Genomic DNA, 211,537 nt, shown 5'->3' with positions numbered 1-211,537 from the left:
TGTATATGTGTGCATCTAGTTACATAGATCTACTACACAGTGCACTGTTGTCCCCTCCTAGATGCTGCCACTTGAACTTCACCTAGTTAACCCATAAGAGAAAGCTTTGCTCCTTCGTCGTTGATCTCAAACTGTCTGAGTAGCAGATGTAGAAAAAGTATGAATGAAAGTGTGTACAAGTTTTGTGTGTGGCCCTATTGGCGAGAGGGTCACAGCTGCTCATTCATCCCAAGCGCTGCAGTTGTAACGTTTTTTTTTTTCTTTTTTTTTTTTTTTTTAAACGTTTGATAAGTAAAAGCGAGTTTAGATTACAGAGGAAATGAGTAATGTGTTTCAGTCAGTAACATGGGGTTAGTTGAAGAGGGGAGAAGGGGGTTACAGCAAGCAGCACCACACAAAGAATGCTGATGCAGGAAAAATATAGAATTGAGGCACAAAATTGATGCTCTGTGACTAAAATATCTCCAAATTCTAAAAAATATTATATTATTTTCTGTAATTATTCCATTGTGAATGCACTGGTGTTGAAATAGTGCATGTCTGAAGTTAAAATTTAAGCTACGGAGAACTCTCGCTCCATTCACGTCATTCACCACGAAGTAAACGGACGAAACGCATTCCCGTAACTTTCATAAATAAAACTTCTAAACATCTTTTCTCATTTTTACTTATTAGTAGAAACTGACTTCCCTGTGTTTAGAAATATATTAACTTCTTGTAATTTTAATTAAAAAACAAAATGTCTTGAGGTTACTCATAAATATGTTGCTTCATTTTTTTTTTTTTTACTTTTCATAAATAACATCCAGATACTGACTTTTTTCCTCTGCTTTCTATGAAATAATAACCCATGTTAGCAAAATAGATTTGAGAAACTGTAATATGTTTTTTTATTCATTTTAAGTTACTTTCTATAAATGTATGTGGAAGAACTCAAATATAGTCTACGTTGAAAAAAAGCTGTTGCAAATTCTGTCCAAAAAACAAACAAACTTAAAGCTCACTTGCAAAACTGACTAAGAGATAAGGAGTGCATTAAGGTTTTTTTGTTCCTTTTTTTTGTTGTTTTTTTTCGTTTACATTCAAATGCATTGCTTGCTCAATGTGTGATTTAGACAGGTTGGTACAACTGTTTAAGTGCATCCATTGAAAATAAGGATTTCCTATCACTCCTTAAAAGGGATTCTACATAAATGCATAAAGACCTTTTTATATCAAGAGAAGAAAAACATCAACAGTTTCTACCATTACTATAATAGTAAGCTTAATACAATATTGTAAATAATACTAACAAGAACTTAATGAATCAAATCTCACGGGAGTCGCCCCCACCCCTCTGTACCTCCGCTTGGCTAAAATGTCTTTCATACTGGGTGAGCTGGACAAATGAAACTTACACTTTAGCATAATCTTAAGAATCATAATTAAACTATGTATCACTTAGTTAAACTACACGGTAAATATACGACTTTAAACCAATGCTCACTTTAAGGTCTTAAAGCTTTTTATACACTCCAGGTATCAGGCTGATGAATCCTTTATCTTAACTTTTCCTTTCTGATAAATCTTACCTATTGTACTATATTTTTACTAGCATGCAGTTAAACTTTAGGATACGGCGAATGGCTCTCTGAACTAACGCGTAATCCCGTACGCTGTGAATTTCTGCTGGTTTGTCAGTGTCCGCACGATTCTTTCCATCTACTTGAATTTTCTTTTTTACCTTTTTGTCACAAGATTGGCAAAGTTTTGTTTAGTTTTTTTCAGAAAGATTAAGAAAATCCCTGAACTGGGTTTTTTTTTCCTCTTCCCAACAACCAAACTCATAGAAAAACTACACAAAAGACTGAGGAAGTGCCAGGATGTGCTTTAAGCTGCTCTCTTTGGGGAGAAGTAAGTCTCTTAGTGGTGTCTCTGTAGTATTAATCCAACGACACTGAAACACGATATGCCTTCGTTTTCACCGATATCGATTAATTGGGCTTTTGGGTAAACTAACTAGAGATTATTCTTCATTTAGTAAACTCTTATTCTAAAATAAGTTAAATGATAAGTTAGCTCTCCTTGTATTTTTGTTCTTTGGCTATGTCTGACCCTCTTTTTTTTTTTTTTTTTCCTTTCAAAAATAATGCAAATGAAAAGCGGGCGGTGCAAAACAAACAGAGCCAGAACTTATTACAATGTAAACAAAAGTCATCTCAGGATATGCTGTGAGTTCTACGCCTGCCCCGTATAGACTTTAAAAAAGAGCATCAAGTGTAAAAAATCTAAACGTGTAGACAGCGTGTCCCGTCTCACTGCCGTTTGTTCATTCGCTCTGTTTGCGACCAAAGCCCTCACACACGAGCCTGTCCCAAGTTCAGCCAGCAGCTGCTGCTCTTTCACTAACAGGTCAGACCTCGTGCTGTTCGTGCTCCGGACGCTTTTGTCATTTTTACACACAGTGAGATTTCCTCCACGTTGCAGAATCTACAGTTTTCAGTGCTTCTGAGGATTGATTGATTATCCAAATAACAAATGACCCTGATGATGAACACAACAAGAGCAATTACTTATTCCGAAGCTGTCACCAATTCATCACGCCTGTGTTTCTACACTGACATTAATCTATAAGGAGATTGAAGCAAATATAAGACAGAATATACTGTTATTATCCTAATTTTATTTTATTTTATTTAAAGAACTGAGCCGGCTCCTCTTGTTTATTGTCCCAGTATAGTCCTATTATTGCTTTTCGTCCTAATATACATACAGATTTCTTTCTTCATTAGGGGTTAGCTTAATACACATACTATTCATTTGAGTTTTTATTGGAGATTGGATTTATACATCAGCGACTTCATAATAACGTAGTGTCTGGTTAACTTTTCATCTATATATTTGGATGAAATACTAAGTTTAAATAATATTCTTACACGTATGTATGGATCTATCTAATATACTATTATAGTAAATGGGATGATGGGACGCATATATAAAAGATTTACTCTCCCTAAACTCAAACGTTTTGAATTCCTTACGCTAAAACATCGACACTTTGTAAAAAATAATCCAAAGCTCACTCGAAGCAGGCTTTTGTCTGGATGTTTGTAACTGATACACATACTGTATTTACATAGATGCTCAGAGCGCCTTCCCATTTAAAAGTACTCATTAAGTTGTACAGCGTCTAAACTGGGAGAATCTCCAATAAGCCCTCTCTTCATTAAACCAGTGCAAAACTCGAAACAAAAGTCAACAGCATTGACTGAATGGATGAGAGGTCTCCCAAATTGCCACTAAGTACTACTGTAGTATTAAGAATAACAAGAACCACCATAACACAATGAACAAAAATGATAGGGAATCCTTATGTGCATGTCTTTCAGATTCTATGAAATATATTTCACCATCAGCGGTCGGTTTGGTATTAATCAGATGCGTGTGTTTTGTAATAAGGTGCTTTACTCTGTATTTGATGTAATGTGTTTAAAAAGCCTAATTTCCTGAATCCCTTTAATCCCCCACCCAAGCAGTTTGATTCACATTCTTATTTTTTTCTCCAAAAATAAGTACTTTAAAGGTTGTTTTAGGGAGTAGCAGTAGTATCAAATGTAGGGGTGTAACAATTCTCCAAAATCACGGTTCGGTTCGAGGGCAGATGCCAAAAAACGGGGGGAGGGGGATGGGTTTTTTTCTTTTTGCTAGAGACCATTGGATCACAAAAAACGAAACTAGGCGTTATCAGCTCCACGTGGGCATCACAGTATGGGAAGATGGAGCTGCGACGCCATACTCGTTTGTATCGCACTCTCAGAATTATTACACCCCTAATCAAAGGCCAAAGTTGCTACCTTGTACGCCAAAGTAATGGCAATATTTCATAAAAAATATTAAGGCAGAAAATAAAACATTTTTAAAAAACAGAATACGAAGTTCAAAGAACAGTGTCATACTGCTTTGAATGTGACGTTGAAAGCTTAGGCCAAACCACTGTGCAACTTGTCCATCCATAAAATCCTAACTATTCTTTGTTCCTACATCTGACAGATTTCAGGGTTTCCCCCGAGTACAGTGCTTTCCCTGCAGTCCACACCTCATGCGAGTGGTCTGCCTTGTGTGTTGTTCTTTGTTTGTTTTTAAAGGAAAGGCCTTCTGTGGCCTGAAGACACAATTTGATATTTTTAATCGGGTTTTTCTTTTTATTTGAGACGGAAGCCGAGTTTTAATTGTTCTCCGGTGCGATCTGAGAGAGGCCTGCTGAATCACCGTCGTCACCACGCATGGCGCACATGTGACAACAGCTCGCTGAAAGAGTCGAACGATCAATAAAACAGCACGATCTGCAGGGTCTCGTGTTTTTTGGAGCCTACTTCTCTCCTTCTCCAACCAAAATGAAACCCCTCCACCCCCATCATTCAACAGCTTTAATCCCTACCCCCCATCCGCTCTCCTCTAGCCCTCCGAAATCCCCAGGCTGGGGCTAAGGCAGACGCAGAGGGTGTGTAATTTGATTCAGCATGAGTGCTAGTTAAATGGGGCGTTTCCTCTGCTTTTCTGTCAATTACAATTGTCTGATTTCATTCTGGAAGCTTAACACAAGTGAGGGGGGGAGGGGGGCTGAAATCTCGGTGTCCATAGTGAAGGGGCAGTTGCAGGATGTCCCATACAGTAGCGAGCTGACATGGGGAGGGAGCCCAGAGGTAAAGGGGGCGGGGGAGCTTTGTGGAAATTTCGATTTGGACTGGTGCCGTCACACAAACAGGACCCCATCCAAAATTCAGGGAGCTGCAGCTGGATAATGAAGGCAAGGGTGGGGGGTAAAATCTGTGTTTTGCAGGTGAACATTTTCAAATTGTGTCACATCAACAGTAAAAACGTGTTACTGTCGTGTCTCCCGATAACTGTAGATTTTTTTTTATTTCTCTCCTTAGCCTCCCCTTATTTCACAGGCGCTGCCAGATTCAGCATTCAAATTTTGTGTGTGTGTGTTTTGGGACAAAAGAGTCCCCCCTTTTCCTCACTGGGGATGGCTCGGAGCAGCAGAAACGGAGAGGAAAAGGGGGGCGGAATGGGCAAGGGGGAGTGGAAGACGGGGGGCCCTCTTCACCCAGCTGCACGCGGACCGTCCAGCCCCCTCTGTGCTGGCTAACATCGGGGTGGGGTGGTAAGGGGCTTGCCGCGGGACCCTGCCACACGGTCCGCACCTGGACCAGCCCATTTGCCTAATTATGAATGAGTGGATCCAGGCCGTGTCCGAGCTTTCTGCAGCCCACGCTGTTACCGGGCCCAGACAATACACCTCGCTCAGAGAGACGCCTTCGAAAGCAAGCGATCGAACTGTAAGAAGGGGGAGACATGAAAGCCACTCCCAAAGAAAAGGGAGAAAGAAAAGGGGGCTAGGCGAGGCCTCGAACTCGGGGTCACAGCCACAGTGTGTCATGAAACACCTGCTCCTGTACAGCTTTGCTAATTACAGGGGAGACAGCAGGCCCCTCAGAGCTCGCACATAATGCTGTTAGCGGAGGGCACGAAGAGTGGGGATTACTGACTCGGGACTCTGTATTTTACAGTGTCAACTATTTTAATGTGCTGCTGATTAAGGGAACACTTTTACAATTTTTACTCGGCTTCTGTCCACATGCTAATTCTCTTCCTTATTTACAGTGAAACGCTCGTTGACTGGAGCTCGTGTTTTGTCCTACATTGTTCGGCCAAATGACCACCACAAAACAAAGCGCGGTTAAGGTGGCTTTGAGACAAGTCCATCGGGGAGACGGATATCGAGAAGCAGCCAACTGGATGAATTCCAAGGCTTTCCGCCTCACAAATTAAATCAGTGCTTTAAGCCAACCAAGGAACCACATGCTTTTCAAGTGCCACGAGGAGCAAGCATTACTGAATCTTTTCAACAAACTGCAGTGGCCAAAGTTTAATCAATGGCTACTGGAAAGAGACTTTTACTGATACTTTGTACAGCCTTCATCCATCTCTGTGATTAATGACGCCGATAAAATTCCACCAATTAGTATAAATAAATCATGTAACGAGCTATCCCTTTTTTTTAGGATTATCTGGTTTCTAAGACTCTAAAATAAAAGTCTGGTTCTAGTCAAAAGAAACAAAAAGCAATCTATTCACATTTTCATTTTTGCCAAAATATTTTGGACCAATTATATCAAATCACAATCACAGTTCGAGGCTGAATTCACCTTCACATCTGCTCCAGAAATTTCAAGGTATGATTGACAATCCTATTTTAGACCAAGATGATTGTAAGGTGCAATGAGAAATCTTTTTTTTTTTTCCTTCTAATAACAACAGTGAGTTTCTGGGTTAGTCGGGTGCAGACTGGGTACCTCAACAATCATCTTCCTCCTTCAATATAAACCCACTTCACGGTAAAATAAAAAATTTGAATAATAAAATGTTCACATTACTGTCTACCTCTGCCTTCACTGTGATTCATGAATGAAAAACAGCAGCAGTCAAAAAACTGAAAATGCAAGGTACTATACTTCTCTTATAAACAAAACTTTTATAAAATATATATGCATATATATATATAAAAGAAAAACTTAAAAATATTTCTTATACTTTTTAGTAAAGCAAGCAGTGCCTTCTAAAATATCTGCTTGATTGTTTTTAAATTTTCTGAAAAACCAAAATGTGTATTATAATAATAATCATAATAACAGTAAATAATTATTGAACAAACACTGACAAAACTAATGATAAAAACTGACATGGTTCCTTAAGAGAATATCCGGATGGCCTGTGTGACCTGGGTGTGGCACACTGGGCACTCCGGGTGGTTGAGCTCACAGATTCGGATGGCACACTCCATGCAGAAGAGGTTGTGGCCACAGGGCACCAAGGCAGCCGTCACTTTGCTCTCAAAGCAGGTCATGCAGTCCCGCACAGTGGCCGGCGGCGAGTCCGGCACTGGCAGACGGCCTGGAAAGCCTTCGCCGGCTGAGGTGGGCTCGCTGTGGGCGCGGCGGGCCTGGGCGTGAGGTGAGCCGGATATGGGCACAATGCTGGTGACTGAAGAGTTGTTGGTGGTTCCGCCTCCACAGGACTCGGGTAAGCCAGGGGAGAGTCTGGTTAGGGGCAGCGGGAGGCCTCCGAAGCTTTTGGAGCGCTGCTGGGCGTAGAAGGCCACCTGTTTGGGGTAGTCGGGGTCACCCCAGCTCTGGGTACCGTCAGATCCAAAATAAGAGCAGGGCTTCTCTCCAGAGCTGGAGAAGTTGCCTTTGTTGTAGATCCCCCCTCCCTCGCTACCTCCTCCCCCTCCTCCAACCATGGCATCTGAGAAGTTTTGGCGGTAGCTGCTGGTGAGTGGCTTGCGCTGGCCCCCCTGCAGCCCCCACACCTGCTGTAGCCGGCTCTCCAGACCACCGCTGCTGCCCGCCGGGCTGCTCCCACCATTCGGGCCCAGACAGTCATTCTCGTTGTTGTGGTCGTGCAGGCCTCCCGTTCGAAAGGCGATATGTGCTTCGATCTCCTCGCGGGCCCGCTCAGCGTTACTCGGGGAGCCTGTGATCTCAAAGACCGGGTCGCGGTCTCGACTCGGAGTGACAATGTAAGTGCAGGTCTGCTGCTGGATGCGTTTTATGGTGGAGCCTTTAGGCCCCACCACCAGCCCGACAACACGGTATGGCACTCTCACCTGAATGGTGGTCTGACCTGGCAAAGGTGTGGGCGGGGAGCCGCTAAAAGACACTCCCAGCTTGTTGCGGGACGCCCGTAGCATGGAGAAGTGCTCTGCAGCAGAGATGATTTCACGACGGGCCAGAGCAACGTCCTCCTTGCGGCCAGTGATTAAGAACACAGGTTCCTCTCCTCTGACGGGGGTTTTGATGTAGGTGTTGGTCTTGGCCCGCAAGGCTTTGATCTTGCAACCTGCAGAGACACCAACATACATTTTAAAATGAGTAAAGACACGCCGGCTCAATTCGGGGACACAAATCAAGTTAAAAGGGTTACAACCAGGAACACACTTGATCAGCCTGAGCTGAAAGAAATGCTCGTCTCTGCTATGTCCAGTGAAAATTCTGATGTTTGAGCTGCTTATGACCACTTTAACCTAATGTCTTGGAGGCCAAAGCAAAAGCTGAGTAATTACCAGGATTTATGAGAGTTCAAGGGTGTAATCATTAGTGTCTTTATTGAGAGGGCCATTTTATTTGCACTACAACAAAACTTACTAAGACGCATGGTGCAGGCACCGGCCAGCGTGGACACGGCTGTGGCAGATGCCATGTGTTTTCACTGTACTGGTGAGCAATTACTTTCTGACCTCTCCTTGAACTTGTTTCCAGACAATACAGACAACCCACATATGCTTCATTTTTGGGCCACTTATTGCTCTGCATTGGTCCTGTTTCTGATCAGCGTGGAATAGTTTACTCTGTTAAATGCTTTTAAGGCAGACTCTTAATGTGAAAGAGTGCAGGTTAATGTCATTTCAGGACGAATCACCTGACAATGTAATGGGACAGAGGAGGATACAGGCATATAATAAATCAGTAATTATTTAGGAGGATTGCCAGGAACACCTGAGGTCAAGAAGACAATGGTAAGAGAAGACACAGCAGTTCTGTTTGGATTACACCTCATTAACCTCACACAGGTTTGTATTCAAACTCTGCCAGCTTCCTCATTAAGATTTCTTCCTTTATTGACACATTAAATGTGCTTTCCTTGTGTCACTGTGGCTCTCTGGACAACATCATATTTAAAAAAGAAAAAACGCCCTGATCTCACTGTAACAGAGTCCAGGTGCTTCAGAGCTCGCAGCGTGTCATAACCAGCTGAATAGCACAGCAGCAGGTATCAAAAGGTTTAAAGACACCTGAAGGTGAAGCAGAGTATCTCCCTAATGCTACTACACTGACCCACTTTGTTCAGGGGCACTGGCTTCCCAGGAACCGCTGGTACACGCAGAAGGGTGGTGATAACATTCCTCATGCCCCAAATTTGAACATGCACTCTGCGGTCATTGCCCGACGTTGGCCTAACAGACCTGCTCCTGGCACGAAAGGCTCAAAGAACAATTCTTTCTCTCAAACTAGATTTTAAATTTTAATTAGCTGAAATTGATGTCTCGATGAAAGAAACGTATGTAAACAAAGAAGGCAAAAGCCAATTAATCACACCCAGAAATTAAGGTCGCTGTGAAGAAACGTAATTTTCAGCTGCATTAGCAGTGAAGTGTGATTCAAAACAAAGCCACCCGTGATCTGACGAGCTCCAGCGTAAGGTGGAGAATCAATGCCTGCGCCTCTGACAGGAGAAAACAATCATACCCACCCCTTTCTCTAAGACAGGATGCTTCGTTTGCCAGATTCACCAGACGGGCTCTGAGCGGAAGGGGGTGTGTATGTAGTGCCAGCTAACGAAGGGCCCAGATCAAAAGCAGCTCATCTCAAATTCCCCCCACCCCAAATCAGCACTTCTTCCTGGTCTAGGCTAAAGGGCCCTCTTGCTGCACTTGTGCACACTGGATCCACCCTCTGTCTGTCTTCGGTTAGCCCATTAAAATTCAAAACTTACACTTCAGGGTAAAGAATGGGAGCCGACATGGGAGATGTGGGGGGGCTCAGCAGCACACACTAAAGCCACGTTACTACAGCAGCGAAGCAAGAAAGGGGAGTGTCAGTGAAAGGAGCTATCACAACTCCTGTTTGTTTTTGTTGGCAGATAAATCGGGATTTGCTGATGGGACCTCACCCACCCTGCAGTCATTGTGCTCCTCTCTCCATCCAACCCCCTGATTTCTCCCCTATCCTGACAGACAACCATGTGGCATTGAGAGTGTGCAGTGAAGTGGGGCTCATGAGGAGTCCCTTGTGTTGAGCTCCAAGGCGTGACTCCCATTCAGCTTTCAGACGCCGTACCCCCACCCCCCCACTCCTTGTTTCTCCCTGCCCCTCTCACCCATGGGTTCATCACAGCAGTTACCAATGAGTGCTCCATATGAACACCAGGGTCCCTCCTTTTTTTCCTTTGTTTTTTAAACTTAAGTTCAGGCTTGTTTGCAACTACACAATGAAAAAAGCATGTATGCAACCAAACAACCGCACAACTGCAAATAACCACAAACAATATCAATATTCTGCTTTCCCCCCCTCCAAAAAACAAAGAAGGATTCCCACCTTTGGGTGCAACTTCTCGCTGAGTCACCCCTTTAAGACGATCCCGTGTGCCAAGCAGCAACACTGTGTTAATGCGCCCCTCCCCTCATCCCCCGACTCACACCTTTGTTTGACAGCTGCTGTCATTCAACTTCAGCTCTTTGTTCAAGAAAAAACCTCCAACTGTAAGAAAAAAAACCTGCAACGTGTCTGGAATTGAACTTTCCAACTCCCTCATCTGAGGAAAAAGAAAACCCAAAAAACAAAAACGGTGACCACGCTTCGCTCTATTGTCCAATTGTGTCACTGGGGCAGTGCGCAACATAAACAACGAGCAGAATAAATTTAGAAAGAAAGAGGGGGGAAAACATCCACTCGATTTTTGAGGCCAGATGTGTAATTTCGCTGATTTTCCTGGCCATCGGCTCGCGCCGAGAGACATTCTTGTGTACACCAGGCGCACGTTGCCTTTTTGAACAGTCTGGCGCGTCTCAGACGACAAAGGAAGCAAGTGCTCTCCCTGCTCCAGTGTGTGTCTGTGCGCTGACATTGATGGCGTGGATGTAGAATAATTCGCCCGGGAGGGAACGGGTCTCTCTCCTGCTCTCTCCCTCTCGTGCAAATTTAGTCCAGAAAAACGAGGCTAAAGCTGCGAAACGCCTCGTTTCCGACTCTAATCATGAGTGCACGAGAACTTGTAACAATATAAGCAGGAAAAGTGGGAGGCTGGCTGATGTCTCGGGGGAGTAGGGAAAAAACACACACACACACGCACACACACACACACACACACACACAGACACACCACTCCCTTTTCTTTGTCAAATAACACCAGGTAACAGTTGGAGAACAAACAACAAAGCACACGGGGACGCACGGCGGGGCGCATGCACTGCTGTCTGATAAAAGCTCAAGTTTGGAGGGAAAATGACCCGCGAGCCAGCGGTTTACCTTGTCTCCCCACTATCTCGGCCACATGTTCAGAGCTGGGCACTGGGACGCATTCTGTTATGTTGCAGCCTCGTCCTTTCGTCTCACTTGAGGAGCTCTCGTACAGGGCGCACAACTTGCTCTTGCCTTGCAGAATCGCCGTGTCCCCGCCGCCGACGCTGTTCGTGTGGTTGTGGTGGTTGTTGTTATTGTTGCTCCGGTCCTGTACTCCTGTTGTTGGGGCTCCGCCGCCGTCCTCGCCTTCCCCGAGCCCCAGCAGAGACAGCTGGCCCAGCGCGACCCTGAGGGCACGGGAGTCGTCTTCCTCCTCGTCGGGCGGCACAAGGAGACCCTCGCTTCCGAAGCCGGAGCCGGCCAGATCCCTGCCGTAGCCCCCATTTTTCTCCATGATCCCTGCTAGAACCAGCAGGCTAGGCATGGCTAACAAAAGAGTGTGTGAGACAAAGACAGGGGAAAGAGACTGGAGAAACAGCACCCGTGCCGCCTCCTCCTCGCCCCCTCCTCCTCTCGATTCCCCCCTTTGCGCTAGCCCCTCCCATAGACCGGCCCCCTCTCTCTCTATCCGCCAGACTCTCGGTACAGTAGTCTCTCTCCGAGCTCCGGACAAACGGGACACAAGGCCGTCTGCACACAGATGGGGCTGGGCGATGCTTTGCTCCACCCAGTCTGGTTTACACAGCTTCCCCTCCTCGCCGAGACAAAACGAGCCGCCCTCCCGTTGTACCATTCAGTCTCAGGTTCACGAACATGTGGCAGCTCGCGTTCCACGCAGAAAGCAGAAAGAAAGAGACTCGGCTCCTCATTGCCTCACAACCCCGCACTGCAATCACATGAGCGGAAAGGTACGGCTCCGGAGCCGCAGTGTAGCCCGAGAGCCGCATTTTTGTTTGGCCACTTATGTAAGGACGGGCAGCCGGGATGTAAACAGTTGCGTATTAAAAGGTGCGGGCACAGTGCGCACATGGCGCTCAACGGATGATGTCAACTTTATGATGAGGAGGTTTTAGAAAAAAGCGGCGGCATCTGAGATGAATTTAAGGAGTTGGTGGCATTTTTCTTTTCTTTTTGGGGGGGAGGGGGTCCGCCCACCTCGGTGTAGCCGTGCTTTGCGGCAGGTCACCGCGCTGTTGTCTCCGGCGCCGTTGCGCATGAGGATGTTATGTAGGCTATATAGGAGGCGTGGGGGGGGGGCGTCTGTTGGGGGGTGAGGAGAGGGAGTTGTCAGACAGGCGTTGCAGACCCTATGCAGTGGGGGGAACATGAGAACAGCATTTCCCCTTGTGTTGTTTTTAAAGCACGGAGCCGCCGCGAACAAAGAACCGCGCCGACTCCCCAAGATGTCCTCGACTGAAGCCACGCCGACGGCTCGCTTGTAGCTCGGCGCAGCACAAAGATCCCAACTGCAGCGATAGGAAATCAAATCATTATCCTGAAACTGAAATCACAGCCCACGTGATCGGTTTCCTCCCTCCTTTGTGAAGGTTTCATGTTTCACTCAAGGTTCAGCAAAGTACCTGCAACTTCAGTTAATTCGATTGAGGCTGAAAGCAGATTTTTTTTTTTACAGATATCCACAGTAAACAAGCCAATGAGATGAGTGGGAACCCGTTTAGATTTATAATTATTTTATTGCAAAGTTCTACGTTGCTGTTTAAGTTGTGTCAGTTGTTGGTGTCTGAATCGCGGTACAGTGCTGAGCAGCAACTGATGTCCATGTTTTCAGCTTCCTCAGAGTGTCAGTCTAACTCAGGCTGTCCTTACCATCTGTGCATATATGGGCTGTACAGTGAGGATGTGTTGCGTAAGGCTACCTGAATGACAAAGCGAACTATGGGGATGTTTGCTCTTCTGCTTTATTTCCACTCCACAATAATTTATTTGTAATTCAGATCTTTGGCCTGTGGGTTCATGGCAAGTTCAGGTTCAGCACTTGAAAATACAAGAAACAGCTGATGGGTAAAATTCCAGTGAAGTCTGTTGATGTGTCTAATAGTTTTCCCACTGTGGAGATTATTCTGCATTTAACCCCAACCATTAATGTACTGTTTTCTTATTCTCCATCGTTCATGGTGTTTTCCCAGACTGCAACTGGGCTGCAGCTGTAATGAAATAAACAGTCTTAAGTGACAGGCTGAGCATGGCATGTGACTCTTCAGCATGAATATTTTTGCATCTCTAGTGAGAATGCCTTCTGCCTTTTAATAACACGTAGAACAGAGCAATAATATAATCACAAATATCCAAACAACAGGTCTGAGAATAGAAACAATATCGGTGTCGTGATAAGACTCTGTCACACTGATACGGCAGGTGTATTTACATGTGTAATCATAGTCTAGACGCGCTCTCTGGGTGCCAATCAGGAAGGGGTTTGTTCCCTAAGGACGTGTTGCAGATGAGAACTCACAGGACAACTCCTGGTATGAGGCCAGGATTAAAACATCCCCCACTCCAGCCAACGACGTGGTTAGAGAAAAGGGGAAAAAACAACAAAAAAACAGCACCAGCAGGAGGAGGAGAGCATGATGGCGTGATCTATGAAGGACCACAGTGTAGGCCCAGGGGGTCTGCTCCCAATCCCCACCCTTTGGAGAACGCTGAGGATTGGGTGAGAACGAGGCTGTGATGGAGAAAAGCACCCACACGAGGACCAGCCTTTCAATGAGCGTCCAGGAGGTCGTCTGGCTCCATTAAAAGGGGTCTGCTGGGAGTCCAGAGCCCCAATCAATAAAAAGCATGGATCTGGGATAGTGTTTCCCCCCCCCCAACATCCACACACCCATCTCTGCCTGAATGTGTGAGTCTGGGTGTTGCCCACTGGTGATGCTGTTGTATCACATAATCTTTATGACCCTAAACGAAATCTTCTCTGGCTCTGAATGGACCGCAGCAGGTCGAGATTTCATTCACATCTTTCAGCTGTAGGCTACAATTGTCATTTGTCCTTTTGTGCTTGCGTGTGTGTGTGTGCATTTGCTACAGGATACTTGTGAAACCCAGAGTGCTGAGGTCATGTTACTTGCACATAAAAAACTCAATGATTTTGACCATCTGTTCGTCACAGTAGTGCTGTTTCTCCTTTTTCCTTTTTTCCTCCCTGTGCTTAATGAAAGGCTGACTGGCATGTTTGGGGAGATGCTGTGGTTTTGTGTGCTGCACACCCATCTCTTTGTCCAAGAGCTCATGCAAATATTGCTTTCACCTATGGACAGTATCTGTCTCTCTCGGAGGACGAGCTTAAAAGGCTGTAAAGACATGTCCGAGAATCCCTAAAGGACATCCCTTTGACTTTCACGGCCAGATGTCCTTTTCAAGACTTTTCTGGTGCCCCGCTGTCACTTGAATGAGGCTTCTGCGAGCACAAAGGGACATGTTGGCTAAGCACCACGTGCTGATGCCACAGTGAACGGGCACTCTGGGATGATGTAAGACCTCATGCAAATGATACCACATCTTGTGTTCATAAGCCAACGAGAGCCCTGAAGACGATCAGCTGAATAAATAACATGCTAAATGTAGAGGCTACTCTTCCCTGCTTTATTCTTTTTTTGTAAGTTTTCTTTACGCGTCTGCTAATTTGTGTGTTTTTTTTGAGAGCAGGCAATGCTGCAGCAGGTCTGTACGTGTAGCATTGAAATACTGGTGAATACTTTGAAGATAATTACTGTAAAATTCCCTTATAGAGAAATAGTTTAAAACCTTTCAAAATTGACTAAACCGATTTACAGAGGCGACAGCTGCGACCTCAGAAATATCTGCGTTACTGCTGCAACACCACTTTGTACCAAAAGATGGCGCAGTGAGTCAGTTTAGACTTTTTTTTTAAACACAAACAGTCATAAAGAGCACATTATTTTTTTAACACCTGGGAAAAGAAAAAGCATGTTGATGAAATTGGGGCAGCTCAAAGGAAACGTCAACAATTAAACAGCAGCACGCAGACAGACTTCTGAAGGCACCTGCTACTAACACGCTGCCACCTGGTGGTGAGAAATAGAACATTTTGTAGAGGGTAACTACAAAAAGTAGCTTTGTGTTCATAAATATTGGTTTATTTAGTTTCTTTAATTTATTTAGAATAAAATAATATTATGACCCTCCCACTTAAAAAATGAGTCTGTGATGCATCTTTGGACGTTTGTGGTAATTTAGCTGTAAAATTGTGTGGTTGCTGCTCAGGACTTGAACTTGAAATCACTCTCATTTAAATTGGATCAAGTTAAAATGGAAGTTTTTATTTGTTCTTTTGTGCTACTTTTTATTTTTTGCAGTGCTCTGGGATTTATTCAGTGAGCAGTGTGACACACAAGTAGCCAACAAAATTATTATTGATTCATATGTCAGTTATTTTTATTACCAGTTAATCATTTAGCCTTCCACAGCTTCACTAAAAGTGTTTGTTTTGTCCAACAAATTGTCCAGAACCCAACGAGTGTTTCAGCCTTCCCGTGTACACAGCAGACTTTATTTCTATCTGCAATCACAAAAGTGCAAATCAATCACAAAAGTATTGTACAGTCATCTCACCTGCTGTGAAAAGCTTACATGCATAATGAAGCTGTTGACCGGCACACACATACACACCTCTGTCAACGAACACACTGGGGATGCTGTGATTGGGAGAGCTGGTGTCAGCTGGGAATATGAGTCAGGTTAGTATGACTTCATTTCTTTTTACGGGTATTAGGTCATCTCTCTGCCTCACTTTCCCCTATTTCCACCCCCTTCCCTCTTGCCTCTCCCCTCCCCCCGTCTGTGTGTCTAATCATATTGATGCTGTACAGCTAGTGACACGCCTAGTGATGAGTAAGGCTCACCTCACCGCTCGCTTCCCGTATGGCAGTGATCTCACAGAGCGCTTTGAACTCAGGAGCCCTGCTTGGCCTTCTTGTGATTCTTGGCATTAATGTCTCATTTTATTGAATGTATTGCAGACAGCTGGGTGATTTGGATATTGCTTTTACTGTTCACAATGAAAGATTGTACTTTTTAATCTGCAGAAGGGCAGAGTCACAAACTGGGTCAAATTTCATTAAAAATGATGATGGCTTGATACAAATAAAATGTCTCACGTCGGATGGCTCTCAAGTTGAAGCTTGAATGCACTTTAACATTTATTCAAGGGTAAAATGAAAAGTCTATGAATTGTAAAGGGATCTATTATGCATTTCCTTATTTTCTGTCGCATAGATACTGATATAAGGAGGATGCTCATATTCAGTTTTATTTATATAACACCAAATTATGACAATGGTTGCCTTCATATTGCAAGGTATGTAAGCCATGTTTCATATCTACAGTAATAGATATGAAGAATAGTTAAATGTGAGGATAAATCATCCCTGTGAGCCCAAAGCTCAGACTGCTCTACACACTCACTTTCAGATATTTTCTCCATTCTTTCATTTCAGGTCTCAGAGAGTGAATACCCCCGTCAGGCAGGTAGCTCAGGCGGTGAGCACAGAAGCCCAAATCACCTGATGTTTGCTTTATTTTTTTGAGAGTGGCAGCCAATCAGAAGAAAATGAGCTTAGAGGAAGCATGAAGGAAGCTGCAACACAGGATGAGACGAGTGACTGCATGAGTGGCACAGTACAAGAAAATAAAGGATCATACAAAGTAACTCACTGGCTTCCATCTTCTTAACTGCTGGTTTTTCTTACGGATCTTTGATAGTTAACAGAGGTGATCAAGCCTTTGTCATTAATCAAAGAAAAACTTGAACTTGAACAGAAGACATTTATGGATGTTTGATATGTGGCAGTTTTTTTTATGATCTCCTGTTGAGCAGTTTTTTAATGATCTTATTTTGGACGTATTTAATTATGGAGCAGTCTGATTATGGTGTGGTTAACGCTGTCATCTCGTCTGTCCCCGTGTGAACCTCCCGGTTGGGTGGGGCCTTTCTGTGTACAGTTTGCATGTCCGCCTTGTTGCTGCAGGAGTTTCCTTCCTCAGTCCAAAGACGTGCTTTGCAGGTTTGCTGATGAGTCTAACGTGGACGCGCAGGTGTGTGTTTTGTCTGCGATGGACTGATGACCTGCCCAGGATGCACCCCACCTTTTGCCCCCCCCCACCTGAATTCTTGTTAATCTTATTAATAAAAGTGTCGTAACTCTTCCATTTAATACTTCCATTTAACCTAACAAGTACTTTTAAACTGGAAATTGTTGAATATTTTATTAATAAAAATGATTTTCAGTGCTTTCTGGATTCAACTATATTATTTATAAATAATTTATTTGAATTAATATAACTAATATGCCACCCATAAGGTACAGCATTAAGACCAGAGGAGTCTACATCACAGTGTCACGATGCGTTCGAGTGACCCAGAGTCCTATTCCATCATTTATGAACGTTACAGATGTAAACAAACCATTTACAGCTCAGTAACATAGGTCATGTAAAATTCATGCTCAGCCATTACATAATGATAAGCAAACCCACCAAGAGCTCTGTAGAATATCTTTCGGCAGTACACTCGAGTTGTTTTTAATTTGTGTTTTTTTGTTTGTATTTAGAACAAGTTTGGGATCGCAGGGAATTAAACTGACTGCAACATTCAACTGGGCCATCTGTACAGCTTGATGATGGCAGTCGTGCTGCTATAGTTGCCTTGAGGAAGGCTTGTATGATGCTCCCTGGATGCCACTTTAATTAAATTATCAATTCATGGAAAGCCCGGCACAGGTCAGTGTATCAATCACTAGCAAAGTGGGGTCCATGGAGCTGGGGGGTCCCTGAGGGCTCTCCGGGGGTCCCAAGTGAAATGAAAACCACAGTTATTTAATTCATTAAAAGTGTATTGCTAACCGCTGTAGTAACAGGTGTATGAAGTGTGATGTGAAGTAATTTTACCTGAGCATCAGCTTCAGTCCAAAACAAGCTTCAGTGGGATCCTGTGTGGAAAAAGAATCGGGGCCATTTCAAGTTTTGAAAAAAAAAAGAGATTTTGAGGTATTAAAGATTTGTTTTGCCATCTAATATTTTACTTTAAACTTACAGCAACGTAATCTTGGCTTTTTGGGTCTAAACAGGCCTAATATGATGCCTGACAGTAAAAATGTGAACGACACAAAAAAGTAACATGTTCAGATACACAGCAGCAAAGTGATTACTTTAAAGTGTACGTTTATTTGAAAACCACTGGGTTAACTTGTTTTTTCACTGGCACTCCAACCATCTGGCCTCTTGCAGTAAATTGAGTTTACATCACTCTCATATCACAGCATAACTACAGTACAAGCACTTTCTATTTTGCTTGTGTCACTGTTGGAGATGAATTCAGAAATTAAGGCAGCACTTAAACACAAACATAAAGCACAACATCCTGTAGACTCTCATTAATCTTTAAAACCTGAACTCAGTGGTGCTATCATCAGCTGTTCAGCAGGAGGAGAAGAAAAAAGCCATCCGTGCTCTGGGAGCGATGTTTGCATGGGCTATTCCAGGAACAAGAAACGTGACTCGAGTAAAAGTCATGTCCTCATTTAAATACTAGCATACACATCATTTCAAAATGTACTTAAAGTACTTAAAATAAAACCATGTATATCACTTTGTTGTTGCAGCTTGACTGTTTTAATCACATACAACGCTCGGTAGCTTTGTCTACAATAACCCAGCATCATGTATTAGCAGAATCATAGTTTAAAATCATTAAAATACATGGCAGGGAGTACACAGTGCAAGGAATTCATCCAAAATATATTGGATTAGAGGAGGATAGCAGCATAATATACAGAAACAGAGTAGCCATGCTCTCAGCACTACTCTGCTCTAGTTACCTTAGTGGGGGGCACCATGAGGGGGCTGTGCCACCCCTCATGCCGGCCCTCTGGACACACCCCTGTTCCGTACCCCTAGTATTAGTCACCCCATACACACATTTGGTTTATATTCTCCAAACATTCCTTGCTCAACTGAAGCCCTCACCAGCTAAAAATACTGTCACTACCGAAGCGTTAATCATGGTCGCCAGGTGGCGCCTGCAGGCTGCATTGTAATTAGCGGAGATTGGCAGCCTAATCAAGTGTGTGGATCTGCAGGTGGCTGCTGGCCCGGGTCGACTCGACTCGACTCGGAGCTCCGCGGCTCTCCGATTTGTTCAAAGGAAACGCGTCCCAGCGGATGATATCGCGATTAACTGGGACTGGCGACATTTGGAAAGGTCACCCGTGAGCGCAGAGACAGGAGACGCGTTTTAAAGCGCTGCAGAAGAAAAGGCAGAAGAAGACGAAGGTAGGACGGAGAGCTGAATGTGTTTCAGCTGGAAGATGAAATGCATTTATTCTGCTTCTTATAGTTTCTAACAGGGAGCAGGCAGAGAGTTCAATCAGTGCATGAACTCCGTGACCCATGCTGACAGTTTCCATTCAGTGTGTCAGCCAGTGGATGGCGTCGATGTGCTGTGCTTGTGAATGACTTCAGTGGAAGGCTGTGGGGTTCTATTTATGTCATTGTACTAAGTGGTAGTAGGGGGCGCCAGAGAGGCACAGAGTGAGAGCGTCCTCATAACTCGTGACGAAAGCATGCATGTACACCGAGTGAGCGCTTTGTTAGAAACCACATTAGAATCAGCCAATCACGCGGCAGCAGAGCGGTGCGCGACACCCGCTTCGCCCAATGATGACATCATACTCCAGAAAATAGGAATAAATGTGAGGTTTGTGTCAGCTGTCCTGGTTTGAGTTTTCCTGAACCTGTTGATCACCCGGGACTTCCGGAAAATCTGCACTCATACTGATGCTCAGAAAACAGAAGCCACACAGGTTTACCGGTAACCGAAGTCAATATCGATTGTTCAGTTTTGTTATTTGTTTCTCGACGTGAACCGGGGAAATCCCAAAGAAATCCACGCTGTGAAATCAGTCAGAATCAGAATACTTTATTAATCACGGTGTGTGGGTGAGGTGGAGGGATAAATGAAAATATCAATATGATGTAAAATATGAAGCTAGAAAAATGTAAGCAACATATATGAAAATACGTTTAAAAAGGGCCACATTCAAGGTACAGTAAGTTAAAATAAATACTCCAAAGTTTAATGATACTACAGACAATAAACACAAGATATGGCGAGTCTAAACAGTCCCGATGTCATAGTGGGTAGTTGTAACGTTTGATGGCTCCTGGCAGGAATGAGTTCCTGTGCCATTCTCTGCATCAGGATGAACACAGAGTACTTGTAAGCCTCCGGTGTCTGCACATGGAAACGGTGCCAATAGAGCTGTAATTCTCTTAATGTCCACAAACAGCTGAAGACTGTTCTGGTTGTACTATGTATTACAGTTACCCACCACAGCCCCGTGCTCCTTGCTTCTGATACGTAACACTGCTGCAGAGTTCAGGAGACTGCTGAAGATGTAGCTGAAGTCTGCAATGTAGAGGCTGAAGAGGAAGGGGGGGATGAAGACCTCAGTCAACTCCAACTCAGGGTCGGCAGGTGAACTGGTCCAGGATGAGGCTCTGCAGGGTCTTCATGATGTGTGATATTGTGTTTGGGCCGATTCCTGATTTTTAAAAAGACGGCTTGTCAGAGACAAATATCAACTCTATTTTAGAAGCAGCTCATTGCACAGTCTGTTTGGAGAGAGTTTAATCCAGGACATTTTGTTACAGCTATAATTTACAGATTTTTCCTGAATGACTCACACAGGCAGTCGCAAAGAGGCTATTTTGAAAAGCAGACAGCTAAAAAGATATATTGTGTTTGTGAGAGCGAGTGTGTGTGCGCGGACTTGTTTTTGTGGCTGTGCAGCACAGGGAGTGTGTTGCAGCTTTCTTGAGAATCATTCCTCCGTGAAATTAAATAGAAACTTGTTCAGTCATCTTTGTGAGAGCCAGTTTAAGTCTTAGACCGTGAGAGAGATTACATATTGTAAAACTGACAACTTTTTGTCCAGCTCTCGTTTTTCCACATCCATTCAAACACCTGTTTGAGGCTTAACGCTTCATTTTAGGGTTATATTTGAGGTTGGGATAAGCGTTTGGAAGCTAAATGAGATGGTGAAACCTTGAGTCGAGAGGCAGTCCAACAAGCCCGGCTGTATTTTAAACGAGTCCTTCTTTCTACACAGAGTGGAGCAGGCTGGACTCATTGTAGGAGAAACACTGGTAACAGAGAACAAATTCAGGATAAAATGCTGAAAACACTGTTGTGGAAACACTTCTGTGCACATTTCATGATGAATATACAGAGCGACAAGAAGGCAGTGTATATTGAAAACAGCTCTTTCATTTGTCTGACTGAATTTGAATCTGTTTTCAGTGAACATACAGATGCTTTTTCTGCTGCATCATGAACGTGCACTTTTTTCATTGAAACCATGTTACAATGGGATCTTTCGTGGCAGGAGGATGGAGGGGATCATGGCCCTCGTAGTTTACTGTACATGCAGGCATGTGATTATTTAAGTACGTCTGATTACGTTTACATCAGCTTAACTAAAAGAACGATTTATGTGTTCTACGTTGTTAAAAGTGTAGAACATAAAATTAATGAAATGATGGTACATCTGTACTGTAAGAACAGTGAAGTATGGGACTAATTCTGCTGGTAACAGGAGACACTGTTGTAAAGCTGTTGGTGGAAACACATGTGACTCCATAGCAAGATTTTCTGTTGTTGTTGTTCCCACGGTGACAGAAATGTCCATTGTAGACATCAGGTTGTTAAGTCTGCAGTAGTTGAGGATTATTCAGCCTCCAAGCGACTTGTGTGTCATCTGCAGTTTCCCCGGTGGAGTTTTACTTCCTCATGTTGCTGATTGAAATAATGAGTCAAGCTTTTGATCTTCCTGGTGGTTTCTATCTGTTTAGAATACTCCCTCATCAGAGATGGCGCATCGTGTTTCCCGTCTCGGCAATATTTTTTTCACATCTCCAGCACACTGTGAAAAATCACGAGGCGAATTTACATAAGACTGAAGGCTTTCAGATAATTTGCACGCTAAGCAAAACAGAGGCTCATAAAGAAACAACTGTTTGACATGACGCTGATGTTGCACTGTAGTTGTAAACAAAATGTCAAACTAACGTTCAGCTTTGCCTTAAAAGATTTGAAAAAATGAATTTAGATAAATATTATTCTATTTCCAGGCTCGTCTACGCTGGATAGAAACATTAGGCACCAGTCTTCTGTTAATGATTCAGGCAAAAATAGGAAGATGAACAATGATCTCTTAAGCAGCAGAGATGACGTCAGACTGTATGTAAAAGATGGACACGATGATGTGACATGCTGGTCCTTAAAGCACTGAGTGAGAATTTGTCTTCGTTTTCTTTTTAATGTGTCCAAATGTGGTTTGACCACATTTAAAAACAAATGTAGCGTCATCAGCCGAGTCAGCAAGCTCAGTTACTGAGGTGCATCCTAGACTGTGTGGGTGCGTATAGTTGCCAATTAGCCTTAACGGGCTAATAAATGCTAGAATTTTACAAGCACAGGTGCTTTGTACAATTTTCAAGTATTTCAATCAAAATGCTGTAAAATGTAGCAAACATGTCCCTGAAAATGCAAACTTTCAGCTTCAAAATGATGTAACCAGGTTATGAAAATGAAGCGTACAGTCAAGGATATTTTCTGGGTGAGGGATTTTTGGCTAAAAAAACAAACAATATAAAATATGTGTGGTTATTTTTCATTATCTTAAACGTGCACAATCCAAGACGTGCTCCACAGGTAGTGCGATTAAAAAAACCCCAGGAAGCATTAGTGTGTACTGCTGTGCATGTTTTATGCGTTCCTCAGTTGGAGGAACAGGAATGAAAATGATCTAGTAGCTTTCCTTTCGTTCCCATGCCAGATTTTCTCTGGTTCAAATTCTTCTTCATTGCTGCTCTTTTCTCCTAGCAGAGCAGTAAGTCAGTAGCTCAGGATGGGGAAATATAATGTCAGGATTGCACAATGGGACGGCATGCCTTGTGGGTTTCTTTCTGTCTTTGTGTGTGCGCCTGCATGGAATGCGGTGAGGGTAGAAAAGGAGAGCGCGAGTGAGTAAAGTCTGGGGGGGAAAGCTGACTGATAACATATTGTTCTGTACTTGTTTTGGCTGCTGAGTTGCATCCCGGTCTGTCATGCTAGCTCTTGTTTTTGGACTTGATGAATGCATCTGGGAATCAAACTGTGCACCAGTCAGCGGCTGAGGGGATGAAGGCTTAAATGCTTTGGGTGTGCTTTACTGGGTGTAAACATGATGGTTTGTCCAAACCACATTTATAAAAGAATAGTGTCATCTGTTTGTATTACATAGACTGTATATGTAAGATGGAGGCACTTAATTACTGTGACATAACTGAAATAGATAAAAAGCTAAAATTACCAGAGATGGGGCTCAGACTTCAGGGTGGTCTGTGAGTACAATTAACTGCTAAGTGAGTCATGTATTTTTTTTCTTCATACATTAAAAATTCTCCTAAATGTCCTGACACCACATTTACTTAAGAAATTAACTCATAGCCCCATAAATAAGATATTTAACAATGTCCGCTGTACCATTAATGAGTTTTGAGGCTTGTTCACACACACACGGGGTTAAATCTGATCCAGTGCTGGTACCTGCACATGTGCAAAGGAGCACATTACAGTTATTTTTGACTTGCTCATAGACGCTGAAAAGAAGTTGATGAAATTGCTACATGTGAACTTTCACTTAGAAAACATTAGGTTTGTTTTCAAGTATTAACAAGCTGAGAATTTTGTAAGATTTTGAAATTGTAAGTGCTTATCAGTCACCCATCTCCAGATTTGTTCTGGTATGGTGAAAAGAAATTCCAGTTAGGACCTTTTTCTGCTTCGGGGTGCTTTGCTGTCATCATGTTTCCATGTGATGGCATTTTAAATGAGAAATGCTATTATTGTTTGTGCCCTTGAGAAAAGAGTCTTACTGAAAAGCTATCTGGGCTGCCAACCATGCATTCCTATCTTTGTGTGACTTCCATGGAAACATGAGAGCTGAAAAACTTGAAATGTGGACATGATGATGATGATGATGAAGAGAAAGAGAAAGAAAAAGGGTTAAAGGAAAGAAGGGCTAAAAATGTGAGCTGTTTGTAGCAGGGACGTGTGACTCAGACTCTGACGGCTGCTTTCCACTGGAAGGCCGCGCTGTAGCCGGGATACTCCCTTAGCTACTGGACCTGCCCCATGCCCAAAAACAGAGGTGCTGTCTTGCCCCCGTCTAACCACATGCGCATACACAGACGCACACATGAATGGACAAACGTTTATTTCCATGGTGAGAAGATGTGTGCACCCACAGAGACACACAGAAAATATCAGAGCTTGATTGGACCTGTGGTACCATTAACTCCACCCCGCCGAAACAAATATAAGTCCAGATGAGCTCCGGATTGAGTGTCAGACTTTTAGCTTGTCAAGATGCCTTTTGGGAATTATTCTCTTATCATCTGGGGTTATAATATGAGAATTCCCTGGACGTTTTCCTCCTTTAATCCTTTGGATAACCTTGCTGAAAGGCTATTTTTCTGCCATGGGTAAAACGAGAACTGTGGACAAAGGTGATGAATCATATGCATGTACTCTGGATTAGTTTCATTGCCTGTGTTTATGGTGCGTTACAAGGGCTCAAGGTCACCTCTGCGTCGTTCTGCAGCAGGATTTCTTGATGGAACTGGAATTCTTCATTCATGTCTTTGGCCTTTCAGCTTGAAAGAATGTGTTCTTCAAATCAGCAGGGAGGAGCAGGGTGTAATCCGCACATTCACACACTTTCACCCACCTGGGAGCTGCTCGGTATCATCAGTGTCGCAGCGTTTTATTGACAGACCACTTGCACCAACTGCTGAGGTCAGTGTGTCTGCGAGGGCTCAGTGTGAGGGGAAAAGAGAAAGGAAAAGATAGGGCCAGTGCAGAGCGAGATAAAGCTCAGCAGCTGCTTTCTGCATGCACACACACACAGTCTGTCCTAGCCTGACTCCTCCTTGCTACCCCACCCTCTTCTCTCTTGTGCTCCCGCCCCGTCTCCCTCTTCAGCGGTAGGTACATGTGCAGTGAGCTTCGGCTACGAAAGCAGTCCAGGGCACGAGCCAAAGGAGCACACACCCACCAGCAGACAGCATTCTTCAACAGATCTGGGACTGCGATCATCTGAGGCACTGAAACCAGCAGATAAACTTCCAGAAAGATCCTGTGCTCGCACTTTTACACCCTTCAGCAGGCTGCAGTCAAAAGGCTCTCACACAGCTAAGGTAAGCTTCAGAGAGTTTCCTCATGTTTGTCTCCTGTGAGGCTTTTTCTTTATGTCTCACTGACACTGCTGCTGTCTGTGCTTCTAGTATACTTGTCATTTTGAGCTGGTTAAACTCGTTCAGTCAGCTGAAAGCTGCTTTCATTTTCCTTTTCTGAGGCATAACTTTGTCAAAGTTGTAGCTCGTTTCAGTGGCTGAAGAGCTGAACATCAGACAGCACCTGTTAATGCTCAGGAGCTGCTTTTGGAAGCTGAAATGATGCTTCATTTATTCAAAGTCAGTCCAGAGAGAGTACTCGTAAGTGTGTGCTCCTGTGGGCGTGTGCATGCATCCCACCCACGTGCATGTTCTCGCGTGCACTTTTGGTAATGAGCGAGAGGGGATGGATGGAAGAGTTTGGTGTGTCCACCCACTCCAATCTGGAGAGCCCATTCCCGCCATTTGGTGGGACAGGCTTGTTAGGCTGTGAGTGGAGCAACTGCTGACAAGTAGAGTAGTTTTCAGTCTCACCTGTTTGGCCACAGTTACTGATAACAGTGCTGATAAGTCTCGTTGAGAAGTTTCGTCAAAGCCTCATAATTTGATTTGTAGAGCTTCTCCCTTTGCGTGTTTCGTTTGTAAAATTCTCTTATATATGTATGTATTTATTTGTGTGTGGGTGTGGCTTGCTTCCATGCATTTTTATTTTAATTCATTTTGTATACTTTTCCAGTGAACTGTAAGCTCTGAAGCTTTTAAGGTTTCGATGTAACACTCCTCATATTAGGATGGATACTTGTCCATATCAGGGCATCCTGCAGCAATCGTTTAGATTATGAGTCAACACTTTGGAATTATATTGAGCGCTGTTGCTAGTGGCTGTGGGCAAAATGATCACCACTGAACATTCTGATCTCTAAACAAATAAAAGCATTTTTTACCAGAGTCTCTGTGGATGGCAGAGCAGCATGGTAATGCCTTGTTTTAGTGTCCCTGGTTACAACTGCATATTTTCACTGTAATTATGAGAGTGTTTACAGCCTTGCAAAAGGTATGTGGGTTGGTCTTTGTGGGAAATGTGTTGAGCAAGCTGCGTAAAGTGGTTTAACAGCACCTACAGCAGTTTAATGTAGCTGAAGCAGAGCGGACGGTGAGGTTATCACAGTGGGTTAGTTTGTTTTGGAAATATCGACATGAATGTAAAAGGGAGCAGGAAACAAGTGAAAAGGTAGCTGTGATAAGTTCAGCATTATCTTTTTTAGCATATGCTTCCCAAAAAAATCAAAACGAGTTAATAAAACAAATCTGTGAGCAGACGGAGGACTGGAGGCGGACAGATAAGAATCACTGTGGTGCAAGACTGGAGCCTTTCTTCGCTTTCACCTCAGTTAAAGTTTAACTTGTGATTCAGCCATTAAATCAGTGCAGTGTGTTTCTGTGGAAGGCAACCTTGATACTCTTCTCATTAAGTCTTCCTCCTCTCCCACAGCCAGTGACTCACCCCATCTGCGTCTCTTGCTGAGCCATTATTACCATGGAAACCCCGAGCCAAAAACGCACCAGCCGCAGCGCCGTTTCTCCGGCCCGCATCACCAGGCTGCAGGAGAAGGAGGAGCTGTCCAACCTCAACGACCGGCTGGCCGTGTACATCGACAAGGTGCGCTCCTTGGAGTCGGAGAACGCCGGGCTGCGGTTGCGCATCAGCGAGTCTGAGTCCTCGGTCACCCGTGATCTGTCGGGCATCAAGACGGCCTATGAGACGGAGCTGGCGGATGCCCGCAAGACTCTCGACCAGGTGGCCAAGGAGCGAGCACGCCTGCAGCTGGAGCTCAGCAAGATCAAGGAGGAGCACAAAGAGCTCAAAGCCAGGTAAGAAGAGCAAATGGGCGTGGACTTTCTTCCTAATAGCCAGGAGGGGGCGACTGCCCTGGTTTCAAGAATTGGTCCAGTTGTATAGAAGTCTATGAGAACATGCCCTCACTTTTTTCCCTGTTGTTTATGTTCCCAGTCGCTGATTTTAAGTCCTATTTGATACAGCATCACGCTTGTTGTGGGAATAAATGCCTACTTTGTTACTAACATCTGAGCATGCAGAGTCCTTGTTAGTCAGATCCAAGAAGGACCAAAAATAAATGCTAAAATGCAACCTTCAAAACAAATGTTCAAAAACCAGCTGGTCGGGATAGCTACACCCATTTATCAGACAGTTGCTATTGTACTGACATCACATTGTGGATGTAAACTACACTGTAACTGATTTCATGTGTAAATAAGTTAACATATCAGAAGCACACACTGATGATTTTGTGCATGTGTCATTTCTCTTCAGAGGACAGATGAAAACAAACACTGATGCAGTTTTGCTTCAGAGTCAGGGGAACCACTGGGAATGATCCATAAATCTTTCAAGCAGCAGCACACTGATGATGTAACGTTTATCTGCCGTTGTGTGGGATCTGTGTGGGGGAATTCCCTGACTTTCTGCCAAGTGATTCCACAGTAACTTTGATATGTTCTCGTATTCCTCCTGCTGCATAAGAATGATGCTTTTCAGATTATAGGTCAGCAATTTTTACTTTGTGGCGCTGTAAAAAACGATGAATCAGATTGTTATATGGGGACGCGTTAAGGATTCCCTGGCGTTGTTACTGCTGAGCGTCAGCCAGCGCAGGTTTGTCTTCTTTTAAAATATGTCTTCAAACCCTGTCGGTGTGTCTCGTAGCAGCTGGTTAAACTACAGTGAATGTGATGTGAACGTGTGGATGCAGCTGCTGTGATTTTACCTTTTGTGCTGCAATACTTTGAATTCACACCCTGTGTTGCATGAACAGCTGAGGAGGTGCAACACCCTGTCGTCTGTGGAATGCGGTGTGAGATGTGCAGCCAGATCCAACATCAGGGTTGTAAATGTCATTCCTGAGTTTGTCAGTTTTCAGGTGCAGTCATGTCACTTCAGTCCCCGTTGAAGGAAAGGACACACCTCCAGGCAAACAGGCTGAACACAGCCTGCTCTGCTGAGCTGGAATCACTGTCCCCGTGACAGAATGTCGACTCACAGCTTTACACACGGCGAGATTACTTTGCACAGGTGCATAAAGACTTTAGAGTTTTGGCATTTGTGAATTGAGTTCGTACTGAAGCATGAAATTGAATGAAAATGCAGTCTAATTTTACTGTTTTTGTTTTGTTTTGTTAAATTCTGTTGCGTGGTGGAAGTGAAGAACACGCATGTCTGTCATTCATCCTTTATTTGAAACTTTCAAAGCACAGGAGGAATGGTGGACAATGAACCAAACCACTGTGAGGCACATGAGAGGGAGTCATTATTTCAAAACTTACACAACTCTGTACTAAAATGAAGAGTTTTCTGTACATATTGGTATATTATTTAGCATTGTGTCATATTTACAATGATGCATTGAGCAAACGGTATCCATGGCTGCTTGTTCCCAGATACTAATCAAGCTAGGCTACAGCATTCGTCACTACATCTAAATGAGGTTAGGAAGCGGAATGGAAACGGTTCCATTACAGTAGGTGGTTGACGCTGCATTCATTATTTGAAAACAACATTTAGAGGAAACCCTGTGTGTAGCTTGGCATGCAGGCTGGTGTTATTGGAGGAGTGTTGGAGCCGAGGCCACATTATCAAGCAGCTCTAACAGCTTCAGCTAGCTGAGGAGCTATTAGGATTGTGAGCAGATTTTTCCCCCTGTAAGTCGCCCGAGTCCACAAAATTTCCGACTCGGTGCCTTACTGAATGTCTGCGCGTCTTCAGATGTTGGGGGAGTCTGTCGGCAGATCAGACTCGGCCAGCAGTGCTGCCCAGGAATGTGTTGGCAGCAAAGTTCATGTTAGAGAAAGAGAAAATGCAAAATACCGACTCGCTGCACTCTAATTCTTTACAGTCAGCACTTTGTTTCCTGATTGTTCCTCAAACCAAAATCATTTTTTCAGGAATAAAATAGGTGTGTGTGTGTGTGTGTGTGTGTGTGTGTGTGTGTGTGTGTGTGTGTGTGTGTGTGTGTGTGTGTGTGTGTGTGTGTGTGTGTGTGTGTGAGTCCACAAATTTAATGACTCTTTGATCTGATTAGTTGCTAATTGCTTCCTTTTCAAAGACTTGACGTTTTATTGCATCTGAACCAGAGATGTAATCAGATTACTTTTTCAAGTAACGAGTAAAGTAAGGGATTACTATTGGGAAAAAAAAAAAGGTAATTGGATTACTGTTACTTTCCTGTAAGCACGCTGCGTTACTGTGTTACTAAAGCCGTGGGTTTTGTTTGTTTTTTTTTGCGAGAGTGTCTCATGACAGTGACGTAAGCGAGTGCGACGTTCGTGGCAACAGCTGTGTGCAGATCAACAATGGATCATATATCGAGTGCGGGAGAGTGTATGAGCGTGCAACGTTTAAAGCGTGGAAGTACTGACCTTACTTTGAGTTTGAGTCCATAAAAAGTGACAAAAACATTAGCGTCAAAAGTAACTAATTACTTTTGAAAATAAGTAATCAGAAAAGTAACGGGATTGCTTTTTCAGGGAAGTAATTAGTTACTGATTACTTTTTCCAAGTAACTTGACCAACACTGATCTGAACTATGAAACAGTGTGACTGTGGGTGTGGCCTGAGCTGCCGGCTCACTGCAAAGAGAAACAAGAACAAGGCTGAAAGTTTCCTCCACACCATGCGTGACTGGTGTCCTTGAGTCTAGTAGAATATCTACATCAATGATTTTCTGATGTGTGTCTCCCTTTTTTCCCTTATTTTTATTTGATGTATGTTTGTAGAAATATGTCTACAAATGCAAGTTTTTCTGAATCCAGTTCCATATAAACTCCCAAAGTTTGGGAGCACATCAGGTCTCGGCTGGGTCCTGTTGAAACGTTTCACACAAGTCCCTTCTTAAGTTTTTAAAAAATCCTGCTAAAAGGAAAAATAAGCACACAAATCAATCGGCTAACCTCCACAGCAGCGGTAATATAAGATCCATAACTCTGCGAGAAATGCGTCTTTAGTGTGGCTTACCTTTCTTTGAGTGGTCCTAAGCTCATCAGCTTAATACATATTGCATTCAGCAGTCTTTGCCTTATCACGGTGCTTCTTGCCTGCAGGAGCAACCACGGCTCCCACAGCAGTTTTACTTTCCTAAGGAGGCAGATTCTTTTGATGCATGTGTGCTGGAGTCACTCAGTCCGGCTTGAGCTGCCTTTATCTGCTAGACTTTAAGTGGCGTGTTTGCTGTTTGGTTTCCATGGTGCTGTGGGAGCCTTGGCTCGGCTGTGTGACGGGGTTGTGACTCAGAGCCTTTTTTCAAGGCCTCTGGAATGGGCTGAGTGGACTCTCTGTGACGGGAAGTCGGCTTTATTAATACACACCGACGGGCTGCTGTGACGCTGCTGGGCTGAGCGTCAGGCGGCGACAGCAGCAGCAGAACGAACATGCGGCTGTTAAGTCTCACAATGTGTTGACTTTTCGCTGGTGTCCTTGCTTGTTGCTGCCAAACATGACACAGCAACAGGTGGAGCCTTCAGTGCAGTTCGGCTGACAGGACACGCCTGTTCAGCCCAAAGGCAGACACACACACGCCTTTGTATGCAGAACAACCGCAGGGGACACATGCTTTCATCCCCTGAAGCGAAGCAACAAGGGGTCAGAACGACAACCTCTCTCATATATAATTTAAAATTGTGGTGAAAAGCAGGTGTGAGGGAAATTTTAACACAGGTCTAAACTTAAAGCCTGGAGCCACTTGAAATGGCTCAGGTTTGAAAACCAGGCAAAGCTACACTAAAGAGGAGACACGTTACTGTCAAGGTCTTTTTCATTGAATACTTGGAGCACTGCGCCTGCGTTGTCTCACGTAGAGTCTAAAGTCTAGCTGTTTGTATGAGGGTGTTATTGCAGGGTCATTTTTAATCCTTAACCAGGCTGATAAAGGAATTATTGGTCATCATATTACGTTTTATTTTAGCTTTGTGCTGCTATGCAAACTACACTAATCTAAGCATTTATATAATAAGCTCTTTATTTATAGACGACCTCTCAAAATCCACAGTACAAAGTGTTTCACTGGGGCAACAAAATACAGTCATCGACCCTGAGGTTAGATATCTACGATTATCCCCTTGAACTTCGATTATCCATTAAAAGATTGCTTCAGAATGCCATTCAAGTGGAAACTGACAAGACAAACACTGGAATTGTGTTTTAACACTGAACAGCAGAAGGCTCTGAGTTAAGTTGAAGCGTCAGGTCTTTGGTCTGCTGCAGGAAAACACAAAGAGGGAATTTTGTACTGTGGATTTAAACTTAAGTGAATGAAACCTCATATAAAGCTCATATTTACTAATGATTACTCACCACAATACGAAGGCTCTTCTCCTGTATTGCTGTAAGAGCAGGAGAAGTTATTACAGCCAACAAAACCGTTTTTCAGTGTTTATATGGAAACAACTTTAAATACTGTCAACTGTAATGATGTAAGGTTTATATTCACCCATCGGCCACGACACTAAAGAAACACCACCTAATATTGTCCCAACATAATAGCATTAACACAGGATCTCTGGGCATGTCCTTTGGTTTTAGTGTGGAGTGAAATGGAAATGAAAAGTAAATCCAAGTGTGGAGGAAAGAAATTAAACTAGAAAAAATAATAAATAAATGCACTGACTCTGCATGCACAGGCTTGAGTGTTGTGATTGTAGCTGTAGCATTATGCCAGCATAACCAGCAGCCATTTTTAACAGACGTTTTAAAACACTCAACTTTGAGCTGCTCAGACACCAGTGCAGCATTTGAAAGTAAATAGCTAAGTCCTTTTTCAGGATCAGACACAAAGCAGGGATTTTCCATGGAGGAGTTTGCCCCACCTGTCTGAACGATGTGCGTGAAGGTGTGGCAGACACTGAAGCGCTCAGACTTCTTTTTTTCTTCTGCAGTCTGTTGAAACGGTACAAAAATCAATTAAATATACTGTAGCAGACGTGGCTGAGCACGTCTAGGAGCAGCTGCAGACTGAAAGGCAGTACAATACAAAGATGCAGCAGATGCACTAACACTGCATTCATGGACTGATGTGCAATGTTGAGCGCAACTATGACAGAACGGCTATCAGACTGCACTGCAGGAAATGCACTTATCACATCACACATCCCATTTCCTCAACTGTGAATACTTTCTTTTACAATTTGCCTACTGTATTATGAACTATGACTTGCGCATGTTTCAGACATTTGTTATGTTTATGGTCAGTTTTAGGCGTTTGTTTATTTTCTGATAAACTAAATTTCCTTGTTACGCTTCATTTAGATTCAAAGCTGTATTTACTGCAGTCCGGCGCTGTTGTTTCCCCCTGTGCAACATGTCACATAGCTGCACAGTACATGCCAGCACCCTGAGCAACAACAGTGTGATAAACAGAAGCTTTTCAATATCTGACCAAACTCTCTCCTGTGAGGAGAAAACGAGAAGTGAAAGGGGGAGCCCGCTCAAGTATCGGACGTCATAGGAAGCCGTCTAATATTAGTCACAGCTTGAGTTCGCGTGAGTAAAGTTTCTATATTTATCTCGGGGTAAATTCTAAACCTGTCGCTAAGGTAACGTGTTATACATCTGCTCTATTAATGGGTGATGATGTGTAACAGGAGGATCCATTCAAGCTGCTCCTGTCAGCTTTGTTGAGATAAAATGTTTGCTGGAAAAGTTCCTTCCTAAAATGGAAAAGAGCATCTGTTCCAGATCATTCAGCCTTTCAGGGCCTTTAATTTCTTTAGCTGTCTGCTTGAAACACCATCATTAAACTATTGGTTTGCTGAATGAGCAGGAGCCTGTCAGGAGGCTCGTGCGGTGGAAGATGTATTTTTTTATTTGATTCTAAGAATTAAATGTGGAGAATAAGTTTTATTTTGATTTTATAGTCAAACCTAATAAAAAAAAATCATCATTAAATCATATTTTTCATTAACAAGTAGAGAATGAAGCCAGTCGGTGATGTGTTGAACACAGCAGTTTTCCTTTCTCAACATTTTTGACTTTATTCTCAAAATAAAAATTAAGAAAAATGACAAATCCTTTCAAAAATACAGAAAGTTCTTTTATTTCTTTCATCTTTACTATATTTTCTTTATTATCGTTACTTTAAATGATTTAAATATTAAAAATGTGGATGTTGCGGCTGATTTTTCTCTATATATATTTTCTCAATGTTCCTTGCAATCTCTAAAATGTTCAGCTAAGAAAAATGTTTGAAAGGTTTGAAAATGCGCAGTGTAATATAAAAAACCCCAAAACAAAAACCATCAAATGCTTTAAACATTTCTGTTTGCAGTAATTTAAAACTGGGCTTTTACCAAAAGACAAAGGATAAAATTGAAAATTATAATAAGACCCAAAATTCCCCTCCCAACCTCTTAAAGACTGATTATGGAGACTAGTTAATAATGAATGCCATTAATGTGCTGTTATTAGGTTAGAGCAGGATTATTTTATTTTTTAAAAGGGTTTGATGCTCATGTCACTATTTAAATTTCGGGAAAAACCCATTTTGGAGTTCTCGAATGTGTCTGGACACAAAGAGAGAAGCACGAGGTCTGACCTCTTCATTCATAATTGAGTGCATCACCATTACACCATCGCAGCTGCCATTACAAACCATCTCCATCATGAGCTTCAGTAATCACTGCATCAGTGGACCTTTTGTTACAGCAGACATTTTAACTCGTCATATAAAAGAATATAAATGCATTTAATTCTCAAATCCATCTCTCCAGAAACCTTTTTTTCAAAAAAAATACGAAAGGTTTTCCGCTGTATTAAGGCCAGAAGCGGGCAGCGGACCACCATCCAGCACCCGCAGCAGATTTCACTGCTCGACATCTTTTCTCATGTCGTTTGATCACATCCTCCTCTGTTCTTCTGGCTGCCTCGAGGGGGAAGCCCTGCGTTCCCTCGTGATGATCTCAGCTTGTATTACGTGACAGCGGACAATCGTCTGTCACACTGAGTCATGCCGGGCAGATAAGAGCTCGGAGAGCAGTCCAGGATTTTGGGTGTCTTCCAGCAGGGATGTAAATTGGATCATGCAGCTCTTTGTGTCGCTGTGTCACAGCTCTGAAGACGCCCCAAAAATGCCCGAGAGTCATAACTCATTTATACCTGAGCTGTCCTAAAGAGACGTAGTCGTTGAGGGGCATTTCCATTTAAGCTGACTTCAAACAGCAGGAGTAGCTTTTGATTCATTTTACTTGCTTTAGATTAAGAGATTTGTGTTTTATTTTTTAGTTTGATTAATCAAGAATACTTTAAACTATGGTTAATCCTGTGTGTTTGACTTGCTTTTTATATTTAGCTGTAAACATTTAAAGTCTATATTCAGCTCTGTCATATTTACACACTCAGGGAAAAGTTCCACATAAAAAGCAGGAGAAACGTCAGCTCTGCCAATAATTTACACTTTCCCTTATTGATTAATCTAAAGTGTTTTTTTTTTTTTTTTTTTTTCTCATAAATTGGAAAAAGAAAACTTGGGATCCTTTGTGTTTCTGTCATGTTGACTGTTACACTGGTGTATAGACATGCTGACCAAAGTGTCAAATAATGAGCTCAGTGTATGTGTGAGTAACGCTGAGCCAGAAATAATCGAAACACTCCGTTTCAGCAGAGATGGGATATCTCTGATGTGGTCATATTAGACACAGAGCACATTAGCTTCACTCTTACGTTTCAGATCTTGTATTTGTGAGGGGCAGCCAATCAGATGAAGGTTGGTATAAAGGAAGCATGCCCTTAAAAGGGGAAGAGAGCTAAAACGGCTTGGCTCAGGACCTGCACCAAGTATAATGATAAACACGATTAGTTTGAACTGTGAATGATGCAAAGCAGAAGAGTGAAAACACGTCGCTGGAAATGAGCATAATAAGTCACCTTTAGAGGCTTAAAGAGCCCCGAGTAGAGTTTGTAGGTGTGGTTGTTTACAGCCACACTTCCTGTTTTGCTTTTTTTGACTCAGTCTGATTTGGTTGAGGCACTAAAAACTGAATGGTTTCTTTGCGGAAAGATCTTGGTTTGGTTTCAAATACGGCCTGTTACAACATTACCCTTTTGTTCTGCATTTAAACGTGATGCTGACGAGTATTTATGAGCATCCCAGTACTGCCAAGTCTAGTGTGTTGTGGGCTGAAGTGAAGGGACAGCTACGCAGTGCCAGCGACTTTGACAAAACCATATTTTATGCTTTAGCAGTGAAATCATTAGTCTCCCAAATCCCTGATATGAAGCTTCATAACTTTTCATTTGAGAAGTAGGAAAATCCCATAAATGTGTAATCGCATAGATCAGAAAAGTGACAAACTTCTTGAAAATTTGCATTTTTTCTGATGCAGATATTCTGCAGATGAAGCTTGTGAGTGCTGGTGGTGTTTTGTTCTCTCGGGCCCTCGCAGAATACTTTGTGATGGAAAACAGATGCAGTAGGCCTGTAAATGTGCTGAACGGCGCTCTACACAGCTCTCTGCTGGCTTTATTGGTGTGCGAGTAATGAGAGACTCGGCCTTGGACTTCAGTGGACCAGAACTTGGTACCAAACTGAGATTTTGGCAGGCTGTCGTACTCTGTGTGTTTTAGTGATGTTTATAGAATGAAAGTTTCCACAGAGCCTGCAGAGGCAGCCAAACCCTCGATGAGTCACTCGCACATGGACAGGCTAAATCGCTTTAAGATGGTGGGACACCAAAGAGTCTCTCGCTCTCTCTCTGTGTCTTTGTGTCTCTAGCTCGCTTTCTCTCTCTGCCCAAAGACTTTCCCGTTGGGACGTAGACTGAGTGGCCGCTCTTCATCCTGCACCGTTCCATTCCCACCTGGTTACTTATGTAACAATGCTTCAGTTTCCAGACCTGTAAAATCTCATTTTCTCTGACATAAATTGGAGCAGTTGTGCTGTATAATCTAAGCAGGGCACTGAGTTTGTGAGGGATCTCGTTCAACTATCAGGCTCATATGTTCTGCATTAACTGCTGCGTTTGTTTATTAGGACTCAGGACTGACTGGAAGCCAAGCTTTGCCATCTTGATTTTGTTTATCTTAGCTTGCAGTGCTCTTATTGTTCAAGAAGCTGACCAGTTTCATTTAAAAGTATCATTAATTGTGTTCCGTATGTGTGAACTGCTTTTGCATTGTTGCGTGTGACAGAAGTGGCCGTTAAATTTTTTTTTTTACAAACACGATTCTGGCAAACTGGGAAATAGTTTGCATGTTTTGGTTTGTGTTTTGTAACTTGTGGCACATGGGTGTGGCTTGCTAGCATCAGAGTTTACACAATCACTGGAAGCAGAGTTGTTTTTTACAGCTCACCTGGCACTACTTGAGTCTTCCTGAAGCAAACCCGCCTTTTCTTCCTTTTCTGTCACTTTGATCTGTTGCACACTCACAGCGAGCGCTCCTGTGTTTCCTGTCCGACGGTGCCAGCCTCTTACTGTTTTGCGTGAGAGCACCCAGTCGCTAGACTCGTCCCACAACCTCAACTTGGTTTTACTCCAAGAATAAATTCTTTCTTTTTTTACCCGCTTAAACGCTAGCACAAGCTACAGAACCCTGACTCATTAAGTCCACATGGGTTTTATTTAGCTCAAAGCTAACGATAGCTGTTTCTGGCGTTTTCGTTGTAAGTCAGTGCAGCTGGAGAAGCAACTAGAAACAGCCTGCTGTTACAACTTGATGCCTATATGAGGCTGAGACTTTTTTCTTTTTACTTAAAATGGGACTCAGCCGGATGATAACTGTCGCACAGTTCGGGCTGGATGCAATAAAGTGTTTGATCGACTTGTTGCAAGAAGTCTTGTGAAGCAGCAGGATAGTCTTGTTTAGTCAAAGCACTTTAACCTGTTGTCAGAATGCCTGCAAGCTAATGAAGGAGGACTGCTGTGATTTTATTAATTTTTTTTTACTTGGAATTCACACGTCTAACAGGTCTGATTAACAGGAAGCGCTGAATAGTAAAGAACATGAACGCTTCTTCGTAATCTTATCTTAAGATCTATTTAGCTTTTTGTTTAATGATGGCTGCAAAAACCCCTGAAAGCAAGGGGCAGAAGAGGCAGTCGTGTACCAGCGTTGCTCTTTATCGTGTGAGATGTTCTGATTCAACACCAGTGAAGAGTTAGCGTAAAAGCTGACACAAAGAGCAGCGACCAGCATCTGACTCACCCACTGATGAGTCATGTACTAATCGTGCAAAGGGGAACAAGAGGCGTTTCATGTGCTCTTTGGTGTCTGCGGTCTCACACACAGACTTTCTAACAGGCTCTGTCGACGGGCGGGACTCCGCTCTCTTTCTTCATTTGTTGACTGATGGTGTGTTTGAGCTTTAGCGAATGCAAATTTCTGCAGGCACGAATCAGACAAAGCGAGTGCGTGGAACTCATTTCCACGTGCAAATTTTGCTTTGGTGACAGCTCAAACAAAACCGAGTTTGATACGAGAGAACGTCTCTTGGCTCTCTGAAGCCGATTAGCCATGGTCACCATTTGCTTTGCTGTGAAAAAGCAAACACTAAAAGCTCTGTTTCCATCTGCCACATGTGGATGCGAACGGGTGGTCTCTGGCAAAGGCCGCATTGTTGACGGTTTCTGCTGATTTATCCCACACGCGCACACACACAATCCCTGTCATTGTGTTCTTCATCCCAGAAGAGACACAGGAAACAGTCAAGTACCAGCCTGTTTCACTGAAAAATGCAGCAATAGAAAGTTTCACAAAATGCTGCAGAGCTGACTCGAACCATCAGGCTGAAGGCTGCAGAGTTTTTCTTTGTTGTTTCACAGGCCACACTCGAGGTTCTCTTCAACAACCGTCGTATCTGATATCATCTCAGAGCCTGCAGGGAAACTCTTCTGCTATACGTGTGAACGTGTCAGAACACCGTCTGGTTCCTCACACACGCCAAACCTGTTCAAAGTTGCATTTACATGTCCACAATTAGTGCGTGTTTTAAAAGCGTATAATAAATCAGGCCTCCAGTCCTAACTTTTTACATTGGTTGCACTGGTGCATTTTTCATTTAGGTGTAGCACCACATAGTTTTAGTGCCACAGAGTGGCAGATGAGTGGCAGTAAATGATAGGTGCTGTGTTCGCATTGTTGCCATTTTTACCATATCTGATGTTATGTGATTGTGGTTCAGCTCATTGTGGTTACCTCAGCAGTTCATGTCATGTCTGGGCTGGGCATTTCAGGGACGTGCGTAACGGCCACCACAGCATTTCTGCTGATCTGTAGTTCATTTAAATGAGCAAAATATTTAAGGTTTTGATTTATTTTAAGGATGAGTACAGGATGCGGTTTCACACACACTGCTTCACATCCAGGACGGCCGCCATCATGACAGTCAGTGAGAGACGTAAGGCAGAAGAATGAAATTGTTTATGGGTTGATGGATTATTTGTAATTATAGATTCCAGCTTCTTAAATGTGTGGATTTACTGTAATTACCGTTTCTACACTTTAAGTTATTGTGCACAAGACTAGAAATGAAAACAACTCTTTGATGTCTGCTAAAGGCAGAAATCGGGCTTTATTTCGATTTTTACCTGCGTGTTGTTTTGTGCTGGATAACCGAGAAACTGTTTCCTCAGTGATGCGGGAAACTTCAAATGATTTGACTTTGGCCGGGATTCAGCTGGTTGTTGTGATGAGTAAGTCGCCTTTGGAGAATAATTTATGCAGTTAAATTTTGTTTGAACAAAACAATTTATTTATTTTTATTTGTTGCTATTTTAACATTTGACTTCTGAAAGTAAGTCATAACCAAAAGCACATTTGGATACAGGCGCTATAATAAAAAGCGTTTTTATTTTAAAGGCCATTAGCAGAGGATCATGCTGTACTCTGGCATGTTTTCCTGGTGCCTCATTATTCACCAACCTTCCTCTTAGTCACCTTTTCCCCACAGTGCTCTCCACATAAAGTGGCTTTGTGAATTGCTAAACTAAACGTGGTGAAGCTGGAAAAAGGAAACACTGGGCTATAAAAGGAAAAGGGAACATTTTAGATGGCCTATAGGGAATGTGGAAGATCCCCCTCCTCCTGCCCCCCAATTTCTCCTCTGTGTTTGAGCAGTGAGTCATCAGGAAACCCCACCCACACAGACCGTAGCAAGCTTTGCAGAAGGGGGTGTGTCTGTGTTTATATAGCAGCATACCATATAGTTCGGTGGACACTTGCATAAGTTGGCGGTTTAAACAGGGAAAACCTCAGTGGGTTTCCTCCTGCAGCCTCTGATGTGCACGTGTGCAAAGCGCTGAAGCCCCTACTCCTGCAGGGGAGCTGCTCCTGTAAACACTGCAGTCGTAGTGAGCAGCTCCCAGCTGTCGGTGTGTGCACGCTGCTGTCTAAAGCCTCTGCAGCTACTTTTACATAGAAGCAATATGTTGTCCAGGTTTCCTGCGAGGAATTTGGAGGGCTTGTGGATATTTTTTTTCTTCAGCACAAATGACAGAAAAATAACATTAAAAAATCTTGTTTTTAGAGTTTAGTAACCATTTGATTTTGTGTCATTAATTTAAACATGAACACACACAGAGTGTGCTACCAGCAGATGAAAGCCAGACTTTCTGGAAACGGATGTTATGGATTTTTTTTTGTTTTGTTAAATTTTTCCAATACTACAGAAACCACAAATTCAGAACTGTCAGTATGGATGGATGAAAGGGTTGCATGAGGAGGCCCCCAACCTTTTTAATCTGATTGTGCGCAGCCAGGAAAATGATCCAGGCTGCCAGATCACTGCAAAGAAGGAAAAACAAAGGCGGCTCAGTTCATGGAGAGATTAGACAATGACGTTGTACAGTCTCAAATATTTTGTCTCTTAAAACAGCACATTCTGCACACATGGGTAACTTGCATTAGCTTTTATTTACTACACACTACAAACTGTAAATAAAAGATAGAATAAAAAGTGTTAGCTTTGTTACCTGGTGCTCACCCACCAACTGCCGAAGGAGCCAAATTAAAAGCCAAAAAGTTGTTTTAGCAGCGCTTTAAAGGACATCAGAAGTACAAGTGCGACTTGAAGCCTAGCAGACAGCTAACTCTCACAACCATAATAATGCCTGACTAACCCCAGCTGGGTTATAATTTGTTAATTTAAAAAAAAATTAAAAAATCTCCAGAGCAGCCTCAAGTGGCTGTTGGAGGTACTGCAGGTTCTGCTTTGGCTTTAGTTTCTGGTCCCTGAGCTTTCTGCCTTCTTTTAGTAATTGCAAGCGACACACAGAAACACTGCTTGTGCTGTATCTTGCGCACTGCGCCACAAAAACCAAATTCTTTCCATACTTAAATGTGTTTCTTCTATAAAATGTCTAAATTTAAGTTCCAGATTTATAGGCCTCGTAAAGGTCTTTGCATAGCCTCTTTTCTGGCTCTGGTCACAGTCATTTTTCCTTCATAGCTTGTAGGAATAGAAGGTTAGACTTTCCTTCGGGGCTGCACGCAACAAAGCACCACACTCAAAGTCCTGAGGTGTGTTGAAAATCTGCACAGAAAACTCTACACCTTTTTATTCCACTGCGTCCACAGCGTGCTGGAAATGTGCACGCTAGCAGGCCTGACGACAAGGCCTTGGTTGCCATGGCAACGGCATAGCAAAACAGGGGAGGAGGGAGAGACACGGCGGGCTTTTTTCTCTCTTTCACTCCGTGAGGCGGAGTTCGTTTCTTGTTACTGGGGTGGACAAAGATAGCTGTGAGTCATCCTCGAGGCTCGGAGCGGAGCCAACACATTCCTCCTCCTCCTTCTCCTCCTCAGATTTCTTGTCTCCATTATTCCCCCTCTTTCTCTTTTTCTTGTTGTCTCAGTCTTTTTTTTGTATTTCCATTTCACACCACCATCTCCTACTCTCCCCCATCTCACACCAACTCCACTGAAAAGCTCCCATTTTGTCTCTGTGCCTCAGCATGTGCCAGTTTTAAATCATGTGTAATGAAATTCCTCCAAAGAGCTGAAACGTAAACAATACCATTTTTTTTTTTTTTTTTTTTTACGATTTTATGTTTTTCCCTTCTTCTTTAGGCTGTAGGTATTAATGTGTGGAATAAAATAAAAAGAAGTGTTTTACTGTCTAGAGACAAGAAGAAAGCTTGACAAAATTCAGTTTTTGATCTAATTGTTTTTTCTCTGCAGAATATAAAACTTTTAATTTTAATCGAATCTGCATTTGTTTGCTCAGCTGTTAGATCAGTACCACCTTGCTTATTCCCCTGCTGATGATGTTGTAAATATTAATTATAAGTTTCTTAAAAATAACTGCTGAGTTTCTCCACATGTGTCCTGAGAACAATTTGAGTCTTCAGAGATTGAATATTTATGTGTTTGCTGTCTAATTTATATATGAACCTGTAATTCTGAGCAAACGGCTGCATGAAGAGCACACACGACAGATCGCACATGAACGTGGAGGGACTGGCATGCACATTTCACATTAGCACACACTGAGGTCGTATATACAGACGTTGGGTCCACAGATGCATGTACTCTGTCATGTTTGCAATTTTTGCATTGCAGAAGACTTAAACTCCACAAAGCCACACAGATGAGGTTTTCCAATGCTGTTCCATCCTCCACAGGCACCGCTGGCTGTTTTAGCAGACATCCAGCAACAGCATCCTGGAGAGGTCCCAGTCAGAGAAGCGCATCATTGAGATGCGTTTTGTAATGCAGTAATCTTCTGATTCCAGTTTGTGATTTTGATTTTGTGATTACATCAGGGGGAAAAATAGCTTTTGCAATATTTTCGTTTTTTTTTGTGTGTCAGAACTTCTCAGTTTAAAAAATTGCTTATAGTCAAGGTGCCAATCTTACCTCCCAGGAGCAAAGTTATTGGAGTGTATTTAATTTGCAATTTTTATTTTCACTTCAGTTTCTTTTTACTTAATTTCCCAGATGGGTTTTCTCATTTTAGTTCAGTTTTTACCATTAAAAATGTTTTTAGTTGTACTTTTCATTCATGTCAGTGGAAATTTTGGCATTTTTAAAAATTCTACATAGAATTGTTTTCATTTTTCTGCAGATGCAAAATGTAAAAAGTTCAGAATTGATGTTATAATGCACTCAAATCAGTATTTATAAGCAGGGATGAATCCATGAGAACCTGCTTATACAGGTCGCTTTGAAAAATTTAGCAAAACTAACAAAGACTAAAACTAAAGAAATTTCCTTTTGTAGTTCATAAAATCATTCTTATTAAAATCATCATTATTTAATGTAATTTATTTATTTATATATTTCTTTGTTTCACTTAACTTCATCTAATTGTAATACGTAGATTAGAGTTTGACTATAATAACTGTAGTCGGGATGAGTCAGTCGTGCCATTTAATCCTGCGTCCTAATGTTCCTGACTTATAGTAAAATAATTACTTAGTTCCTTTTTCTTTTGTAGTTCATATAATAGGAAGTGAAGTTAGAGTGCAAACGGCTCAAACGTTCTTTACCTCACATGCGTGCCTTTTTTGCCTATTTAAAGCTGAAATTGTGCTCGAAGTTTTTACGTTCAGAGAAATGTGAGTAAATTAGTAGTAGTTGCAGTTTTGCAGACAAATGTGCACCTTTGCACCTCCCTGTTCAAAGCCACTGACAATACTCATTTAATAAAACCGTTATTGAATGCGATCCTATTGTGAGTTTTTGGTTTAGTCCCTCAAAGCGTTGCACAGTACAGAAGCTGCTATAAAGTAATTAAATAAGTGGGTTTTCCCAAGCCATTAGGGATTCTCGTGAGTGTCTGTATGTTTTTTCACTCCACCACTTTGCTTCACACTGAAGTATCTCAGCAGCAATCGGATTACTGTGAAATTTCTGTACAGAAATGCTTCAGAGTGCTACCAGCAGAAATTTTCATTCAGCCTGTGAAGGGTATCTTTCGATTATCTAGAAGATGGGATTAAATTCATTCTGCCACATCTAGCCTGCAGACTTTGATCTCCAGCCTGTATATAAAAGATGGCGACACGGTGAAATCAGCCATTGGTCACGTTTTGAAAGCTTAGGTTGAGCACCTTGGCTGGATGTGACTGAAAGTCAAAGGACACTGCACTCACATGTAGTCAGCTTATCAGAGACAAAATAGGGCCATCGTTAAATCAATAACAATCAAACAAGACTTAACTGTGATCAAGAACATACATTTGAACTGTTTTGATTAGAAACAATCCTTTTGGCCTGGTTTGAGTGTATATGCCTCCATCCATACAGTATGAGGAGTCTCTAAACGAATTAAGGACACCTAATGAGGGTGGTAATAATAAAAACATCAATACCACCACATGTGTGTCCGTGTTGGTGCTGGTCTCCCTTTTTATAGGAAGGTCCTGAGAGGTTAAGCCACGGACCCGTACGTTACATGATGGATGGAGCGTGCTCGTGACCTCCTGAGTTTTCCCCTCCTGCTGTGCCCTATTTAGTGTCTGCTTGAAGGAATGTGAATGTCAGGAATTTGAGCTGTTTGCAAGAAAGAACCTTTCTTTGGAAGGAGAGATGGACGTAGTCAAACTGTACAAAGTTTAAAAATGCTTTCTTTTTCTGTAACGTCTGTTTTCTCCTTTTAATCAAACATTTTATTTGAATGCGTTTTATAAATATACCGAGCCATTATTGTCTTTGTTGACTCATATCAACATTTAAATGCCATTTACAGATATCAGGGACCTGGGATCTGTTATGTCAAATTATTTTTGTTTTTATTATTTGTTCACATTAAGGAAGAAGTTTTTGATTTTGAGGATCTCAAAAACAAACTGGAAAAAAAATCATCATTGTTTTTTTTTTTGTGTTTTTTTTAAACATCAGCATGGATGCTGTCAGCACTGACCTGCTTTTGTGTCTACGAGGGATTAAAACCAGAACAAAACAAGAGCACTACTTTCAGTAGACTTGTGACAACTTGGCTGCACAGGGTGACCCAACATCTTAACAATCACCCCAGTTCATATATAATCTAGTTATAGTATAAAGTCACAATATCAAACACCCGGCCTGCAAGTCTTTTAGCTCTAAGCTTTTCTTATTCTTTTATGTGCGAGGAGAATACAAACTGCAAAGCAGCATGTTGATACAGTAGAGGCACATCCATCCATTAATTCACTGCTGAAGCTGATCCACTGGGCCCATTAGCCTTAATGAATGTCACAGCAGACACACACACACACACACACACACACACACACACACACACACACACACACACACACACACGTCTGCTGCAGAGTCACACTGTTAAAACAGTCTGTTGGAGAAAATATTAACATCCAGACAAAGAGCTGCATACTTTCTGGTAATGTTTATCTCCAGCTGTAAACAAATGAGTTTATAAGTGAAATGAAAAACACACCTCTCATTGTCTCCTTCTCTCATTACAGCCATGTTTGGGTTATTTTTCTTTCTTTTATAGACGTGCACTGGGTATGTTAATGAGCATTGCGGTGAATTTAAAATATCCCACAATAACATAAAGCAGCGACTTTAGTAAATAAGTTTCCAGAAACGTATATGAGCCTCGAGGAGCATGGCACCTCCTCATGTTGTTAAGCTATATTATTGTTATTACAGTCACAACAGTATAAGCCATTAAGACATTTTATAGCAGTTGTCACGTCTCTTTTTACACGAGTTACTAATCTGTCCAGTGGGAGAAGCTCGGAGCTCTGTGATGACTGACATGTCAGAATGAGGCAATAACTTTGTTGGTCCAACAACTGTTGTAGGTGTTAATAGTGCATTTTGTGCTGCACTACACCTGAGCCATGAAGTCATTCTTTGACAAGTCAAATATGACAAATAGTTGCGACACATAAGCAGGAACCGATATCGTTCTTCCTTCCTACTCTGGTGCAGTCATATCACACAGAGGTTGATTCAAAGAAAGGCAGAAAGGCAAGCTGCCCATGAGCAAGGCTTTTAACTCCAGCAAGTATTTGTGATGTTTATAGAAAGCGATGTGTGGTCTGAACATCAGGCACTTCAGTTCAATAATATCTTTATTAATATTAAAAACAAAACAAAAAAACCAACAGATCTGAAAACAGTGAAAAATCTTCTTTGATTCCTCAGCTGTTCATAAAGAATGAAATGCTGTGTTCATGAGCAACAATAAAAAAATGTTGTGCTGCAGAATTTTGATGATTATTTTTTTCCCAGAGTGTTATTTAAAGAGCACGTGTGAATCAGTCTCTGCTTTCTTCCCTGAGCTGCGTATGTCTGTGTTTGTGAGCAGGCCGAGCCAGGACGCTGATTTGATTTGGGCCCATCAGAAACTGGGCGGCCCTCCTCCTCCTCCTCCTCCTCCTCCTGCTTCTTTTTTTCCCTTTTTAAAATTTTTTTTTATAAATCTTAACATAATCAGTCTTGTAGGCTCTTTTTTTCTTTTTTTCCTAAATCCGCTTCGGTTTTCCGCTTTCTGCCTGTGATGCATGTTTTTTCGGTTGGCCTGCTGTTTGTTTTGGCTCTTTTTTTCAGGAAAACAAAGTTTCGCTTTCATCCTCTTAAAAAGAAGGCCTGGGTTTTATTGAAAGCAGTAACGGATATTGATTGCTGTGTCATAAATGCATTTTTGCTTTGGAGTTTATATCCGTCAGTTCACTCTGCTGTGGGGTATCTGTGTGTCTTTTTGCCTGCTTCTCCATACACTGGCTTTCCTAACAGCCTGCAGTCCATGACTAGAGGACTCTGAGGTCTGTGTGAGCAGCCTGGAAGCCTTCTCCTGCAGCAGATGGTCATTATTAGTGACAATGAAGCCTGGCCCACAGGGCCAAATAGAATAATAGGGAGCCCATTTCCTCCTCAGTCGTGCATGAGCCTCTGTCCAACCCGTCCCCTGTCTTCACGTTGTGCTGGAAATATATAGTTTTTCCACAGGCAGTTCCAAGGTTTCTTTTACTTTTTCCCCTCACACAGTTCTCTGAACAAACACGAGTTCTCTAAAAACGCCACAGGTTGTCTCAGAGAGAAGTTCATGTGTAGTTTGGGAGTCCAATAACGGCACAGCGTGTCATCCACAGCTTCTCTCACTGCCGTGTACTTTGGTGCTATTTATCGCTCGGCACAGATAAAGAACAGATTCTCCTTTTATAACTTATAAGCTAACAGGAAATCTATACTGCAAGTTACCAAATACATTAACTGATGGACTGATGGAGGGTAATAAACCAGTCGACAGCTAAATAAATACATAGAGAAATAAATGGCCTAATAAAAAAATATGTTGGATTTAATGTTATGCCTGTGACCTTCTGTTACATGGAAGGATTTGTGGTGAGGACCTTCTTTCACCTTCTCCACTGAAATACAGACAATAGCCTAAGTGGAAGTTTATTTATAGAAAGCATTTATATTTGTTCTCTTATTTATTTCTCCTCTTTTTCTTGGGTCACCTACAAAAACTGTTCCATGGATGGCAAGGCAGCTTTGTTTTATATAGCACCTCTAACACAGCTGCACCTTTTTAAAATGATTTAGATTATAAGAGGCTGTAGACCTAATGTGAGTGTTTAGATGAGAGGATGGAGAGCTAACTTGTGTTTATTTCTGCAACATGAGAATCTGTGGGGATCGACTCACTTTCAGGACCAGCCTCAAGTGGTGGTTAGCAGAACTGCAGTTTTTGGCATTTTTGATTAGCTTCTTTTCTCAGTACTGGATGCGGCCACTTGTAGTGCTTCAATAAGGCTGATAAAATGCTTGTCTGTGGGGAATAAAATTACATTTATCAGCAGGGATATGATGAGCACAGTTAGAATACATAACAACGACACATAAAGTACCAAAAAAATCTATAAATGACATCCTGTCATCCTTATCGTCACAGGAACACCAAGAAGGAGTCTGACCTGGAGGCAGCTCTGGTCAGGTTGAGGGACTTAGAAGCTCTGCTCAACTCCAAAGATGCTGCCCTCAGCACTGCCTTGGGGGAGAAGCGAACCCTGGAGGCAGAGGTGAAGGACCTCAAGGCCCAGCTGGCGAAGGTAAAAGACATTTTTATCCAAACTTAAGTCTTACATGGTTAACGTGGGCAGGACGAGTACATTTCATTTTATGGAGTCTGAATTGTTGGTTATTTACTGCTCAGTTTTTTTTTCTTCTTTTACTCTGTTGCTTTAGCATCAAAGTAAAAGAAGTTCCCTCTACATTAATGAAAGACAGTGAAAGCCTCGTGGTCCTGTGGTTTAGCGTACCTCTCAGAAGTGGTTTATTCGTGGTCTCAAATGGGGAAAATCCCACAAACACCATTGTGCGTTCTGTCCCGCCCCCTTGAGCTGCGATTTGATAGGCAAAGAAGTAGACTGCGGTTTGAAGCTTAGCCTGAAATTTGCAAATGGAAGAGAGATGTCCGTGCAGGCTGCTTGGATATTTACTGCTCATTTTGCACCGATAAAGCAGGAGTCGCTCTTTAATATCTGCAGACCTGCACGGATTGTTTAAAGCTATTTATCAGCTGAACAGCAGTCAGAGGAGTGCAGAGCCTCTTTGGCTGTCTGTGTGGTGCTGATCTCAAAGCAGAAATACCCCAGTGGAGTTGGTAATTTTATGTAAACCCTCCAGCAGCTGATTATGAATGAGGATGTGGAGGCGAGACAGACAAAATTGCATCTTTTGCTATTTGTTTTATCAATGAACGTTACTCCTGAGGTTGTGGCCTTGCTCCACCTACTGGCCAAATCAAGGAACTAAAGGTTTTTCTTTAAGAGAGGCTCACAGATTAAGCAGCACAGATTGGACCTTGTTCTGTATTAGATCTCTTTTTGTGTGCTTACATGCTTCGTCTAAAAATCATTTCTCTCATCTCGTTTCTCTCTTCGTGTGTCCTTTCCAGTTGGAAGTAAACTTGGCTGATGCCAAGAGGCAGCTGCAGGATGAGATGCTGAGGAGAGTGGACGCCGAGAACCGCCTGCAGACCCTGAAGGAGGAGCTGGAGTTCCAGAAGAACATCTACAACGAGGTTCCCGCTCTTCACCTTAGCACTTCTATTTTTACAGAGCTGTCTCAGTAATCTGTCCTACTTTTCATCGTTTCCACAGGATATTGATTTGCTTCCAACCACCTACTTGTTGTTTTTGCATGTTTCCCTTCAGATCTGTCTCAGAGCTGTTTCTTCTCCTTCTAGTAATGCAGAACAGATAGAAGTCTGCACAGAAAGAGCAGATATAATGATGCCATAATAGAGCTGAAATGTTCATTTCCCAAAGTTGGCAATTTTGTGCTTTTTCCAAATGAGGAATATCTTGGAGATTTGTTTTCTGTTGGCCCTCTGAACAAAGAATTCGTGCACAGCAACCAATTAATTAATACAATTACATTAATTGACAAGGACAGTTTTTTTGTTTTTTTACAGTTGGTGGTAGTATTATTGTTTATGGTGCATGGACCAAACATCAGTGCGGATCAGTCTTTTTCGAGCATCATTCATACAAGTCGCGTGACAAAATCAAACAAGGATGGGAACTGCCACTCTGAGTTTACATGTGTTTGTATCTTACACTGTCTGCAGGAGCTGCGTGACTCCAAGCGTCGCTTTGAGACCCGCATGGTGGAGATTGACAGCGGGCGGCAGCAGGAGTTCGACTGCAAGCTCGCCGAGGCTCTGATTGACCTTAGAGGCCAGCACGAGGAGCAGGTCCGCCTCTACAAGGAGGAAATCGAGAAGACCTACAACTCCAAGGTAACTTGCTCTCTGCCTGGGAAAACGGTTCTGTCACCACCTAGAGTCAAAGTATGACATCATTTTCACTTCATATAATTCAAAGAATTCATTTGTCACCATCTTAGCATACAAAATGCTTCATTTTTGTGTACAAGTATATTCATTAAAAGCGAAGCCGAAATGAAACATTTTTTTTTTTATCTGGCCTGTAAGGCTTTCCGTCTGTGTTGTCATGGTCCAACCTGTTTTTTTTGTTTTGTTTTTGTTTGTTTTTTTACCCACCAATCGCATCACTGTGGAGAAGGAAGGGTATATCTACCTGTGATGAGATGCTCATGCTTGTAACATTATGACAGGATGTAAACATTTATGGCCAAACTGTACAATTTCTTTCTTTTCACACTAAAAGAAATGACACATCGTGGCCTGTACACGGGCAGAGGTGGAGTATCCTCATGCTGATCAGCAACTAAATAAAACATCTGAGAAATGTGTCGGAGACGTTTGCAACACATTGTAGGATTTTAGATCTCTTTGGTTTTGTTAGCTATGAAACAGATCATGTTTGTTTCTTACAAAATGGTAGAAGAAGATTTTGCTGATTCTGTGAACGAAGATAAAAACAGGACATTACATTCAAACCTGTATGAACTTTGACATCCAAGAACAAAACAGTAAGATGCTTAGGGCTAAAAAAAATTAAAGTTAAATTTATTTAATGGATATATATATATATATTGTACTTTTCTGTTATTAGTGATATTGAAAAAAATCACATTTTAATCATTTTAATGTTCCAATTTTCAACATAATTTGCAACTTTAAGCTTTACCTTTACAAATTTCTGTAACACACACACACACACACACACACTGAGATAACTGAGGGCTCTGCAGTCGCAGAAATTGATCTTAACAGTAAGTTGAAAGAAAACCTGTTTGTAGAAAACACCTGTTGATATGAAAATAACATCCATGTGGTCAGTAACAGTTACTTTAGTGCAACACTATGAGGGAAAAAATCCCCTTTGAATTCCAGGTGTGACACGAGGTAGGAGTGTTTTTTTCAGATGCTCAGTTTGCTTCCTGCACAGATCAGGCGGCTCTGCTGGCGAGCTTTTAACTGTCGATGTTGGTAGATAGAAGGAAAGAGACACATTTTTTTTGGTTGTTACATTATTGTGGGGTGTGTGTCGTATTTATTATACTTCATTCTTTTTACCTTTTCAGCCCCACGAGTTGAGTGTTACTCAGATTCATTAGATGGAAAGGTCAACATTGTAACAGCTGATATTTCCAAAACTGAGCAACTCGTACAAAAAGAACCCAGATGGATTTAAAGCACTACAGACCAAAGGGTGAACTGTCCTGTTACTGTGACCGTGGTTATGGCGGGCCTTGTGGTTTAGTTTCTTTTATAAGTAATGCTCCTTCATCCCATTACTTTGAAATAACTTTATTTGGGTTTGTTCATTCGAGCTTTATTAAGAAGGTCAGACTGAAGCAGTGTAGTTTTTCTGCTGTAGTTGAGCCCTGCTGGGAGCTGACTGCCTCTTCTCTCTGCCCGACAGTTGGAAAATGCCCGTCATTCAGCTGACAGGAACAGCAGCTTGGTGGGAGCTGCCCACGAAGAGCTGCAGCAGACCCGGATCCGAATGGAGAGCCTGTCAGGCCAGCTCAGCCAGCTGCAGAAACAGGTACTTCCACTCGCAGCGTGTCAGTGGATTGTTAACCATCAGGTGGATTTCTCGGATCCAAGACAAAGCAGTGGTGAAAATGTAACTGGGCGTCCTTTGTGCGTCTTCTCTCTGAATCAGCTGTCGGCAAGCGAGGCCAAGACGCGGGAGCTTGAGGAGGCTCTGACACGCGAGCGCGACCTGATGAGGCGACGGCTGGAGGACAAAGATCGGGATATCACTGAGATCCGAGCCCGGATGCAGCAGCAGCTGGATGAGTACCAGGAGCTGCTGGACGTCAAACTGGCCCTGGACATGGAGATCCATGCTTACAGGAAGCTGCTGGAGGGAGAGGAGGAGAGGTGAGGTTGTTTGTAAAACAGCTCTACAACCATGTAGATGCCCACAAGGCCAGAAGTTGTTATGGGAAAAGAGGGAGCACTAACAAGTCAGTGAAAAATTGGTTTGTGGGGATAACGAGTGAAAACTGAACCCAGCGCTCCATAACCTCGGCGAGGACTTCTGTGCTCCAAGCAGTGTAATAAATAACCAATTAGAGTCACTGCCATGCTGCAGGTGGACACCTGTGGACCAGTCTTGGGTTCATTTTGTTTTTGGTGCTTTTGCTTTGGGGCTGTTTGTCTTTCTTTTTTCCTTTTTCTCTTTTTTAGCGTAACGAGGGTGTAAATAGAGTCCTTCTAACTTTGAGGAAAGTACTCTTTCTATTTTAAAACCCTGCCCTTAAACACCTCGTCAGAGCCATAAAAAATGGTTTCACCACGCACCGCAGCATTTGGTCGAGCTGAAATGCCAACAGCGAGCCTTACTTCATCATCCAGCGGGACTGTTGGCTGATTGTGCGGAGGAAACAAATATCACAAGGACTCATGCAAGTAGAATATTATTATAAATATGAAGTGTGTTTATCAGTGCATTCAGTACGGGCGTTGTGAGGTGCATCGTGACGTGATATATAAAGTAAACAAAAACCAAGAAAAATGCCAAATTGACTTTAATTAACTACCAACAACAGCTGAGTTTCAGGGACACATAGGAATCCGAGTACTTATCCACACCCACAGAGGGAGGGTCGTGGGGTACACCTTGGACAGGTTGCCACTCGTATCACAGGGCACACTTGGCAACAGTGGGAAGGGGAAAAAAAGCTTCCTTTCAAAGGGAAGAAAGCTCCAGCAGAAACAGGCTCAGGGAGGGCGGCCATCTGTTTGGGATAAGAAGAAAACACAAGCGGAAAAAGGGACAAAGAGACGACAGACAGGACAAAACATAACTAAGGTAAAGAGAAAGTTAATGGCGTGCAGCCAGCAACGCCGGTGAAACGTGACTGACCGAAGTATATTTACAGTCACAAATATCTGCATGAGAGCTCAATTTGTTTCGTTCAGTTTATATATTGTTCATTTTCTTATTTGACTCGGATTTTTCATGAAAGTTTTTCATGAGTTTGAAGAGCATAACTCAGATATTCTTCAAATGTGATTTGGGCCTGTTTTTTTTTTCTAATGACAAATCAAAATTAATGTGGCTTTTATGTCGCTGTAGGTAACCTACTGCTATCCAGCCAATACAGCTCATCGGCTCCTCCTCATGAAGGGCTGACCTGAATGTCTTGACATGCGTCTCTTGTGGAGAGCTGCTAACAGACAGAGTTTAGAGCCGCATTTCATCCTGGAATAAATCTGTTTCATTGCAGCCGTTTGTATCACATGTGAAGAGCTTGCACCAGAAACAAAGTTTTTCTAAATATGAAATAAAAAAACAAAACCTATTAATAACGTGTAGAAAATCTGTATTATTTCTGATGGCCAGCAGGGGGCAGCATGTGTGATTATGAAAACAAGGCAAACTGTATAGAGGTTTTTGAGAAAATGACCCTGCTGCTCACTTTATCCGTGACCTCAGGAAACAGTTTTCTGATAATTTCATGGTGTTGGGCACAAGTTTTATTTCTTATAGTATACAACATATAAAGTAAAAAGGACGATATGGGACCATATGAGTTCAGGGTGTTGTTGGCATTGGTACCACAGTCTGTTAATATCATAAAAAAACAAACGGAGAACAAGGTGCAGAATCAGTGAGAGATATAATTATATGGCGATTATGACACGAGGCTGTTGACTGTCTTTAACCTGATGAGGTTTGATGGAGTACCCGAGCAGTAAGGATGTAATCCTGGCACTTAACCAGCAGGTGCATTTGCACACTCACTCACCTCGTATGTATCCTCTCCCACCATCTTTCCCCAGGCTGCGTCTGTCACCCAGTCCTCCACCCACAAAAGTCACGGTGTCGCGGACCTCTGGCTCAGGCCACTCTCAGACCACCCGGGTGCACCACTCCTCCTCTGCCGCCGCTGCCTCCAGCAGCCGCAACTCCTCTGGGATGAGCGTCTCAAAGAAGCGCCGCCTCAACGACAATGACAGCGAGACCTCCAGCGTGACAGGAAACACTGTGACCAAGACTCGCATCAGTCAGCAAGCCTCGGCCAGTGGACGCATCACGGTGGACGAGGTTGATATGGAGGGAAGATACATCCGTCTCAGCAACAAGGCTGATGAGGTAGCTGAGATTGTGCATTACTATACAAGCACACCGAAATGGGTGGCGAACTCCAGGCCTCGAGGGCCGGTGTCCTGCAGGTTTTAGATCTCGCCCTGGGTCAACACACCTGAATCAAATGATTAGTGTTGGATCACGGACACATCTAAAACCTGCAGGACGCCGACCCTCGAGGCCTGGAGTTCCTCACCTCTGCTATAAAAAATATTTCCAGTGTCTTTAGGTGAATTATTTGTGACTCTGCCTAATCATCATTCTCCAACTTTCTCTTATGCAGGACCAATCACTGGGCAATTGGCAAGTGAAGAGACAGGTTGGGAATTCAACCCCAATCATCTACAAGTTTCCCCACAAGTTCACTCTGAAGGCCGGCGGGACTGTGACTGTACGTTACACCAAGCCTTCTTCCTTTCTTTGCCTCTTTTTAGAGACTCTGTGAATATGTTTGGACACTAATGATGCTGCGATGCTTCGAAGGTGCCATTTTTGTTTTAGTCATGTTGTGATGAATTACTTCTCACCTTTCCTGCCAGTGGCTCAAAATGTTGTAAATGAAAGATGGGAAACACTGAATGTCAACACAAGAATTTCTGTTTAATGCTTCACAAACATTTTAGCAGTTTAGAGAGACCAGTTGTGTATAAATGAAGTAAAAACAAAGTGATATAAGGACAAACTGGTGCATGCATGAAAAAAGCTCAATATGAGATTAAATACGTGTTAAGCTGGAAATCGTCGAAAGCTTCTCTGGCGGAGTTGAAGAATAAGAATATGGAGCTGAAAACGAGCAGAATGGGTGACACACGTGGAATCCATCATGGTTACAAACAGCCAGCAGTCGTTGTTGCAAACACAATCGATAAAAGCCCCAAAACAGTAAAGTTGTATTTCAGTTTTCAACGAGTGTAAATGTATCAAAGGAAAATCAAGACAAGTAGAAATTTGACTGAGATGATCACCTCAAAAAGCACAAAATAGCTGGCAGATATTCCTTTTGCTTCCTTTTTCAGTCCTTCACTGGTTCAGTGCAGTTTACAAATTCTCTGATGTTTGACTTTTACAGGTCTGGGCTGCATCTGGTGGTGGAACCCACAACCCACCCACTGACCTGGTGTGGAAGAGCCAGAGCTCTTGGGGTACTGGCGACCTGCTGCAGACCTCCCTCATCAGTGCTAATGGAGAGGTCCGACTTCACTCACTTTGTATTGTAAAGTTTTCTTCTTCTTTTTAACTGCAGTGTCTGACTTGAGTTTATTTGATTTGCCATCAGGAAATGGCCATGAGGAAAGTGACCCGTACCCTGTTCCGTGACGATGATGAAGATGATGACATGGTAAATTCCTCCTGTGTTACTCTGTTCAGCATGTTACTCAAAGCTGCCACGCCTTTAACCCCACCTTCTTTTATTCTGTATTAATTTTAAAAATGATGTAATAAACAATACCGAGATCATAAAATAAGACTCAAAACAATCCGACTTCCTGTTGCGACCAGAGGAGGCGCCCCCTGCTGACCGGATGCAGGTTTAAGGCTTAAGCTTCACTTTTCAGACCTGAACACTCTGCCCATCTTTTATATACAGTCTATAGTAACCTGACCACTAAGCAGTTAAGCAGCAGTTGAGTAACTGATGTGTGCCGCCCTCTGCAGGGAGCTCACAGCACAAGCGGCGCAGACAACGAGTACAACCTGCGCAGCCGCAAGGTGATGTGCGACTCCTGCGGGCAGCCGAAGGAGCGCGCCGGTGGTTGCAGCAGTCTAGCTGAAGGCCTCCCAGGACATTCCTACTTCATGGGCACCAATGAGCCCAGACAGGTACTCCACAGTCAAAACATCCCTGCAGCAATTATACAGCATCATTAATAACTGTGTTTTAGGATCAAAGCGTATAATATTTGGTTCTATTAGTGATTAAAATTGTTGGCGGCGACTACGCACAGAAAACGGACAACATGTGTGGGTTTTTTTGCTTATTCATCTATAAATTTAGAGTTTCCTGTTGCACAATAATGCCCAGATGTTCCACATGTTTTGGAGTTCTGTACTGTAAGATGTTTAAGCATCTGAAACAGACTTTTGGCGTGTGGCATCTGCAGTTAATTTAATTACTAATCAACAAAATTGGAGTTTAAATGGGATCCAAGATTGCAAATACTCCCTCTCTCTATTTCCCAAGAACTGTTTTATGATACAAAGTGCAGTTTAGAGTCGCAGAAAATTTTTGGTTTGCGCTGCATTTTGACAGATTCCCAAACATCAAACATGAGCAAAAAAAAAATGTTACTTTTCACTTTGCAGACTGGGAATTATTATTAGATGCAAAAACATAAATGATGATCACAGAAACAGCAAACACTGAGGTGATGAGAAACAACAGGATGTGTGTGGATTTGCTCATGATGGTGCTCAGAGCAGCAGAATCCTAGATGCAGGTAGGAGGTGGTGGTGGTGGAGCAGAGTAAGCTTATGGAGACTTTGAACATGCATCAATCTGTATCAATCTCTCTGTTACTCTAGACCAGGGGTGGGCAACTCCAGGCCTCGAGGGCCGGTGTCCTGCAGGTTTTAGATGTCCTTGATCCAACACAGCTGATTTAAAGGCTAAATGACCTCCTCAACATGTCTTATAGTTCTCCAGAGGCCTGATAATGAACTAATCATTTGATTCAGGTGTGCTGACCCAGGGTGAGATCTAAAACCTGCAGGACACCGGCCCTCGAGGCCTGGAAATGCCCACCCATGCTGAATGATGAACACAAGTCCTCCACCACTTCAGGGCTGAACAAACGGCTTCTTTCATTTCACTTTTAACGGTTGTTTCCCCCAATTTACCAAAAGCTTCAGAAGATAATGTAGCAAGAGGCGAAACCGAAATCGGATTTAAACTGAGACATGTGGCTTTTAAAAAAGGACATTTCTAAAGTTCAGCTGCACAATTTCAGTGCAGAAACACGGCGCTCGTTTTCCCCACAGCTCCCATTTTAACGCCTCGTAAAGACTCACTATCAATAAAAAGTCACCTTTTATTAATCTGTATTCTAAGCATCAGGACCGCAAATGAAGCATTTGGTGTCGAATTACACAAATAGTTGTTTTTGTTAAACAAAAATCAAATATTCCTGTCGTCTCCTCCTCAGGGCCGCATGAAGCCGGAGAACTGCTCCATCATGTAAAAACCAGACAGCACCTCACCTGAACCCAGCACCTCCTGCAGCCCACAGGGGAGAATCATTTTTCTACCGTCGGGATGTTTGTCTTTATTTTTTTATACGATTGTGTCTTATTTTGTATTCAGATTATTCTGCGGGTTAGATTTGCTTTGAGGTTTTGGCAGAGGGCGTAGGATTTTCACATATAGCTTTCAAGTTTGTATATTCAGCTTATTTTACTGCATGTTTGCTGTTTGCTGTTTGCTCGTGCTGTTCTCCGCTCTGCTTGCACACGCACACACACACACACAGCTCCAGTGACCAGGGCTTGTGCTTCGATCCGAGACGGGGTTTCACATTTAATGGCCAGGCTGTCAACACTCAACACGCACAGCTAGTGGACCCTATCAGGAAAACAGCCGTACAGGCGAGAGGAGGATGGCTCCTCTGGACTTTGTTAATCATGTTTGTTTCCCATCAAACAGATCAATTCTTTGTTTAAAGCCAATGTTTACAACTAAAACATTTTTTGGAGCAGTGTTGTGCTATATTCATGGATAAAATATTGTAGGAAAAGTCTCCAGAGAAAGCCAAAGCGATGTAAGCTCAGGGTTTTTTGTTTGTTTTTTTCACCTTAGCCTTAAACAAACGGGGTGATGATATGTTTTCTATGTGATGCTGTCGGGCAGCTGTGGTGCACACAGAGAAAATGAGTACTTGAGATGAATATATGTACACGGCTCGCTCCCCAACGAATGTATTCATTATGTTTTTGGAATGTTTAAAGAAAGAAGGGAATTATTGGGTAATGTGTCTGGTTAAGTGCTTCTTGGCTTTGAGTGCGTTTAATCATGATGGGAGAGGTTTATTTTGTACCTGGGGGAATGTCAGCAGAAGGTACTGTTTTTTGATAGATTGGGTGCCATATATAGAGAGTATATATTAATAGGCTCTGTTTCTATTTGCAGTAGATTTTGGACATGACTGTTTAACCGATTAGAAATACAGATGTGCCTTCAGAGGCAACATCTGCAGTTTTTGTTTTTCCCGCTCACATGCTTCATATGGGAGTCTTGTGACCGTCAGCTGTCCTCCGATCCGTGTTGCTCCTAAAAGCTGGTCATAAGGGCTTTGAATTTTCTTTCTTTCCTCTAAGCTTTACCGACTTTGCAAATCCCTTGATCTGATTTTGGGACCTCTGTCAGATTGAGGGGTTTGTGTGACTTTGTAGCTTTGGCTTCATGCACTGCTTTTTGCCAGTTATGCACAGCAGGTAGATTTGTAGTCTAGTCTGGCAGCTTAACTCATTTATACTCCAGTGGAAAGCATATCAAAGCATTTGTGGAAGATACTTGATAGCTGTCGTGGTATTGTTTTTGTGTGGGTTTTTTCTTTTTATACTTAAAAAAAAAAAAAAAAAAAAAGAGGCAATTTCTGCAAAGTTTAATTTTTTAAATTTTTCGGCCACAAAAGGACAGTTCACCCCTAAAATGAAACTTGTGTCCTCTGCCCTTTAATGCTGTCTTGGTGTTTCCAGGGTTGGAGACGGCTGCAGAGATGTCCGCCTTCTCGTTAATATAATGCAACTCATGTTGTGGTGCTCAGAGTACTGGAAAATGCATTTGAACAAACCAGAAATCATGACCTTGGTACTCAAAAAAAATCTACAGACCTTTTATGAACAGTTTCTTGTAGGAACGACTTTCTTTCTAACTTCATCCACCAACCGAAAGTAGCGTGCAGCTAGCTGACATGAGCTGCTCGTCAGTGGAAGATGCAGCGTTTATCCAGCAGAGTGAGGAAAGCATCAGATGTAGTGTCGTACAAAGAAAGAACTTCCTGTATCAAACTGCTCAGTAGTATGACCCGGTCATGATTTTTGGAAACATTGATGCTGAATTTTCAAATGTTTTTTGGCACTTTTAATTTCAACATATTGAAGAGAAGTCTGATATCTCTTCAAAACTGGGCTAGATGCACAGAAAAGCTACAGGCAGGAGAAAAACAAATATGTAAACCTAACTATGGTTTGAATTGTGCTTTTTAGGTAGTTTGATGCTCAGCGTGTCTCATGAAGTCACTGACAATCAGAGAAATGACGTCTACAGTATAAATGTGTATTAACAGAAATCTTGTAGTTGTCAAATGTCTATATGTAAAGTGATGAGAAATGATAACTGTAGTTGTGCAGTATATTCACAACATAATGCTTCAGATCAGGTCATCGAAACGTCAGGGGTGTAATTAAGAACCAGAGTAACAAGGACTCGCTACAACCACAGATGCACAAACACACTGTGAGGTCTTTGTAAACTCCGGCCCTCCTCGAGTCTTGGTGGAGATCTCATGAATCCTTTGAAGGGCTTGAGATTTAAAGATATCACCCAAAGCCATTAATGTTAAAGGTTCTTGAAATGAGATTTGTGTGAGATCATGAAATCATTAAAGCCACACTTTGATGCAATTTATTTTCTAAAGCGATGCTGAGTAAAAAGTATTTTTTCCAATGAGTGACGGTTGTGATTATTTCCTTGTTATTGAAAAAGGTCGAGTCCATGAAAAGTGCAGAGAGTTTTTATTTACATCATACAAACACATGTTCCCAGGATTACATTCAAAAATAAATGACTGCACAATATTGTAGCACTAAAAGCACGACGTACATTCTGTTTGGCTTCTGTTAACAACTTGACAGGAAAATGAACTTCACAGGTCAATATTTTTACATTAATACACCAATTTCAGTATTTCTGAACCACAACACAATCGGGACTACAGTCTGCTCCCCAGACACACACACACAGTTCAATAATCGCCACTAATTTTAGCCAATCACATTACATTTCCACTCTCATCATTAAAAATGTCAATGATTTTTTTATCGGGACTAACTTGACAAAAAGTAGTTCCACTGAAACCTATTGGTGGTGAGGTCAGGGTGAAGGGAGACGTCTTAAGACTGGGTGTGAGCTGTTGCATATTTGGACAAATACTCTGTAAACCTTTAACTGCAGCAGAGGAGGCCGCGTGACGCTGAATCTCTGAACACCGCTTTGTACCCAAAGTCTCCACAGTTTTGTCCAGCGATGGAGACAATAGAGCTCAGGCCTTCTGTCTGGCCCACACTCTTCAGTAATCCAGCCTTCCCAATGTTTAATGCTTTGTCCTTAAAATTTGGGATTCACTTCAAAGGCAGCTGTCAAGTCATCAATCACTATGCACAATCCACTCATAGTAGGGTAACGTCCATAACCTAAATATGACTGTAAAATCTATAGACGATGAGCTCTGGTACCCAGCATGTTGAGGTTTCCATTTCTAGTCCTCTTGAAGTTGTATTGACCAATCATGTTTGAGCAAGCTGTGCTTCAATTACAATAAACAGTCAACGAACTAATTCCCCAAAATGCAGCCTCATAAATCTGTCAGCCAGCAACACATTTAGTTTTTTTATTATCTTTGTCTTTGCATGTGTAAAAAATGAGCAGCAGAAGACCTGGCCTGAGTATCTGGTGGCTATCCTTCAAAAGGCGATCCATTCAGAGAGATTGCATTATGGGTAACACAGGCACCAGGTCTAAAAAAACAAACCGAAACATAATAAAATCTTTGTGTTTTGGGTGAAATGGCCCTTTAATTGTGACAAAAAGAGGCACTGCACTGATGGCTTTATCATAATATCTGTGCCCAAACTCACACTGACCATTTAACATCTATTAATATATACACAAGAAGTTCATAAGGTGTCCTATGAGACCCATAACAGCATCTTTATTTGAACAGAAGAGCTGCGCTTCAACAATACTCAGAGGCTGACAATATATTCATTTCTGTATTTACACAGTTTTCTTCAGACAGCAGCAATAAGCCACATTTCTTTAAAGAAACACACTTCAGTCCTTAAATGGCATTTATTTTTTGAAAAAACACAACATGAACTTTTGTAAAATGCTGCTCACTTTGGCTTCCAGGTGTTAAAAAAGAAAAATCTGTGGTATTTTTTCTGTTTATAAAATTTGGTTTGTCATAAGACGTCTTTTTTCTCAGCTGAAGCTGCCTTTTTAAAAAAAAAAAAAAAATTTTGAAAATGTAACGCACTGAAATTCAACTCGAAATAAAAACCCTGAAAAGCGAGACGAAGGAAAAATCGAGCTCTGATAAAAGAGGCCCGTTAAAAATGCATCAGCAGCACGCAAAGGGTGTGGAAAACAAATATTTCAGCATGTTTACAAGAGTTCAAACACACAAACATTCCCAAGTCGCTGCTTTTAGCCATCAAATCCTCTGGTGGGTTTTGCCCTCGGGAGTTAAAAGCAGCTGAAGCCCCGCGGGCGTCACCACACAGCCTGCTGGCTCCTCAGTCTGGATGACAGGTCTGTGACGGAGACGCCAGTACCGCTCTGCGCACACAAGGGGGCGGTGTTTAGTTGAAAGCAAAGCATCCACTGTAAACAAAGGTTCGTCTGGCAGGACAGACTCCTCGCCCCTGCTGTGTTGGTGGTCTGCAGCTCTGATTTTCAGAGATAAAATTAGCCGTTTCTTCATCAACCCCGGAGCGAGCAGAAGGGAACAATTTGCTCTGCTGCTCTGACGCTGTCACTGAGGGCTTCTCCTGGGGGAGGGGCAGGGCGAGGGGGGGCGGCGCACCGGTGGCAGGTCGTAGTGTCCCGGGATGTGGCTGTTCACCGGCAGGTCGTAGTGGCTCTGTGGGTCCTCATGAGGAGCGTGGCCGTGGGAGCTCTGACACTCTGAGGGGGAAAAGAACTCGCTGTGAGGACCAAACAGGCTGCCATTCTTTGTTTTAGTGCTGGAAAATATGCTGACTCTATTTTTTTAAATAAAAACCCATCTGTGCATTCAGTCCTGCTGCTTTGGACTTGACTGGATGAGTTGGTTTGGCGTTACAGTCTGAGCTTACTCTGTGCTCAGTGTTTAATTCAACTTGTTGAACTCGGTCCTAAATAAAGCTTTTTAAAAGCCCACACACTCCAGGGTGGAAAAGCGTGCATTCACCCTCTGTTTAAATTTAAATAACATCATCTATAAATCGTTTAATAACAGTCTAGCTCTCAGATGTGGGCACCCTGAACGAGGATATTAGCAAATAAACTAAAAACATCAGTAACAAACAGCAGTGTCGCATAATCACGTCGATGTCATGCCATGAAGTGGAAACACCTCCCTGTCTTTACTCTTTACTGTTCCTTTTATGTTTATAAACCCTTTATTACATGAAGTGTGTATTTTCTCTAAATGACTCATTTTCTTAGTCATTGTGTTCTGGATCCATGCCAGAGTATTTAAAGACATTAAAGGTAATTTCGTTTATTATGACATGCGTACTTATTGTAGAATATACTGCAGAAAAAGTTGCTGCTCAGAATCCATCTCATCTACAATCGTTTGTATTTAGCTGCAAAATGTGCTGACGCAAAAAGTTTTTCCAAGCTTAATTTTCAACATCAATTTTAGTTAAATTAGGCTAGACTGGATTTGTTTGCACTTTGCTTTTCTTCATTTCAAAAGTCTTGTCTGGATGTCAGATCTTAAAAACCAGCTACAAATGTTGCAGTCATACAGAGAAGAGAATCAGTGATTTAAACAACAGAGCGGCCACAAAGCTGGCTCTGTCATTACAACCACAGTCTTCTGTTTCAGGTAGAGTGAATGCAAATTGCAGTGATTTGTCTAAGAAAAAAAGACTGGACTCAATCCAATATGTGGATGAATTTAAGGATTTGATCCCGCAGACCTACACTTCGTTCCTCTGACTGCATATTGATGCATTACTAGTGTCCACAATACAATAAAAGCTAGGAAGAAAATCCTTCGGCTTCCTGTTTTTCCCTCTCCTCTCCTCTCCCCTGCCCTTCCTCTTCCTTTAGTCTTTTATTTGTGGCAAACAGATGTTGATTCATTGGTCCATGACCTGAGGAAGTCTGGCCTGCCCAGCTGTCTAACAGGCCACAGACCTGTTTTAAGGTTTGACTGATAAGGACCTTAAAAGAGTTGCTATTTTTTGTTTTTTCTCCCAAAGCGGGTGGATCCATGGTGCCGTGGGTAGCACTGTAGCCTAATAAACTCAAGTTAATCCAAAGAATTATGTAAAATCAACTACAATATTGGGCCACACCTCTTAATCTTTGAATTCAGGTGTTTTTGTCCTGTTGCCGCGCTTGTATAAAATCATGTAGTCAAAAGAACGGATTGTTCTACTGATAAAAATTCATAACATTAAGGAGTGGGATCAGCAAGTGCTAACGCTCTGCAGGGTTCCACGTCTCCTCTGGCAGTAACATCAGCACAAAGACTGTACCAGGAGCTGCACGGCACAGGTTTCAGCTGCTGTAGGTGTAATGTGGTCCAGTATTTTTGTCCCTATAGTGTAAATCGCAGTTAGTTCCCACCTTACGATTACTTTACAATTCCTAATTTTAAAAACTCATAGTTCTTATTAAAATTAGCGTTAGAGTAGCTGGATCCAAATAGACTGGTTCATTCAAAAACACAGACAGACCCACTGATGTTTGTATGATGGAAATATTGGACGTTTAACAATAACAATAACTAAGAAGGTTGTGGTGAAGTGTAAAACACTCCTCGGACTTGCTTGAGGTCAGAAGTGTTGCTTACCTCTGCGTAAGGTGGCCGTGTGGAACGGCGGCGGGGGCGTAATCTCGGTGTACGCGCGCTCCCTGGGCACGGCCGACTTCATCTCCATGTAGCTGCTCTCCGGGGGGCAGAAGGGCAGGGGCAGCCCGGGCAGGTCTTTGATGGTGGCGTACGGATTCTCGCTGTTCAGAGAGCTGCTGCTCACGGCTGCCGAATCCTTCAGCTCTGCAGGAAACAAATATTGAGAGATTAACTGCATATGAAGTCCATGCAGAGCGAGAATGGAGCATGATTGAGAGTTAAAGCCTAAGCCTACTAGATGAAGCATTCACTCCATGAAAAGTGAGATTTTCATCAGTATGCAGCTCTGTAAATTGCTGTACAGCTGCAAGTTAATGACTGTTGACGTAAATTTGTAGGCAGCACAAAGGACTTCCAGTAACTGTCGAGTACTGACATGGAAATTGAAATTTCTAGCAGTTTTACAAGCCTGAGAATTCCTCTGGGCTCAGGAGACAAATCATGACAGTAGAGGACGACGACAGCTTCTGAAGTTTCAGCTTTCTTTATAAAGTGCTGATGATCTTTTACAGCAATAAGGAATCAGCTTTAGTTTAATTGTACGCTGATGAAATTGTAGGCTTAACAGATCTGCCTAAAGTAAGTGAGCCTGTTGAGACGAAATGTGTTTTTTTCCATGAGCAATATTCAATAATGATATTTAAATAATCCAAAAAGCAGCTTCAGACTTCTTTGTCTCTTTATGGAACGATGCCGTGTTAGCAACAAACAAGATGAGAAAAAATGTTCCCCAGTGACAGCAGAGGTGCAGCATTTAAAGAGCCGCAAACACAGAGACACTGAAAAAAGACCAATTACAACAGAAATGTTTCCAGGGGACAATAAAAAAATGGATGTAAGCTTACGGTTTGTCTGATGGTTTCTTTGTTTTATCACTCGCTTCATGAGTCACTGAATTTTGCAACAAGCACGTCTCAGCCGTCTGCTGCGTCTGTGTTTTCAGACCAGTCAAAATGTTTTCTCAGTCTGCTTAAATGTGTTTGCGCTACGAGGAGCTCTCAGGACCACTACACACAGCCCACGGCCGAGCATGTTATGAGCTTACTGTCTTTGTTTAACATGCATTTTAACATTTGCTAAATGGGACTAAACAAACAGTCCAGCTGAGGATGATGGGAATGTCATCAGTAAACAAGCAAGCCAAACTTTATTTGTACAGCACACTTGATTCGACGTGGCATTCAAGGTCAAGTGTGAGCTGAGGTGAGTAAAAAAAACAAAACAACCTACAGATAATGTAAAATGAATGAGATTCAAATAATTTAATAAATGCAAAGAAAATAAACAACGAAGAAGATAAAATCTGACTGAGTGTGCAAATCATGACAGAAGGCTTGATCTTTTGTGTGGCCTGGGTCCAATTCCACCCAGACTATCAGAAAATAATAGAAACTAATAAATAAAAAAATATAAATATAAAAATAACATTTAAGCAATAGAAGTGATAAAACATGGAAACAGGAATAAGATCAAATAAAAATTAAAACAACAATATGCAAGTAAAAATGTGGAAAACAAACATTCAACATGTCACAAGCACTAGAAAAAAAATGTGATCACATGGCGGCGAGAGATCGAACGCTACATTTTTCCACAAGTACATAGAGTTCCCCCAGAGGGGGCCTTTGAAACCAATTTACATGGACATCTAATTCACTCAAAGCTTGCTGTTAAAAAATTACACGGGTGTTAGAAGAAAAGTCCCCACAGTTAAAGCCTCTGTGGACCATGAATGTCTGTGTAAAATTCATGAAAAGCCATCTGATGGATAAAGGTGTGACGGTGGAGAACACTGTCATCCATAGACTGTCTAAATAAAGCATACTTTGTAAGCATACTTTGGACAGCTTTTCCACAGCTAACCTCAGACTTCAGCAGTAAGTAAGAAAAGAGAGAAAATGAGGTGATAAACTACCTTTGTTGTAATATTTTCCGAGGCTGGCGCTGTAGCTGTAGCTCCGATCGATGCCAAAAGCTCCTGTTAACAATAAAAGACAAATCAGACGTCTTCATTTTGCTTTATAGCGAGCTAATCAAAAGCAGATAAACTGCTGTGGAAACCTGTAAAAATCAATCCCAGGTGAGTGATAGGTGCTGGCAATGCAACTCTCACCTTTTACGAAGTCCTTATTATTTTTATAGTCTCATATCGAGTGTGCCCCGCTGACTAGGAAATGTGATGGTCGATAAACTTTGCTCGAGATTATAAGCAGGAACTACTTAAGCTTCTTTCTGGCCTGAGGCTCTCAGCCATTACCTGTTTAAGCAGCTATGCTGGCGCAGTTACTGAAAAGAGCCTAAGAAATATTTGAAATCTAAACTTTTGCACTCCACTCCAAGCTTCACGCACAACTCTGATCAAGACCCTAAAAAAGGGTTAAATTTGACTGAGACACTTTGATCCCTGACAGTTCAGCTTACTGAGGTTATTCTCCATTATCAGCTATGTTTTAACTCTTTCATTACCAATGAGGAACTACAGCAGATGTGTTTGGATCAAAAATAGATAGGGACTTATTCTTCTCATTTATATTCCAATTTTTCATTTTCAGATACCAATAAAATACTTTTCACTGTTCAAACAATAATTTCCAGGTCTGTCAACAAACTGTTTTAGCTCCTATCGCTTTAAAGGCCTCCCCTCCCTAAAAACCCCACTGTCTTCTGATTGGCTGCCCCTCCTCTCTCCTGCAACCAGAACCCTGGTGCCTGTAAGCCAGGCTTCTCTACTCATGTGCCTTTGGTGTCCCTGAGATGACTGTGTAAAAAGACCACACTGAGCTGATGTTAGCTCAGCACAAAATTACAAGAAAATGTCAGACTTTAAAAAAGCTTTTGGCTCGCAGGGATTATTTTACATTTACCTCATAATTTAAAACTTTGATCATGATTGTAATCATCTAACATCAGGACATGAGAGAAAATGAGAAAAGCATGACATAGCACCCCCCCCTTCATATATAAGGGTGGACAGCAAAACTGTGCAGCAAGCCCACTAGAGGCTTGCTGCACAGTTTAAAAAGGTTTAACTCTGTGGACATGGCCATCAGAGGAACAGCAGTTCTTTGCTTTCTCACTTTGCCAGAGGTCACCACTTAGTCATAATAATATAATATTAAACTTTAAATATCATCAGAAGTCTGCACAAATCCTTCTAAGAAAGGACACGTATGAGATCTTTGCACTTCAGCTTCATACTTGCTCTTCAGTGAAAATAAAGACGTTTGGTTGATCCCACATGAACTCTGATTAATGTTGCACAAGACGTTTTCTTTCCACCTGTTATGACCGTAATTAAAGAATGCATTTAACTTAAGTGACATAACTGTTTAATTATTGACTACAATTTGATCACTCTGTTATATTACTATGAGACAGGCAAAGATAATGTGATGACAGTAATGTCTTATTTTGTAACATCCCCCCCCCACAGACACACACACCCCTCACCGCCAGCCAGCAGTTGCAGATTTTGCTGATTACTTTAATGCCGCTGTGGTCAGAAGGTCAGGAAACCAGGTTCTTGCTTTTATAAGCTTGTAAATGTTAATGTGCTCATTTTATTCTAGTCTACAGCTGCAGGTGTGCCCTCTAAATGATCCTTATGTGAATCACGCAGTGGAGAGTCACCTAGACGGACCTGAGTCTTTGCGAGGCTCGTGGTGTTTCCAGTCTGCAGGCAGAGTGGCATTGGTCTCGACTCCAAACAGACCTCGTCTCTCCCTCTCTGCGTTCTTCACACTGCAGAACAGCTGGTTGTTGGTGTTCTGTAAGGCAGGAAAAATGATAAACCGTCGCAAATGTACAAAAGCCAAATGAAGCGCTGAGGACCAATGACCTACTGCGTCTACACGTTTTGGTATCATATGATTTCACAACCCCCTGAATACATAGCCAGCTGTTGCTGACTGTCCAAATGACATATTCCTCCCATTGCTGCCCTTCAGTTGCAATGAGGCATGAAGCTTTCTCCTTAGATATCAGAGATGACATTCACCTTGATGGTGCGGTCGTGGTTGTTGGGGAGGTGTGGCAGCGGAGGCCTGTTCTGGCTCAGTGTGTGGTAGCTGGGGTTGGAGTAGTAATGGTGGTAACTGTGAGGAACATCTGCAGGACGAAAACAAACACATGGCATCACGTCTGCTGCTATTAAATTACCTCAAGGTCAATAAAATGCATTCCACAATCACACAGAGTGAGATAGACATGAAACCGCACTGTGCATACAAACGACATCAACATCACAGTTCTCCAAAAATACTCAATATCCAGCGTAGATCGCTGACCGGCTGAATCTTCTTCTGCAAAGGCATGTTAGCAGTCAGCAGTGACAGCAGTCACAAATATAAATATTTACAGGGATTCAATAAGAATCCTCAACAACACCACAAAATCTGCCACAGTCCCACTTGTTGCAACATTTAATTTATCCCTTATGTATAAGATGACTTCAATTACTGCAGTTAATAAATGGCTGACACTGAGCATGATATCTATCTAGTTTACTGCACCAGTTTGTAAAACAATCAAATACGTTTGGCTGAATTAAATGGAAGTTTGAAACATATCTGACCATGCCTTCTTCTTCCAATTCTAACATACTATATGAAAAATTTGTTCAGTGATTTATTTTCATAATAAACCTTATTCAGGTGGCCTTCAAGTCCACTTAAATCACATTCGGTCATCAACTGTTGTACCAAAAGAAAACATATTTTTTTAAAAAATATAGTTATGTTGATTTCTGACATCCTGCTTTATATTTTTAAGGCTTAAAAAGTGTTTTAGTGTCAGTTTAAACCTCCAGCAGGGAAGTCAAAAAGTGAAAATCAGCCGTCACATCAACACATTAATCAAAGAGTCAAATTTATATCCACAAACACAAATTTTCCTTTTTTTTGGCTGCAATGATGATTCTCCCATCTACTAATTTATGTCTATGTACACAAAATATATAATATTTTCCAAAAGAGTGAAAAATCCACACGTTTGAGGGTGGAGTGATTGGCAGTGATGTGACCTATGTTGGTGGAAACCACTAGAACCATAGTGCTGGTCCCTCACGAGAGAACAAAAACTACTGTTCGATTTTGCACAGGGTAAGATTTAGAAAAAGACCCTGGTTTTGGTTCAAATACAATGACTTGATTTTATTTTAAAGGCGGTTTGTTGCGTGCCGGGGTGACGTGTTCCAGCTGGACAGGATCAACAACATACGTGCTGCAGACACAAAACATTCTTCTCATTGAAACACGTTAGCTTTACTGCAAAAAAAAAAAAAAGTTACTCGTCTCCAAGAACATGAACAAATACATTACTTCTCCTGTTTTGCCACAAAGTGCATAAAGTGTGTTATTAGCCGTGCTGGAAAAAGAAGAGCAAACGTATGAAAGTAAAGATGAAAGCAGTTTCTAAGGTGACTGGATTTTCAGGTGCAGCTGCCTGTGCACGCTCCAGCATGACAGTAAAATACTGGGTGATTGTTCCCACTGAACATGTCAGATTGTCATTATCCAGCGATGTTCTCGTACCCCCCGTCTGCACTTACCAAACCTTACTGGAAACTGCATGGTGCTACACACTACCACATTGTAGGTTTAAGTTCAGTGCTAAATTATTGTTGCTGTAATTCAACCTCATATCCACAGGAGATGAATCCTGTGTTGAGATTCTGATGTTTCAAACTCTGAACAGTCTGACTGGATGTGTCAGATTTTACTTTGAATCTGTGTCCGTTTTATGTTACGCATGCAGCGCTCAGTGGGATGAGCCATTCTCTGCATGAGCAGACAGAAGCATCTTCAGACTGTACCTGGAACGGCATATTCAGAGTTGACGGTGCGGCTGGTGGAGAAGGAGACAGTCGGGGTGTTGTTCTGCTTTTCCTTCTGCCTGCGGCGGTAGAGCAGCAGCAGAGCCAGCAGCAGGACCACCAGAATGACAAGCACAACGATGCCGGCGATGGCCCCCCACGACTCCCTCTCTCCAGGATTAAGACGACTCATGACGCTCCCCGTCTGCTGAAAGGAGTCTGACAAGCAGAGGGTGGAAGGAGAGCTCAAGTACAACAACCAGAGCAGCTTTCATGATTAATTCATTATTATTATGAACACATTACAGGTTACATGTTCAATTCGGTTTTATTCATATAGCACCAAATCACAACAACAGCCGCCTCAAGGAGCTTTATATTGTAAGGTACTGTAAATGTCAGTGTTATAACTCCCAAACTTCTGCTAACATGAGGTCCGTACCTTGCTTGCAGTCGTCGCCTCTGTTTTCACACACACAGTCTCCAGTAAATCTGTCACAGAGGAGGTTGGCTGGACAGGAACAGGTCTGAGCACAGAGCTGGCCGAAACGTCCCGGATCACACGCTGGAAAACAAAGTACATTTCTCTGACTTATTTCCCCTTCAGCAGCATCTGTATGAGATATCTGTTGACGTTTTACAGGACTCACTTGATTGCTCCTATTATTCTGTTAGGCCTCATCTCAGCGAATCTGAGTCACTGAGCTGGTCCTGTGTTTGTGCTGCTTTTTAATGCAAATATCTGTTTTGTTTCAGTTGTTCTGGTGAAAATTCTAGTATTTTGTTAGTCGAGCACTAATTAGCAGGTGTTTGTTTCTCTGTGATGCATCTGGACAGTTTATGATTGCTGCTTGCTGACTAAGCTAACTGGCAACAGCTGGTAGTTTAAATATGGTCACTTCCAGCTCTAAAGCAAAGCAAGATGCTCAGATCAACGCCTCACATTGGCTGCTTCCAATGATTAGAGTGGGTCTATGGATAAAAGCAAGGCCCTGGCTGCTGGGAAGTTAAAATAGTGATTATTAATCAACAGATTACCACTTCAAGTTCTAACCCTGTAGATACTCTAAACAAATCAAAAGCACCGTACTGTCCACGCTCTCATCTCTGCATGAAATCCTGTGGCACTCACGTTTGGAGCAGTCGATAGCGGTCCAGCCTGGTAAACATTCACAGTGACCGTTCCGGTGGTTGCACGTGGAGTTGTTGGCACAGGGAAGACACACTTCAGAGCACTGTTTTCCAAAGTAGCCAGCTGGACAAACTGTAACCACAGAAAAGAACCTGCTAAATGTCCTGCACTCACTTGTAAATGAAAGATCAGCGGCTTTTTGTGATGACTGCTGATTAGTGAGAAAGCCCACCTTGGTCACAGTTTGGCCCAGTGTATCCAGGTAGACAGTCACACTCTCCTTTCACATGATGGCAGCGGTATGATTGGCCGCAGGACTGACACGTCATACTGCACTGGTCACCGTACGTACCCGTTCTGCATTCTGAGGGAAACAGTAGGGCTGATATTAGACAATGCATACAGCGAGCGAGTCTTTAAGTCGTTTTTTATTAACTCATCAGATACAACGCTCACTGTTTTGGCAGGTGACTCCCCAGTAGCCTGGGCGGCACACACACGCTCCAGTTTCCCTCAAACACGTGTCGCTGTTTGGACAATGCTTGAAGCAGGTCTGGTTACAGTGGCGCCCCCACAGGCCCTCTGAACACGGCTCACTGCAGCGGGGACCTAAAGGAAATGAAGCAGTGAGCACATAAACGAAGCAGGAAATTACAACTTTTATTGACTCTAATCACATCATTTAGTTTAATAAAGGACCTACAGTTTTACATCTGCTAAAGCAAAGAGCAGAATGCCTTTCACTATCCCAAGTGTAAATCAGTTACTGATCTAAATACATAAAAACATGGTTATAACTGTATAATAAAAATGTAGTTGAAATGATAAGCAGGAACAGAGAGAAATGGGAACATGAGGGGTTTTAGTGGTTAGCAGTTTCAGAAATGTTGCTGTTGAGCAGCCAACTCTGAAATATTTGGTAATTTAGTGTTCTCACCAAAAAGATTTTTCAAAACTGTAACTAACACGTTTTCCCCGAAACACAAAGAGCCTGTTTTATTTGCATGGATGGGAGGTGCAAAACCAGAAAAAAGTGCTTTTCATACTGGGCCAGTCTAGCAGCCTTTACGAGGCTGCACTGGGGTATGGACGTAAGAGTGAAACACTAACATCAGCATGTCAATGTTCACCTTCACTAGCACGAAACACACACGTGTTAGGTTAACAGAGTCCTCTCTAAACCCCCAAAATATTAGTCTCATCGAGTCAACAGAAGAATTGTTGGAGGTCAATAAGAGTGCAATATGTATGACTTTAACCCTGTGAGGTCATAAACATAAGCCAGATCATATCTCTTAGACAGAGCAAAAAAATGACTTTCTTGGAACAAATGTAAAAAATATTTCATGCATGTTAGAAGGTTTAGTTTTTGTCCCATATTTGTTAAAACACAGGAGAAAAATGTATTCACAAATGAAACGCTCTGTTTTCAAAGGCTTACAGTTTAGACCTCACAGGTCGAGTCAGGTGGTGTCGCGACAATCAGAAAAATGAATTTCAGATTGAGAAAACTTCATCTGGACAGCTGAGTAAGGCAACAAATGTTTAAGATCACCGCCTTCCCTTTTTAAATGGTCATATATGAAAAAGAAGGAGGAAGGAATTGGTGTTTAGTAATTCAGTTCAATTCGGCTTTATTTATACAGCACCAAATCACAACAACAGTCACCTCAAGGTGCTTTACATTGTAATGTAGACCCTACAATACAGTGAAAACCCAACAATCGTATGACCCCCTATGAGCAGCACTTTGGCGACAGTGGGAAGGAAAAACTCCCTTTTAACAGGAAGAAACCTCCAACAGAACCAGGCTCAGGGAGGGGCGGGGCCATCTGCTGCGACCGGTTGGGGTGAGAGAAGGAAGACAGGATAAGAGAGACAGAGATTAGTAACTGATAGTAAGAAACTTGATTAATTGTACAAATCTGATTGGCTCTGACACTGCTTACATTTACAACTAGACTTTCTTTAAGTCACACAACAATGAGAATAAAGGAGAGCAAGGATGGTTTAAAACCTGTGGCTCACAGTTTATCAGACCAGACTCATCTGTGACACCAAAGCCAAGCTGGCAGCGATACATCAGCAGGACGTCATCACTTACCAGACCAGCCTGGCAGACAGTGGCACTCCCCAGTGGTAGCTTGGCAGCCGTCGGCATGAACACAATCACACCTCTTCAGGCAGCCAGGCCCAAACGTGCCCATCTGCACAATGAACAAGTGCCAACGGGCAAAGAACTGTCAGGGGAATCTCCTCCACATTTGGCCAGCCCAGTCAGAGTGAGACAAAATACTACACTGGCAATGTGATGTTGTGTAGACAGCCTGGTGGGCTGGCATCGCAAAGACAAGAGGGGTACTTTTCCAATATGCAGATTGAAGCATACAGAGGGCGAGGTAAGGGATTCAAAGCTGGACACTTCTACGGGCTGCTTAATCAGAAAACAGACAACCCGTAGAATTATCAGCCGTATGATTTGAGTGTCAGTCTTATCAAAGACGCCATTCGTCTCATCAGTGTGACATGGACTAAACACAGACCAGACTTTTCTTATCTTGGAGAGCATTTATGTTACACAGTGACAAAGTGACATCTGTGACAAAGTGACAACCACTGCTTTTATTTTGTTTATATTTTATATGCATTCAGTGTGTTATTGCACACTTATTAATTAAGATCTCCATTTACCTTTATCTGCTGATTTGTTGTGACAGGTTATTTTTATTAAATACACAATAACAATATATGTTATATATTTGTTTACATTCCAGTTTCCCCATCGAGCTGAGTCATAAAAGCATTATTGCTGTTACTCTGTGCACTTGTGTGCAGGTATGGTGTCTGACAACATCCGTATTCAAGGTTCAAGGCTGTTTTATTGTCGCCCTACAGAGAAAACTGTCTGAGACTAAAGACACTGCTGTATAGGACAGACGTGTCACAAAAACAGCGCTCCCTGTTGTCTTGTAAAAGGATGAATCTATTTAATACCTGGTTTTCCAACATCTTTTACAACTTCAAGGGTAAATATTATATATAACTCCTGCCAGTATCTCCAGATACTCACCGGGCACGGTTGGTCACAGCGCGCCCCCTGCCAGCCAGCCGTGCAGGTGCAGGATCCATCTGCAGGGTTGCATTTTGCTCCGTTGGCACAGTGACACGTGGCATTGCATCCTGGACCCCAGGTTCCTTCGGAGCAGGGGATGGAGCAGTCCGGACCTCGCCAGCCTGCAGACCCACAATCAACTGTAAGTCTTTGTTTTCCTTTTGGCCAGTTTTCCTTCATGATTGTTTTTCTTTACTCATCACCTTCTTTGCAGAAACAAGTTCCATCAATCGGTGAGCAGTCCACATAGTTTTTACAGGAGCACTCCAGGGAGCAGTTCTTGCCATAGGTGCCACTTTTACAGGGATTTTCACAGTGAAGCCCCTGCAGTAACCCCCAAAGTTTGGTTTACATGAAGACACAACAGGTATAGAAAGTGAGTCATGAGTCGTTAATCTACTCTACCACTGACCGTGAAGCCCGGGGCGCAATGGCATCGTCCTGTGGCCCCATCACACACCCCTCCATTCACACAAAGACACGGCTCCAGGCAGCCATGACCATAGAAACCATGAGCGCAGGTCTCATTGCAGTATAGTCCCGCCCAGCCCGGTTGGCATGTGCACTCTCCTTTCATTGGATGGCAGCTGGAGAGTGTAAGCAGACATAAATATGAATGGAGCAGTGAGAAACAGAGGACCTAATGCCAAAGAAAACCCACAGTCAGCGCCTGTCTACATGTACTTCAGTACTTGTCTTCATACTGCAGAGGGGCATGAAACCACTTTAAAGAAATTATATTTGATGCTGCCATTTTTCTGAGCTGGAGAATAATCTCATTGGTTGACTTTATGGTTGATGGAGCCACTGCAGCATAAGATGTTAATCAGGCTCCGTGATGCCCACAAAGGCCTGAGAAATGAAAACATCTGTGGCTGTGTGGTCTGCTTAAAGCAGCTCTTTAATTACATTTTGTGCTGCAACATTATGATACGATATGATAACATTTAACCTATACTTGGGAATTTCCAGGTAAACCTAACTGGATGAAGATCCTGGAATAGACAAGATTATTATAGGAGATCTCATTTGGTCTCATTTGGGAAGGATCCCTCAGAAGGACTTGGAAAACATGGCTTTCTGGCTTAATATAAGCACTGATGGATGGATGGTTGGATAATATAAATAACATGCCATCAGCCTCAGTTAAAATGGTGCAATACTATGCAGATAAAGTAAATAACACATATTTATGAACCAGTTATTATAATATTATTGTTCAGGATCTTTTTGAGAAATATCTGAGAGTGTTGTGAACACGAACTATATAATTAATAAAACTGTGTGTCCTGTAAAACCTACAACATTATTAAAAGAAGAAGAAAAAAACCACCCTTTGGTTAAACAGCGCAACATAAAGTGTAGAACAAGGGTAGCGTCAAATATGTGAATTCAAATTACAAGAATGTTTTTTTAATTTTTCACTTCACACTGCATGCATCACTATTCAAAGCAGTAAATGAAGCTTTTGCCAGACTCATGTAAGAGCTGCTCTTACCTGAGTGTGTGTTTGTCCTGACAGAGACACGTGCGCTCACAGTGCATGCCATATATGCCGTCTGGGCACATCCTGTCCCTGCAGTGCGGACCACTGAAGCCCGGCTCGCACAGACAGGCTCCATCGATGTTGTAGCAGCGCGCACCGTTAGCACAGTCGCACACGCCTTTACAGTCCTGTCCGTAACTACCTGCAGCACACTCCTCCTTACACCTTAATGCAGGAAAACACACAGACAGAAAAAAGCTGGGGCAATGGGATAAAATATACAAATGTGTGTTTGAGCACAGTATGCACAAACCAAATCTAAACGTTCTGCATTCCTGTGCCTCTGCTGTTTGGTTTTGCCTGAATTTTGGAGAAAAACATGCTTAAATTACTCCTGTTCACTTACAAGAAATCATAACCAGGCTGCCTTTTAATTTGAAGACAAAAAAAATGGATGACAGTGTCAAAACAATTTAAAATGCTTTCTCCAGTCAAAGGTTTCAATTGTAATGTCGAGAAGACAACTTTTCTCTGTCGGTGACTAATCCAAACATTAGACGTGGCACCGGTAAGCATACTGGAGAGGCACCTGCACAGGAAAAGCAAGAAAAGGCGGAAACAACCACATGCTGTCCAAAGATCCACTTTCACTTGCTTACCTGTGACCAGTGAAACCTTTAGCACACTGACACTGTCCAGTTTCAGCGTCACATTTTCCGTTGTTGTGGCAAACACACTCCTCAGTACAGTTTGGCCCAAACCTTCCTTCTGGACATCGCTCGGTACAGACTGGACCCTGAACAGCAGAATGGAAAAATCATTAAGCACACAGAAAAACAAAAAAGACAAATGGATATAGATGCGTTATTGCAAAAATATGAACTAAAATGCCATCGGCTTCTGCACTCACTGAGAAAATAATGAGCTGTCAGATGGGCTCGCAATCAGAACAACATGTGCAAGTCATGCAAGTGCATCCTTTCAAAATGTCAGTGTTACAAAAAAGTGACTGTTTTTCCAGAATTCGAAGCCAGCTGGAACATGAAACACGAGCTAATTTAAAACCTGGCAACCTGCATGAGTAACAGAAAAGTGTGAGCTAAAAGCCTCAAAATATACCGTCCATCCAGGTGGGCAAGCGCAGATCCCTTTGCCTTTACAGATGCCACCATTCTGGCACGGGCATCGCGCCTGGCATTTCCTCCTACACGAGGTCTCACAGCTGGGGGGAGAAAAAAGATGGCTTAATGTCTCCTGACTGCAATTAACTGCTTTTAGCGACAAAAGACTGCATTTGTGTTGGTACATTACTCAGAAACCTGCAGTACTCATTTTCAGCTCCATTAAAAAAAAATTGTAGAGCGGTGTTGAATATTACGCAGTTCAAAATAAACCTTATCAATCTTTAAACTTTCCAGGGTGGACTTGCAGACTCCATGAATGTGGAAGAACTGAGATGAAAAAGGCAGCTAGTTTATTCATCCTTTTGAAAACTGATTGATGCTCAATAAAGAAGAAACATATATTTCACAAGCTATAGGACCTTCTGCCGTCTGGCAAATTTCACCGGAAATGGGTTAAAGGGCGTCTTTCACTTGGACTTATGGTTCCAGCTTTTTTTTTTCTTTAATCTTGGCGAATATTTTTTTCTTTTCTTTAAGTTTCTTTTCAACTTAAAGAAAAGAAACACTTTGCAGGCATGTTCTTTATATTGTGGTTTTGTCAGCTGCACATCCATGATTTAAATCTCCCGTTTCTCTGCATCCCAAAGATGCTCTATTAGACTCAGATCTTGGGATCATTTAAACGTTGTTATGCTAAATAAAAGCTGCTCAGTATAACCTGAGCTTTGTTACATGGTGCATTATCCTGCCGGAAGCAGTCGTCAAAAGAAGGTTGCACTGTGCTCATAAATACTTGATGTTTACTTGATGCTAAGGGCCTCAAAGTGCGTCAAGAAAAATATCCAACACATCATTACAAAATCAACAACAAGCTGAAGCTTTGATCCAAAGCAAGATGGATCCATGCTTTCATGTTGTTTACACCAAACTGTGACCCTGCCATCCAAATGTCACAACAGAAACAGAGACTAATTAGATCAGGTAATATTTCCCAAACTGTTGTCATCTGATTTTGTTGGGTCAGTTTCCTGTTTTTAGCTGACAGGAGCGGCATCCAGTGTGGTCTTCTGCTGCTGTAGCCCATGTGTGTTGTGCATTGTGAAATGTTGGTCTGCGTACTTTTGTTGTAACAAGTTGTGAAAATACAGAAAAACATAATAGATCAACTTCTGGACTCAATTTTAGAATTTTTCCTGCAGTTTTTATGTCTAAAAGTAGCTGAATATGTAAAAAGAATCAAGATGATCCATCAATTCCTCTTCCGGTAATGCGGAATGTGTCTTTAACCAATCACATTAGAGATTACAACCATCGCAAGGATATTACATTTTCTAAAACGGATGATATGAAAACGCTACAAATGCACACAATTATTGACCCAGATTTATCCCCTAATCTCTGTTGCCAAGCCGCCTTTTTTATTTAGCTCAAAGTGGAGTGTTGTGCTTTCACATTGGCAGAATGAGAGTTTCCACTAATGTGTAGTGGGGAAATGTTTTTACTGCTTACTCATCCTCAGGGGCATCTAAAAAACAGGGCGTAACAGATGACTCATGGAGTACAGAGTAGACCATCGGGGTCTCTTTTCAATCTTCGAATTAACTCACGGAAACAAATAAAAAGATGGATCAGCAAAGAGGAAGATGAGGGTCTAACATACCTCTGGAGAACATTCGGGTAATTAAGTAGGGTCTAATCAAGTGCTGTAATAAATGTCTCCCAAAAGAAATAACTAACAAAGTACAATATTCTAAAAATGGCTCCTAATGAAAAGGAAAATACACTGTTAACTTTTAGCAAGAGCGACTCGCAGAAGGCTGCTAAAATATCCGAACTGTTAGATGGATTGCAATCTAATTTTATACAGGCACTCATGGCTTCCCAATCCTAAATTCATCCCACCGCACCTCCATAATAAACGGGACCCAAAAAATCTGCTGCCAACGTCTCACAGAGGTCCAGGCCCCGAGGGGTCGGAGCTATTTTGGTGTGCATCTCTTCAGCATTTCTAATTAGTGTGTCAGGCATCATTCTGATTTGATTAACTTCTTGGTTACCGCTAACACAACTGCTAACAAGGTATCAATCTTCAAGCTGTATATTTTCTTGCATCCGATAACCTAAATATAGTCCCACAAATGTCTAGTGTGATCTTACTTTTGCTCACCAGACGCTTTCAGCACATTAGGATGAATATCTGCTTCGACTCTTAGGATTAATCAAGAATCTGACCATATTTCTCCATCAGAATTTCTTCCATAGCCTGGAGCTGAAAGTCGATTTTTGTACCTTACATTCCCAATAATCATCTACTAACATTTCTTCTAGTGTCACCACAAGGTTACTCACAGACTTTAGATGTGCTTTCAATATTTATTCCCCAAGCAGAAATGTGAAATAACTGCCTACCCTTTGAGTTTTAATCCAGCACCATCATGGGGCCAGAATTTGTGAGATAATTGTCAAAGTATGCAATATATACATATACAAAGTACAGACTCGGCTGCTAAGAAAATGTTAGCATTAACAGATGAAGGAAAGCTGGTGAATATGGTTAATGTCGGCACTTTGGATTTGTCATTTTGTCATCATCGTGCTTGCACAGCTGTGGTGTCTGTGAGGTGGCCTCATGCAAATCTCACCCAAGAGTCAGATTTTGAATGAAACTGAAAAGTAAGGTCTTCATAGAGAAACATTGCCAATGTCTGTAAATTTTTATCACTTTTTACAAAGTCAGTGTTGGATTTTAGAAATTTGCTAAGCTGTTTTGTTTGTTTGGACTTACTAAGTCCCTGTGAATCCATCCCGACAAATGCACTCTCCTGTTGCTTTATCGCAGGATCCTCCGGTTGCACACTTGCACCTCTGCAGACAGCGCTTCCCAAATGTGCCTGCTGGACACGACTCTTCACAGTAGCGTCCATTGAACCCTGGAGGACAGCGACATGATCCCTTCACAGGGTCGCAGAGAGCTCCGTTCTCACACTTGCACTGCTGCTTGCAGTTCGCTCCCCAGTGTTTATCGTCACAGTCTGAAAGGTCAAAGGGCAAACTCAGTATACTGAATCATGTAAAACATTAGCCTTTTCCAACATTTTTATATATCTTTTGATTTTGTTTCAAACTGAAAGAGTTAGTTCCTATATAGATCTATACCGCAATCATGGTATTGGCTTGCTCAGATCATACCTTCAGATCTCATATGGGGCACATGTAACCTGTTTCAGCCTGCTGCACAGCTTCTCCTTGTAATTGTCTGACTTAATGTCACGTCTGCTGCCATGCATGCTCTGTCATCTACTGGGGCTCTTGTTGCAGCTCTCCACGTATGACCATAGCTTTTCTATAGCTCTTAACTGCAGCCAGGGGGGTAGTAACGAAATAAATACAGGAACCTGCAACATGGGCTCCTCTTCTTTGTGTTTGTGCCGTTGTTGGTGTTTAGCTCTGGGGAATATAAAAAGATCTCATCTGGAGTGGAGTGAGGCCAAGTGTTAAAAACTTTTTTGATCCTTGATGCTTCATCTTTGTTCCCCTTTTCAAGCCAACTTTTCCAGCCATGAGCATTTGACCCACACATAACTCTCTCACCATAAGGGGATGAATCGCTGGCTTTTTTAGGACTTCCACAAGCTCGTCTCTGCATGGGCTGATGTCCCACAATCCCTTTGTGTAGACAAAGACAAACTGACGCAGGACCGTAAATGGCGCATTGAGGGGTGTTCAGAAAGAAGAAGACTAGCAACTGTTCAATGACCACAGACCCTGGAATGTCATTGAAATTCACCAATTTGCAGAGATGAGTCAGAGTAACACTGACCAATGAGAAGAGAGCACACCCTGAGATATGTTCTTCTCAACTTTGAGGGAAGCAACTGAAGCAACTGCCAACAGGAGAAATTGATACCACTGACTGGCATGTGATGAGGTGAGAAATACAAGTACAACATACATAATGATGTTCTAAAGTCTAAGTGAAACAAGCAATCACTTCATATGTGGATGAGACTTTAGGAAGAACTGGCAGGATGCAGAGCAGAGCCACGCGGCCCGATTACAGCAGATGGAAACGATGATCTTCTTTCTGCTGAAGTGGTCCTGATTGATCTCAGCTAAAAAAGGATTCAGCTCAGCTTTCAAACACGTCTTTCCAAAAATCAGACTGAGCATGTGTTTATACAGGACATCGCATTACTGTATTTATTCTGAAGAAAAGTTGTCCTTTTGTTTTGTTTTTTTCCACAACCCCCACAGCTCGTGCAGTCACACGACTGCACACACTCACACGACGGAGCTTCTCACTTTCATTGCCCACATTTTCCAGTGATTTAAACCAGTCGTTTTCCAGTAAAACCTCCTGCTTCTCTAAACAGTGAGTCAAAGCCACTCTGCGATGCTGGAAATGAAATAAAAACACCGAGTCAAAATAAAATTACACATGATTATTGAAACTTGCATACGGTGCAAGTATGATGATTTTGTGTCCGTTCTGTTGCTCCTAATTGATTTTCCTCCCCACACACTGTTATGTACGCTCAAATATATGATGTCATGGGAAACAAACAGAAACAAATGTGATTAGATTCTGTGCCCTGTTCAACAACAACAAGAGAGGGAGTGTCTGATGCCATTCTTCCTCAACCAAATCTATCCCTTTAGCTCGCAAATGTTACGTTACTGGCAGATAATTTGGAATTGGCAGGGAGATCTGCATGGAGAGGATTTTAATGGAAAATAATGCAGGAGCCTGGTGATTGGCTCTCGAGGCTTGTACGCAGAGGAAATTCACACAAGGTTTGGATTTCAGTTCATGATGAAGAGATCTTAGTCCATGGAGAGAACCCAGATTGGTCATGGGTGCATTCTTAAAATTTCTCATCAATTACCTCGACTATCTTGGACATCGGAGAAAACGTGATATCCAATAACACTGACGTAACTGATGGATGGGAGTCGGTTATCTTCTCCAGAGCTAAAAGTGTTTCCAACAATTTCACGCTGACCTGCAGTGAATCATCCTCTGCTCTGTGAGCTACACTCCATGCGTGTACGTGTCTCACTCCCACCTTTGCCGGTGTTGAACATACGCCCGAGCACGGCTTAGAAAAATACAAGGAACTGCATTGACTGTTACTCTCAGCATGTACAGCCAAATTTGTCGTGGAGCAAATCGCGCTGCCACAGACTGTAGAGTTTATTGCACTTACTCGAAGCCTCTTTTGTTTAAAAGAACTTCACTTGTTCTCTGTGTGGGCATTGGAGAAGGCAGTATGTCACGTTGAGTAACGAGAAACTCAGCTGGAGCAGCGATTATGTTTACACAGACATTCTCCAGGGCACCAGGGCAGATTTACTGAAGGGCTCTGAGAGCTGACTGCTGATACAACCAGCAGTTGTTTGAGTGAGTGGATGAAATTTACCAGAGTGGACGTGAACAGGAAGCTATAATCCCATTTTTATTAGTCTTACTGTGGAAATTGATTTTCAAGAGGATAAGTAATCTGGTTATATGTGAATTTAAACTTTCGATACAATGATTATAAATCCCTTTTGCCATGCTTGTTACTTGGGCTTTCAATATCGGATATGGACAATTTATTCTTGATATAGCTGTATAAGAGGTATCAAACATGCAGTGGTCTGATAGTGCTGCTACTGTATCAGCTGCATTCGCTCAAAGAAAAAGAAAAATGTCTTCAGTGGAGACATTGGCCTTGTTTCTGTTGCAGGAAACTGTTTCATCTGTTGCATGTTTGTGCATGCTCTTACTGCAGAAACCAGCCTGTAGGACCTCTTTCTGAGTTCTTGCCATGAGAGAAAACAAGCGCAGTCACCATTTAAGGCATGTCTGAGCTTCCCCCAAAACTGCTGAGTCTTGCTCAACGCTGATTATGAAAACTCAGAAAAAGCTTTCTTTCATGTAATCACATCCTCCTCCACATGAATGCAGTCGCATTGGGAACCCAGTACAGCTTAAATCAAGTTATGGAAACATATTTTCACATGTTAACATTAGTTGCTATGACTTTGCTCACTTGTCTCCGAACCCTCTCTTTTTCTGCTCTCTCTTTACTGCCCTCCTAGCGTAAGGGTTTTCAGGACATACATGCAGCAAATGTTTTGCTCATGTTGACATGTCTTAATTTGCACAAATATGGATTTCCCCAGCTTCCATGTAATCATAGCATGTGAAAATGTTTCTTTGCTTTGGTGTGAAAGAACAGTGAGTGCAGGCTGCTGTAATATCAAACACTAACATTTGCCAAATACAGTAGTTGGATGTTATAACCGACAATACAACTTATTAAATTGTCTCACTTTTTTTTAAACTGAACTGAACAGTCAAGCTGTTGCAGTATTGCTGCATCACATCATGAGACACATGGTTTCAGTGGAAACAGAACAGCCAAAAGGCCCAAACAGGGCTCCGTCACTCTAAATGTTCGCACCACCAAGTCTCTGCCAAACCTGCAGCGGCCAATAGAATTATCCAAAACATGATTCTGTATGTCCTTAAACACATCTAAAAAACTATGTTTGGATACGGATGCTTTAGATTTATGTCTAGTAACTTTGCAACTGTAGATGTCCACAACTGGATATTTGCTGACAACAGTTTGCAGTACAACAATGGATTAGAATCAAGTACTGCTTCCAGTTGGGAACCAGCTCTCGATTTCCATGAGAATTACATGACTCCAAGACTATCACCTCCGTTTATCAGAGCTGGCATAGTTTTCCAACAGCTGCACATTGCAAAACAATGACTTCAAACTGAGCCATTAGTAGTAGGCAGTAGAGCCTCTGCTTACCTGATTCACATGGAAGCATTTTTATTCCGTTTCTACTCAGTGTTACGAGTTTGAGAGTTAGCAGGCTCTTCTCCACACAAATATGATAATGAATCGGTTCATAATATGACACATAACAAGAATCAAATGCTATCAAACAAATCTTATCATCACTCCCTCATTGGAGATGTGATTTCTGAGCTCCCAGCTGGCTGAGTCCTTCATCAGTTAATTATTCACATCTGTTTGTTTCACGTACTTTAGCCAACCTATGTCCAGCACTGATTTAATCATTATAATAGAGTCAAAATTGCCCAAACGTTGATGTCAAGGGAGCATTGAAGGCCCATTTTCCTTTCTAATTGTTTGCATCTGTGAACCTGCCCTGTGCCTGATAGGTTATCACAGTAACACATGCAGAAATGATGGCCTTCAATTTTGAACTATGAAATATCTGAGAAACACATTTTCTCAACTTTGATTAGAGAAATTTATCCTACAGAATAAAAGTGTGGCGGGGGAGGCTGGGATGAAGTTGGTACGGAGGAGAGCTGGTAAAGGTGGTTGAGTTTAAAAATCTAGGATCAACCACCCACAAAACAGACAGTCCACAAGAAAAATGAAGAAGACAGTGCAGGCAGGATGGAGCTGAGTGTCAGGGGTGATGTGTGACAGAAGGACAGCTGCAAGAGTGAAAGAGAAGGTTTCCAAGATGGCAGTGAGACCTGCTGTGATGTTTGGTTTGGGGATGGTGGCGCTGACAGAAAAACAGGAGGCCGAGCTGGAGGTGAGTGACCAGGATGGACAAGATTAGAAAAGACTGGTGTTAGACAGACAGTTTGAACAAGTGCAGAGGAGAGAGTGGATATACTGGACAAAGCATAATAAAGACAGAGCTTCCAGGCAGGAGGAAAAAAGGAAGACCACAGAGTCATGGATGTAGTGAAGGAGGACATGGAGAGACTTGGTGTTACATAAGAGGATGCTAATAATAGGGTGAGATGGAAGCAGATGAGCCCCTGTGGTGACCAATAAAAGGAAGCAGCCATATATATATATATATATATATATATATACAGTTTTTTTTTAATCAAAGTGACATTATCCTAAATTGCAAACCTTAAATATGGATTTTCACGGGATCACACGGCTCTTATGCACCTCACACTTGCATACATACACATGAATGATCCTATAAAACAAACCTTGCTACTCAACTTGTGGCAGTAAAACTACAAAACAAGCTTAAATTATAAATTAATTTGAGTTCTTATTGATATTTCAGTGGCATTGGCGTTCTGTCCCTGCGTATGTACAGCATTAAAAATAGTTAATCTTGTAAAAAAGAATTTCTAAATAAAGTTAAACAGAAAATCCTCCTCCCTTCTGAGTTGAAGATATGACTATTTAGCCACAGGACGAGTCATTAATTTGACCACTACTGTGATTCAAACTGGAATCTGCATTACTGCATGCAAGTAAAGCCACTAACTGCTGCACGCTTCAGAGCTGGCATGTGTTCAGTGTCCTTTATGAAGAATGCAGACAGACATGATGGGAACATTCTTCCTTTTCCCGTGTGTATTGTCCAAGCAGCGCCTTGGGTTTTGCTTGCATCCAAAGTCCACATAATCTCCTGATCACCTAACAAGCAGCACTCACTGGTGATTTTTGGAATTCACCCTTCAGGGTCCCTGAAAAACCTGCTGGGAGCTAGAAAATCTATCCGTGAGGAATACCAGAGGCTTCATTGCCTGTTTGTCCATTTCATCCCAACCCCCTCCTCTATTTTTTTGTCACGCTGAGCCATGTCCCCTTCTAAATCTAGTCTCTATATTCAGAAGGTTTTCAGTATGAAAACATTAGGCCCCTCTCCTCTTTCCCACAGCTAACTAGCTCAACACACAGGCATCCAGGAAGTGTGGGGTCATATTTTGCCAAGAAAGACTCCATTACAGGAGCCAAGAAGAAAAAGGAGTGGAAGAGGAGAAAAGAAAAGAAGAAACTTAAAGTGAGGGTTAGGGTAGCAGGGAGGTGTAAGAAGAGACAGAGAGAAGTGAGCCATGCAAAAGAAGGAGAGTGGGGTAACATTTTCCATTTCCTCTTCCCATCATCCCACTGTCAAGGCATCAACCGCTACCCGCTAAAGCTAATTCCTGCTCTCTGCAAACGAATGGGGGAAAACAGAAGAGGGGGGGCTGTGTACTGTTGACCCAGCTGAGTGCGATGAAATGGGCCTGAATATAGTGGAAAACGGGGGAAACAGGAGCCCCTTAAAAATGCAGCTCTGAGTTCACACTCCACTGTTTGGATGATCAAATTTAAAAAGATTTCAAAAAAGGCAAACAGGGTTAGATTCACGACTCTCAGTGGTTATATAACCATTTCTGCTGACTTCAGTTCTGTAACAGGAGCCAAAAGGTGCAGCAGGATCAGCCTTAACTCTTCTTTATGGACTCCTTTCTGTGCATGAAACAGGACTTATCTTACCACCTCTTCACTGCTTGTGTTTGTAGGTAGTGATTGTTTTATTCCTTTTATTTTGACAGCACATGTCTGCTTTTTTAAGAAAAGCTGACTTGACATTGCTTCTTCTTTTTTTGTCAGTAACCGTGAACGAACGTTGGAGGTTCAGCTCAGCCTCCTTGTGGACTAGTAAACTGGTTTCTGGACTGAGTCTGATATAAATGAGTCACTGCTGTGCATGCAGTAATGCTCCCTTGCTGTTTCCATTGGAGAGGCTTCAGTGTGTGATGGAGAGGTGTATGTGAAGATCAGCCACTTGACTAATGGCCATTGCTCATTTCCTGTTGTGAATGTGAAGTGTATTTTTTTCTGTGGAGCTGAAGGGAAAGGGAAAGAGACGAAAGCAACAGGAGAAACAGCAAATGAGAGAAGAGACGAGAGTGAGGAAATGTCTGTAAGCGAGAGGAAGGCTGATTCATACCACTGGAGCAGTCATCTCCTCGCCAGCCTCCCTCGCACTGGCAGCGATCTGGAGCGACACACCGGCCGTGGACGCACTCCTTAGTGCAGCGTGCTGTTGGTGAGAAGGAACAGAATTAGAAACAGATTTGTGGAGAAGGGTCAGGGTTTTAAAGAAGCTTTAATGTTTACGTTATCTCAAGCTTTTGGCCAGAAAATTGGATAATGTCACAAAAGCACAGTCGTTTTTTATTTAACCAGGTTCCACTGAGGCTGGTGACCTCTTTTTCCAGAGAGACCCGCCAAGTGCTTTCAATCAGGACGATCCAACATCAGGCACGCAAATAAAACTGTTGTAAAAACCAGGTTACAAAGTATGAGGGCACAAAGAAAATGAAGACTTACTAAAAGACAGGTGTGTGTATGAAAAATTGACATGCGCAGTTTTTAAAAAGCAATGCATAAACCTGCATTCTTTCTATCTGCAAGCAAGGGGTGATCAGTCTGGTGCAGGAAGTAGTCCGTTTATAAATGAGAGAAAATGACGCTCACTAAACACCAGATTATGGTCTCAGCGGCAGGTTTGACTTCTGCATTTTATTGTAAATTTCAAATCCATCTCGTCACATACAATAGGCCACATCGTATCTTAAAGACCCATGTATCAGCCCAACACTTCACTCTCAGACTGCTTGTGTTTCCAAGAATTTCTAAAAGTGGAATGGGAGGCAGAGCGCTCAGCTATCAGCTCCGGGTTTGGTTTCAGGAGACAAACGCCCTCTCTGAGAGTCTGCCTTCTAAAGAATAGCCTTCAAACTTTCCATGTTTGATAAAGCATATAGTTAGGGTTGGATATAATGACCCTAGACCATCCCGTAGTTATGCTGCCATCCATTCAGCCATGCCCAGTGACTTCCCATGACGCACTAGGTTTTTCTTCTCCACACCTATTTCATTCTCCATGTGTTTATATTACTACTGGATATCATCAGATTTTATCTTCTGACAACCGTGTGTGTTCTTTCCTGTCTCTTTATGTCAACCAGTGGTGGCAGATGGCTGCCCCTCCCTGAGCATGGTTCTGCTGGAAGCCTCTTCCTGTGGAGAGGGAGTTCTTCTTTCCCACAGTGGCCAAGTGTTGCACTATGAAACTGTCTGATTGTTGAGGTTTTCTTTCTAATTCTGTAGGAGCTTTACCGACAATATACAGCACCTTAAGGTGACCATTGTTGTGAACTGGCTTTATATAAATAAAACTGAACTAAACTGAAGGTTTGGGGTTTATTTTAAAAATTATAGACCTATAAGTTACCTTCCAACTTAACCTTTCAAATCACTGCAAAACAACTGATCCTAAAAAAAACTAAAAACATATCTTTCTTTATGGTACAGACTGAAGCCATTCACATGCAAACAACCATTTATTTAATTAATAGTCTGATATGTTGCTTTTTTCAGTCAGTCTGGTATCACTGCAAAATCCCTTCACATCATAGCTCAGCCAAGGTATCCTTGGTAGAAGTATCCCCATGCGCTTACCTGCTGCTCTCTGGCAGGTAGCTCCAAGCCCTCCTGGGTTTTAAATGCACCTTAGAACACACATGCATCAACACTACAATGAGCGGGTGGAGGGAGGTTTGGAGTCTTCTCTCACCCCCGTTCTCTGCGACCTGCTGGAGCGGGGGGGCTAGGAGGAGGAGTTGGCCGTCCGACTGCGGTCTGGAGTGTGGGGCCTCCCTGCTGCTGCGGAGTCGGGGCGGTCTGCCTCCCCCCACCGCAGGGAAAAGGGTAACACCACCTGGGTCTGGGTGCAGTTCCCCCCCTCCAGGGGCAAGGGTACCTAGACCCGGGGCTTAGAGTACGCTTGGGGAGTGTGATCGTGTGTACAACGTCTCTTTATGTCTGTCTCCACGTTGGTTGAGTGTGGAGTAAGTGCATATGAGAGCACGAGGGTGGGAATGGATGTTTGTATCTGTGTGTGCCTGTATATCTGTGTCTATATGTCAGGTTGGGTGTCAGACGCCACCTCTCTGGGGACATCTCAGGCCCTCCAAGGTATGGAGGCCTATCTCCCCCTACCACCACTTCCCCTGCCAGTGGCGGACTCCCTCAGACGTCGGTGCGTTGGTGGTTCTTTGTATCCGGGGATGGGCGTCCAGGTACACACCGGCTCACTCCTTGGCGGCCGCTTATCGGGGCCTGGAGCCTGGGGCTCGCTCGGGCCACTTCGGAGGTGGGGTGCCCCCGGCCTCTCGGCCTGGGGCTCGGTCACTCAGGCGCAGCTGGCTGCCGGCGGAGCTCACGGGCGCGTCACTGCAACTCCCCCTGGCTTCTGCTCCGCGGCTGCTGAGTGAGCCCTCATCTGGGACTCTCCTCAGCTCTTTCTGGGACAGTGGCGCGGCTGCCCCTCTGTTGGTCTTCCTTGGTCTCTTGTGTTCTGGGGGCCTCTGGATGTCTGGAGTTTTGATCTCCTCCACACCTGCTTCACGCCCTGGAGGACGGGGCTGTGGCCCCCCCACACCCTCTAGCAGATTATTACATGAAGGAACCTTTTAAAAAACAAAAAACAAGCGCGTCCATGCTCACAGGTGTACACACGGGTGATCACACCCACAAACTACACCCTTTTTGGCTCCTACCTCAAAGCACACTGTGTTCTGTTGTGCTGCACAATAATGTTTAACATTTAGTATTTACTGTCATATTCCCATATATCATTGTGATGTTGTTTATTCTATTACTCTTGTTCTCTTCTGCTTGTTTTCTTTTTTCTTTCTCAGCAGGTGACCCAGGTGATCGATATATGCATTTTTTTTTCTTTTTTTCTTCTTTTTTTTCTTTTTCTGCTCATTCTGTTGGTTTTTGGTTTTTGCCCTTCTCCCCCGTCCCTCTTCTCAGCTGTTTCTCTTTCCCTCTTTCTTTCTCCCCTTCTTTCCCCCAGTCAAGTCTGTCCCATATTCAGTAAGTGAAAATAAAATAAACAATAAAAGGTGAATCAAATGGACCATTATGGCAAGGCTGGGATGGTCAGTTTGGTAAAGTAAATCCGTTGGGCATCTTTCTTTGCCTTTAGACAACAATTCTGATGGCAAAAGAGCCAAACGGGACAGGCAAAAAAAAAAAAGAAAAAAAAAGAAGTATCCCTTGTTATCATGCTTGGTTTCAATAAACCGAGGTGGTGATGATCAAAATGACCAACTCAAGGCTTTAAAACCAGAGTCCATTAACCAGTTGGTGATGTTGCATTACCTATGTCCGTCTTTTATATACAGTCCAGACTAAAAGAACAATTTACTGCTAGGTTAGTTAAGCCTTTTACCTAAAGGATACCACATATTTAACTCAATTTGTTTCTGCAAACTCATACTGGCTGCAGTAGCAAACATACTGTTTTCTCTTCATACGCTGGAACAGGCAGCGGGAGATGTGTCTTGGGAGATTATGATTGGACGATGAGCTCCATGAAATCACTCCGAAGATATGAGGGTAGTTTGTCCAGCATGGCCTCGTAAATAAAAACATACCCATGACTCAAGAGCGAGATGGCCGGCCAACAGCAGACTACAGGACACGGCGATGAGTTATTGGTTTAAAAGTTAGACTTGATGCGCTGTGATGAGTCCGGTTTACAGAGACATTGCAATGATATGTGAATAAGACGTTGTCGTAATCAATGGCAGCAAAAAGCTTTTTCCTGGCTTTGAAAGAACAAACTCACTTTCACTCAAATCAAGTTTGAGTCAGAGTCACTGTCTGCCACTGAAGACTGCAAGAAACAAGCTGAAGTAAAGAAAACAATTAAACTGCAGATTATTTTGTGGAATCATTGTGTAAAAGTCTGCAAAATCTCTTTAAAGTAAAACAAATAAAAAATAACAGATGACTTTCCAGAAGCTGGGACGACATCTTCAGACGTCTTCTGTGCAGCTCCAAAGATATTCAGTTTGCAATGATGCAAAACAGAAGTGCACCAAATCATCACAAAAATGACAAATTGATTTTCTACTGCTTGGTTCATTGATTGATTAATCCTTGCAGCTAAGCTTTTTCCATTTCCATTTTTTGTAAGATTCCAGAGTTACTAATTATGCTTCATGTCGGCATGATTTTGTTCTTTTAATCATTAAACACCATGAAATAGATTTCAAAGCAACAAATCCGAGTTGTTTATACAATCAAAATCTATTCAACTGTATTATTTCCCTGTAAATGTATTCCACCCATCGTAAGCGGCGCACGAGCTGCCAGCTCGACAGCTGGGCTCAACCATGCAATTGAAAGCTCCAGCGTTAAGATGCCATTCAGACTGTCAAGGAGCTTCCTTGTAAAAAGAGTCTCTCAGCTGTGCGCAAGCCAACATCATAAATGGCTCTGCTGTTAATTAAGTGAATTCAAACATGCATTTATGACTGGAGACTACAAATCTCTTTAATTTTTTTGTTACAAAAGCGTTTTCTCTGCTGACAGCAACGTGCTGCGAATGCACATGTTTTTCTTTCAATTCAAACTCAATAAACAGTAATTTTACTGATTACTTTTTCCCCTTTAATTGAAGGCGTGCGGATACTGGGGGAGGGAAACTTGGGGATCTAACATGTCATCAAACGAACAAGGTAAACATAATTATAGGTAATTATATATATTTAGAAAAAAAACACTACATTGTACAGAAACTGGGTTCAGAGCTATAGATGACACATCGATGGAGGATATTTCAATTACAAAGCTCAAAACATGCTCATCTGGTTCCGTTCTGGCCTTTCTCGTGTCAGTCATGAAAATCAGAGGTTGGGCTAAAGGTGGCACACAATAGGCAACCGTAAACGCATATTATCTCTGCTGGGCGACAAGCATCCGTCTACAAAATGTCAGTTTTTCAAGCACAAAGCACGCAAGCCTTCTTATTATCATACTTTACTCCTAAGATCATCCAGCGATGAATGGGAAGGTCTGTGAAGCTACTGTAGAATTTCCTCAAACCATGCAGCCTCACGAGTGGTTTCGTGTTATTTATATCTGTCGCTGCTGTTTGTAAGCAATAAGAGAGTGTCAGTGCGCTGCTGACAGCTGCAACAGTTTCAACCTATGCGACGACACTGATCAGTCACATTGTTTAAACCAGCCAAGAAGAGAGTAGCAGCCATGTGGAGAGAGACACAAAGCTCCCGATTAAACCTGCGTCATGTTTCAGGCAAGTGATTGAAGCAAATACCAACAGGACTGAAGAAACTGTTGACTGTGGTAAATACACTACACAGCGTCACCTTTGCAACATCAGTTGGTTACTAACTAACCATCAGCTACAAAGTGATGCACAATGGGTGAATTGCTTTGCAGATCAGGGTTTAAATGTGCACGTATTTACTGCTTTCTTGCAAATTTTAGCCCTTTGCATTAGAATACTTCTTAATAAAGAAGTACTATAACCTTATGTAATATTTACTCATGTCTTAAATTCAATGTGTTTCGTGCCTGAATTCCATTATATCAGTATGTCCAGAGAGCTGACATACTGAGTCTGGACCAATAGAAACATGTCCTTGTATGATGACAGTTGGGTCTCTTCATCGGTGGTAATACACTCAAACAAATATTTTAACCCAGAATGCTGACTTTAACTAACTTTTCATTTTGTTACATAAGTACAATGGAAAATGTTACATTTAATGATATCTGGTCAAATTAAATTGACTTGATTTGTATACATTCAAATCATATTTTCCTTAATGATTAATTACTTGATTTAATATATTTCAGTTTTATTTCACTCACATTTATTGCTTTGTGTCCATGAGGGCAAAGAATTATTGTTTTGAGTGTATCATGAACAACTTTTATATTATTAAAAATACTTTTTTAATATAAACTGACAAACTCAGGCGCCCCACCTTTGTGTGAAAAAGCCGATAACTTCAAACTTCCACCTACAGAGTCTTATTTCTACAAGTGGGGTTAATATTGTGTCTCCCTTGTACCAACAAACCCACTCTGCCCCTTCAGGGCATGGATGGTGGATTTCTGAGTCGTGTGGCTTGCAATGTGAAGCCACAGAAAATTGGGTATGTACCAGTTTATTCCTTGGATGCTCAGTCAGACGGGGATCTTGAGAGGTTGGAGGCAGATTTGGCATATTGGGATCTTTGTCATGTTCCTCAAGCTGGTTCTGAGCAATTTACATTACATTGTTGGGCAAACTGTCCTGGTGGGAGAGGCTGCTGTGGGTGATGAGCGTGTCACACTGTTTAGGTGTACATACACCTTGAGTAACATCTTCATGAGCAAGAAGAACCATGTTTTTCAGCAGAACATTAGATAATGATGAGATTATGAGTTTACCTGTTAAGTTGTTTTGTTTTTGCAGTTCAAATTGTGATGGCATTTAAAAGAGCACCAAATACTTCCACGTATATTTAAGTTGGGGTCATTTAGATGTACAGCAATTATAAGACAACATGATTATACAATACCTGAGGCACAAATCAAATCAATGTGGATGAAAGTTTTAACTTTAATTAAAATGAAGCTGTAAAAATGGATTGGTAAAATTGCTTCACTACTCTATAATGTAATTTTTTTAATGAATTTATTATACTCATTTCCAGCGTCATATTTTTACTCTCTGACTTTACTGAAGAATCTTTGTATGATTCAGGTTTTAATGGGTCTCGGTGCAGCCCGTCAGTTCATCCGCTACCAACAAGCTGCTTTAGCTCCTCTTACTTTAAGGCCACCATCACTAGAGTAGAAAAAATGAATATATAGGATATAGAATACTTACTTATTTAAAAAATGAGCTTACATACTTTATTTTTGCATCATGATACATGAAAACAAGCTGATCAAATGCTGAATTCATACAAATGATGACACTGATATGGAGCATTCTTTGCTTTGAGCTGCAGAGGCAGCAGTGCCGCACGTCTGAACTCAACAGAAGCTTAACTATTGTAACAAAAGTTCCTAAAATGATGTGAAATCTTGGAATGAAAACACATCAAATATATTTTTCTGAAAAATTCCAGCAATTACTGCCAGCAGGATGAGAAACTCCAGTGGGTAGTGAACCTACAATTTTGGTTATTTGTGTGCCACGTGCTGCTCATACTGACGATGCACACTGCATGGAAAAAGAGGAAATAAAACACTTTCTTCGAGCAATGTGAATGAGTTACTGCGTGCACAAATGTAGCACAGTATTGCTTGCAAACTAATCAGTGTGTTGGTACTGACTGACTTGGTTGATGTTGTTTTTGTCTATAAGCCAGTGTCAGAATGCTTTTCCTTTTGTACTCTTCGTTTCAGTGCCTTAACATTAGTATTTTGGCTGCTTCCACGTCAGCTTTTTTTTAAAGACAAAAGGTGACATATTTGGATGACAGGGCAGAGCAAAGCAGCAGCCACAACCTGTACAGATGCACAGACACTTATCTTGTCCCTGAGAAACCTGCTGGACAGGCTGTGCCTCACAATAAGCTGCACAATAAGCTGTGTGCCTTCAGATAATTCTGTTAATCTCTCATCCTCGATAGATTCAGTGACTTGTATTTGAAGATGAGGCCTTGCAGGGTGCCGGCTAAAGCTCGAGTTATACAACCAATAATACGGTTGTTATTATGGTGGGGGTTGGGAGGGGGGGGATGCTGTTTTTAACACCAGCTGTTCACATGATTTCTAATGCTTTTAAGTTTTTCCCTTTTAAGGGAATCCCCTTTTAAGTCAAAGGGGATTGGGCTGTTTTTCAAACCAGTCACAAGTGGCCACAAGAGGAACTGCAGTTTTCCTGAGAGCTGTCTGGTGAGGTTCTCTGCACAGTGTTCGCTGTATTCCTGTTTTTAAATAGAAGTGCAACAAAATACACTTAAATAGAATTATCTAATAAATGTCTGTCTATGACACAGCCTTGTATTTTTATCAGCCTGTTGTGAGACACCAATTAGAAGATAACTGTGTCCGTGCATCGCACCTGCTCCACTTGTATGTAACTTGCTCCACTTAGCTAATAACTTTAAACTTTGCTGCCTTGTTAAGTGAAACCAGTGAGTAGCATCGCCGTGGCTGTACATCTTTAGTATAAGGAAAAATGTAACAGTGTAATCATTACTCACATCTATCTTGTTTCATTCTTGTAGCGAGAACTTTAATGTCGGTTTTGGTCTCTGTTAAAAGTTCTCCAGACCGATTTGTCTCACCTTTCTGTCTTAGTAACATGACACTGATGCACGAGTAAGAGCAAAGAGTGCAAAGGTTTCCACAGCTACTTACGGACACATTTGCCTCGACTCTCGTAGTAGCCTGGACAGCACTGGTATCTCTTGCGGTAATCAGTCTTCACCGCCTGCCTGTAGGCTGTTTTGTAGGTGATCCTGAAAGAATAACATAGGGCGCACATTATGTTTTGACTATCCCCTGGCAGGAAGAGGAAGTCAGGAAGGAAATGAGTCATTCTGCTTCAGCTACCTGTGGCGCATGCATTTGTAGGAAGTCCGTGGATCCGAGCAGGGCTCCTCTCCCACTTGGTCATAAGGATGCAAGTAGGACTCCTTTACTGAGGTGGTGAAGCTGTAAGGCAGAACAGCAGAAACAGTGTAAATACTACACCCACTCACAGGAGATTTTTTATGAGTGGCAGTGCTGTTCGTCATCATCATCAGTCCTGTCTGAATTATCTAAATAGCTATTAGATGCACTTTTCCACAGAGTCTGTGAGAAAGATGGAATTGACAGAATTGAAGCACACACCCTGGGTGTAGATGACATCAACAACACTCGATGCCATTGTAAATGTCTGCCATACTGTGGCCTCAGTTTAGTAAAGACATGTCATGTATCTGTTTTACAGTAAATTGTCTGACTGAACTCTGTTTTCTTGCATTTGATTGGTCTGTTAGTCACCCAAATAGTTTTATCCTAAACACAAATGACTAAAGCAATAAAAGTGATGCTGAAATTTAATTAGAAAGTTGACTTTGAGCCTCCACAGAGGAGGTACCATAAATAACACCAATGTTCTTTTTATTTGGCTGTTTTTGTGTCCTAATGTCTCGTCTGACCACTTTAACTTTTAAATTTAGTAAATTGCATTTTTTCATATATGCAATGTATGATGATTACATTGTATCATAGTAGTGACAGTTGTTTGTTTGTGTGTTTAAGCAGGCCTCACCTCTCCCACGTGCTGCACACATTGGGGTCTCTTGGGTCCAGAGAGCAGCTCAGTCCAATCAGGATGCTAAAAAGCAGCAGGACGGCAGAGCTCTGCAGGGTCGGCATGGTCCTGAAGGGAAGGAGAAGCAGAGACTTACAGTGGACATATGTTACATATGTGACTGGCTGATGGAACAAGCAACAGTGACAAATCTGAGCTTTAAACCTCTTCTGTTCAATCACACTGTGGAAAATATTCTACAGCTGGAGTTTTACACTCGTTGTTTTGTTTTTGCTTTGCTATTATTAACACTTCACAGTTTGGAGGATGGAAAGATTCATTGAAAGACTGGTTTGGGGCACCCACAAATTCTAGTTAAATGAAAGTAAAAGACTTCATTAAAGCTCAGCAGAGGTGAGGCAAAGTGCCAGACTTGAGCGTAACGCTGCCCGCTGAGCTCTGTGCCGTCTCAGCCGAGAGCATAAAACACAGGCGTCGGGAGACACCGTGACAGCAGACGCGATGGCTGGGTATGGTTAGAGCATTAGGAGGAAAGAAAATGAGACAGAAAGAGGGATCACAGTCAGGAAATGCGACTCCTAACTTGATCCTGACCCCTATCAATCAGTGCTGCCGTGAAGCCTCCACGCTCCTGTGCTGTCCCCTTCCACACTCCAGCAGCATCTGGATCCGATCAGAGATCAGCCCGAGAGAGCGCGCCTTGGCTCGGGCGACCCTGTCAGGCTCTCAAGGAGCCGAAGGAAGATGATTTCCCCCTAAAAATATCCTGAACACAAGTTCAGAAGGCTGGTTGTGTGAGCCTTCTGGTGAAAGCATCGTGGGAATATAATGAAACAAGGACATTATGTTGCCATCGGTCCAGTCCTCACTGTTTTCTCAACAATTCCCCTCTGACAGAATTTTGGTCACAGCTTCTCGTATCAGCTGCATGTTACCGTTGAGAGCTCTCTGATATGTTGAGACGGTGACACTTCAACCCCAGACTGAGAGTATTTTCAGTCAAGCAGCTCATGTGGAAACATTTCAGATTTCTGACGAGTGGAAAGAAGTTTCTTTCTTAAGATTCTTAGTGGACAAAATCTCTTCATTGTTGTTTGTGATTAGACCTCACTTAAAGTCACTAAAGCTGTGAAAGTGAATCCATGTTCTCCAAGAACACGGCTGTATCCATACATGTAAATTTCATAATCCACTCAGGCCTCTCTGCAACCTTAAACCTGAGAACTTGGAGGCGGTCCACACAGCAAGCACAGAGCGTGACGTTCCTTTTCATGCATGTTGCAGTATGTTTTCCACATCCTCAGTCCTGTTCTGGATTGCTCACACTGTTCTTGCTATCACTCTCAGGAGTTGTATATAGTCTGCAAAACCCTTTGAAATCCTGAGGGAGTCGTGCATGTTTGTTTAAAGTTTCATGACAAGAAGCTGAACTTGGTGAATAGCTGTAGCATGACCACCAGTGACTTCGGCAGAGTACACATCCACTAATCAAGTCATTTTTCCTATGGGAATCGTGAATTCCCATCCAGAATTTTAGGAACATTATGTCACATCAAAATTTGTTCTGAAGAGCTGTCACATGAAGTGCGTCACAGCAACGTAACCATTTATTGTTGCTCGTTTCGGCACATTGGACTCACTCTGAAAATATCACCCCTTCAGTGCTGGCATAAGAATAAAAAATGACAAAAAAAAGGGGCTGTGGGCCTATTTTTACCCCTAAGTTTTCACAGCACCATCACCTTTAACACCTGCTGCAGCATCTCTCTGTGGTTTAGGCTTCTCTGTGCTCCTGCACTGAGTCCTCATTTAAAGGCAAGTAGAGATCAACCAGTTCTTTCAGCTAAAAGAAATCCAAAGTTTTACAACAAGCTCAATAAAACGTACTCGTGCACTGGACTGGTGACTATAAACTGTTAAAGCTACGACACTACCTTAACATAACTGTACACAATATACAACAACCACAATCACACCTTAACAACTTCAAGGCCAGAACAGACAGCTGTGGGCTCAGAAGGATCAAAGACACTTAGGAGAGTGTTAAGATAAAACAACAACATGACCACAGTGACGTATTAAAAACTACGTTTTTTTTTTAAACTTCAACTTAATCAAAACTTTAATTTAGACAATGACCAGATAAATATGGTTACTGGGCTGTTCTAAAAGCTGTCACCTCTAATACACATGGAACAATAAACAGAGCACAGCAATGCTGTATCCACTGCACTGCAAGGACGCTTCTGAAAAGTGGCAGGAGGTTGTGCTTGAATAACAGCTGCAAGCTGGTCCTGGTACTGGGAAAAGAGTATCAACTTTCAACCCAGATTGGATTTTTAATGGATATTTTAACATGTTGTCACATGAAAAGATCTGTTGTCATAGTTTAAGGAACTAAAACATTGGTCAAGGTTTATAATGTAAACTCGAAGCCAGTGGAAAAACTCTGATTTGCAGATTCGGCCTCGGTGGCTGGCTGTAGTTTCTATCCTGCCTTCTGTATGTCGCTTATTTGTGGTTTTGCTCACTTTTCATGTGCATGTTTGTATTTCAAGTCACCGCTTTGGAAATTTTGGGATGTTTCCTGAAACGAAAAAAAAAAGATTTCCCTCCAGCTTGATGAATAATGCATGCCTCTAATACTGCCAAGGTCAGCTGTTCATTTCCCGTCAGAGCCACCTCAGATATGTTTACCAAATTGTTCTATATGCTAACGTAAGACCAGGAAAAAAGATAATGTGACGTGTTTATCGAAGCGCTTCAGCATAAACATCTCAGTTCAATGAACGGCTTTCCATAAAGTCCAGCGACTGGTTATCTCTGCTGGAGATTTGGCACGGTGACGACTGCAGCACGAATCTCCTGCTTCTGATAAACTGCCTTTTACTGCTCTCCTACCCACTGTCAGGAGTTAATTCACTTACTGGCACAACAGCCAACGCCTAAGAAATGTGTGCCACAAAAACAGGATTTTATAAGAACAGGCATATGGCTTTTATTAAGAGCAGTCATCAACTTCCCAAGGCACTTCATTGGACTGGGGGTAAATATTTTTCATTACCTTCTTTTCATTTTAATTGTGCTTCATTAGAGAAAAGCTTCAAACCGCATGGGAATTCTTAAACAGTGAGAAAGAGCGAGTAATGAGCGCAGATGGGGCTGTTTGGAAGTCGCTCGCTGTTTGCGTTGCATGTTGAAGTTACCTACAGTGGAAAGGTGGAGCAGGGAGACGCCTAGAGCTCCAGGTGGTAGTATCATCATCTGGAGGTCTTCAGGGAGGCAACCCTGCTTGATTTAGTGCAACAAAGAACGGCAGGTGCTTTTAGAGAAAGCACCTCCACTTGACCAGTGGACAGACTGACTCTTCTTCTCTCCTCCTCCTCCTCACATAATGGCCTTTACGCCATTACATTCAGCAACCATTATTTTCCTTGAGCTTCTTCCAGACTGCAGTCCTGAACCTTTTCACTTGGACAAGTTTGGCTGCAGCACAAAAGCGTGCTTTATGTATCCTAAACCTTTTTCCACTCCTATTTGATGCATTGAGCTTACAGCCAGCTGGCAGTAATGTGTACACACCTCCACAGTTCAAATCCACTGGACACATAATGTAAAATCTGGACCAGGATCAGTAAAAAAACCCATAATAGTAGCGACTGCGCCAACATATTTCTGGTTGTGTTTGTGATGAAAAAAACAGACAATCTTACTGAGCGTAGGGAAACTTTCATGTGGCTCTTTAAACAGTAGAAAATAAGCAAAGTGCCATACACGAGCGTACGCTCACACACACACACACACGTCTGGAGACATTACACATCAAATGAGTCCCATAAGCTGAAGTATTTTTAGAATCCGAGGATATTTTGTTAATTCGCGCGGCCTCTCTTCACTCACACTGTCAACAGCGTCCCGCTCGTGCACACACGCGTTGCACCGACTGCAGAATGCTGTTAGAAGTCCAAGCAATGCTTCTTCCACCACCGCACAGGGGCTTCAGAGAAAACAGAGCCCAAATGAAAACAGATGCACTGCTTTTATATTAATCTCACCAGACATTTGTACTCATGTTATTACCATATTCAGTTTCAATCACAGGCCCTTCAGGATCTGTAAGTGCTGACAACCCTAAAATAATTTTCATTTGACTTCATGCAACAAAGCCATTTTATTAAGGTAATATTCCCATCAGACTGACAAGATAATAAAGAGTAATGACAGTGAAGGGGCTAGCACTGGAGGGGACACACTAAGCGGGTTTGTGAGAAACCCTTTTTTCTTTGTTCTCGTGACATTTATGAAGCAATTTACACCTTTTTACAACAATTATTAGAGAAAATGTTGCAAAATTTAGGACCCAGTTCAGCATGTTCTGGACTATAACCTGGTGAGGTTCTCATGCATTCTGTGTGGTTTAGAAATGAGCTTATTTTACTCTTTTTGGGTTCGATTGGCTTGTGAAATCAGCCTACTTTTGTGTCTTCTGTTGTTTAAACCCCTAAAGTATGCAAAACTGTAAAAACCTAGTCACACCTGGTCACATCGATGATATATTAATCGATTTTAATTTATCAGCTCCTGAATGTAAAAGCAAAACTGGCCTATTAAGGTTGTTTAACCTTCTAGGACCTGGAATCCACATATGTGGACATCACAGTTTGGGTTGTCTGGACCAAGATACTAAATTTTGCTCTACAAGGGCCTGATATCCACTGACATTATACTGCCACTGTTCTATAATCAGCCCAAATAGCAAAGAGAAATTAAAAATGTATGCCGTGAAAGATGTACGGTCTTAGGAGGTTAAGGTAAGATTTAAAAAAAATGTGGAACTACCAGAAAATCTGAATGTTTTAGATTAAAGTCAGAAATTTATGAGAACAAACTGAAAATTAAATAGAAAAAACTTAGAAATGTTCAAGAAAATGACTATTTTACCAGAAATCAGCTCATCATTTTATGATGAACACATCATTTGGGAGCTTTTCTTGTAAATGTTTGAGCACATTTTTTCAGCCTGTGTTTCAGCAAGATTTCGACTGCTTTTTAAAAAACTTTCTCCTCTTTTAATAAAAGAATACACATTGCTGAAGAAGCAAACACGTGACCCTGCGTCCTCAGCATTATATGTCTGTCAGTAATGTTATTGTGTAGCTTCTGGATGAAACGCATGTATGTAAGCTATTCTGTTTGTTACGCAGGTAAAAGAAGGTAAAGCTGTTTTCATGTGGATAGCTTTAATGTTGCAGCTAAAGCTGACCACAGAAGAACACACTTTACATGCACTTCTTCACATGACTGCTATCAGCTGCTTAATTTTAAGACATAACTCCAACTTGCCTGAATGACCTTTACAGGAAGACGGTCTCAGTGAGTCTATCTCAGGATTGATGACGGCGCTCGGTCTAAATCACTCTGGATTTTAGCAAATAAGGGAGTGAATCATCTTCTAAATGAGTTCCTGCATCACTGTAAAGGCAACAGGCAGCGGTGCTAATATTAATAGTAAGTTTAATACTAGAGTCTAGTGACATCTGAAGCAAGGCACATGACGCCAATTTCCATCTAACCCCAGATTTCTGTCTCTGCATTAGTTTCTGCACAGTTGCAGAGCTGACTGAGGTAGAAAATATTAGTCAGGCACTGGAAGGGAAAGTCAAAGAGGAAAGGAAAATCAACTTAAAAAATAAAAATAAGAAAAGCTGATGATATAACTGACTGGCCGCAGCAAAGAGAACAGAAAGCTGCCAAATACACGCTGTCGGGGTGCTGTGATGTCAGATTCAGACAGAGAATCTACAAAATATGCCTCCTATGTCAAGACTTTTTCTATTTTTTAAAGCTGTGTCTGGGTTCTCCTGGTTTTCCACACTTCAAATCAATAGCATAAAAACTTTAAATGACTCTATCCTGAACAATATTTTAAAGCGCTTGACAAAAGTCCACGAGGCTACAAAAGGAAAGCAGCTCGGTGAAATACTGAAGGCTGTCTTCCCGACTTTCCCTGCAGAGTTATGAATCCTGCAGGCGGGATGCATTTTTGTGTGGCAGAGTCGCATGAATCAAACTGCAGGTAATTTATGTCTTGTTTCATGCTACCCAGGTACTAAGTAAGTAATATCAAAAGCAGATCCCCACCACAGTTTAATGTTCGATGTAAAACTGTTCACAATAAGATCACTAATAAAACCCGGCTCATCTGACGATGCTGGAGACTTTTTTAATAGAAATCAAAAGTCTAACTACATGTTGGTGTATAATACCAAAAAAAGATGCATTTAATTAAGAAAGTTTTGGAAAACATTAATATTAATTTTATTTCAGAAATTAAATCTAAAACTTGGAAGCCCATTTAAGTAAAGGCAGGTGCTTTTTATTACTTTTTTTCTGAAACAGTAGAAAGTAGAAATACAGTAGAAAGTAGAAAAATAATGAATTATCTGAGTGTTTCTAATCTCTTGGATAACTGATTGCAGCTCTAATGAGACAGTAAGTCCCTGCACTGGTGGACAGCTTGAAAGTAAGCACAGCGTAGCTGATGCATCTACATACAGCTGAAGTTTAGGGAGTGATTTAATCAACCAGTGGTTCCCAAAGGGAGGGATAAGGAGTGGTTAAACTCCATTATAATGCCATTAGAACAATGAGTGAGCAGAAATGAACAGTCATTAGTGCTGTATCAGACTTTCTTCCCCAGCTCTTTGTCTGCTCGCACAGAAAGAACAAAAGTCAAAATCTCCACAAACTGAGCTCATAGAGAAAAATTCTTACTTACGGGAGCCTGTGGCTAAATGCAAGCCCTTTAAAGGCCTTTGACATTAAAAAGTCAATTTTTGAGAATTATAAACTGGCCAAACCTCCAGCAAAAGACAAAGACACGAAGACCAAAAGCATAAACATCAAGTCAAATGTTTCCTGGCAACATGTTGATCGCACTGCACATGATTAAAGGGCTGCTGTGCACCATTACACTTAAAAGTTGGCCAATAAAGCTGCGGTGTGTGTCGCAGTCTTAAGGAGGTTTAAATGATCGCCCTCTGATTGTGATCATCGCGAGTATCACAAAATACCCTCCACAGGAGACGAAAGCTGCAGCGCTGCAAATTTACAGTTCAGCTCCTGCAATAACAAATGTATGAAAACTGCTGGAGGGCAGAAACTGACAGAAACCTCGGTGTGACACATCGACCGCAGCCACAGCCCCCTCTCCCCCAGCTCCCCATCCCACCCTCACATTACACCAGAGTTACTGTAAACTGAATATAAAACCCATAATCCCTTGCATCTGGGTTATCGTCTTGGCTCGCAGGGTCGCTTCGACCGCGACGAGCCTGGCACACACTCTGCAGTTGATGCCATGCCTCATGTTGGGTGGGTGTTGGTGTAGGGGGGGAGGGCAGAGACCCTTAAAAATCTACAGTGCCCCACCCAAAACTTTAGTGTCAGAAGAACAGCTTAAAAACACACCCACAGATTTTGCGGTAGTTGTCAGTTCTGCCACATTATTAATGTTATGCAACGCCTACATCAACACATTTCACTCTGGCTGCTGTAAAGCCTCAGTATACGGTAAAAGATGGTACCCTGGCACAAAAGCAGAACCCCCACACTGGAAAAAAAAGTGCTTAAGTGGAAAACTCTTGGCAGCTCAAATGCAGCTGACGGATCTCGGGGGAGTTGCATGACAAAAGGATGATCTAGTGAGGGAGAGTGGAGGGTTGAGGCCTTGCAGAAATCTTGGGAAGTCTGAATTTTGCTGATTGAGCTCTAGGCTGTTTGCTATCTGTGAGATTGATGCAACCGGGTGCAGAGTTCCTGAACTGTAGAAGTTGCACCTTTGCAAAGTCTGTTTCTTTTGTCTGCTTTTCTCAGGCAGTTAAATTGTCTTCATTTGACCTCGTACTCTGCAACTCAATCTTATAATTATGTCAGCAGATCTTAAACCTCAGTTTTGCTAGAGTTTCCAGTAATAACATGGGAATAAATAATTTGAATCCTCCTCTGCAAAAGACTTCTTCTTACCAACAGGCTCTTTGAATGCAACGGCAGATGCCCAGCGCAGGCTGCCAATCTGTCCTCGGGTTCGAGTCCCTTTAAAGCGCTCTTAATTAGGGGAGCTGCTGGAAAATATAAAGTAATCATGTCAGCCCTGTGTCATCTGTGTGCCAACATCAGGCCAGTTTTCATTTGGCAGCCTCGGCTTGTGGTCTGGTGTAATTTATTTAACTGAGAAAAGCAGGACTCACTATGTACCCCCTCCTCGATCTTGGCCCCCTGTTATATTCATTCAGGTTTAGATTCCCAGAGCTGAGGTTAATTGTGTCTCTTGAACATTACTTTACTTTCTTTCACTACTTTTCCTTCAAGAGAAACTCTACACGGAAGCAAAGCATCAAACTTCTGAAAGGCAGCTCTCTGATAAACTGCAGGTTTATTGTTAAATTACAGTAACGTTACAGCAGCTGGATTTGTGAGTTCACAGTGTCTGTCGTAGTGTTGTACTCTGTACAGGCTTTACCATACTGTCAGCTCCTTGGTGGCCAATACAATAGAATAGAATAATCTCCATGACCAGTTTGTTACCATGCAGGAAAACTGTATTTCTGCGCACATCTACTCATTGACAGAAAGCATTTGTATCAGCTCCCCTACAGACTCGTGGTCTGTGCTATATTTGTTGTGTTTCTTCATGTCTGCATGTAAGTCTTTGGGTTATGCTTTAGTTTGAAAGTTTTCTCGTGCCTTGTTTTGGTTTTACATCCTATTATTGCTCCCGTCCGCATGAATTTCATCTGTTTGTGTATGTTCCCACACGTATCTCATCTCCAATCATGCCTACATATACATACATATAGTTCTGCGTTTCCCTTTGTCCTCATCAGATTGTCTGTTGCTCTCTGTGTGTCTATTATTAGTTCACTGAGCTCCTTGTCAGACTTCTGTCTGTTTTGCCTTCTGGACTTTGGGTATCTTGGATTTTTAATTGCCAAAATAATCAAAACTCATCAAAATCTGAACTCCTATATCACTTTAACATCTTTCTAAGCCAGACAAATACTGAAAACTGCATCACACAAACACAGATATTTAGATTTAAACATAACATAACCATTAATAAAAAACTCCACAATTATAATGAAATCTTTTGTAAGTTTGTAACCTCAAAGCTTGGATACAAAAGACACAAAAGTTTAATCTATTTATGTGTTATAAAGCAGAAACAGATTTAAGACTTGACAACCACACCTTTTCCCTTTATTCCGTCAGAATAAACTAGTTGTTAGACACGATCTGTGTGTGTTTTTGTTGGACAGCCACTTCACGAGCGAGCTCAGGAGGTGGTGCAGTTGTTGTCACAGCCTCTGTCACCACGCTGACAGAGAACAGAGTCAGTGGATAACAGAGGTCGGTGTGATAAGGTCACTATAGTGCTGCTTTTGTTTTGGCCCACTTGTCGAGCACATCGACACAAGTTCACACAGAGTTGGAGGCCTCTACTAGCAAACAGCAGCAACTGCAACAACACTGAAAGAACCTGAACTGATGGTGTTTCTGTAGCAAAACTTTATTCTGAAAACAAATTTAAAGCGTAACAGTCACAAGCAAGAGTCACCCTTTTGTCAAAGTGAAACATTTGATGGACCCAGCAGTTCACAGCTGCCTCCTTCCCCTGCAGGCTTTGATAAAGTCATCTGGCTTCATCCTTTTGTTATCTGAGGTAAATCCAAGTGATACATGAAGGGACTGGTTGGTCATTTAGGTAAAAAACCCTGCTCGACCCAAACAAATACCAGACTTGTTTTGGTGTTTCAGAATTTTCATCTGGAGTGATCTACTCTACTTGGATTTCCCACTCTAAAAGCAGAAGCAGCCTCACCAGCCCCGAGGTAACAATGTAAGCAAACGTAAGCATGAGTGAAACTTTAAAACTTTTAATCCATCCTGCCACATTAAGTCCTGCAGCGCTGTTCTTAAGCATGAACGGCTACCTTGCTGAGAATCAAAACAAATCCTGTTTTCCTTCTTTTCCAACTTTCCTATTAGAATGCATTTACTCAGGAGTTATGTCACCTAGACGATGACACCGGATTTGATCTGAAGCGTATCTGGGATGTAACAACAGTTATTTTTGCTGGTGTGGGTCTTGCATTCCTACTATCACAGAATAAGCCCTTTTAGACTGTTTTTTGTGACGGGCTGGGCTTTTTGCCAGTTGAAGTCCTCTTGCTCTCCCTTCGTTCTCCCTGCTGCATTGCTCCGACACGTTTGAGGCTCGTGCACTCGTACATGGAGCCACAGTGTAAACTGCCGCCTGGTCCGCCACACTCCACACCATAACCGCAGGCAGGATGACTGTGGTTTCATTGGTCAGAGAAGTCAGAGAAGTCGGCAAAAACAAACAAAAACAGTGTGACAAATACCCCGACTCACCTCTGTGGACCAAAATAAATACAAACACAGACTTGAACACCTTGGATTGAAGTCATGTCTGGCTTGTGTTTAAAACAAGAGTCTTATGCAAACCTTAGTGAGTGAAAATGGTGGAAAACCCAAAATGGAGGCTTTAGCTGAGGTTTCTGGGGGACATGACCATACAGCGCTGTAATTATATGTCCTCTAATGCTCTGTGGATCATGCTGGAGCAAAGTCCTTGTAAAAAAAAAAACACAAACTGTGACCAAAAAGCATAGCTTTGCATTGTAAATGGGCACAGTAAGAACAGAGGAGAAAAGCCTCAACATTACAAGGCTGCTCGTAAGAAAAACGAACACGAGGAGCTTTGGAAAAGTCACTTCACGTGCAATCACCAGAGAATGGTTGTTTTATGTGGGAAAATATGATGTTTGTTGCATAAGACATCTGCATCCACAGTGAGTCTTGGATATGTATTCAAACACGAGTCTCTGACCTTTGATGTACAGCTGTTTGTGACTTGGTCATTTAATGAGACGTAAAGAGTCAAAAGGCCAACTCAAAGAAGTTGGATTCAGCAATATGACACGTTTTGTGTCACTTCTTCCTTTTGTTCCATGCTACCGTTCTACATAAAATTAAAAATCTCTGTACTACAGAAAGCACTCACTGAGATGTGGGAGCAACAAAGACGAGTGCCCTGGATGGATTGTTTAAACCACCTTCAAATTCTAAAGATTAGAAAACATAGAAAGTAATTTCATTGGCAGAATATGTTTTCTGAGGATGACTTTGGACTGACTGTGAAGCATCCCTGTAGCCACAGAGTCTTGAACTAAATCCAACCACTGACCACATAATAGGAATAGTAATTTCAGACGTCAGTGGCTCTTGCTGCAACTATCTGAGCTGGATATTTCTAATGGCGGTGGCACCTGGCTGATCTGGTGGACTCACGGGCCAGTTGTTGATTCAGATGTGCACTTCCTCTCCATCTCGTCCTGCTTACTACTGTCTGTCTGCCGACTGCAACCATTCAGGAAATGCTCTAAACTTCGAGTATTAAGTGTTTTCCTATAATGCATTGTTCTGTAAAAACACATCCCTGAATTGAATCAAATCTCCTCTTTTTTCCTAGTTTACTTCAAATTTTATTTATTTCTACACTCCAAATATCTGCTGAATGTTTAAGGAACAAACTGCTGAAACAGAAAAAACAACAAGAGAAAAGACCACTCTGTAATGACTGGGCTAATCGAACTTAATTTCATAAATCAATATCAGTGCGATTAAATTATATCTGATTAGTTTATAGAAGCAGAGAAATTATAAAAGATTTACACTGTAATTACTCAGTGACTCAATATCCTGGAGCCTAAGCTTGACATCCTCAAGACTCCCTATGTGCCAAAATATTTTTTTTATAATGTAAATTCTCATATTTGAGCCTTTTAGCTAGAAAAATAGCAATAATTTAAATTATGGCAGCTCTAAAATGCCCTCAATTGTTCTTCAGTGATTTATCAAAAAGGACCTGATTTCCAAGGCTAAATTTTCAACTTTTAAATGTATGTTTTGTAATCATTTGGTTGTGTGACGTTACAACGGCACGGACAAAACGATCACAGCCACGTGTAAACATGTTGCAGTTTCATTGCCTTTGATGGCAGGCAGCAGGTCTGCGACCGCTCGCAGTCAGCTGCCATCTTGGAAGAAACTGCAGCAAACAAAAAGAGCAGCAACAAAACGCAATCAGACCAAAAGCGGTCTGTGAACGGTTTGGAATTCAGCAAGATGAAGGTGGCAGTTACATGCAATTAGATCTGTTTGTGACAACGTGGCAGTGATAATCAATAGAGCTGCAACAATTCAAACTCTATTGGTCGTAGAATTCATTCAGAAGTTCAGCAGTTCCTCTACAAGCAGTGATGCTGTAACGTAACTGTGAAATGACACAAGTGCTCAGCATCCTTGCTCTTACTGTCTATGAATATAACAGAATAAAACCAGTTAGAAACCACTTGAGTTGGGTCCACTGATGAAATGAGATGTGTTGCAGATGAGTTGACTGACTGACTTCCCTAACACCGTATTCTTGTCCCTTTCACCTCCTGGTGCTCCCTTGAACCTCCCTACCAATGGATAAACCCGGTGGCACCGGACCTCCCGACTAGGTCTTCCATCTCAGTCACTCTCAATCACGCTGACTCTGTCTAACACCAGCTCAACAGCTAACGAGGTCTTCTTCACCTCCCAGGACTTGGATTTTTTTACTTGTGACTGAAACTTGGCGTATTTTTGGTGAGTTAAGCCCATTTTCTGAACTCTTCAACCTTACTGTCATTTTTTCCATTACCTACAGATAACTGGTCATGGTGGAGGTCTAGCATCTGTTTTCAAAGACAGCTTTAACTGCTGGCAGCTCACAGAAGATGTGCACTGATGTGAAAACTCATTTTTATTAAAACCGAGCCTTGACATTATTTTTTGTCCGTTCGTTTTTCTACATTGTGTTATTTTTATTGCTTTTGTTGTCTTGTTGTACCGCACTTTTGTCAATGCTTGTTATTTTTTAACAAGCTTATAAATAAACGGACTTGACTTGACTCAGATGGCAGCAATTTGAAAACTTTCTCTAAGAGAGTGACTACAACCAGTCTGAGTCAGAGTGTGATTGATGGCAGACAGGTTGCCTCCCACCAGGCAACCTGTGCAATCCCCTTATAAAGCACTCAAACCCTGGACAGCGCTCACAGTTGTTCCCCAAATTAAAAAAACATCAACAGAATCAGCAGCAACCATTGATTTTTTCCACTTCCAAGAGGGTTCCCACCTTTGCGGGTGTTCATTCTCCACCACATACAATCACCACACTGCAAAGGTTATTATGTAGAACTTAATCTGATTTGTGGTGACACCTCCCTGACACGTCACACTGTCCCCAGGATCTCAATAACATTTAATCACGCTATCCTCTGATGTTTTGGTCCTAATTCTCTTTAAACATCAGAGGCTCTGCTCCATTGTTGTTTCTACACCATGAAATTTGATTTCTTTTATCTTAAGATGTTTCTTTTCACTTAATTACTGCCTCAAACAAATGTTCTGTCCTCTTCGTTCAGGGTCAGAAAGTTGTGGGAAACAAAGCTGCTGTGTCTCCATCATGAAGCTACAGCCAACACTTTTGATTCATTTTTATTAGCGCGCTGTATATATAGAACAGGGCACAGGGTCGAGCGCCTTTGAAATTTTTGGATGAGCCAATGAAAACAAAGAAAGCCTCAAGGGAAGTCTTAGAGAGTTCATCAACTCTCGTTGTTAGTGATGTCTCTGAGTAGCTCCTTTATCAGAGAATAACGTCTCTAATTAGATTAAACAGACAAACAAGCACCGATTGAATGTATCACTTGTTTAGGCCTCTCTCTAATGCTTATTTGGGCTTGGTGTTGATCTTTGTCACTGTTGGACAATATGCTGGATGTCTTCTTAATTAATTTTGTGTGGTTCCATTACAGCACTGTTTACATTCATTTCTCCCCACCAGTACAAACATCAAGTAGTGTTTTTAATGTATCTGACAAGGATCCATTTGATAATGTTAAATAATTTTCTTACTGTAATGTAGAAACATCCAAAACCAACAATGAGCTAATATTACTACTAAATGCGTAACCAAAGTCTATGAAACCCCCTGTTGTCCAAAAACTACTACAAACTGAGCCACACTGTTGCACTAGGCGGCATGCTCCCTTCATCAGAGACTCAACTTTAATGCGACTTTGTATTTGGTATAACATCCTGCTCCATTACAAAAGTACAGTTTGTTTTTAGCCCTACAAAAACAGTCCCAAACTAATTACCTTTTTACTCATGTTTTAAATATCATCTGCTGAAAACTAGCAACCAGCTGTTTAGACAAGTTCTGAGTCCTCTTTATTCATTTCATCTATTAACAGCAGACTCCAAGACTCTGAGATGACATTTAATTTTTTTAAGAGGTTTAGAAACATTTCAAAACACAATAAGTTTTGACATGTAAAACATATAAAACTGTAAAGATGAAGATTGTGATCATATTAACTCATTTGTTCAAAACATCATAATTTAAAAAAACTATTTAGCTGTTCCTCAGCTTCCAAACAAACACTGCTGAGCAACGGACGGAGTCATAGTGGGAATCAAAAAATGTGTTAAAGAAAATGTTAGACGTCTGACTGCCATTCTGCTTCCCCAGAGTCAGAGAAGTGCTGGACTGAGGGTTTGTGAAGATTAGACCCAACAGCACAAGATCAGGTATCTTAGAAATGATTACACAATCAGAAGAAAGATGAATTATTCAGTGAGAAACAGAGACTTCCTCAGAGACGTGCATGTCAGTGGAGAATGGTTCAGGAGGATAAAACACACCAAAATCCCCAAAAAACCTCAAGGCTCTGAAGAAATACTAAGAGCACAGAGGACACCAGAGTCGTTGCTGAACTGTCCTCCACAATAAGTCAACTAATCTTTATCAAAGACTCCCTGTCCAGACTTACAAACAAACAAGAAATCAAACAAGCCCTGAAAACAAATAAAAAACTGAATAAAGAACAAAAAGACAGCTGTAGAAGTATCTCCAGAGCTGGGATTAGTACAGGGTGGTACTAAGTGTTATACCTGACAAACACACAATGATTTGATTCACCCCCCAAACACTCTTGGAGAATTTAAACACCAAAAAAGCCAAACATTCCTGACATGACAAGAAGCTCTGCACAATGCAGTCAGACGACCATGCAGGGATAACTTTCGTTATCAGGTCTGAGTAGTCTGCTGGTGCCCGTGCATTAGAAGACAAGGAAGTCTTCAAGTGCTGTGAGTGGAATGCTGTTTGTTCTGGCTTATTTGGGGTAAGACAATTAGCTTCATAACACCAGCCTCAACATTTCTTGAGGCTGGTGTTAGCAAATATTTTACTAGCACATCAAATATTGACATGCTTTCCTAATGGCTGTAACACGAGACTCTTTTATAATAGCTGTAGTCTTTGCATTGTACACATCTGGATGTTTATCAAGTGCAGTGAGATATGCAAACTCAATCTCAATCTGTTTTACTGACTGCTGATGTATCGCTGGCATGCAATTCTCCAATCACTTGTTTGACTTGTAGTTTCTTACAAGGGGAAACGGGCGATCACACCGAAGCCACTAACGGAAAACTCTGAACCACAAAGTGCCAAGTCAGCACGAAACTCACCATTCAACACCATCATAAACACAGATGTGCACGCACAGACCTGGCCTGCTTCCATGTATCTCCGTGCACCCAGGGACACGGGCTTTCTCTTTTTTCCATTATGTCTTTTGTTTTGGCTGAAGAACGTGCAGCTTGCTTACAGCTTGCGGTCTTCGCCCTCGTGGTGGCCGAGCTCGTTTGGCGATCAATCTCCACAACAGCTACAAGCACAGAAGCTGAACAAGTTTCAAAATTATACAATTATTTTAAGGCTCTCGATAATACAGATCAGGACCCGCTGTTTAAAAACAGTTGTGACAAGTCTTTTGTTTTTTATTATTTCGGGTAAAATGTGCCTTCTTGGGGGGTCTGGTGACCAACAACATTGTACTGATCCCTCTGAATGTCTGTGGCGTCTGAGTAACATCATGGGAAGCCTGATCCTCACTGTGACAGTAGATTTAAGAACAACATTTTTCATACTGCGGATAACTTTCCCATGCAGCAGCTTTTATGCAAGTCTTTGAGTCACTGCAGAATGAAACAGCGAGCCATTTACAGTAACAGATTTTAACCATGCCACATCTGGTTTTGATTAAGACAACACATCCAATGTGAGTGGATGGCAGCTTTTTTCTCTTTGCAGCTGCTGCAAGCTGGAAACGATTTGAGCTCTAGTGGCTATCTGTTTCTGTTGTTGTTGTTGATGTTTTTCTCTGCTATTTGTTCCCAGGACTGACCTGAAATAAGACTTAACTTGGTGCTTTCAAGGTTCACCACATTCTCCTCAAAGGGAGTTTTCTATCTACGCCACATTTCAAATGTGTCCATTTACAATCATTTAAAACAAAATCTGTACTTCGTTCATTTATCAGTGAGAATGTGTTATTATTTTTGGCTTGAAAGTTTCACTTTTTATCCAGTAAATTTTGGAAACTGTTTGTTCATCCAAACTTTCAGCTAAAAACTTTAACTGCCGGCCGTACTGTTAGCTAATAAACTTCTTTTAATTAATCATTTTACCTAGTTTAGCTATACCCAAACCCAAAATACAATTTCTTCATCCATACCTTTATCTTTTAATTTTACCTCCTAGCTGCAGAACTTCTAGATAATGATTTTTAAGCTTTTATTAATAATTTTTATCATCATTTTCTTTTTGTTTATCTGACATCTTGAGCTAGCAGTTTCAGTTGTTTATTCATACTTCAGCTAACAATTTGCAGCATTACATTTATCATTTTAACTGGAGATTTTATATCAAGTATGTTTAGCTAACAATCCGTCCATCCATACTGTTGACCTGATCTTGACCCTTAAATTTGCAATTTTGTACATTTATATACAACATTATAAAACTTCATACAATATAAACAATTTTAATATTCCGTGTTCTGTATATATTTCCACTGTGACAGTGTTGCATAACTACTTACACTTTAAATTCTCGATTCCCGTGTATATGACAATAAACTTCTTGAATCTAAGAGTAAGACCAGTTTTAAAGCTACATTTATCTCGTATGCACAATTTTTGGCAATTTTTTGACTTTGGAGTGTTAGTGTATTTAAATACTTTATAAATAAATAAATACATTGGTCTAGTGGCTATCTTTTTAGATAAATGTCAACTTTTCAAAACTGTTAAGGTCCACTCAGTTCTTTTTTCTCCTGCGTGATTACTGAGGCACTTGTACGCCCAGCTGTGAATCAGTTATTTACCAAACAAACCTGTGTGTGAAGGGTGGTAGAGGGGAGTCGGAGCTGCATCCTGGAAGACAGATGTGCATCTCAATGGATTCTCAATGTGGTCCGACGTATCTATGGTACCCAGATAACACTAAGGTCCTGGACCAATATGCACGCAGCAGCAGCAGCAGCAGCAGCAGCAGCAGGCCAGGACAGGTACAGTTCACCAGAGTCATTTTCAGTCATTATCTCTTCTGACTTTGCTTCTCTATTTGTATTTTCAGGAAGTCCAGCTGGGGACAGTAAATTCCTAAAAGTTAAGAGCGTGATTTACAGTCCTACCACTGGCACATGGTGTGCTGCCTTTTTGGAGGACTAGGTGGAAACCTGTAACTTATTAAAGTGATCACTTTAGAGCCATTTTTTCACATATAGCCCCAAAGCTCCCTCTCTCCAGATGGGCCCCATTCTGCAAGCATCTGGAAGTTCGAGCCTTATTTTCTTCACTGAAAAACTTGAGCCACGTGTGCTACCCTGAAGGTGAACTCTCCAAGATGTTCCTTTACTTAGTCTGTTTCTCCGTGCTTTCCCAGCAGTGTCGCTAGACTGAAACTGTTTCAGCCCCCACAGGTGGTGCCATTAATTCACTTTGTTTGGCTGCCTCGCGGCTAACGAAAGATGAAAGAGGGCTCTGCAGAATGTGCTGTAGTTAATTGAAAGCCCTGGCATGGTCATCTGCATTGTGCAACACATTTGTCTCTTGGGGCTTCTTGCAACGACACACTCATATCTGTTTAACACAGCAGGAAGACGGGGAGCAAAGAGGAGACAAGAGCCAGAGTCAAGCCACCGCACAGGACATCCTGGGCAAACAACACCGTGGGAGGGCAAACACTGAGGATGGCAGGAGGGAGAGAGGTGCAGGAGCCTGTCATCTTGTGATGATGTTCACGACTGGAGGAAACCAAGTCGAGGGAAACTGTTAACACTTTTTCTTTTTCGGGATGCCCAGAGGCAAACAGAAGCAGCAGGAAACACAGCAGGTTGTCTGTGAGTCACTGAGGGTTTTTTTTCCATCACAGTGAGGATTCTCCAGGCTTTTCAACTACTGCTGGAAATTAGTTTCAACTATTTACCAATTAACGAGCAAGCCAAGAGACCACTTTTGTGGTTAACACACTGCAAACTCAAAAGCTACCACTGAGTATCTTGTCAGCACTTTACTGATTATTATGTCTTTGAAGATAGCATGCTTTTCTTATTACTTTTTAACTGACTACAAATCTCTGGTTCATTATCATCTGTCTGCAGCTAATAACTTCAGCTCTCCAGCTCTTAGATTTTCATGCACAGGGCAAAAGAAGCCCCACAGGTCCACTCTGCCTCTGCTCTGTCTTCACTCATTATGGCAGAGCACCACAGGAATGAAAACAGGGACAAACAATAGGAAGCAGATAGGAAACATCTTGTACATCCAGGGCTGCATCTCTATGTTCGCTTCCTCCGGCATGTAAACAAAATAAATTGGGGTTAGAAAAAAGTGCGACACATAAAAGAGAATCCTTGAAAGGTGTTATCAGACCTGCTGCTCTCGCATTTTCCAACAGCAAGCGCCACTTGGCTTCTAAGTGTCCTTTTTCCCCACAAAGAACTCTTTTTTCCACACAGAGCTCGTGTTGTTTTGAATAATGGGTATGCTGATAATCTGTCATCTTGTCTATTTTGGGGCCTAGGTTTGTATTTCAGAAGTGGCCTGAAAAAAACAAAGTAGACAAAAAGAAGAAAATACGTCTCTCATAAAGCGCAAGATGGACGACTCGGAGCTTAACGCAGCTGGTGGAGTGGATCTGGGTTTGAACTCAGGAAAAGCATCGAGAGTTCTAGCAGTTCATGTCCACGTGGTGCCAAGCATGACATAAAGGCCATTTGTTTTTCACATGCAAACCTCTCATCTTGCATGGTTAAGTCATATTTTCTCTTATGGCTGACAAAATAAACACTGTCTGCCATCCGCACGGCTGATTTCAGCGGCTATGAAAACAAACAATAACAAAAACATAACCTCGTTTTCATCACAGTGGTGGAGACAAAGAGCGAGAAGCCTCCTGGGCTGTGAACTTGGTACCATATTTCTTCTAATTCTACATCTCAAATTTCACTTGGTTCCAGCCGTCCTACAAAGACACAGACACCAGCAAAAGCCCACGAAGTCTTAATGAACAATGTCTCCACGGCTGCTCCACCCACCACCCAGAACAACCACCGACATAAGCAACTTCAGGAAAGACCCTCACCACAGTACAAGTAGTCTGTGGTCACTCCATCAACCCGCCCCTGGCTCCTCCTTCATTTCCAGCTCCAAACCCTTCGACCTCTACTTTTTATAACTGGTTATTTGAGCCGAGGCCCAATGAAGCTGTTCCGGTGCCAGAGCAGAGCGAGCGACCCAAACCCCCTGAGCTGGAGGGCTCAGGGGTCTGCTCCAAATTATTTGCACGGCTGCAGAGCACATGGGGTTGAGAGCCTTATATAAGCCTGTGGTAGGAATATTCAACCAGCGTCACCTTCTTTTGAATTCCCTTTGCTCTTTGTCGTTTTCCTGACGACTATTTTTACATCAAAAATAACTTTTTGAAGTTCATACAGGCCACTTTTTACATCTTCTGAACTTTAATAGGGAAGACTCTGTCGCCAGTGCGTAAAAGGGAGAGCATGAGTAGAATAGTGATTTAACATAATCATAGATGGTGCTTTTAATGATTTATGTGAACGTATTTAACCTCAATCTCTGGAACTGCTTGAGTGAAAAATGTAGTATTAAAATAATGTTATAATGAATTGACTTCCCAGTAATAAAAATGCGAGGCATAATGGAAATTATTCAGCAAGACATGAAAAAAAGAATTCAGTTAATCAATAATGAATTAGAAGAAAACTTCTTTAGTTTGAAAGTTTCAAAATTCAGAACAAATCCGCTCTGAAGAAGCTATTTTCAACCACTTCTGACCACAGAAACTGGTCCTGGTCATCATCCTGACACTAAAATTTCCCATTATTGGTGGTTTGCACCAACACAGCACCCACCGCTGTTCCACTGGCATCATTTATTAAGCCTAACAGATCCACAGTTAAGTTCATAACTTGCAATGTTCTGATGGCCATGATGTCAACCATTTCAAACCTTCACTTTGACATCTGCCTTTATGAAATTAGAGACTAAGTGTTGCTAGTGAAATGCAGACTTAAGCCTCGATTCTCTGTTACAGACAGCTGGAGATAGCACAGCAGGCGCAAGCGTATTTGTTGTATTGTAATCTGAAATCTCAGCAGACCAGTCAAAGACAACAGACAGACACACGAAATCTCAACGTCACGTTTACATCCCTTTGACCCAAGAAGACTTGCAGATATGGAAAGTAATCAAAGTGTTATCAGTGGACTAGAGAATAAAGTGAGCAGCCCACTGCTTAGTTTTCTAATATGCGCAAACACAACATTGCACCAGTCTGCAGACATATTATTTCTACTGTAAAGTTGGGCAATGGAAGTTTACGAGGACTGACTCACTTTTGGAGCCCGACTCTAGAGGACGAACTCGTTTGTAGCACTTTCTTTTTTTTCGCAGCCACAGAAGTTTCTCCTTAAGGCGTACATCGCAGTGAGAGCCATTACGATATTATTAAATCACCTCATGAGTCCACTACACCCAGTGTAAAGAGTCACACCTACAAATATCTGCAGTAAATGTTGTGTGATGTTGAGATATATTTCATATAAGCCCAGGTAAAGTCAGGGCATAACTCCTGAAGATGGCATCAGTGTGCAAAAGACTAATCTGCGAGCGTGCACGTAACTCTATATGGCAGCAGCCGTGCTTCGATGGATAATGCAAACAAAGCCTTCAGACTGTGATGTTACATTGTGCTGTGTGGCCATCAGGGATGACTTTGTCAAGAAAAGGAGTGACATTCAAAAGACAATGTGCAGACACTCTGGCTGCCCCATGCAGTCGCACAATAAATTTTAGAAAAGCCCAAGCACCGGGGGATCCAGTAACTTAAACTGAGCCCTTTTTTCTCCAGTTCCACTTCATCTCTTTGTGTCTCTAGCCGGTGTCATCTCTAACCAAAACAAATCCAATAGCCTGCCTGAAATCAAGTCCTCTCCTGGACAAACAGATGTTCAGTCAGCCGGATCTCCAGCTGTCAGACTGGAGGCGATTTTTGTTGGTTGACCAGAGAGAAAAAATGGGTCACTATTATGCCACTGATAGCCGAAACAGTCTGCAAGAGGGCAGACACTCTGTCAACCAATGAGGATTCCATATGAGGGCACTGACGGAAAACAAAGACGCCCCATTTCAGTTCGTTTTTAACAGCCAGAATATAACTTATTGATTAAATATGAGCTTTAAAAATGAGCTTTTAGGAATATTTGTAGACACACAAAGTTCAGTCTGCAGTCAGAGACTTCCTGAGGTGTTTCAGTTGCCAGAGCAGATGTGAGGTCAGGAGTCCAGACCAGGTGGCTGAGATTTACTCTGATAGTTAATCATATCTCGCCTTCCATGCAGATGTTTATGAGTCGAAAGATGTCAGGGCCCCTTAATCAAAAAGCTTTTCATTCACAAGTCACAGACAATAACTGCTGGATTTACGGTGATTTACGGTGATTTTACATCTCCACAGAGGAAAGGAAACGTGCATTTTGTTTCCAAAACAGTGCACATGCATGTGCAGGAGTTCAACATTTCAAAGCTCTAAACTATAAACATGTCAATTTGTCATCAAGCCAGGTTTCTACACTGGTTTCTCTTTAATCCAGCGGCTCAGCTAGTGACCCCCTCGTCTCCCGCCCTCCCGAAATGTGCTGCACTCTCTCCTTTTCAGTGTAATCAAACTCCTTTTAATCAACGCGCTCTTTCATATCAGAGTGCTATAAACATCCATTATTGTGTTACTGACTTCACACATGCCCAAAAAAAGAGAAACAATCCACTGCACCCGCTCACATCTGCAGAGAAAACACTCCATCTGCCTCATCTGATTAACTTCACTAACAGGACACGAACGCTGACTCACACACCATCACATCAGGATGTGTGCGCTGTACACACACGCAGCACTACTGGCTGCAGCCACCTTGCCGCCACGTTTCACTGGCTTGAATCACGGCTCCTCTGTGACCCAGAGGTGCTCCAGAACAGGGATGAAACCTGAACGGCTTAATGAAGATCAAACAGAACAGAGGAAGATGAGAAAAGAGCAGAACTACTCCCAGCAACTTCCTTTGCCATGAATTGATGGAGGAAACATGCCAGACGAGCAGAGCTTTTTTGAGTCACGCTGTCTCTTGATAGTAGTTGGAAACGTTTTCAAAGCAGAGGCAGAGACGCCAAGAAAAAAAAACACACCCGGGAGGAAAAGTGTGCAAGTGCACGAAGCGGTGACACAACGGCAGGAGTTCATTTAAACAAGTGCTTTAATTAAAAAAGAAAAAAGTATGACTAATATGTGACAGATGTTATGTGACATGACTGCTGGAGGTTTCTTCCTGTTAAAAGGGAGTTTTTCCTTCCCACTGTCACCAAAGTGTTTCCTCATGTGATTGTTGGGTTTTTCTCTGTGTATTATTGTCTATCTGCCTTGAGGCGACTGTTGCTGTGATTTGGCGCTGTTAAATAAAATTGAATTGAACTGAATTGACAGTTTGTAAGTAGGACAAGAATAATCTTTTCTGATTATTCTTGTCCTACTTGTCCTACTCCTCATCTGTCTCAACATTTAACATTGATGTTTTTGGACACACATCCAGTTCTGGGTTCAAGCCTTCCTGAGATTTCCTGGGGTTTGAACCCAGAACCTTAACAGTCTGAGGTTACAGCAATCACTGGTTTACAATAAAGATACAGAATGGGACTCGTCAGGATCAATTAAATGCTTCTCATTCAACTTTAATACACAGTTAGACTTTAAAATCCAATTTTTTCTTTATATATCTGGTTAAACACAGGCTGCCTTTTCATATTTCATCTTGTGCTACAAATATTGACCAACAAATGTGGACCTTCAAAGGTATTTTATGTCTAATAATCAATCACAAGTTTGAGTAGATTGTTCCAGTATAGTTTTCAAAGCTAAGTGTACACGATGCATTTCACATGAATGAAGACAAAAATGTAAAAATGTGATTTCAAATCAACCGCAACAGCAACCACATAATTCAGCTCCAACACCTTCATGGTACCCAACAGACGACTTTACTGTTGGTGATTATGATTCAACATAGAAAATACATTCAGGACACAGAAACGTGAAATCTTATTTAGAGGACAAGTTCACTAATAATGTTCACATGTGTATTATGTTGTAATGTAGCAGTATGAAAGTGGTCGTCTGCAGATTTACGGGGGATTTTATTGAATATTGATGCACATTATCTGATGAAAGCAGTGGCAGCCGAAGTATTCAAAGAAATGTAAAGACACGTTCAGAAACATGAATAAATGAAAACACGACCAGTAAAAGTAAGTACGTATTGTCTGAAAATGAAGTACCAAAAGTAAGACTCCACGAATATTATATTCTTAAATTATAGTGATCTATAATCGGTATTTAACTGAATGAATCATATTTAATTTATCCTTTTTTTTTATTTCATGAGATTAACTGACGTTAACTGGGGTGCAATAACAGCACATGCCTACACGCTACGTGTACGAGTAAGCAATTAAACAAAGGTGCATTCATTGACAGGTCAATAAGCAATAAATTATATTTGTTTTGTTTAGTTTATGTTTGTTTGTTTGTTTGTTATCTCGCTGACAGCCTGTTACTCACCTTGGCATCCAGGAACACGCAGACTCTCTGCAGCTGAAATATTTCACCTAAAAAGCGACTTCCGAGGACGAAACTGTGAAGAAAAACGGCGTTTGCTTTAGAGCCCATACACTTAGAAAAATCTTCAAGCCGGATAAACATTCACAAGTGAGAGAGAGAAAAAATAACGAGAGCAGTTTCTTCCAAACGAGGGAGGGTCGTAAAGTGGAGCCAAGGAAAGTGGAAAAACTGTGACAGCGAGGGGACCGAGAGAGGAGGAGGGAAGAGAAGGAGGGATAGAGCAGAGAGGAGGTTTAGGAGAGAGAGAGGGGGGGAGGTCTGCAGGGAGACTGGGAGTTGTTTTTGCCTTCGGTGGGCCTCCAGACCTTGATGTGTAAGTGTGTGTGTTTTGGAAATTTTCAGGAATAAGCGCTCCAGAGGGATAATACCTGGAAAAAAAAGTACGTTTAGAGTGAGTGTGCAGGTGGAAAATACAGCTCAGATAGATCGTTGTTGAAATCAGAAGAGTTTCAGCAGGCAGCAAAGATAGTGAAAACGTGGAAACAAAATGAACAAGGTCGGGGGCAGGGGTCTTATGAAGTTTCAGCTGGTGCACGACAGATGACAAAAATCCAGAAATAGTCTAAAATATGTGAATTGATCCATGAAGGATTGAGTCTGTTGATCTAACATCCGGGGGCAAGTGTCAATTCTTCACGAAATCTGCTCCGAGATTTTCTCATTGTTCAGAAACACACAATAGAAATGATCATTAGCCATTTTTGCTTTTCACACATAGACTGTATACAGATGATGAACCTAAACCCAGTGACGTCACCCAAGATGCTGCCATGTCAGTTTTATGGTTTCCCAGAAGTCACTATAGTTAGATGGCAGTATGAAGAGTTAAAAGCTCTCGCTAACACTTGGTGTGATCGGACAAAAGAGCCTAGAAACAGAAACCAAGCAGTTTGTCACATGTACTCATTCATATGGTATATTCTTCAGTATCTCTGACTCCCTGTGAATGAACTGAAACTGAAAGTCCAAGAAGTCACTGCTTTGTTTGTTTTCTGAATTTTAAAAAGAAAATCAAACTAAGAGCTTCTGTCTGCTGCCACCTTCACAAACCCTTTGGCTGTACGTGCAAGTCTCTAGAATTGTATATGAAAGAAATTACACATTGACCAATATGTTATATAAAAAACATAAATAAGATTTTCGATGTAATAAATCTACCTCTCCCAAAATGTTGGCAACTATTGTAAAAGAAAAAAAAGAGTGTTTGTTTTATAATTAATATAAAGTCGATAGCTTTCCAGATGTGCAGCGGATGGATTATGTATAGATTATACTGAGGATGCTGATGATGGAGATGTCAGACTGACAGCATGAAAAGCACTGACAGTGGCTGCAGTGGACACACATCATTGTTTTAACCTTCAGTTTACAGTTTGCTCTTCTCCACAGCTGACTGAATGACCAACTACAGCACAGGCAAGACTGGTTGTTTGTCACACTGCCCCCTAGTGGTACAGCATATATAGACTCTGCACATCAATGATGAACAGGCAGTTTGTGACATTTACTCATTCATATGGTATATTCTTCAGTATCCCTGTCTGCCTGTGAATAAACTGAAACTGAAAGTCCAAGAAGTCACTGCCTTGTTTGTTTTGCATTTTGAAAAGAATCAGACTAAGAGTTTCTGTCTGCTGTGAGGAAACCACATTCACAAGCCGTTTAGCTGTACGTGCAAGTCTCTAGCATTGTATATGAAAGAAATTACACATTTGCCAATATGTTTTGTAAATAACATAAATAAGATCTGCAGTGTAATAAATCTAGTCATCAGGACTGGCTTCACTTTTGAGAGCCAGGATGTTCATCCATCCTCTATAAATACTGTGTGACTGATCAGTTCCTTCTGCAGTATTTGATGGTTAATAAATTCCTGTGTGCGCATCATATAACCACGGTTAATGGTTACATGTGACGAAAAAGAAAGCACCTGAACAATTATAAACAGATTTGTTTCTTTTATGTGTTGAACATGTGGTACAGTGAACATAGAAACAATTTATACTTACAGTGTAAAGTTACAATCTGCACAAATATATTAATACATAAATATGTACAAAATAGATACATTTGCAAATAAATGTGTAAACATATAAAAAGCATTAAAAAGTACAAAACAGATTAAAAGGTAAGTTTCTTTAGCTTGAAGTCAAACAATAAATGCTGAGTTGAATTCTCTCCTTCCTTTTTCTTCTACTTTTGACTTCTGTCTTTTGGGGGTCACCACAGCAGATTTCACCCAATCCCTGACATCCTGCCCGTCACACCAACCCTCTGCATGCTCTCCTTCACTAAAACTACCAATCGTCTCTGTGCTCTTTCTCTTTACTGCTGATTTTTGGAGAATCTTTGTGTATCTTTCTGCATAAGCAATACCATTGCAAACAAACACAAATGCAGTACTATAAAAAAGGCTTCACGTGTTTGAATCCTGAACTCTTTCTAATGGCCAGCAGGGCTTGACTCATATGATTCTCAGTCAGATTCACTCCACACTGGTCACATCGCTGTCTGCAGGGGTTTACTCCCAGTCAACTACCAGAGCTATTGTCTACAGACTTTTAGTCATGTGTCTTCTCTTTCTTCACCAGTCTGCACCAGTCTCTCACAGACAGCTGTGTAATAGCCTCCTGCTCCCCAAACAGTAGGCCAGCTGATAACCAGAGTGTTCAGGATGCCTGTTTCCCTCCTGCTGGGTGCTGACACAGATAAACAGCTCATGGATGGAGGCCTGTTGGAACAAACATCCTCACTGTGAGGAAACCAGTGCAGAGGCTAAATAAAATTGTTTCCTGCCGTCCCACAGAGTGGACACTGATGGATGGCCGACATCATTTAAGTGTCGCTTTTAGCTTTCCCCGGTAAGGTCAGAAAAGGTATCTGAGGAACGCAAACATCTGCTGATGTGAAGCAATCCTGGGCGTAACTGCCTGTTACACCCGGCAAACACCATTCCCAACATTCAAGTCAATTCGGTTTCTTCATCCTGAAAACATGCTACTACCAACTGCAGCTGATGATCTCTGTCAGTTTTATGGTTAAGTTTCAGCTGCTGGTTGAAATATGATATCTAAAGAGTCAGTGTTGATCAGTTTGTATGTAGAGAGAGGCAAAAAGCACTGTGTAGAGTAAAAAAAAATCTTTATTTGGAATTTTGAGTCCTCCCAGAGAAAAAAGGACTATCTGAAATTATTATCAGTAATATAGTAAATGCACAGTGCATGGTTTGGGGTATTTTGACAAGTTAATCTCATATAGGGAGATCTTGAATTGTTAATTCTTCTTTAAAAAACGTATTCATCAGAAAGGAGTGCAGCCATTAGTCAGTTTTTCCTCTGTGTGCAGGAATAAACCTGGAAAAACATCTGTATTAATACCAATTCTTAAAATATGTCTCATTTTTAATGTCAGTAAGAGAACACATTTGCACCACCCCAGGCTTAACAATTGATTGTTTTCTTATTCTTTCTGGTATGTAATGCTGCCACCTACTGACACAGAGTCAGTCATTAAAAACATCAACCCTGCATGACGTTGTTTGAAAGGCCACACACACACACACACACACACACACACACACACACACACACACAGAGAGAATACAAATTTAAATTAAATTAAGCTTAAAATCCTAGAAGCACTGAACTGATTTGATTTTGTAATAAAATGGTTACATTTGTACTTCCATGTGCCTCTTCACCTCACTGTACAATACCTTTTGTGCAATACTTTTGTAAATAGTCAACAGTGCAATAGACTCAATACTTGAAATGTGCAATTCACTTGTATTTTTATTTTTATTCCTATTTATTCTATTTATCCCCTTCGTATATTTTATTTATATTGTCTCTGTATTTATATATATGTGTGTGTGTGTGTGTGTGTGTGTATTGTATATATATATATATATATATACACACACATACATACATATATATATATATATATATATGTATGTATATATATATATATATATATATATATATATATATATATATATATATAATATTCTGTAACTCTGTAACTTCTGTCGGTGCTGTGCTTTTTTGGAAATCGAATTTCCCAGAGGAACCCACCCGAGGGATTAATAAAGTTCTATCTAATCTAATCTAATCTCTAATCTAATGTGGCTCGTTTTCTGTTATTTTTCCATGTATGAAATGCTGATATTATAGCGTTTCCTGAACTTCCTCATTGAACTGGTTTTATTTATCTATGAATTTATTCATTGGGATAATCTTTTCATTGTCATCAGTGTGGTACTCTGATTTTAAATACACAGGTGTCATTTTCACTTGTTGATAACAAGTACATTCAAACAAACTGTGTAAACTGTGTAACCACATGTTTAGGGGACAAAGTGGCCATGAATACAACAACTTTTATGCTCGTTTTGAGCGAGGGAACCCCACAACCACAACCAAAGCAGACATGACGCCAGACCACCAACCTATGACTCTCTCCCCCACCGATGTAGGAGCGGTGCTGAGCAGGATCAATGTCCACAAGGCTGCAGGCCCTGATGGCATCCCCGGGCGTGTTCTCAGAGCGTGTTCTGAGGAGCTTGCAGGAGTGCTCACAGACATATTCAAGCTGTCCTTGGCCCACGCTGTGGTACCGGCCTGCTTCAAATCCACCTCCATCGTCCCGATACCCAAAAACTCCAACCCATCTTGCCTCAATGATTACCGCCCAGTAGCACTCACCCCCATCATCACTAAGTGCTTAGAGCGACTGGTCCTAGCACACTTCAAATCCTGTCTCCCCCCCACCCTGGACCCCCACCAATTCGCATACCGCCGGAACAGGAGCACAGAGGATGCAGTCTCCATCGCAATGCACTCTGTCCTCTCACACCTGGACAACAACAACACCTACGCCAGAATGCTGTTTATAGACTTCAGTTCAGCATTCAATACAATCCACCCCTCACAACTCATCAGGAAACTGACAGACCTGGGTATCAGTTCCCTCATCTGCAAATGGTTACTGGACTTCCTGACCAACCGCCCCCAACATGTCCGGCTGGATAACCGCTGCTCATCTACCATCACAATGAACACCGGTGTACCACAAGGCTGTGTGATGAGCCCTTTCCTCTACTCCCTCTTCACCCACGACTGCAGACCTGCTGATGGTTCCAACACCATCATTAAGTTTGCAGATGACACCACGGTGATTGGCCTCATCAGTGACAACGATGAGGCCGCCTACAGGGAGGAGGTGGATCGTCTGGCTGAGTGGTGCGACACAAACAACCTGCTGCTTAACACCGAGAAGACCAAGGAGCTCATCGTGGACTACAGGAGGAATGCTGACCCACATCCACCCATCCACATTAAGGGGACGGCTGTGGAGCGTGTGAGCAGCTTCAAGTTCCTGGGAGTCCACATCTCCGAGGATCTCACCTGGACGACCAACTGCTCCAAGCTGGTCAAGAAGGCTCACCAGCGCCTCTTCTTCTTGAGGACTCTGAGGAAGAACCACCTGTCCTCAGACATCCTGGTGAACTTCTATCGCTGCACCATCGAGAGCATCCTGACCAACTGTATAACAGTCTGGTACGGGAACTGCTCTGCCTCGGACCGGAAGGCGTTGCAGAGGGTCGTGAAAACTGCCCAGCGCATCGCCGGAGCACCACTTCCTGCCATAAAAGACATCTACAGGAAGCGGTGTCTGAAAAGGGCTGGGAAAATCATCAAAGACCCCAGTCACCCATCACATGGACTCTTCACCCTCCTGCCCTCTGGGAGGCGCCACAGGAGCCTCCGGACTAAGACCACCAGGTACCGGAACAGCTTCTTCCCCACAGCTGTCAGACTCCTGAACTCTGCCTCCTGACATCTGACCCACGTTAAACTCATGGACTGAACATACACACACACACAATGGACAACTGTACCCTCAAACACAATAATAACATGGAGTGAACCACCACTCACAACCACTAGCACTTTATATAGCCTCTGTAGAAACTATCTACACCCTCACTTATCTTAACTGCACTATATAGCTCTGTGTAAATAATCATTCTGTACATTCGATCATTTTTAATCCTACAACTGTTTACAACTTGCATAGTTCCCATTTCTGTATAGCTGTATATCCCAGATTCTGTAAAGTTATTTATTTCATATTCTGTATAGTTTTTCATATTTATATCCTGTTCATATCCTGTACATAGCTTGTACTCACTACAGCCTGTACATACTTATAGTTATAGAATATTCACAACATACTTCATACCGTGTACATTATAACATACCATAATAGACCCATTTCTGTAATATACTCACATATCTATATTATTGCTAATATATATTGTAATATATCTATATCACTAAAGCACTTCTGGATGGATGCAAACTGCATTTCGTTGCCCTGTACCTGTGCATGTGCAATGACAATAAAGTTGAATTCTATTCTATTCTATTCTATAAGAACATGGAGGACAGAAGATTAATGAAATTTTGTGGTGACAGAGACATTAGACTATAACTATTTTTTGTTTGATTTTTTATGCATCATTTATTATGTGTCTCTGTGTGCTGTGATATAACAGATGTGAATACAGCAATTACTGGGTTTTTGTTTGTTTGTTTTGGTTCCTTTAATTTATGCACATGTTAATAAAGTTATTGGGAAAGGGGGGGGGGGGTTACCGCCTCCCTTCCGTGACGTGTTTCCGGTGTCATGTCAGCGGTCTGCTGGCACCGCATGTTTACACTCTGATGCTCCTGCACGGTTCCAGTCCTCACGTTTTTCAGTGAAACAGTTCGACAGAAACAAACGGAGGTTTGTGGACTTGTTATTTCTGTTGTGTCGCCGAAGGTTCGGGAAACATTGGTCTAGAAACGGCCGTGAACATCAGGTGTTTAACGCTAGCTGTTAGCATCAGCTCGTCCAGTGTAAAGAGCGAAACCGGTTCAGTTAGCATCCCAGAATGCGCAAATTCACCAGTTTTAACTTCACTCTTAAACCTGCTCAGGTCCTCAGATCTGCTTTAAACCTCTCTGCAGTTACACGGCAGCTTATAAGAGAAGCAGACTGGTTTTATAGGCTAACCGTGCGCGACATGTCTCAATATCGTGGATAAAACGATTCCTTTAAAATATATTGGATGTTTAAAACATTTGAAAAGTCTTTAGATCAACAGTCAGAAACACAAAGTCAAACTTTTATTTCTGTTGCACGTTTCAAACCGGAGTTGAGTCAAGCTGCTCTCCATCAAATACGTCGATACACCAAGTCTCCAAAAACACAGATAATCAGTGTAATTATTAGGAAATGAGAAATCGGAGCTTTTTAAAAAAGTTATCACTAATGAAGTAAAATCTGCGAATGAAAACAAGAACTGACTAAGAAAAGCAATAAGAAAATGTTTGCTGTGGACAAAAAGCACAATCAGACTCTTTATGAGGGAGGTGGGATAGTCAGAGCTGAAGGGCAATAATAGGGAAGGTCTCGTCTCCTTTAGGGTCTTTATATTCATAACACTGCAACTGTTGCACAGTAAGAACAGTAGACAGGACCCTGTAAAACTCACCAGTCACAATACATACAGATGTGTGTTTGTGACTGACCTGCTCCCTGAGTGCCATTTATTTTTCAACCATTACCTGAAAATCTTAATTTATTCTCTCCATCACTCCTCCACCTCTCCTGTGGGTGATTTGTCTTACACCAAGTGAGGAAAAGAAGTAGGACTGGGCGATATGGCCTAAAATTCACATCACAATATTTTTTAGCTGGATGGCGATACACGATATATATCTCGATATTTTTTAAAGCCATTAAATAAGAACAAAAAGAGTTCTTAGTCTAAGCTGTGTCCCAGATGTCACACAGGCACTTTTATTCACATACAGCGCAGATGTACATGAAAAAATTACTCAGAAATAAATTATCAGCATTTATTAAATAATAATGCTCCATAAATAAAAGAAAACAGTGTTGTTTTTGTGCATAACAAAAAGCTCACAATTGTGCAGTCGAAATGTAAACTAACAGACGCTGAGCATAATAACAAAGAGGCAGATTTCACAGCTGCTCTGTTCCCAACTTGTACTGCGTGACTGACAGCCTGGAGTTTGAAATCCTCTTTGTAACCGTGTCTCTTACAGGTGCCATTTATGGTCCTTATACACACACAATACGGTAATATTACGTTGAAGCACAGTACGTATCACTCCGCGAGGCTTCTGACTACGCTAGCCGTAATGCTCCGACAAACCATCAAGCGGTGCAGTTTCGTAGCTCAGCAAAGTCGTACTAAAGCATTTTTGGCAGGTTGCTGAGCGCCGTGTAGCACATAAAATCGGTTCGCGGTCAGTAAGGAGAACTCATACATGTCATACTGTCGATCTTTGAGAAAATGACAGCATTTTAATGTAAGGTTATAGCCCGAAAAATACTGTATACGAGTTCTGTAAGGTGGTTTGTTTCGGGGCGGGACGCAGTTTCACACATTCTTTATTTTGCACTTTATGGCACACATCTCTTATCTCGTATAAAAATATATTGATATATTTAAAAACTCGATATATCGCCCAGTCCTAAAAGGTAGGTAGACATTACATATTATTTCTGATAGGAAGTGTGGGAGAGGGAGTCCTGCAGCATCACACCATGGATGCTGTGCTGAGAGCATCCAAACATACAGCCATGATCTCAGCCCAGCAGGAAATCAACTAAGAACACACGCTAGGTTTTCTCTGCATACTTAACTGTTTTAAGGGTTTAAGTTACTCAGGTGTAACATGGTTTTTATTTATCAAATGTCCAGAAATACAAAAAAAGAATTGAATGGGTTTGCTTACATTTAACTGTGTCTGTGTGCAGATGGCAGAAGTCGTTCAAGAGAAAAGTCGTGGCTTGAAGTTTGCGGAGCAGCAGCTCCTTCGCCACGGCTGGGAGCACGGTAACATACTTTGAACTTCTTCATTCAGACATTAAAGCAGCGCTCGTGAGGGTCGGCGCTCAGGTGCAGGAGTCTGATCGGCGCTTTCTCTCCTCAGGTAAAGGACTGGGACGAGCTGAAAACGGCATATCGGAGGCCATCAAGGTGAAAGTGAAGTGTGACAAAGGAGGAGTAAGTGCTGTTCGTCTTTATGCAGCAGACGCTTGTGTTGACGCTAAAACAGGTTTAAGCTGAGAGGGCCATTTACATTTCTTCTGCAAGGTTGGCCATAAAGAAGGGGAGCAGTTCACCTTCCACTGGTGGGATCATGTCTTCAATAAAGCCTCCTCCAGCCTGCAGGTGGAGTCTGATCAAGTAGGTCGCTCATTTGTTTTATTTTTTAGGTTTTGCTCGTACTTATTTATTTAGCTCGTCCACCTGAGTGCGGCTGTTTTTTCAGTGTGAGAATAGTTTCAGGATTTTAGGAGCAGTTTGACGTTTCAGAGCACCACCTCTGAGGAGTGGATGGAAGCTGCAACAAGGCCCAGACTCAGTTTAACGTTCACATCAGTTCCATTCAGGCTCCGAGTGGAAGCAGCTGGTTTGTTCACTTACACAGCGTTAACGTGTTTCCTGGTTTTCTGATGCAGAATGGGATTAAGCTGAAGAAGACTGCAGAAGAAGAGGATGGGATGATCTCCAATAAAAAGCCGAGGAAAGCGACACTGGCTAAAGATAAGCTGTATGGATGCTTTGTCAAGGTAATTGTTTGCTGTCTTTCAGCTGCATGTCCCTTCTTGTTGTACTTACTGCAGTTCAGTCATCACACTGCTTGCCACTCATTGCTGGTCACTGGCGTTACGCGATGAGTCATGAGAGCGTCTCGTTCAAGAAAATCAAAATGGCTACAAAAACAATGCTGCGGTCCCCAAATCTGACCGAGCAGCAGGTATGTCGTCGCCTCGACCTCCACCTTTGTTGTAGCGTTCGTGTGCGATTGCAGAAACTGAGAGGACATGAAGGAAAGTACAAAGAAATGTAAAAATGTTCACACCCCAAAAACTGACCGTAACAAAGAGCAGGAACCCGTCTGGCACGGCTTATAAAACACGGGGACACGACCACACAGTAACAGCAAAAGCATAAACAGCGTCAACGACGTCGGCCATTTATGTAGTTCACATCGTAGGCTCTGCAAAGTTTCCCCACATTAGTCTAAAGCGGGCCTTACAGTGGGACATTATGACACTTTTGTGCATGACATGGACGCTTATTGTGTTTTTAAATGTAGTTTATTTTATTCACACTAACAAACAAACGGCTGGCTCTTCTTTCAGTCTGCCACGCTGCTGTCTGGTCAGGAGCAGCCAGAGCCGAAGGCCTCCAGCTCAGATGACTGCAGCAGCTCTGATGAGGAGGATGAGCAGAGGATGGATCTGTCCAGCACCACCAAGTAAGACTAACATTCACAACATCTGATCTCATCAGCAACTGAGACTTGGAATTGTATTCGGACCTTTTATCTGATAAGTTACATCGTGAGGTTTCTGTCTGACTCTCTGCAGGCTTTCTGACACTGATCTTATGAAGGTTTGTGGAGGACGCACAGCTCACAAGTAAGATGATATGATTTGTAGAATTCAACATGGAAAAAAACATCAAAGTCAAAGGAGCTTGCAAAGAAAAGCGTCTGGACTTCTTTAAGTTGCTTGAAGCAACTTAAAGAAGTCCAGACGCTTTTCTTTGCAAGCTCCTTTGACTACGATGACCTGGATGACTGAGAACCTTCACAGACATAAAAAACATCAAAGAACTGTAAAAAAGCATAACCCAGTTTTCTGTGCTTCTGTTATTTTAGGGGAGCCAGGCACGGCTTGACCATGAGCGCCAAGTTAGCCAGGCTGGAGCAGCAGGAGGCCGAGTTCATGGCCAAGTATGGAAAGAAGAACCAACCAGCAAGTGCTCCTCCTCCAGCCTCCCGTTTAGAGACGCAGGAGGAGATGATGACAAGCAGAAAAAAGATGAAAATGAATGAGAAGAGTAGTGATGGAGTGTGTGAAACTCCCACAACAGATGTTCAACCTAAAAAGAAAAAGAAGAAGAAGGAAAAGAAGAGCGCTGATCCCGAGGAAAGAACTGATGAGGATTTGATCCATGTAGAAAACTGTGAGGCAGATGATTCGCACAAGAAGAAGAAGAAGAAGCAAAAGAAGAAGAACAAAGTGGAGGAGAACAGAGTCGAAGAGACGCATTCACCGGCTGCAGAGAGCGAGGAGGTGACTGCTGAGATGCATGCTGACGAGGGCAAGAAGAAGAAGAAATCCTCTAAACCCCCAAAGGAAAATGACAGTGACTGTAAGGAGCCTAGCCAATCAAATCACACAGGACTGGAGGACTCAGACGTCACAGAGTCAGTGAAGAAAAGGAAAAAGTGCAAAAAGGACAAAATGTGTACACATGAGGAGGCTCCTCCTCTGAAGAGGAAGAAGAAGAAGTCTAAAGACTAGTGTGTGATTAACTGGGAATCTAATTCCATGTCTGAAGAGGACGTGCTTCCCAGTGTACTCGTCTGTGGTGCTAAACCTGAATCATCAATGTCGACCAGCAAGAATAAACAAGTGAAATTGTGGTTTAAAAAAAACAATCAGCTGAGGTTTCATGTGAGTGCTTCCTGTTTAGCTTTGTTTAGTCGATATTAGAGGAACTCGGTGAGTTACAGTCTAAACATGGACTGTAAAGGAACTTTGGATGTTTTCAGCAAACTGGAAAACATCTTTAACTACATCCAGCAGGTGATGCGCATTACAAGCCCGATGCTGTTTAGACAAGTTGATGATTTTTTTTTAAAGATTGCCTTTATAACATGAAATGTGCCCTAAATAATCCATCACAACCAGACGTGGCTTTTCTAACCTCAGCGATTGTAGCTGGAGTCAGTTTAGTTGTTCTGGGAGGTAAACATGACGGAGACCCCAGCTGTTTTTACAGTACTGGTGCAGGACGCGGAGTATTGTGACACATGCTGTTTTTATATGCAAATTAAATGATCAGACTCAGCAGACTTTTGTACTTTTGATTCTTTTATTTAAAATTGTCTTTGCGTAAATAAACATTTTAAACAACAAAGTAAACAAATATACAACATGTTTGTATCTTTTGTAGGAATTAGAAAATATTCATGTGCGTAGATCATTTGCAGAGTTTTAGTCACCTGACAGGTGTGTCAGCGTGTTCCTGGGACAAGACGCACACACTTGTGACAGATGTAAACTTTGATGAGATTCTTGAGCTGTAATGTTGATTAGCTGTAAGCTTTTTTGTGAAGATGATAGAAAATAAAATAGTTCCTACGTTAAAACGCCTAAACAAGGAATTTGTTTCCCTTCTTGAGTAACCACGAGTGATCTCTAAAAAGAGATATTACTGCTGAGTTTTTCAAATGTTTTTCAGCACCACAAGGTGAGTCACATGTACTCCCACTGTATTTAAGAGAAAGCAGATGTGTCTTCAGTGGATATCTGGAAAACCTGGCAACTCTAACCCAGATGGATAAATAGCACTACAGGCCAGAGGGGGAAAAGATTTTTGGGTGAACTGTTCCTTTAATCAAGATGTGAGAAGAATGCGTCCATAGTAACAACAATAAATGACCCTTTTGCCTTCAATTCCAACCAAATATCTTGGTTCGAGTCACCAAAGATTAAAAAACTGAATAGTAGAATAAATGTGTCTTTTTATGATCTTTTGGATCATTTCATTAATTAAATATATGTTCGACCTTCATTTACCTGAGTTTCAACATCAGTGTTGGTTGTGATTTAAATGTTTCTTTAAACTGACAGCTCAGTGAGTGTTCAGATGCTGAACACTATCCTCACTTCACTATTAAAAATAACAAAACGGTCGAAAAATCTTGTTGACTCGACCCTTTGTCATTGCTACGGTGGCTCAGAAAAATCCTTAAAGTGTTACTGTATCTCAAATTTCTTCCTAGATGAATCAAAAAGTTAAAAAGATAAATATGCCTGCTGAACATGTGAAGTGCAGTGACTGTCTTTCCATCAAAAAGGGCTTTAAAACATCTGCATCACGCTGTTATTTTAAATAGATGATTAACAAAACCCCAAAAGTTGAACTTTCAACTTTTCCTTGAACCTCCGTCACTTTACAACAGAGACAGATGGAGACAGCGTTGAGGTTGACACGGGATGGAACTTGCAACATGAATTATGTAATCAATACATGCAATGTTGTGCGGTGTAAAAGTACAGTGTTGCATTATTTCTGCCTTTTGGCGACACACACACTGGTCTGCTCAAAGTCTGTTTTCATAAATAGTTGCAGCAGCTGAAAAACTACAAGTTCTCCATCCTCCATTATAAAGATGAGAAACGAATAATGCAGACAGTATCTGGAGCATGGATGGCAACGTGGAAGAGCACACAGAGAACGGCAGCTGGAACTAAGTGGACAAAAGCAGGGCGTCTATCTCACAGATGAATTTGTTCTGAAAGTCACCGTTCGCTTTGACCCAGCTTTTTGTGGCATTCGTCCCAGGGATGATCAGCACATATGAGACTGAAGTGTCTGACATCTCCTTCATCCAGTAACTATAAAAGCAGGACATGAACGTCAGCATGTGTAAAAACATCCCAAATATTTTATTTCTGCATAATTTCTTTCATAATGCATCTTCTTTTACTGAAATCACTTTATCCAATATTATTATTATTGGCATATAAATCACGATATTATTTTATCATTAATCATTCAGTCATTCCCACCACTGCTGTAACTTTGTTCTGTAGCTGTAAGACAGTTTTCTTACCTCAGCGTGTCATTGTGTCCATCAATCCAGACCCAGTTATTTGCTGTCTTCTGTAACCCAATAAAGTATCCGTGGTCTTTACTAAAGTAAGATTTTATGTGACTACTGAGAAATTCCTGTGGGTCATATCATTCGTCATTCAGTGACATTTATGAATTATCATCAGTTATGTAAGAAAATATCATGGCTGTAATTGTGCTGTGGTCTTGTTGTTAGAGCTCACCTGCTCTTTGAGATCGTCAACAACAACCAGATCTGCAGCTTTGCCTTTGCAATACACTCGGCTTTCCTCCCAAGTTTTCCAGGGGGCGTTCTCATTGTAAAACAGGTAGCACTTGTTCTTAAATAGGATCCAGCCACTGCGGCATGGCTGGCACTCTGCAAGGAGATTAGAAACTAGACTCAACGTAGGCTCATTAACAACATTATCAAATTATGTAGCAAAAAAGCTAAAAGATTCACACTGTTTTCTTTTCTACTTTCCATTTTAAAGTAGCTTTGATGAGTCGTTCTCTGGAAACAATGAGAACACAGAGATTCCTTGATTTTGCTAATGAGAAATTCTTAAGCTTCCCTTAAACTTAATGGACAGATCCTTAGTTTTAGAGAAAGGCAAAAGACGGTGAGGTGCTGGTTTGCTTTATTGGTTTTGGTGTGGCAAATATGCATCTATGCGTTATCGCATGTTGGGTGAGCCGTTCACTCCTGAGAATTGTAACAAACATGTGGGACATACTGCCAACTGATGCGCAGGGGTTGAAGGTCAGTTCAAAGGAGAACAGATTCCATGTGCGGTAAAGTCAAAATAAATTGTTGTACATTTTAGATGATATTTGAGGCTCTTTACCTCAAATATAACTCTTTTCCTGGGTTTTGTGACCAGTTCAAATCATCTCTCCCAACCTGCACGCTTACTTGTTTTGTGGTTTTCTATTTAAATTTGTCACATAAATTCTCCGTTCATACTCTCATGACTCTATCATACTGTTGATCATCTTCAGCTCCTAATAAAATTTTGACATATGAAGCTTATTAACTTCTGAGACAAGCACAATGAAGCACTCACGTTTATTAGGACAGTAATCTTTTACTGGAAAGTTATCAAACTTCAGGATGACTTCCAGCGTGCAGTTGAGATTGTCTCTCTGTCTTCTCAGCTCCCGAGTTTTATTGTCTGAGATTTCCTTCTCCATGGCCAACTGCTGATGTTCTGCTGTGAGGTTACTGAGGTTTGCTGCCTGTACCTTAAATAGCAAACTCACTGTGAAGGAGAGAAGACAGCACAGCACTCATCATCACAGCCGACCAATGAGGGTTCACATCCAGTCCTAACAGAGAAGCCTCCTCTTCCTGTCTTCATTGTGAGACAAAGCTGAAGACACCAAACACACTAAAACATGAATGTATAATAAAATGTTTTTTTAACCACCAGTAGAAGGTAATAAATAGTAAAAAGGAAAATTAGCCTTAAATTAAAATCCAGGCACTAGAGGTACAGAAAGCTCGAGTAACAAGTAATAAAATGCAGTTTTGTATTTTAGTGGGAAAGAGATTAAAAAAAATAAATGGTTCAGGTTATACGGGGAAAAATTAATCTCTGTTTTTTAAGCCACCTTTATAAACAGCTTTGAAGGTTTTTCCACATACAGTGAATATGTAATGAGTACGTTTAACTAACTGATCCACAAACAACCATTAAATCAAGACAGAAGCTAAGTAGGAATAAATATGTGTTAGAAATTAACAGGGTTTGCACAGGGAGGAGGATGGGGTGGATGGATGGGTTTGATGAATTTCAGGCTACGTCCACAGTAGCCCAGATAGATTTGAAAACGGCCTTTTCATCTGAAAACGCTCTGCGTCCACACTAGCATTTTCAGTCATTTTCACAGAGTTGTGAAAAGTTTTCACAGAGTTCACACATTTTTGCAGCTAACCAATCCTTTCTTTTTTCATTGCCACATCACATGATGCCTATAATGCCCTGGAGAAGCAAAACAAACCACATATATGGTTTTTTAGGCTGGATAGAACCATTACTTCCTTATTTTACTCTTTAATGTCACTGTCGTTACTCACGCAGCAGGTCGAGCTTTTCACAAAGCTTCACTATGTAACTTCAAGCCTAAAAATCACCCCAAATTAGCCAAGTTTCATTTACTCAGGAATACTACTACTACTAACAATAATTATAATACACCTTTTGTTCATAAAACTTCAGAAATAACATGAGGTTCTGCAGTGTTCTGTAAGGTTATTGTGGACTGCTCAGAAACAATAACTTAACACTTAAATCACACATCAGATCTTCAAGAATAATTCAAAAATCTTTACTGGCATTTATTATGTAATGTGATGTAAAGCAAACTGCATAACAGCTGGCACTGAAAACTCAAAACCATCAAACCTTTGATGGTTTAAAAACACCAAATATCAAAGTAAAATTCTGTTGAGCAGAACCAACACTAAACAGAGAATTAGAAAATCAATGCATAAAAATATTTTATTTACTTAAAATAAAAATGAAAGCTAGACTTTTGGGAGAACATGAGAACTAAATGTAACAATAAAGTTGAAAATAGGACGAAAACTGTCTTTATTTATTTTTTATTTCTATTTTTTGGTCAAATTTGTGACTCAGCTGCTTTCACATGGTGTTGTCTTTGTATTGTAATATCTGCCCCTGTTAATTACCCTCCATATTATAATAATTAAGAAAGGTAAACAAACAGTGAAACTAATAAAAAAAAACAGCTGAAACGAGCAAACCCACTCTCTGGAAACATGCAAAAATCCAGAACAAAATAAAACTAAAACTAAATAGAGTTTGGTGTGCTGAACTCAGACTTACTGTAGATGATGGCGATGATGCCCACCAGCAGGAGGACACAAAGGATCTCCAAACATGCCAGCAGTAGACGGAAATTGGAGCATGCAGCTGCTTTGCCTTCTGCTTCTAATGAGAAATTTGACGTCATTATTATGAGAAACTGTCACATGGACTTTTACTGTTGTGTGATGCTGCAGCTCATTCCTTTGCTCGTGTGTTGTCTGTTTTCTTAGGCTCTGTTGTGTTAGCCTCTCAGGACCACTGAGGCACCAGATGTTCATGTCAGATGTTGTCAAAGACATACAGGTAGTGAATACATTTGTTCCACTGATGGTCTAAAACATTTTGCTGCTAAATTAGTGAAGATGAAAAAGGGATTTTATAACTTACCAGGTGCAGGAGGAGGACCAGCTGGCGCTTTAGATTTAACTTCAGAATAAATGGCTGGGTCCTCGTTTTTTTCTGGAAGACAGAAATAACTAAACGAATGGACTCATAGAGATGAGTTTGACAACAACACAACCCACAGAATTACAAAATGCGCAGTCATGTGTCATTAAAGCATATCATTGATCTCTTAGGTCGCTCTATGTTCCCCTTTTCTTTCCTTCTCCTTCCCCTCACACACCACACTCTGCAAAATCACCACTGTTAAATTAACACAGTGAGTTTTAAACCTGACACTAGAAAAGTGTCTATATGTGTTGACTCCTTTAACTGTTAAATGAACACTTTTGAAAGTGAACTGCTTGTCCACCACTACTATGTTCGTTAGGTTAGCCTCCACTGGTTTGTAGTCTCACTGGATCTGTTCCAACATAACACAGTATTTTATTCTATGTTATTTTATTCTATTCCATGTTTTTCTTAATTATTCCTGCTTGTAACTTTGCACTGTTCACTTCCTGCCGTGACCCAACAAATTTCCCATGTGAGGACTAAAAAAGGTTTATCTTATCTCTTATACTGTGCCGACCACTGGGTTATGGCGTTCCATGTATGTCCCGCCTGCTAGCATCTTGCACCCTGCAGTTATGTGCTGGATTGTCTGAGGGGCATCTTTACACAGGCTGCACCTGGGATGTTGCCTGGTGTGACAGACCCCAGCCTCTATGGATTTTGTACTACTCAAGACTTGCCTTAGTCTCTGCAGGTGGTTGCAGTATTTTTGCATTACTTGTGTTGGTCTGTTTTCTCAGGCTGTGTCATTGTCAAATACAGAAAGTTTAAAGCATGAATTTGCTTTGTTGCTCATGTAATATCTGCATGAACGTTATAACTTACCAGGTGCAGGAGGAGGACCAGCAGGCGCTTTAGATTTAACTTCAGAATAAATGGTTGAGTCCTGGATTTTTTCTAGAAGACACAAATGACTGAATGCAGGGATTCATACCAACAAGTCTGACATGTGTGCCATGTGCTAGTTTTCAAACTAGCTTTATCACATCATTTATGATAAAGCCAAACAATGTGATAAACTCAAAAAGATAAGTCTGAGCTCATGACTTGGCGTATAAAATAGAAATGTTGTGCTTTCTAGTGATTTGAATGTTTCCGAATTTTAATGATAAATAATCTTTTTGTTGTTTTTAAATAAAAACGGGATGATATGATGTGAACAGAGCAGCGTTCTTTCATCAGGCAACTTCACAAAGATATAAACAGTCAGACTTATCAGTGATTCATTTTTGAATGAAGGAGGAGAGTAACTTACCTTTTGTTAGTGAAGCACCAGTTTTGAAAACCATTGTGGAATAATTGACTTCTTCCTCCATCATTAAAAGCCAAATTGCCTTCAGCGCAAAGAAAACTAAAACTGGCCTCAACAGGAGCGGACTGTTAAAAGAGTGTTACTGACACCCCACCCACATGCCCATCATGTGGGTGGGGTGTCACACGCACCATAAAACAATATGAAATTCCAGCTGTAACTGGCACAGAACAAACCCGCGGTTCCTCTTCCTATTACTCCTCAACGTGTTCATACACATGCCTGATCTCGGAATTATGTTGCTTCTGTAACACACCGTTACGCTAAGAGCAGTTAACACATTTGGGCTTTAACCCAACAAACCAACCTGTCACATATCTGTCTGGTGCAACGTCCGCGTTGTTTCTTAACTGATGATCGATGTCGTTGTGAGACATCGTGTTAGGTGAAAACGTTGTGATGAAAAATGTCTGTCACAGTACGAAAAAGGAAGAGGCGAGTGATCGCAATTTTTGCAACTCGTTTGGCCCAAGGAGCAGTGAGACTCTGCAGTGGTGAGGTGTCTGTCATCACTGCACCTCATAAAGAAAAATTAATCAAACCTTCACACAGTAATCATGGATCAGCCAAACCGTTGTCCTGATGTAATGAACAATATTCAATTCACACTATTTAGCAAATTTATTGACTTAACATTCGTCAAAATGACGACAAAAGAACTCCATTAAACACTAAATGATGTGATAACTTTGCCACTTGTATCCTGTTAGACAGGGAGGATCCTGTGGATCATAACCGTGGAGAGAGTGGTGGTGTTGAACACAAACACTTTTATTTGGTGATGTATTTGATGAATTTGTCCGGGAAGTTACTGCGAGCCCCTTTTAATTCTCAATGAACTTTAATTCTCATTTGTCTGTGCAGTTTACCCCAGTTTACAAGTTCTTTCTGCACTTCACACGCTGCAATAACCGGAGATGTGATGAACTACTACATCATTTATATTCTGGTTATTTATTTATATTGCACTTTTTAAAGTCAATAAACAACAACAATAAAAGCATAAGAAATTGTAGTAAATTATTATGAATGGAAACAAAAACTTGATGGGAAAAAGGAATTTGACCAGAACTGTAAAACAGACAAAAAACCAAAATGTGTAAAAACTGTAAACTGGTCACAGACAGATTTCCATTCAACGATTAGTTTTATTAAATGCATCAAAATACTGCGACAGGCACAGCTCAGTGGAGGCGAGGCCGAGCACACAGCTGTTGCTCCAGCTGCCTGTGTTCTTAGGTATCAGCCTTACGAGTGTCCAGATGAATGAGTAAATAAAAGAATCACAGTTTTTATGAAGGTGGGAGCTGTCCACACCGGCCAAACCACTTTAAGCTGGAAACACTTTTTTTCATAATAACATTGAACATTTTAACATGAGTCTCTTGTAGGATAAGCCAGTTAATTTCTTACACACTGTTTTAGTTTTAGACAATAGGCACAACACACACACACACGCACACACACACACACACGCACACACACACGCACACACACACACACGCACGCACGCACACACACACACACACACACACACACACACACACACACACGCACGCACACACACACACACACACACACACACACACGTATTATTATTATTGTTCAGATTCTTGGTTTCTGTTACTATAAAAGGAATAAAGATGCTTACAATTTACGCCCAATGAGCATGAACAGACTGTCACTTCCTCAAGTGGAAAGGGAAGTTTCACAAACATGTAGTATTACAGTTTTTGCCCACTGCTTGAACACATTTTGCAAAACCCCGCTCGCTGTGCCAAAACTGTACACACAAGTACACATGACACAACACTGGGAAATATACCATTCACATCTGTGCCAAATTGAAACTCTACTCCCAAAACCTAAACTCTGCTGTCAAAACCTAACATTCCTTTGTCAAAATGTAACTCTGTTGACAAAATGACACATACCTGCACCATATGCAAACACTCACAGATCAGGGGGAACACACTAGTCTGCTGTACATAAAACACTGCAGTCCTTGATTCCCATTGTTTATTCAGAAGGCACATTTACAGGAGACACATTTCCAAACAACCATAAACGCAAATAGACCTACTCAATACTGTACATTGCAGTACCATGAATACAGGTACAGCAAATAAAACAACAACAACACAATAGTACTGCAATAGAAAAAACACTATACTGTAAACACAAAAAACCATGACAATTGTGCATAAGTGGGCTCATGGATCCCGCCGTCTGTTGGGGTCTGGCCACAGGACCTCATCAACATCGCAAGCAATGTCCTCTCCCGCTAGGCACCGGGGTAAATATCCTCTTGCTCTCCCTCCATCCATGCTTGCAAAGTTCTTGGAATGGCTACGCTGAGGGCTTTTTGTAGTTGGCTAATTGGTGTTCGGTTTTGCAAGTAGGTGCCTTCAGGTGTGTATTTGAGTGGTTGCAATTACCCGATGTGTTTTGTATTTTGGATACATGTGTTTTCCGAATGGCACCCTGAGATTTCATTTTGTGAGCGAAGTGTCTTATGTATGAAATAGAGTGTAGCATGCAGGACCATGTGTGTTGCATGAGGGAGTAGGTGTGTTGCATAATTGGTACTGGGGTGCAAAGTAGCGCTTTTGTTTAAGGTAGGGGTACATGTGTTTGAGGTATGGTAACAACAGCTTCACGTTGTGTTACTTTAGTCTAAGCATGGGTTTATAGTGTTCAAGCAACGGGCAAAAACTGTAATAAATAGTAACATAAACACATTCATGCCTGTCTCTGCATTTACATGCATCGGAATATGTTTCTTTTGCCATCTAATACATTAGAAATCCCATAGTAATGACAAAAGAGCACATATGATTACAAAAAAGTACAAATGCTTTTGCAGTGCAGCTCAAACGTGGTGTGTGATTCTGCAGCATTTGTTTCAAAATGTAACTGAACATAAATCAAAACAAAGAAATTACTTATTTTTTACAAAATCAGTTTGACACAGAAAAAAAACTCATTGCCTTTAATTCAAAAAACACAAGGAGTTACTGTCACATTAAATAACAATTCTATTACTGGGACTGATTCCTAATCTGCTTTAATTAACGCTCGTCTTTCACAGATCCAACAGTTTCTCATGTCACAGCTCTCTTTGCCCCAGTTGGCCAGAGGGGGCGCTTTTGGTAGGCTTAAAGCACAATATCTTCTGTTGACATCTTGTTGCATTTTCCAGTACCTAAAAAAGTCACATAGTGTCAGTCTGTATGCCTACTCAACATTTCAACCTTTGACAAAATAATCTTTATTGTATTTCTGAAATTCAGCACGTGGAGTGCTTGGGTACCAAAAATAAGTCAATGATCTGTGTCAGTCTCTGCACACACAGCATTCCTGATGGTAACAGGGATCGAGGCAATTTAACCAACACAGAGGCCATAACTGCACACTTGTGTTTGGTCTCGCAAAAGTCAGACACTTAGATGTTCTGAAAACCACAACCGAGTCCATCACGGATGTGGAAGCTTAAGAAAAATGTCAAAGGTCAAAAATCATCTTTGAGAAACAAGCAATGGATGCAGTGAAGAGTTTTTAACAGCTTTTATTTTTTTTTCACTCTGCTACAAATAAGTTTGTTGTTTATTAGGACTTGTGTGTTCTCAGTGGTGGGAGCTGAGAACACACAAGTCACACAACAGTGTTAGCCAGGGTTTTCCTTACTTGGATGCATGCAAGACGTCTTTTTATGTTGAATGAAAACACTTTGTGTTTTTTCATTTCACAAATGAAAAGAGAAAATGCAAACAGAAAACAAGTCTGCCATCAACATGTGCTGATTCGACTTAATCGTCACTTCCTTGAGCTATTCCAGCCTAAAGGTTGTTTTAACTCAAACTTATTTGGAATTGGTTCATACTGTAAACTTCTTGTGGCTGTAAATCTTAAACTTCTTGTTATTAGAAGAGGGAATGTTGAAACAATTTTTTTGTTCTGCTTTTTACTTCCATTCCATATTTTTTAAAGGGTATTTACAATGTGTTGTAAAAATGTGTGTGTGTGTGTGTGTGTGTGTTTGCACTTATACATCTTTGTGAGGATCAAACTTTGACTGTTACTATACTTGTGGGGACCATCAGTCCTTATGGGCCCAAATTGTAGGCCTCATGAGTTTGAAGGCATTTTTGAGGCTCAAATGTGGTTTTAGTGTCAGGGTTACAGTTAGGTTGTGGTTAGGCATTTGTGATGGTTAGAGTTAGGCTAAGCAGCTAGGGAAAGCATTATGTCAATTAGATGAGCTAAGTAAGATATAATAGGCAAGTATTTGTATGTGTGGTGGTGGGCGGGGGTCATGCTTACGTCACAGTGAGGTTACTTCCATCTACCCACGTCCACGTGTCCTTTGGGCTCTCTGCTCTCAAACCGATCCAGTAGCCGTGCTTATCATCAGCGTGGTAGTCCTTAGTGTGGTTGCTGATAAATTCCTAAATTTGTAATACATGTGTTATCTGCCACATAATAATAGTCGGGTTTTAGTTTTCCTTTGAGATAAAAAGAACGATGACTCGTCTATAACAGCAAAAAATAAAAACAAACAGGTTTAAAAAAATAACAAGGTTTTCCTTTTTTGCACACTATGTTTACATTTTAAATGGATAAAACTGGCTTTTGTTCCCTCAAGAAATCAACACTCAGTACCCATATTGACAAAGTTTACACAACTATCCAGACTGCTGGCTGTAGTTACAGCTGCTGGGTTCCTTGGCTAAGACTCTGTGGGCTTGTTAGACCAGATTGCCTGGGAGGTGTTGCTGAATTACCTTCTTCAGATCTGTCCACAGATGATCTCTCCAAACTGCAAACTCTGATCTGACGCTTAGAGTTTGGAGCTCTTCAAAATGAATTTAAGTTTGTCCAATCAGATTAAAGAACATTTTTCTCTTGGTCTTTTAAACTCTCAGCCTGTGCCTTTTACTTCGACTATCTTTTGTCTGATGTATGAAGAGTCGTTCTCACTCTCTTTTTAAACACGCTGGGGACTCTGTAGGAATGATCGCTGGTTTCTTTTCCACAGCTCTGACCAAAGATCATGTCATTTACTGAATTTGGAAGTGAGGCCACAAAGACTATTTTAAAGAGAGCAGCGAGCTAGTGGGAACACTCAAAGCTTGCAGTTCCTTTTTCCTGAACATTTCTCTTTTCTTTTTAAGTACAAGTTGAGGCCTGCTTGAATCAAAACACAACTCAAATATAAAGCAAACCCCAGTGCACTTCAGAGAACAAGAATCTGAATAGTTTTAAAATAAGAGATTGCAGTTTCCATTTTTACAGTATTTTTAAGTGTTGAGTGAGGAAGAAATATGTTTTCTTAAAATCCAGTCAAATGGCAAAGAGGTGGGAAAAGACTGAACTGAAGGAAGGTAACTTTGAATTATAGTTGCATTAACTTCCTCTTCAAACCTTCCTGTCTAAATCGCTTGAACTTTGACACTGTTTTTCCTCTCTGTGTATGAAAACGCTCTTTCACTTTATTTAAACTTTAAAAAAATCTATACAAATGAAATCTGGCTCACTTGTTCTTCCTGACTTTCGATCACTACCAGAGCCGCCTGATACATTTTGCATTGATCACGACTTTGATCCCAGCTCCTCCAATAAAACGAATATTGATGTTGGGAAAAAAAGTAACAGCTTGACTGAAACAGCACCCAGCCATCCAGGCAAGGTTTACACACTGATCAAAAAAAGAAAGGGACAACAAGACCAGAATCATTTTAGAAATCCAACTTTACAATACGTTACAAAGAGTTTTTTAGATTTGAAGATTTTTAAACAGTTTAAAACATTAAACCTTCAAATAAAAACATGTTTGCACCGGTGGGAGTCGTGACAGGAAGTGAGCAAAAAGTAACATAAAATTATATGAAACTAAGACATGTTCACCTTTCTGTGGGCAGTGTTTTTCCACTGAAAATTCCTGATATTCCATGATGACTCCGATGGTCCAGTTGAGTTGGTCTCTCTGTCTGGTCAGCTCCTCTGTCTGTCGCTCTGAGGATGTTTTCTGTGTCATCAGCTGCAGGTTCTGTGCTGTGATGTTGGCCATTTCTCGCTGCTGCTCACTCATCACTGTGTTAACTGCAGTCAGATAAGAAACAGATGTTAGTGTTATTGTCTGATTACACTAAAGTCCTTGAATACACAGCAGGTGGACTTACAGCGGAAGTTGAGGCCGATGATGACTGACACCAAGATGAGGCAAATAATCACCAGACCTGTCACAACCAACGCAAGCCGACTACAGGGTGGAGCTAACTCTTTATTCTCTACAAGAATAGAAAAAAATGTTTATTTTAATGATTGAATAAAAAATATCATTTATTTGTTCAGAAAACCACAAATAACCTGTTATTACAAGGGATGCATCCAATTTCCTGTCCTCAGTGTTCACCTCGTCGTAGATTGTTTCTGTGTCTTTTGGCGTCACTGGAAAAACAAAAAGAGTTTAAAGGAAATGAAAACTCATTTGTAGTTTGTTCTTTGTGGGGATTATTTATTAAACTTTACTTTTTAGATCACCAAAAATAGCAGTGCTAGGAAAGAACTGACATGCTGGGTAGCATAACATCGCCAGAATTAACCAACTGGTATTGATCGTTCCCCAAAACCACATACATCACAGTTTTGGCGATGAAAGGGAAGAAAGTAAGTCTGTCACTCACCGTATGTTGGATCTCTCTTTGTCTGAAATATCACTGTCACATAATTCTCTTCTTCCACCATTATTTATGTGTTTGCTGTTTATTGTCAGCGGTACTTACTTTGTTAATCTCGGAGTCAAACAGCCACTGTGGGTTTACTGGTCAGTGTAAGTGAAGTTTAGAGGCAGAGAAGTGGACCGTTGCAAGATCTGCACTTCTTCTTTTTGTCAGAAAGCGGGAGGGTTGTGGTTATTAGAGGGACATTTTTCTTTTTTTAGATAGTTTTGCAAGACGAGAAAAAATATGTCAGAACAAAGCGACGGCTGTCGCAGAGTGGAAGACTCACGTTTCCAGGATACTAGTGGGGTCATTTTTTTCATTTGAGTTTAACAAACAATTACCTTCAGTGAAAGAAGTGTGTGTGTGTGTGTGTGTGTGTGTGTGTGTGTGTGTGTGTGTGTGTGTTAGTTTACAAAGGTCAAAACTAAGTAACTGCAGCATGAATGTTATTGTAATAATGATGAATTTCATCAGTTCACCTCGACACTGTTTGTAGGCAGATGTCAACCAAAGCTAACTTTTAACTTCCAGTTCATTTCCAAATTATCAGGCACATCCAGCTCAAACTGATCTAATACAGCAGTGAAATAAATCAGCCACAATAAAGCTTAATGTTTTGGATCAGTTTGTGTTGAAACTTCAAATGTGTGATCAATTTTTAGGCTTCACATTAAAGGTTAAAACTTCCAGCACACTTCAGTTAACCTACATGGCAGACGTTGTACGTACTGAGTACAATCAATCATCACAGTTCAATCAATGCCACTGAAACACGGAGATGCTGATGCATGCTTTTATTACCAGTCGCATTGATTACTGTAATGCCCTGCTCTCTGGTCTTCCTAAGAAGAATATTTCAACTTTACAACTCTTGCAAAACTCGGCAGCTCGTGTGCTGACGAAGACCAGAGGGCGGGCCCACATTACACCGGTTTTAGAATCGCTGCACTGGCTCCCCGTGTGTTTCAGGATCGATTTTAAAGTTCTTTTATTGGTTTTTAAATGTCTTAATGGTCTTGGGCCTTCTTATCTCTCAGATCTGCTTTTACCATACGAACCCTCGCGGACCCTGAGGTCCTCTGGTGCTGGCCTTTTGATTGTCCCTAAAGTCAGGACACATACTCACGGAGAGGCAGCTTTTCAGTGGTATGGTCCTCGTCTGTGGAACAGCCTGCCGGAGGAGCTCAGGGCCGCAGAGAACGTACATGTTTTTAAGAACAGGCTCAAGACCCACCTTTTTAATTTAGCTTTTACTTAGCGTTTATTTATTTTATGCTTATTTATTCTATCCTGTTATTCTATTATTAATTTAGGATTTACCTAATATTTTTTGATTTTATTCTTATTCATTTTTTAATCTTCTTACTCTATTTATATTTATATTGTATCCTGTTCTTATTTATTTTATCATTTTACCCTGTATATATCGTATTGTGTCATATCTCCAGTGTTTCCTCGGAGGGCGCTCTCTGCACCGGGGCTGTTATTGACCGTGGCTGCTGGGTCTCTGGGGTCCTCTCAGCCTGGTTGGGGGGCTCCTTGGCCTCCCTCCGGCTGTGTGCCCAGCCCGGAGGCTGCGGTCTGTGACCGGCTCCCGGTGCAGACGGCTCCCTGTTATAATGTTTCCTCACTTGGCTCATGCGAGCCCAGCCCAATTTTTACTCTTTAAGTGTGCGCGTGTGTGTATGTGTGTGTGGGTGGGGGTGGGGGGATATATGTGTATTGAGAGTGTGGGGAGTGAGTTGGAGGGTGGGGTGGGCTGCTTTTAACTATGTAAAGCACTTTGTGCTACATTTTCTCTGTATGAAAAGTGCTTTATAAATAAAGATTGATTGATTGATTGATTGATTGATTGATTGATTGATTGATTGATTGATTGATTGATTGATTGATTGATTGAAACATTAAAAACTACAGTGGCATTGCAAAAGTATTCGGCCCCCTTGAACTTTCCCACATTTTGTCACATTACAGCCACAAACATGAATCAATTTTATTGGAATTCCACATGAAAGACCAACACAAAGTGGTGCACACGTGAGAAGTGGAACGGAAATCAGACATGATTCCAAAGATTTTTTACAAATAAATAACTGCAAATACATGTAGAGTGTGGTTTAAGAGTTCAACGTGTGTTTCATGCAAACATGCAAATAATCAGAAACTTTAAGGACTTAAAAACAGAAATAAAGACAAAAATCAAATATTTTATATTCTTTATTATAATTCAAATTTTAAAAAATAAAATTGTTTAGAGTAATTTAAAAAGTTAACTGACATTTCTTTGACTTGGATCTGTCCACTAAAGACTTGGGGGTAACTGTAGATTTGATCATACATCAATCTTTTTTGGCTAAATCAACCTGCAGTCTTTGTTCCCCTGTTAGAAATATGGGTGTCCTTCAAGGTTCAGAAGATTCAGAAGCACTGTGACAGAGGGAAACATGACAGAGTCTGAAACTGTGTGTGAAGTGAGATCGCTTGTTATTGGGGTTACTAGGAATATGATTGTTAGGGTTTTCTCTGTTTACACTTCAATTCAATTAAGTGTAATCAATTAAAATGTCTTGATGTATGATCAATCATCCAGTTAAGTAAATCTCCAAAAGTTGATTCTGTTCATCTGGACGTAGCGTTTTCCCCAATCTTATAAACAGGACATTTGCATAATGACTGAAACCAGCCCAGTGAACCTGCAGTCAGCTGAGACTGAAGACGTCACTGAAAACGTCCAGATGAACAGAATCAACTTTTGGAGAATCAATTAAAATATAAGTATATTTATATAAAATTAATTCAAATGGAATAATGTTAAGAAAACATGGATAACCCAAAACAATCAGCAATCTCTGCTTCTTTGTAGGGTCCTTACCTTACAATATGAAACACCTTGGGGAAACTGTTGTTGTGAGCACACCTCGAGGCTTTGAAGACCAAAGAAAACCAAAGATTGCTGACTGTTACTGGACTTTCCAACACAATCATGTTCATGCATGAAGCTCTGAAGAAAAAAAATGTCAGAACATATTAGGATAATGTGACCTATGACCTATGAGACTGCTGTCATTTAAACAAAAAGGGGAGACAACTAAATACTGAGATAATCTGAAGCTCGTGTGGATTTGACACAAGCTGATGTTATATATCTATTGATATTATCATTTGTAATGAAGCTCTGCTGGCACAAATAAAGAAGCAGCATTGTGTTGCTCAGATGGTTTGTGCATGTGCAGAGGAGAGATGGAGGATATAGTGGACAAAGAAGCTGCCAGGCAGGAGGAAAAGAGGACCTCAGGGAAGTTTCATGGATGTAGTGAAAGAAATGAATGGTAAATGGCCTGTATTTGCTTTACTAGTCCCTAAGGACCCCAAAGCGCTTTACACATCCAGTCATCCACCCATTCACACACTGGTGATGTCAGCTACATTGTAGCCACAGCCACCCTGGGGCGCACTGACAGAGGCGAGGCTGCCGGACACTGGCGCCACCGGGCCCTCTGACCACCACCAGTAGGCAACGGGTGAAGTGTCTTGCCCAAGGACACAACGACCGAGACTGTCCAAGCCGGGGCTCGAACCGTCATTCAACAAATAAAGAAGCAGCATTGTGTTGTATTATAATGCATTTAGTATGTTTTATCGCTCCATCTCTGAAACAGGAATGCAAATACACAGATTCATGTAAGTCAGAGATGTAAACAAACATGCAGCAATTTCTAATTTGGCCCATTTGAGATCTAAACGAGCTGTTTTTGCTGAACGTGGTGGTCCGCGAATTAAGAAAACCTCGATACTCTTCATCTGTGATATACTTTTCATCCACAAGGGGGAACTATAGAGTAACATAGTCCCTACTGTGTAGAGGATTTAACTCCAAATCATTGTAGCAAATTAAATCATGTCCTGTGAGAGGACCTTTACTTCTGCGTTATGAGATGTTAATCGTTAAAATGAATAAGTTACCATGAACCAAAGTAACTTTGTGAAATCTTCTTGTGAGATCATCTCGAAATTTCTGCAATCAACTGCTTGAACAACAATCAGTGAGTCACCTCAGCTGACAAATCAGCGCGCAGGATCTCTCCAGGAAGCACCTGTCGGGTCTCCACCTGCAGATCAGCAGGTACAGCCACCCTTAACGTCAAGAGAGGCACGCCGAGAGAGCTGGAGGAGAAGAAATCTCGTTTTTAAACGTTTTGTCCCGAGAGCAGCGATGGTTTGCGGCGGATTCGTTTGCACCAAGAACGCACTCAGCGCGCTCAACATCCTTTATGTGGTGAGTTGAAATATGTTGATGTTTGCTGGAGGGTAAAATGTCTCCTTGAGGGCCAGTTGACGTGAGACCTCTCTAGTCGGTTAATTTACAACTAAGAGCGGAGGGGGGGAAAAATGCGTGTTTGCCATGGCAACGAGGTGGCATGCGTAAATGATTACTTTTTAGGTTATTTATTACTGTTTTTATTATTTTTCTACTTCAACTTTTATTTCCAGTGCCAAAAAAGTGCGTAACATGACGTTTTGAAAGCTGATCCAGTATTAGGCCCAACTTTAATATATCAGCAGTGTTTATGTGGCCCTTTCTTCCTTGTTTTGTTTAATAATCAAACTGAGTGCTGTTTACTGCTTTCCCATGAGCTGTAAAACATTTAAAAAAGCACACAGGAAGCGTCAAATTGTTAATGTAATGTCATAAAAGGAAATTTCTCAAACGGGCTTCACACAGGAAATATGATTATTTCATCAGAAATTTTAAAAAGTGTAGCATACACTGGGTCAGGTGCCCTCATACATAAACAAGTATTTGCACTCTTTTAGTAAAAAATATAATCCTGCTTAAGTAATAGTACAAACAAACAAAAGAATTTAAGTAAAAGTACTCATAATCACTTACTAGACCAAAATGATTAATGATTAATTGACTTTAATGGTGTAGCTGTTGCTAAGCAGCTTTATAATGACACACCATGATGTCATAGTAGATTTCTAGGATAAGCTCTGACAGGTAAAATGAATGAATCAATGATCAAATTGATTAAAGCTCCATAAAATGGAACAAAATTAAGAGCTCATCAAATCACCGTCTAGAAAAAAAGTGAAGAAAGATTTTCAGTGTTGCAGTGTTCAATTCTCTCAGTAAGTGATGCAGACGCTGGGCAGGATCCTCCACGTATGAGCCACGGCCACTCAGTTCAAGCAGCAGTGACAGAAGAGGCAGTTCAATCTGAAATGTTCCTTCACGGGAACATCTCGAAATAGAACTTTTCTAATCTGCAAAAAATAAACAACTAAAGCTTTAAAGTAAATAGTGTTGAGACCAAAGTTCAAAATTTTTATCAACACGTTGATGTAGAAACTAATATAACACAGGAATACTTAAATGGCTACTGTAGAGGAGAGATGGAGGATATAGTGGACAAAGAAGCTGCCAGGCAGGAGGAAAAGAGGACCTCAGGGAAGTTTCATGGATGTAGTGAAAGAAATGAAGGGAGAGCATATTCCGATTTTACTTGCTTAGTGAGCTTAGTTTCATTCTGCAATCAGCACCTTGAAAGTTGATTCCTGCCCCTCCTTAAAAACAGTTCCTGGTCCAGACTTAAAAAATGAGACTTTTCCTTCTTTTTCCTTGTGTTATCACACCTTTCCCCCTCAGCTGGTGAGCCTGTTGCTGATTGGCGTGGCAGCCTGGGGGAAATGGTTTGGCCTGGTCTCCAGTATCCAGGTGGTGGCAGGGGTCATCGGCGTGGGAGTCTTCCTGTTCTTTGTTGCCTTTGTGGGTCTGTGCGGTGCCCTAAAGCACCACCAGGTCCTGCTCTTCTTTGTATCCTTCACACAAATCCAGGATTTTATGCTCTAGTGGATGTGTGTCCTGAGTTTTAATGGCTCGTAGGCATAGCAACAACACACTTTAAACGTCCTCAACTTGGTCCAGTACATGATGGTTCTCTCCATAGTGTTTGTGCTGCAGTTTTCAGTGTCCTGTGCATGTCTGGCTCTCAATAAAGATCAACAGGTAAGTTTATTTAGTCTTTTCTCAACAATCCAAACAATATTTTGGACACCGTTTGGCTTTTAGACAGTTACAGGCAGACAAACGTCTTTAACGGCTCTATTCCAGTATTGTTTTTATATTTGAGTATTTCCGCTATGTTTCTTCTGTATTTTGAGAGTCACTCTTTGATATTTTACTCAGTTATAGATGCTTGATTGTAGTTACTGTGCAGATTCAGATGAATCATTAAAAATATAAATCATAATTAGGTTTTTCAGGTTTTAAAAAACACAAATGGGACTTTTAGTCCCAGGAACAAACTTGGAGAACTGCTGGTAGCTTCAGTGTTAGGGACTGTAGTTAAAACAAGATTGTTTTATGTGGAAACGCAGTATTTATAATTGATTTCATGTCTCTGTTCTGGGACCTCCACAACGGTGAATACGAATATGTAAAAAAACAAAGTGGTAGAATCAGCAGGCAGAAATTTGCACTCAGGCTATTTACATTATATTTAGCTTTGTACATTCAGACAGTTAACAGCAGAGCTGCACCTGATTTACATGCCAAATAAAAATCTGAGTTTAAGCAACATTAATGTTAGATCTTACTGTGCCTTAACAGTGACACACTGATATCTAAGTCTTCTAAATTATGTTGTCTGCAGTGTTGCAGGCTTTCCTTCCTCCATATAAAGAGCCTACATGTTTTATAGCGCTTATAATGGCTTCCTGATCACAGGACAACATGTGTGGACTCAGGGTCAACACAGTGGCCTGCTTGAACTGACACTGTTGAGACTCCTCTACCAGATTGCAACATCCTAAAAATAGTAGAGCTTAATGATAACAATTTAGGAATATACTCTAAAAAGCAAACTTATTCAGAGTTGGTCATTTCTGTTTAAGGAGCTACTGAATGCAGGACTTTAATTAAAGAATGTTTGCGTGGCTCTGTGAGGCACATGCAAAATTCACTGTGGAGCAAAGCGAGACAAATCAATGAGAATATGCAAGGTCTAAATAAAGGATCATTTCAGGATTACTTTTAAGTCTCGTATACATGAATTGAGCTCCAGTGATGCTGATTTTCATCTGCAGAACTTGCTGCTGGAGGCCGGATGGAACAAGTCTAAAGGCACACAGAAGGACCTGGAGAGGACTCTAAACTGCTGCGGCTTCTCTCAAGTGGACAACAGCTCGTGTCCTGCTGTGAGTAAAACACTCTGAAAAGATTTCCTAGATTTTCTTCTAAGAAGCAACTTGGTCAAGATTGTGTTTTGTTTGCTTGTTTTGTTCCTCCAGGTCTGCGTTAACACTTCATCTTGTGTGGCCTGTGCAGACATCCTCCAGAATTATGCCGGGCAGGTGCTGCAGTTTGTTGGCGGCATCGGCCTCTTCTTCAGTTTCACAGAGGTCGGGAAAATGTCATTACAGTGAAGCTAAAAGACTTGTAGTCTGCTGTGAACGGGTGCTGATGTGTGCTGCAGGAGGTTTTTGTATACTGAGAAAACTGACAGCTGCTCATTTGTTGTTGATTTCAGGTCCTTGGAGTCTGGCTCACCCACAGATACAGAAACCTCAAAGATCCTCGATCCAATCCCAGAGCCTTCCTGTAACCGATCGCATGTAAATCAACCCAAAAGTGCGCCGCTGAATCATTTTTTTTCTCTTTTGTTTCATAAACCGAAGTTATCTCTGTGTTTGTAAGTTCTAAAACGAGTCTGCAACTTTTGATGCACAGTCGGGATTAAAATCCTGCATCCTTTGAAAGCACGAAGCCTCACAGCTGAAATGATTCAAACCGTATCATACTCTGGCCTTACCTAAACTTTGGCTGTTTAATATCTCCACACTTTTAAAATTGTACGCATTTGACAGGAAATGAGGAAAAAATAATGGATCCAGCTTTAGCTTAGATATTACTCGTAAGAAAAGATGCCTGCTGTGGCTCTGGCCCAGGAGCTTCTCACTGTGAGGCAACAGTTTTACCTACGGAGTCCCTGCCATGTTTATTACTAATGACACAGTGAATCAACATGGCATAAAAGCTCCCTGTGTAAATGGTGCAGGCAGTAAAATGTTGTGCAATGTTAGAAAAGTACGATTGCAAACAAGGTTTTAATTTTATTAGACGTCTGTGTTATTCAATGCTTCGCTCTCTGTAAGCTGACATGTCATTGTCACAAAGTGATCATGAATTCAACTTCTTGCTTGAATTATTTCATCTTTAAAGGTTTCAGTCTTTCTTTTATAACTGCTACTTAATATAAGAAGCATGTTTTGTTTTTTTCTCACTGTGAACATTGTGAATTCTTCTTCTCATTTAATTTCTAGGATGAAAACACCGATAGGACTCGTGTACTGTATATAAGCCGGCTTGTGCTGAAACATGTTAATCAGCTGTGTGCTCGTATAAGGCACGTGCTGTTTGACGTGTGCTGGACTTTTCTCTTTGTCAGGACGTCACCAGGAGCTACAATCAACTTTGGTCTCGAGTGCGACATAAGCAACATGCTGCTGCTCACACTTCTCTAAATGAACTGTTCTTTTTTTCCCTGTTATGCTTCTGTCATTACTTTCTCACAGATATATTTGAAGTCAGGATTCTTGTCTTACTTATGTCTCTGTTAAAGAAGGAGACCAAGTATGAGTAGTTATTTACTGAAATGGAGATAATCTTATGTCATGTGATCGTAGTAATCCAAGCTTCTGTTGACTGTGGGCTTGAAAATGATGTCTTTTTGAAGGATGGTCAGTCATATACTTTTCTTTTTCGATGCATGTTACTGTCATAACTCTCACTGGTTCTGGTATTTATGTGAAGGCAGTCATCAAGTTAAGCTGATTTAACACTCATCAGGCCTCTGCTGACTCATTTACAGTTGGAGTTGGGGTTTAGGTTAAGTTAAAGTCTCCTGTTTGTTTTTTAGAAAACCAAATGTGAAAGCTGTTAATGGAAAAACGCTGTCAAAATAAATGTTTAAGACTTCATTTGAAACATATCTTCTAGTTTTTGAAGCTTACTTACACGCTAAGCTTACTTAACACGTGGCCAAAACAAAATCCAAGCCTATCCCTATAAAAGCCACCCAAGCCTTTCTGGCAGTAAAGAAGAGTAAGGCTAAGCATGCACTGATGATTACTTTTAATAATGAAGGCCGGGGAAATACACGCTCCTCATCACGTAACCTATGTTGTTTCCCTGAGTGAGCGACTCTTTGCTCTGAACATGTCATGGAGCGTGGTGGTCTCGATGTGATGGAGAGGCCCGTCAGTGAAAACTACAAGCTCCTGGTTTGTGCTCCCGTCTTTCTCTGGCTGAAACAAATGAAGCATATTTGCAGCTCTTTCTTGGCAGACAGTTTGACTTGTCCAACAGGAAATGACAGCTGAATAAACTGCTCAGATTTTGTCATTTTGAGTGTTATCACATTTCCTTCCTGTTTCCATTCTTTATGCTAAGCTGAGCTGACCAGTCGCTGGTTAAACAGACTCCTTCTTGAACTTTTCCTCAAAGAATCTCAATGATTATTCTGTCTCATCTTGAAGCGCTAATAAAGAGAAGCTGTGTGAGCTCCGCAAACAATACACCTTATGCAAATAGCACAATGCTGGCTGGATGAGGACACACCACTGCCTGAGACGGGCTGAACGTGTACACTGAATTGTTTTTTCACAGTGGGTTTGGCTGTTTGCAGCGCTAACAAATTAAGATTAGGATCAGATTAAAGTCGAACCTGGCAAAGCTGGTTTGTTTTCACTTGTTTAAAGCACATCCCAAGTCACTGGAACAGCTCTCCTTCATTTTTCAAATAAGCAGCAGGACTGAGGTGCTGGCACAGACACGGTCATAGAGCTTTGTTTGCCAGATCCGTGCTGTTGCCGAGGTGAAGGTTGCTCAGCCACGTGACTCACTCTCATTCCTCACCCTGAACAGGATGCAGATCAGGAACTGCAGTCCTCAGGCGGTCAAGCCTGTTCATCAACATGTTTGTGAACTCAAACAGCTCGGCTGCTGATTTGGCAGGTGAAACAAAATGCTTTGTGTACACATTAAACAATAAAGGCCTTCTGTATTCAAATGTGCCAATGCAACTGTAGAAAATGAAATTCAAACCTCTGTCTGAACGGTATGGGTTGTTTTGCAGCATATCTGACTTAAATATCAGCTGTTTGCTTTCTGGACTTTGTTTCTTATAGAAGTTTACATCTCAACACACAAAGAGTAGTTTGAAATGTCTTTCTTAAGAAGGAGGAGGAGGAAGAGGAGGGGAAATCTAAAATCAACATTTCTGGGCAGGAAAATATTAGAAATGCTTTCAGGGTCAAAGTTCATTTTAAAGGAAGCTGGGAGGAAGCACATGGTCTGTGTGTTTTTCATGATTTTTAATGCCTGAATTATAAGAACGTCAGGTTATTTTGTTTTTGCAGTTAATTTTCATTCAGTGCAACAGTACCAAAAATAAATGAAAAAAGCAGTTTGGGGTGTAAAAGGACAGAACTAAACTCTCACATTTAGAAATACTGTCAGGGTGGATTCAAGAAAAGTCGTCCAAATGACGATCGCATCTCTGACTTCACTGAGATCCTTCACCTTTAACTGTCCTTCTCATCTGAGAAAGTGTGGAGCATCTGCAGCACTGAGGCTCTTGTTGTGACAGCATTTATCACATTGTCATCTGGTGCTCTCTGCACTGGCGCTTACTGAGATAGGCTGTGATGGACTGATACACTGAGATCCTCTGGATCTGCAGTGAACTCAAACCTGTCCAGGTGCAGGAACCAGAACTGAAGAAATGCTAAAATATGAGGCGTGGCTAAAAGGCTCCATTTTAAATTAGGAAAGGCTTTTATCATTTGTTGGTAACAGCACACATATTTTGACTGACAGAGCAAGGACTGGTCTCCAGGACTGCTAAAGGACACTGTACACTCCTATAGTATCAAGTCTTCATTTACAAGATAAGCCTGACCTAATTCCCATCCTGCGCGGCACCCTTTTGGACTCTAATGGGACTCGTTTCCCAAATAAAACCAGTGCTGTATTAGGTAACACTCGAAACTAGTGATTGAGACCATAAACTCATCAGGATTTTATTGAGGTCATTGATCATGTGGGAAGCATCAGTGTTGTCTCAGACTTCTGTACAGTTACACATCCAGAGAAGATGCCCCCTGCTGGTGATTATAGGGGATGCATGATTTTGCTACTTCTCTTTTCTGACTGTAGTATTTACACCCATCTTTTATGTCTAGTCTTTGTATTTCAAAGTATCATCCGGTCTTCAGCACCCCCTGGTGGGCAAACTATAGAATAGTCAGGTCATTTATTTCATTTTAGTCCTTTATTTATTTATTTATTTATTTATTTATTTATTTATTTCATTTCGGGATTTTTATTTTAATTTATTATTATTATTATACTTTATTATACTCATGATAGTGAGATTTAGATACACGTTTATAAATAAAAAATTTTATATATCCAGGTTTCAGTCTTTCAGGTCAGTTCTTCTATCTGCGGGTGATGATATCTCCCCCCCAACTTGTCATCCTGGCTCCCCCTTGTCGTAGCATGTGTGTTGTACCTCATCAATCTATAGCTCTGTGAAAGTCCCTTCTTCCAAATGTTGGAATAACTAGTGTTGTCTATTAAGGTTCTCGGGGGGGGGGGGGGGTTAGGACCCTTACAGACGCCCCGGGTGGGAATCAAACTTGCACCTCCCGGTGTGTAGTTTTACCACTACACTATCCAGCTATGTTTTTTTTATGATACTGTAAATACTTTCCAGGTAGTTTCCACAAAGCAGTTCTGTTTGAAGGACACAAAACATTTAATCCCATTCTTGACACATGGGTATTTGCACTTTTGCTATTCGTGTAGGTTATTATATCTCTTACCGTTTTTCTCACTACACAACTCACCTTTTAACCTTGGATTTTAGAGTTCAGTCCTATCAGGTTTTCTAAGTTGTGTCTTTCTTTTAGGGTCTGCTTTTAGTCACAATACATTTATTTTATTGATCTGTGGTTTTCTCTTATTTACTAACTTGGTAAATGTTGTTCCTTTTAAAATGAGCATTTCATGAATATTACAATTGTTGCATTGTGCAAAATGTAGTTAAGTGCTCAACTTTGTGGCTATCATTAACACAACTTAATAATGTACTGATACACTTAAACTCATACTCAAGTGTACTTAAACCTTTTTAAAACAGGATTTTTCTTTAGTATTTTCGTAGTGTAGAATTAATACTTTAGGAACTTCTTTCCTTAAAAAATATGAACGAAAAGAGTACTGTACTGTAATTATCAAGATTTTTATTAAGCATACTGTACATTCATGTACCAAACAGCATCACATGAAAGTCTTCTCCTGTGCTCAAGAGTACTGACAGGAAGGCCAGAGTCCGCTAAATAATGAGGATTCAGGCTCCGCATGAACAAAGCAACACGAGGGGGAAAAAGAAAGCAAACAAGACTAGAGTGACTAGATTTAGTCTAACTTAAATCTGGTGAAACACCTTTTTCAGTGAAGAACATTCTGTCAGCAAAGGTTGGACTAAAACAGAGCAATAAATAGGCACTAGGGAAGTAGCCACATCAGCGCTAGGCCATTAGTCAGAGAGCTGTTGAAAAAGTGGACAGGCTGTTCGGGGAGTGAAGCTGTGCTGACTAGTAGTCAAATCAAAGTCCCAAAGGAAAGCAGGTGGAGGAGGAATCGGCTTCAGTGTTTGTGATTATGAGTCTGGTGAGAAAGCTCTGTGTGCGTTGGGGAACTGCTGAGAGCTGAAATCCGGGTCTTCCCTCACTCGTTTCTTGATGTCTGTTTTAACCTGAAAAACAATTGACTTCCATCATCAGTCAAGAAGGTGAACGGGCAGTCGTGTGACTGTGAGCAGCTTCCCTAAAGGCTACAGTCATAGTGGAGTTTAAGGTGATGTTTTGTCACTCATCCAAGTGACTTCTTCAGCTACAGTCTGACTTGGATGAGTGATGAAAGGTAAGACTTTTACTTTGAATGCAAACAGTCTCTGTTTACAGTTCGTGTCACAGTGTCACTCCTATTTAACTAGCAGTTACTGAGTGTTTGGTGACGAATTGGCATCTTTCAAGCAAACTACAGGTGACTGCAGACTGTATACCTCTTTGCAACCAGTTTCATCTAATGAGTGCCAGCAACCATTCACCAACTAATTGAAGAATACACATCTTTCCCTAGTGCTGTGTGGTTCCCAGCACATCTCTAGGCCTGTCTGGCAGTAGCGGCTTTAACCACTCTAGTAGTTTTCTACTAAAGGAAGTAGCTCTCCAATTTACTGGTGTGTGCTAACTGCAGGAACTGACCCTGCAGGAGAATTGTCTTTATTGCCGGTTACCAGGAAAGGAAAAAAAGCAGCTACTCTGGTGCCGGGAGGTCTGAAAAATATTTTCAGGGGTCTGATTGCTAAAAGTGGCATGCACAATTTTCCTCTTCACCAGAAGGCCTGTGATCAGTTACGTTTTTAAATTGCATAACAGCAACATAGAGGGTGCTCTCTGAGACAGTGTTTTGTGAGCTTGTAAAACGTTAGAAAGCCAATTAACTGGGTCACAACATGACATTGTAACTGTGTGATCAGATGCAGCCACTGTGTCAAACAAATTCAAGTCATCACTGCTGCATTTCTCCATAGTTTAGCATTGAGATGGACATTTTTAATCTTAGTGTCATTATGTTACAGGATTATTTAAACTGTGAGTTTCCTTTGTATCATCCTGGTGTGCTTTCACTCATCCTTCCTGTCCTTGCTCTTAAAAGCCCTCCTCATGATTTCCCAGCAGTTTTCCAGTTTGCCAGATCTATGAAAGCTGCGCTAAGTATGAACATGAACAATGTTCGATGTGCCTCTGCTTGATTTTTGCCAGTTTATGTAAGATGTGGTTACCTGTTCTGAATAAGCTTCCTTCACCTCCTGGGTCTCCAGGTCTTCCTGCAGCCGTTCAGCAGAGGTGATGGGCTTCACTCCGGCCGTCCTGGCTGCTTGACTCACTGCATCAGAGAGGGAGAGGAGGGCCGCACTGCCCTGTCCTGTCTGAAATCACACACACAAACATGCAGCATAAAGAAAAGGGAGAGAGGCCAAATTCTTACGTGATGACAAAAAGTTGCACCTGATTTTATTACCTTTCTGCGTTTTGCTGGCATGCCATGCAAATATGCATCAGACAATGGAGGCTGAGCCTTCATCTTCCTCTGAGTCATTATATCACACCTGATGATGGGAACCCATTCCTAAAACAAAGACAACGGAGAATATAAGGATTAAGCAGAAGTAGCTGAAAGGACAGAGTCATAGTTTAGGTCAGCTGTGTTACTGTGTTGCACTACAGCTAAGCAAAAACTAGTGCCAGTACAGCAACAGCACACGGTAAATGTAAAGCAGGCACACAAAGAGTTAAACACTTTTTCCAAATGGAGGAAAAAGATGACAGTTAAAGCAGTAAAAAGCGGTGGGAGGGAGCTCTTACAGGAGGAACAGCAGCAGCCCAGCCATCCGACTCTCCAGCAGACTCCTCCCTCCCTCCCTCCGCTCCCGCCGCTGCCATGTCGCCACCTAATGGCACGGCTCCTCCTGAGGCTCCCAGGTCCCCAGGCAAAACCCTCGTGTCCCGTGATGACACCCTCGTCTCCTGCGACACCGACATGGCCTCCTCTGCTGTGGTGGCTGCAGCTGGTGACAGGTTGTCCCCGATCTTTGGAGGTGGAGAACAAAACCATGAGGAAACTAAAAGGAAAACACAGGACCAGAACTGGCAAACTAAGGTCCTCTGAACTCTCGCACACCATTCTTACCGTTGCACTTTGTGCCTGTTCAGGCTCTTGGCCACCAGCTGCAGAAGACTGATCTCTCTGTGAAAGAATATCATTAATATTTATTAGCCATTTCAGACGTGCAGTTCAGAGAAATGTGATATGGAGCAGCCATCAGATAAGAGGGACTGCTCTCTCTGCATGTTGCACATGTGCTCTGCACTGCAGGAAACACACAAGGACAGTAAAACCAGATTCTGAGTCTTATTGCAGATGAATTATTGGCAAAGGCTTGAAAAGAGTTTTTGACTGACCTGCTTTGTCAGTATCTGCTTCATGTCACTTGGAAAGATTTTATTAATATCAGAAGAGTTTCTTAAAAATATTTTAAGTTATTTTAACTATTTAGCTGCACAGTTTTGTTTCATGTTGTACTTAGATGGTTATGTTTTTGATGTTCAAGGCCATTAATTATCTTAGTAAGCCTGCACTGTTTCTCATGGCCAGCAGGGGGAGAGCTTCCAGTGAAGTCTATGACCTCTGATGACTTCATGGTTCCATTCTCAACTTTTACTGAATACAACATGATGATCACTTTGTCCAAAGTCCAAATTAAAGTTAAAGACGAGGATAAAGCTGCTGTATTCCAGGATTGGGTGATGAGCTGCTACTGTGCAGGTGTGTGGTTTATGTATCAGATACACTCCTCGCTTGTCACACACACAGCAGCAAATGCTCTGCTTGAGGCTTCTACACAATGACCACAGTGTCTGTGTCCATCTTTCATATCGTGTTTGGTAATAGCTCAGTCAGGCTGTCTTCTTACATGAAATTTGTACAGATCTGCACACATATGTCGCAACGTGCAAAGATTTATCTGTAACTGCAGGATTTTGTTTGCTGTGAGTCACAAAAAATGATTTACAGTTACACAACTCTAAACACACACTACAAAAACAGCCTGAAGCTTGAGCGGCTGCATCATGCAGGTGAGGCATGGGGATTTGCTTTCCTTGAATTTCCATCACGTCCAATTTTATTCTGAGAATTAGAAATTTAACATGCATGTGTGTGTGTGTGTTTGTGTCTGCTGCGTTACCTGTGTGTGGACTATGTAGCTCTGGATCTGCTCCTGTGTGATAGGGATGTGCTCCAGAATCACCTGCAGTCTCATCGTCATCATGCTGGTCATCCAGTTAACCAGACTGGGGCTGATGTCACTTGACATCCTCCGCTGGAACAAAACAAAGTTTTTTATCTCACAGACACATTTTCTCCTGTATTTTGTGACTTTTTAGGTTACATCCTCTCTTTAAATTGTTAAAGTACACCACTTTTCTTAGTTTATATCTCTGACTATTTCTATTAACATCAAATGACAGAGCAGCTGAATTCTTCATTCTTTACTTCTAAGTTTATAACAGTGCACATGACACTTTCTCTGCATAAATTACTTTAAATAAAAAATTTGAGTAAATAAGTGCAGTACGGTACTTCTGAAGTGTGTTTAAATTCTGACTTTCATATCTACTGTTAAACAGTGGATCTCCATATTAAACTTGAACTGTTTCAAATAATGTGTAAACTGTATGTTTTACCTGTAATAGCTCAGAATTTACACTAGTTGATGCTAATTGATGATGCAGTGATAGAAAAATATAGATAAGAGTACAATGGAACTGTCTCCTGTCAGAAGCACTCAGTAGCGCCTCTGTGTGACTTCTCCTGTAAATGTGTGTAAATAAAATTGAATTTGTACAAAACACCAAATTTGACCTTCTTTGACCAAAATGTACTACTTTCATTTGTGATAAGTATTTTTTCTTGCTGAGTGGAAATTGTGTACATACAATTCGGTGGTTGATAACAGCAGTTAGAGCCCTCTGGTCTCCTCTCAGGCAGTGAAGGTTGAGAGCAAGACACTCGAACAACGCCTGGTTACACATCTGTAACAGCTGGGGCCCAAATGTTTCATCTGGAAAACACAATTTAAATTGAATAATAAAAAAAAGTGAATGTATTGCAGTTACAAGTATAACATTTCCCACAAATAAACTCTTTAAGCTGCTGTTCGACACAAAATGAGGAAACAATGAGCTAAAGTTGAGTTTACCATTGCAGCGCAGAATGTGTGTGGCGATGCGAGTCAGCTGCTGTCTGAAGAAAGTCATGTTGGTCTGGGTGATATCAACGCCCTCCAACACGCTGACTGAAGACTCTCTCTGTTGGGTTTCAAAGGAGAAGATCTCTTCAGAAGTATTTCAATCAAAAGCAGATGGCACTTTAACATAACTGGATAACTGGCTATTACTCTAATGCTGTGCAACGGACTCAAGGTCTGCTGCTGCTTACCCTGTTTGCAAGCAACTAACGTTTTACCTACAGTGTTATCACATCCCATCTTCCTATCATTGAGTGTGGCAAAATTCGTTTGAACACTCCAGACTACATGCCATGCCAGCCATGACTGACTAGACAGAACATAAACATGCAAATGGTATAAATCGTAATCTTTATCCGCGATAGCAGCTAGGCTAGCTATGATAGCAAGTTGTTTCATCTAGGTGCTTCAGTACTGATGAGTCTGAATACCAGTTCAATACTTGTTGCTACTATCAGCAATTCCAAACACTGTCTACCTTCATCTACTGCAAATTAAAGTAGTTTTATATACTTCACATCTGCTTTGCCTATCAGACAAAATAGCCCATTAATATTAGTCAAAGTCGAGCACAGCCTGAGCTCTGATGGATGTTACGCATGCGATGTTTTCCCTCGACAGTTTAAAAAAATAAATAAATAAAACAGGTGAAATGATTTTGGTGTCCGGTTCCAAATTTGTGTAAGGTCAAATTCATATTCTTATCGTTTTTTAAGGATTTCAAACTGACAGCATACATGACAATTTTTAAAACTTTTCTTTAATACAAATATCTGCAGGCTGCATGAGATGCAGATATGTGCAAAGTCAATCTATGGAATTAAATTATGTGCTTGATCAAATCCTGTTGTCATGAGAAGAGAGTAAGTGCAGGACTTACAAAGCTTTCAGTGATATATTCCTCCAGTTCATTGACAAGACTGTCAGCAGCAGCCTGTGAAAGAAAAAGAAGACAACACGCAGAAGGAAAGAAAACATCAATTATTGATCACGTTCACAAAAACATAAAACAACCAACAAAAATGAGGGATATGTTATGAAGTAAAATAGCTGCGTCTACTTGTGAAGTACCTCTAAAATTGCCAACAACATTCTAAGAATAATACAGATTGTGGTGAGTGGTACTGACAGCAATGTTCTGATCGGTGGGCTCTCTGCCGTTGAGGTAGTTCTGGTTGAAGAACTGGGCCAGTTGTGGCTGGATGCGGCTGAGAGGCTGGTGCTGACCATGAAGCAACATCACCAGGTCGGACATGGTGAAAGTCTGACACACCAACATCAGCAGCTCCCCAAAGAACCCTGGACCCACGATACAAAAAAAAAAAAAATGTACACAATCAAGAGGGAGACAACATATATAAATGAGACTGTATCTGATATTATAAGTAAATACAGGTTATTACTTACCCGTTGGTTCCTCGGGACTGATGAAAATGTTGGTTGACTGCGACAGCCTCTGCATGAACTGGGCGATACTCTCCGTGTCGTTCTGACCTTGGCCCAGAGAACCCATCATGGTACTGAGGACACCGCGAACGATGCCCGTGAACAGCTCCGGGTCGAGGGCTTCAGCTGCTGCTGCTGCGCCAGGATTAGGTGTTGGGTTGGGCCTTGCCCCGGGTGCTGGAGTGGTACCAGGGGGAGGAGGGGGTGGTGAAAAGATGGGCTGGGAGGCCTAGAAATAAAGCGGAAACAATATGTTGGGGTTTAGTGACAGTTTAAATGCAGCTGATTCTTGTGAAAATGGAAAGAACTGCACATGACTCACTTGCTACCAGCCCTTCCCTTGGAAGATATTGTGATGAATAAGAACTCATTTAAAATTATGTGTGTTCCCCAAAACCTTTTTCCTCCTTATGTTTGACGGGAATCTCTTGACAGCCAATAGAGATCGAGGTGATAGAGTTGTGCTCTCTGAGTGCTCTTTTGCTTGAATATATTCAGTTTCCAATCATCTAAATTTGGACATATTTCAACAAGGCAATCCCTCCATCTTTGTATTCATTTCTTGCACAACAGAGTGCAGATCAAATCCAAAGGTAATTTGCATGTGGAGTGCATTGTGTGCACACTTGTCAAAGACAGGAACACTTACCTGCTGCATGAATTCAGCCATTCCCTGGATGAAGGCTGGGACTCCAGACGTGGTGACAGTTATTGAAGGGTTCCCCGCCGCACCGCTTCCAGTGCCGCCAGCTACCCCCAGGAGAGAACCTAGAAGCTGGCCAAGGTCTGAAGGCATCTGCTGAGGCTGGGGCTCACTGTTGTTGGTCTCGTTTTGGTTCGGGGTGGCAGCAGTAGTGTTTGTAGCAGGAGGTGGTGTTGGACCCGAGGTGGAGAAGGAAAAGGAAGAGGAAGATGAAGAGGTGTGAGAAGAGGAGGAAAAGGAAGAAGAGGTGGGTGTGGATGTAGAGGAAGAAGAGGATGTGACCGTTTGACCAGCTGCAAAAAACAAACAAACAAAAAAATCAAAACAAACAACTAAAATACTGTTGAAGACTATGTTAACAGAAACATATGCCTGCATATTTTTACTAATGAACTTTACTAAAGTAGCTTTGCATGATTTACGGTTCAAAATAATGCTTATTTATCTTATCTAAGAGAAAGAACCCTTCAATCCATCCTGTGTGGAAAAAGCTGTTTTAACTCCTCCCCTTGAATGTCATCTTCTCTTTAAGCCAACTTTGGTTTGATTGGCTGCCCCTCATAAAAAGAAGATTTACATAAAGGTCATTATAGTTAATTATTTTTTCCAAACAGTTTAAAAAAATATCTGAAGTAATATTGTGCACTTTTAACAGTAAAACAATAGAGAATCTGTCTTTAATTGTAGTCTGCCAATTTCAACAATGCAGTAATGATGTTGTCTGTTTATTAAGAACACAGCATCTACATGACTGAGACTCTGAAGCCTTTTAAAAGTGTTGCATGCACTGAAATATCTGCTCAAAATGTCTTTGATCCTGACCCTGACAAAAACACCCCAGATAGCATCGTACAGATCCAGGAGTACAAAGGAAAAGAAACGTTTAATATGTCTCCTTTACTGAGTAGATCATCTCACCCATTTGTCCAGGGAGCAACAGCTGTCCAACCAGTCCACTAATCATCTGGTTGAGAGCAGCGGGGTTGAAAGCCTGTGAGGAACATATTATTATTCATTGATAATGCTTAAATATCTCATGGAAATCATCACACTGCATTATCCCCACCTGTCCCGGCTGCTGGCCTGGCATGGCAGTCCTCACATTTATGGTGGTTCCCCGGGTACCAAAGGCAGGAGGGGGCATGTTGGGTGCAAACGGGGGTCGGGTGAAGACAACCCGTGCCTGGGGTTGGGGGCCAGTACTGGGTGGTGGCGGGGGAGCGGTAGGAGTGGTGCTGGGTGTATTAGGGCATGTGGTCGTGGCAGAGGAGCTGGCTGTGGAGCTGGGAGGGGTAGGCTGCGGTGGGGTTGGTTGGCCGGTGGCAGCTGCGGTGGCGGCGCTGGTTGCTACGGCAGCAGCATATTGGCTGATTTGTTGCATGAGATTCCTCATAAAATCAGGAGGGAGGGCACCTAAGAGTGAAACAAACGCCAGGGAATTAGCATCACATGATTTAATTTAGTGTATTTAGAGGATTTTCAGCAGTTAGCAAACGAAGGCTTTCGTTCTCAAAACAATATTCAGTATCCCACTTGAACTGCGGCATGACGGAAAAAAATTAAGCGGACAGAAAGCTTTTCTACATCATGTGGGCAACCCCAGCTCTTGGTACTTTTTCACTTTAGGTTTTAAAAGTACTTTGGCCCAAACAGCTCTGTAGCGAACATAAACCTAAACAGTTTAAAGTCTCTGCTGTCTCAGCCAGCTAGTTAACTTAACACTCAAGGTAGGAGACCAGCGAGTCTATATCTTTCCAGCGACAGTTTTCTGGCACAAAAATTTACGGATTAATTTCATGATCACAGATTTTGTTTATTTTCCTAAACCAATGAGAAGTGATGTTCAGCCATGTAAAAAACTAAAACACGGGGCACATAAGATTTAAATATATCCAACAAAATTCATGAGCTATGACTTTGCTTTTAGAGCAGGATAAGTTTAGTTAGATGAAATATAATAAAATTTTATTACCGTATTTTCACGACCATAAGGCGCACTTAAAAGTCTTAGATTTTCTTCAAAAAGTGCGGCGCGCCCTATAGCGCGGTGCGCCGTATGTGTTGTAAGGAGGACGTAGTAGAGAACACCATGAGAACGTTAAAGGGTGAAGTGTGGGCGTTGATCGTATATACCGGGACAATCGCACATACCTGTATAAAAGAACAGGACATCGTTGTTTTAACAACCCTGAAAATGGCAAAGAGACACGCTTACGAAGCACAGTTTAAACTGAAGGCCATCAGCTACGCGGAGGAACATGGAAATCGAGCAGCGGCGAGAGAATTTAAGATTAACGAATGGATGGTTCGCAAATGGAGGAAGCTAGAAAACAAGCTCCGGCAGGTCAAGAAAACGCAGCTGAGTTTCCGCGGACATAAGGCGAGGTGGCCCGAGTTGGAGGAAAGACTCGAGCGGTGGATCATCGAGCAAAGCGCGAGCGGGAGAAGCGTTTCGACGGTCACCATTCGGCTAAAAGCGGTTTCACTAGCTGAAGAGATGAACATTGAACATTTCCAAGGAGGTCCGTCTTGGTGCTTTCGTTTTATGAAACGGTGCCATTTTTCCATCCGGACCAGAACTACGGTAGCGCAGCAACTTCCAGCGGATTATAAGGAAAAGCTGGCCATCTTCCGCTCCTACTGCAGCAAACACATCGGCGACAAAAACATCCAACCCAGCCACATCACAAACATGGACGAGGTCCCGCTCACTTTTGACATCCCGGTGAGTCACACTGTGGAGAAGCAGGGGACCAGCACGGTAGCGATACGCACAACGGGGCACGAAAAGTCTTCTTTTACTGTTGTGCTTGGCTGCCATGCTAATGGACAGAAACTGCCGCCTATGGCGATTTTTAAGCGAAAGACTTTGCCTAAAGAGAAGTTTCCAGCAGAAATCATCATTAAGGCAAATGAAAAGGGCTGGATGGATGAGGAAATGATGAAAGAGTGGCTGAGGGAGGTGTATGTAAGGAGACCAGGTGGTTTTTTCCACGCAGATTCACTAAGAGTGGAAGGCAGCGCCGGGCGAGTTACGCCACAATTTGCCAATGGATTGTAGATGCTTGGGCTAACATGTCTGCTGGCACTGTTGTTCGAGCTTTCGCAAAAGCCGGCATCGTTTCCGAGGAGCCGCACGGCACGGAAAGTGACTCTGACAGTGAAGACAGTGAACCTGGCATGTTTGATGGAGATTTAGCGCAGCTGTTCAATTCAGACACAGAGGATGAGGACTTCGATGGGTTTGATTGATGATAAAAATGTGAGTACCAAACTTTGTTTTGCTCCTGCTTTATTTTTAAATACGCACACTTGTATGCTTGTGTGTTGTTGATGATGACGATTACCGGCAATAGAAATGTGAGTAAGGTACCGAACTCAGGTTTGCTCCCGCTTTATTTTTAAATACGCATACGGTACTTGTATGCGCCCTATGGTCCAGTGCGCCTTATGTGTGTGTTAAATATAGTAAGGGCACACATAACTGAGACTGCGCCTTTTAGCACAGTGCGCCTTATGGTCGTGAAAATACGGTAACACTAATAGGTGTTTTTTGTGGAATGGTTGAAGAATTTACATGAATGAAACATGCCAGTAAACTATATATGTCCAGCCCTTGGTGTGACTTGAGTGAAACCGAGTTTGACACCTGTTTTACATGAAGACACTGGAATGCCGTACGCAGTATTTTTTAAACATGCTATACCTGGCTGTCCAGTCATTTGCTGTCCAGCTGTTGCCGTGTTTGCACCTGGGCCTGCACACAAACAAGAACACTCTCAGTTAAAGCTGGTCAGACTCTTCATGAATGTAACATTTGCATTATCAGAGCCATTGTGTAACAGACACTGGAAAGACCATCTTGCTTGTAAATCCCGAGTTAAAAGTCCCATTCTGCAGGTCTCTGCTTGAGCCAGCAGTGCAGATGTGGAACTTTAACTCCAGTGCAGTGACAGACACACACAGCTTGAATGGCGCATTCAATCAGTGGCGGGTAGGGGACAACACACCGTCCGTGTTCATCTGCATCATGACCACCGGGACTGCCTGGTGGCTGATCCTGATGACCCGGTGGCCAGCCTGTCCCTGTCCAGCCTGCTGATTGGACGGGGAAGTCTGTGTGGGGGAGGTCTGTCCCTGACCTGCCTGTTCCGCCTGGCTGGTCGGCTGAGTGGGCGTGGCTTGTCCCTCAGTGCTGTTAGCCGCAACAGTCACTGTGGCACCCAGGTTCATCTGTTGGTGAAGACGTAAGCAGTCAGTCTGGTTTCCTAAGAGATTTTCACTTTAGTGACTAAAGTTGCTTCCATTCACTTACTTGCACTGGGATGTGGTGGTGCATAGCTCCAGGAAGGGAGACCGGGTTGGTGTAATGAGAAAATGGCCGGACTACATGCAGGTGACGGGGGACGGGACTCATTAGGTTCAATCGCAGGTCGCTGAGAGCTACTAGTGTGTTACCAAGGAGACGCAGACACTCCCACGTCAGGGCGAGTGTTCGCTGGTCCTCCTCTCTCTCCTGTAGCAGGAAAGAAACCAATCTTGTTGAAATCTTACCTCATCTCAAATATAAGGACACTGTATAGAGATCACATTTACTTTATTTTTAATTACCTGCTTCTACTTATTTTATTGTTTGGGTTTTGAAATCTTTACATTCTACCTACCAGAGCATTACTTTACTAACCAATTAGAGCTTATTGAATACTTTACATGTTATTCTGTCATGTCTCATCTTCTTAGTGTACTTTATCCAACATTTCTTTATTAATTTTATTTTAGTCTTATTCGTATTATTTCTATGATGATGTGTCAATATAATTATTTTATTTTCTCCAGAGTTTCTAATCATTTTCTTTTTTTAATTTGTTGTTTGTCTAATTGCAATTTATTAGCATAACTCTGACGCACTTGTCAGAGGAAGAGAGGGAGGATTTTGGAGCTTTAAAGGACACCACATTTGAGTATGAAGTCAGCAGAGTGAGTTATGGGTTTTTGACTGTTTAAAGTAACTTGCAGGTTTCACTTACTTTAGTCAATGTTACTACTAATCATCTATCATATATATGAAGTCTTAGTATCAGCAGTGTTTCCCATACATACACTGTACTTAAATGGGATACCCGGATATATTGACAAACACCCAAAAACATTTTACAATTTACATTTTTCATCATAGGGATGCACTGATTTGATATTTGGATCAGCTATCAGTCTGATCCTGACTCAAAAAGCTAGATCAAATATTGGTGATGCAGTATTTTCAATTCTGTTTTCACTTTGTTGTTTTTGTTACAGTTTTTCATTTAATTGTAAACCGGTTAACATCAGTGATAGCTGCAATGATCCATTTCCCCAGTGTCTAACATTAAGGACACCCGCTTGGTCAACCAATGCATCCCTGGTTATTCGTCTAAACAAGGATTTATAAGTATCAAAGCATCTGTTATACAAAGCACTGATTAACAATGTATAGTAAAGATTTCCAGTAAATTGTTTTTTGTTTGAATCCTACTGTATTGTTGTTATATTCTGCCGTGGTGGCTGTCTCGAGGATGGTGTGAGCTCTCTGGATGAATGGTTGCAGTCTCTCCTCAACCCTCCGCAGCTCAGACAGCATCTCTGCCAGTTCAGCCGGGCTGGGATGACTGAAAGAGGAAAGAAAGGCAGACTAATTAGAATTACACATCATGACAGAGACATACAGAGAAATAAATGCACAGTTTGACCTTTGTAGAAATCTGAGTTAGCAAGCTAGATTTTGTCTCACTTGGGTCCAGGTTGCGGTGTTGGTCCCTCAGATTGAGCTGAAGAGGAGGGTGGAGGTGGGGGAGTTGTTGGAGGTGGGGAGGTGTCCATGGGCTGAGCAGAGGGAGAAGGAGTAGAGGTGGTGGAGGAAGATGATGGAGGAGGGGGAGCAGCGGCAGCAGCAGCATCGGTTGTCTCTGTTTGAGAGGACGAGTCAGTTGGTCGACCCTGAAAACCGACACAAGAAAGCAACAGAACTGTTACTGAGAAAGGCAGAGTTTCTCTACTGAGGTATTTGGGGGGGATAAGTGCTCACCTCCATTCGTTGGATGACATCATTGATGTCCCTCAGCAGGTTCTCAGCTAAGACCAGCCTCAGCCTTGGCTCACTCTGCACTGGCTGGTCCATATCAATGTGCACATTCACAGACCCATTGCTCTGTAACAAAGAAGGAAAGGTGACAATAAACAAAACAATTCAGTGTCGTGTGTAGCTGTGTACTATTATGGCATCATTAGGATGAAGTTAAAACAATGTTACAGTTACAATGCTTTAGACTAAAAGCCTTATTTAACCATACGTGGTTTTACTTTATACGCTTTAAGCACTACATCTACAAACCCAATTCCAGCAAGTTGAGACACTGTGTGAAATGTAAACAAAAACAGAATGCAATACATTTCTTAAGCCCATACTTTATCCATAACAGAACATAGAAAACACATCAAATATTCAAACTGAGACACAATTTCATGGAAAATATTCACTAATTTAGCAGCAGCAATGTGTTGTTAAAATAATGAAAAAAAAAAAAGTTGAGTGGGGACAAAAAAGGCTGGAAAAGTAAATGGTACTAAAAAGAGACAGCTGGAGGAACATTTTTCAACTAATTAGTTTAACTGATTAGAGAACAGCATCACAGGGCTGCATCAGTGCCTGTGGCATCATGATGCTGAAAAGTATATACAGGTGTTAGACACATTTGCCTCCAGCCAGATGACATTTTGTTCAGGGAAAGCCTGTTTCAGCAAGATGATTCTAAACTGCATGCTGCATGTATTACAACAACAAGGTTTAATAGCAGGAAGTTTCAGGTGCTGAACTGGTCTGTCTGCAGTTCAGGCCTTTCAGCAAATAAAACCATTAGAAAACCATTAAAAAAATATGACATGAGCCGGCATGGTTGCAGCAGCTAGTCTCCTCATTCCCAGATGTTTATGGACTCTTGTTAAAAGAAGAGGGAATCCTCCACAGCAGTAACATAGTCCTAGATTTCAAGGCCATATTTTCTAAGCTTTCTCTGAGACATGTTGTTGCTAAATTTAAAACGAGTAAACATTTTCTCAGTTTAACATTCTGATATGTAATGAAATTGCAAATTATTTAATTCTGCTTTTATTTACATTTTTACATAGTTACCAAAAATTTTTGGATTAGGACTGTACTTTTATATTTCTGACTAATTGTCAATCAACTATTAATTGAACATCCATGATTTGGGGGTGCAGGAGGAAGGCGGTGTACCACACAGGGAGAACATGCAAACTCTCACCCCAGTGCTGGTTGTGACTCTGGCATTCCTGGCATTCTCTCCCATGCTGGACACCATTTGCTGGACTGACATCTATATGAAGAGATTCAGGGATAGAATGACCAAAATGAAAACATTATTAAGAGAAACCAACAGAGGGAATATTGCATATAGACGTTAAATTCAAAGCAGAGGATCTCTCTGCTAGATGTCATAATAATCAGTAGTAATCAGTAATGGAATAATAACATCAGTTCTCTGAGTTGCTTTTCATCACCCTTTGGTTATATCTGAACCTTTGCATGTGACATTGGACCATAAGTATAACTTGAGAAGATAAAGCAGACCAACCTGTATTTGCTGGGGATCCATGATGTTGACAGGGAGGTTGAATGTGCCAAGCATTACGTAGCTGTTAGCGTTGCGATCGTGTGGAGGCACTTGCGATGTTCCCTGGGAGGAAGAAGATGGCCCACTCTCAGCTGAAGAGCCTCCTGACCCTGAGCCGGGCTGTGAGGGTGGAGGGGGCGCTCGCTCCACCAGGTGGATCACTTTCCCACCCACATCTGGTAGAGAGAGTCATATACAGTTACACATCTCCAATCATACTTCAAGAAAAAAAAAAAAAAAAAAAAAAAAAAAAAAATCGCATTTCTAACACGGAGACTCTACTTGAATGCACTACCCAGGTATTCTGCTAGCTGCTCGACTGTCTACTAGATAGATATGATGCTTGTCTGAGTCGGGGGGTAGCAGTCTAACCAGGAGCCCAGTCCTCTCCCTCTCCATGTCTTCTGGGGGGGAACATGTGGCATCAGGGCATTTTCAAGCCAAAAAAAAAAAAAAAAGAAAATCTCTCCAGTGCATTCTGGGTTTGTTTTGGAGGCCTTTTCCTGCTATGACAGGCCAAAAACATTTGACCTAAGAGGCGCTCAGGACGCAGCCTGGTCAGATGCCTGAACTGGCTCCTTTCAATGCAGAGGGGTAGCAGTGCTACTCTGATCCCCTCCTGAGTGATGAAGCTCTTCAACACATTTCTAAGAAATCCTTTAGAGCAAGCCCATTTCAGCGATTTGTTTCAGTTACTACTCACAGCTTGTGGCCATAAGTGGGGATAGGACTGTAGCTTAACAGCTAAACTGACAGCTTCACTTTGAGCTCTCTTCAGCATAAAAGACCAGTACTGACCAACATATAATTTATCATATACGACTGGATTCTGTGGAGAACATTGTAACTGATTATCAAAATGACACTCATTTTCTGCCAAATACATCTTGCAGTTAATTACACATAGCTGTTACATTCTTTTTCAGCAATGGCCCACATCATCAACACAAATCTTTTTAAAAAGCAGCAGCAACTCTTGAAACACCATAGTAAATTCAAATTTATCTGTAACCAAGTGTAACCAAAATGTTAAGAATTCATTCTCTGTGTAATACCAAATACCCAAAAAACAAATTTCCTACTTTCCAAGAGGAAGTACAAAGACCAACAAGTGACAATCTAGTTCTGCATTTCATTCTTTATTTGCTTACTATAGTCTGTCAGAGTCCTTTCGTCCTGCAGCACTCTGCCCTGGTAGATCAGCCTCTGTTTATCCACTGGTATACCCACTGATGGGGCAATGTGCTCCTTGAACTCTTTCACCGTCAGCTACAACAAAGATTGAACAGACATGAGTAACGCCACAGGAAAGATGAACTAAGACTGAGAATTTCCTCCTGAGTTTGCAATGCGTGTACTTACCTGAGCGCCAACAGTGTAGGTTCTGCTCTGGGAGTCTAATGTTTTCACCGTCACCTCTATGTCAGCAGTTTGTTCTTCCATTGTGTTCCTGTAACAGAAAGATGTATTTTCCAGTGTTTATAGCTCAGCTGAAACTGGATTCTTAAGGTAAATATGATGACTGTTATGTGAGAGTTTAAACACTTTGATGATTTGAAATCCTCTCATATTTCTTTCTTAACATAAACATCTACTTTTAAACATCTCTGTGAGATGTCAAATGGAACATTTGGGACTAATTAGGACAATTTACAGTATAAAACAAAGACTCTCACTTAAATTATCACAAACATATCTTTTGTCATTTGATTCTTGCTGACTCAAAGGGTCTGTAAAAACCTGATGTGCCAGCCAGTAATTACCAACTGGTACTGCTCCTACAGCTATGGCCAATTATAATGTTTATTCTCAATTAATGTGTTAATGTTTACTCACAGGGTCTGAAAAAATGTAAAAAGAATATATCAAAATAGCTACAAAATATTGTGGTTGTTGTAACTCATAGGTAAAAAATATATATATTCAGAAATGTAGAACATAAGGAAGCAAAACACTGTATCGACCTATAGCAAAACTAAAAAAAAACAAAACCACCATAAAATGTTAACTACAATACTTTTCTTTTCAAAAATATGTGCATCCTCTTGTAATAATAACTAACAATATTTAACTATTTTATTTATTAACAGTAATTTTTCCTCTACTACTGTTTTCTCAGTTATTTTCCTCTTTATTGGTGGACCACTCATGATGTTGTGGCACTAATGTGGCAAAATACCGTTTCCTCACTTATCATTTTAAATGTTAAAGTTCATGATAGTAAATTTATTAAAAGACTGAACAAGCTGACAAAAATGGCCATAGCCATCTCTCTCTAACACAATTAGATTTGCAAACTTGCATCTGAACAAACTACAAGAACAGTGTCCTTTGGACAGACAAGACAATTGTGGAGATACTTGGCCATAATACACATGGCAGTGGATTAAACCAAACACAGCATATCAGCACAAACGTCTTATACCAACTGTCAAGCATGTGGTGGAGGGGTGATGTTTTGGGCTTGTTTTGCAGTCTAGGATGTGGGCACCTGCAGTCAGTGAGTGGATCATAAATTTCTCTGTATGTCAAAGTATTCTAGAGACAAATACGAGGGCATCTTTTCAATAACTAACTCTTGTCTACAACAGAACAGCTGAAAAAGAAAAGAATCAAGGTGTTTTAATGAGCAAAACAAAATCTAAAGTTCATACTGCAATCTGATGTAATTGACAGGAGAGCTTTGTATAAATGAATGCCTGCCTATCTCAATGAACTGAAGCACAAACCATATGTAAAGAAGAGTGAGACTGATAATATCATACAGATAAAGATTACTTCAAGCTGATGCTGGTAAAGGTGTTTCAATAAGCTACTGAATCATGTGTGTACTTAGTTTTTCAAAGTAGGGCAGTGCGATATGACCAAAATCTGATATCCCGATATAAGAATTCTATCGTTGATAACGATATAAATCACAAAAATGTAACATTTTCTGTAAATTCTGTGAATCTCAGAAAGACTAACGTTTGAGTCTAAGGTTTATTTATTTTTAGCTTTTTTACTTCTCATTCGTAAATAATCTGCTCTTTCACGTGATTCGGTTTATTTTGAAAAGTCTCAACAGGATCTTGAGCTTTATTGTGAAAGGTTTATGTGGAACATAAACAAGCGGACACGCATAAAAACAGGCGCTTGTCCGTCTATAGTGTGGTTATATTAAATATAAGAGAAAGAGAGAATTGTAAGAAATTAATATAGCCATACAGTGACCATCAAAACGATGAAAAAAAATATTGCCGTAAACAGTTTATTTTGCGACACCACGAAACAAACGTTAGTGTAAAATGACACGATAGACGTTTTTATATCGTCATCCGATATATATCGTTATATCAAACAGCCCTATTTCAAAGGACACATTTACACATAACACACATGCTTTGTGATCAAGGTCATGGTAATAGTAGACAATGTAACACGTAGGAGAAGATATGTGAGAAACTGATAATGTCTTACAGAAAACCATTACTTCAATGTAATGATGCTAAGGGTGATTTTACAGGCTACTGGATTATTGGGACTCCATAGTTTTTCAGACACTACTTCTGCATTTTGAGTTAATTGTTGTTAAACTTTAACACAGTGTCATATGTCATGTAAGTATGTTATAATTTTCATGCGTATTAACAAACTAGTTATTATCACCGGATTTGCAAAGCCTTGAAAATAAGCAGAAGATGCATTATGCTTATACCATGGTTGTAAGGATAAGGTGTGTCTTGTTTTCCCCTCTCATTTCGTTTGAAATGTTTACCTAAATAATATTTTTTCGCCACCATCTTACTTGTCTTGACAACTACACAGAATATGAATTTATAAAGAAAGTAGTGCCACCCGCAGGTGCAGAAAACTTCAGTTGCATGTTCCTTAAAACCAACAACAAAAACATGCAACGATTTTTTGTACAAACCACCGATGTAAAACCGAAGGAAACAGCTGAGTCCGATCAGCTAAACACTTGCTCCTGTTGTTTTGGACTTTGCGTGCTCGGTAACATCGTAATGTTGAGTAGTTAGCCGAGGAACCGAGGCTGCTTCATGCTGGGCCAGACACCGACCTGCATTGTCTTTATTTAAGCCTTTTATTAATTTAACTGTTAGAACTGTGGTATTTGACTCTACTTCTATTTAACAGAAATTACATGTAACAGTAGCTTACTTAGCCGCCAAAGGTTTGCTAGCATGAATTAGCTTTGCTTAATTTGGAAACCTGGCAGACGTCACGAACGAAGCTAACTTTGAGCTAACTAGCTAATGCTACTAAAACGGAACGTTAAAATTAGCATAGCAATCCGAGACAGTGTGAAATTTAGTTTTAATTAAGTCCGTGTCGTTAAACAGTTACCTTAAAAGTTACTATCCTCTCGACGTATCCAGTGTATGCAGCTGTTTTCTTATCATCAGCTAGCATGCAAACGACTTCCCTGTAGCTTCTCTGGTACTTGCCAGAAACTGCCAGGCTACGCGGATATGACGTCTAGGCGGCACCGGAACCACTGCGCGTGCAGAGGGTGAAAGGAAAGAAAAATGGCGAACCTCGTGGAGGCGACTACCCAACAGCAGTTTGAAGATTTCTTAGCCAAAGCTGGAAAATGCCTGACCGTGGTGCATTTCCAAGCGGCGTGGGCTCCTCAGTGTGGCCAAATGAACGAGGTGATGGCCGAACTAGCCAAAGAACATGCGCACACTACGTTCGTGAAGCTGGAGGCGGAAGCGGTCCCGGAGGTGTCGGAGAAGTATGAAATTTCCTCCGTCCCCACTTTCCTTTTTTTCAAGGGGGGAGAGAAAGTGGACAGTCTGGACGGGGCCCACGCTCCGGAACTGACTAAGAAAGTGCAGCGCCTCGCGGTGAGCGAGGGTCCCGGTGGAGCCGCTGAGGGCAGCGGCGCAGATCTGAACCAGCGGCTGAAGAAGCTGCTTAACGCCGCCCCCTGCATGCTCTTCATAAAGGGGTCACCCCAGGAGCCCCGCTGCGGATTCAGCCGACAGATAGTGGCGCTGCTGAAAGAGCACAAAATCCAGTTCAGCAGCTTCGACATCCTGTCCGATGAGGAGGTCCGACAGGGGCTGAAGACCTACTCCAACTGGCCCACCTACCCCCAGCTGTATGCGAACGGGGAGCTGGTGGGAGGACTGGACATAGTGAAGGAACTGGCTGAGTCCGGAGAGCTGGAGAACACCTGCCCGAAGGCTGTCACCTTAGAGCACCGACTGAAGACCATCATCAATCAGAGTCCAGTCATGCTGTTCATGAAGGGCAAGAAAGAGGCTGCCAGATGTGGCTTCAGCAGGCAGTTACTGGAGCTCTTGAACGGTACTGGGGTGGATTATGACACCTTTGATATCCTGCAGGATGAAGAAGTGCGGCAGGGGCTCAAGACTTACTCTAACTGGCCAACCTACCCTCAGCTCTACGTGAAAGGAGAGCTTATCGGTGGTTTGGACATTGTCAAGGAGCTGAAGGAGAGTGGAGAGCTGGTATCAGTCCTGAAAGGAGAGTAGTAGATGGATCTGCATTGGCCATCTGAGGGAGGGAACAAGAAGCTGCTGCACATATCCAGATTAGCTCCAGTAACCCTGCAGAAGGGTCAAAATTTTCTCTAGTAACTAATTGTATTGTAGCAGGGGGATAGATTCACTATAATTACAGACAGAAATGAAACTGCTGTCAACAGTAAGAATTTACATCTGTTTTCCTTTCTGGTAATGGTCATTACTGGAAAGTTGGGCTACTAGAAATTCACTTAAGTAAATACTTCTTGCTGTCTGATTCTTGGAAAACTAATGACGTTAGTTCACAATATCTGCATTTTTTGGGATTATAGCTTTCCTTCCAGTGTTGACAGCCTCACGCTTCAGTACGTTATATAAACTTTTATTTTCCTACCCGGGCCAGCTGCTCACTGTTCACACCGTCCTGTCTGCACATTCTCCTCCAAGCTGTTTTTAAGCTCTGTGCAAGGATCACTCTGTTAACAAGCTATGCGTGTTTGTCAGTAAGATTACGATTAAAAATTAAAACAATTTAAAGTGTTTTCTCTCTTATTGTTTAATCTGTAAGCATTCAATCTATTCACCCTGTAAGCATTAGGAAACTGAGGAGACAACTGTTGTAGATTATTTATTTACTCAGTAGAGGAGACGATACAATAAGAGACGAGCCGCCCTGTAACAATGAAGCAGCTACATTGAAGCGCAAGATTTGACAGCGAGGTAATAGAACTAACAAAGTCTGGCTAAATATGTGTGATTCTCCTGAGGGGTAGAAGAAAATTACCACTTACACAAATCCTTTGTTTACAACACAGTTTCAGGGATGGATCTAGGTTTCTACATGGTTTTTCATTGACGTGAAACAACACCATCATGCACGCTGGCTTTAAGCTGGCCTCTGACACTAATCCCTTATGGACCTTCTTTTATTCAGGAGGATTTCTTTTTGTTTGGGTAAAGGACATTTTCCCACTTCTTAGTACAGCTTAACTGTGCAACATTTCTTGTATAAGCCTCAGACTCACAAGCTTAGAGACCAAAATTCAGTTTCATTTTAATGGAAAGAGCCCAAATAATTAATCAAAAGTCCAGAAAAAACACACTATATAATAGTTTTATTGAGTGAAATATGTATTTAATCCCCAAGAAAAACATCACTCAGTATGTGGGGTATTTTATAAGTACATGAACTTTGACCTATTGTCAATGTGGAGAAGCCTTCCCTGTATTTACTGCTCAGCTTCAGTGAACATCTCACCTTTTTTCCCCCAGTTTATTTTTTTTCACCATTGCACAATATTATTCTTTTATTTCGATGTCAAAACTTTTTTGAAGCATGTCTAAATATACTGGTTATAAAATGAAACTTTAAAAATGCATCAAATCTCAATTTAGAAAACAAATCAGGTTGGTTATCTACACAGCAGGAACGACAGTCTATCACCGAGGTTCATGTGTGTTATTTTGAAATTGAGTTAGAGCTGTGTTACACACCTGCTTCCACAAGGTGGAGTTGTTACACCTAATTAACTTTCTCCAGATAATTCACACTTGAAAACAAATACATAAAAATCAGTTTTTCTACATCGTAAGTCTCATAATATTAGCTTTACCTGGCAGCGTCAGATAGATAATGTCCCAGAGGTGTTCTGTTGACTTAGGTCAGGTGAGTGTGGGGCCCAGTCAATGGTATCAGTTCTTTCATCCACCAGGAGCTGCCTACATACTCTTGCAACAAGTGGTTGGGCATTGTTGTGCTCCAGGAAGAACCCAGAGCCCACTGCATTAGTGTACTTATTAACTTACAACTCTGTAGGATCCTTGTATTGCCTCCTGCTACCAGTAGTGACAGTGACCCTAGCCAAAAGCTAGACTAGTGTAAAAACAGTCAGAAAAGATGCAGAGGGAGAAATGTCCTCCACCCTTAAAACCAATCCTGTTTTGGGGCTTTCTCATTGTTTTCCCTCTAGTGCACCTGCATTTAATTTCATTAACACCAAAGCGGCTGAACCCGATTAAAAATTCCCCAAACTGACCAGAAGTTTAACTGACTTGTTTTTATACTCTACTCATTATAGTTTATCATCACTTTATTGTAGGAAACAACATAATTTGATCACAATTATGTAACCGTATGCAAAAAACCCCCAAATTGAAATGAAACTAATGTGATGTGATTTTTGATGTAGGAAAAAAACTTTCCTTATTTACTTTGAAGTGTGAATTATCTGGAGAAAGTTAATTAGGTGTAACAACTCCACCTTGTGGAAGCAGGTGTGGAACACAGCTCTAAGCAGAATTCAAATGAACACACAGCAGAGACTTCTTCATACATGAGACATGAAAAGGTCAGTTATTCAATTAGCTGTTCAAAATATTTTGGCAATTATTCATAGTCTTTAAAACTGGTCATTTATAGGGAATGTTTGCTTAGTTTTGTTATTTATTGATTATTGTTTTGTTAATAGCCTTCAACTAAATATTCTTTGTTTTTTGATACAATTGTTTTCTTGACTTTTTTTTTTTTTTTAAATCAGAAGCAAACCTGATTGAGAGAGCCGTGTGTGATTCTTAATAATTCAGTAATTTAGTTCTCCCAAACCTAGTATGGGAAGACGAAACAGGAAGTTAATGATTCCTAGTGTGTGTGTGTGTGTGTGTTGACAGAAGGTGTGGGACGCGGGGCAGGATGAACACAAACAAAGTTAAAACTTGGGGTTGTTGTTTGTTATGTTCGTGAGAAAATTTGGTTGGTTCCAGTTTAGAAATAGCCACAAACACCTCCTACATATGATGATGAGTCAGTGATGGTGAGTTTTTAGCGAGTTTATTCCTTTCAGAAAGTGTTGGATGAGTAAGAATACCTGTGAGAATAAATGTCTCAGTTTCCTATAAATGTATTTTATCCTGACGCTGAAGTTTTATGTTCATGGATGCAAACATCCCATTTCCAACCTATTATTTACCTTTAAAGTTCAGGGGTAATGCTGCTGTGCAGATTAATCATTTACCTCCACCCACACTGATAAAGTGGTCTGTTGGAGTATTGCACACATTCAGAGACAATCCTGGGAGTTTCCGGGCATTTTGATCAGGATTACTACAAAGTGTTGACTTAGACTGCAGCTATGTTAAAAGAAGTCTTCTCTCTTGTTCTGTCTTTGTACACTTTGTTGTATCAGACCATCGTTCCCTGCTTGGAGCCTGAGATGCTGTCTGTGAACGCGATCGACCGGCAGAAGGTGAGAGTAAAAATCAAAGGTAGAGGTTTAGATTTATGAAAATACCAAAGGCACTTCCCTCACTGGTCTGAGGGTTTTTTTTATAATAACCTCAGTACGACGGGATTTACTGTTGACCTTATTGCGTAATGTTCTGGTTAAGTGCATCTTATCTGTACAGGATTGGTATTTCACACTTATTACAACTGCAGAGAGATTTACCGAGATAAATATTAAGTACAACCACAAAGATGCACTTCCTACTCCCTCTGGTCTTTCCATAAGTGGTCTTCTGACGTGGGCTATTTTAAATAGCTTTCGTTCTCATACAGTTACTGCTACCCCGCACTGTCATGTCACACTCTGTGTGTGTCTGTTGCAGCATCTGGGGACATGGTACTTTAAAGCTGCAGTCAGTCACAGAGAGGCGGACATCCAGAAGTTCAGAGTGCTGGACAACATTGTCTTCACCATGGAGGAAAGAGCAAACGACACACTGCTGCTGACTGGACACATGCGCATGTGAGGCAGCAAGTTCAAGCACACACACACACACACACACACACACACACACACACACACACACACACACACTTTCAAATCTTTCATTTCTTTCTGGCCTTTGACACCACATGAGATGTTGGTTTTTATTTTTTCGTTTTATTTTAGTTGTTTTTAGTTGATTCTATGCTGTTTTATGTTGTTTTCTTTTTTAATATAGCGCTGTTTTAATTTTTATGTATTATGTGTTTTATTTATTTATTTTTCCTGTTTTCTGTTATTCTATTTTTTTCAACTTATTTTCTGCACAGCACTTTGGTCCTGTGCTGGGTATTTTAAAGTGCTTCATAAATAAAATTGGATTGGATAACTTTGTTGGGACATCTCATTGACATAATGCTTTCCATAACTGCATACCCTAACCATTACAAATGAACCCCTAACCCTATACCTTAGCCTAAACCTAACCATAACCTAATTGTAACCCTGACATTAAAACCACATTTTGAGTCTGAAAATGTCTTCATGGGGACGAGCATTTTGTCCCCATAAGTGACTGTTGATCCCCGCAAGTACAGTATGCCAGTTTTCTTTTTTCACAAATAATAATAATAATAATAATAATAAAATAACTCGATGTAAGGGAAAAAATGAAATGTTCTTGCAAAACTCAAAGGGTATGCAGAAGAGAATTTCTGAATGTGAAGCTAAGTTTAAAATTCAAGCTCACAAAAACTGGGTAATAGAAAACTGGAAAGATGTTGAGGTCTGATGAGTCTCAGTTACTGCAGACAACATTTAGGTTTGACAGTGTTTCTAGTAGGTAATGGCAGAAAAGCTGAAGAGGGTGAATTGAGGCTGTGGTTTGGGGAAGGCCTCAGGATAGCACACTGTGTTTGAGCTCAGATCAGCTCAAACTGGTTTAGTGAACATGATGATGATGAGTTCGCTGCAGTCTAGTGGCCTTTCACAAAATTACCAAATCTCAATCCAACACAGCACCTTTGGGATGTAAATAAATCTGCAGCAATTGTGATGCTATTGTGTCACTATGGACCAAAGTCTCTGAGGACTCATCTATGCCACAAAGAATTAAGGCAGCTCTGAAGGTAAAAAGGGGTCCAGCACAATAAAATCATGCTATACTCAATAAAGTGGCCTGTGAGTGTATATGAATGCAAATAATGAAAAGCATAAATAACCCACTTCAATGATATTCTCTGGACCAGGGGTGGGCAACTCCAGGCCTCGAGTGCCGGTGTCCTGCAGGTTTTAGATGTCCTTGATCCAACACAGCTGATTTAAAGGCTAAATGACCTCCTCAACATGTCTTAAAGTTCTCCAGAGGCCTGGTAATGAACTAATCATTTGATTCAGGTGTATTGACCCAGGGTGAGATCTAAAACCTGCAGGACACCAGCACTCGAGGCCTGGAGTTGCCTACCCCTGCTCTGGACATTGAAGCTAAATGAAATCACCTGTGAAATTGTGAAATCACCTGCATCAAAGCAAGTTGAAACATGTGATGCACACAATTATTTAATAAAATCGTATCCCGAAAAAGCACGTCAGCTTAACAGCACAGAACATTTCTAAGCTGTGAGCTATAGTTTCCTCCTCTGAAATGCAACAACTGTTCATTCACTTGTGTCATTGCACTTAGATTATTGTAATGCCCTCTTTACGGGCATAGAAAAATCACCTCTGTGACACCTGCAATTCAGAATGCTGCAGCCAGACTCCTGACACATTCTGGGAAGCAAGCTCACATTACCCCTGTTTTATTTCCTTTACATCAGCTCCCACTTGATTTCAGGAGTTTTAAAATCCTCACACTTACATACAGATAAGCAAATAGACAAACTCCAGACTATTTATCTCAACTTTTTCCTCAAACACACTGCTGGTTGCTATCTCACAACCTCGAACTTTATTAGCTGTCCCTCATCCAAGGCTAAAGACTAAGGGGGACAGAGCTTTTCAGTCTGTGGCACCGAGGCTCTGAAACAGTTTACCACTGTAGTTCTGTTTAGCTGACTCTGTGGAGTCTTTCTCTAATCCAACCTTCTGCTGAGATTCTTTTGTTATCTGTTTTTAACCTTAAATTCTGTTTTTAATATGGTTCTTTGTTTATATTGCATTGTAATTGTTGTTCAGCGCTTTGTGATTCTGATTACAGTGAAATAAACTTTACTTACTTTCAAGTTAGTTAAAAAATAGAAATGTTCCAGTGGAGTGTTCCTGATTTTGGAGTTTGACGAAATGGATAAACACGTGCGTGAAACTGCTTAATGGAATGGTCAGAACAGGAGAAATTAACAGAAACAAGAAACCCCACAAGCACAAATAGATACTAGAATTAGGGAAGTGATGTGTAGAAAATGTAACAGTCGTCAGTGCATGTTTCAGAATGAAACGAAAGTCTTTCTTCTATGTTTCACTTGCATTTATAAAAATTGCCATGTTCACTGTTTTTCAGGGGGGATAACTGCATAAAGCAGACCTGGACCTATCATATAAATCTTGAGAGCAATGATTTGGAACTGGAAGGTATCTGCAGCACCATCTACTTACACAGACGCTTATAATACACACATACACACAGTAAATATGGGTTTCCACAGGTCAAAGTAAGTTAGATTTTTAAGATGGTAACTTTGTGCTCATAAATAAAAAAGAATAAACAAACTGACAACAAATACAGCAACAAACTATGCAGCAGCTTCCCAGAGTCCTGCTGTTATCTGTTTGGGGAAACCCTTTCTATTACCCTTTCTAAGTATTTCTTAAAAATGTCAGTGCAGGCAAGAAGAAAACACCGGCAGAACTGTTGATGAAGTTAAAGAAAACAAATTTTTTTCTAACTTTTCTAATTTTAATGGTGTTTGGCTCATTGCTACGGGTCATTCGATCCTTATACAACTGTTGCAAGAGCTTGGTCCACATAGCCAGCAATAAGTCAGACTCGTTCCCGGTGGGTGATGGGTCCTGCCAGGGCTGCCCTTTGTCACAAATTCTGTTCGGAACTTTTATGGACAGAATTTCTAGGCGTAGCCAAGTGGCAGAAGGCTTTCACTTCGGTGGTCTCAGGATCTCATCTCGGCTTTTTGTGAATGATGTGGTTCTGTTGGCTTCATCGGGTGATGGCCTCCAGCTCGCTTTGGAATCGGCACCTCCAAATCTGAGGCCATGGTCCTCAGCCGGAAAAGGGTGGAGTGCCCACTTGGGTCAGGGACAAGTTCTTGCCCCAAGTGGAGAAGTTTAAGTATCTCATGGTCTTGTTCAGGAGTGACGGGAGAAGGGAGCGGGAGATTGACAGACGGATTGGTGCTGCAGCTGCAGTGATCTGGACGCTATATTGGTCTGTTGTGATGAAGAGAGAGCTGAGTGTAAAAGCAAAGCTCTCAATTTACTGGCCGATCTAGGTCCCTACCCTCACCTGTGGTCACGAGCTGTGGGTAGTAACCGAAAGAACGAGATCACGGATACAAGCGGCGGAAATGGGCTTCTTTGGAAGGGTGATTGAGATAGGGTGAGCAGTTCGGCCATCCGGGAGGAGCTCAGAGTAGAGCTGCTGGTCCTTCATTTCGAAAGGAGCCACTTGAGGTGGTTCGGGCATCTGACAAGGATGCCTCTAAGCACCTCCTGAGTGAGGTCTCCAGGGCATGTCCCACCAGGAGGAGGCCCCGGGGCAGACGCCTGGGAACGCCTCGGTGTTCCACTGGACAAGCTGGAAGAGGTGGCTGGGGAGAGGGACGTCTGGGCTTCTCTGCTTAGGCTGCTGCCCCTGCAACCTGGCCCCAGATAAATGGGAGAAGATGGATGGATGGATAAATGTTTTAGATGAATACGCAAACACATTTTCATTATTTGAAATTCTCAATTAAATCTGTGTTGATATAATTGCTTTACTTTAGACAGACAAAAGTACATTTATTACATTTTGCAAATTAAATTACTGATATTCAAATTTAGCCGTCAATCATTAGTCTTGTTTTGTAGAAAGTTTATAGTAAAAGATAACACAGACGTCAAGTCAACTTGAAAATTCAAAAGTTAGATCAAAACAGATAGCAGCGTGCAGTAATGCTCTGCACACTCCTGACTGTGCTATCACCATAACGATCAATGACCCAGCTACACAGTTCACTCACTGTGTCACAGCTTTGCTTATCTAACATGAACACACACACACACACACACACACACACACACACACACACACACACACGCAAAGAACAATTCAGTACACAGAATGCGTATCATACCAGCCAACTGTCAAATTTTGCTCCTGCAAATGCAGAACTTCTTACAGTCCCACTAAAATTTGACACATAGTTTTACACTCCTTACGTTTGTACGGAGCCCCGCAGGGGACACGGGAGAAAAAAAAATTAAGACGGATTTTTGCAAGATCTCGCAAAAGTCCGTCTTAACTCTGTTACCTAATGCAGATGTTTGAGAATACTGGGTTAAGTGGATTAAAGTATCAAACAACTCGATCTCATTCTAAAATATTACAGTTTTTCTTGATTGCATTGACCTGCCTAAAAAAACTGGGATCCATTCAGTTTTTAACATCACTATCTCAGCAGAGCAAGTATGTTAACAATTTTTTCACTGAATTGACACATTTTCCCACCAGACTGCAAAACAGTTATTACAGATGTGATTCAAGTAGTCCAAACCCCACTGTTTTAGCTGTAGTAACCAAACAGAAATATGTATGAAACCCCTAAGGCACCTGTTTGACACTCCAAGTTCAAGTTCAAGTTCAAATTTTATTCGCCACATGCAGTGGCAGGTTGCCCTGCAGTGGAATGAACCCGCCCCCCGACCTTACACACACAACACAGACATCACATGGGGATACAAGTCAGAGAACGGTTGCATTACAGAAAAACACTGAAATGTGCACTACAATGGAAAAAAAGAGACCTCTGCTCATGCTGGGCTTCTGGGAGGACAGCATGAGACCAGGAAACAAAAAAACTCCTTCTCACAGAAAGCACATAAATGTCGAAGCGTCGAAGGCGTTTGGAAGGGGAGGAGGGATGAGTGAGTGCTTATCAGTGTAAGTGTATGTGTGTGCGTGTCCATAGTTCAGCTGAGACATTGTCCCTCGCCCTGCCAGGCTAAGTAAACAGACTGCCAGCCAACCCAGGTGGCCTTGCATGGAGTGGGAAGAACAGTCTAAACACAGTCATTATCAGGGAGTTTTTGTTCGGCTCCAGCCTTGAGACCACAGCTGGCACCAAAGGGATAGCCACATTATGATGGTGATTTTTCTTTAGTGCAAACAACTCATGAGAATTTCAAGCTGTTCTTAACAGTCTGACACTGGTCTCTCCATCTCCTGTTGGAGAGCCGCGAGCTTCTCCATGATGTTATCAAACTTGCGCTCCGTGGTCTTGTCATTCTTGTGCTCAAAGAGCAGATTCTGAGAACTCACGACCGCAGTGAGCTGCTCCAAGATGTGATCCAATTTATTCTGAGTATTCACAACAGCCGTAAGCTTCTCCAAGGTCTTATCCATGCTGCACTCAGTGAGCCCATTCTGCGAAGTTGCACCTCGTCCCATCGTTTCAATCCCAGCGAGCAGCCTTGGGGGGGTTTGAACAGCCGGTTCCGCTTTCTTAATTCTCCGATAAGCCAGGGCCAAGCCAGCTCCGATCAGCAAGAACCCTGTTATCATGGTTCCGAATAGGTTGATATCTTCAGCGTCCTCGATCGACAGTCCCGCCAGGCACACGACCCTCCATGTCTGCCACCCGTCCATCGTGTATCCGGCAGGGAAAGTACCTCCAGGACACTCGGACTTCTCGTTGAGAAAAGGGTGTCAATAGCATTCAGGGACCAGTTGATCAAATCCATAATTCTCTTTTAGGTTTTAGAAACAGACTGTGAGAGAGTGTTTCAGGGAAAAGTAAAAACACGAGACAAGACAAAGACATAAGAAGCTAAGCAGGGAAGATAAGGGAGAGCAGGAGAAAAGTGTGACCGCCTTCGCCAAGAGCCATCACAATAATCTTCAGTCTGCAGGACTTAAAAGGTGGCACGTCTGTGTTGTTCTTTACCAGCACGGATGGAGGCGGTCTGAGGCAAATGAGAGTGAGAGTAAGAGGTAGAGGGGTGCAGGTGTAGTTGGAAAGGCCCAAGTTTCAGAAGAAATTTGGGCAGCTGTTGTTGATCATGTTATCAATCATGGCCTTTTACTTAGAGGCTGGACAAAGAGTACAGCTTGTTCTAGACAGAAACACTGCTGCATTCGTTGTCAGAATTTTTTGACTGGAGAACAGATTGCTGTGCAGTATATACAGAGATATCTTCAGTGATATACTTTGTGTAACTGTTTCCTCATTCCCATTACAACTTACTATACATCTTTATAGAATCCAAAGGCTGCCATCCTCTGCATGTTGTGAACATGGTCGTTACAAACAATGCCATAAGCCTGACCACCACTGACCGCGTCCTAAGAAGTAACCATGTGGAAATGAAGCAGCAGTTCCATCTCAAAGGAACTCTGATGCTGTGAAGGAGGCCAGATGAAAATATGTGGAAATATTACTATACTGTAATGCCTTGTCATATCATACAGTTAGAGTCAACTGGAGACACCTTTCATTGTAAGTTTGTCCTTTTTTACTGAGAGAATAATGGGGCTTGAAGTTGGGGGCACATCGTGTCTCCATTTATGTTGTAAAAGAGGAGATGTGGAAAGAACCCCACTGGGTACAGCCCCACTTTCACCGTTTCAGGACAGAGGGGCGCCAACATAACCGTGCGTGCTGCCATCCCCAGTGATGGTGTCCTATGCCATATCCCCACTATTGGCCCGTACAACACCGAGCGCCTCATAACATTCCTGAACGCACTTTGTGAGAAGCTGATCCCACCTGAGGAGAGACGGCTGTTGAGGCCGGTCATGCCAATCTTGTAATTATTTTGGAGAATGTGGTGTTGCACCACTCTCACCTTGTCAATAAGCGGTTTGCAGTACACCCTCGTATGATGATGCAGTTCCTCCCAGCATATTGCCCATTTCTGAATCAAAGCATTTCTGATTCTGCATCCAGTTCATTGCCAGAAGACAGATTTGGTCCAGGCTATGTAGAAAGTTGACAACTGGCTACAATGACGAGCAATGGTGCACTGATTTGCACTGAGGACTGTATTTTGTTGTCCATTGTGTAATGATTGATTGGAAGAGCTCATACATGTGTTCGCAGATTAGAATCTGCTTTTGTTTCATATTTTAAATGTTTTTCTACGGTTAGAGTCAGTTTGCACTTTGACCATGAGCGCCTCTGTTTAGGCCTGTGTGCGCTAACTGTTTGGAAAGTGTGGAGTTTGCTGTCATGCAGTGGCCAACTCAAAAAAACAAACCTAAAAAAGTGTCACTGCTGTGTCGGCAGATGTTCAGGCAGAGGTTGGGATGAGGAGTGAGTTTATTTAAGTGGAGATGGGGAGGACAGGAACCAAGAAATAACTAAACTGGGAAAACCTAAACACATGAAACTGAAGCCAAAACTCACAAGATAACATGCAGCGGAACACAGGGAGACCCGGGGAGACATCACAGAAGAACCAGCAACTAACAGAGGCAAATACAAGGCTTAAATACACATAGGTGATAACGTGGGAATGAGACACAGAAGGAGAGCACAGCTGGGAGTAATCAGACATGACGAGACCAGACCTTCACAATAACACAGGAAATACACAAAGACGCAGACCAGAGGGGAAGAGAAAAACACTGAGGAGCACGAGGGAGAGCACAGACATGATGATAAACTAAACTAAACAACTTAGGACCGATAGAATAACTCCAAAAACAACAAATGAACTTCACAGTCTACAGAAACACAAGGAAACAAAGAATACTGGGTCAGAATGACCCAGGACCATGACAACAAGTATAATGATGTGGGTGGTAATCTGCGACTATGGTACCAAAATGATTACTATCATCATCAACTACTTCCTGCCTTTACAGCTGGACTTTTTTGCCCTTTAAAAGTGGCAAAATGTGTGCCTATCTAACCACCTACTGTGGCACTGTGGCATATCATGTTAAATAACTTTTAACAGCTGCACTGACCTAGTTTTCATTTCTTCACAAGTTGTTTTTCATTATGTGTCACATCATTTGGTGACACAGTTGTTGAAGCAGCAGTAGGTCAGATGTTTAGGCTCCTTCAATTGTTGAAATCTCCTTGGGCATACCACTAAACCCTGTATTTCCCCAAAGCAGCTGTGGCCATTGGTAGATCTGGGTAATAACACTTGTTGTAAAGTGGACTTTAATGTTTGTTCATTATCCTGGTACACCAAGATTTTCTTTAATTATCCCATTATGTCCTGGCTCTGCTAGGCAACAGGGAAGGTAACATAAATGAGGCCACCACGGAGGGAATCAGTTTAAGAAAAAGGTTTATTACAAAAAAAGTCAGAACTGAAAACTGATAGCAAACCACTAGGCAATTGGCCAACACAAAAGAACTTTCTCGTGTACAGGTACAAATTAGGTCTAGCCTCACAGGCAGGAATACGACTGAAGGCTATTCAGGCAAAATTCCACACCTTAAACAGAGTTCAACAAACATGGTACAAAGACAGAAGCTTGAGGGACAACCTGCACATTCAGTCCAAAGCAGTGTCCACTGAATGAAAGTTCTTCAGCCTTTTGTAGTCACAGGTGGGTACAATCAGTCACTCATTGGTCCCTGGAGCATCACAGGTCAACAGCCAGCCAATCGTCTGTAGGTCCTGGCACACTTGGGTTTCCCTACAGGGAGGCCGGCCCACTTCCTCCAAGGCCAGGGGCCGTAACATCAGCCTCAAATGATCATTTCATACACCCACAGGGGATCTCCTCCTGGTCAGACATTTCTTTTTTTTTTTTTCTTTCCTGGCTCTTGATGGAGGTGGTCACACTTTCTCCCTCTCCCTCAGTCCAGGCCACCCGCGTCGACCGAAGATTGTTGACTTTTGCCTAACTGAGTGAAGGGACACTTTCTCTCAGCTGAACACGGACACACGCACACATACGCATGTACACTGACAGAGACCTACACTCACCCCCCCACCCCCACCCCCTCCAAACGCCTTCAAAGCTTATGTCTTCTATGTTGTGAGATGTGATGATTCATGTGTCATGTGCTGAGGTGTTTTTTTATTAAACTGATCTCCCCGTTGGAGCTCAGTCTGGGGGGAGTTCGTTTGTCTTTCATCGTGTTGTGCACTTTCCATTGTTTCGGATCGGGTCGCTGCTCGTGCGGTCGACCGTCCATTGCTAGCCTGACCTGTCTCCCCAATGTGATGTTTGTGTATTGTATGTGCGGTTGGCAAAGTATCTATCTTAATTGCCCCTTGAGGATAAATAAAGTCACTGTGACTCTGACTGAGACATGCTTGAAGCACAACACCTAAGTGGTGATCAGTAGGCCAGAACCACCTCAGCTGACTCCTTTGGATGTGGTAGAGCAGCAGCTCTAACCAGACTCCCACAAATGACCCGTCTCAAAGAGTGAGCCCAAACGTGATTTGGAAGAAGCTCATGTCTACCACTTGTATTCCGCTGAATTTTAACCCAAACCATAACCTTTTTTTTTTTTTTAAAGAACCTAACAATGTAGGACAAGTGTAAAGTTCACTGAGCTGTAAGGTGAAAGTCACTTCTGTGAAAGATTGTTTCATGTTTTAGGAGCAAAGTGATTAATATCAGCACAAACCCCCTGGCTTCTGTGATGTATTTACCCGTTAAAAGGGAAAATATTTGTGACCATTTCACCAACAGTATCCTGTTCAACAGACTGTGGGTTTGCATATCTGATGTCACAGGGATTTGCAGCATGTATTTGCAATCGGTGGTTTTTTTGTTTCGTTTTTTTGCTTGTTTCGTGAGGGAAGGACTCGTTTGTCTCACCTCAATGGCCTTACATTCCTCAGGGTTCAATTTTAGGGCAACAGTTCAGACAAGACCTCAGATAGGAATGAACTGTTCAGAATTTGATTTATAGGCCCTTCGAGTCTGATAGTAATGCAAAAGAAACCAAGGTTTTCTATAAATTACTTGTAATTACTTCAAACACATATAATTGACAGTTTTCATTGTAACACATAAATTACAAAAAAAAGTCTTGACCCATCCACACGAAGCTGGTCAAAAAGTGTGAAAGTCAGTCATCATTTTCTTTTAGTTTTAAAACAGCAAAAATAAACAGCTTCTTCTCAGTGTTTAACTCGTGCTGTCTATGCCCATAAAAATTTATAGTTTCTTTGATCTAAATAAAACTGCATGTGCAAAAAAAGCAAAAAGAAAAGACACCAGGAATGGGATGAATATCTTTCCAGAGTATTGTATTTATCAGCCCAAAAGAGAATTTTATGTTCTCGTCCCTGTGAATCCCCTTTGCTGTAACACGTCATGCTATACAAATAAATTGACAGTGAACATAAACACTGCAAATAACTACAGTGCCCCAGAAATGACTTTAAAAATGTGCTGGTCCTTTTATTTGATGGTGAATTGAGTCTACATCACAAAAAAGTGGTTAGCAACAGCATAAAGGCAGAAAGTCCCACATTCAGCACCTGAAATGACTGTAAAGTTTAAAAATCAACCCTGCCACATTATAGGGACAAGTGAAAATTTCTGCCACCTGTTATGGACTATTTTTATAATACCACATTAAATGGGAAACCACAATGGGACTCTACTGAATGCACTATTTTATTCCACCTTAGGTCACAGCCATGTTCTTGTGATTTAGGATTTTGACAATTTCTTTAATGACAAATCAGTAATTTCTTATTAGAGTTGACAAGATAACTAAATTCAGATTTAGCTTTTCTAACTGACCAGCCCCGTCACCCTGTTTTTCTATGCTTTAATGTACCCAGGGCCCAATTTCCACTGTAGAATTCTGTTTATTTGATCCATTGAAGTAGCATTTTCTGCAGCACTTTAGCTCAAAACTGACAGAATTCTGCTTCTTAAATTTAGATTTTTACACGGAGACCCTATTTAAAGCTAAAGTTTGATTAGAAGTTTCATTAGAAGAGAAAATTGATATCACAGTCATTATCTGCTTTGCTCTTTTCTGTGATTTTACTACAGGAAGGCCACAGCGCAAGAACCTACTATGGAGTGGCAAGTGGGCCGAATGCTCCGAATGCATCATTTTCCAGGAAATAGAGCCTCCACTAGACAAGGAGAAAGGAACGGAAGACTCCCTGCATAGACACATGCTGTATTGTAAGCTATTTTAAAGAATTAGAAGTTAAATGCAAATAAATGATTAAACAAAATGAAGCATTGTGCTTGAATCAAATGTCAGAAATATTAAGTCAGCCAAGTGATTACTGTAAGTGTGTTAACCGCTGCACTAGAGAACCAATCTTAAAGATGACAAAAATTACAATAAAAATTTAAACCTTTGGTTATTTTAAATGTTTGACACAATTCCAGCTTTCTGCTGAATGCACACACTAAACTTTCTTGACTAACTTACTTTTCGGTAACTATTTTTCTTTCAAGCTCGCAGCAGTAATAGCTCTGACATCGTGGCAACATTTCTGAAAAATGCAGCCTGTCATGACATGCAGGCGAACGTCACACCACGTCAAGAGAAAGGTGAGCGGTTTAGATATTATCTCTAACCACTCAAATAAATTTGTTTGTGCTTGAATGCAATAGTATTTGTCGACCTCTAAAGTTATACCTGTATTTACAGAGTTTTGCACGTAGTTATCAAGATTACGGTGAGCACATGCAGCATATACATTTTTCATATGTATGTGTCTATGTATGTATGACTGTTAAAATGTTCTTGGTTTTTACAGGTTACTGTTGGATCCACTGGCATCCTCAATTACAAGAATATTTCTTTCTTTTTTTCTTGAGTAATTGTTAACCAATTAAAACCAAAACACCTAAGTCCTGTCTCCCTCATGTGATTTGCTTTTCCATTTTTAAATTTATAAGTATATCAAGTTACGGTGCATCAGAAAACATCACAAAAAACACAGTGATCTTTATTGTTAAAATGAAACAACATCTATCAAAGATCTACACAGAAGGGGGCCTGCCTCACAGTACGTCTCTGCAGAAAAAAACTGGGTGATTTCCATGATGCTTTTGAGCAGAATGAGCTGTTCACAAAAGTTGTAAAGTAGGTGTCAAGGTTGTGCTGTGGCAGGCAGGATGTAGAAACAAAACAAGATACAAGAAAGAAAACATGATAACCGGGAGCTCAGTAGGAACTCAGGAGACCAGAAACTAGAAATCAAAGAAACTAGAAAACTAAGAGCTGATGAGAAAACAAACACAGGAGCAAGGAGGAAACATACAGCACAGAGAGGGTACGACATGACAACAGGCAGAGGAAAACACCGTGCTAAAATACACAGGGGAGAAACAAGAGAATGGAAACAGGAGGGAAACACAGCTGGGATTAATCTGACATTAAAAAAAACCTATTTTTATTCTCTGGCTTTTAACTCTGTGGGTAACTGATATTTATCATTATTTTAAATTTTATTGATATGTCTGGTTTTATTACTATGTGCATATTAGTATTGTACAGCACTTTGATCTACCAGGTGTGTTTTTAAAGTGCTATATAAATAACTAAATGATGATGATGATGATAACAAGACGGGGAGGAAGCAAAATTGAATACACTGAACACAGGACAAGGAAGCTTAACACAGTGAATGGGGAGACACGGTGAACATAGGGACAAGGGTGACTGGGCATGAAACATGGGACATGGGAAAAGCACCGAGTAGACGTGGGAACAGAGACTAAACACGGGCTAACATAAATACTAAGGAGGAAGGACTACAATCACTAAGAACACAAGAAATAAAGAGAACCAAAACCAGGAATAACAATAAACAATCAAGATTAAATCAGAATCTGAAACACAAATACAGTGACACTAGGATTATTGTGTCCACTTTATTATTGTTTTACTCAATGCATATTACATCCACAGTCATTAAAGGAATAGTAAGTTTGCTTAATACCACACAGTAATTTTGCCGTCATCAAAATTCTACCATCATTGTATTTGATCTTTCCTCAGGGAAACAAAGGGGAGTGTGATTGTGAAATGAGTGTTTGTAAAAACCCAGTCACTTAGTAACTTGTTATTGAAGTAATTCAGGCAGTTGCAAATGCCTTGGGGAATCCATCATAGGTAGTGACACACAGTAGACAGAGTGAATGTTTTTTTTGTATTTTGTTTTTTTGTTGTTTTTTTTTTTTGGGGGGGGGGGGGGGGGGGCACCAAAGGTTGGTTCTAGAATTGAGTGAGTTACTGAGCACACCTCATCAGTATATGAGATGTAGTAGAGTATAATAAGTCTCTCGCATTGTTCAATTCAATTTTATTTATACAGCTCAAAACCACAACAAAAGTTGCCTCAAGGTGCTTTGTATTGTAAGATAGATCCTACAAAAATACTTGCTGAGGAAAACCCAACAATCGTATGACCCACTATGAGCAAGCGCTTTGATCACAGTGGGAAGGAAAAACTCCCTTTCAACAGGAAGAAACCTCCGCAGAACCAGGCTCACCGGTGTCCACATTGTTGTGGAGAAATTTTTACCCACTCTTCTTTACATTCCTTCAGCTCATTGAGCTTTGTGGGCATTCTCTTATACACAGCATTTGTGTATACAGATCATTTTGTTTTAGATTTCCGGATTTTTTTGGGATCAACAAAGTTTCAGCCAAGCTTTGTTTGTCAGACAGATGGTCTTACATCTAGCGCTATAACACTAAGGTCCATGCTTGACTGTAAACTGACTCCATCCATTGGGCCAAATCATCACCCATTCATCACAGTACTACCCATTTGGTATGAAGTGTTTACTGAGATCCTGTGTTTGGTTTTCTCCACATGTGGAGCAATGATTTATGAGCAAACATTTTCTTTTTGGAGATGTTTGATGTTTCAGTCCAAATGACATTGTTCTAGAAATCTTGTGGTTTGTTCAGATGCAATTTTACAAACTTAAAATATACCACTATGTTCTTTTTAGTCAGAAGAAGCTTCCTCAGGGCAATCAAGCCAACTTTTCTAAAGATAATATCATGAACTTGATCTAACATACTAAGTCAGACCTATAGAGTCTAAGATGTGGCTCTTGCATATTTTTGCCATTTCACTGAGCATTGCATTGTCGGACCTTAGGGTGAATCTTCTGGAATGTGCCCTCCCAGGAGGATAATTCACAGAAAACAATCATGGCACCTGCACTGAAGGTTTTCTTCTTGTGAATAATCCTTCTTGGTAGGGACGGGTATCATTTAGGTTTTATCCGATACCGGTGCCAAACCGGTACTTTTGAAATGGTGCCGGTGCTTAAACGGTGCTCGAACCGGTGCTTAAAGAATGGAGAACACAAACTTTTTCCAAAAGCCTCTTATGTTTTTATTTTTAGCAGTCTCTTTTTTTTCTGCAAAATGATAACCAAGTTAGCCTTTTCTGTTGATACAACATGAAGGGAGTATTTGCCATCAAACAAGAAGACAGCCACATGTAACTACGACGGTGTTTGCTAGTTCGCCTTACGTGCATTAATGTAATAACGTGGTTAGCCTACTCAACGTAAATTACACACGAACAACATTAAGCTACTCACGCAGAGAAGAACGGCTGCTGCTGCCATGTGTGAATGTGTGCGTGAATGAGTGTGTGACTGGATGTGTAAAGCGCTTTGGGGTCCTTAGGGAGTAGTAAAGCGCTATACAAATACAGGCCATTTACCATCATCATCCGTCATCATTTCTGCTACACTGGCAGGGCTAGGGGCCAGGACTCTACTCTTCATGTTCTTGGAGGATGTTGCTAACTCCGGATCCGGTAACAGGCACCACACAGTAGATGTGCTTGGAGTGAGGTCTCGCAGCAAGCTATCAAATACGGTGCATTTCTCGGCTTTTTAAAAAAACCCGCTATACGTTGCCAGGTGTTTCATCAGATTCGAGGTGTTACCTCCTTTGCACAGTATCACCTTAAAGCACTTGTTACAGGCTGCTGAGTTTGCATCTTTTGCTGTGAAGTCCAGCCAGACTTTGACCGCTTCACCTTGGGCATTTTTAATCTGTAGCTCTGCTCTAAAAAAAATGTACGTACCTGGGCCCGCCTAGTACCCTTGGAAAGGTATGCCATAATAATGGCACTGGATACCGGTACCCATCCCTACTTCTTGGTGCCAAAATCTGCCAATCTGGCAATCAAACTGGAAGCAGTGCTGTAGTGGCTTGTGACAGCAGCTATTAGCCACCTACCATCAAATCGTTGAGGTTCATTCAGGTAGCGATGCAGATGACACCCAGCTCTATCTGTCCATGAAGCCAGATAACACACACCAATTAGTTAAACTGCAGGAATGTCTTAAAGACATAAAGACCTGGATGGCCGCTAACTTTCTGCTTCTTAATTCAGATCAAACTGAGGTTATTGTACTCGGCCCTGAAAATCTTAGAAATATGGTATCTAACCAGATTCTTACTCTGGATGGCATTACCTTGGCCTCCAGTAACGCTGTGAGGAACCTTGGAGTCATTTTTGACCAGGACATGTCCTTCAACTCACATATTAAACAAATATGTAAGACTGCGTTCTTCCATTTGTGCAACATCTCTAAAGTTAGAAATATCCTGTCGCGGACTAAAGCTTTCTTGGCTGCTGCCTCAAAGCACACTGTGCGCTGTCTATCTTGCGTGCTGCACAATATTGTTTATTATTTAGTAAATATTGATATCTATGACTAGCTAGTTTATTGTGATGGTGCTTTGTTTTCTCTATTATTATGTTACTCTTTCTTGTTTGCTGTCTCCTCTGTTTGTTTTTGTTTGTTTTTTTTTTTTTTTTCTCCATACAGGTGACCCAGGAGTTCTTTTTTTTTTTCTCTCTCTTCCCCCCCCTTCTCACTGTCTCTTCTCCCCTTTGGTTTTCTTTCTTTCTCTCCCCCTCTTTCTCTCATTCATTCCCCCTGTCCTATTTATTAAAAAAAAAAAAAAAAAAAAAAAAATGACAAAGGATGAACTGAAGCTCTGCCATCACGTAATGTCGCATACTGCTGTTTCTGATGTCATTTAAAAAAAAAAAAAAAAAAAAAAAAGAGAATCTACAATGTAAATAGTCATGAAAATAAAGAAAAACCATTAAATGAGAAGGTGTGTCCCAACTTTTAACTGGTAGTGTGTGAGTTTAAGAGTGCTGTTTTCTCACCTCTAGCAGCTTGGCCACCTCAGGATTGAAAGGTGCTGTTTTGATGTAGTGAAGGAAATGGGGAAGTGAAGCCTCTGCTCCTGGGTGACCGTAATCATGATGGTCTTGATGGTCTCACTCAAATAAAATCCCGAGCACCACTTTAAATCACTCCACAGTCACCTGAACCTGTTGAACATTAACACTGAAACCACAGACTGTTTATGAAAGATGGACATCATGACATCACCCATTGTTTTTTATGAACCAGTACTGGGGTTCACATTGGCCGCCTACTGTAGTCCGTGTGGGTCTGTCTACAGAGATGCTACACGAGTTCCCCCTCAAAAAGCCTCAAATCAGAGCGCATACTCGAGTTCACCACCCTAAACATGTTGCAGCTGTTTAGCTCACAACATCTGAATATTTGTGGGGAAGAAACTGCTTATTAAAACTATTGTATTAAAATTACTGTGACCAGATTTCACGACTGAAATGTCCAACAGTGCAGTCCGGAAATTATATAATGGAGGTCATAAGTCAAAGACCTTGCTTTAAAAAATGTTTCATAATAGGTTATGCAACATTATATTTGAATTAGTTGTAACCTCACTATGGTTTAGTGAGGTTTTCCAAAAACAATACTTTGTTGGGAAGATACCTCTCCAGGAGCTCTGCGTGTTTTTTACATAACGCTGAACACTTGAGAGAGGATTTGATTTTTGGCAAGAATTCTTGGTTTGAGTAACGATCTCCATTCCTGGCATTCAGAAAAGTTTCTGATGGAGTTGCACGTTTTAAAATAGAAGTTCATAGAGGTCTATGTTCCTGGAAGTGGGTTTACTCAGTTATTTGGTAAACTTTCCCAAGAACAAGTTGCGTATTCCTGAAATTATACACACAGTCTTCCAAGATCTTCTTCAGGTTTGTCTCAGAGTTACTGGATAACTTGCTTGCTTGTGTCTCTGCTGGCAAAGTATTTAAAGAAGTTGTGAAATGTGTATTTGAACCTTGACTGTCCTATTTCCTGGAAAGCTGCGGATATTCATTGGAAAAAATTAGACTGAATATTCCACAGTCCTAATTTATTCATTTTTGAAGAGCTGAAGAAATTTTAAATGTGGGCAAAAGTGCAGACGTTTGGAACCAGGCAGAGGCATTTCTCTTTGTCTCCATGTCATTAGTGGGGTTAAACAGTAGGAGCTGACATTCCAAACTCTACTTCTAAATATTTAGGATTGTTTAGGATTTATGAGATCGCGTGTATGAGTGAAAACACTTGTTCAAGAAAATCCCCAGTGCCACGTAAAATATGCTAAAACCTAACAAAATGTATTTACTTACATTCTATTCAAATTTAGATTTTAAATTAAATACATGTACAAGCAATGTGGACACACAAATTGAAACAAAGAAAAGGAGAAGAAAAAAAAAAAGAGAAGAAATATCCTGTCTCAGAGTGACGCTGAAAAACTAGTTCATGCATTTATTACTTCCAGGCTGGACTACTGTAATTCGTTATTATCAGGAAGTCCTAGAAACTCCCTGAAAAGCCTTCAGCTAATCCAAAATGCTGCAGCAAGAGTCCTGACAGGGACTAGAAAGAGAGAGCAGATTTCTCCTGTTTTGGCTTCCCTTCATTGGCTTCCTGTTAAATCCAGAATTGAATTCAAAATCCTGCTCCTCACATACAAGGTCTTAAATAATCAGGCCCCATCTTATCTTAATGACCTTGTAGTACCATATCACCCTATTAGAGCACTTCGCTCTCGCTCTGCAGGCCTACTTGTTGTTCCTAGAGTATTTAAAAGTAGAATGGGAGGCAGAGCCTTCAGTTTTCAGGCCCCTCTTCTGTGGAACCAGCTTCCAGTTTGGATTCAGGAGACAGACACTATCTCTACTTTCAAGATTAGGCTTCAAACTTTCCTTTTTGCTAAAGCATATAGTTAGGGCTGGACCAGGTGACCCTGAATCCTCCCTTAGTTATGCTGCAATAGACGTAGGCTGCTGGGGATTCCCATGATGCATTGAGTTTTTCCTTTCCAGTCACCTTTCTCACTCACTATGTGTTAACAGACCTCTCTGCATTGAATCATATCTGTTATTAACCTCTGTCTCTCTTCCACAGCATGTCTTTATCCTGTCTTCCTTCTCTCACCCCAACCGGTCGCAGCAGATGGCCCCGCCCCTCCCTGAGCCTGGTTCTGCTGGAGGTTTCTTCCTGTTAAAAGGGAGTTTTTCCTTCCCACTGTCGCCAAAGTGCTGCTCATAGGGGGTCATATAATTGTTGGGTTTTTCTCTGTACCTATGAAGCGCCTTGAGGCGACTTTTGTTGTGATTTGGCGCTATATAAATAAAATTGAATTGAATTGAATTGAATTGAATTGATACACCATGTCATGTATGAACAAATACTTGAGAGTTCTTTTTTATTAATGTACCTCAGTGTGTAGCATTGCGGTTTATGGGACCGCAAAAACAGAAGTGTGAAGTCCTAAATGAAGGAGTTTGTTTTTTTGTGGTGTAGTGTTGGAACATAACAACTGACCTATTGGTGGGAAATATTGTGGAGGTATTTTGAAAGAAGGACTCATACCTGTTAGTTTTACCATTTTACTATTACAGGCTAGGTGTATAGGAAGCAATGGTGAAAATGTTTTCTTGTTTTGAGTGGGGACAGCACCCAGTAGCCCACATACTACTTTTTCTTTTTCATGTTGTATGTGTAGGTGTGTCTGTATGTGTGTGTTTGCTCTCAATTGAAATAAGGTTGGAGAAAGTTTGTGACATTTAAATAATCCAGGAGAACACAGACTGGTTGGTTGGGGATGTCCCATGGAACATGAAACCAAAAACAGAAATGGAAATAGACCCTCTCGCTCTCATCTCTTACTGCTGTCTTCACAAAAGGCAACTTTCACTACTGTTTTCATGCTGAGTCTCATCCTCATAAGTGGATTTCCACTTCAAATGCTGCTATATTATTCTATCAAAACAACATCTTATCCTTACAAAAATTGTAGTTTGATTTGGACTTTTTCTTTAGCAAAACAGAATCTTTCCAAAACCAAGTCTGAGCGAGCACAAACATGACAGTTTGTCACAAGAAGCCATACTTTGCTGCAAAGCAAGTGAAGAATGTTCTCAGTGAGCCAGTTTGTATACTTCAGAATATTTGCTCATCATGGTAATAGAAACTTATCAAATTCAAACACATAGTGGCTGAAACATCAGAGCACATGAACAGAAACTACCGACCCTCATTTATGGCCACAAGCTGTGGTAAGACTAAGATCACTGACACAAGCAGTGCAAAGGAAAGTCTTTCCACAAGCGTCTGAGCTCAGCCTTAGAGAGAGTAATATAAAAAGGGGAAATTATAAAACTTCAAAAAGATTCAAAAACCACACACAAAAACCAATCTCTACAGGCAGATTTTTAATAACTTTCAAGTCGGGGAACTCACTGAAAAGAGTGGAGTCTCCCTAAAAACTCTGACATAAAATAATAATAATAATCATTTAAAATACTCTTACATTGGGGATTGTAATGGAAGCCTCATTTTGCTATGTAGGGCTTAGGTCTTAATACAACTCAAAAACGCATGTTATATAACTATACACCACTTAGAGAAAGATGAGGATTGGTCTTTAGAGAGGCCTCAGAGAGCTCTGGTTGAGTTAGTTTGAGCATCTGACTAAGTTTCTCCTTTGCTGCCTTTTAGGTGTCAAACTATGAGGCGACCTTGGGAAGGACCCAGAGATGAGCAGTTCTGCCTCTTGGTTGGCTTGGTTGGTGCCACTGGTGCCTTCCTCAAATGAGCTGGAGAAGCATATGATGGAAAGGGAGAAAAATCTGCATCAGACAGGGATGCATTGAAAGGTCCCTCCCTGGTCGGATGCAAATCAACACGTATTCCAAAGAAGGACTTCAGCAGCCTGAGGTAGTCAGTCATTTAAGTACCCATCTGCTGCAAAGAAACAGTGCAGGAGTGCGACTCTACCTTTGGGTGGTACTTATTTGATTTCTCTTGGGATAGTTTTATGAAACAGTTTATGCCTGCCTTGGAAAACATCCACAGGTTTCAGTGCAAGAAATAACACCAAACTGACAGTGACCTGCATGCAATTTTTAAATATCCTTAAATTGAGGCAGCTAAATATAAAGAGCAAAATGAGAAACCTTGGATGAATTTTGAAAACATCATTGGGCCTCCAAAAAGGAACCCAGACTTTGGTTAAGCTGCAGAAGAAGAAGTAATGTTGTGTGAGACACTAGATGAGCAACAATAATAGATTAAAAAAACAACAACTTTACAGCCCAATAAAATGAGTTGTTGGGCTGGATCAGAAAACTATACTATCATTATCTATAAATAACACATCTTAATGTTCTCTCAGTTTTCTTTTAATATACAGAAGCACATTTTGGAGAAAAAAACATCATGAGTCATCTTCATGTCTCAGTTTTTCCACAGCCTGTGCCAATCTACAGCGATAAATGAAAGCAAACAAGTGGCACAGATTCTTGACTAAAGCTAGTGTCATCTCACCGCTTTCTTATGTTTGTTCATAAGTAAACTGCAAAAATGAAAAATGATTAAAAAAACAAACATGCTTTCACTTATTTCCTGTTATGTGTATACTATTACAAATATATACTTACAATAAAAATGAGCTGTTTTATTTAAGAAAAACTGACATATTCCAGGTAATGAAGTCTGAATATTTCTTTTTTTTAATTTAACCTTTATTTATACAGGTAGTCCCACTGAGACTCATGGTCTCACTTAAAAGAGAGACCTGTTTCAGACAAACATATTATAATTGTTAAATAAAAAACAATAAAATAACTATCTAATGTTTACACCCATCATATCAAAAACAAGGACAAGTTCATGTCATTTGTCTTTTAACGTCTGCAAGAGAAATCTTAATACCCCGGGATAAACAGAGTCCAACAGAGGGAGAGAATGAGCAGGGTTTTCATGGAAATGATATCACTGTGATCAAGTAGGGGTAAAACGATGTTAGCAACAAGCTTTTTCCTTGCAGTGAAAGAGAAACACAATCAGTTTTGGAAAATGAACTCCAACGTCAGCCTCTTTAACCTGCTAAAGTTTCTTTAACTGGTAGTCAATATGTGGCTTAAAGATTATTATCAATCACAATACCCAAGTACTTCCGCCACCCTCCTATTTAAATAAGGAGCAACATGACCTTGTTTTTTGTGCATTTAAAATTAGTCTGAGCTGACACAGCTGTGACTGTTACTATCAAAGCTAGCTGTGTGAGCACAACAATAAATGATTGTATCATATGCGTAAAAAATTAATGGATGGATTTACATTTTATCCCAAGTCATTAGCATAAATAGCGGCACTCCATTAGTTGCATTTAAAAAACTAGAAAAGAGACCATAGAACTGCACATGGTACTGGTCTATGGCATTGGTCTATGGCATTGGTCTATGGTACTGGTCTATGGCATTGGTCTATGACATTGGTCTATGGCATTGGTCTATGGCATTGGTCTATGGCATTGGTCTATGGCATTGGTCTATGGTACTGGTCTATGGCATTGGTCTATGGCATTGGTCTATGGTACTGGTCTATGGCATTGTTCTATGACATTGGTCTATGGCATTGGTCTATGGTACTGGTCTATGGCATTGGTCTATGGTACTGGTCTATGGCATTGGTCTATGGCATTGGTCTATGACATTGGTCTATGGCATTGGTCTATGGTATTGGTCTATGGCATTGGTCTATGGCATTGGTCTATGGCATTGGTCTATGGCATTGGTCTATGACATTGGTCTATGGCATTGGTCTATGGCATTGGTCTATGGCATTGGTCTATGGTACTGGTCTATGACATTGGTCTATGGCATTGGTCTATGACATTGGTCTATGGCATTGGTCTATGGTATTGGTCTATGGCATTGGTCTATGGCATTGGTCTATGGTACTGGTCTATGGCATTGGTCTATGGCATTGGTCTATGGCATTGGTCTAATTGGCCAAGCAGTTGGGTGGCAGCCAAAAACACAGACTTCAGACTCACCTTAACACAGTTTTTAATACATGTGGCTCTTCATGTTATCAATGAGAGATGATATCTTTAGTATGGCCACAGAAATTGATGAAAAAACTGTCTTACAAGATGCCTGAAGGAGTTTAAAATGGTTGTTTGAAATGGAAAATGAGTTGCCCAGGCCAAGTGTTTGAAAAAGAAAGGATTCCTTTGAACTCATGCAAAGAAGTAACAGTAAGAACGAATACAGAATACACGTATACACGAATACATGTCAAGTGGATTTATGTTGTATACTTGTATTACAAAGAAAAGACCAGACAACGCCCCCCCCCCCCCTGAGCAAGTGTATGGTATCAACAGGGTCTCTTTTAAAAAATTTTTTTTTTTACAGGACAAGCTCTCTAGCAGAAGTTCTTGGACAAGCATTTGTGTGCCATAACTAGTTAAGGAGTAAGAGGAAGGGGAAGTGAAAAAAGTAGAAATACCACAAACAACAAAGAAAGCAAAAAGCAAAAAGTAACCTGGAGCACAGGGAAAACAAAAGTCTGTCTCATGAAAATATGCAGTTATGGCATTTCTTGCATGGAGGGGGGGTGAAAAGAAGGCAACAGAAGAGAAGTGCTCAGTGCATCATGGGAAGTCCCCCAGCAGTGAGAGGCTGCAGCAGCATAATGAGCACTAGGCTCAGAGTCATGTGATTAGCTGTATCAAAGTGAAAGTTTGAGGCCTGATGTTAAAAGTAGCGGGCAATCGATTCCTTTTTCAACATACAGGAAAACGTAAAAATAACACGTTGGCCTTCTAATCTGCAGTCAGTTATCTTCAACACGTGAGCCACCGAATGGCCCGATGCAGCTATATATTTCCCGCGCTTTTATCTACAAGCTGCAATTATAAATGCATGAATAACTCTCACTCTCACCCTCTGAATAGCCTTAGATCTAAATTCAGGCTACATTCAAGCTGATTAGTTGTGATTAAAATAGACTCTGTAGAGTGACACAACGTGGCCGCAACTCATCAACAAGGAACCTGTATAGCGTGCTTTATTGCACACGCACTGTATTTCCTCATCACACATCAGGTCAGTTAAGAAGAAGAAAAAAAAGCCCCTGTCATTTGTTTGGGTGTTAGAAAAGGGTGACTTTGACCTATAAACGTGGGAAATCACAAACCACCCACAACACACATGAATGTGTCAGCGAGGGGCCGCACCACTGGAACGACGCTTATCTTTACATCTTTTACGGCATTTTGCACCTTTTTACTCGTCTGTTTTGTAAATATATGTTTCTCTTACTCTAAAGTCATTGTGCATTGGAAATGCATGAAACTGCATGTAATTTTGGTTTTTAGGTTTTATTCAGTTTCACACCAGGCTGTATGAGCTGGTTTGTAGCTCTGTGCTGTTCACCGCCCCACCACCTACACCACAGCCTCCTTCCTCCCATCTCTCAAACTACTCTATAAAAAGAAAAAAAACTCCATCTAATCTTCACTACAAGCTCATGTAACAGGGAAAACCCTGACAACCTGACATGTCTTTGAGAGACAAGCACCACATGAATTTGGACAGTGAGAGTGCAACACACACTAGGTGAGTCAAGATTGATTTAGATCCTATTGTATATATTGTCTTAAATTCCTGTGATTTCTTTGTGAATGTTTTCATTCAGAGGTCTGTGGTTGAGCTCAGTGCTGCCGCTGTGATGCTTACATGACAGAATATAGAAAGTTTTTACAGAAAAGGGAAGGCGTGTTCGGGGATACGATTTTTCAGCTTTCACACAGAACTGTGTAGAGCGTAGTAATGTAAAGAGCCCAATAATATGTCCCTTTGTTTATTTTTCGGATTTTGTAGTGATTTAATGACACTTTTTGACTAATTCCCCCCCAGAAAATGAATTGCTATCCATATCGATTTTAGAATTCAGATTAAAGAGACAAAATCGTGAGCGAATTGCAGACTGAGTGGTTGAACCAGTGTTTTCACTGTCTAACCCAGGCACAAGTGCAACTATGTGAAGCCTGCTGTGCATCCTCACTGGAATGTAAATTAAACCATAGCAATGTGCATTGGACGCACAGTTCAGGGTCAGTGGCATTTTTTGCAATCACTGAGTGGTTTCTGTCTATGTCATTACAAATAAACAAGCAGACCACAAAATGTTGAACCATAGAAACCCTGTGTACCGGACAAAAAAACTCCCACTGAGGTAAAATCCCAGACAAGCAGCAGCATGGTTAGGTTAACCATAACACGGCAAGTGCAAAGCAGCCATTCTAGGAGCCATGTAAATGATTTCTGTGGGGTCTGGTTTAAATGTGTGTGCTTGTGGTCACAGGATTATTGAGGCCAGTTCTTCTTTGAGTCATGTTAACATGTCACATTGACTTCATCAGGGCAAGAATTCAGTGACTTCTCTTAGAAAGTTGTCATTTCATAAGACAGCGAAAGTGAGAACTTACTTGCAACTCATCTCACTGTCTGGCTTTGCACTCTGACCTAATGGAAGAGGTGGAGGTGTACAAGTCCCAAAAGCACAATAGGTGAAGCACGCTGAAGAAAAAATGCGCTCTTTCTGCAGAAATATACTGCGATAGTTGCTCAAGTGACCCTCCCAGACCCCACTCACCCCTAAAGGGGCGCAATTTAAAATTAAAGAGGTCATGACATCACAAATGAGAGGATATATTGTTGAATACTAGGTAATAAAACTTTCTTGGAGCTTTAACAATGGTAAATTTGTTCTCAGTGTCTACTAGAGTGGCTTTGCATGATTCGCTGTTCAAAATAATCCTTCTAATATATTAACATTTAAAAGATGCGGATATGATATCAAGAAAACTTTGTAATAAAAGTAAAAAGGTTATTTTTGATCCTGATGTTTATTTAACTAGGAAATGGAAGTCTTGATTTTTTTTTATTTGAGGGTCCTGGGTCAAAGTGGAGCTCTGCATGCTCCGCCACCTTTTGAGGCCTCAGTGACAGAGCCAAGAGATGAAGAAAGAAACCTGTGAAACAGAATATTTAGAGCAGTCAAAATCTTGATTAACTGGTGTTAACTTATGCCAGAAGATATACTAATTAAAGTCATTCTCTCAAATGAAAGGCCGATTTGTTAAATGGTTTTGTGCGTACTTGTCTGACAGAATGGAGGATCAGCCAAGGTCGTCTTATAGGCACCTGCTGCTGCAGGCTTGGTGCTGTCTCCTCACCGTGGCCATGGTGATTATGGCTGTACATCTCGCTACAATGAATCAGAAGCCAGCAGAGGTCAGTATGCCTGCCACAAACACAGATTTCACTGAGATTCATGTTGACTGCTAGCGGGGTCATATCTTAGTTTGCATATCTTAGTTTGCATCAAGAACGCGCTTGTAAAAGCACATGCTTTGCTGCTTGTAATTTGTGTAAATACCATATTTATTACGGTAAAGTAAATAAAATGAGCCCCACATCTACCCTTATCGGTTTATTCAAAGACATTAAGTCAGCTCTAGATACCCAGTTTGTGCCTCTAGATGGCAGCAACACCATGAGTTCCTCTTGCTTGCTCAACAAAAGGAAGAATGCTTTAAGCTCTTGGGTTCTTTTAATTTCTTTTTTCTTCTTCTAAAAAACATCCCCAGAATTAGAAAATAAGGCCAACAACATCTGCCTCGCAATTACAGGGCCATTAGTCACTCTTTGTTTCTAGGTGGAAGTGAAAATCTTCATCTTTGATGATTTTGTCAGATAGCACTCTCATGGGAACACAGAAACTCATTGTGTTTGAAAAGTCTCTCCAGTGTCTGTTAAACATGGCAACTATAAAATAGAGCCTTTAGAGAAGTGGAGCTGTTGCAGACTGAAACTGAGAATTTCTCTATGTGCATCCATCCATCCATTCTCTTACGCTTATCCTTATCGGGGTTGGGGCAGAAATGTTTCGTCACTCATCCAAGCGACTTCAGTCTCAGCTGACTGCAGGTTTCCCCAGCCTTTAAACAGTATATTTTTATAATAACCACTACCATTAAAATGCAGGTTCTCATGGCCACCTACCCGTAGAGTGTGATACTGTGATACTGCGATCACAGTATTTGAAGACGGTGAAAGATGTATCCTTCCTCATGGGTACATCTTTCACCTTCTATAATACTTTGATTTTAGTCATTCCCCAATTCTGTGAACTCTGTAAAAACTTTTCTGGGATTTCCTTAAGTGGAGTATTGATCGTGCATAAACACAAACAATTCCTATGACTTCATGTTCAAAACATTTTCAGGATATTGACTGAAAACGAAGCAGGCTGTAATTTCCTTTAATTCCAGTTTGTACTGCAAGAGCACATCCTTATTTACAATAGTGGAAAAGGTAAAGGCTAAAGGGAAATGTGAGTACTTGAAAAACAATATAAGACAAACAGCCAGGAACAGTACAAAAGATGGATATAGCTTCACTGAGATCATCTATTAGATTCAGAAGTCTTGAGTTTTGAAACCTCTGGAGGATTTTTTTCACCATATTGGTTACAAATAAGTCAGATTTGACCAGGAAGGCTGGGTCTCACTGTGAAGCCGCTTGTTCAGTGCTTAACAGCGGATGACTGACACGTTGTTAGCCAACAAGCATACTGAAATGAGAGATTGAGCTCACAAACTGAGGAGTAACTTGTGTATAGAGGTCAGCTCACAGATTTCTATAGAAATTGAAGTCTTTTTGCAACCACAAATATCTATGGTGACCTTCTTAAAGAAAGGAGGTTTACGGCACACTTGTTGAGCATGTTTTGATTTTTCCTCAAGGTTGGAGTCCCTACACCAGAGACCATCAACTCAACTCATTCAGGTCGCATACAAAGGCAGACTCAGGAACCTTTTAAGTCAGGTAAATATCATTTGTCACATTTATCATGGACAATCACATAATCGTAAGACTGAAAATGTCATAATCCTTTAAATTATTTTGCATTTCAGGAAGCTCTCACCCATTCATCCAGATTTCCCACCATTATGGACGTCTGTCTGTAGGTGAGCTCACGTCTTTTCATGTGGGAAGTTGGCATGCTCTGACAATCATGAGTTTCATGAGAAAACCGTATCCCTTGTTCTTACTATGTCTTTTTACACCAACTTTTAATGATCACACAGACAAATCTTAACTCTGCTACACATCCAAAGAGACAACTCTCACTTGTTACTGATCTCGTATCACGATGATGCCTGCCATGCATAAAAACTACTGTTAAACTGGACGCCTACAGATGCTGAGTGCAACGAGCTCAGACATGTCAGTAGCAGCTGAAAGTCATTCTGAAAAACGTGGGCAGCCTTCAAATGAGGCGCACGAGGACACGGCGGGTTGAGGGGGAGGGGTGTGAACAAACAAGTAAATAACAAAATAACACCTAATTTGAATATTTCAACCAACCTGGGGTTAACTAACTGAGTCTGTTTAGACTCTGTGAAAGAAAAGAAAAAAAGGTACAACTTTCTACAAATTCTATATGAAGGCACATGTTCTCAAATACTTAGAACTTAGACAGGAAACTGATATACTGCTGTGTTTCTCTGTGTTTTATCTCTAATCTAAAGTGGATGGGTGATAAAAGCTGACGTCATGTTTCAGTTAACCAGTCTGACAGTGGATGGATTTATTAGTATTTCCTTTTTTAATACACTGCAGGTACAAGTTTATTTCCCCTCCAAAGTGTTTTCATGTGTTACTACATTAACAGTCTGATAGGAATCCCTTTACGACAAGAGCAGGCCATATCTGTTATTAAAACCACTAAGTCAAGAATACACCAGCTCCGGTGTGGGTGAGGAGGAAAGAAGCCAAACGCAGGAACGGCATTGGGAATCTGGTCATGTTCGGATCCTGCTGTGATCTAAAGTTGTGCAAAGCTTGGAACAGAGATGCGACTTTAAAGACGCCTCGTTTTCTCAACGCCACGCTGTATATGAAAGATGGATGTGGCCCCTGTGAAGCTGGGTTGAGGTATTTTTGCATTGGCTTCACTTTTCAAACTCAGAGGCTACTTCCATCTTTTATATACAGATTATGGGTTAGGTAAAGACCCCTCTTGGGATTAACATGGTTATTTCTTCACACGTTACCCCTTTTTGTTGGGGTTTACCTTCCACATTGAAGAGATCGTTTTATTTAATCTCTTTGTCAGTTGCATCAACATTATTTTGTGAGCAGTTTTCTTCTTCTTTTTCAAGATAGCATTAATATGCAGTGTGACCATCTACAAAATGCTAGGTTGGACTGATTATTTCACATTATCTATTTGACATTTGAGATGTCATCAGTACAGGTATATTGTGACACGTTTAGTTGTGAGGTTAATGTGCTCTTTAGTTTATAGTTTTGACAACAGGCAGAAGTGAAGATGTTACTTTTTTTCAGATCCCATTGTGGTCTGGCAACGGCACAAAGAGACATATTATATTTCATTTTCTGTCCCACGGTTCCCTTTATAATTCACTTTGGTCTTATAGCTGTGGAGAAGTTACTGGCTACATTTGGAGAAGGTATTTTTTATGCCAGCGGTAGAACAGATTAAAACCATGAGGTTTATTGTGTTGAAGAGATAAAAGTTATCATACTTATCCTGCTGACGAATAACTATTACATCTACGTTTTAAAAGTTCACCACATCCACAAAGAAATCCTCTGCACGGGTTAAACCGTTGAGAAACACAGAGCCGTGCAGCCTCATTGTGTTTCCAATCTCATTTACTGTTTTCCTCCCACTATGCAGCAGTTTTCCTGTGTGAAGTGGGTTTCTAAAACCACAAGAAACCCGAAGCAGCTCTGTAATGTGGGCTGCACCGACTTAACGTATAATTACAGCCCACAGCAGCAGATTTCACAAGTTCGTCAGGTGGTATGTTGCAGGAAAATTAGACACTAATTGGAAGATCAGCTTTGTTTACCTGGTGTATTTATTCAGCTGTGATTATGGGGCCCACTGATCTGAAGCAGAGAGGAAAAAGCACTTCCTTTCAGGAAATTCAAGAAAAAAAGACACTTTTTGTTAGTCATTAAAAAAAACAAGTCGGTTGGAGAGTTTCCTCCATTTCCTCTTTCATGTGGTTTTCTTCACTTCAGTTGACAGATTAATAAGGCATGGGTTGCACACCCACCGGCATTCAGCGTGTCAATGTTGAGCGCTAAAATATTCATTTATTAATAGTTATTATTATCCCTGACTCGGGTATTCACCCGATTCTTTTCTGTACGCTCAAAGAAAACGTGTGTAAAGTGGAAAAACCAGCATTCAATTACCGTAATAACGCTTATACCGATTTACTGTCAGATATCATTCTATATTTCACATTTAAACGTACTGAACTGATTTAGACAACAAAGGTTAACCCAGCTCGCCTCCGTCTTCTGTTTTGTTTCCCTCTGTGGAAAACTGGTCAAGCACAGAAGATTAGATATTAATCTGAGATATTTCACTGCAGTCCACAAGCTATAATTAACCTTCAAAGCTTCAAAGAAAACTTTCCCACATACAGTGAGAAACTACTCCACTGTGAGGTCTGAGTCAACAGCTACCAGTCTCTGTGTTCTCATCACCGGATCCGAGAGACATTTGGAAGAAACTCCAGCAAAAGTTGACGTTTTCCCGTCTGCCTAATCAAAGATGTAAATTAGAGAGTAATTAACAATGATGCAGTATTTATCGATGCTGCTGAACATCAGCTGCAGCGCTACCATCAAAAATATCAGATATGAAGCGCAATGGTGCATCCATTGAACTGAACATCACGTGCTAAAGTTTCTGAATTTTTCTTACTTTTCTGGAGCCCCTTACCCTCCCCCCCACATACTGAGAAGGATAATGGTGTATACGTTAACTCACTTGATCCACCCTTCCCCTGTGGCCTCAAATCACACCTGACGTGAACATTTGGGTTGATTACACAAAACAACAACAAGAAAAAAAGGTTAAAAATCAATTATTAAAAATGAATTTAAAGTAACTGAGTGATTAAAGAAACGTTCTCCATATTTCCTACAGATTCTGTTTCGAAACAAAATCGAAACAAAACCCTTACCCTGTGTGGAACGTCCATCATCGTCCAGGAAAACGGGACCTACTTCTTTTACGCCCAGGTGACCTTCAGGGAAGATTCACGGGAGAGATGTGTGCTTGTGGAAAGAACTGGCTTTCATGATAAGAAAACTAAGACACTGGCTAAGGGCATCTACCCGGCCTCATCAGAGAACTCAGTGTGGTTGGCCAAGATTGTCAAACTTAGACCGTTGGACAGTGTCAGCATAAACATAACAGGTGAAATTCTAAATGACGATACCTACTGGGGTGTCATCAAGCTTCAATAGAACTGGAGGTCTGGTTGGACTGGTATGTTACTTGTGGCCCTAAATAAACAAGTTAGAATAAAAGCAAACTGGATTTTTGAGCTAGATATTTAAATTGGAAATATTCTGCTCATCTCCAGCTGCATATTTTTATTCTTGGACTCACGTTTTTAAACAATGTTTATTTTTTATTTTGTAAATTATTTGTTTTAGCCATTTAGCGCCATTCACTTCTGTCCAATTATAAGTAGTTTGTGAGCGCCCTCTGCTGCACCACCATCTGAACTGCAGACAGTTTTTGTACAGCGATAGGAAGATTCCCTCTGTCACCCCTGATATGCTCATATTAGGAATGACTGCCTTATATCACGTCACACTGACCCCCAATAGAATGTAATATACGGAATAATTATACATATTCTGACCTCATTTTTTAAAAAACACTGGTAATGTTTAACATGTTTAAACTATATATAAATATATATAAAAGGAAAAGGAATGGGTCCCCTTTAACTCTCACAATATAAAAAAAATACTGCAAGGATTTGATCATGGTCTACAATTATTAAAGACTCTGTGGCTAACATGGAACACTACAATAAAGAAAAAAATCTCCATTATGCAGGTTTTAATATAGACTTTACTAACTGGCACCTCGTACTCTTGATAGGCCACATCTTCATAGTAAATAAAGGTCAAACAATCGTATACTGCATCAGTCCAACCTGAACAGAGTTTTAAAAATGCCAGCTGGTTCTGAGTTGTTTTTGAATTTTTAGGCCGACATGAATGTAAACTGTGAAAGTCATTGGAATAATTATGTTCCTTTTCACTGTTATGTGCTTCTGTAATTTATGTAATTGAGTATTCTATTTTGGTTGTTGAATTCTGCATATAGACGTTTAATAAAGATTATTGTAAACCAACCTGATGCACTTTTTATTTGCACGTTGCACTGCTGACTGGCCACACGGTGGTGCCACTTCCCACCTAATCAAAGGCAGCATGAAGCCTTCGCACACCACAGCATCGTCTGTTCGGATGATCGTACACATTCTGCTATGACATTTCATTCAATGAAAAATGCTTAA

The 211,537-nt window shown here is 41.4% G+C and overlaps 11 protein-coding genes and 1 long non-coding RNA gene across 23 annotated transcripts; 6 read left to right on the top strand and 6 right to left on the bottom strand.

Moving 5' to 3' along the window:
- Nucleotides 1-6,100: 6,100 nt before the first annotated feature.
- On the bottom strand, nucleotides 6,101-12,261 carry mex3a (mex-3 RNA binding family member A). The gene is given in 5 exon segments (XM_082552506.1): nucleotides 6,101-7,884; nucleotides 11,070-11,645; nucleotides 11,648-11,700; nucleotides 11,702-11,748; nucleotides 11,750-12,261. Coding segments are annotated over 5 exon segments (2,028 nt in total). The 5' UTR covers nucleotides 11,951-12,261; the 3' UTR covers nucleotides 6,101-6,733.
- Nucleotides 12,262-19,108: 6,847 nt separating this feature from the next.
- On the top strand, nucleotides 19,109-58,863 carry lmna (lamin A). 4 transcript variants are annotated; one of them, XM_082552507.1, is made up of 14 exons: nucleotides 19,109-19,313; nucleotides 25,069-25,283; nucleotides 26,752-27,131; nucleotides 47,114-47,270; nucleotides 48,119-48,244; nucleotides 48,794-48,964; nucleotides 50,517-50,642; nucleotides 50,763-50,983; nucleotides 52,892-53,204; nucleotides 53,482-53,589; nucleotides 54,268-54,387; nucleotides 54,475-54,537; nucleotides 54,855-55,019; nucleotides 56,342-58,863. In XM_082552507.1, exons 3-14 carry the CDS (start codon nucleotides 26,797-26,799, stop codon nucleotides 56,375-56,377), a joined length of 1,941 nt encoding a protein of 646 aa, XP_082408633.1. In that variant the 5' UTR covers nucleotides 19,109-19,313; nucleotides 25,069-25,283; nucleotides 26,752-26,796; the 3' UTR covers nucleotides 56,378-58,863. The 4 variants fall into 4 exon arrangements, with proteins under 4 accessions (XP_082408633.1, XP_082408636.1, XP_082408634.1 ...); XM_082552508.1 differs by lacking the exon at nucleotides 19,109-19,313 and adding an exon at nucleotides 19,781-19,851; XM_082552510.1 differs by lacking the exon at nucleotides 25,069-25,283.
- A 48-nt stretch (nucleotides 58,864-58,911) lies between these two features.
- Nucleotides 58,912-119,099, bottom strand: pear1 (platelet endothelial aggregation receptor 1). Its single transcript, XM_082552505.1, has 23 exons — nucleotides 118,755-119,099; nucleotides 94,592-94,702; nucleotides 93,886-93,987; nucleotides 93,691-93,791; nucleotides 85,451-85,543; nucleotides 78,498-78,744; nucleotides 75,708-75,810; nucleotides 75,248-75,384; nucleotides 74,601-74,813; nucleotides 73,515-73,689; nucleotides 73,306-73,426; nucleotides 73,061-73,224; nucleotides 72,095-72,197; nucleotides 70,447-70,599; nucleotides 70,223-70,354; nucleotides 69,991-70,122; nucleotides 69,301-69,423; nucleotides 68,859-69,077; nucleotides 67,044-67,153; nucleotides 66,687-66,813; nucleotides 64,962-65,024; nucleotides 62,987-63,190; nucleotides 58,912-61,101 (listed from the first exon to the last, which is right to left on the bottom strand). Exons 1-23 carry the CDS (start codon nucleotides 118,760-118,762, stop codon nucleotides 60,950-60,952), a joined length of 3,093 nt encoding a protein of 1,030 aa, XP_082408631.1. The 5' UTR covers nucleotides 118,763-119,099; the 3' UTR covers nucleotides 58,912-60,949.
- A 6,372-nt stretch (nucleotides 119,100-125,471) lies between these two features.
- On the top strand, nucleotides 125,472-130,775 carry gpatch4 (G patch domain containing 4). Its single transcript, XM_082552511.1, has 8 exons — nucleotides 125,472-125,609; nucleotides 127,656-127,734; nucleotides 127,832-127,905; nucleotides 127,996-128,088; nucleotides 128,364-128,474; nucleotides 129,051-129,166; nucleotides 129,279-129,329; nucleotides 129,572-130,775. The coding sequence occupies exons 2-8, from the start codon at nucleotides 127,656-127,658 to the stop codon at nucleotides 130,218-130,220; spliced, it is 1,173 nt and encodes a 390-aa protein (XP_082408637.1). The 5' UTR covers nucleotides 125,472-125,609; the 3' UTR covers nucleotides 130,221-130,775.
- Nucleotides 130,776-131,211: 436 nt separating this feature from the next.
- LOC309717732 (uncharacterized protein) lies at nucleotides 131,212-137,422 on the bottom strand. 3 transcript variants are annotated; one of them, XM_082552514.1, is made up of 8 exons: nucleotides 137,086-137,422; nucleotides 136,656-136,727; nucleotides 135,762-135,833; nucleotides 135,393-135,497; nucleotides 133,608-133,802; nucleotides 132,765-132,919; nucleotides 132,542-132,591; nucleotides 131,212-132,323 (listed from the first exon to the last, which is right to left on the bottom strand). In XM_082552514.1, the coding sequence occupies exons 1-8, from the start codon at nucleotides 137,147-137,149 to the stop codon at nucleotides 132,176-132,178; spliced, it is 861 nt and encodes a 286-aa protein (XP_082408640.1). In that variant the 5' UTR covers nucleotides 137,150-137,422; the 3' UTR covers nucleotides 131,212-132,175. The 3 variants fall into 3 exon arrangements, with proteins under 3 accessions (XP_082408640.1, XP_082408639.1, XP_082408638.1); XM_082552513.1 differs by having other exon boundaries at nucleotides 132,542-132,657; nucleotides 135,393-135,494; nucleotides 137,086-137,417; XM_082552512.1 differs by having other exon boundaries at nucleotides 132,542-132,657; nucleotides 137,086-137,414.
- A 1,725-nt stretch (nucleotides 137,423-139,147) lies between these two features.
- On the bottom strand, nucleotides 139,148-144,021 carry LOC309716829 (CD209 antigen-like protein C). 2 transcript variants are annotated; one of them, XM_082550887.1, is made up of 7 exons: nucleotides 143,928-144,021; nucleotides 143,512-143,592; nucleotides 143,325-143,432; nucleotides 143,050-143,244; nucleotides 142,680-142,840; nucleotides 141,466-141,590; nucleotides 139,148-140,347 (listed from the first exon to the last, which is right to left on the bottom strand). In XM_082550887.1, coding segments are annotated over exons 1-7 (819 nt in total). In that variant the 5' UTR covers nucleotides 143,929-144,021; the 3' UTR covers nucleotides 139,148-140,199. The 2 variants fall into 2 exon arrangements, with proteins under 2 accessions (XP_082407013.1, XP_082407012.1); XM_082550886.1 differs by having other exon boundaries at nucleotides 143,829-144,015.
- A 2,205-nt stretch (nucleotides 144,022-146,226) lies between these two features.
- Nucleotides 146,227-147,997, bottom strand: LOC309716832. Its single transcript, XR_014279526.1, has 3 exons — nucleotides 147,920-147,997; nucleotides 146,740-146,868; nucleotides 146,227-146,294 (listed from the first exon to the last, which is right to left on the bottom strand). It is a non-coding gene; the product is annotated as an uncharacterized lncRNA (long non-coding RNA).
- LOC309716830 (tetraspanin-13-like) lies at nucleotides 147,933-152,856 on the top strand. The gene is made up of 7 exons (XM_082550888.1): nucleotides 147,933-148,143; nucleotides 149,518-149,685; nucleotides 149,797-149,877; nucleotides 150,957-151,067; nucleotides 151,161-151,271; nucleotides 151,400-151,500; nucleotides 152,193-152,856. Exons 1-6 carry the CDS (start codon nucleotides 148,081-148,083, stop codon nucleotides 151,472-151,474), a joined length of 609 nt encoding a protein of 202 aa, XP_082407014.1. The 5' UTR covers nucleotides 147,933-148,080; the 3' UTR covers nucleotides 151,475-151,500; nucleotides 152,193-152,856.
- A 3,306-nt stretch (nucleotides 152,857-156,162) lies between these two features.
- Nucleotides 156,163-181,137, bottom strand: bag6 (BCL2 associated athanogene 6). 3 transcript variants are annotated; one of them, XM_082550494.1, is made up of 25 exons: nucleotides 181,053-181,137; nucleotides 171,992-172,079; nucleotides 171,781-171,898; nucleotides 170,591-170,805; nucleotides 170,261-170,332; nucleotides 169,024-169,146; nucleotides 168,730-168,935; nucleotides 168,475-168,607; nucleotides 167,278-167,478; nucleotides 166,973-167,195; nucleotides 166,669-166,719; nucleotides 164,029-164,375; nucleotides 163,881-163,953; nucleotides 162,909-163,255; nucleotides 162,221-162,488; nucleotides 161,943-162,112; nucleotides 161,694-161,747; nucleotides 160,766-160,874; nucleotides 160,503-160,627; nucleotides 159,752-159,886; nucleotides 158,695-158,751; nucleotides 158,370-158,594; nucleotides 158,026-158,133; nucleotides 157,787-157,933; nucleotides 156,163-156,694 (listed from the first exon to the last, which is right to left on the bottom strand). In XM_082550494.1, the coding sequence occupies exons 2-25, from the start codon at nucleotides 172,070-172,072 to the stop codon at nucleotides 156,599-156,601; spliced, it is 3,684 nt and encodes a 1,227-aa protein (XP_082406620.1). In that variant the 5' UTR covers nucleotides 172,073-172,079; nucleotides 181,053-181,137; the 3' UTR covers nucleotides 156,163-156,598. The 3 variants fall into 3 exon arrangements, with proteins under 3 accessions (XP_082406620.1, XP_082406619.1, XP_082406621.1); XM_082550493.1 differs by lacking the exon at nucleotides 181,053-181,137 and adding an exon at nucleotides 174,977-175,084; XM_082550495.1 differs by lacking the exon at nucleotides 181,053-181,137 and adding an exon at nucleotides 174,977-175,084 and having other exon boundaries at nucleotides 167,105-167,195.
- Nucleotides 174,135-191,778, top strand: apom (apolipoprotein M). 4 transcript variants are annotated; one of them, XM_082550500.1, is made up of 8 exons: nucleotides 174,135-174,228; nucleotides 179,307-179,366; nucleotides 179,728-179,867; nucleotides 182,326-182,396; nucleotides 190,972-191,109; nucleotides 191,392-191,487; nucleotides 191,588-191,615; nucleotides 191,697-191,778. In XM_082550500.1, exons 2-7 carry the CDS (start codon nucleotides 179,334-179,336, stop codon nucleotides 191,599-191,601), a joined length of 492 nt encoding a protein of 163 aa, XP_082406626.1. In that variant the 5' UTR covers nucleotides 174,135-174,228; nucleotides 179,307-179,333; the 3' UTR covers nucleotides 191,602-191,615; nucleotides 191,697-191,778. The 4 variants fall into 4 exon arrangements, with proteins under 4 accessions (XP_082406626.1, XP_082406624.1, XP_082406625.1 ...); XM_082550498.1 differs by lacking the exon at nucleotides 174,135-174,228 and adding an exon at nucleotides 178,405-178,472; XM_082550499.1 differs by lacking the exon at nucleotides 174,135-174,228 and adding an exon at nucleotides 178,657-178,934.
- On the top strand, nucleotides 175,159-176,655 carry glrx3 (glutaredoxin 3; the record flags this gene model as incomplete). The annotated part of the gene is made up of 1 exon (XM_082550496.1): nucleotides 175,159-176,655. One exon carries the CDS (start codon nucleotides 175,159-175,161, stop codon nucleotides 176,131-176,133), a length of 975 nt encoding a protein of 324 aa, XP_082406622.1. The 3' UTR covers nucleotides 176,134-176,655.
- An 11,837-nt stretch (nucleotides 191,779-203,615) lies between the features above and the next one.
- On the top strand, nucleotides 203,616-211,324 carry lta (lymphotoxin alpha (TNF superfamily, member 1)). Its single transcript, XM_082552680.1, has 5 exons — nucleotides 203,616-203,717; nucleotides 205,274-205,397; nucleotides 206,912-206,993; nucleotides 207,083-207,136; nucleotides 210,145-211,324. The coding sequence occupies exons 1-5, from the start codon at nucleotides 203,659-203,661 to the stop codon at nucleotides 210,465-210,467; spliced, it is 642 nt and encodes a 213-aa protein (XP_082408806.1). The 5' UTR covers nucleotides 203,616-203,658; the 3' UTR covers nucleotides 210,468-211,324.
- The last annotated feature ends 213 nt before the right edge of the window (nucleotides 211,325-211,537 follow it).

This window comes from Aulonocara stuartgranti (genome assembly GCF_965226115.1).
Source record: "Aulonocara stuartgranti genome assembly, chromosome: 11".
Lineage (NCBI taxonomy): Eukaryota > Metazoa > Chordata > Actinopteri > Cichliformes > Cichlidae > Aulonocara > Aulonocara stuartgranti.
The sequence above is the reverse complement of the archived record's forward strand: the minus strand, read 5'-3'. Positions and strand labels throughout refer to the sequence as shown.

What these genes read in the sequence shown, in the direction of transcription:
- gpatch4 (XM_082552511.1), top strand. Translation starts at nt 127,656, where the DNA reads ATGGCAGAAGTCGTTCAAGAGAAAAGTCGTGGCTTGAAGTTTGCGGAG. An exon ending in TCGCCACGGCTGGGAGCACG is followed by an intron (nt 127,735 to 127,831) that starts GTAACATACTTT and finishes TTCTCTCCTCAG; the next exon opens with GTAAAGGACTGGGACGAGCT. An exon ending in GGAGGACGCACAGCTCACAA is followed by an intron (nt 129,330 to 129,571) that starts GTAAGATGATAT and finishes CTGTTATTTTAG; the next exon opens with GGGAGCCAGGCACGGCTTGA.
- lta (XM_082552680.1), top strand. Translation starts at nt 203,659, where the DNA reads ATGTCTTTGAGAGACAAGCACCACATGAATTTGGACAGTGAGAGTGCA. An exon ending in GAGAGTGCAACACACACTAG is followed by an intron (nt 203,718 to 205,273) that starts GTGAGTCAAGAT and finishes CTTGTCTGACAG; the next exon opens with AATGGAGGATCAGCCAAGGT. An exon ending in TCAGGAACCTTTTAAGTCAG is followed by an intron (nt 206,994 to 207,082) that starts GTAAATATCATT and finishes TTTGCATTTCAG; the next exon opens with GAAGCTCTCACCCATTCATC.
- pear1 (XM_082552505.1), bottom strand. An exon ending in GATGGATTCACAGGGACTTA is followed by an intron (nt 75,811 to 78,497) that starts GTAAGTCCAAAC and finishes TTCTCCCCCCAG; the next exon opens with CTGTGAGACCTCGTGTAGGA. An exon ending in CGCTATCGACTGCTCCAAAC is followed by an intron (nt 69,424 to 69,990) that starts GTGAGTGCCACA and finishes TTTGTTTTCCAG; the next exon opens with CGTGTGATCCGGGACGTTTC.
- lmna (XM_082552510.1), top strand. Translation starts at nt 26,797, where the DNA reads ATGGAAACCCCGAGCCAAAAACGCACCAGCCGCAGCGCCGTTTCTCCG. An exon ending in AGAAGAACATCTACAACGAG is followed by an intron (nt 48,245 to 48,793) that starts GTTCCCGCTCTT and finishes CACTGTCTGCAG; the next exon opens with GAGCTGCGTGACTCCAAGCG. An exon ending in TCATCAGTGCTAATGGAGAG is followed by an intron (nt 54,388 to 54,474) that starts GTCCGACTTCAC and finishes ATTTGCCATCAG; the next exon opens with GAAATGGCCATGAGGAAAGT.
- apom (XM_082550497.1), top strand. Translation starts at nt 179,253, where the DNA reads ATGTTAAAAGAAGTCTTCTCTCTTGTTCTGTCTTTGTACACTTTGTTG. An exon ending in ACGCGATCGACCGGCAGAAG is followed by an intron (nt 179,367 to 179,727) that starts GTGAGAGTAAAA and finishes TGTCTGTTGCAG; the next exon opens with CATCTGGGGACATGGTACTT. An exon ending in GCATAGACACATGCTGTATT is followed by an intron (nt 191,110 to 191,391) that starts GTAAGCTATTTT and finishes TTTTCTTTCAAG; the next exon opens with CTCGCAGCAGTAATAGCTCT.
- LOC309717732 (XM_082552512.1), bottom strand. Translation starts at nt 137,149, where the DNA reads ATGATGGAGGAAGAAGTCAATTATTCCACAATGGTTTTCAAAACTGGT. An exon ending in TGGTCCTCCTCCTGCACCTG is followed by an intron (nt 135,498 to 135,761) that starts GTAAGTTATAAA and finishes ATTTCTCATTAG; the next exon opens with AAGCAGAAGGCAAAGCAGCT. An exon ending in CATCATCGCCATCATCTACA is followed by an intron (nt 133,803 to 135,392) that starts GTAAGTCTGAGT and finishes TCTCCTTCACAG; the next exon opens with TGAGTTTGCTATTTAAGGTA.
- LOC309716829 (XM_082550886.1), bottom strand. Translation starts at nt 143,889, where the DNA reads ATGGTGGAAGAAGAGAATTATGTGACAGTGATATTTCAGACAAAGAGA. An exon ending in TGCATCCCTTGTAATAACAG is followed by an intron (nt 143,433 to 143,511) that starts GTTATTTGTGGT and finishes CTATTCTTGTAG; the next exon opens with AGAATAAAGAGTTAGCTCCA. An exon ending in GGAAGTAACCTCACTGTGAC is followed by an intron (nt 140,348 to 141,465) that starts GTAAGCATGACC and finishes TGACTTTTTTAG; the next exon opens with GTACTGGAAAATGCAACAAG.
- LOC309716830 (XM_082550888.1), top strand. Translation starts at nt 148,081, where the DNA reads ATGGTTTGCGGCGGATTCGTTTGCACCAAGAACGCACTCAGCGCGCTC. An exon ending in ACCAGGTCCTGCTCTTCTTT is followed by an intron (nt 149,686 to 149,796) that starts GTATCCTTCACA and finishes AACTTGGTCCAG; the next exon opens with TACATGATGGTTCTCTCCAT. An exon ending in CTCTCAATAAAGATCAACAG is followed by an intron (nt 149,878 to 150,956) that starts GTAAGTTTATTT and finishes TTTCATCTGCAG; the next exon opens with AACTTGCTGCTGGAGGCCGG.
- bag6 (XM_082550494.1), bottom strand. Translation starts at nt 172,072, where the DNA reads ATGGAAGAACAAACTGCTGACATAGAGGTGACGGTGAAAACATTAGAC. An exon ending in GAGTCACAACCAGCACTGGG is followed by an intron (nt 169,147 to 170,260) that starts GTGAGAGTTTGC and finishes TCTTTGTTACAG; the next exon opens with AGCAATGGGTCTGTGAATGT. An exon ending in ACACCGCAACCTGGACCCAA is followed by an intron (nt 168,608 to 168,729) that starts GTGAGACAAAAT and finishes TTCCTCTTTCAG; the next exon opens with TCATCCCAGCCCGGCTGAAC.